Source organism: Carettochelys insculpta, chromosome 6, assembly GCF_033958435.1.
Source record: "Carettochelys insculpta isolate YL-2023 chromosome 6, ASM3395843v1, whole genome shotgun sequence".
NCBI lineage: Eukaryota > Metazoa > Chordata > Testudines > Carettochelyidae > Carettochelys > Carettochelys insculpta.
The window spans coordinates 115,839,634-116,126,425 of NC_134142.1; the positions used below are offsets into that span (position 1 = coordinate 115,839,634).

The following is a 286,792-nucleotide window of genomic DNA, read 5'->3' on the forward strand; positions in this document are numbered from 1 at the left end:
TAACACATTTATTTGGGCATAATCTTTCATGGGCTGGAGCATCTGATGGAGTGGGATCCATCCCATGAAGGCTTATGCCCAAATAAAGTTGTTATTTTTAAGGTGCCACAGGATTCCTCATTGTTTTCATTGTATCATGGGGATTAATTTCCTGAGTTATGTGTTTTGATTTGCTAGATTAATTTGAAATAGTTTTCATTGTAAACTGCTCCTATAAAAGAGTTGGTTTCCAAACAAAGATTGAACTAACCTAAATGGAAGCTCAATTCTAACAATAAAACATTCAAAATGAATCCTGATTAAATATTTATGCTTTACATTATGTCCTAAACTTGAAAGTAGGAGGACCTCTCATTATTTTGTAAGTCTCTTATAACGCTCCTGTTACTTTTGGTGCTCCAATAAATATTTTATAGAGGAGGAAGAGAGATTTCCATGGGTATTGTCACCCCTCAACAAGGAAATATTTTTTCCATTTTGTAGATTTGTTATAACATCAGGTTTTCTTACCTGATGGCAAGTTTTAGGTAAAATGCAGGGTGCAAAATAAGGCTGTAGTTGTTGACAATCTTGTACACTTCCATATACAAGAACAACATCATCCATGGTTCCATCATAAATATCACATTTGCTGTGGGTTGGTACATCCATCACATAAACATTAGGAAACTTTGTACACATCTTGTATGACCAATCCTGCAATTAAAAACCAGATAATATGTATTTTTCCATAAATAAAAACTTAGCAATAAGCCTTATATACTTGGAGGTTGCTGTGTTAGTCTATATCTTCACAAAACAAAACAGCAAAATATCGGGATTTTCCACTTCTGAAGAAGTAGCTCTGTTCCATGAAAGTTCATCACCTAATAAATAATACTGTTAGTCTTTTAAATGCTACAGGACTGCTTTTTTGCTTTGCGAAGCCCTATACATTTTTAAACACTTGATTTGTCCAAAAATATGTACAGTATCTGCCTATTGAACAGTGCATGTGATCAGGTTCTGGCTTTTACTTATTTCATAACATGAAAATCAAATAAGTAAAATATTTTTCCTCTCTTTCATTTTTAAACTTTTACATTTTCCATCACATCTGAAATTTGCAAAGAGGATCTGGAAGGCAACATAATTTGGAGCTAAAAAATTGATTCTAGCCAACCTTGCTACAGGCTATCAAGCACAGAACCTCAAAGGTATTTAGGTGCCTAATTTCTACCTGGTCATCAGTACTAGCCTTAGCAGATACAGTGAGACCAGGGTTATCGCAAACATGCACACAGAACAGCAGTGGAGCCCTCTGGAATGGCACATGCTTGGGGCACTATACATGACTCTGATGGCTTCACCCTCCCTAAGTAAGTTCCTTTTTGCAGGCTACTTACTGGGAAAGGCAGGTGAGTATGGCGTAGATATGAGCAACACATCTCGAAGAACAGCAGTTACAAGGTTAGTAAGCAGGGGGTTTTTTTTTTCTGTGTGTGTTTGTTCATATCAATTCCAGTGACTCCCACGCTTTACCTAAGTGGTGGGGTTGGAGTCTGGAAATACGGACTCTAACACTGTTCTTTCCAAAAGTTGCATCCTCTCTTCCCTGATGAACTATGGTGTAGTCTGAGGTGAATGTTTGAAGAGAGGCCCAGGTTGCCACCCGGCAGATCACCAGCAGAGGCCCCTGAGCCCAGAATGCAGCTGACGAAGCCTGGGCCCTTATAGAAAGGGCTGTGATATTAAGTGGGGGTAACCTTGGCAAAGGAATAGCACATTTGCATGCAAGCAGTGATCCAGGAGGAAATGGTTTGTGTGGAAACTGGGAGCTCTTTTATTCTTTTTGCAACTACCATAAACAGTTGCGTGGCCCTTTTAAATGGTTTTGTGTGATCCACATAGAACAGCCAGCAGTTCCCAACCTTTTCCAGATGGGGACACATTTTGATGATTCAGGAAGACTTGGTGACCCAAGGCACTTCAATAATTCATGGGAGGGGAGAGGGAAAGCCATAACTAGCTAATTTTGCACCTGAGGCAAGAATATATAATTGTGCCTCTCATGTTTATATATTTGTAAGTGATGTCATAGGAAAAGGGGAAATGTACTAATAAAATAACAACACTATATTTATTATGGTTCATCAGAGTTGTGGTGGCGGAAAGACACTCAGCCCCAAACTGCCCCCCCCCAAGCTTAAACCCCACACTCAGGGGCTAGAGGAGGCTAGGGGAGTCACACTCGGGGCTGGAGGAGGCTAGGTGAGTCACATGCAGGGGCTGGAGGGAGTTAGGGGAGGCACAGGGACCCCACAGCTGGAAGTTGGCTGGGGTGTGGAACTCCATCCAGCAGCGCTAGCCGCAGAAACCCCAACCAGAATAAGGGGGAACCCCCATCTCTGCAGGTGGAAGCTGGCTGGGGCAGAGCCAACAGCCGGCAGAGCCAGCCGGGGAACCCCGGCCAGGGGAGAGGGGTGGGGAGACCCCCCTCATGGCTGGAAGCCTACTGGGGCAGAGTCCTGGCCAGCAGAGCCGGCCACATGGGGACCCCTTACTCCTGCAGCTTCAAGTCGGCCTGCGGAAACCCTGCTGGGGTCTGCGGGGACCCCATCTCCTGCACAGGCTCGAAACCAGGGAGCTGATCAGCTCTGCCCTCCCTCCCAACCTCAGACTCCGGCCCCCACCTCACTTGAGCTGGGCACTGCTCCTCAGGTATTCAGTTCTCTGCCCTGCAGCTGAAATGGTTCTCAATTGAATTGATTGGCTTCACTACTTAATAGCTGTTAATCCAATTAAGAAGTTGAGAACCACTTCAGGAGTGTGAATGGCTTCTTAACAGCCACCTGTGGAGCCACCCAGCCCAGCTGGCAATCCTTTTGAAATGTGATTACGACCCATGTTTGGGTCCCAACCCATAGGTTGGGAAACCCTGACATAGAATGTGAGTGCCCATATGACATCTAGAGTACATAGGCTTCGCTTACTGGGGATATGTTGAAGTATGCAGGCTTTACTCACAGAGGATATGCTACGAAAGATGGTGTAAGGAGGCTCAAATGAGAGGGCTCTCAGCTTTGAAACAGGTTAGGAAGAGGTGACTGCCAACAGGAATGCTATATTGCTCACCATTGACCCATCAGTAGAATGCTGACACCAGTGTACAGTGGACCTTTAGTGGTGAGACTGCAAGCCCTTGCTGTTTTAAGTGGATGAGCTACTCCAGGTTATCTGGAATGGATGCCTGGATCAAGTCACTGTGGCATGGAGTGTACCAGCAGGAAAGCCTCTTCCACGTCGCCTGGTACATCGCTCTCATTGCTAGCTTGTAGCTACCAAGAAGCACTTCCTTGACATGCTCTGAGCAGGCAAGCTCTGTGGGTTTAGCTATGGAGAACTCAGGCTTTGAGGTGGGGGGTGCTGCAGGTCTGTGGGATGCAGGTGACCATGGTCTTGCACAATCACGTTGACTAGGAGAGACAGTGGAAAGCATTGCTAAATGGAGAGCTCCAACAGCAAGGGATACCAGTGCTGGTGGGCCCAAACTTGGGCTACAAGTATAATGTCCACCTTGTCTCTGCAGATCTTGAGAACCACTTTATGTACCATTGGAAACAGTGGCTAAGCGTAAAACAGGTGCTCTCCAACCTAGACCTCCACACAGCAACTAGAGACAACCGCACCTTCTCCTGTCATCTGCCACCATTGTGCATAGTCTGGCTCCTTCCTCCTTGGAACCCCAGTTCAGGTAGCTGAAGTTTGCTATCAAATCCTCCCTCATTCTTCTCTTCTGAAGACTAAATAAGACTAGTCCCCTCAATCTCTCCTCATAAGTCACGTGTCCTAGCCTCCTAATAAATTTTTGTTGCCTTCCACTGGACTCAAATTTTTCCACATCTTTTCTGTAGTGGTTGCCCAAAGCTTGAGAGTACTCCAGATGGGGTCTCACCAGTGCCAAATAGAAGGGAACAATCACTTTGCTCATTCAGCTGGCAATTTTCCCAATAATACAGCCCAATATGTCCCTAGCTTTTTTGCCAACAAGAGTACACTGTTGACTCATAACCAGATTTTTATCTTACTGTAATCCCCAGGTTCTTTTCTGTAGAATTGCTGCTTAGTTCCCAGCCTGTAGCAATGCATGGAATTCTTCTCTCTTGAACCTCATCATATTTCTTTTGTCCCAATTCTCAAATTTGTCTAGGTCACTCTGGAACCTATCCTTACCCTCGAGAGTATCTTCTTGTCCCCTGCAGCTTACTGTCATCCATGCATTTGTTGAGAGCACAATACATCCCATCATCCAGATCATTAATGAAGATGTTGAACTAAACTGGCCCCAGAACCAACTCCTTGAGCACTGTGCTTGATACTGGCTACCAATAGACATAAATCCGTTGATCATTACCCATTGAGCCCAACAATCTAGTGAGCTTTCTATCCACCTTATAGTCCATTCATTCAAGTCATACTTCTATGTGCTTTAAAGAATAGTGTGGGAGATCATATCAAAAGCTTTGATAAAGTCAAGGTATATCATGTCCATCACTTTCCCCATATCCACAGAGCCAGTTATATCAGAATAGAAGGCAATCAGGTTGGTCAGGCATGATTTGTTCTGGTGAATCCACACTGACTGCTCCTGATCACCTTCCTCTCCACCAAGTGTTTCAAAATGAATTCTTTATGACTTGCTCCATGATTTTTCTATGGCCTGAGGAGAGGCTGACTGGTCTTTAATTCTCCAGATACTCCCAGATACTCTTCCTGCCCTTTTTCAAGGATAGGCACTAAATTTGATTTTTTTCCAATTATCCGAGATCTCCCCAGTCACCACAAATTTTCTGAAGAGAATGGCCATGGCTGTACAATTACATCAGCCAACTCTATGAGCAAGCTTGGATGCATTAGATGCGGCCCTAAACACTTGCGCTTGCCAAGCTTTCTAAATAGTCCTTAGCCTGTTCTTTGCCTACTAAGGACTTCTCACCTCTTTCCCATACTATGTTACTCAGTGCAGCAGTCTGGGAGCTGACCTTATCTGTGAAGACCAAGGGTCCAAAATCACTGAGTACTTCAGATTTTTCTACTTTATCTCTCACTATGCTTTCCCCATTCTGTAAGGGCCCCACACCTTCTCTGACCACCTTCTTGTTGCTAACATATCTGTACATAAGAATGGCCATACTGGATGAGACCAAAGGTCCAGCAAGCCCAGTATCCTGTCTTCTGACAGTGGGCAATGTCAGATGCCTCGGAGGAGAGGAACAGAACAGGTAATCATCATGTGATCCGGCTTTTGTCATCCATTTCCACTCTGACAAACAGAGGCTAAAGACACCATTCCTACCCAACCTGGCTAACAGCCAATGATGGACCTAACCTCCATAAATTTATCTAGTTCTTTTTTTGAACTCTGTTAAAGTCCTGGTCTTCACAACATCTACAGACCTACCATGTGCTGCGTGAAGAAAAGCTTCCTTTTGTTAGTTTTAAACCTGCTATGCATTAATTTCATTTGGTGACCCCTAGTTCCTACATTATGGGAACAAATAAATAATTTTTTGGCTGTGTCTACACTTACTAAAAGCTTCAAAATGGTCATGCTAATGGCCAAACTGAAGAATACTAATCAGGCGCTGAAATGCATATTCAGCACCTAATTAGCATGCTGCTGGCCGCAGCGCTTCAAAAGTGCTGCAGTTCACTCCCATGTGGTTCATCTACACCAGGTCCTTTCAAAAAGGATCCTGGTGTAGACAAGCCGCACGGGGGCGGACTGCAGCATTTTCGAAGTGCTGTGGCTGGCAGCATGCTAAGGAGGCGCTGGATATGCATTTCATCACCTCATTAGTATTCTTCGATTTGGCCATTAATATGGCCATTTCACAGTTTTTAGTAAGTGTAGACATAGCCATTCTTATTAGTTTTTCCACACCAATTGTGATTTCATTGATCTTTATCATATTACCCCTTAGTCTCCTTTTTTCTAAGATCAAAAGTCACAGTCTTTTTAATCTCTTTTCATATGACACCCCTTCCAAGATCCTAATAATTTTTGTCGCTGTTTTCTGAACCCTTTCCAATGCCAATATATCTATTTTGAGATGAGGCAATCACATCTGTACGCAGTATTCAAGATGGGACTACATCATGGATTTATACAGAGGCAATAAGTTATTTTCTGTCGTATTCTCTGTCCCTTTTTTATGATTCCTAATATTCTGTTTGCTTTTTTGACTGCTACTGCACATTGAGTGGATGTTTTCAGAGAACTATTCAAAATGACTTCAAGAGCTCTCTCTTGAATAGGTATAGCTAAATTGGTCCCTACCATTTTGTATCCATAGTTGGGATGATTTTTTCCAATGTGCATTACTTTACATTTTTCCACATTACATTTCATTTACCATTTTGTTGCGCAACCACTTAGTTTTGTGAGATCTTTTTGAAGCTCTTCACAGTCTGTTTTATTCTTAACTCTCTTGAGCAGTTTACTTGCATCAGAAAATGTTGCCACCACACTGTTTACTCCTTTCTCCAGATCATTTATAAATAGGTTGAATACAATTGGTCCCCAGTATGAACCCATGGCGGACACAATTAGTTACCTTTCTCCATTCTGAAAGTTTGCCATTTATTCCTACCCTTTGTTTCCTGCCTATTAACCAGTTTTCGACCCATGTGAGGACCCTTCCTCTTATCCCATGAACTTACTTTAATTTACAGCCCCTGTAGAGGGACCTTGTCAACAGCTTTCTGGAAAGCTGAGTGCACTCTATCCACTGGATCTCCCTTGTCCACATGCTTATTGACCCCCGCTCAAAGAACTCTAGTAGATTAGTGAGGTATGATTCCCCTTTACAGAAACGATGTTGACTTCCCCCAACAAATTACGTTCATTTATGCGTCTGACAATTTTATTCTTTATAATAGTTTCAAGTAATTTGCCTGGTTCTGATGTTAGATTTACCAGTCTGTAATTGCAGGATCATCTCTAAGGCACTTTTTAAATATTGGTCTCACATTAGTTATTAGGTACATAAGCTGATTTAAAGGATAAGTTCCAAACCACAGTTAATAGTTCTGCAACTTCAACATTTGAATTCTTTCCAAACTCAGGTGAATGCCATCTGGTCCTGGTGACTCATTACTATTAAGTTTACCAAATTGTTTCAAAGCCTCTATCTGTGACAATTTCTCTGATTTGCCACCTAAAAAGAATGGCTCAGGTTGGGGGATCTCCCTAACATTCTCAGCCATGAAGACCAAAATAAAGAATTCATTTAGTTTCTCTGTAATGGCCTTATTGTCTTTTAGTGCTCCCTCAGCATCTCAATAATCCAGTGGCCCCACTGGTTGTTTAGCAGGCTTTGTGTTTTTGATGTACTAACAAAAAACAAAAAAAACTTTCAGCTATTACTTTTTGAGTTGTTGGCTAGATGTTCTTCAATCTCCTTTTTGGCTTTTCTTATTACGGTTTTATACTAAGCTTGACAGTGTTTTTGCTCTTTTCTATTTTCCTCACTCGGATTTAACTTTCACTTTTTAAATTATGCTTTTTTAAAATCTCTTACTGTTTCTTTTGCCTGGCTGTTAACCCATGGTGGCACTTTTTGGTACTGTTACTGTGTTTTTAATTTTGGGTGTACATTTAAATTAGGCTTCCATTATGGTGTCTTCGAAAATTTTCCATGCATCTTGCAGGGATTATACTTTTGGCACTGTACTTTTTAATTTCTGTTTAACTAATGTCTTCATTATTGTGTAGTTCCCCTTTCTGAAATTAAATGGTTTGTAAACAATTAGTTTCTGCAGAAGCTCTTCTTATAATCTTTCACATCCCTTGCTAGCTGCAACTCCAGTTGCATTTTGGCCTTGGTGATTACACCCAGTATGCAAGAGCTATGTTTTTATGTTCCTCCCTAGTCATCTGTCAAGTCTCCAGTTCTTGTAAACTTCCTTTTTATGTTTAAGCTCACCAAAAACTTCTCTGATAAGCCAGGCTTGTCTCCTGCTATATTTGCTATTGTTTCTGCAGACTGGGATGATTTGTTCCTGCACCTTCAATACAATTTCTTTAAAATACAGCTGGCTCTTGTTAAATACTTTCCTCCTCATATTAGCCTCACAGCGGATCCTGCTGATCAGCTCTTGGAGGGCATCAAAGTCTGTTTTTCTAAAGTCCAGGGTGCATATTATGCTGCTCTCCTTTCTTTCTTTCTTTCGTCAGGATCCTGGGCTCAGCCATCTCATGGTCACTGCTGCCCAGGTTGCCCCTACTTCTACTGCTGCCAATTCTTCCCTGTTTGTGAGCAGCAGGTCAAGAGGAACTTGACTCCTAGCTGGTTTCTCCAGCACTTTCACTAGGAAGTTGTCCTCTCCACTATCCAAAAACTTCCTGGATTGTCTGTGCACAGCTGTATTGCTCTCCCAGAGGATGTCAGGGTGATTGAAGTCCCCCTTGAGACCCAAGGCCTCTGATCTAGAAACTTCTCTTAGCTGACCAGACACTGTCTACAGCAGATTCCCATTATGACATTGTTGCTTTTATCCCATTTTTAACCCAAGGAGTCTCAACAGGCTTTTTCCTCGTATTACTGAACAGTCATGCTTTCCTGCATACAGCGTAACTTCTTCACCTTTTCTCCCCTGCCTGTCCTTTATGAACAGTTTATACTCATTCATGACAGTGTTCCAGTCATTGCCTTTACCCCACCAAGTCTCTGTTACTTCAATCACAGCCTAAATTAATTATGATATGTCTACACTAGAAGAATCTGTCTACAAAAGTTGCTGTCGAAAGAGATGTTCCAACGAAACTTCTGTTGACAGATTGCATCTACACATAAAAGCATATCTATCTTTTGATCCACTCTGTCAACAAAAGGTCCCCCTCAGCGTCTACACAGCTCTTCTGCCAACGTTTTTTGTCAACAAAGTAAATTTTGTGTATAGCTGTTCCGTGAGTTTGTCAACAAACCCCAGCTTTGTCTACAAAACTCTCCAGTGTAGACATAGCCTCACTGTGCTAGGACTTCCAATTTTTCTGGTTTGTTCCCCAGATTTCTTGCATTTGTGTTGAGGCACCTAACTAGCCAATGTCCTACTTTCTTAGGATGAGTCACTGCTTCCCAAGACAGTGTCCTGTTCTATAGGAATATTATCTGTGTTGTTGGCTCCCAGACGTGTTACCTTATAGTTGACTGTATTAAAATGTATTTGGCTGGAGTGGGCCTAGTTAACCAGGTGATACAGATCATTTTTGTAACAGAAACCTCTCCTTTTATCACTCAACCAATCTTTGTGTTCACCCACAAACTTAACCAGCAAGAGGTTTATATTATTATCCCTATCAAGAAGGTTACACATTAAATCAAATTCAACCAAGAACTGATCCTTCAATGGAACCCAACTCCCCATTTGCAACTGAGATCTGGCAGTAAGCTACTTTTCAATTCATCTAATGTGTACCATGTTAATGCAAACCATATTATACTAAATCAGAGCTTCAGACATATAAAGGCCAGAAGGGACGTCATAATCAACCCATCAGACTTCCCGTGAAACACAGGCCACAGAATTTCCCCAAAATAATGTGACATTTCTTTTGGAAAACATTTAATATTGCCTAAAAAATGGTCAATGATGGGAAATCCATGACAAGCCTCCTGGACACTGCTGAATAGCTGATCACAGCTAGCTGGAGGCACTGGGGGAGAAAGGGGTAGTTTTGCTCACTGGGGCTCACCAGTGGATGCTGAGCACCCAACTTTTTTTTCCCATGGGTGTTCCAATCTCAGAGCACCTACAGAGTCAGCAACTATGCTGCCAGGAAGCAACCTTCCATGAAACTATGCTGATTGGCCTTAATTGTATTTTTACAATTTACTAATTCTTGGCTGATATAATCCCAAATTAAGCATTCCATTATTTGTACACATGGTTGATATCAGACTAACTAGTCTATAGTTCCTCAGATCATCTCATTTAACTATTTAAAGACTGGAACTATGCTGGTAGATGTCCATGTCCTTTGGAGTTTCCCCAGTTTTCTTGTTAATAAATATACACTATTAGATTGCATTTGGTGTTTTTTCTTTAACCCACTATCTTTTATTTTCAAACCATTATGCTTCCTTTCATTTGAACTTCTATCTCAATTTCTGCTAAATATCAGTTTCATTTTATTGTAAACTGAGATGAAAACTGAATTGGGATGCACAACTTCCCCAGATATTGTGGGTTTCCAGCATATTAATACTAGGCACTTGAGTGTCACAAAATGGGATGTGTAAATTGCTAGCCTATATTGGGAAAGCGTGGGGCTTCTAGATCCTGGAGATGTGTTGTCAAGTAGGCAGTAGTTGGGAAGGGTTTCCCCTGGTGAGTACAGATAAAATTCTCTTATGCTCTGAGCAGCTGGTAGGATTTCACCTCAGATACCTCAGCTAAACCCTCAAATGTCATGCCTGCTCATTCCTAGTATGGAACCCCAGATCTAGTGGCAAGGAATAACTATGGTGGCTGAACTCCCTTTCTGTGCAAAATTGGAGGGATGCTGAAATGCAGAACATCCTTTCTGCAGAGTGCCCTATGCAGCAGTATCAGACTCCAAATGAATATATGGCATTACTGCAGCAACAGTGGATTATTTACCTGATAAGCAAGATTTTCCTTGAAAGTTTTGATAGTGATATCGAGTGCAAGTTTTAGCCATATTTTATATTCCAAAGATGGGCATTCCAAAAACTTATCAAAAGCTTCAAACAAGTCATCCATAGAAATAAAACATGTCTGAAATACAACGGCAATACAATTAATTAGCACAACAACATCTCTTCCCCTCCACTTTTTAAATATTTGAACACAAATATTTTAGTTAGTAAAATTAATTTTTCAAACTGCACTTTTGAAGTCCAGTTCCTAGAGATTTGTACCTGTCTTTAAAGCATCTAGTATACCAACAGTTCTATAAAATTAATGAATAATAATATGCATAATTATATTAACATAATCATGTATATTAAAGATAATGCAATCCATTTGAAGGAAAACAATGCTTTTCATTATCATATAAATGTAATTACAACAATGGTGCTTTATAAATTCATAATAATAATAAACAAAGAGAGGTCTCATTATAGATATTAACTCTAAGACAGTTTTTGGTTTACTTTAATGGACAACATGAAATTTCAGCAAAAAAGTGACACCACGCCATTTTTATTGCAGTTACCAATAGATGAGGTCACAAAAGTTTTTGATCACTTAGATTAAAAAGATTTAATGTTAGGGTTTGCAAAATTTAAAGCGCCAGCTAGTGCTTGTACAGTGCCTAGAACCATTGTACCTTAGTGGCTAGAAGGGGAAGCTAAGAACTTCTACAACAATGATCAGATGAGACTCAGATTCCCTTTTCATGGCTGATAATTTCAAGTATATAGCCATTCTGATAGTGGAAGACTTATGGGAAGGCATTCACCTGTCTTATCAAGAATAACAAGACTATCTCATAGGCTTTACAGCTGCTGAAGCTTCTCTCTTTCACTTGAGCAACCACAACTGCAATAGCCTCTTTCTCTTGCATAATTTTTCAGATCAGAAAATGGAACAGATGGAGGCACTGCTAAGATATATTACTATGTTGACTTATTCACTCAAGGGCCATTCCTACATATGCCACTTTCTCCAAAAGGGAAAAAGGGGCCTCCGGAAACAGGACTTCCTTCCGGAAGACGCCCCCCGGGGTCCACGCTTCTACACACTGTTGTGGAGTCCAGAAGAGCATCTTCCCCACTCCAAATCATGTGACCTTATGCTAATGAGGTGCCAGGAATTTACATCCACGCCTCATTAGCATATTTCAGGCCATTTATTAGCATGTCATTTTTGGAGAAAATGTCATGTGTAGATACAGCCAAGCTGTGTCTACACTTGCATTCCTCTTTTGAAAGAGGCATACAAATGAAGGAAACTAAACATGCAAATACAGCACTGATTTACATATCTGGTGCCTCATTTGCATATTCTCCTTTCAAACAGAAAAAGCGGTGTAGACAGGGCTCTTTCAAAAGTAAACCTCACCTGCGAAAGAACCCTTCTTCCTATTTTGTTTTGGGACGAAGGGTTTTTTGAAGATGGGGTTTATTTTCGAAAGAGCCCCATCTACACTACTTTTTATCTCGAAAGGAGAATATTTTCACTTTTCTTAATTTGCATGCCTCTTTCCAAAGAGGAATGCAAGTGTAGACACAGCTTCAGTCAGCAGATAATATAGGAATTAGGAAATCATAACAACATACTCTACCCTACCGCTTATCTCAAAAGTGAACTTCCTATCATCAATATATCTCGAAAAGGCATGCTTTAAATATACCACTAGTATCTGCACACACAACATGGATTCATTTTTGCCTACAATGAATACTACTTCCAGTACAAATTGATACTTTTTTTTTTTTTTTTTTACCTGATGTCCATTTGGGGATAGTCACAAACTGTGTTGACTACTGTGACTTTCCTCATATAGGAAGGAATACAAAATAAGCAATGCCAATATATTACCAGACAAAGGCTGATACACTCTCATGGAAATTATGTTGTCCTCCACAGAAACCATTCTGTGGATAAGATTTTGCAGGGCCCTTCCTGAAACTTGCCCCTAACTTTGACCTATCCATGCCAGCAATTTTCAGAATCACAGCATGTACTTAATTTGTACAATGATTTAAGAATGGTTTAATAATTGTATACATTACTTGAATAATCATATAAATTACACTGCCATATGCAACTTGGTTCACAGTACTGCAAGATGTTACATGTCTGTATCTCAATGTGTAAAAGGTTGTGTTATTTGAAAAATAAAGCGGAGTTAACGTATGTAAAAAATGATGAATGCTTAATCATTTAATTTTAATCTTCTCTGAATATATTAAATAGAATTACCTAGGTTGTTTTTTAAGAAATGAGACAGAAAAGAGAAATTTCATTTTGAGGAATTAACGTGGCTTGACACTATGGACTATGTCTACCCAGCCAAGGTATCTCAAAATAACAGCAGTTATTTTGAAATAACTTTGGCATTTTCTAAATTACAAATGTGCTATTTCAAAATGAATTCAAAATAATGGGTGCATTATTTCTAATGCAGTAAACCTCATTCCCTGAGGAATGATGCAATTTCAAAATAGGCCATAATGGGCTCCAGTGGTAGTATTTTGAAATAGTGCTGTGGACTGGAAATGCTATTTCAAAATAGCTAACTGCTGTTTCAACATGCATTTTGTTTGGTTGTGTTATTTTGAGATATCTTCTTTCGAAATAGGGCTGTTGTGTAGACAAAGCCTATAAGATTACCTAATTTTCCACACCTGCATTAGAGGAGAGACTTCCTCTCCTGTGTACCTTAGCAAGTCTTCAAGAGATGCCTTTTCAGCATCACTGGCACAGCACTATTGAAAATTGGGCCACTTTTGTTTAAGAGACTAATTTTAAGCAATCGGGTTAGAACAGTTTGGTGTTTAATACTTAAAGTCAGGGCCAAAATCTTCCCTCTTGGGAGTCAATAGCCAATGCTATTTTGGTTGAAATAATTTTATTATAAATAGCAATGTAAAAAATTCTGATTTAGATAGAAGAACATTCCAATAGATAAAGATTAAAGTTGTGTTTACTGACCTGAACAGCAGTTTCACAGGTTACAGTATACTCCATTTCTTGCTTAGTCAGGGAGTTCAACTCTCCTATTATTGCTCCACTGACCAGGTAGTCAGTATATGGCACCCTTGTAGGATATCTCTGTTCATATACATCTTTATCAATTCCATAGCTAGGACTGGACCCATAAAGCTGTAACATAATTAAAAATAGGTTAGTAAAACACATAGCTCAAAATGAAAACACACAGTGAAACAAAAGGAAGGGGGATGGGCCAGACCAGTGCTGTAACAAGGGCAAGGTGAGTGAGGCATTTGGTTTGGGTGCATAGCTGGGAGGGCGCAAGGTGCCATTTGGGGATCCCAAGGAATTCTTGACACCTGATTCCACCTCCTCCCACCACCGCCAAAAGCTCCCCCCTGCACCACTCATTAGCATCTTCTGTGCAGACCTGCCTTCTCCTCCCCTGCCACCAGCTCAGAGCAGCCACAGCTGGAGTCCTGGCTAGCAACCTGGGAGCTGCACTGCATTCCGCTGCCCATTACTGGCCCAGAGAGGGAGCAGGCTGCTGCTACTGAGCCTCATGCTGTTAATTGCTGCATGCCGGCCAGAGGGTGATTAATAGGCAGCCAGCCACATATCAGCAACAACAAAGAGAAGGGGGAGGGAAAAACCCACCAGAAGGTGACATAGGCAGGTGTCCTATCTGCCTGGCTCTGAGCACTTGCCCAGCACCACGAGCTCAACCCCCAGCTGGCCCCGCATTGCTCAGCTCCCACCTGTGGCCACCTGCTGGAGCTGACCTGACAGTGGCAGCAGCCCAGGGTGCGGAGAACCCCGCAACCAGGACCCTGTACCCGCTCCCTGCAAGGGTACCCTGTCCCCACATACGACTCCACCAGCACTTACACACACACACACACACAGCCCCTGTACACAACACCACTACATACATCTGTTCGAACACAAGCAGTGCCACCAGCACACCCTGCCCCTGCACATCATCCCACTTCCAGACACCCTGCCCCACTTCCATATACCCTGCTCCTCTAGAGTGCTCCACCTGCACACACCCTGTACCCCCCCCTCCAAAAAAAAACAAACAGGATCACCATCACTTATACACCCCCCCCCCCCCCGGTACAGAACCACCATTAATTTACACCCTGCCTGTACACACTTCACTGTTGCCACACACTCTCCTGACACACTATACCACCTGCATCTACATACACTGCCCATAGGCACAGCACCATCATACACAACCTGCCTTTACAAATACACAGATTATACACAGCACCATCAGCACTTTCACACACCTGCTTGTACCTACACACTGCACCACCTCTCATAGTGCTATCTTGGAGCTGCATCCAGCGCTGTCAGCACTCCCACCCCACCCACCCTCCACCGCTTCCTGCGTGGTCCTGCCACAGCCTGCGTTGAGTGGCTGATGGGGCATAGGCCCCGGTGAGGCAGAAGAGATGGGGGCCCACCAAACACAGCCCCTCCCCATGCACCAGCAAGCCCAGGGGAACCAGACACAGTCCTTCCCAGCCAGCGTAAGCAGTGTGTTTTATTAAATGTATTTTCCCTTTTTCTATGAAATAATTACCACAACTATATGAAGGGGTACAATTTTTATAGTCCTGCCTCTGGCGCAAAATTAGCTAGTTACAGCATTGGGCCAGATATCAAATATTCATAACAGGCATTCACCATTACTGAAAGCCAACCATAAGTGAATATGACTAACAAACACCTACATTGGTCCAAAAATCAAGAGAAGTATGATCTGGAAGGGCTGCTTAGTTGTATTGTGCTTCAAATTCTCAGAATTGAGAGTTTTTTTTTTTTAAACTATAATTTTCAGCGGTATTGTCTAGAGAGCTATGTCCATTGGAGCATTCAGCTCCTGTCCCCCCAAGCCTCCAAATGCTCAGAGACTGAAGGTAATAAAAAGAGAGAGTTTACAGAACTCCACAGTTCTTTCCACTGCCCCCACAAAGTTGTTGTTAGTAGACTTTTAAGGAAAAAAGGAAAGTGAGTGGGAGAGTGTGGATGTGCAAAGTCCACCTTGCAGAACTCCAGTTACTGGTAAATAATCTTTATTCCTTTTTCAAGCTGCCTCTGCACATTCCCACTTGTGGGCTATGTCTACACCATGAGATAAAGTCAAATTTATGAAATTTGAATTTGTAAAACTGGGTTTTATATGTTTGCATTTGGGTATCCTCATCGCTCCACGAATTCCCCCCAAATTTGAGTTAGTGCTGCCACACTAAATTGCCAAAGATCGACTATTGCAGCAGTGCACTGTGGGAACCTATCCCACAGTTTCTCAGTTCCACAGCATTCTGGGTGGTTTTTTTTTTTTTTTTAAACTCGTGCAGTATGGGAAAAAAAATGCCCTGCAAGTCGTTGTGGGTATGTGATGTCATCTTCCCACACTGCAACCCCCAAAATCTTTTCTATGGGGAGGGGAGATTCCCCCCATTGACAGCCAGCCCCCGAAATCTTTGCTTCAGTGGACAGGAGCGTGGGGGTGGGGTGGATCCTGCTTACAAAAGAAAGAATTCACATTCCTGACACCATTCAAATTCAAACGCGTGGGCTTCCTGTTATCTGTGCAGCTAGAGAGCTTCGGAGATGCAACCGGACAGAACACACAACTGTGGGGCTTTGTGGAATACATGTGAGACTCCTTGAAGCCAATAAAACCAGTTTAAATGGAAGCTGTTTCCACACTACCATGAATCCAAACGCTTACATTCAAACTTTGCATTAATCCCGCTTGGGTTGTTGGAGTAAGAATATAGGCTGTAGCACCCCCTAAACTCAAAATAATGGTATTTGATGTGTGAACAGTCATACCTATGAGGGGAGGCTGAGAGATTTGGGCTTGTTTAGTTTGCAGAAGAGAAGACTGAGGAGTGATTTAATAGCAGCCTTCAGCTTCCTGAAGGGGAACTCTAAAGAGGATGGAGAGAAATGGTTCTCTGTGGTGACAGACTGTAGAAAAAGGAGTAATGGTCTGAAGTTACAGGAGGAGAGGAGCAGGTTGGATATTAGGAAAAACTACTTCACCAGGAGGGTGGTGAAGCATTGGACTGCATTGCCTAGAAAGGTGGTGGAATCTCCATCCCTAGAGATTTTTAAATTCCAGGTTGACAAAGTCCTGGCTGGGATAATTTAGTTGGGGTTGATCCTGCCTGAAGCAGGAAGCTGGACTCGATGACCTCCTGAGGTCCCTTCCAGCCCTAGCGTTCTATGATTCTATAATAAGGGGAACACAAGAGACTCCAAAATTGTAATTAACTGAAAAAAAATCATGAAAAATTAATTAAAATTTTTAAAAAAGTTATGAAACACTAAGGCACTAATCATTCAGAAAAACCTGGGTCAAGCAACTTAAACAAGGTTCTTTGTCCAGCCACAATTGCAGCTGAAAAGAATGGAGGTATTTGGCATACTGCTTCCCTTTCTATAAGCCCGTCTACCATGCAGTTAAAAACCCACAGCTGACCCATGCTAGCTGACTCAGGCTCACAGGGTTAGACCTGCAATGCTATTTAGCTGCAGCATACATGTGCAGGCTTGGGCTGAAGCTCAGATTCTACAACACAGCAAAATGGGAGGGTCCCAGAACTTGGGCTGCAACTAGCGATGCCAACATTCCAGGAGTATCCCGGAGTCTTTAAAGTTAAAGATTAATTAAGGATTATATTGCAATGAAATCTCCAAAATGGCAAACTGAGCTGATCCTTGAGCTACAGTATCTCCACCACAATTAAATATCCTGGTAACAAAAGCCCCATGAGCCTCAGTCAGCTGGCATGGGCCACTTGCGGGTGCCTAATTGCAGTGTATACATTCTCTTAATGCTTGGATCCTCAGAGCAGACACAAGAGTGCTCCAAAATGCACTGCTTTTTAGATGTTTCCACTGCCCCAAACTGTGCTGTTGGTGGAGTCACTGACTGGGAAAGTGCATAGCCGCATAGAGAACCAACATAGGTCAAAAACACTGTGCTTATTTCTCCACAGTGTTCCCTGACTGAAATAACATATGTTAGTTAAACATCAACTTAAAATGTAAATTTGCCTGAAAATGTTTTACCTATTATTGTTTTACATAAGACTCAAGATTAATAAAACTGAAAGAGATCAAAGACAGAATAGAGTCTGGTATGTTGAAAACACTGATGAATGCACTGGTATTTCTCGGCTGCCTTATTGTAAATGCCTTCTCTATCAAAATTACTCTTAAACTCCTCATTTGCCTGATCTTTTAAAGTTTTACTTTTCTCTCTGACTCCATTATATAAATATCTTCATTGCTACACATTAAGTTTTGACACTGGTACTCAAATCTTCACCTTCTGGGATGTAAAAAATGGTTACTTACTATTATAACTGTTGTTCTTCAAGATGCGTTGCTCTATCTATTCCAGTTAGGTGCGTGTGCACTGCGTGCATGACTCTTGGAAAGTTTTACTCTAGCTGCTACATGTCAGGTTAACCATGGAGCCCCCTGGATTGGTACTGGTCCAGAGCCCTATATATGACCCTGCCAACTCAACCACCCCTGAGTTCCTTCTTACCAGCTTCTCCAACAATGGTGCAGGAAGTCATGTAGTAAATAGATATGAGCAACACATCTTGAAGAACAACATTTACAAAGGTAAGTAACTGTTCATTCTTCTTCGAGTGCTTGCTCATATCTATTCAAGTTAGGTGATTCACCATAACAGGTGGTAGGGCAACCTTAGCAAGGTTGTAACATGTTCAGATACAGCATGTGATTCAGGAAAAGATGCACCCCCGCCCCCAGAGCCAATGTTCCAGGTAGGGGTAAACCTGCGTGCTGTTGTGTTGAACGCCCCCACCACAGCCATACACACTCTTGGGGCTGCGGAAAGCCCAGAGGGGAGGGCTGTAAATTGGAGGTGCAGGAGGCTCACAGTAAAGAGGAAGTAGTGCTGATAGGAAGGCTGGATCACAACATGGAAATATGCATCCTTTAAATCGAGAGTGGTGTACCAGTCCCCTGGATCCAGGGAGGGAAAGGTGGTACCTAGGGAAGCCATATGGAACTTGTGGGAAACAAACTTGATGAGTTCTCTGAGGTCCAGGATAGGCCAAAAGCCTCCTTTTGCCTTTGGGACTAGGAAATAACAGGAGTAGAATCCAATCCCCAATATTGAGAGCGGACTTCATACATCACCCCCAGGTGCAGAAGCGATCAAACTGCCTGGAGGAGGAGCTGCTCATGAGAGGGGACCCTGACGAGGGATGGGGGGCAAAGGGGACAAGAAGGCAGGGGAGAACAGAAGTGAATGGCATAGCCCAATGTGACCAATTGGAGGACCCATCAGTTGGACATACTGGCTGACTAGGCCAGAAGAAATGAGGAAAGCTTGTTGAGGAATGGAAGGGAAGAATCTGGTGGCAATGAAATCCTGGTCTCGGGTGTACCATCACATGAATGCTTAGCCTCAGGGTAGGGCTTGAAATGACACTGGTTGGCTCCAGACTGCAAATGGAAAAGCTTCCAGTAGGAATAGTGGGGACATTGGCAATAAAAGTCAGGATGCCCACAGGGACGGAAGGGTCTTAATGGGGACTGCAGCTTAAAAGGCTTCCATTGCATAGATGATGCGTGCATGCCCAAGGACTTCAGGGCATTTCAGGAGTCCTTAAGGCTATGGAGGCGGAAGTGGTCTGCTACACAAATAGCCTGGTTCTGTCAAGGGAGAGGTCCTGGATAATATGGTGGAGTGGGAGACTTGAGTCCTGTAACTAGGCTACACACTACATGGTGATGCCCAAAGCAATGACGCTAAAAGCAGCATCCCTCAGTACAGGGAAGCTTGGAGGCAGGTGCAGGATGTTGCTTTACCCTCCTGCAGGATGGCACGGAACCCCTTCTGCAAGTCTCAGGAAGCAAGTCCATACATTTAAGGAGGGAGGTCCAGAAGTCATAATTATAGTGGCTCATGATGATCATTTGGTTAGCCACCCTGAGCAACAGGCTCCCTGAAGAATAAATCTTTCTGCCAAACAAATCTAGGTGCTTGTCATCCTTAAATTTGGGAGTCTGGAGCCTGTTGTCCCTGTTGCGCCTTTTTATTAACTAACTCCAACACCAGGGAGCAAGGGGAGGGTGAGTGTACAGGTACTCATACTTCTTGACAGAGGTGTAGAAGTACTCATACTTCAATATAAAGTATTTATATTCAATGACCAGAGCAGTGGGTGTGATGGAGGAAGGAGTTTACAAGATGGTGGTGGCAGAGGCCAGAATAGGGTTTTATTGTATAGGAGGGCTGCATATAAAGGACCCTCCAAAGTGAGGATGTCCACGGTGGGATCATCCGACTCAGCACCCTCAACCACAGAAAGGCTGAGACTGGTAGCTCCCTAGTGGAGGAGGTCCTAAAGAGTTCAGTATTCCATAGGGAGAGGACCTGAGAATGAGGTGCCCACCACTACCTCATCTGGACAGGAGCTGGAGAAGGCCAATGGAGGTGCCATCTCTGTTCCGTCCCCAGACTGTTCAATCAATGAGGTGCAAGGAGGTTCCTCAGGAGGAGTGGTAGGTTGAGGGTCCAATGGTGGGTGTCTAACCGTAGCCTGAGGTGCCGGGGGGTGTGGCCAAGGGTTGATGAGGAGGAAGCATAGTGCCAGATGGCATGCCCAAGGAGTCCAAAACTACCATTGGGGAGAGGCCGTTAAGGAGCTTCTGCAACCCTGTGCAGGCAGGGGTCTGCTAGGGTCGAATGGTTGGAGAGGACCAAGGCTTCTCAGAAGGAGGCAAGAGAGACTGAATGGGAATTCTACGGTGGTGCTGAGCAAGAGCCGTAGAAGGAGGGTGGCAAGCTGTGCTAAGCCAGGACCATGAATGCCAATGAGACTGGTAAGGAGAGCAGGATTGATGGACAGCAAGACTGGCATGGAGAGTGGGACTGGTGTCAAGAACTAAATCAATGCTGGGAATGAGATGAGTGGACTTGGTGCGCCAAGCGAGACCAGTGCCAGGAGCAGGACTGATGCATCGAGCAAGACCAGTGTCTAAACAGGGACTGGCGTGCTGCAGGAGATGGGCATTGAATGATCCAGGTGCCAAGAGTAGAACTGATGTACCTAACGTGACCTGTGTGCCAAGTGGGACCAGAAAGGAAACCTGCAAATCAAGCAGAACCAGCATGGACAGCAGGACCCGCATGCTGATTGGGAATGGTGCTGAGGAGCACCCACATGTTCCAAGGAACAGGGCTGAGACTGCTGACCACTGGGACTGGGGCAACAGGTGGAAAAGTCCGAGCTGGAGTGGTGTCAGGAAGGACGCTGTCCCAAAGTGACACAGTGCCAAGCATCAGTGCAGTGGGCAGATCATGGTGAAGATCCAGAGCCACCAACCAGGGAGACCCTTGAGTGGAAGTGGCTGTGTGTGGAGGGGGATGGAGATCCATGCTGCAACTGGTACCATAAGTCAGACCGATGATGCCATGAATGCCCAAGCCAGGACTCTGAGCAGTGCTGCCAGACACTTGTGCTGGGATGGGCAGATTCAGTAAGGCAAGCTTGCCCCTGGAGACATGCTGAAGGACAGAGGCTTCAGTCTGCACCATAGAGTGCATCATTTTGATAAGTCCCCTTGCTGCCTGGTACCTGTCCAGTGTGGACAAAGGACCAGCTGGCACTAGTTCTCTTCTAGGTGAGTCAAGGAGAATCATGCTCGATGCATAGGATGCTGAGGCATCAGAGTCATGGTCCCTGGAGCTTTTTGGTGCTGTGTTGAAGGTGATGGGGCTGATGCAACTGGTGCTGAGTTGGAAGACTTTGAGGCCCATGCCAAAGAGAGAGAGCAGTGCCATGCCAGAGTTTTCAGAGACTGCTAGTGCCAGGAAGAGTATTTCTTTGGCACCGGGCATGGGGTCAAAGACAACACTGGGCACAGAAGCCAACAAAGTCATCTGCTATGGAGGTTGAAGAGCCAACTCCATGAGAAGCTGAAGGAGAGGAAAGTCACACTCCTTGAGAGTCTGGGGCTTAAAAGCCTTGCAAATCCAGCACTTACCATCCTGAGGAGCTTCCCCAAAGACAATGAAGTCAGGAGTTGTGGGGGATGCTCATCAGCATAGCCTTCAAGCAGGAGCTACGCGGTTTGAAGCCCGGGTTTTTTTTCATGACCCAGTCCCTGAAGGGAAACCAGTGTGAAAAGGGAGACCCTTCTCCACCTGCTGACTACCTATCACTAAGCAGTCTATTGTTCTTTAGTTAGTTAGAGAACTACTTACAACTATTTACACAATAAAGGGCTAGGGAGACATGGTGTAGCAACAAGTACTCAGCCACAGAACTCACAGCCTACAAAGGAAGTGAAAAGGAACTGAGGGGCATTTGGGTTGTCTGTGTCATACACAGGGCTCAGCACCGGCTCTACTCCAGGGGGCTCCACAGTCAACCCCACAGGTAGGAGCTAGGGTAAAACTTCCCAATAGTCATGCTTATGGCACTTGCACACCCTATTTAAGCAGATATGAGCAAGCATTTGAAGAAGAAACTTATTTTTGTGACTTCATTTCTGTATAGGTAACTATTTATAATTTGTGCAGTCTCTGTGTTGATTCCATATTTTGGGTCCTGATCAGATCTGCTAAGGCAGTCCTCAGCACCCATGTGCAGACCCATAATTCAGGGAGCCCTATGTGAGTATAGGGATTTTCCTGTGCAGACCTCATTACGTATAAGAATATATGGAATTCTCTCTCTCAAAAGGTTTATTTTTCAACACATTATCTCAATATTTTTCACTAGTTACTTTCTTCCTTTGTGCTGTTATATTTTACTCACAAATTTTTTATTCTTGTGAAAAATTATTTTACACAATCTGTCAAATTAAAAGGTAATTGAGTCACCATTTTTGCATATTTATTTTCTGACTTTTGATTCTATTCTAAAATAAATATTTTACCACTTGCAAAAAAGTTTACTAATAATGCATATCAGGTAAAGTTTGGAATGCATGCCCTTCTGACAAGTACTTCATGGATTTCAAAAAGAAATACCAAACAAATTCCTACAAAGCTGAATTTTTTGGTCCACCCACTTTATCATGAAATACATACTGTTGATTAATTCCATCAGTTCAAGATTTTGTTGTAAGCAATCTACATTCTGTAGAATAGGGAACTGGCATAAAGAGAGTATAATGAATACTATATACTGGAAGCTCACATTTATTATTAAATCTAAATACATGTACTTAAGAATAAAGCAGGTAGTATGCTATTCCCTGACATCTAGCATTTCACGTTTGAAAAAGATGGACTTTTATGTACAGTAGATGATTAGACGAATCTCTTTTATAGACTAATATAGGAAAGAACACCAACGCAGACAGCAGACAAATGATTTTAAACAAATGCGAAATTCCCTCTATGTAGGAAATTATATGCACTGCTGATGACATTAGATGCATATGACTAATCACAGTTAATGCTTGCTCATGCCAATTAGCCTTATTAGCTCAAGCAATTTGAACACAGGATGACATTAATTACTCTAAGTAGCTTGTTCATTTATTGAGTTGGATACACTTGGAAAAAGGTTACTCTGTCTGAAAATTAATCATAACCCCCCTTTGTTATTAGAATTTAGAAAAACTGAGAAAAATGACTTCACCAAGCTGAAAGAAAATGTAGATGATGAAAGTCTGATCGCAATTTCAGTATTTTACTGCTATTTTATTTTCTCTACTAAAGTGAACAAAAGCTATTGTATCCTTTTTATCTGAAAGCTGTATAGAGTGGGAGACAAAATTACCAGCATTAGCGGTAAAGCCAAGAAATTATGACTATTGGGGGTAGCAATGTAAAATAATCCTGTGAAGATGTACAGCAAAAATGAGATTAAGAGTCTCAAGAGAAAAAAATATAAAACCAGTTAGAAAGTATTTGTTGCTCTTATAAAATAAAGATCTGCTCATTTCAGGTATAGGTATTTATTTTTAACATAAATTTGCACATGAGAAGGGATGGGACATTTCTGCACACATCCTAATGACTTTCAAAGACTATTCATAAATTCATTTCCAAAGTGCAAAATGTCATTGTTTAGTTATGATTACTCACAAATATGACAACACATGAAAAAGTGTTGCTGCACTATGGCAGTTTCATGATCACCATCACTTTGACTCAGGCTATGCTACACTAGCCTAGAAGATTGACTCACTCAGGGTCGATCTCCTGGGGTTCAATTTTGTACATCTAGTGGGTAAGTGCAAAATTGACCTCTCAGGGGCCGCAGGCAATGCCTGTACTCCTTGCTAACTCCGAGCAGTAAGAGAAGTTGAAGGGAGAAACTTTCCCACTGACCTTGCTCAGTATGGACAGCCAAGTAAGTCCAGAGCAGGTAACTATGGCAATTGTGTAGCTAGAATCAACTAAAATGGTGTATTTGTGGTTGACGTGCTATACCTAGTGTAGACATAGCCTCAAATTGCTAAATGCATCTTAAAATTTATTTTTAAATATCGGAAATCCTTCTTAAAAAAAGTGTGTCTTAATTTGACTGGGTTTTCCATCAACTGTTGATTTTATATTAAGAAATTTAGAAATACTAAAATGAGGTGGGGGGGGGAACAAACAAACAATCTCAATCTAGCTTCTCCCCATGCCTGTTTAAACTTGATGGTAATTTAAATCACAGACACTTGGTTTCACTCACTCAATCCCATTGTTTAGGAAACACACAGCATGACCATATTTCCTTATGACAATCTTCCCTTTATTTAATTAATACAAATTTTCTCCTAGACAACTTCTAAAGTAAAATCTGAGTATGCATACAGATTTGAAAGCACTTTCAAATACCAACTCTTAAACCTGAAGTTTACTGCCAGAAGTGAGACCCTCCAGAAGTAGTAACAGAGAGTTAATGTACACAATACAGACTCTTAGAAAGTTGCCAAGGGTCAGAACTTAAATTCACAGTGCATGAAGGTTTGTATATTAATCACAGATGTAGTGATGCTGAAGATGCCATTTTAAAATAAACATGAAATTTTCTACTACAAAGTTTCTAATGTGTTAGATAAAAAAATTAAAAGCACTCCAGCTGCTACTCCTACAACTCGAAAAGCGGCACATTCAAACCGTCGCAGCCACCACTATGCATATACATGGCAGCGCCTCTTTAGCATCTTTTGAACTCCCTCATTAACATGCCCCTTCCAAAAGGAGGGAGCTTGTGTAGACACAGATATAGTGAACATCTACTGCAAAAAGAGTTATTTCAAAAGAGGAACATGATTATTTTTAGTCATTTAATTCTTCACTAAGTTTTAGACAATATTAGATAATACTTTGCAACAATTAGTTGATTTTGCAGGCTGCAGTTTAAAGAACTATTTTAGTTTGAATATTATAGCTTACTAGAATTTCATATACGTATTTTATTAGTTTAATAATTATTGAAGATACACATTGATGCTGGCAGTTAGCTTGGATAAGAGTGGAAGAAAAGAAGTTACTCATCTTGTGTAACAATAACAGTTCTTCAAGATGCCTGTTCATCTGGATGCTCCACTGTAGGTTGTCTGTCTCTGCGCTGCTGATTGGAGAATTTTGGTAGTAGTATTCATTGGGCCCACACAGGCACTCTCTCCCCTCATTCTGAGTCATAAGGCTAGCCTGCGCATGTGAACTAACCATCCTCACTTTCTTCTATACAGCAGACTCATAGTGAGGACTCTAAAGTAGGGGGGAGGAGGAGGAGGATGGGATGCAGAGCAACCAAAGGGGGACACATCTCAAAGAACCATTTTAACTACACAAGGTTAGTAACTTCTTCTTTGAGTGGTGTCGCTGTGGGTACTCCAACAAAGCTGACATAGGTCAGATCAGTTACAAATGACAATACTGGGTCAAAGATGGCACTGGAGTCAGAGTCTCTAGTGATTGCATGTGCTCTGCAAAAGGGTAGATTGATGCCCATGTTGCCACTCTACGGATCTTTGAGGCATGGCCATCCTTGAAGAAGGCAACTGATGCAGGACTTGATCTTGTGGAATGTATACAGCTTGTGTCTAGAGGAGCCATATTACAAATTTCATAGCACTGTCTGATGCAATTCAAGACCAGCTTACAGAGTCTTTTGATGTATATTGCTGAGACCTTGGATATTTCTGCCACAGAGAGGAAGAGTCTAGGGAATTTCCTGAAGACCTCTGTCATATTGAGGTGGCAGGCCAGAGTTAGCCCAACATTTAGGATATGTATTATAGCCTCCCTAGGACAGAAGACAGGCATGTGAATTGATTGATTCATGTGACAGAGGGATGTTATTTTAGGGATGAATTTTGAATGTGGTGTAAGTGTAATCTTACTAGAAAAAATACTGTGTAAGGAGGGTGCAACATCAGAGTTGCTGTCTTTCCATGTCTTCTAGCCCATGTAATTGCTCTCATGAAGGCTGTTTTCACTGATAGGTACATTAGCCAAAAGGTGACCATGAGTTCGAAGGGGAGGACTAATCAGCACATTCAATACCCAGTTTAGGACTCATATGGGGCTAGGAAGCTGAGGTTGAGCAAAAAATTATGATGCCCTTAAGAAACCTCTTCATGGTTACATGCGACATCTCTAGATAGATGAAAAGCTATGGTAACTGCTAGATGGACCTCAAAAGATCTTAGGTATAACCCAACATTTTAAGAATCAGAGCATATTCCAAAATATTTGAAACTAAATTTACTTATGGTTAAAATGCCAATTATTTGAGAGTTCTGGATGATAGAATGCGGGATATGAAAAAGTTTACTGTACAAAGAAGAAAAATATACAAGTTTGTTACTTCTGTTGGTTTAAGAGTGCGGGCACTGTTGCAAGGCAGTACCCTGAAGGAAGGGCACTGTGGTCTGGGGTGGATGCAGGTCCTGTTAACAGGTGGTGAAGAACAGAATGCAGGTAACAGTGGGTGAGACACCAGCCAGACCAGGGTGTTCTAGAGGCTAAAAAGCCAATTCCTGAATGACCAGTAGGAGGCACCATGGCGGTGAGTTGGCCCCATTACAGCTGGATAGAATTACAATTCAGTGAACAAAGGGAGTTTAATCAGCGCTGTTGGCTTTTATACTCTTCTCACAACCAACACACTGGTTTTTGTACTTAAATATGGAGTCAAGAGCCTAAATTTAGACACTCATTATAAAAACATCTTGCCCTTTTCAAGCCATCTAGCTTTCATTACTTTTAGAAGAAATAAAGTCTGTGTAAATATGCAGGGCGGTTCCTAGGTGCCCTCTTGCAGCCTATTTTACCACAGAAGCCATGTCCAACCTTATTTTCCTGAGCGTAAAAGACATGTCTATTCCACCAGCCTACCATTTTAGCTCAAGAGTTGGGCTGGCCTTTCAGCCAGGTGACCATGCAAGACATCATGGTCAGAGAGTGGGGATGGGGACCCAAGGAAGCTCACAAGAAGTGGAAACTTGGACAGATGACAAGAGTATAATTACATTGTTTGAGTATGCATGTGTGTAATCAGGAAGACCACAGCACAACTGGAGCTGCAGCTAGCAAGGGATGTGAAAGGGAACAAGAAAGGTTTCTACAGGTATGGTAGCAATAAAAGGCTGGTCAGAGTAGGAGGTGTGAGACCCTTACTGAATGAGGGAGATAACCTGGTGACAGATGGTGTAGAAAAAGCTGAAGTACTCAATGCATTTTTTACCTCTGACTTCTTGGACAAGGTCATCTCCCAGAGTGCTGCACTAGGCAGCACAGTATGGGAAGGAGGTGAGCAGCCCTCAGTGGAGAAAGAATAGTTTAAGAACTAGTTAGATAAACCAAACATACAGAAATACATGGAGCGGGACCAAATGCATCTGAAAGTGCTGAGGGAGTTGGCTGATGTGATTGCAGAGCCACTGGCCATTATCTTTGACAAGGTAAAGATCTCTGTGGATACGGGGAAGGTGGTGGATGTAACATTCCTTGACTTTAGCAAAACTTTTGATATCATCTCCCACAGTATTCTTGCCAGCAAGTGAAGGAAGTATGCATTGGATAAATAGACTGTAAGGTGGATAGAAAGCTGGCTAGATCGTTGGTCTCAGTGGATAGTTATTGATTGCTCTGTGTTGGGTTGGTGGCTGGTATCAAGTTGAGTACCCCAAGGCTAACTATATATACAGCTTTAGAAAGCCCTGGCTAGAGTGATTTAGTTGAGATACTGCCTGCTTTCAGCTGAGGGTTGACCTTCTGAGGTCTCTTCCAAATGTAATCTTCTATGATTCTATGTATTCAACATAAATAGAAAAGTGCAGAGATGAACCTTCCTATCACCATTTATAGCAGAGTTAGCTTGCAGAAGAATGGAATTGTTCATTATCTAATTATTTGAAATATTCTGTGAATTAATACTTAGTTTAATAAATAAGGCTTTGGGAAAGGATCCGTATGTTTACTTACACCCTCTAACAGCCCACAAAACTTCTTAGCTGGCACAAATCACACTTCTTAAAGGTTTAAATTCATCAAAGTACTGTATAATAAAAATATATTTTAAACACCTTTATATATTTAAATGGTTTGGAGCCCATAAAAATGTATCACATAACAGTCTTTATATAGGAACAAATAAAGAAATAAAAATGCAAATAAAATAAACAGGCAAACCATAAATATATATAAAATGAGCAAACTTCATTTTATAACTATGAATGTCATTTTCTGACTGTGCGCTAAACAGATAAGTGATAGAAAAATACAATGCTTTTCTAAGATACTGTAATTTCTGAAATGCAAATGTATGATTTCTGTGACACAAGCCATGGAAAAGAAAATGATCTGGTTATTTCTAGAATTTAAAGTGAAGATCAGAAAAAGCAAAAATGCCACTTCAAAGCACAATTTTTATGCCATGTTCAGAAACAGTAATTACTATTATGGATTGCACTGTGCTAAAATTACTAAACATTTTAACAGGAATATAGATGCTCTATAAAACACTAAAGTAGCTAATCAAAAACAATTTACATGTATTATTAGACAAACAGAAGTGTGTTGATCTGGTCAGTCTCACCATTAGTACAGGTTTTTATAAAAAATAGATGTGTTTTGATCTGGTCACTCTTACCACGAGTACAGCTTTTACTTACTCCTAATATCACTTTTAAAATGTCAATATCATTAGTCATACAAATATAAGCCTCCTAATAACGCTATAAATTTACCTGATATTTTTACTAGATCCAGGAAGAATTTTGATTAAAAAAATCAAACATTAAAGAGATTAATCTATCACACACTTCAAACATTCAAATCATAAAATGTAACAGAACAACTTCTTCTAAACCAGTGATTCTTAACCTGGGGTGCATGCACCTCCTGGGGGTGCATGATTCCCCTTCTCAAGGTGCGAGACATGCCAGATTATTTTCGAAGGTATATAATCAAAACCACAAATTAAGCACAGGCACATAAGTACAACTACTTTGTTTAATCAAATCTATGTATTTATTAACATTTTACATTTTTTAATGATTACTGTAATATACAAACAAAAATTTATTTTCAAGTTTTTTAGCTAATTGCACTGAAATTATCTCACTACAAAATACAGCATACCACCACATTGTGGGGTATTTCTTGACGCATGACGTGTTGGTTAGTTTACTTCCACAGCAAAACTCCACAACATCTCTGGGTAGGACTTGAGTATTTTTATGCCTACTGCACTATTACTTGTTGTGAGTAATAACAAAACTGTTTTACATATATTTAATATGCATTTAAAAGTTTATAGGCCCCCCATCTCCATTTTTAATAAAGGGTGCTGGAACATGTTTGATTTTTGATAAGGGGTGTGAGAAAATATTTTGAGAACCAAAGGTGTGAAGGCTGCAGTAAAGGTTAAGAAGCCACTGCTCTAAACAATTATCAGTGCAGAAAATTATCAGCCAACTGAGGTCCTCAGTTTTTCAAACCTCACCACTCTACAGGGTTGCCAATTCTTCTGTAAAACCCTAATATTCTCTTTTACTCCATTTCCTTAGGTATATCTAAAACATATTTCCAGGGATTGCCAGGCAGTGCTCTGAAGACTTGAATCAAACCTTAATTTTGTTAATAGTGTTTCCACTGACTTCTTGGGGTTTGGGATCAGGCCTTGAGAGAAGAACTTACTCTTTGCCATGAAGACTGAAAGAATTCTCTCTAGTGATGTTCACAGCTCCTGCTGAATAATGGAGCAAAAGTACTAAAGTTACTTCTGAACCTCCTTCCCCTAATATGCATGGAAGAGATTTAGCTATGTGTGAACAGATCCTGAAGAGTCTGTTAGAATTATTTTTTTTCACTAGAAAAGTGTGATAACTAAGGAAATCAGAGAATATAAAAACTTAAAATATACTTGACTAGTAACAGAAAGGTAGCTGCGTTAGTCTGTACTACAACAAAACAAAGGTGCAGAAATGTAGCACTTTAAAGACTAACAAAATGATTTATTCGGTGATGAGCTTTCAAGATGTGATGAAGTGGGTCTGTCCCATGAATGCTCATCACCGAATAAATCATTTTGTTAGTCTTTAAAGTGCTACATTTCTGCTGCTTTGTTTTGTTAAAATAAACTTTGTAATAATCAGCAGATCGTTAATAGCCAGTTTACAAACACTGCAATACCTTGACTTATTTCACTTCCAACACACTAAACTTGAAGTAATATACACTGATTTGCAACAATTTTTTGCAACTTGCATTTTTTTCCTCCCAATTCACCCTACTTCTCAGATCTCTGCTTTCCAGCTTCACTTCAGTTCTGAATTTCTATGCAGGGACAAGGATAGCCCATCGTGTGTTTGGTACCATCATGGAGAAGGCAGTTATAGCCCTATTCGCAGATGCAACTCCCTCCTCAGCTCCTTTTTGTTCTTGCTTTCCTGATCAATTTTGCTGTTTGCTCTTCTACTCTTATTTCTCTTTACCTATGGGCCCCAAAAGCAACAGAGTATTTCCTAGATGCACAGCCATGAACTAATTCTTCCATTACTAGGAGGGACTTTCAAGCTATGTTTACTTTTATGGTCACATGTAGCATACATTCACTGCATGCCCACCTAGCATGCACATAAACAAGAACATAAACTGTGAGGCACTATTTCGGCAAGTAGAATAAAGACCCCACATAACTCTCTACACCACTGAGCAGTGTCCTCCAATGTCTACACTATTGATTTTAGCAATTATACCACTGCACCCACAGGGGGGGGGAAAGAGCCTGGAAAGGCTCTGGAAGTCCCTGCTGCCTCCCCGACTTCACATACACACCATCAGAGTTTTTCACTGCCACAGTGTGGACACAATCTGCTTTTATTTCACTGTGGAAGATTGCTACATGTACCTTACACATATACACCCACCACCAACATAGACAAGACCAGCGTTTCTAACACATGGCCTGTGGGTCAGAATCCAGCCTGCAGAGCCTTTTCATCTAGCCCAGGGAGCTGGCAGCGGTGCCATTTTGAAAGCTGGGTGGGAAGCTCCAAGCCACATGTGAGAGCCATAAGCAGCTCCTGCCACTGCTGCCACTCACTCCTCCTCTGGCTTCCTGCCCTGCTGCACAGAAAGAGTAAAACTCAGTTTAATTGGTTTAATGGCAGGCAGGAGGGATGCAGCCATTAAACCAATTAAAAGGAGTCCCACTATTTCAGTGCAGCAGTGCTGAGAGCCACATGCACTGCAGTTTGGGGAGGAAGTAGGAGAGCAGGGGAAGCCAGGCAACTGCGCTGAGGAGGAAACGGTGGCCCAATGAAGGTGCAGTGTGGGGAGGCAGCACTCAGAGCACCTCTATAGGGTAAATTAATTCTAGGTTTCAGGCTGCAAGGGGTTTAAGCCTAGGGGTGGAGGGTGGCAGTTTGGGGCTACGAGGGGTGTAAGATTAGGGACAGGTTGGAGGGGGAGTGTGGGGCAGAGAGGGGTTAATCCTGGGGACAGCAAGGGAGGGTTTGGGGCTATATTGTGTTAGACCCCTGGAGCATGTAAAAAATTGCCACGTAGCCCCAATGAAAAAAGGTTAGACACCCCTGGACAAGACCTTTGAAAGAGACCATTTTCCATGTAAAATCTCCAAGAATCTTTTAGAACAGCAACCGTTGATTTGTTTTCCTTACTAGCAAAATTGTATGAAGGAATTGCTGATCCCCCGCCCCCCGCTTTTCCCCCTGCAGTACCTTCAAAGCCTCAAACTTTGAAGTGCTGGCATGCATGTAGCCATGGGCACTTTGAAGTGCCCATGCTACTTTGAAGTCCCTTTACTCCTCAAAATTTTGCTGGCACTTCGAAGTTTGAGGCTTTGAAGTTGCCACGGGGGAAAATTAGCCTAACGAAGTGCTGTGTATTCACTGCAACACTTCATTAGTAATCTCCCATGGCCCTGATTAACATGCCCCCTTTGAAGTTGGGGGCAAGTGTAGATCCAGTCTTAGTCTTAAAGCACTACTTATGTTTCTCTCTCACACACAGACTTAAACTATAATTAAAATCACACCATGTAGAACATTAACAATGCAAAGAACATTATATTTAATGAAGAAAAAATATATATAACAGGCAGATGAGAGTTCAAGGGGCTCAACAGCAATTGAAGCTTGTCCAGCCTTAACTCCAAATGCTTGTAGTCCACAAATGGAAAATTTATTTTCAGGTTGTCTCCTAAATTTCCCTCCTAGTATCAGTCTCATTTGACAGTCCTCATTAAGGGGTCTTCTCTCTATAACATAGCAGAAATAACCACAGCCCTCTGACTGAACCTTACAGGGCCTAACTCAATCCTGTTTATGGACCCAACAGAATAATCTTTTTCCAGAGGTGCAGAAATAATAATAAACTAGACCTTAAATTGAATATAAAAAGAATGAATTATTTTTTCTAATCTTGACTATTTTTCCCGAAGGTTAAATATTGTTGTCAAGATCAAGGATAAATTTTAATGCTATCCCCAGACCAAGATCCAGTGATTGTGACATTTATGAAGATGGTAATTAGAAGATAAATCAAAATACAAATTTCAGTTCTCAGACAGAGTCTGGTCTATTATTCCTTACAATTGGATATTTGTGAGCATATAGTAAAAACTCTCTCTCTCAAAGACAGGAAACATAAAAACATCAAGAACAACTTTACAGAACAAATTTGAGTAAGCGACTAGAGAGGTATTAGTGACTGGGAAAAAAATCTTATTCCTTAGGGCAATGTCACAGAACACCATGAAGTCAACTTTGTTTTATTTTGTGAAAGTGTAAATGTTTTATCAAGTAGTTGTGCTATATATTTCTTTGCATGGAATTTGCAATCTGTACTGTGGGAGTTTTTCTGTAGGAAATCAGAATATGAGGCATTTTACCACACTGAGATTTGATATAACTTTCTTTACAAAAAAAAAATTGAAAACAAACCCTGGACAATAAAAATAGCAAAAAACACCCCAAAGATTTTTTTTTTCATATTTTGGTGGTGGTGAATATCATAGATACTTTTTGTGTCTACAGAGGTGTCCCTAAGTATGAAGACAAAACATTTTTATTGCAATTATCTGTGCTCACATACACAATCACTTCTAAATACAGTTCAAGACATCAGATATGCCCATTAAAGCCCTAACTGAGAGATCATTTGGGATATTTCTTCTACCAATTCTCAGAACAGAAATATCTAGAATCAGCAACAGTGTGTTCTTTCTGTCCTTCACTATAGAACTCCCTTTCTCTAACTATCCACAAGAAACTAAATTTCATAACTTTCAGGGAAAGGTGTCAGGCACAGCTGACTACTGACATGAATGCAAAGCTCTGTTTTGCCTCAGTAAGAGATAGCTTATTTTTTAAGTTACTCACACTAAATACTTTATGAATTTATTTTCTTTTACGTAACATATGGTGGCAGGTACTGTAACAACTGACAATGAAAATAAATGTCTGAGGAGATATAAATCAAAAATGGGGTGTGATAAAACTAAAAATGATTATTCCTAATTTTTCTCAGTTATCCAAATATTTAACTGAGAATTGTTTACACCATCTTATTACTACTGAGACTTTCACAGAAGGATTATTTTAAATTAGAAGAGTATTCTGATCAGAAATCTGAATTCTTCTAAGGGCAATATACAGCAAATTCACTATTCTAATCAAATATTTTTTCCCTTAAACTGCTAATATATACCATTTAACTTTTCAAAAATGGAAAATATCTAATATGCAACAGATGTAAGCATCTTAATACTGCATGTTTCTTGATTTTTCAGTACATACAAAGTTCATTTGATAATTGTTATTCAATTATATAAGAAAACTAGTAAGCTAGCTGTCTGCCAGGCATATTTCTGTTTTTTCTAGTTTATTTAATTTGCCTTATTAAATTATTTAGGGTACATGGAGCCTGCAAATTTTCAGTAATAACTGAACTGTTAAGTACTCATGAAATTAGAAGAAAATAAACAAAACACCCAGAGATGAGTACCCAAACAACTGGCTCAATCACTTCGAAAAATATCACATTCCATTTCCTTTATTTACCCTTTTGACATTTTTAGAGTATTTATATGTTTTTACAGAAGCATGAATGTACTTTATAAATTCCAGGTTAACATGATCATTAAAACTATGTGGGAAATTAAGAAGTCAGATTCTTAGAAGTCAGACAATACTGGAGTATAGGTAAAAGTCAAAGGAATTCAGACCTCTAAGTCATTTAGGAATTTAAAAAAAAAATTTTTACACTATATCTTCACTCCAACGATTTTTAAGATGGCCCTAAAAATAGATGACTACCGACCTCTAGTAACTGTTGTTCTTTGAAATGCATTGCTCATGTCTTCTCCAATAGGCACATGCTACATGATGAATAGTCAGAGTTGGACCATGGCAGTGCTGAGGACAATGGTGATCATTAACATGGAAACAGAGATCGGTGTCATATCATCAAGGGCTTGCCTGGTGCTGGACTATTGGAGCTGCTGACTGCCACAGAGGTTGCTAGGGACTGCATCACCAGGAATGGTGCTGCTGAAGTTCACATCTGTAATGGTGCTAGTTGTGAAAATGGCAGTCTCAAAGGTGTCAGGCATGGAAGGAGATTCAATTCTTCCTTCAGCTCTTCCCAGCCAGGGAGTCCACCAGCATGGGACTCTGTGAAGTAAGGCCAGAGTCAACAATGCTGGGATTTTCCCTCTTGACTTAGGGCACACCCTACCAGGGTCTTTTTGCACCTTGACTTTAGCAAAGCTTTTGATATAGTCTCTCACAACATTCTCGCCCATAAGTTAAGGAGACATGGATTGGATCCTTGGACTATAAGATGGATGGAAAGCTGTCTTGATGGTCAGACCCAATGGGTAGTGGTCAATGGCTCAATATCTGGATGGCAGTTGGTTTCAAGCAGAGTGCCACAAGATTCGGTTCTGGGGCCGGTGTTGTTCAACATCTTTATTAATGACCTGGAGGAGGGACTTGATTGCACCCTCAGCAAGTTCGCGGATAACACAAAGCTAGGGGGAGAGGTAGTTATGTTGGAGGGTAGAAATAGAATCCAGAGTGACCTGGATAAATTGGAGGATTGGGCCAAAAGAAATCTGATGCAGTTCAACAAGAAGTTTAGTGTCCTGCACCTGGGGCGGAAGAATCCCAAGCATTGTTATAGGCTGGGGACCAACTGGCTAAGCAGCAGTACAGCAGAAAGGGACTTAGGGGTCATGGTGGATGAAAGGCTGGATATGAGTAAACAGTGTGCCCTTGTAGCCAAGAAGGCTAACAGCATATTAGGGTGCATTAGAAGAAGCATTTTGAGCAGATCAAGAAAAGTGGTTGTTCCCCTCTATTTGGCACTGGTGAGGCCACATCTGGAATATTGTGTCCAGTGTTGCCCTCCCCCACCCCAGTATAAAAAGGATGTGGATGTGCTGGAGCAGGTTCAGCGGAGGGCAACAAAAATTATTACGGGCTGGAACACATGACCTGTGAGGATAGGCTGAGGGATTTGGACTTGTTTAGTTTACAGAAGACAAGACTTAGGGATGATTTAATAGCAGCTTTCAACTTCCTGAAGGGGAGTTCTAAAGAGGATAGTGAGAAACTGTTCTCAGTGGTGTCAGATGGCAGAACAAGAAGTAATGGTCTGAAGTTAAAGAGGGAGAGGTATAGGTTGGATATTAGGAAAAACTACTTCACCAGGAGGGTGCTAAAGTATTGGAATGCACTGCCTAGAGAGGTGGTGGATTCTCTATCCCTTGAGGTTTTTAAGTCCTGGCTTGACAAGGTCTTGGCTGGGATGATTTTAGTTGGGGTTGATCCTGCTTGAAGCAGGAGGCTGGACTAGATGACCTCCTGGGGTGTCTTCCAGCCCTGTGATTCTACAATTGTAGGCTGATCGGTCTCCGTCATTTTTTTTTCCTTATGCAGCACCGGGGTGTAAGAGAGTTATTGCATGCTGTAACTCACCTGGTATGGCAGGGAGTGGTATCAGCGGTCCATTGCAGTGTCTTTTCTTGGCACCATGGATAGTGCACTGCTCACCACCATCACCAATGATGGCTCTTGCAAAGGTCATAGGCAAAGTGTTGCCTCCAGGAGCAGAAGCTTTAAGTGATGGTAATGTTCTTTCTTTGTCTTAAGCCTAAAGCTCTTACAAATGGGATGTTTATCAGTTTGATGACCCTCTCTGGGGCACTTAAGACACAAAGAACATGCATTGCCTTTCAGCAAAGGCTTTGCACAACCTTCACAGTATTTAAAAATCTGAGCCCACGGTATGCTCCAGGGGAACTGGAACTCGGGGTAGCCCTTCAAGCTATCTAATCTAACTACAGCGACCACTACTAGGACTGTATAATTATGCAAAACTAACTAGAGATACCACTAAGAAGTGTTTGCAAAGCAAGAGGAAGCTCAAAAACCGTCATCGTCAGTAAGAAGGAAGTGAAGGGGCTGTGAGGCAGCAATGTCCTATATACTGCTCCAGAGGGCTTCACAGCTGGCTCACTGGGTACCATCAAGCTTCTCTGTACTTCTCATTCATAACAAATAGGTGATAACTCTCACATTTGGAATACAGAAGCCATTCCACATAGTTATTGCTGCAGGTTCCAGAGCTATAGAATCATACACTAGAACTGGAAGGGACCTCAAGAGGTCATCGAGGCCAGTCCCCTGCCCTCTCATCAGCACCAAGCACCGTCTAGACCATCCCTGATAGGTGTCTAACTTGTTCTTAAAAATCTCCAATGATGGAGATTCCAAAACCTCCTCAGGTAATTTGTTCCAGTTTTTAACCACCCTGACAGTTAGGAAATTTTTCCTAATGTCTAATCTAAACCTCCCTTGCTACAGTTTAAGCCCATTGCTCCTTGTTCTATCCTCAGAGGCCAAGAAGAACAACTTTTCTCCCTCCTCTTTGTAACCCTCTTTAAGGTACTTGAAAACCGCTATCATGTCCCCTGTAAGTCTTCTCTTTTCTAAACTAAACAAGCCCAGTTCTTTTAGTCTTCCCTCATAGCTCATTTTCTCTAGACCTTTAATCATTCTTGTTGCTCTCCTCTGGACCTTCTCCAATTTCTCCACATCTTTCTTGAAATGTGGTGCCCAGAACTGGTCACAACACTCCAGTTGAGGCCCAATCAGTGCAGAATAGAGCAGAAGAAAGACCTCTTGTGTCTTGCTCACCACATTCCTGTTAATACATCCCAGAATCTTGTTCACATTTTTTGCAACAGCATCACATTGTTGACTCATATTTAGCTTATGGTCCATTATGACCCCTAAATCCCTCTCCACAGTACTACTACTACATTCATTTCCCATTCTATATGTATGAAGCTGATTGTTCTATCCAAAGTGGAGTTCATTGCATTTGTCCTTATTAAATTTCATTGTTTACCTCAGACTATTTCTCCAGTTTGTCCAGAGCATTTTGAATGATGACCGTATCCTTCAAAGCAGTTGTAACCCCTCTCAACTTGGTATCATTTGCAAACTTAAGTGTGCTCTCTATGTCAATATCTAAATCACTGATGAAGACATTGAATAGAACCGGTCCCAAAACAGATCCCTGCGGAACCCCATTATGCTCATATCCTTCATGTCAGGGGCAACAGGAACATTCTTTCAAAGCTACAAAACCATTCCAGCATCTGATAATCAACATTAAGCTAACAAACTGAAATTACATTAACTAATCTTGAGTCTTAGACAAGGGTCAATGGGCACAAAACAGACATCAAAACACTTCAGATCCACAAACCAGTTAGTCAACATTTTAATGGAATGGGGCATTCTGTTAATAACCTAAAGGTATGTGTGTTACTGAAGAGGAATTATCGCACTGTTTTGGAAAGGGAAACAGCCGAGCTGGCTTTTATATTCAAATTCGGCACATTAACACATGGCTTAAATCGTGATGGGAACTTTGAGTCACTATGGCTGCGTCTACACGTGCACGCTACTTCGAAGTAGCGGCACCAACTTCAAAATAGCGCCCGTCGCGTCTACACGCGTCGGGCGCTATTTCGAAGTTAACTTCGACGTTAGGCGGCGAGACGTCGAAGTCGCTAACCCCATGAGGGGATGGGAATAGCACCCTACTTCGACGTTCAACATCGAAGTAGGGACGTGTAGACGATCCGCGTCCCGCAACATCGAAATAGCGGGATCCTCCATGGCGGCCATCAGCTGGGGGGTTGAGAGATACTCTCTCTCCAGCCCTTGCAGGGCTCTGTGGTCACCGTGGGCAGCAGCCCTTAGCCCAGGGCTTCTGGCTGCTGCTGCTGCAGCTGGGGGTCCATGCTGCATATACAGGGTCTGCAACTAGTTGTTGGCTCTGTGTATCTTGCACTGTTTAATGAAAGTGTGTCTGGGAGGGGCCCTTTAAGGGAGCGACTTGCTGTTGAGTCCGCCCCTTGACCCTGTCTGCAGCTGTGCCTGGCTCCCTTATTTCGATGTGTGCTACTTTGGAGTGTAGACGTTCCCTCGCTGTGCCTATTTCGATGTTGGGCTGAGCAACGTCGAAGTTGAACATCGACGTTGCCAGCCCTGGAGGACGTGTAGACGTTATTCATCGAAATAAGCTATTTCGAAGTTGGGTGCACGTGTAGACGTAGCCTATAGGGGCTTGTCTGCATACTTGGCTCAATCTAATTCTTGACCTTCCCCCCCACCCCTCCACTCTCTGGTTTGCTCACCTTGATTATCTTTTGCTGATTTGTCCTCCTTGCTTACTCTTTTTGGTTCTCTGTGTCTTAAATATTGAGTCTGTTCTGGTCTGGCTATGGTCTGAAGAAGTGGGTCTGTCCCACGAAAGCTCACCTAATAAACCTTTTTGCTGGTCTTTAAAGTGCTACTTGACTGCTTTTTGTTTTGATATTATAATAAGAATTTGAGAGATCAGTTTGATAACTTAAGGTACAGCTACACTACCACTTGAGGTGTGACTACAGCTTATGTAGGCATACCCACATTATTTTTAATATAGAATGGCTCATCTTGAATATTCAGCTGCTTGAACCAGGCACAAGCTATACAAACTTGCCCAGAACCCAAAGAACATATTTAGTTAACTAGCCTGCGCAGCAGCACAACTTTGTATCCTTTCACTAGTGGCAATCTTACTGTGCTTGACGTGTCCCAGTAGCTAGACGTATTAGAGCCTGTGTGGAAGCTAAAGTACAGAGAATGCCTAAGAGTCTGTGCTCTCCATCTCCAAAGGTGGATTTTTTAAAAATGAATGTATGATGCAATGATAATCTATCATTTATTTAATCAAGATGATGCCCTAGAACAGTGTGTCGGAAAAACAAAATTTGGTAGAATAGAAAAACCTCCTTTAGGTCTCAATGTCCTTAATTTTTGACTGAGATTAGGGATTTATCATAAAAGCTACTGACTACAATAAGGCAGATAATAATCTATGCAAAGTGAAGGATGAAGATGCATAAGTAAGATTAGGGGTAGTTCCCCCAGTTGACTGGTAGCAATCATTTTTTTCACCGGCTTTATGCAATTTTGATTTTATCATGACAATTTCTGGAGAAAACTTTGGCAAGCCCATTTTTTTCTAAAATTGGTGGGGGTTTTGCATTTGAAAGGAATTTTAAATAGTACGCGTTTATTTTTACCCATCTATCCTTAAATATGACATTGTACCCAAGGAAATTAAATATGACAGTGGTTTTACAATGCACATAAAGTCTCACTTTACCTTACTCTTGAGCATTCCCATTTTTGAAATCACTGCTACACAGGAGATGTTTGGGAGGAAGAAAGTTATTTGAGGCACATGTTCTCAACAGATCAGATGTTATTCTCATTTGAAACACAATCTTATACAAAGAAAGAAACCTGCTCTTTTGGTAAGGTCAGTAATGTTATTTTCAGTCATGAAAGTCCAAACTAGTAGCAACGAACAGGGAATGCTCTAAAAGACCTACGAAAAAGAATTCTATGGGAACAGCAATAGTTTGTAATGCATACAACTTGTTGAGTTCTGAATCATTTAAACTCTTATAAACACCATTTTAAGACTTCGCCATCAAACCTTACCTCCCTCTTACTTTCTTAGTAGGGTGGTCAAGCAAACCAAAAATGTGATTGTGATTAACTGTGCTGTTAAACAACTATAGAAAACTATTTAAATAAATATTTTTGGATTTTATATTTTCAAATATATTGCGGACAATTACAACATAGAATACAAAGGCTACATCTACACTACAGCTTTCTCTTGAAAGGTATCTTCCAGATGCTCCAAAATATCTGTTAGTCTATAAGGTTCCACAGGACTTCTTGTTGTTCTTGAAGATACAGACTAACACAGCTACCTCTCTGATACTTTCAAAAGACTGCGTTTGTACCCAAAAACCAGATTGAGCCATCAATCTCCTATTTCGAAAGACCACTCTGCTCTTGCAAAAGAGAGTGTCTACACAGCTCCAGGTGCTCTTTCGAAAGAACAGAGCAGGAAATGCCACAGATGAGGTCTCGTGGCTGACAAGACCTTCCAGGAGCCACTGCCAGCTGCTCCCTTAAAGGGCCCCTCCCAAGCACCCTCGTCCTGCACATGCTTGCCACAGACAGCACACCACATCCAGCGCAGGTATCTGATGCTCAGTGCAGAGCAACATGGATCCTCAGCAGCTCCCCAATGAGGACAACTCTGGTGCCACGGTCTGCCTCCTGGCCACAGTGGTCATTGCCGCCCTCTACCTCCTCCAGCAGAACACCCCTCCCACCATGGTCATGCAGGCCCTCTATACAGGGCACCATCTGCCCCAACCCCACCCCCTTGGGTGACCCAGCCCCTGTAGAACTGTCCCACAAGCTCCAAGTGGTGGGACTGGCTTGTGATGGGGTGACTGGGATGACAATTGCTAACTCCAGAACTTCTGGATGATAAAGTGGACATTTGTGGAGCCGTGTCACTGGCTCGCCCCTGCCCTCCATCACCAGGACACCCATATGAGGCCCGCGCTCCCCTGGAGAAGTGGGTCACCATCACCATATGGAAGCTGGCCATCCTGGACAGCTACTGGTCAGTCGGGCACCAGTTCAGGCTGGGCAAGGCGACTGTCGGGGCCGTCCTCATGAAGGTAAGTCATGCTCTGGTCACCAACTGCCAAGGGCAGGGAGGTGGGAGCTCCTGGGCAAGGGGGACCTTCAGGAACACACAAGGAGGGCCCTGGAGGGGACATGGAAGGGGCATGGGAGGCCCCAGGGCACCCCTGCCATGCACTCATGAGCACATATGCCCACCATCCCATGCAGGTCATCAGGGTGATCAATGCTGTCTTCCTGCAGATGGTTGTCCATGACGGGGACCTTGACATCGCCCTTGTGGGATTTGCTGCCCTGGGCTTCCCCAGCTGCTTCAGTGAGCTGGTCAGGGGCCCAGACCCAGTACAGACCCAGACCACAGCACAGGGCTTTTTATCAACCACAAGGAGTACCCACTCCATCGTGCTCCAGACCCTCATAGATGCCAAAGGGGGATTCATGGACATCTATGTGGGTTGGTCTGGGCAAGCCCACGATGCCTGGGTATTCAGAAACTTGTGGCTCAGCCACAGGATAGAGGAGAAGACATACATCCTCCAACAGGAGTTCCCTGTCAGGGATGTGACCCTGCATCGTGGCCAATGCCGCCTACCCCCTGCACCCATGGCTCTTGCAGCCCTACACAGGCCACACAGACACAAGCCAGGACTTGTTCAACACCCAGCTGAAGCAGGCCTGCAACACCATGGAGTGGGCATTTGTGCACCTGAAGGGGCGCTTTGGATGCCTCCTAACATGTCTGAAGGTCGGCATCCACAATATCGTGGAGAGCAAGCTTGAACTTTTGTTGCAGGGGTGGGCTGCTGACGCTGGCCCTGGCTACAAGCAGCCAGACCATGTCCCATGCCTCCAGGAGCACCGAGAGAGAGTGTGGGTCAGAGAGGCCCTCTGGAAGGCCTTTGATAGGGGGCACCAATGATCCTTCCCCCCCAGGCACCCTCCACCATGACCCCTCCTGCACATGCACCCCCCTCCCCATTCCTCCATCACAACTCCCACCACACCCACCCCTTACCGCTCCCCCATCAATCATAAGGAATGCAGAGGTGGTTGACAAACTGTTTAACTATATATTGGAAGGTTTTTTTTAATGTAGAGCTATACAAGGGAATATATACAGGGGAGAACAGGGGACCTGTGTACATACAATGTGGTGGGCAGGGGTAGGGGGCAACTGAACTTGGAGGGGGGTCCTGGGGCAGGGGTGAGAGGCCTTAGTCCGCCATAGGGGTGTGGGGCCATGAGCAGCACTGGCTGTAGGAGCCTCTGCCACCGTGGATTCGGGGTCCCTGTCAGAGTTGGGATTAGGATGGGACTACCGGGAGGTAGAGGCACAGGAGGGGTCCAGCAGCCTCAGGCTTGGTGGGGGTAAAGGAGGAACCGGGGAAACAGTGGGCTGACTCACCATGGCCCACAGTGCCCACAAGTTCCAGCTAGGTGGCTGGGAGGAGGTCAGGCAGGAGCAGGCCAGCAAGGACAAGGGCTGCAGGAGGGGTGGCAAGGAGGTGGCTGTGGGACGGCTGGGGTGGCTGCTCAGTGGTGGCCCAGCTGAGGGCCTGGAGGGCCACAGTGATGTCGCCCCAGGCCTCCCACTGCTACACGACATCAGCCCGCTCCAGCTCCAGCCACTGCTGGAGCACAGCAGGCTGCTGCTGGGGTTGGCGCAGCCTCCATGTGCAGGCTTGCCCAGGCACCAGAGATGGGGAGGCCCGGCCCCCTCTACAGCCACTGATGTCTCCCCTGGCCCTGGACTGGGCTCCTCTGGCCCTCGGAAGGTGGACCTGCAGAGACATAAGGGGACAGGGATGATCCAGCAGTGCCGTGACCCAGCCCCGAGGGCTGTGCCTGTCACTCCCCTTCCAATGGCCCAGTGGCCCTGGGGGATCCTTGGCACTAAGGGGTCCCTACATGGGTGGTGCGTGCACTGGGTGTTGTTTGCCCTGCCCACCCCTACCCGGGCATGTAGCCTGTGGTGCTATCCACATGAGTGGGTGCTGAGATCTGCACCTGTCCCTCTCCACGGTCCAGAGGACATGGCCACCTACAGTGCATCTGGACAGGGGCAGGTGGCAGTGTGCCCGGGCCGCCACTGGCTGTGGCGGGCAACGTCTCCCCATGCCCCAGGGTGTCCAACAAGAGAAACTCAAGGGAGACCCTCCTGGAGGCTATGCAGCTCAAGGACCCAGACAGCAGGGTTATCACCATGGTCCCACCTGTCAACCCTTTGTCTTCAGACGTTGCCTCTGGCTCCTGGGCAGTGGTGTGGCCCAAGGGTCCTGGTTGCACCTCCAGCTCTGGCTGGGGCTCTGGCTTGGGCCCTGCAGTGTCGTGTACCATCACAGGGTGCTGCTTCCTTGGGCCCAAGGAGGAGATGCAGGTCTCTACAGTGGGGACAGTTGGTGGGCCCTGCCCCTAAGCAGCTAGCTGCGTCCAAGGCCCAGCAGTAGGCCTGCCTCGGCTCCTTGACTTTTGACTGCTAGCATGCTCTCAGCTTCCTGCCTTGGGGTTTCTGGGTCCCTGAGGCTTTTAACACAGCCAGATGCAGAGACCATAGAGATCTGATTGTGCTGGCAGGGGTGTGTCTGTGGTCCAGCTGGGTAGCCCCAGGGAAGACTGCTCTTTCAAAAGAGCAGCCTGCAGAGCGTCTACATGTTTTCTTTCAAATGAAGGCACCCTTCCTAACACAGGAAGGGAAGAGCGCTTTCCAAAGGTGGGCTGCATTCTTTCAAAAGTACTTTCAAAAGAATGTGTTTTGTGTGTAGATGCTCCACAGGATCTTTCAAAAGGGCTCCTTCTTTCAAAATATTTTTCGAAAGAATTTGCTAGTGTAGATATGGCCAAAGTGTACAACGCTAACTTTATATTTATTTTGATGACAAATATTTGCTATACAAAACAAAATAAATAGTATTTTCAGTTCACCTAATAGACGTACCATACTGCATTATCCTTATCATGAAATTTGAACTTACAAATGTAGAATTATGTACAAAAATAACAAATAACTACATTAAATATAAAATATGTACAAATTTAGCACCTACAAGTCTACTCAGTCTTACTTCTTGTTCAGCCAATCGCTCAGGCAAACAAGTCTGGTTACAATTTCCAGCAAATAATGCTGTCCGCTTCTTCTTTATAATGTCACCTGAAAGTGAAGACAGGCATTCTCATGGTACTGTTTCAGCAAGTGTTGCAAGATATTTATGTGCCATATGTGCTAAAGATTAATTTGTCTCTGTAAGCTTCAAACACCATTCCAGAGGATATGCATCCATGCTTAAGATAGGTTCTGCTGGACAGTTATCAAAAGCAGAACAGACTGATTTGTGTTCATTTTCATCATGTGGGTAACATGCCACCAGCAGAAGGTTGATTTAGGTTCTGTAGTTTCTTCATCCGAATGCTACTCTTTTAAGATTTCTGAAAGTGTGAGGCATACATTGTCCCTCTCGGACTTTGGACACCACTTTAGATTCTTATACCTTAGGTCAAGTGCTGTAGCTTTATTTAAAAATCTCACTTTGGTACTGCCTTTGCGTTTTGTCATATTTGCTGTGAAACAAATGTGTGCTGGCTCATCATCTCATCATCATCAACATTATTTTTAATTAGCATCCCAGTATGGAAGCATGTCCTCTTGCATGGTGGCTGAAGCATGAAAGGGCATAAAAATATTTCATGTATCTGGCATGTAAATACCTTGTAATACCATTTACAAAAGTGCCGTGTGAATGCTGTTTTCACTTTCAGGTCACAGTGTAAACACGAAGCAGGAAGCATTATCTCCTACAAATTGTAACTAAACTTGCTTTGTCTTAGCTGAATAAGAAGTAAGACTGAGTGGACTTGCAGGTTCTAAAGTTTTACAATGCTTTATTTGTGAGTGCAGTTATTTAATAAAAATCTATATATGCAAGTTTTGCTTTCACAATAAAAAGATTGCACTACAGTACTTGTATCATTTTTACAGTTTGAATATTTGCAATGAAGTGAGCATTGTACACTTTGTATTCTATGTGAAATGAATATATTTAAAAACGTAGGAAAACATTATACTATTTAATAAATTTCAGTTGGCATTCTATTGTTTAACAGTGCAATTAATTACAATTTTTTTTAAATCATGATGAATTTTTTAGATTAACTGACAGCTCTATTTCTTAGTATTGGCTGCCCCACTTCCTAACCCCAATCTTGGAAAAAAGTTACTTTGATTTCCTATATGTTATTTTTATATTTATTTGCTGTCTCTTCTCCCGCTTTTATATAGACTATCACTACCTTTTTTGTCAAGGCATATGCCACATATATAATGGGGATGTTGCCTGATTCTCCAGGTACCCCCATTCCCTCTGTGCTATCCAAAGAATAGGGGTAGAGTAAGATAAAATTCCACTGATCAGTTAGTGGGCATATTTTCTGATAGTGCCTCTGTTGAGAGCTGTGAAAAAGCTGTCACGAATCCACTCAATTACTTAATATCCTTTTCCACATCACCAATCATCATCATCATCAATAACCGTGGGCTTAGCACCCATTGGTATCTGATGCCTCTCTCACTGTTTCCTTCCATTTTTCCCTGTTCAGTGTGGAGTGGCTCAGTTTCTGTAGACTAGCTCTGCACCAATCTACTACATTGTCTATCCATTCTCAGTGGGGTCTGTCTCTCCTATTCAAGCCATCCATTATGCCGAATACCAGGGTCTTGATTTTTTGTTCGTTGTTCATTTTGCAAATATGCCCAAGCAGCTGTAGCTTCCATTTTATAACCTTCTGCAGCAGGTTCTCTTTCAGCTGTATCTTTCTATATAATCCCTCATTGGTGATTTTCTGCATCCATCCTATTCTCAAAATCTTTCTGTAACAACTCCTTTTGAACGCCAATATCCTCCTTTTTGAATCTTTCTTTATCACCCATATCTCACATCCGTACAGCATGTTGCTTGAATACACATGTTTTCAAGATGCTCAGCTCTGTTCCTAAGCTAAATCACTTTGCTTTTCCAGATCTTATCCATTGCCTTCAAACTCACTCTTGCTTTCGCTATTCTAGTTGCTATTTCCTTCTTACAGTCTAGATCATACCTTATGTTGCTCTCCAGATATGTGAACTTCCCTGCATTTTCTAGTTCAATACCATCTACAATGATCTTCCTTCCTGTTTTCTCATCTCCAAATACATTTTTTATTTTATCAATGTTCATAATCAGTCCATACCGCTTCCCTTCTTTGTTTATCACCTACACCATTCTTGCTAGCTTCTCTTCATCTTCCTCAATGATAACTATATCTTCCATGAACCTCAAGATGTTGTTTCTCTTCCCCTGTACAGATATCCCTTCTACCTCTTCCTTGATCTTGTCCATTGCTCTCTCCAGATGTGCGATGAAGATACTTGGTGATATTGGATCTCCTTGTCTCGTACCTCTACTTGTTTTAAACCAACTTCTTAACTCCCCACATGTTCTCAGCGCTGCCTCCACATTGTCACTGATAGCCTTCAACAACCGTATCAGTCTGCTGTCCACTCCATACAACTCCAACACCGCCCAAGTTACTTTCTAATCTATACTGTCAAATGCCTTTTGAAAATTGACGAAGCAAATATATATGTCCTTGTTCTTTCATTGAGCTTTCTCCATTATCAGTCTTAATGCCAATATCTGCCGTATGGTACTTCTATCTTTTCTGAACCCCGCTTGCTCATCTGCTATATGTTATTCTATCTGAGATCTTTGTCTCTCCATCAGTACCATCATCAGCACCTTGCCTAGATGACTCATTAGGGCAATTGTTCTGTAGTTCTTGCACTCCAATGTACTTTCTTTCTTTTGTACTGTCACTAGCACAGATTCTTGTCCATTCCTTAGGTGCCTTCCCTTCTTTCCATCTATATTACATAGTCAGTGTATTTCCAGAATCATGCTTTCTCCGCCATATTTGATCATCTCACCCATGATCTTATTTCCAGGGCTCTTCTTGTTCTTTAGTTGTTTCACTGCTTTTTCTACTTTCTCCTTTGAAATATCACTCTCACTCTTGATGTTCGGTGGAGATATCTCTTTCAGTTCATCAATCAGTCTCTCTGAGACATTTGGGCCCAACTGTGCTTTCTATACATCACCAATGCCTATTAGTTAATTTTCCAATTCAACAAACAGCTCACATTGCCCATGACATCATTGTGGCTTCTGAAGCTGTAATGGCTAATTACCCTGAAAACTGTTGCTGCAGTACCCTTGCTTACTAGAAGATTATTTAAAAATATATTTAAACAGAAGAGCCTGGCAACTAGACACTCCCTATGAATAGTGGTAGTGGAATAAGCCTTATGGTCATAGAAGTCTTGTCTCTGAGATTCCTTGTCCTTTGTGCTGGCTTTAAGATAGGATTGATGAGACTGCTTGTTAGCAACTGTTTACCCCCCATCTCTGTGGATCCCAACTGAGAATATCAAATTCTAGACAAACTACTAAGAAATAGGGCAGATACACTCCAAGATGGATAATTATTCTCCTGTAAGATATACCAAATCAGCTGGAAATGTCAACTTCTGTTTTACCACTCTAGCATGGGAAGTGGATAAACCACTGGCTTGGGGAGGCTAGTCCCCCCTGGTTCCACCCCTTCTGTGACTACCAGCCTCCAGCCCTCCCCCGCCACCCGATGGCCACTAGCCCCTGCCCTGTGCCCCTAGCTCCCATTGTGGCCCCAGCTCCTGCTTCAGGCTAGCATACACCTGGTCCTGAGGACACAGTGTCTAGACAGCATGGCCCCAGGCCCACCTGGCTGCAGAGCATAGGGCATCCAGGCAGCTCAGCACCTGCCTTCATGACCCCAGAGTGCCACACAGTGTGACCCCTGTCTTCCTGGTCTCAGAGTGCCAGGTAGTATGCCCTAACCCTGAAAAGCACTGAGGCTGGGCAACATGGGCCCAGCCACAGAGCACCAGGCAACACAGTCCCAGTATTCTCACCCTTGAGCATGAGGAGGCTACGCAGCCAGCCACAGAGAACTGGAAGCAGGAGGACTACTTGGGGTAGAATTTAGGAGGGACTAGACCTGGCCATTCACAGAGGTTTAGACTCCCCATTCCCTTTGATACTTGCTAACCATGCACACTGGTTAACAAGATGATTTGAAAAGCAGTTTCTTTATTCATTCCAGTACTAGAAAGAAAGAAAGAGAGACTTAAAATTGGTTACATGTGTCAAATACATAACAATAATAATTGCAAAGTTCTTGGTTCAGCCTTGTAGAGATAGAATTACTTAGGACAGGTACACTACAGGCCTATATTGGCATAACAGTTGTTCAGAGGTGTGAAAAAAAACACATCTCTATGCCACACAGTAATACCAACCTAATCCAACTGCCCTCCGACTATGCTATGTTGACAGGAGAGTGTCTTTCTTGTTGACTAAGACACTGCCTCTTGGGAAAGTGGATTAACTATTCCAGTAGGAGAAGTTCTTCCATTGGCACAGGAGTGTTTTCACTAAAGTACTGTAACTGTACTTGAAGACAAGCCTTTAGACAAGTTAAATGTCTGCAAGTTGGCAAGACCCAACTAAATACATCCTAAAATATCCCAGGAATTGGCTGAAGAGATCTCTAAGCAATTAGCAATTATCTTTGAGAACTCACAGTGAATGGGAGAGATCCCAGAGGACTGGAAAAGGCAAATACAGTATTTGTCTATACAATGACAAATAAGCACAACTCAGGGAATTATAGATCCATTAGCTTAACTTCAGTACCTGAAAAGATAATCAAGTAACTAATCAAAATAATCAAATTGTAAGGACCAACAGTAAAATAAGGTGATAAGTAACAGCCAACTTGTATTTGTCAAGGATAAATCATGTCGAACCATGTCAAATATTCTTCTTTGAAAGGGTAACAAGCCTTCTGGATAGGGGAGAAGCAGAAGATGTGAGATATCTTGAATTTATTAAGTTTTTTGATATTGTCTCACATGACCTAATTTTAAGCAAAAAAGAAAAATACAGACTAGATGAACCTTCTGTAATGAAACTGTTTGGAAATACTCTGCATACTCAGAAAGAAGTTACAAATGGATCATAGCCAAGCTGGAAGGGCATACTGAGTTGGGTCCTACAGGGATCTGTCCAGAGTCTGGCTCTATTCAGTATCATCATCATCATCGATTTGGATAATATTATAGAGTGTACATTTGTCAACTTTTACAACGATAACAAGCTGGGAAGGTTTACAAGCACTTTGGAGGACAGGATTATAATTCAAAATGATCTTGACAAACTAGAGAAGTAGTCTGAAATAAATAGGATGAAATTCAATAAGGACAAATGAGAAGCACCACTTTTAGGAACAAATAAGCAACTGCACACAAATTAAATGGGAAATAACTGTCTATGAAGCAGTAAGGCAGAAAAAAAACCCCAGGGGGGTTATAGTGGATCACCAACTAAATATGAACCAATAATGTAATATAGATGCAAAAAAGGTGAACACTATTAGATATATTAGTGGAAGCGCTGCAAGCAAGACAAGAGAAGTAACTCTTCCACTCAGCACTTGATAAGGCCTTAACTAGACTACTGTGTCCAGGGCTGGACTGTACATTTTGGGAAAGATGTGGTCAAACTGCAGAAATTCCAGAAGTAATAAAATGATTAAATATCTAGAAAACATGACCTGTGAGAGAAGATTGAAAAAACTGGATTTGTTTCATCTAGAGAAGCAAAGACCGAAGTGGCACGTAGCAACAGTTTATGTAAGAGGGTGCTATAAAGAGGAAGGTGACAAATTGTTCTCACTTGCTCAGGACAAAAAGCTTAAATCGCATCAAAGAAGTTTTAAATTAGACATTAGGAACAAATTTGTAACTGTAAAGGTAGCTAAGCACTGGAACAAAGAGGTTGTGGATTCACTGTCAGTGGAAGATTTTAACAAAAGGCCAGACAAAGACTTCTGAAGGATAGTCCAGTTAATGAGAACAACAAGAAGTCCTGTGGCACCTTATAGACTAACAGATATTTTGGAGCATAAGCTTTAATGGGCAAATACCTGCTTCATCAGATGCATGAGTGGAGGGGTGGCTTCAGAGGGGTATTTAAAGAGTGGGGTCCCAGTAAAAGAGAGGGCCAGAGCTGACAAGGTCTATTCAGCAAGGTGGGAATGGCCCATTATCAATAGTACATATCAAAAGAGGAAAAACAAGTCAGATCAGACAGGGAGATATGACCCATTGTCAGAGTCTAATGGGGATATATTAACACCGAGGGCAGAGAAGCTGCTTTTGTAAGGTGTGAGCCACTCCCAGTCTCTGTTTAATGGAGTCAAATTTGCAAAGAAATGCAGCTCAGAGATTTCTCTCTCCATCTGATTTTTGAAATTTCTTTCTTTCAGGACTGCCACCCTTAAATCTGTTAATGAGTGTCCAGGGAGATTGAAGTGTTCTCCCACAGGCTTCTGTACATTACCGTTCCTAACCAGCATCTGATGAAGTGAGTCTTTGCTCACGAAAGCTCATGCTGAAAACTCTTCTGTTAGTCTATAAGGTGCCACAGGACCCTTCGTTGCTGTTACAGATCCAGACTAACATGGCTACCCCTCTGATACGTTCCTGATGTCTGACTTTTGTCCATTTATTCTTTTACGGAGATACTGTCCAGTTTGGCCAATGTAAATTGGAGTGGGGCATTGCTGGCACATGATGGCATATATTAAATTAGTAGATGTGCAGGTAAAGGAGCCCCTGATGGTGTGGTTGAGGTCCTGTGATGATGTCACTGGTGTAGATATGTGAGCAGAGTTGGCAGCGAGGATTGTTGCAGGGGCTAGTTCCAGGCTTAGAGTTACTTGTTTGTGATTTATAGTGGCTGGTGAGGATTTGGTTAAGGTTGGCAGGCTGTCTGCAGGCAAAGACAGGGCTGCCTCCCAAGGTCTGTGAGAGTGAAAGAAAGATCAGCAGTTGGTCAGCAGATGGAAGAAATAGGAATTTACCATATAGAACCTACATGGTAGGTTCTACAAGATAAACTGTTGGTAAATTATTCCAGCATTCACATTGTGTGTACACAGTTCCAAGATGTAGGAAGACAACTTAATTAAGGTGAACTTTGAAAATTTTCAGAGTTTAACAGGATAACACCAACATTTTATTTCCCTTGAGACTAACTACTGTAAATTTTACAACACATTTTAAGCAGTAAATGTCACATACCTTTGTCATTCCAGAAATAATCAGATGGATTCCTTGTGGCATTTCATGTTCCTCACATATGACATCTCCATAGTCATAACAAAGGAGCCTTGCTTTTTTCTAAAAATCACAAGTAGATTCATTGTAAATTTAAATGAAACAGTACAGCACATATGGCACCTACCACACTTTTGAGCACTCAATGACTAACAACAAACACAATTGTAAAAACAGATTTCTAGATTTTATTAGAAAGTTGCAGAGCAGATGGTTTTTTTTAAACGATCATAAAATAAACAATGCAGACTAATACTATATTAACATGTATTGTAATTTCATTGCTATTTCCTTTCATGAAAGTAATGACAAAGGTCAAAACTTAATTTCCCTTTAGGAAAGTAATGACAGAGGCCAAAATATGATAAATATTGACTCTGATTATTTAAAGGAAAATGGTAGTTACATTTTAATATAATTTTATCTTAAAATGACCACCAAAAATTCAACAATTTATCTTTTTATTATGCTTTTACATTGCTAGAAGATTATATGAGGCATAAGGAGAATACTTCCATTAAGATAATCCTATTTTCAAATTCAAAAGGCAGGTTATTTTTCTACAGTTATTTTTTAGGGTCACAAGACACTCAGACTGAACACAAAAGCTTATTTTTGTTTAAAATGCATGATGGTGTTGCTATTGCCCTTTTCCATTTCAAAAGCAACTTGTGCATATTTTTCAGAGTGAATGGTATTTTAAAAAAAATCAGAGTTCTAAATGAGTTTATTTTGAAAGATTTAACAAATATCAGACAAATATAGCTTTGACAGCATCTACATTCATTCAACTTTTCTTTTCACTTCAAATCCCATTCTACATATTGAATACACTTTATTCCACGAAACTGTAGATTCGTGGTAAGCAAAGAACAAATTGTATTTGGTACAACATTTGAACATTTTGAAATGGTAAATAAATGAATGGTTTGCTTGATGAAATGGAAAACTGGAATACTTTAAATTCTCTAAAAGAAATTCTTGGGATACTGGAGTTTCATGACTGTCCTGGTTAACTCAGGTTGCATGATCACCTTATCTTTCACATTTTTATCAGAGTTTATAATTTTTAGACAGTCTTTATGAATTCTGAATGGGTGTTGTTGGCATTCAAGGGGAAAAGAGAAGTTACTCACCTGTAGTAACGATGGTTCTTCGAGATGTGTCCCCGTGGGTGCTCCACAATAGGTGTCGGGCTCGCCCGGTGCTGCAGATCAGAGTTCTTCTAGCAGTTTCTATTGGATCTTGCATGCGCTGATGCGCGCCGCTCCCTTGCGCACCCCCAGCCATGTGCGCGATCTGGTCCCTGCCAGTTCCTTGACCAACCGCCTTGGATGCTCCTGAAAAACACCAGACAGAGATCCGAAGCAGGGAGGATGGGCGGTTGGTGGAGCACCCACGGGGACACATCTTGAAGAACCATCGTTACTACAGGTGAGTAACTTCTCTTTCTTCTTTGAGTGGTCCCCGTGGGTGCTCCACAATAGGCGACTACCCAGCAGTAACCCAAGTAAGGAGGTGGGTAATCGATTTATGTGCAGCTTGCCCCTGAGAGGACTGCTGTCGACAGACGGGTATCCTCCTTGAATACCCGATGAAGGGCGTAATGCTTGGCGAAGGTGTCGTAGGATGACCTAGTCGCTGCTCTACAAATGTCTTTTCACACAATTCCCTTGAAGAAGGCTGTTGATGCCGCCACCGCCCTGGTGGAGTGAGCCCTAGGTGGAGCCAGCAAAGGGGTTTTTCGAAGCTCGTAGCACATTTTTATACAGGATACAATGTGCTTCGAAATTCTCTGTGAAGAGAGGCCTTCCCCTTTTGACCTGGGAGCGAGAGACACCAGAAGCCTGTCCGTTTTCCGGAAGGACTTAGTTCTGTCTATGTAGAAGGCCAACGCCCTTCTCACATCTAGGAGATGTAGGCACGCCTCCTTGCTGGAGCTGTGAGGCTTCAGGTAAAATGAGGGTAAAACTATTGGTTCGTTAAGATGGAACTCCGAGGAAACTTTTGGAACGAAGACTGGGTGTAACCGTAAGGTTACCGCCTCCTTTGAGAATACTGTGCAGGGTGGAGTTGCCATCACTGCTGTGAGCTCGCTCACCCTGTGGGCTGACGTAATCGCAAGAAGGAAGGTTGTTTTCCTAGTAAGGAGTCGGGGGGGGGCGGTACCGTGGCTAAGGGTTCGAAGGGTGGTCCTGATAGCGTGCTGAGCACCAAGTCCAAACTCCACGACGGCGGTAGCGGTTTTCGACGGGGGTACAGGTTTACCAATCCCTTCAAGAACCTTGTGACGATAGGGTGGGCGAATACAGTGGGCCCTTCCTCTATATGCCGAAAAGCTGATATAGCAGCGAGGTGGACCTTTATCAAAGATAGAGAAAGCCCGTCTCGTTTGAGGTCCAATAGATATTCTAGTATTACGGTTATGGGAACGTCGAGGGGAGCTAACAGTTTGGAGGAACAGTTTGGTGGAACACCAGGCTGTAAAGTGTGTCCATTTCTGTTCGTAAGTCCTCCTGGTGGAGGCCCTTCAGCTACACTCCAAAACTTGTCGTACTCCCTCCGTATACGTGCTCTCTAAGGCGCTGAGCCATGGATTAACCATGCTTGTAGGCGTAGTCCCTGAAGGTGCGGGTGCACTATGGACCCGAGCCTGTGTGAGTAAGTCCACCGCCACCGGTAGGGGGAATGGTGGACGATCCGACATGCACAGAAGCAAGGGAAACCATTGTTGTCGGTCCCAAGTTGGAACTATGAGTATCATGAGAGCTCTCTCCCTTCTGGCGTTCTGCAGAACCTTGTGGATAAGCGTTGTGGGGGGAAACGCATAGAATAGAGAGCCCTTCCATGAAATCATGAATGCGTCCCCCAGGAACCCCTGCCCTATTCCTGCTCTGGAGCAGTACTTGGGACACTTCTTGTAGTACTGGGTGGCAAACAAATCGTCTTGGGGAAACCCCCATGTACGAAATATGCGCCGTAGCAGGTCGGAGCGGATCTGCCATTCGTGTGTGAGTGCGAAGCGCCTGCTCAGCTGATCTGCCTTCACGTTGTGGGCGCCCGGCAAGTACGAGGCTTTCAACGTTATGTTGTTGGCGATGCACCAGTTCCACAATCGGACTGCTTCTGCGCATAGCGCACGGGATCGTGACCCTCCTTGTCGATTGATGGAGAACATAGTGGAGGTATTGTCGGTATTGATCCCAACTACTTTGCTGTGTAGGTATTTCCGAAAATGTCTGCACACATTGAACACTGCTCTGAGCTCCGGTACGTTTATGTGCAGCGTCTGTTCCGCAGGGGACCATAGCCCTTGCGTAACCTTGCTGCCAATGTGCGCTCCCCATCCTATGTGGGAGGCGTCGGTTGTAAGAAAAATAGAAATTTGTTGTTGGTGGAAGGGCACCCCCACCAGCAGATTCTTGGGATTTCCCCACCACGCTAGGGATCTGCGCACTTCCGTCGTGGGCAACACTACCCTGTGGACAGTGTGGGATGCCGGTTTGTAAACACTTGCCAGCCAATGCTGCAGGCTTCGCATGTGTAACCTGGCATTCTGTACCACAAATGTCGCTGCCGCCATGTGCCCCAACAGTTGCAGGCACGTTAGGACCAGCACCGCAGGGCTGTATGTCATGACTTGCACCAGGGAGTTGATGGTGCTGAAGCGGGCGTCGGGCAGGTATACTCTTGCTGCGATAGAGTTTATGCGTGCCTTTATGAACTCTATATCTTGCGTGGGTTCGGTCTTTGACTTTGTGAGGTTGATAACTAGGCCCAGCGAAGTAAACGTGTTCGCGGTGACGCGTATCATGTGTAGGACCTCTGCCTTTGAGGCCCCTTTCAGTAGGCAGTCGTCCAGATATGGAAAAAAATAAACACCCCCTGTCTGTGCAGGTAAGCTGATACCACTGCCAGGGTTTTGGTAAAGACTCTGGGTGCCGAGTATAGGCTGAACGGAAGAACCCTGTACTGGAAATGTTCCCCGCCAACCGTGAAGCGGAGGAAGCGTCTGTGTGCTGGGTGGATTGTTACATGAAAGTAAGCGTTTTGTAAGTCGAGGGGTGCAAACCAGTCTCCATCGTCCAGTGCCGTAAGTATGGAGGCAACCGTGATCATCCGAAAGCGTTGCTTGCGCAAGTAACGGCTGAGGCCCCATAGATCCAAAATCGGCCTCCAGCCTCCTGTTTTCTTCTCTGTTAGGAAGTAGCGTGAGTAAAAACCTTTCCCTTGGAATTGTTCCGGCACTCTTTCCACCGCCCCTATGAACATGAGGTGATCTACCTCCTGCTTCAGCCTCGCCTCGTGGGCAGCGTCCCTGAGATAAGGCCGGGTGGGAGGTTTCGTTGGTGGAAGTGACTGGAAGGGGATCGTGTAACCCGTGGCTATAATTTCTAGCACCCATTTGTCTGTGGTGACCTTTTGCCATTGGGAGTGGAACGGTTTGAGGAGATGATGGTACATGAGATGAGAATGGCATGAGTGATGGTGTTGATAGTGCAGCCCTCGACATAACTGTCAAACTTGCTGTCTCTGGGCTTGTCACGAGGGTGTACGGATTTGTTGAGAACGTCGTCTGGGGGCCCTGTACTGCTGCTGCTGTTGATGGCACCCTTGGTCATAGCCTCGCTGATATTGAGCACACTGTGGTTGGTAAGCGTAGCATCTTTGCTGAGGATAGAACTTCTTTTTCTTGTATGGGGGAGGAAAATACCCAAGGTCTTAAGTGTGGCCCTCGAGTCTTTGTTGGAGTGGAGGACCGAGTCGGTTGAGTCCGCAAACAGCTTTTGCTTATCAAAGGGAAGATCCACGATCTTCGCTTGTAGGTCTCTGGGAATACCGGACGTCTGGAGCCAGGATTCCCTACGCATTACCACTGCTGCTGCTGTTGAACGTGCCGCTGTGTCCACCACGTCCAGGGCAATCGGGACTCCCATCCGCGACGCCGCGTAGCCTTCTTGGACAATCGCCTTTAACACTGGCTTCTTGTCCTCCAGGAGTGAATCCATGAGAGGAATGAGTCTAGAGTAATTGTCAAAGTTATGGTTTGATAGATGTGCTGCGTAATTTGCCACTCTCAATAATAGGGTAGAGGAGGAGTAGGCCTTCCTGCCGAACAGCTCTAGTTTCTTAGCATCTTTATCCGACCCCCTTGATTTGTACTGAGACGTTTTCAACCTCTGCTGGGACGATTCGACCACCAAAGAATTGGGTTGTGGGTGACTAAAGAGGAACTCCATGCCCTTGGCTGGGATGAAGTACTTCTTATCCACTCTCTTGATAGTAGGCGGAATAGAGGCCGGAGTCTGCCGTATGTTAGTGGCTGACTCCATAATGGCTTCGTCCAGAGGGATAGCGATTTTAGATGAAGCCGGGGGTCTCAAATTTTTCAGGAGTTTATGGTGCTTCTCCTGCACCTCTGCTATTTGAATGTCCTGCGTGAATGCTACTCTTTTGAACAGCTCCTGGAAATGTTTAAGGTCATCCGGAGGGGAGACATCCCCGGGGGCCATGGCCTCATCTGGGGGGGATGAGGAGGAACCGCTGGGGTAAACCTCCCCCAAATCCTCTGGCTCCTGAGTTAGGTGGTATACTTGCTCCCTGGTGGGCTGTGAAGGGAAGTCTCGGGATTCTGGACCTAATTCCCCCTGGGACAACTGCGTTCCCGTCCCAGAGCGAGAGTGTACACGGGAGTATTGACGAGTAGTAGGAGAGGACCTGCCCCTGGATCTAGACCTGCGGTGTCTGTGTTCAACATGATGAGGACAACCATAGCAACATGGGCAAGGGCCCGGTGATGGAGACCTGGACCACGATCGGGGAGTGTACCCATGATGTCTGGGAGAGCGGGATATCCGCAACGACATTGACAGTGGTGAAGCTGGTTTGTGATAGTACTCAAGAGGATCCATGCCCAAAAATGGTGAAGGTGGCCTGAGCCACGGCGAAATTGGTTGGAGGAACGGAGAGGGAGGCCCGAAATAAGCTGGTGGAGTTGCAGCCCAGCGGTGCGGCATGTGTATCTCGGAAGGGGGGCTGGGTGATAAGGGCAGTGCAGCCCTGCCTGGAGATGGACTAAGGTGCCGGGTTTTAGCTCTGGCATTGCCCCTCCCCTGCGGGGTGGGTGCCGCCCCCTCCGGTGCCAAGGATCTTGGCCCCGTTGTCAGCGCTGCGCTCAGCACCGTCAACAGCGGTACCACACAGGTAGCTTCCTCCGTCGCTGGTAGGCTCCGTGCTGGGTGCCCCTGAGCCGTCAGCGCCGCGGGAGCCGGTGCCGCTGATTCCGGCGCTTGCCGCGCTGGCGCTCATGGCGCCTTCCATGCTGCCTGTTGTATAGTCGGAGGCTCGGCCTCTGCCACACGCACTGCTGCACTGCCACTTTCATCAGCTCGCGGCTGGGGGCTCTGCGTTCCGCTCGTCCTGCTCGCTGGGACCGCTGGCAAGGATCGAGCCGGGGAGAGTTTCCTTCTCTTCTGCACAGAGGGGGTCAAAGAGGCTGCCTTCCTTTTATGCGACCCAGAGGGCCCTTCTGTGTGAGGCTTATCCGGCGGTTCAGGCTGGAGAGCCTTATCAAACAAGATCATTTTGAGCCTCATTTCTCTGTCTCTCCTGGCCCTGGCTGTAAGCTTAGTGCAGTGGGAACACTTCTGGGTAACATGAGACTCTCCCAGGCAGCGAATGCATTCACTATGCCCATCTGAGGCCAGCATAGCCTTGCGGCATGACTCACACTTCTTAAACCCCGAGGAAGCCATCGCAGTGAGTCTTTACTGTTAATAGGGTACTTAGCCACTGATCAGTGCTTTCTAACCCAAAATAACATTCACAGCCTTCAGGGCAGCAGACATCTTAACAGCCTTCTTGTCCGCCCCTCCTTTGTTCCTCTTCTCTCTGCTATCTAATATGCTCTTCTCTTTCTTTTTTTTTTTTTGTATAATAGTGACAAACAAACGAACTACACGTAAAAAACAACTGTCTCTGGCTTTAGCCGGAGTGGATTCCGTCTGCAGCCGATGGCGGTTGAGAAGGAACTGGAACAAGGGAACAAGGAACAAGGGAGCGGCGTGCGTCGGCGCATGCACAATCCAATAGAAACTGCCAGAAGAATTCCAATCTGCGGCGCTGGGCGAGCCCAACACCTGTTGTGGAGCACCCATGGGGGCCACTCGAAGAAGAACTTTGTGTTTGGCATTCTTCTCATAGGCTCAGAAGCAATTGCTGTGATCTGCACTCTCTACATGTAAAAAATAAAAAAAACGTGCACCAAAAGAAATGGACTGTCATGTGAAGCTTTCCATTTTAACCCTGGGAAGTGTCTTGTCCTGAGAGTTCCTTTCTAATTCTATCAGAGATAACTGATGACAAAATGAAGGCAAATGATTGGGGCCCCTTGGTAAGTATACTTGATAAGCTCAGGGTGGAACACTCATGAGGATACTCAGGGAGTCTTGTGCGGATACAAAATTGGTATGTGCATCCACATCTGCAAAACTGATCCATGGATACCCACATCCACATCCACAGACACAGACACCCATTGATATAAAGCCATTATCCTCAAATTTGCAGATTTCTAGATTAAAAAATTGCATCTGCATCCATACCTGAAAAAAACCAACTGCGGATATTTGCACTCACATCCAAGGATGCAGGTACGCACAGATACAAAATGGATATCTGTCAAATTGTAGTGCTTTACTGACTGTAAGCCTGAGGTTTAGCTGTGTTCAATCTTTCAGTGTCCAAGGAAGCTTGCATTGAGTGCTCCAGAAGGCATAATTTTAGGCTGGCTTCAGTAGTTCTGAGTTCAGAATTATTTGCCTAGTGGCCAGGAGGCTGTCCAGGCTACAAAATGCCTAGAGGGACAGAACAGCAGGGATGCTCTTTCACAAGGTAGGGGAGAGGATTAAACAAAGAGCTCCCTCCTTTGGGAAATTCTATTTGAAGGAAGGGAAGCAACAATTGTCTTCAGATGGCTTCACAGAATGTCCCACCCCTCACCTCAAGAAGACACAAGAAAGGAAGAAGAACTGTAACGAGGGGAGAAGATGTTAAACCCAGATCTGAGAAAAGATCAGCTCTGGCTTGAAGAGGTTTACTTAAAATAATTACTAAGATGAGAAATCATGATTTGTTACAATTTCTCTTAAGGTATCAGATTTAGCTGGCATATTTTGTTTAACTTAGTAACTTGCTTTGCTGTTTGTCATCACATGCAACCACTTAAATCCACTTTTTATACTCAATAAAATAGCTTATTGTCAAACTCACTGGAAACTCACTGTTATGGGAAGAGCGACAGTTGTACATCTCTCTTTCATTGGTAAAGGGAACAAATGTATGAGTTTTTTCTATGTAAAACTTTTAAGCAGACTAAGAGGAATTTATCTGTCATTTTGGTAACACTTGGGTTGTGCTCTTGGGTACTGTTAAGTCCTATAACTGAAACAGCCCAGAGCTGAGCTGTTATCAGTGTCTGTTACTTTGCTGGGAAGCTGTAACTCCAACTCTGTGCCTTTGCTGTGGAAGCTCAGAGCTTCTGTTACAACAGGACAAGGTGGTGGAGCTCCCCAGAGAGCAGGTAGGCTGGATCAGTGGTACAATCTGCCCATCAGGTGACAGTCTCAAATGGATTTCTGTGATCCAACCCTTCACAAACCTGTTATATGTGAGAGCTTGCACTGGCTCAATATCCTGGACAAGAGTCTGGCAGCCTGGAAATGGAAGAGATCCTGCAACGGCTGGTGAAGCAGCAGAATGAGATGCAGAAGGTTATGCAAGGCATCCAGCAACCTACCAGGTGGAGAGGCAGGCCTTGCTTACGTGGCAGGATGACCAGCAGAAAAACCTACAGGACTTCATATAGGGCAGGCTTGTGTACAACAGCAGCTCCTGCAGAGGATGGTTAGTCCCTTGGGGGCATGGGGATGGTGCTCAGGTATTGGGTCTAGGACTACTTAAGATAGGCTTGGCAAATGACCCAGATGCATTCCTCTGCACCTTCAAGTTGTTAGGCATTGGGTCTAGATGTGATAGGGCAGCCTGGGCCCTGCAGCCAGATCCCTATCTGGCAGGTGATGCCCAAGCAGCTTACATGACCCTAAGTGAAAACCAGGAATTATGACGCAGTAAAGTAGTCCATCCTGGATTGGGTGGAGCTCTTCTCCACGAAGTGCTACTAGAAGTTCTAGTCAGCAAGGTGGATGGGGGATTTGTACTTCTGGATGTTTGCCAGATGGTCAAGGGACTGGGCCACCCATTAGCTGAGAGAACGCACCCACATAGTGGGGAAGATAATGGATGCATTCATTCTAGAAGGGTTTTTACAGGACTTTCCAGATCCCATATGAGAATGGGTTAGATACCATCAACCAAGTACTGTGGATGGGGGTGGGGGTGGTGATACCAATAGAGGAGTATATGAAAGCTGACTTCTCCAGGAAAGATGGATGGACATATAAAGACTTGGCATTTGGGTGAGAGCCCTGAGAAACCCTGCACAAAAAGGGCCCAGAGAGGAAAAGGGAAGACACCTGAGGACCTCCTCCTGGGATCCAACCAATCATTGCTGTCAGTGCAGGCAACTGGGACATAAAAAGGGGGACTCACTGTATATAGGTGTGAATGTAGTGAGTTTTGCAGCAGGACTAATGCTGGAGCACCAAGGAAGGCCATAAAATGTCCCTCATACCAGCAATGCGGGGATTCAGAGAAGCCTGGTAGATATGGCCCTAGCCTGCTCTCTTACCCAGAGGAGCCAGTAAAGCCATACTGGATGATTCCCAGAGCTAACATGAACCTTGAATTGCCCACGGGGATCAGAGACACTAGACATTGGCACAGGTGCCCCTTAAGGTCCATGGCAAGTTTCAGTGGAAATGGGTCAGAGAATTGGAGGGGCTGCCTTATCTAGTTGTGGGCATGGACTGGGACCCCCTCACAAGAAAGAAAGGAGGTAGTGGGAGGAAGACCATGGTGGGGAAATGGGAAGGTCCACTGGAGAAAGGGGTTGAAAATCATAAGCCACAAAGCCCCAGTAAGAAGGGGAACCAATATCCTCAGGAGATCAAAGTACGAAGCTCTTGACAACAGACCCCGAGTCAGGAAGGAAGGATGAGGGAGACATCTATCCCAGGGCCCTTAATGGATGAGAAAGACCCAACAGACCCACCTGGAGATGAGACCCAGGCTCCACTTACCATGATTGAGGAATGTGAGGCCCTGGGTTTCCAGAGGAAGTAGGAACCAACACCAAGCTTTTGCAGTAATGGAAGTGGGAAAAGAAAGGGGGACATACCCTGGGGTGAAAATGGTGTGAGGACCTACGGGGTTGTGGTAGAACCATATGGACATCCACCACACATACACACAATGTAATTTCTGTGAGTGAACCCCACAAGGATGATCCTGGGGATTTTGAAGCACTTGGAGAAGAGGAGGGTGATCAGACATAGTCTATATGGAAAGCGCAAGTCATGCCTGACCAACCTGATTGCCTTCTATAATGACACAATGGGCTGTGTGGATATGGGGAAAGTGGTGGATGTGATATACCTTGACTTTAGCAAAGCTTCTGATACACAATATTCTTGCCAGCACATTAAAGTATGGCCAAGATGAGTGGACTATAAGTTAGATAGAAAGCTGGCTTGATTGTCAGGCTCAACAAGGAGAGTGTTCCAAAGGTTGTTTATGTGGCCAGTTTTGTTCAACATCTTCATTAATGATCTGGATGATGGGAAAGACTTGAGACACATCTACATTAGCCAGTACATTCGAAATTTTCAGCCCTCTTTCAAAAGAGATTGCGGAGCATCTACATACAAAGCAGACCCTTTCAGAAAAAAATCAAAGGAATGCACGGCAGCTTTTGAAATCACTTTTCTTAATTCGTAATAGGAAGAGCCCTCTCTTTCGAAAGGGTCTTTCAAAAGAAAACGTGTAGACACACCACGACCCACTCTTTTGAAAGAGTGAGTATTCCATGGTGTTAACCAGCCAGGATGTGGATACATGCTGGCCGGTGGCTGCAGGGCTCTATGACCCATGTGTCCAGCAGCACTTGAAGCTGCACAGATGCAGAAAGCCCATGACAGGAAGCTGAGAGTGTGCCATGAGCAGCCATTGCACATGATCCCTCAGCATGCCTCAGGGACACCCACATAATGAGACAGCCAGGTATGGCCAGCAGCCAGCCCCCAGAGGAGCCCTAGACCCCACCCCCACCCCCGAGTGTTCTCAGGGCTCACAGGGGACCGGCTAGGCTCTGAAAAAGTGAGCCCCATCCTGGACAGAGCCAGAGTTCCTGGACCTCCTGGGGCTCTGGCAGAAGGAAGAGATCCTCAAAGAAAGGGGGAACCAAGCACCACAATGTGGCTGTGTTCGCCCAGCTCGCCGATGGACTAGCCTACAGGGGACACCCTGCCCATACTCCTGACCAGGTCAGAAGCAAAGTCAAAGAGCTGCTTGGGCAAGGGACTCCGCCAGGTGGTCAGGGGTACGGCCTGCATCTTGCCCCTTCTACTGGGAGCTACGGAGCCTCCTGGGGCCCAGTAACTGCTGCTCCCCACCTGCCCACCATCCTGAACAGCGTGGCCAATGTGCCCCACCCCGGGGACAAGAAGAAGCTGGGACCCCTAGCCATCCCCCCAATACTGGGCATGGAGCCAGGCCTGGAATCATCCAGGGATGAGTGGGAGCTAGTAATTGATCTCCCTTCCTGGTCCTGAAGCTGCACCTCAGCCAGCTGAGCTTCCCCAGACTTTGGCAGTGGACCCTCTGGTAAGTACCTTCCAGATTGCACATCCTGGGTCACAGGATGGGGGCACCACAGCTGCCAGAAGGCCACCCACATGCCCAGCGTAGCTGGCCCAGACAGCCCAGCTGGCCACGGCCCTTGGGACACTGTAATGGCCACTACTGACACTCAGCACCCGCTCCCATGGACAGCACCATGGGCTGCCTGCATGGGGGCAAGGACCCCCTTTGTCTCCATGATCTCTCAGGGCCACCCTGCTGTCGGATGGGGAGCTGCTGCCCTTAGGAGGGGTGGGCAGGAGGGCGTGGGCCACAAGGCAGTGGCTCAGGACTCATGGGCTGTCCGTCTCTTCCTTTCCATTCATACAGCTGCATCATCAGAAAGTCAGGAGAGCCTCACCCCATCCGTGGTCCTGGACAGCACACCAGAGGTGGGGGATGGCGACCGGGCAACCCCACTAACAGCACCAGGGCGGACCCATGCCAGGAGGGCCCAGAAGCACAGCATAGAGGATGTCCTTCGCACTGTCTCCATCTGTTGCCAGGTGGAGGTGTCAGAGCAGAGACTCTGCCTGGAAGAGGCAGAGGCAAACCGGTGGCGGGTGGTTTGGGGGAGTTAAGGAGGACCCTTTGGGACATGGCGGGCACCATCAGGGAGCTCCTGACCCAATTGCCCCCTCCAGCCGCCCCTCCTGCAGAGCCCCTTGCCAAGGCTAAGACCCTGGCCGAGGCCCTCCAGGGTCCTACCTCCCTGTGGCCCATGGGGGTCAGGGCTCTCCACCCCATCTTACAGTAATCCCCCCTGGGTGAGGTGCTCCCACGTGCCCCTTCCCCACTGTATTCAGTTCTATTCCCAATCTGTGTTTACTCATTGCTGTTAAACATAATGTAGTTTATTTAGTCTAAATAACTGTGTGCTGTGTGCTGGCGGCAGTGATGGGGAGGGGGGAATGTGTGGTGGCAGTGAGAAGCAGTGGGGAGTGTACAGGGGTCCTGCTGGGGGCAGCCAGGGAGATGACTAGTGGGGCCCATGAGCAAAGTGCTCACGGAGTGTCTCCTGGATGAGGACTCCATCGCAGTGGGCCTGGTGGCTAGGGGTGGCAGATGGCTGTTCATAGGCCAGGCCAGGCCAGGCCAGACTTGGCTGCCCACCCCTTGTGGGGGGAACACCTCACCCTTGCTCTCAACAACAACATAGTAGTGTTGGAAAACCACCGTGTGGTACACAAGGAGCCTTGTCTTGGCATAAATATCTCAGTTCTCAAAGACCCTGAAAGTAAGGGCAATTAGCTAGTTATCTAAGGTGTCTGTATATTAACACAGGCAGCCTGGGAAACAATCAGGAAGAATTAGCAGTCCTGGCACAAAGAACTATTATTTGACTGGAATAATGGAGACTTGGTGGAACAACTCACATGATTAGAGCACAGTTATAGAAAGGTATAAGATTAGATTTGAGTGCTTGTACCTGATTTTGGGTGGTCAGGATAGGTTGGGTGTTCTCCTTCTATACTGTCCACCTCGTTGTATGGCAGAAGCTCTGCCTGAGCTGGCCAAAGTCAATCCAGACGTGGTGTTGAAGACTGAAGGCTTTTGGTGTTGGCGGACTTTAATTTTCATGACAAGGCTGTCCTGTCTGGTCCAGCCCAAGATTTTATGGATATTATGACAAAGTTAGGATGATCGCAAGACATAACTGTCTCCATGCATGTTGCAGGTCATACACTTGATTTGGTCTTTTGGACTAAGGGTGATAGAGTTCTTGGGATAAGGGGTGTGGTTACACTCCTTTGTCATGGACTGATCACTACCTTGTCGAATTCGTTTGACCTCTGCCCTTCCTGGCTTATCAAATCTAGCTGAGAAAGGATCACTGGCTTGGTTCAGAGGATTATTAATGTTTTTTTTTTTAGATCTGGTACAGTTCCAGCTGCCTTGAAAGAGGCAGTGATAAAACCGCTACTTAAAAAGCCTTCTCCAGACCACATGACTTGAATAACTATTGCTGAGTTGCTACTAGTCCATTCTTGGGCAAGGTGCTTGACGGAGCAGTGGAATTGCAACTTCAGGCAGTCTTGGAAGAAACAGACTATTTAGATACATTTCAGTCTGGTTTTAGGCTGGGCTTTGAAACTGAAAAGCTAAGTTACTCATCATGGTGCAGTAACTATTGTTCTTCAAGATGTGCATCCCTGTGGGGGCTCCACTGTAGGTGCTGGGCTCATCCCAGCACTGCAAATGGGAGACTGTTCTAGCTGTATCCAGGAGGTCTGCACATGCACTGCCACTACATTTCTCAGTTCACGCTCTTTTGATTACATGCGTAGACCATCTCAAGCCTGTTCCTCAAAACTGCTCTGGAATCTGCAAAACAGACAAGGAAAACTCCTTAGACAGGAGGAAGGTGGGTAGTGGAGCATCCATGGGGACACACATTTCCAAGAAAGATAGCTACTGCACCAAGGTGAGTAACTTTGCTTTCTTATTTGAGTGATGCCCCTGTGAGTGCTTCACTGTAGGTGACTGACTAGCAGTTCCCCACAGACTAGGAAGGGAGTGAAGTAGTCACCATGCCATGGAGAGGACTGGTGAAGCCAGCAGAGTGTCTGTGACCCATTGGTTCTGGATCGTGTAATGCTTCATGAATGTATTGTGGGATGACCAAGTAGTCACCCTGCAGATGTCTCTGAGGGGTACTCCTTGTAGGAAGGCCATAGAAGCAGCCACTGCTCTCATGGAGTGAGCTCATGGTTGAGTTGGAAGAGGCACCCCACTGGAAGTGTAACACTACATGATGCATGCCATGGTGATATGTGCTATGCGTTGGGATGAGAGGCATTCACCTGTGGAGCATTCTGCTAGGGAGACTAGCAGTTGATCCATTTTTTGCCAAGGCTTGGTTTAGTCTATGTAAAAGGCAAGTGCTCTGCACATGTCCAACAAATGCATTGTCACATCCTGTGGAGGTACATGTGGCTTGGGATAAAAGGCAGGTAGGACTATTGGTTCATTAATGTGAAAGTTCGAACACACTTTTGGGATGAAAGCCAGGTGATATCTCAGGGTCACCCCGTCCTTAGAGAAAATAGTGCATGGAGGTCCCACCATGAGCACTGACAGCTCGCTCACGCTACATGTGGATGTCATAGCAAGGAAGAATGCTACTTTCACAGTAAGGAACTTGAGGGAAATGGTAGCCAGTGGTTTGAAGGGTGGCTTTATTTACCTGGAGGACTACATTCAGATTCTAAGGGGTAGAAGTTGGCTCATGTGGGGGATACATATTCATGAGCCCCTTGAGAAATCTTTTGGTGATCCGATGAGCGAATACCAAAAACCCTGCAAAATGACCTCTAAATACCATAATGGTCACCAGATGTACTCACAGGGATGTTAACACTAGTCCTGAATCTTTTAGATATATCACATAGTCTAAGATAGTCTGGAGGGAGGATGACACGGGTCCATGGGATGCCCTGAGCAACAGACCACAAACCTAAACCACTTGGAAAGGTAAATAGTTCTGGTAGTTTGTCTTCTACTGCACATTAAGATATCTCTGACTTGTGCAGAGTAAGTGAGTTCAGGGCCATGGAACCAATTCGGAACCAGGCCATGAGGTGTAGTGTCTGTGCCTGCAGATGTTTCAGGGTTCCTTTCTTCTGAGTAAAAAGGTCTGGCAGGACCGGCAGGGGAAAGGGAAGGAGGGTACGACAACATTTGTTGCAGAAGAGGAAATCCATGTTATTGAGCCCACGTGGGGGCCACTAGGATCATGGCAGTGCCGTCTGTCCTGACCTTGTGCAGTACCTTGGGAATTAGCACCGTGGAGGAAAAGTCATAGAACAGAGGGCCCTTCCACATTAGTGGAAATGCGTTGCCCAATGAGACACACCCCACTCCCACTCTAGAACAATACTGATGACACTTGTTGTGGTGACAGGTAGTGAACAGATCAACAAGGGAAGTGCCCCAATGACGGAACAAGGAATGGACCATTCTGTTGTGGAGGTCCCATTCGTGATCTGGTGCAAAGTGTCTGCTCAAGAAATCTGCAACTATGCTGTTGAGTCCAGGTAAGTAAGATGCCACAATTGTGGTGTCGTTGCAAATGCACTAGTTCCAAAGTCGGATTGACTCTACACAGAGCAAGCTCCGCCCTGGTGACTGACATAGTACATCGTCACCACACTGTCTGTCAGTATTTTGACTGTGCAACCCTGGATGTGCTGTTGGAAATGCTGGCAAACCCTGAGGATGGCTCTGAGTTCAAACAGGTTGATGTGTGAGAGGCGCGCCTGAGGGGACCAGCATCCCCGGATAGAGAGTGTGTCCATTTGAGCTCCCCATAGCCAGAAAGGACACATCCATAGTGATAAGCTGGGAAGGTTGTCTGGAGTGAAATGGAACCCCGGATAACAGATTCTTCCTGCTCTGCCACCAATGGAGAAACGAAAGGACCATAGGTGGTGCCACTGAACAGTGGAGATTGTAGTGTGTATTGCTGTAAATTATTGCCACCCAATGCTCTAATGATCACAGGTGGAGCCTGGCATGTTGCACAATGAACGTTGTGGCTGCCATATGGCCCGTAAGTTTGACGCACATGACTAACTGAACTGTAGGGCTGCCCCTGAAGATGACTATAAGATCCTGCATAGCTTGAAACCTGGGAAGGGCTAGGCAGGCCCATGCTGTGGTCGCCTTGAGGTGAGCCCCAGTGAATTCCAGCTTCTGTTTGGGCTGAAGGGTAGACTTCTTCTCGGTGAGGAAACCCAAGGAGTGGAACACAGCTCTTGTGGTATGTATCATCTTTGCCATCTGCAAAGGAGAGGGCTCCTTGAGGAAACAGTCATCCAGACAGGGGAATATTATGACCCCCTGCTGAAGCAGATGAGCAGCGACCACTGCCAACGTCTCGGAGAACACTCTGGGGGCTGTAGAAAGTCCAAATGGGAGGACCCTGTACTGAAAGTGATCCTTCCCTACAGTGAATCAAAGGAAATGTCTGTGAGACAGATGAATAGTTATTTGAAAGTAGGCAACTTGAAGGTCGAGAGCAGAGAATCAATCGTTGAGATCTAGGTTTGGGATTTTTGCAGCCAAGCTCACCATCTTGAAATGCTGCTTCTGCATGTAACTGTTGAGCAGGCATCGGTCCAGTATTGTTCTCCACCCACTGTTCTCTTTCTACATAAGGAAGTAATAGGAGTAGAAAACTTTGCCTCTGATCTTGTTGGGAACTTCGTCCACCACTCCTACGGATAGGAGACAGTTCACCTCCTCATGCAACAATGTCTCATGAGAGGGGTCCCGGAAGAGGGACAGGGTGGGCGGTGTGGGAAGTGGGATGGAGGTGAATGGAACTACGTATCCAGATTTGACCATCTCCAGAGCCCATCTATCAGTGGTGATGGAAGCCCACCGATGGAAGAAGGGCCATAGCTGGTTGTGGAACAGAGCGGGAAGTGGCAAATGGCATTGACAATGTTTCCGCTCTTGACCAACAAGTCAAACTTGCTGCTTATTGGACTGTGATGACTGATTACAAGCACCCTGGTTTCCACGGCATTTGTTATTGTTGAGGGTGGGGCTGATTATAAGGCCTGGCAGATTGTTGAAATTGTGGCCTATAGAATCCAGCATCATATATAACTTTGGTACGTACAATAGCACCACCTCCTACAGGGAGAAGTATACATGCTCAGAGTATGTAGTGCGATTTGCGAATCCTTGCTTGAGTGAAGGACTGTATCGGTTTTCTCAGTGAACAGTTTCTTTTTGTCGATGGGTAAATCTTTGACTTTTGCCTGTAGCTCTTTGGATATGGCAGAAATTTGTAAGTGTGACATCTGCCACATAACCACTGCAGTAGCTGTGGCCCTTCCCACTATATCTGCTACATCCAAGGCCAGCAGGACAACTGTCCTGGCTGTGGTGTAGCCCTCCCTAACTACCAACTTCAGAATCGGTCTCAGATTCAGGTAGACAGTCTAAAAGAGGCATCTACTTACTGTAGTTGTCAAAATCATGATTGGAGAGCAGAACCATGTAATTTGCTATACAGAGAAGCAAAGGCTACAAGGAATACAGCTTTCTGCCAAAAATATCTAAGTGTTTAGCTTCTTTATCCGATGTCATCTCCCTGAACTGGGGTGTGTGCAATATATGCAAGGCAGCATCCACCAGAAGTGAATTCGGTTGTAAATGTGTCTACAAGAACTCCATCAACTTAGAGGGTATTTCTTGTCGAGTATTTCTTGTCGAGCCTCTTGTTGGTATGGGGAACTGAGGCAGGGATCTGCTATATATCATCAGCCACCTCCATGATGTCTTCTTCCATTGGGAGTCCTACTCTGGATGAATGAGCGGGATCGTAAATTCTTTAGGAGCCTACATCTCTTTTACTGCACTTCAACCAGAGGAATGTTCTGGTTGACAGACATTCTTTTAAGGTAATTGAAATTCTTTAAATCATCTGGAGGGGAAACATCCCCAGTGATAACAGTCTCATCAGGGGACGAGGAGGACCAGTCCATATGAGATGCATCAGGCCCTTGTTCCTCTGCATCCAATACCAACGCAATCCCCGATTCCAGATGCTGGTGTGGTGTGACGGAGATTGCGGTGGCAGAGACAAGATCAGAGCTGGTGACATTTGGGAAGAGCTGTCACGCACAGTGGAAGGGGCCCATGATCGAGACCTTCCTAGGGGAGTATCTGCAGGAGGAGTAATAATAGTGATGGGCTCAATAGCAAGAGCTACTAGAGAGGTGAGAACGTGGCAAATCATACGATTGCCTGTGCCAGTCCCATGGCCAAGTCTCTACTATGGGAAGAGAACACTGACATTCTAGATGATAGCGACAGGAAGGGGAACTCCTATCTACAGCATACCCTGTGTTCATGCTTTGGAATCAGGAAGGGGGACAGCAACCTCTGGCTGAAGTGCAGAAAAGAGATGTGGGCTCCTAAAGAATTTATGATCTGCTCATTCATCCAGGGTAGCTCATAATATTGAGGACTATGACTTCACTATCTGCGAGGGTGCAGAGGTGTTGACCTTGGCGCCAAAACTTCTGGAGATGAGGGGGCCAGTAAAAAAGTTGGTGATGGCAACCGAGGCCTAACACTTTGGTGCCGTGATCTGGTAGGTGCGTTTGTTGGTGCCACGTCAAGTGGGACTTTCGGTGCCAACAGTCCACATGCTGATGGGCCTAGAGATTAGCGTGGCAAGGTCTGCACTGATGGTGCCGTGGACACGGTGATGGTACAGTAGCTGGGATCAGAGTTGGTACTGGAACTGCAGTCGGTGCCAAAGAATCCCATGTGGGCAGGCTAGGCACTGGGTGCTTGGGAAGACTTGTCTGTGCTCTCAGTTCTGGGGCCTTCGGGCCTGAAGGTTTCAATGCTGCCAGCATGGGCTTTGCTGGTTTGCTGCTCCCTGTTGCCTTGGAACTCAAAGAGGTGGTGCCGGAAGTGCCAGGTTTCACTGTGACATCAGGCATGCTCTGCAATAGGGCAGACAAGAACCTGGTAGTTGAAGCCTTGGTTTTCTTAGAGGGAACAGCTGTTGAAGAGGAAGCCCTATGTTTGTGTTCGGGCTGCTCCGGCCCCTTCACGGTCTCATCAGGGAAGGTTGAACGGCCTTATTGGACAAGATCATCTTGAGGTGCATCTCACTTATTGAGGTGCATCTCACAATCACGCCATGCCCTGGCAATTAGTTTAGAGCAAGGCCAGCACTTTTGAGAGAAATGACCCTCTCCTAGGCAGTGTATGCACTCAGAATTACCATCTGATGCCAGCATGACTTCGTGACACTGTTGACAGTTCTTCAAGCCTCATGAGCTAGGCATGGTTGATTATATAAGTCAAAGAACATTGTACCGTAACTTTTAAGTTTAACTGAGTGGAGAAACTTACCTGTTCATTAACTATAGATATCTAAAAACCACCACTTTGATTGTTAACAGTTTTTCTTTTTTTAAGGAAATCAAAGACCTGCAGATAGAAGATAACGACGAGAACTATATAGAGAGAGAGAGACAAAGAAGGTTTCTGAGTCTCGCAACTTCAAAATGCGGAGAGGCAGTTAGCTCCATAGTTCCATCTGCAGCGTGGGGCGGTTGAGAGGAACTGGCTTGAGCCACTCTGTGCGTGTGATCAAAAAAGCAGGAACAGAGAGACGCAGCAGCAATGCATATGCGGATCGGCCAGATACACCTAGAAGGATCTCCAATCTGCAGCACCGTGACAAGCCCAGCACCTACAGTGGAGCACCCATGGGACATCACTCGAAGAAGAACCTATTTTCTTCAAATATACTTTTATTCCATTATTAACATCACTTGGGTCAAAGGAAAGATTTCACAAGTGCTAAATTTCTTACAAGGACCCATTTTAAAATTATTTTAAGTCAAAAAATTAAGATATTTACTTGTAAATTCTCAGAAAATTAATTTAGCATTCAAAGAATGTGTGGTACGTTTTGGGGAGCTATATTTCATCCCTCATACGTAACAGAGGTTGAACTCCTTATTCAGTGCCTTTTTGAAAAAAAAAGGGGGGGTGGTACTCAGCCGGCTCCCTGCCCCCCACCCACTCCCACACAACCAATCCCACAGCTGGGGCTGCTGAGGTGCTGGTACTTAGTACCAGCACAAAAAAAGCACTGCCCTTATATAAGTGCAGAATGTAGCACAGTCATAGCCACAAAATTAATGTAAGCCCTTGAATAATATTTGATTGTTGAAAACAATCTTATAAAGGATCTGGAATCATGTCAGGAAGCTAAACATTACCTGGATAAATTCAATTTGAGTCTTTTCATTTTCCAACCAACTGATATTGTGCAAAAGCTCCTCTGCAGTAGGTGGTGTAATAGTAGAGGGAAGCATTCCAAGGTTTTTTTTTTTTAGCAGAATCATCTAAACAAGACGAAAAAAAGAACCCATATGTAATCTACCTGCTTTAGTTTCTTTGTTCTGAAGATGAACTCTTTAAGCATGGATTATTTCCTGCTGAACTTACTCATTCTGAAACATGTTTTCCTGCATACAAACCTTTGGGCTCTGCCCTTTCTAAAATAGCTTCTATTACACTGCCAAACAGATCCCAATCCTTCAAAAATTTATACAACTTTGCACACTATGTATGCTCTCATTGAAATAAGTCTTTTCAGAACTGGGCTCCTACTTTGACCTGGTTGTTTAAGAACTGATATTTTCTACTAGTTCATCATTTAAATGAACTGGCTGGTGGAGTGGAAAAGGACTGGATAAGGTCTGAAGCTTAAATCATCTAAACATGTCATCACAGTACAGCTCAGCTGTGGTTCTGCTGAGTGGCCCTGGACAGGTTGAATTTGTTATTTTTGTACCCCTTTCTAGACATGAAGACACTTGTAACTGGGTCTACTGGGAGAAGGGTATTTCTTCTTCCTCATGCTTAGGAGAGACTTGAGCTGAAAGAGATTTAGCTGCCATGTGGATAGCAGCAGCCATAGATGAAGGAGCCTTAGGTATGTGTAGGTAATCTTGTCTCCCTGGAGATGACCAAGATTCACAATAAGCTCACACAGGCACAGAGGTGTATTGAGCGTGAGACTACATTGTAGTCTCACAACACCTGGGAATGATGGGTCAGGAAGGAAGGAATCTACTAGCATGTATCAGTAATCTTTAAAATCCCTTCACGTATTGATAAGGCAACACATCCTGCAGAGATGCTGACCACACTGAAAAGGGCATCCACTGTTTCCCTCCACCTCCTCTGACAGTAGCCCCACATTCAAGGATACCCTTTTCAGGAGCTCTTGGCTCACCTTTGCATCATCCTACAGCATTGGAAAGGGGGAGCTTGCAATGGCTTTAGTCTGGAGACGATGAAGAGGAGGCCAGTCCCATGGTCTCCACTCTTTGTTTCTGCAGTCCTCCTGAGAGGTCCATCAGGAGCTCCTGTGTGGAATTGGGGTGGGATGGTGGATGGGGGTTCTTTACCAGTTGCTTGCACCTGTTTACGGAACCAAGATGCTGAGGCCAATGGTTCCTCAAACGTGCCTGGCAGCAACCTAGGAACCTGGGACTGCTATGTAAACCCTCATGGGTTCCATGGGGACCAGGGTGCCAGACACTGTCTTTGTGGCTGTACCACCAGTTGCAGTGCTGAAGGCTGGGGTAGCACAAGGGGAATTGGCACTTAACCCTTGTGGTAGTACCCCTTGCTCCCTGCCAGCCTCTGAGGGTGTTAGTGAACCGCCTGGTGACCAGGAATGGAAGGACATGTGACTGCCTCCATCAGCGTGGTACATGCTGTGGGACTGCCAGTATTTCTCTATCTGGGAAGAGCTGCTACTGCGGGACCCCAATGCCCACTGGGTAAAGGCAATCTACTCCTCTCATCCTCCTCTTGGCACAGGGACTGGAATGGGACCAAGAGCTGGAATGAGACCAGTAGTCCAAAATCACACAAACACCATGACATTGATCAGTTCCAGTGAGATGACAATTGAGGCTGATGTTCCATGGAGTGGCCCCGTGAGCAGTGCCAAGGCCTTACTAATGCTGATCACTCCTCTTGGTTCCTGTGCCAGGGGTACATGCCACAGAATGTCTATGCCACTGGATTAGGTGAGTGCTGCCTCAGACCCTGCATCAGGAGACTGGAGGAGCATTCATGATGCTTTCCTCTTTGAGTCTGAGACTTGATGGCATCACACGGGGGGTGCTGGCATTCTAGATCTTTAGGTGATAGGCAGTACCATGGGGGGATGCCTTCAAGAAGCCCAATATAAACTTACCTTGAGACTGGGGCACATTGGCACTGGTACCATCAGAAAGTTCTGTGCAGCCTGCACAGCTTCCAGCATCAATGATGCAAACAGGGCTGAGACACTTGCTTCACTTGAGTCAAAGCCCAATTTCTTGACAGAGGTGAAGAGCTGCCCATTAAGAGTCTTTGCTCTCCTCCTTGCCTCTCCTTCATTTTTTGGGATAGAGAAGAACGTCTTTTGGCATAATCCTTCGCATTCTTTACCAAAGTTGGCAACGACAAGCAGTGCTGATCAAAGGATGGTACCAGGAGGGCACTCTGCACTGAGGACATGGTGTTTGAGGCTGAGGAAGGTGCTGCTGCCCTGCCAGGGGCAGCACTGACACCATAAGAAGTGCCCACAAGTGAATGTTTCTCCTTCTTTTTTGCTATGGCATTTGAACAACAAATGCAAATTTGGCACTAGCACTAATGTGCCCCTCACCATTGCACCCACAGACAGCTATTATTCAGATTGCTCATGGATATAGAATGCCTGCATGACACACAAGATTGGAAGCCTGGTGATTGGGGCATGCCCTGTCCCTAGGCAAATTCCCAAGTGCAACACAATGAGTACAAATTAACTAAACTAACCGCTACTGAAGTTACTATTAGTTAGTATTATATATTAGTTATTATAGCAGTTACTGCTACTGAACAACTAGCTACAAGAGCTGCTAAGTCAAGAAAAGCTAGTGACAAAAACTTGAAGCCACTAGTTCTAAAGCACCATCAGTGGTGGCAAGAAGAAACAGAGTGGCGGAAGTGGGTAGCACCCCTTTATACCACACTATTGTTGCACCACTCTAGGGGACAACAGAGCCACTCTCCTGTGAATTTTGCTGAGGGACAATTTCTGATGCCAATGCACATCACACACACACCCCTAATGTGGAATGGACAAGAGCAATCATTTGAAAAACCCTCTTTGCAAGATTGTTCGAATTAGAATTTCCTAGACAGAAGATGCTAGATAAATACAATGCAGGCGCATCAAATAAAAATTGTACTGAAGCAATGAAAACTGAAAGTTTACTGTTTAAATAACCACAGAACTAACCAGACAACTGAGAAAATAAAGAAAGGCTATATGAATAATATATGCAATGTTAAAGTCACAGAAATTCAAGAACTTCTTCCTTCATCAGAGTGCAGGAGAAAATTTGTGGAAATATTTCTACTGAAAATGGCAGGACATGCAATGACCAGTTGGGAGCCAGAGACCGGAGTACAAGAAACCTGATGAATGACTGTATTTAGATATTTGTCATTTCTACATTTAAAGTTATTTTAATCATGCTTATTAGACCGAAACAATTTCAAGCATACCAATTTTGTGCTTCTGAAAGGTGTCACACTAAAAGTCTTGGAGACTGAGGTCTCCTGCAACTTACCGACAACAGATTTTAACTGGTGGCATGACTAAAAGCCAGACTCTTGGTAGCTAATAGATACATGAACACTTAAGTTATTTTATTACCTTTTGTATTTTTGCTCCTTCATTTTTATCAACAATTCCACCTGATATCAATACTTTAAGAGTTTCTGTAGCTGTGTTTAGCACAGTTTGGACCGCCTGTTTGGTTTTCACAGCAGTAACAATATCCGGATAATCACGCTGCATTAAACCTAAAATAAATAAGAAATGTTCCAAGTTTTCTACTTAAATAAGCTTTCAATGGTAACACACTGAGAGGAAATTCTAAATATGTTTGACAAGTCAATAAGAAGAAAATTATTTGGCATAATTCCATTTCAGAGCATCAGCTTTCATGGGCAAAGACCCACTTCGTCAGACACAATGTCAGATGTGGGCCTTGATCTGTACTACTAAGTATAGCAGTGATTCTCGAATTTCTTGACCTGCAGCCCACATAGCTCACCACTAACCTTTCCATAGACTGCTAGTCAACCGCTGATTATGACAAAATGCCTTCACTTATGTCTAAATATCTTAAATACTAAATTATTAATATTAGGCTACTGAAGCTATAATGTAAGGGTGTATATAACAAGTAAGAAAGGAAATATTAATCAAAATCAGAATAATTAACAAAAAGGCTTCAACATTGTATTCATGTACGGCGGGGTGCGGAACCTTTTTTGGGTCAGAAGTCACACAAGTGAGAGGCAACCTCCCCCGCCCAAAAACAGAAAAACCCCTAACCCTCAATGATGTGGATCCCAGCTGAGTTTCCTCACCCCCCTGCTGCGACTGCCTCACTGGATGAGAGTAGAGCAGATGGAAGACAGGGAGGACCAAGATTCAGGGCTTCCAAATGGACCAGATTAACTCTTTTGGGGTCCTGGTGTAAGTAGATTTCCCCCCAGGCTCTGGGTTGAGGCCAAAAATGAGGGACTCAGTGTGTGAGGTGCTGCCAAGAAGTGGGATAGGGATAGGGGTCTCGGTGGGAGGGAGGATGCATGAGTCACTAGTGGGCTGGGGAGGTGTGTGAAAGGAGGATGGAGATGCAGGGTCTGGGCATATGGGGAATGGAGGGCACTTATGCGGCTTTGTACCCATCCACCCACCCACCCACACGTGCATGCTCCCAGGCATTATGTTGCAGGCACAGCCTCCTGCTGTTCTTATTGTTTGTGATTCAATCTGGAAAAGCCTGCTAGCAGCAAATCAATGTGCGGCTGTTCCCCAGTGGGGGGAAGGGCAATGAATAGAGTCACTTGCTCTCTGCATGAGCTGAATCCACTGAGGCTCCTGGCTTTCTTCCCCTCCCTGCTGCCAGTAGGAAGCGTGTTGGTGCTCCAAACTCACAGGGAAGGAGCAGGGCTAGACCACCAGTGCAGGCTCCGCACCACAGGGGCAGGGGTACAGCTGGAGCCCACAGCCCTTTTGCAAGGTGGCCAGTCTATGGACCCACAGCTTGAGAACAAATGTATTATACCACCATCTGAAAGCAGACTTCTTGGAGATGGTTTTCACCTTGGTAAAACACACCTCCAGTAAATTTTCTCCTGTGCCAAAGGGTGAAGGTAGACTTCTGCTAGTTTACAAGCAAACTCAGCACCTGAAAGGTTGACTGAATAAGGCAGATGCTGGCCTCTACCTGTGCCTTAGTCTGACCTTTGACTAGCCAATCATCGAGCTACAGGTAGATTTGTATCTCTTGCCTTCTCAAGAAGGCTACTATTACCACCATGCATTTTCTAAAAACTCATGGGGCTGCCAGTAGATCAAATGGGAAATCAGCAAATTGGTAGTGGGTCTGGTTCACAAGGAACCTGAGTAACCTTTGCTGTCCTTAGAAAACTGAGATGTGGAAATAGGCATCCCAAAAAATCACAAGTGGCATACCTGTCTGCAGGATCCAGGGAGGGGATAACTGAGGCCAAAGAGACCAAGCAGAACTTCACTATTTTAAGTTAACTGTTGAGATGGTGCAGGTCTAAAATGTGCCTGGAACCGTACTTGGCTTTTGGAATTACAAAATAGCGGGAACAAAACTTTTTCCCTTTTCAGTTCAGAGGCACTTCCTCTACAACTCCCACTCAAAGGAGAGCTTGCATCTCCTCAGTCAAGAATTTATCATGTGAAGGGTCCCTGAAGAGGAACAGAGAGGAAGGCTGGAGGATAGAGTCGAGTGTATAATCCATTTCTACTGAACTCAGCACACAACAACCTGTGATAATATGAGCCCATACCAAGCTAAAATGGGATAGGTGGATGAAAACAATAGGACCATAAGATCTAGTGTGACAAGAACGAGTCCTGTCCAAAATTTTTAAGTATTTGGATGGAGCAGGTAGAGATGCTGAGATGGATGATGGTTGCTGCCTGCACCTAAATTCCAGCTTCACATTTTTGCCAGTTGTGTCAGGACAGCAGAGTGAAGAAAATGGTGTGCTCCTGAGGCCTGAAATGCTTCTTCAAAGGCTGGGACAATGCGTGTGAGGTACATTGGGGCCACATGCACCCCACAAGGCAGAAGGAACCAGCCAGCAGCTGGGCAGGGAAACAAAGGTGCCAGGGAACGGAGCTGGCAACAGGAGTCCACACCCCACACTCACAGTGGCAGCTGTGGGGAAGACGCAGCAAGCCAGCTCTAGCTCGTGCTGCTCTGGCCCCACTGCTCTAAGGGATGGGTGGGACTACTCCTAGAAGGATGTGGAACAGAGAGCAGCACAAGCTATGGCCACCTTGCTGTGCTTCCTGCCATCCTCCTGCTGTGGGACGAACAGGGCCTATGCCAGCAGCAGGAGGCCACACTGCCCGCACCCTGCACTCACAGGCAAAGGGGTGGGAGAAGTGCAGCAAGGCATCTCCAGTTGCACTGCGCTGTAGCCCTGCCACTCCTCCCTGGAATCAGCATGTCTGGAGCCACCTTGCTGTGCTTCCCTCCTCCCCACTATCAATGGCAGTGGGGCAGGGGAGAATGAATTCCTGCTGTTGGCATCAACCCTGAAAGTCCTTCAGGCCACTTCAGCTGGGATAACAGAGTCAGGGCTGGGAGGCACAGAGCAAAGGCGGGGTGGAGCAAGGGCACGAAGAGGCAGGGTGTGGGGTAGAAGGGGGTTGTCCCAGCCGTTTGTTGGGCTGGGTGGGGAACATGGCCAGTGCCTCCCCTTTGTTCCCCATCACCAGTTGCCTCTGTTCAAAGGAAGTGGGATTTAGACACCAATGAACTTGAGAATAGGTAGCTCTGGAATCATTCAGTACATGGAGCTTTGCAACTGTCTGCTCCGAGACGAGTGAGGCCCCTTCAAATGCAAGGGCCTGGAGAAAATGATGGATCTCCACCAGCAAGCCCAAAGACGGCAACCAAGAATACCCTTATATGGCCATAGTTGAGACCCATGGATCTAGCCGGTGAATTTGCCACATCCAGGATTGCCTGCAGAGATGCCTTGGCTATTGACTTCCCTTTTTCTACGTGGGTAGAGAAATCTTGTCTGCACTCCTGAGGAAACAAGTCTCTGAATTTTGACATGGAGTCTTCAAAATTAAAATTGCATCTCCCTAACAAAGCTGTAAACTTACTGTAGAATAAACCTTTCTACCAAACAGATCTAGCTTCTTTGGGTCTTTGGCTGCAGTGACTGTGCCATGCTGCTCCATCTTTTCTTCTCAATGGCCACCAAGACCACCATGGACCTTGGCTGGGTGTGAAAACAAAATGATTTTTTCATCTCTAAAGGACAGGGATTGCCACAAGGCTATAAATTATCCCATGATGGTCTCATTGAAAGGTAGAGCCATCAAATGACCTTGCTGCAGCTAAGAGGTTAATGTAGCTGGGGAAAGATTTTCTGACTACCTTCACTTGCAGCCCTAAGTTTAAGGCCACCCTCTTCATCAGCTCCTGGTGAACTCTGGCTTTGTTCTGAGGAAGTAACTCACCTGCACCTGATACTGCCTCATCAGCGAATCTCCTTTTGTCCTTCAGTACCAACTAGGTCCAGTAGGTCTTGTGTCAGGTGGTGTATGATGGGTTTGTAGAGCCTCTCTCCCCAAGGCTCCTGAATTTGAGTGTCTAGAATGTGTCCAATACTGGAAGGAAACTCCAAGGGCTCCAAAACTGCCATTACACTAGCATAGGCCAATGCTTATTGGACCTAACACTTGGTGGTACCTCCCTGTACCTAGGTCTACTGCTGCATTGGGATGATCAGAGGACAGATAGCAACCCCACCACTGGCTATACAACCTAACTTCCAATGCCAATGAAAAGACTTCTCCAGGGACCATCAAGGTGCAGTATTAATTGGTTCTGGGGAATCAATGCTGAAGGGGAAAAGACTTCATCAAAGATTGCCTGGATGGTTGCCTCCAGATGGTAATGAGGAGCCTCGTACTGAGTGGCCTCGTACTTGGGGTGATGCCCTCCCACTTCTGTCAACTTGCACCATAGGCGCCACTTCTTGCACTACCAGCAACAGTAGGATCGGTAATGCCAGAAACTCTCTGGCCACCACAAATACCTCAGATATGGGCAGCACCATAATCACACTGAAGCCCTCACTGTTCTTCTGGCACAGCAGCACCAGCTGGTCCAATATCTGACTCAAAGGAGTCTGCAAACAGGAAAGAATCAACCGTATCACCCTGTGGAGCAGGGGCAGGGAGTGGCCCAACTTACATCTCTCTCTGCTGTGCTCTCCATGTTTGGGCTTTTTCTGAATTGGGGAATGCCCCCACACCTCCTTCCCCGCCAGATGCTTCTTACATTTCTTTTTTAGCACTGGGAATGGGGAAAAGAGTCAAGAATCTCTCAGTGGGAGAACTCTGCACCTGCATGGTGCTGGGTCCAATGGTTTGGTTCTAATAAGGAGTGTCTGGATGCTGCTTCCATCCACGGAAATTTTCATCTGGCCACACTGATCCTTCTTCATATGAATCTTAAAATACCCAGGATATGACAATGGTCCTGGATATCAACCACACTCAAGAATTCTAAGCAACTGGCACACAATTAAATGAAAAGCATAGCTTGTCACAAGAGTCATGCCTTAGCACCAGGACTGAACAGTAATCCACTAACAAGCAAGAAACTCCAACTAAAGTATGTATAAAAAGTATTCACAGTCCAAATGAAAAATAACTAGTGAAGACAGAAAGTAGGAAAATAGTCAGATTACTATTTATAGTCAGCCAGAGCAAGAAGAGCAGTGCCAGTGACTGTCATGGGCAGGAAGGAGGACTGAGGGGAGTGTGAGGGAAACATTTCCAGCTCCTGTGCACAAGGTGGACACACACAATGTGGAAGGGAGATGTGCAAGCACTCAAAGAAGAATCACTGCAAATAATTTTGACCAAATATCAGCACCCTGAAGCTGAATGAAATGACAAGATACATAACAGTCATCATTCATAAGCATCAAAACTTTTGCTTGCCTCATTCCCCAGCATTTGTTAGCAGAGAGACACCTCAATCTTCACATTTTAGTGGTTTTATTTATTTATTTATTTATTTATTAACTACAACAGATGTCTGGGAGCGTATGTAGATGTGCATATGCTCAAAGAAGAGCTTAAATTGATAGAACTCACATGATTTATCTGAGAACGGTTTCTACAGGATAGCTTCTGAAACAGCCTTACTGTAACAAATCATATGTCTAAAACATAACACTTGCCTATAGCTACAGACATGGGGTTGCATGTTTAATTTTGAAAAAAATACGTTGTTTTCATATACATGTGTAATTAGAACATTAAATTCAACAAGCTGCATCATATTGAATTGCGTGATAATGTTTCACGTAACCCTCTGCGTGCATGTGGCTAGCAGACTGCTGCCTCACAACCCATAATTTGAGCAGACTAGGGTTAATAGACATAAGCGATGTAGCCTCAACATTAGCTTCAGTCTGCCAATGATTGAGCGTCCCTTTCATAGCTATTTAGCTGGTATATGAATATATCAATTGGTACTGAGATTGATAATTCTCTTTTAAATTTGGTGATTGATAACTAAAATGAGACTGCCTCCTTCACAAATTATTAGGATAGTAGACCAAGAATTATTTGATGGTTTACTCAAATGATCAATTTGATATTAACCAACTTTATTTTAATCTGATTTGGTTTTATGTATTATATGATTTTGCACACTGATTTAATATACTTTAATTTACTTAATAAAATACATAAAACTTCATACTTAAGGGGTTGAGATATTTCTTCCCATGACACAAGCATTTTACAATTGAGGAGTCCTATGGCAGACAATGCACTGTGAACACTGTGGTCCCCCCTATTGACAAGTCCATCAAACAGCTGCTATAGTCTCCTTGTATTTGGTGCCTGAATAGGGACACTGTTAGCTTTTGAAAGAATGATGACCTACAAATTGAGCGTGTGGATTTTAGATTATTTAAATTATTGGAGTGGATACTGGCTGGTCAACCTAAAGGCTGACCAGTTCCCAACAGTAAGTATATATTCTTCTCATAACTGGTGCCTGAATTGGATCCTGTATTTGCAGACGTGAACAAATTGGAGAAAGTTCGGAGAAGAGCAAGAGAAATGATTAAAGATCTAGAAAACATGACCTGTGCAGGAAGACTGAAAGAACTGGGATTGTTTATCTGGGAACTGAGGAGTCTGAGAGGGGACATGATAACAGCTTTCAAGTATCTAAAAGTTTGTTAAAATGAGGAGATATTCAATCCACTTAGCGGTTTTGTTGCACTGATTGTTCACTGGCATCTTTATCTTTAAATTATTGTATCTGTAAATAGCTGTTTGCAGGTGGACCCGGTTGATTATCAAAATAGGTGAAAGATAGTTTGAGAGAGTATTTGTCTCACTGAAGAGCAAGACTTAACAAATGATTAACTCAGAGGTCATGTTCAGGAATGAAACAATTGCTTTCACTGCCTTCACAGGTAATTAAATAGCTCATCTAATGTTGACACAACAATCCATAAGAACAGATATATCATTACAGCCTTGTTGCAATTTGTAGTGCACCTACTAGTGTGGTTGCTAAAGAGCGTAAACTGATCCAATTTATAAATGTGAGATACAACTGGACAGCCAGCAAGACTTGAGTCAGAACCTTAGCCAGCTGCATTCACAAAAGGTACATGTACACTAGAGAGTTTTGTTGACAAAACTGGTGTTTTGTCAACAAAGTCATGGAGCATCGATACTACAAATGCGTTCTATCGACAGAACACAGCATTTTTGTCAACAGCCTTCTTCTCCCCACCCACCCCCCTGGTGGCCCTTAGCAAATGCCTCTGTCAACAGATTCTATCGACAGAAAACAAGTGTGGATGTTCTTGGGGGTGGGGCTTTTTGGAACAGAACAGTCCTCCACAGCACCGGCCAGCTGATCCTGGGAGATGCCCTGCTCACTGTGATCATAGCTCTATGCTCTCAGCCTCTGACCAACCTTAAAGTTGCAGGGAGTCCAGGAAACCCTGTGGCAGGATGCTAGGAGCATGCACCCCTACCCATGTCCCTTTATTGGGAAAGGTTGGGAAGAAATGAGTGGGCGAAGGTAGGCATCTTGATGGGGACAGGCTAAGACTGCGGGCATGAGGGCCCCCCCAGGGAGAAAGGCCTCCTACATCCCCTCCACAATGTTATCAAGGGCCCAACAAGCAGCCACAACTTGGGGGACATTTGTGCTCCCTGACATGCAGCTGGGGAGGAAGGGTCAGTCAGCAGGCACCTCAAACGTGCCTTAAGATGGCTGAAGGCATACTCCACCTGGCTCCATGCCTGGTTTAGGTGGGCATCAAACAGGTCCTGGGCTGGGTCCAGGTGGTCAGTGTACAGCCTCATGAGCCAGGGCATGAGTGGGGAAGGTGGAATCTCCCACCATGCACAATGGCAAATCCACATCTCTGATCGCCATCTCCTGGCAGGGGATATAGGCGCCTGCCTCCATCCTTCGGCACGGGCCAGAGTTGTGGAACACCCATGCATGATGTGCCTGGCCTGACCAACTGATAAACATCCAGGAAATGTCCCTAGTGGTCCAACAGGGCCTGAAGCACAACAGGATGGGTTCCCTTGCAGTTTATGTACTGTGCCACGCCATGGTCTGGGGCACGGATAGGGATGAGTCCCATCGATTGCGCCGAAGCAGTTTGGGAACCCCAGGGTGGTGAAGACGGTCACGACCACATCCAGGTCTGCAATGCAGACAACCCTCTGGAGCAGGAGCATGTTGACTGTCACTACCTGCAATGGGAAGAGACCAAAACAAACATGAGGGACTTAGGGAGGGAGTCCCTGGGCCTCAGCAGACTCCCCTGCCCCCTCCCATTCCCCTTCCCCCAGAGGCTGCCCTCCCGGCAGTGGGGCTATGCGAGGATCAGACAGAACAGAACTCCCAAGGACAAGGCTTTCTCCCCTCTCCCCTCCATGCCTCGCACCCACAACCCTGCTCCACAAGGGTCCCCCATTGACAGGACCCCATTCTTCCCCTCCCATGCAGGGCCTGCAGTCCAAGAGTGCCTTACCTGCATGATGATGGCCCCAACAGTGGACTTCGGCATGACAAACAGCTTCCTGATAGAGCAATAGCTGTCCATAGTGGCGAGCTTCCAGAGGACAATGGTGACCAATGTGATGGAGTGGGGGGAGTGCATGTGAGACTCAGGCTGGATGTGTGTGTGTGTGTGTGTGTGTGATAGGCAGCGCAGCTCCCAGCGGGGAAGGACGACCCCCTGGGGCTGTAACCTAAGTTGGCAGGTAACACCTCAGACCTGAACACAGAGCAGTGAGGAGCCAAGCTGGATTGGAATCAGGAGATGCAGTTAAAAGCTGGAGGCAGAGAGAGCTGGAAGGCAGCCAGCCTGGTGAGCAGGGAAGCTACACCCCAGAGGGTCACCCCTTGGTCTCCTCTCCCCAGGATGGGTTGGAATGACTGTCTCTGCCAGCTGTACTGACACCTCTGTGCTGAGCTGTGCCCCTGTTGACTAATAAACTTCCTGTTCTACCTGCTGAGTGAGAGTCATTCCTGTCTGCAGATGAGGTGCAATGCTTGGGGACCCAGAACCCCATCATAACCTACTTCTCCAGGGGGATGGTGGGCTGCATTCAAGTGTCCTGTCTGTAGCAGGTGGGGAAGAGCGAAGCACAGAACTCCAGAAAGATTTCCTTTCTCATTCAGAAGTTCTGGAGCCCCTGCTGGTTATCCCACTGGCCCATGACCAGCCAGTCCCACTGGTCAGAACTGGAGGCGTACCTCCAGACCCACCTGGTCACCTGAGGGGGGCAAGCACAGGTGGGATCCTAGGGTACGAAGGGCATACTCCTCAGTCCCAGTGTTGGGCATGTACCCCCAGAGGAGGTGGAGGACAGCCACGATCAGGGTGAGCAATAGCCCAAGCAGCTGTGTGTGGGTCCAGTGCAAGCCCGGGGACTGGTCTGGCACCATGGCTTTCTGGAATGCACAAAGTCTCTCACAGAAAACATGGAAGCCCTGCAGTAGCTGTGCTGTCCCTCAATGATGTAGGCAAGCCTCAGCATGCAGCAGGGAATATGAGGGGGTCCCTTTAAGGTTGCAGCTGACCAGGGCTCCCAGAAGGGCTTGCCCTCCATGTGACCCTGTGTGATGGTGTTCCAGAGCCCATTCTGTCAACACAGTGGGCAGGCAGTCTGGCCACTCTCTGTCAACAGAGCGGATTGACAGAGCGATCCGCTTTGCTGTGCGGACGTGATCCGTCAACAGAAGTTTTGTAGGAAGATCTCTTCCAACAGTACTTCTGTCAACAGAGCACTCTAGTGTAGACATGGCCAAAGTGGATAACTCCCTTGTGGACTGGATTCTACAACACAGATTTTTCTGCTCAAATGGCAGCAACAGAAAGGATCTGTGGACTTTTACAAGACTGTGGACAATGTATCAGCTGAGTCTAAAATAGTAACATTTTGCTTTACAAAGCAATGTAGTTTGTTAATATGGAATGAATAAAATGGTTTCTTAAAGGAAAATAAGAATTCCAGGTATTAGGCCAAAGTAAACAGGATAACCTACTCATGGAAAAACTACTACTTCTATAGGAAGCTTAGGGTTTTTCTTCATTACAAGGCTAAACTTGTGCCACTGCAACTGATACAATGGCATCCATTTTAGTGGATCTGGAGAAGACATGGTAAGCCAATGTGACAGAGCTCTTCCATCAATTTAATTAATTCACCTCAATGAAAGGCAGAAGCTGTGTGGATGGGAGAACATTTCCTGTCAACATAACATGGTAGATACTGCTTTAAGTCAATGTGAACTATGCTGACTTAAATTATGCAGCTTACATAATTTACCTACCATAACTGAGATTGATTTAACAGCATTGTGTAAACAAGGCCTTTGTGATAAACTATTACTTCCCTATAAAAGGTAGTGAACCTAGAACAACAGAATACTAGAACTGGAAGGGACCTCAAGAGGTCATCAAGTTCAGTCCCCTGCCCTCATGGCAGGAGCAGACACCATCTACATCATCCCTGTTAGATATTTATCCAACCTGTTCTTCAATATCTCCAATGATGGAGATTCTACAGCGACCCCAAGCAATTTATTTCAGTACTTAACCACCCTGACAGTTAAGAAATTTTTCCTAATGTTCAACCTAAACCTCTCTTGCTGCAATTTAGACCCATTTCTTTTTGCCCTATCATCACAGGCTAAGGACAATATATTTTCTCCCTCCTCCTTGTAACACCATTTTAGGTACTTAAAAGCTATCATTTCCCCTCTCAGCCTTATGTTTTTCAAACTAAACAAACTCAATTCTTTTAATCTTCTCTCATAGGTCATATTTGCTAGACCTTTAATAATTTTTAGTTGTTCTCTTCTGACCCCTCTCTAATTTCTCCACATCTTTCCTAAAATGTGGTGCCCAGAACTTGACACAGCTCTTCAGTTGAGACCTAATCAGCACAGAGTAGAGTGGAAGAATTACTTGTTGGGTCTTGTTCACAAAACTCCTAAGATGTAAATACATGACAACAGCGGGCTTAAAAATCCATGGTCTCAACCAGTTTCCCTGGACACATAGCTACACGTTTCACATCTTCAACAATGACCTTTAAAAAGATATGGACAGGGATGAGCAACCAAAATAGCAGGAAGAACCTTTTTTTTTTTAATTCGGTAAAAACTCAATAATTCAAGAGCTCCAATGCATGTGAATATGAGATGGTCCTTAATAAATAATGTCAAACCATACTCCTTGTAACTCCTATTTTAAGAACAGTGCACATACAATGATTTGTAATGTGATACATGTTTGCTCCAGGAATTCACAAACTTTTTACACATTCTGTTTCCTCACAGTTCACATAGTTAATGTTACTACCTTCCTGACTTTCACCCCCAAACTCATTTTAAGTATGCCAATTTTACTTCACTTTTAATTTAATTTTCTTTCTTAAAATGTATTTTGCCTTGCACAGCAGGAATGCCATAAGCTTCCTTTTCCTTTTCAAAATCAAGACTTTATTAGCAACATGATCAAAACACAGAGAAAGTATCATATCCCATAATGCACTGCACATATTAAAGGGGGAGTTATCCACAATTTCAAGATCACATATTGTTTAATATTTAGATACAAATTATTCATTATTAGGCTTTTAGACATTCACCATTTATCTAAAATAATTAGTTTTTTTTAATACTTTGTTATTATAGAGTCTGGAGCCACAAAGAACCGCATGTGGCTCTGTAGCCACAAATTGCAGATCCACAGCTGTGGCTATTGGGTCTATACAAATGATATCCTAAAGAACTGAGTACATAGACCAAGAGCCACATAAAGAGCATTGGTTCCAATCTACGTCCTCTTTTCCAATAGCTATTTAAGAATACAGTATACAGATTGTAAAGATATCGGATGAAGAATGAATTGTGTAGATCTATACAGATAGTCATCTTGAAATTGTTACAAAGTTTTTTCAAAGTTAACTAAACAGATGATACATTCTATAAAATATCTCCATTTTACATACCTAACTCTTTCATAGCATCTTGTTTATTTTTTCCCATAATTTTATTTATTTCCTGTAAGATAACGGAAAATACTATTTTGGTTAGAAAAGGTACACACAGTTTTGCGAGTTCATATTTTAAATATATTTTAGTACAAATATAACTGAAGTCCACTAAATACAGGGGGGTAGCAGTGAGTGAGTTACGGTCAGAATGACAGTAAGCCATAATCCATGTTGTCAAGGGCCAGGCTGCTAAGGAAATACTTAGAGGGGGCCTGGTTGAGTAAGAACACTTTTAACTTCTGGTTATCAATTTAAATTTATTACTTTAACAAAATCTAACTTAAAAATTTAAAGCACACTATTTAAGCTATTTCCTACACTTTCTGTTGTTTTCCCTTACCTTAGAAATTGTCTCATGACCAGCAATCTGTTCAATTAAATATTTTGTATCTTCTTCACCTTGGACGTATCCCTTGGCAATATCATACCTAAAAGTTAGCTGTTTGTTTATTTGTTTTTCCAACAGATATATCAATCTTGGTATCACAAGCTAAAATAAATAATAATGAGGTAAGTCACATTTGAAAAGAAAATACATTATTAATTAAAATATCAACTTTTCTAAAAGGACTTCTTATGCAGATTAATGCATGCCACGTGTATGTTTCTATTGTAGTATAAATACTATAAAAGCATCTACTCAGATGCTTGAGGTATTCTTAACATAAAAGACTGTAACTGGTATTCTTCCAGATGCATGTCTCAGTCCATTCTACAGTTGTTTTGTGTGTTCACCAGGTGCATTGATGCCCAGAGAGTTTCCTCCCTACAATACCGGTAGGGGAGTACCTCCAGAAACACCCCTCATGGATCTCTGCACCTCTTTGGAGTGGTACAAGGGATGCTGCACTTCCCCTGTGCCCTCCTCAGTTTCTGTTTGCTGGAAACTCCAATTGTGGGGAACGAGGGCAGGGTGTGGAAAGGACATGAGCAACACATCTAGAAGAATACCAGTTATGGAACAGGTAACTGACTTTTCTTATTTGAGTGCTATTCATGTGCATTCTGCAATAGGTGAATAGCACCAGTATCCACATGGAGGTGGGTAGGAATCAAAAATGAGAAGGTTACAGGCCAGGCTTACCTGCTTTACCTGAAAGACCCACCAAAGCCAGCGTGGCCTCTAGTCTGGGTGAGGACGATGTACTGAGCAGTGAACACGTGTATGGATGATCAGGCCATAGCAAGCACGGATATCCACAGTGATCCAATTGAGATCCAGTGAGTAGAAACCCCCTCATGTGCTCAGTTGTAGTGATAAACAGCTGGATAGATTTCTGGCACGGTCTAGCTCCGTCCAGGTGGAAAGCAAGGGCCCGACATACAAGTGAAGATGCTTCTCCTCATTAGAGGAGTTGGGCCTGGGACAGAGAACTGGTGATAAAATGTCCTCATTCAAATGGAAAACTGTCACTACTTTCAGAAGGAAACCTGCATGTGAGAGGAGGTAAATCTTGTCCTTATGGGAGAGAGTATACGGCAGCTCCAAGACTAGGCTCAAAGGGCCAAAACACACCTAGCTGATGTTATCACCACGAGGAAGGCTACTCCAGGACAAGTACAACCAGGAGCATGTGGTCAGCATTTCAAACAAGGAACCTGAGAGTCTATATAGGATTAGGTTCAAATCCCATGGCAGAACTGGGGGTCTGACTTCAAGTAAAACACATTCCAACCCCTTGATGAACTTGCCCATGATGTCATGGAAGAATACCATATGCCCTTGCACCCAGGAGCGGAATATGGAAATGACTGCAAGGTGCACGCGGAGCAAAGAGTGCATCAACTCTTCGTCCTTTAGGTAAACTAGGTAAGCCAGGATCGATTGGATCGGGACCTTCATTAGCGAGATGCCACGGTCTGTCACCCAAAGAACAAATCTTACCCATTTCACCATGTAGTTTTGCTTGGTTGAAAGTTTTCTGCTCTTAAGGAGGATGTGCCAGACTCCTTCCAAGCAGATTGTTTCTGTGGATGCAACCACTAAGTCTCCACACTGTAAGATACAGGAATGAGAGCCTGAGGTGACGGAGACAGCTGTGGTCCTGTGACAGAAAGTCTGGCTGGAATGGCAGCAGCCACAGAGGAAGCACTGCTGGATGTGACAGGCTTCCAAACCAATGCTGCTGAGGCCTACATCGGAGGTGTAATGATGACCAGGGCCTTGTCCTTAATTTTCTTCAGGACCTTGCTGATGAGTGGCAAGAGAAAAAAACCTAAAATTGTCCTCTGTGCAAGACAAAGGGAAAGCATCTGATGTAGTCTGCACTCAGGCCACATCTAGAGCAGGAAAAAGGGCAATGGAAATTCTCCCTGGTAGCAAACAGGTCCGCCTGGACCTTCTGGAATACCAAGTGGGCAACCTCCGAGGTAGTGTTCACTTGTGGTGAGAAGTTCCCACTCAATCGATCCATGAGGGAGTTTAATGTGCTCAGGACACGATAAGCCTGCAGGCTGATGTCATGCATGGTTGTAGAAGTCCCATAGCATAAGGGCCTCCTGGCAGAGAGCTGGGGAGCAGATTTCGACTTGCCTGTTGATATAGAACATGAAGGTTGCATTTTCCATGAGGACTCTGACCACCCTGACTATGAGAGTAGAGCAGAACGCCTTGCAGGCAAGATGTACCTCTCTAAGCTCTTTGATGCTGAAGTACAGGCTCACCTCATCCAGGGGCTACATACCTCGGGTCTTGCTGTCCTTACATACCACTCCCCACCCCACCCCCAGCCAAGATCTGATGCATCCAATATGAGGTCAACTGTCAAAGAGTGGCTCTGGAATGTGACCTCAAGTAGCATGTTTCTGGAAACCATTCACCACTGGCAGAAAGTAAGGACAGAAACTGGGTCCTCCACTCAGCCTGTGTCAGGCCCTGATGGATACTGAGAGATGCCCAGCACTGGTGTGTACTCTTCTGTTATTGTCTCCTCTTCTGCCGTCCTCTGACTTCTTGACCAGTACCGGAGAGGAGCAGTGTTGACTAGTTGACTGTGCCAACTAAGTGCTATTCATCGATCCTTTGGTGTCCTGTGCCAACTCCAGGTGATGTACTGGTGCCAGGATCAGAGCCAAATCCATGAGAAGTACTCTAAATTGAATGTCCCACACCTGTCACTGACCTGAGCTTCACCAAGACAGCAGGCAGCCCTAGAATGATGGCAGCTTCTGATATAAACCATTTGAAGGAATCGTAAGGTTTACACCTTGAAGAACAGGGCATATGTTGGTCAGTGAAGTCCCTAAGGGGACCAACTATACTACAAGCAAACTCACTACAGAAAAAAAACGAACAGGGAGAAGCAACAGCCGAAGTTGAAACAGGGTTGTTCCAATGCACCTTCACGGGAGACAAGAAGGGATTCATGCTGGGGGGGAGTGCAGTGCATCTTATAATGCACCAGAGAGGTGCCAAGGGCAGGGGGTGGTGTTGGAGGCACTTCCCTATGGGTACTGCTAGGAGAAACACTTCTGGCATCAGTGCACACAGCAAGCACACACATGTACTCTGGAATATGCATGAACAAGCACTCAAAGAACTTAAAAGTTCAGTGGTACAATTTAATGTAACCTATGTTAGTTCTCCAGAGAACCAAGGTTGTTATCACTTAGTTAAAAATCTCAAAAACTTTCTGTTCATAAAGTATGTTATACTTAATTTTTATGCTGGGGTGGAGTGGTGATAGAGAGAGGAAAAAGTTTCACCACAACATACACAGAGAATTCAAAGGAGGAAAATGCCAATTTGGCTTCCATACTTTAAAAAAAAGAAAAAAAAAGTCAACTAAGAACTGTGAGTAAAAATTCAATTGTCACCTGCCACCTAATTTAACAGCTTCCTCCTGGAAAGAGAAGTTACTCACTTGTAGTAATGATGGTTCTTCGAGATGTGTCCCCGTGGGTGCTCCACAGTAGGTTCATCCACACTAGGTGTCGGGCTCGCCCGGCGCCGCAGATCGGAATTCTTCTAGCAGTTTCCACTCGATCGCGCATGCGCCGATGCACGCCGCTCCCTTGTGCACCCTTGGTCATGTGCGCGATCTGGTCCCCGCCAGTTCCTTGACCAACCGCCTTGGATGCTCCTGAAAAACACCAGACAGAGATCCGAAGCGGGGAGGATGGGCGGGTAGTGGAGCACCCACGGGGAGACATCTCGAAGAACCATAGTTACAAGTGAGTAACTTCTCTTTCTTCTTCGAGTGGTCCCCATGGGTGCTCCACAGTAGGTGACTACCCAGCAGTATCCCCAAGTAAGGAGGTGGGTACTTGATTCATGTGCAGCTTGCCCCTGAGAGGACTGCTGTCGACAGACGGGTATCCTCATCGAACACCCGATGCAGGACGTAATGCTTGGCGAAGGCATCATAGGATGACCAAGTCGCCGCTCTGCAAATGTCTTTCAATGCGATTCCCTTGAAGAAGGCTACTGATGCCACCACCGCTCTGGTAGAGTGAGCCCTAGGCGGGGCTAGCAAAGGGGTCTTTCGAAGCTCGTAGCACAGTTTTATACAGGACACAATGTCCTTTGAAATTCTCTGGGAAGAGAGGCCTTCCCCTTTCGACCTGGGAGCGAGAGACACCAGAAGCCTGTCCGTTTTCCGGAAGGACTTAGTTCTGTCTATGTAAAAGGCCAACGCCCTCCTCACATCTAGGAGATACAGGTGCGCCTCCTTGCTGGAGCTGTGAGGCTTCGGGTAAAACGAGGATAATACTATTGGTTCGTTAATGTGGAACTCCGAGGAAACTTTCGGAACGAAGGCTGGGTGCAACCGTGAGATCACCACCTCCTTTGAGAATACTGTGCAGGGCGGCGTTGCCATCACTGCTGTGAGCTCGCTCACCCTGTGGGCTGACGTAATCGCAAGAAGGAAGGTCGTTTTCATGGTAAGTAGTCGGAGGGGTACCGTGGCTAATGGTTTGAAGGGTGGTCCCGATAGCGTGTGGAGTACCAAGTCCAAACTCCACGACGGTGGTAGCGGTTTTCAAGGAGGGTACAGTTTTACCAGCCCCTTCAAGAACCTTGTGACGATAGGATGGGCAAATACAGTGGGCCCTTCCTCTTTGTGCTGAAAAGCTGATATGGCTGCGAGGTGGATCTTTAGAGAGGATAGACAGAGCCCGTCTCGTTTGAGGTCCAATAGGTATTCTAGAATTAGTTATAGGAACGTCAAAAGGAGCTAACTGTTTGGCAGAGCACCAGGCGGTAAAGCGTGTCCATTTCTGTTCGTAAGTCCTCCTGGTGGAGGTCCTTCAGCTACACTCTAAGACTTGTCTTACTCCCTCCGTACACATGCTCTCTAAGGCGCTGAGCCATGGATTAACCATGCTTGTAGGCGTAGTCCCTGAGAGTGCGGGTGCACTATGGACCCCTGAGCCTGGGTGAGTAAGTTCGTCACTACCGGTAGGGAGGAGTGGTGGACGATCTGACATGCGCAGAAACAAGGGAAACCATTGTTGTTGGTCCCAAGTTGGAACTATGAGTATCATGCGAGCTCTCTCCCTTCTGGCTTTCTGCAGAACCTTGTGGATAAGTGTTGTGGGGGGAAACACATAGAGTAGAGGGCCCTTCCATGAGATCATGAAGGCGTCCCCCAGGGACTCCCGCCCTATTCCTGCTCTGGAGCAGTACTGAGGGCACTTCTTGTTGCGCTGGGTGGCAAACAAATTGACTTGGGGAAACCCCCATGTACGAAATATGCGCTGTAGCAGGTCGGAGCGGATCTGCCATTCATGCGTGAGTGCGAAGCACCTGCTCAGTTGATCTGCCTTCACATTGTGGGCGCCCAGCAAGTACGAGGCTTTCAATGTTATGTTGTTGGCAATGCACCAATTCCACAATCGGACTGCTTCCGCGCATAGCACACGGGACCGTGCCCCTCCTTGTCGATTGATGTAGAACATGGTGGAGGTATTGTCGGTATTGATCCCGACTACTTTGCTGTGCAGGTATTTCCGAAAATGTCTGCACACATTGAACACTGCTCTGAGCTCCAGTATATTTATGTGCAGTGTCTGTTCTGCGGGGGACCATAGCCCTTGCGTCACCTTGCTGCCAATGTGCGCTCCTCACCCTATGTGGGAGGCGTCGGTAGTAGGAAAAATATAAATTTGTGGTTGGTGAAAGGGCACCCCCACTAGCAGATTCTTGGGATTTCCCCACCACGCTAAGGATCTACGCACTTCCGTCATGGGCGACGCTACCCTGTGGACAGTGTGGGATGCCGGTTTGTAAACACTCGCCAGCCAATGCTGCAGGCTTCGCATGTGTAACCTGGCATTCTGTACCACAAACGTGGCGGCCGCCATGTGCCCCAACAGTTGCAGGCACGTTAGGACCGGCACCGCGGGGCTGTACGTCATGACTTACACCAAGGATTTGATGGTGTGGAAGTGGGTGTCGGGCAGGTATATTCTTGATGCGATAGAGTTTAGGCACGTCCCTATGAACTCTATAACTTGCGTGGGTTTGGTCTTTGACTTTGCAAGGTTGATAACTAGGCCCAGCGAAGTAAACGTGTTCGCTGTGACGCGTATCACGCATAGGACCTCTGCCTTTGAGGCCCCTTTCAGTAGGCAGTCATCCAGATATGGAAAGATAAACACGCCCTGTCTGTGCAGGTAAGCTGATACCACTGCCAGGGTTTTGGTAAAGACTCTGGGTGCCGAGCATAGGCCGAACGGAAGAACCCTGTACTGGAAATGTTCCCCGCTGACCGTGAAGTGGAGGAAGCGTCTGTGTGCTGGGTGGATTGTTATATGAAAGTAAGCGTCTTGTAAGTCGAGGGCTGCAAACCAGTCTCCATTGTCCAGTGCCGTAAATATGGAGGCAACTGTAATCATGCGGAAGCGCTGCTTGCGCAAGTATCAGTTGAGGCCCTGTAGGTCCAAGATCGGCCTCCAGCCTCCTGTTTTCTTCTCTGTTAGGAAGTAGCTTGAGTAAAAACCTTTCCCTTGGAATTGTTCTGGCACTCTTTCCACCGCCCCTATGAACATGAGGTGATCTACCTCCTGCTTCAGCCTCGCCTTGTGAAAAGGGTCCCTGAGAGGAGGACGGGTGGGAGGTTTCGTCGGTGGAAGTGACTGGAAGGGGATCGTGTAACCCATGGCTATAATTTCAGCACCCATTTGTCTGTTGTGATCTTTTGCCATTGGGAATGGAATGGTTTGAGGCGATGATGGAACATGAGGTGAGAGTGGCATTGATCGATGGTATTGATAGTGCAGTCCTCAACATACCCGTCAAACTTGCTGCCTCTGGGCTTGTCCCGAGGTTGTACGACTTCATTGAGAACGTTGCCTGGGGGTCCTGTACTGCTGCTGCTGTTGATGGTGCCCTTGGTCATAGCCTCGCTGATATTGTGCGCGCTGTGGTTGGTAAGCGTAGCGCCTTTGCTGAGGATAAAATTTCTTTTTCTTGTATGGAGGAGTGTAGATACCAAAGGTCTTAAGTGTGGCCCTCGAATCTTTGCTAGAGTGGAGGACCAAGTCGGTTGATTCTGCAAACAGCTTTTGCTTGTCAAAGGGAAGATCCATGATCTTCGCCTGTAGATCTCTGGGGATACCAGACGTCTGGAGCCAGGATTCCTTACGCATTACCACTGCTGCGGCTGTTGAACGTGCCGCTGCGTCCGACACGTCCAGGGCAATCTGAACTCCCATTTGCGAGGCCATGTAGCCCTCCTGGACGATCGCCTTTAACACTGGCCTCTTGTCCTCCAGAAGGGAATCCATGAGAGAGGTGAGTCTAGAGTAATTGTCAAAGTTATGGTTTGATAAATGTGCCGCGTAGTTTGCCATTCTCAATAACAGGGTAGAGGAGGAGTAGACCTTCCTGCCGAACAGCTCTAATTTCTTAGCATCTTTATCCAACCCCCCCGATTTGTACTGAGATGTCTTCGACTTCTGTTGGGATGATTCGACCATCAAAGAATTGGGTTGTGGGTGGCTAAAGAGGAATTCCATGCCCTTGGCTGGGATGAAGTATTTCTTATCTGCCCTTTTGTTCGTAGGTGGAATAGAGGCCGGAGTCTGCCATATGTTCATGGCTGACTCCATAATGGCTTTGTCCAGCGGGATAGCAATTTTAGATGAAGCCGGGGGTCTCAAATTTTTCAGGAGTTTATGATGCTTCTCCTGTACCTCTGCTATTTGAATGTCCTGCGTGTATGCTACTCTTTTGAACAGCTCTTGGAATTATTTAAGGTCATCCGAAGGGAAGACATCCCCGGGGACAACTGCTTCATCTGGGGAGGATGAGGAGGAACTGCTGGGATAAACCTCCCTCAAGTCCTCTGGCTCCTGAGTTCGCTGGTATGCTTGCTCCTTCGTGGGCTGTAAAGGAAAGTCTCGGGACTCTGGACCTAATTCCCCCTGGGACAGCTGCGTTCCTCTCCCAGAGCGAGAGTGTACATGGGAGTATTGGCGAGGAGTGGGAGGGGATCTGCCCCTGGATCTAGACCTCCGATGTCGGCGTTCAGTATGATGAGGACGGCCATAACAACATGGACAAGGGCCCGGTGATGGAGACCTGGACCATGATTGGGGAGTGCACCCATGATGTCTGGGAGAGCGGGATCTCCGTGACAACATTGATAATGGTGAAGCTGGTTTGTGATAGTGTTCATAGGGATCCATGCCCAAAAATAGTGAAGGTGGCCTGAGCCATGGCGAAGGTGGTTGGAGGGAGGTCCGAAATAAGCTGGTGGAGTTACCACCCGACGACGCGGTGTGTGAATCTTGGGGTTGGGGGGGCGGGGGGCTGGGTGATAAGGGTATCGCAGCCATGTCTGGAGATGGACTGAGGTGCCGGGTTTTGGCTCTAGCTTTCCCCCTCCCCTGCAGGGTGGGCGCCGCCCCCTCCTGTGCCGGGGATCTCGGCCCCGCTGTCGACGCCGCGTGGGTAGCTTCCTCCGGCTCCGGTAGGCCCTGTGCTGGGTGCCCCTGAGCCGTCAGCGCCGCGATAGCCGGTGCCGCGTGAGGCAGCGCCGCCGATTCCGGCGCTTGCCGTGCTGGCGCCCGCGGTGCCTTCCATGCCAACTGATGCATAGTTGGAGGCCCGGCCCCAGCCACGTGCGCGACCATGCTGCTGCTTTCATCAGCCTGCGGCTGAGGGCTCTGCGTTCTGTTCATCCTGCTCGCTGGAACCGCCAGCAAGGATTGAGCCGGGGAGAGTTTCTTCTTCTTTTGCACAGAGGGGGTCAAAGATGCTGCCTTCCTTTTATGTGACCCAGAGGGCCCTTCTGTGTGAGGCTTCTCCGACGGCTCAGGCTGGAGGGCCTTATAAAACAAGATCATTTTGAGCCTCATTTCTCTGTCCTTCCTGGCCCTGGCTGTAAGCTTAGCGCAGTGGGAACACTTCTGGGTAACATGGAACTCCCCCAGGCAACGAATGCACTCACTACGCCCCTCAGAGGCCAGCATAGCCTCGCGGCATGACTCACACTTCTTAAACCCCAAGGAAGCCATCGCGGGGAGTCTTTACTGTTAATCGGGTACTTAGCCGCTAATCAGTGCGTTCTGCAACCCAAATGACATTCACGGCCTTCAGGGTAGCGGACAGCTTAACCAGCCTTCTTTGTCTGCTCCTCTTCCCTCCGTTCCTCTTCTCACTACTACTTTGTATGCCTTTTTTTTTTTCCCACTTTTTTTTTTTTTATAATAGGAAAAAAACAACGAGCTAACAAGGAAAACTATCTTATCTGTCTCAGGCTTTAGAGCCGGAGCGGATTCCGTCTGCAGCCGTTGGCAGTTGAGAAGGAACTGGCGGGGACCGGATCGCGCACATGACCGAGGGCGTGCAAGGGAGTGGCGCGCATTGGCGCATGCGCGATCCAGTGGAAACTGCTGGAAGAATTCCAATCTGTGGCGCTGGGCGAGCCCGACACCTACTGTGGAGGAACCTACTGTGGAGCACCCACAGGGACCACTCGAAGAACCTCTTGTTTTAGAATCAGTAAGTGATTACTTGATGTGCTAGCAGCAATATGGGGGTAAAATCAAGTTAACTGTCATTTTCAACCTTAGTTTGATTGTAATATCATTTAATCCCTAATTGGTTTACAGAATCTGTAATAGAATTTTATTTTACGTTTGAATGTTTATTTTTAATAACTTTTATAAAGTATTTAATCACTTTTTCTTTAATCAGCAATTTGAGTCAGAACCCTCCAGAACCTAGGTGAATTAATCAATCCCTCTTTGAACCTTTATAGTTCTCCTTAAATTAAACCCTTTGATTTTGACAATAGCTCACTGCGCTGAGTGGAGAAATTTCTGTGAACATCTGTGCTGAAACCAGAAATAAATTGCTGATTGATCATGTCTCCCAGGTAAAAATACCTTCATTGATGCAAACAGCATTCCCAAAGCATCAAGAGCTCTCATTTTCTGCATCAGGCAGCACAGCCTAACGCTGAAGATGATACACAAGTCTCCAAAGACCAGACAATGTGTGTTTAAAAGACTGACATGTATAAGGCAATATGCATTGCTGCCACCTGGATGATAACTTTATACAAAGAGAAAGCAGAAACTTATATTGTCTTAGTAGAAAGAATGTTGAGACTATTACATACACAAACTCCTGACTCCAAATAACAGGTCTGAATATAAAGGATGATCCATTAAGAGAACCTCTGCTCAGAAAGATTCCCATTTAATCCCTCTCCAAATGCAAAAAAACAATTTACATGACTTAAACATGACCCCACCCTAGCTGCAAAGACATCTCCTTGCTTCAAGTCCAACTAGTAGGGCAAAGTTATCTAAGTGAAACATGGGATCAGGAAAATTTATTCAGGTGAAAAAAACAGAAATCTCTTGCAGCTACAACTACGGGTATGATAGTAGCTCCGTTAGTATACTGCAGTTGACATATCCGTGACTATTTGCACTGTATGGCCATTTCTACACTTCTTTCGGAAGTGGCATGCTAATACACAGAACAAAAGATGCTAATGAGGCACAGATGCAAATTCCCCGTGCCTCATTAGCATAACATCACGTGATTTGGAGTCCAGAAGACCTTTCTTCCAGACTCCAAAACGCTGTGTAGAAGTGCGGCCCCCAGGGGGGCTTCTGGAAGGAAGTCCTTCTTCAGGAGGCCCCTTCTTCCCAAAAATTTTTGGGAAGAAGGGGCCTCCAGAAGAAGCACGTCCTTCCGGAAGCCCCCCCGGGGGCCGCACTTCTACACAGCATTTTGGAGTCTGGAAGAACGGTCTTCTGGACTCCAAATCACATGATGTTATGCTAATGAGGTGCGGGGAATTTGCATCTGTGCCTCATTAGCATCTTTTGCTCCATGTATCCTGTGTAGAAACAGCCTATGACCCCTGATAATAAGGCTAGACATGTGTTATCTTCCTTCAAAGGGATATCATAGATTGAATGAGGGTCTGGTTACCTCCTCAAGTGATGTGGAAGAAATATTACCCTAGAATGATGGTGCACAAGGGATGAATAAAGCGAAACGCTCTTAGGATTTTGGATGAGAAAGTACACAAAGTTTTAGGGGTCTTTTAAATCCCAATTCCAGCAGTGACAAAAAGACTACTGATCAAAGCCTGAGCTTGTGAGCATATGAAGCATATATATTGAAGCTATGCTTTCTGACACTTTTAACCATTTTGGCTGAAAGCAAGAGAGACTAGAAAAGTACATTAAAGATATAAATTATTATAAGGATTTAAAAGTGAGAGGAAAGGCTGAGAAAAGCTTTCCTTATAAACACAAGGAGTCCATGTGTGAATAGCAAGACTCAGATTGTCTGATTTCTCTCAAATAGCAGAATAAACAGCATTTGAAAGGGGTAGCTTGTGCACCCATCTGTGCTGACATTTGCACTGCTAGGGCCCTCTCCTACAGTGCACTGCATTCAGTTGCTCAACAGATCACGTGATATATAAGTTAAGAGTGGATGTGGAAGGCAGATTTTTGAGGAAGAAACATGGTTTTATCTTAGCTCTATAAGCATTCCACATACTCCCATGCTCTCAGGGCAGTATGCTGTGACAGATCACCAGCAAAGCATATAACAGGACATCACATTAAAGGAGGAGCCACACAGATTCAAACCAGAAACTTTTGAGAATTTGGTTTACATTTTATTTTACTGAACATGAAAAGGTACAAAGTTGTATGCTTTTCGAATTCCTTTTTAGAAGTTAAAGAAAATCTTTACCTTCAAAAGACGCAGAACTCTCATAAGTCGAAAGATTCGGAATACCCTGATAGCCTTAATCATATGGTATGTTGGGTGAAATGACTTAAAAGCACTAACAATAATGATATCTATGAGTCCAACTATTATGATTATTAGTTCAAACTGATTCCAATGGTGAAAGATGTAAGTCCTCCCCATTGCCAAAGCCTGTTGTTCAGAAGAAATAAAGTATTTGTTTAGATTCATTGCACCATTTATATTATAAAATAAAAAATATATTCAGCATTTACTCAAATCTGGAACCAAATTATAATTTGTTTTTCAACACTTCCATAGGATCGACAAATCTACTCATTCATCTATTGACAGTCCACAATATTTCCGTATTATTGTTCTTAGCAACTAACTTATACATAATTAAAATCTAAAAACCCCCAAATATATTTCTAGCTCTTCTGTTATCAAAGGTAACATTTGAAATGTAAGTGCTACCCTTCTGCAGCTACATGGAAGCAGCTTAAAACAGAAACGTAAATTGTTTTAAGACAAATTCTGGCTTAGGAAAACAGCAAGGGCAGCTGAGCTATGCATGGGTCAATCACTTCAGATGTGTCTATTGGGAAGAAATCCTTCCCCCTACCTAAAACACTGTCTCTTTCTGGACCAATGAATATTTATATAAATAATTGAAGTGGAACAGGAGAGAGTGGGAAGGATAGATAGCTTGACTCAGGATATGGGAGATGTGTGTTCTAATTCCTTCTCCAAATTAGGGCACAGCAATAACTGCACTTCGTTCTGCCATGTCTCCTGAATTCTAGATGGGTGCCATATCCTGGGGTATCTTTCTATGATTTATTTTGTGATGTGGAAAGAGAAATTTTTCAAAATCTCTATTTTTCCCATCAAAATAGGAAAGCTATTTCCCATTTACCTCTACTTTCAAGATACAATTGGAATCTCAGAAAAAATCTTAAGACCTTCCAATCTATTCCATTCCATTCCATTTTTTCAATGGATAATTATTTTATTGAAAATATGAAGTTTATTCACTTGTAACCACAGATCTTCAAGATGGTCTCTGCACATTCCCTCTTTTGGAATGACAGTGGTACAACTATGACAGTAGAATGCTTAATCATAGCAGTGCCAGTCAGAGCCCTCTTGCACATACTCCTGCTCTCCCCACTCCCAGTGTTCCTGAATATTCTGAGGGCAAGGCTAATAAAGATGACTTTGATGCCACCTGTTGTCGGGGTGGCACCTGTCCATTGGGAACACCTTGCAAAATTCAATTCAGGGGCCTTACTTGTGTGGAAGATGCCCTTTTGCTCTACAATACAGTGTCCTCCACACAGCATAATCTGTCATGCACTGCACATATTGCAAAATGGCATTCACCACACAGGCAGGGGCTTTTGAGCATTCTGCACTTGAAGAGTTTGACCTTACTCCAGAAGTGGAGAACAGTGCCCTGTGAAGCTGTAAGATAAAAGCAAGAATTATCCATTAATAAGCTCAGAAAAAATAATAATTTTATACTACAGTATGGAAAAAATTAAGTTAATCTAAAGAAAATTTCATTAATATAATAGAAGAACATTTCAAAGATGGAACAGTCTTCCAAGGACAAAAAAGCTTTTATAACAGAAAGAATCCCTTTTATACAGTACTTGTAAGCAACTTTTAATTTAGAAGAATTTTGTATTTCTAAGAAAAAACAACAAGAAAAATTATCATTCATGGAACTAATATAATTCTTAGAGTACCTTTAATGTTGCCTCTACTATATACAAACCGATGAAATAGTAGTTCAAGATTTTTAGTTGTCTATGATATATTTCATTCAGATATGGCAAAAAATCCACTACAATGGGCATGAAGTTCAATAATGTTATAATGTAACCTGTGTACTCAAATTCATCCATAAACACTACATGATGACACAGCTTCAGAATCTTGTTCCTGTAAACAAATGATGAAAAAATAATTTTAGGACTTTTACCATATTTATTGTGATTGATTTAAAAACAAGTGAATATGGATTTTCCATACACCAATTACTTGACACTCTAGTATGAGAATATAATTTAATAGTCAATACAGTACAATACAATAACTAATACAATTAACTATTATTAGTACTGTAACTAATAATTACATATTTTCTTTCTAAACACTTTCTGTAAATTAAACTATGTAGTAGTGTAATATATAAGGTGCTGTTAAAAATGGTTACTTATCATTAATGTTTTTCAAGATGTGTTGTGCACAAGTACATTTTACTTCAGCTGTATGTGCTGGCAAAGCACTTGAGTCAGAAAATTTTGTAAGCAGAAACATTAGGACTATGCATGTGCCTTTAATATCCTTGTGTAAATAGCAGAGGTCATAAAGGTCTCCCCAACTCTTCAGTTCCTCCACATAGCAAAATGACCATGCTTCTGAAACAGGGGTGGTGGGGGAAGGAGAGAGGGTCATGAAAAGTATATGTGCACACTGCATCTTGAAGAATCTTTATTGTACAGGTGAGTAACCTTTTTCCTCCTTTGAATGATAATGAATATATACATTCTACTCAAGATAACTTAGCAGCAGTTCTGTTGTAAGTGGTAGAACTTCGGAAATAAACAAGCTAAGTACTGACTTAAAGTTTGCATCAGCACGGGAAGCCCAAGTCATGGTATAATGCTTAGACAAAGTGGGTGCAGATAACCACATCATAGCCTTGTAGATGTCTATAATGGATATGTCCCTTAAAAATGTTCAATTAAATAGATCAAATGCTTGATCAATACACAGTTATGTGAGATTATAACAGTATTCTATGAATGAAAATACTCAATGGGACAATCTCTGAGCTGACAGTGATTGTCCTTTACCTACTCAACATATGCTACAGAGAACCTTGAAGACACTCTGAAAAGTTTTGTTTCACAAATATAAAATTATGAGACTGTGTACATTGAAGAGACAGTTTTTCTTGAAACTCTTGGAAGAGGAAGGTGATCAGGAACAGTCAGCATGGTTTCTCTGGAGGGCAAATCATACCTGACTAACCTGAGTGCCTTCTATGATAACTGGCTCTGTGGATATGGGGAAAGTGGTGGTCGGGATATATTTTGACTCTAGCAAAGCTTTTGATAAGGTGTCCCATAGTATGCTTACTGGCAAGTTAAAGAAGTTTGGCCTGGATGAATGGATTATAAAGTGGACAGAAAGCTGGCTTGATTGTCAGGCTCAACAAGTAGTGATCAATGGCTTGGTGTCTAGTTGGCAGCCAGTATCAAGTGGAATGCTCCAACAGTCAGTGCTGGGGCTGGTTTTGTTCAACGTTTTCATTAATGATCTGGATGATGGGTTGGTTTGCACCCATAGCAAGTTTGTGGATGACATTAAGATGGGGAAAAAAAGAGGTAGAGATGTTGGTGACTAGGGATAGGGTCAAGAGAGACATAGACAAATTGGAGAACTGGACCAAAAATCTGAAGGTTTCAACAAGAGCAAGTGTAGAAACCTGCACTTAGGAAAGAAGAATCTCATGCACTACTCAGTGATGATAGATGACAGAACAGGAAGCAATGGTCTCAAATTATGGTGGGGGCAATCTAGGTTGGATATTAGGAGAAAATATTTCACTCGGAAGATGGTGAAATACTGGAATGGGTTGTCTAGAGAGGTGGTGGAATCTCCATCCTTAGAGGTTTATAAGTCCTGGCTTGACAAAGCCCTAAGATGATTTAGTTGGGAGTGGATCTGCTTTAATCAGGGGTTTGGCACAGATAGCCTCCTGAGGTCAATTCCAAGCCTAATTTTAGAATGATCAAAGTCTCATGTAAAAATGGTGAATGGAAGTTATCTAAGAGTGCATGTAACTAAAGTTGTCTCTTAGCTGATGTAACTGCTACTACAAATTCCATTTTCATGGAAAGGACAAATAAAAAGAAAGTTACCACTAACTCAGAATGAGGACACATTAAGCCTGATAGTATCAGGTTCAGTGCCCAAGGGTAAACTGTATAACTGATGGGGAGACACACCCAAATGAGAACTTTAAGGCACCTCATTGCCATCGGATACAAGAAAACTAAAGAAATTTCAGCAGGATGTGGTGGTGTGAATGGTTGAAACAGAGCCGAATTAACTATGACCAAGCAAATAGAAAGTCCTGCAGATTTTAGGTATAGATAATACTCCTAAATGCACCAAATTTTGGTGGAAGCAACAGAGTGATGAAACAGTTGAAAACCTCTTCTACTTAACTAAGCATGTAGCTGTTGTGGAATTTATACACAGGCAACTCAGAACTGGAAGGGACCTTGAGAGGTCATCAAGTCCAGTACCCTTCTCTCTTGGCAGGACCAAGCACCATCTGACAGGTTTTTTTTTTTTAAATCTACTTGTCCCAGACCCTAAATGGCTCCCTCAAGGATTGAGCTCACAACCCTGGGTTTACAAGCCCAATGTGCAAACCACTGAGCTATCCCTTCTCAAACTAGGTTCCACAGAATACTGATGCTCTGTGAACAACTCGCAGGTGTGCTGCAAGTGTCTGGAAAAATACACTGATAGTACAATAAATTCCTTATCCAGTACTTGTTAAATCAGAACTCTCAATTAACCAGCACCAGCCCCTGCCAGCTCCGCCTCTGGGGCTTTTGGGGCTGGAACTGCCAGCTCTCATCCCCTGGGCTACAGGAATTCCCCAGCAGAGCCCTACACCACCAGAGCCCAAGACTGGTGGCAGATCCCCATACCCTCAGGACACCAGCAGATCCCCACACCACTGACAGATCCCTGTATGCTGGCATTGCCCCATGATGCAGCAGAACCCGGGGCCACTGGCAGAGCCCCATGAGCCAACACAGACCTGTGCCCCCCAGAGCCCTCCCAGCCCTGGGGCTGCCAGAGTTTCCCCCATACTGGGTGCCCCGGCCAACTCCCCAGAGCTGGAGCTGCCAGCAGGACTCCATGCCCCAGCCAGCTCCCAGACACGGGGCTGGTGGAGTCCCATGCCCCCCTTCCAGGGATCCCACAGCTGCCTCTCTAATAAGTGGCATTTTTTTAACATCCAGCAACCTCCTGGTCCCAGGGTTGATGGATATGAAAGAGTTTACTGTATATATTTTCTGTTATTAAAACTGGATACAGCGTTACTCATTGCGATGACACCTGCTTCAATTACTTCATTTTGTTGTTGCTGTATATGTTGCTCTTTGGGTATTTTTTGGTCTGACAACAATTTTTTAAGATAATTTTCATAGACGTTCTGTGGTCTCAAAAGAAACAGCGTACTAGTGTAGGATCTGTCTTCATTCAGGAAAATTTTAGGGGGTTCTTCCTCTTTCTACTGAAGCTAGGTCTACACTACAGGCCTTAAAATGGTACAGTTATACTGCTGTAAGATTTCCAATACAGCTGCTCTATGCCAGCAGGAAAGAACTGTCATACCAACATAGCATTATACGCACCAGAGCGTTCATCAGTCAAACTTATGTTGATCAGCGGCATGGGTTTTTAAGTCAAAAACTTTTTATGTCTGGATGCAGAGCTCAGCCTTAATCTTGGGACAGCGGAACTTAAACCAAAAGCAGTGATTGGTTTTTGTACCAAGAGTTACTGCAGATTGGTATACCAGCAATGCCTTGACCAAATTGGGGCTGACAGTTTTTAGGTTTTTTTTTTCCCCCCCTCCCTGTTTCCTGGAATTGATGGAAGTGGACTGAAGACAAAGAAACTGCTTCTGCCAGAGAGAAGATATGCATAAGTTACAGAAACTGTATTTTGATTTGCTTTGAAAAACAACCTCTAGGATTTCTTGATGTTTGTTGCAAAGATGCACCCCACTTAATTAATACTAATTGTAGTATCTTTTTAAGTACCATTTGTGATGATAAATTCTGGCTGAAAGAATCCATTATGGTGTTTCTAAAGCACATAAAAGGCCTTCAGCAAAATATTGTTTTGTGTGGAAAAATTCTCTAGATTAATTGCTTCCTGGAACAATCAAATCATCCTTGCTCCTTTTTGCTGTTCAAGTAAAAATGGCAGAGGTATTATCCCTGAATAAATGACAGCATGACCCTGGACTGTGGCCAGAAATGCTTCACAGGCACCATGGACAACATACAGCTCTAAAATATTGATACAGAGAAACATCGCGACTCATCCAAACAGTTTGAAGAGCTCCAAAATGGACCCACTGCTTGGTGAAGGACTCTGATTAGTTACTGCTTATTTCAGTGAAGAGAAATGAGCTCCTCTTGAGAAACTGTGTGGATCCATCCACCAATCCAGAGAGGAAAGAGCCTGTGCAGATATGCAAATCATGCCCAGTGAGTGCCTGCTTAGTTAAACAGAGTGGAGTCCTAATTGCATACAGATGAAGTGGTCTACTATGCTGAGCCATGTACGTGCACATAATGCCATTTGCCCTAGAAGTTGAAGGCAGGAAAGACCGATTGTCTTAGGCTCAGCCCTGAGGTGCCAGCACAGGATGACAATGACATCTACTACCCACTTTCAGCCGAATCAGCACACAGCTGCAGCCCATATAACAATTTTAGGGCCATACTGGTAGTATCTAGTATGGATGCAGCTCACATCACACAGCCCATGGTGGTAAACAAGTTGAGAGTTACTGATCTAGAACCTTTCTGTTGTTGTAAATGTGTTGAGAATGGTGCCTATAAAGTCTGTCTTCTGGAATAGAAGCAAAATTGACTGTGTTTATGCTCAACCCTCAATCCATCCATTTGTTTTGTGACTGGCATCAGATGAATCTGTACACCAGAATGGAGGAGATGGGCAGTCATTACTGTCATACATTTGATAAGATTCCTCAGAGCTGATGATAGGCCAAAGTTGCTACTCTGTATTGGCAGTGAGAGCCTCTGACCATGGATCTCAAATATTTCTTGAGGCCTGGATGTATCACCACATTAAAATAAGTGTTTGGAAGACAAAAGCAGCACATCAGTCTTTTAGATTCAGCAATGTAAGAAACAAAGAAAGAAACCTGAACTTGATGAACTTGTTTAATTTCCTCACATCCAAAATTAGAAATCAGGGATTAGCAGGTATAAAATCCTTTCCATCCTGTGTTGTAGGGGTACTTCCTCAATAGCTTCCATATCCTGAAGAGACTGTACTGCTTGGAATAGTGCAGCTTGGTTAGAGGCATTGGTCCACAGTGGTATTGAACAGAAACCATCATTAGCATGGATGCACGTCCTCTGGAATGGAGGCTGAAGCATGAAGGAACATATGAATCTTTAGTGCATCTGGCATGTAAATGCCTTGCAATATGGGCTACAATAGTGTTAATAGTGCAATCACCTGTTTTATGGATAGATGATATAGTAGATTGGTGGGGAGCTAGCCTACAGAAACTAAGCTACTCCGCACTGGACAGGGAAAGATGGAAGGAAATAGTGAGAGAGGCATCAGACACCAGCGGATGCTGAGCCCACAGTTGTTGTTGTTGATGATAATCACCTGTTTTCACTTTCATGCAGCATTGTAAATAAGAAGAAAAACATTAATTCCTGCAAATATAAAATAAATCTTATTTGTCTGAGCAATTGGCTGAAAAAGAAGTAGGATTGAATGGGTTTGTAGATACTGAAGTTTTACTTTTATTTTTGCATTCAACTTTCATGATAAACAGACTGCTACAGCACTTGTTTCAGGTGAACTTAAATATATAGTTTTTCTTGTTTTCACAGTGTAAATATGTGTCAATGTAAATATAAAGAGTATTTTGTGGTGTAACTGACATTTAAAAAGTGCAAAATGACAACATAGTGTGTGGATGCTCCACTAGTTTTGTTGACAAAAATGCCAGTTTTGTCATCAAAACCCAGGGAGCGTCCACATAAAAAATGTGTTCTGTTGACAGTAACTCTACAGAATGTGGCACTTTTGTCTGCAGACTTTTGCCTCTCCACCATGAGGCAGAACACCTTTGTTGACAGATTCTGCTGACAAAAACAAGTGTGCATAGTTCAGGGAGTCAGGGCAGAGGGGAGGCTTTTTTGAACAGAACAGGCCTCCATGGTGCTGGCCAGGTGGAACACTTTGCCCACAGCAATCACAGCTCTATGATCTCTGCCTTCAGCCATTTTTAAAGACACAGGGAGTCCTAGAAGCCCCATGGCAGGAAGCTGAGAGTGTGCAAGCAGTAGAGGCACAAGCTGCTCTTGTACACGCCCTCTCAGCCACACCCCAGCACCTCCCCAGGCCATGGCTGACAGCCAGAAGACCTGCGATACCCAAGGGCTGTCAGGAAAGCCACGAGGGGTCCCATGAGCCCTCCCCCAGGGGCAGCAAACAATTGGCCTCCTTATGGACCAGGCCTGAGATCCAGGACCTCGTCAGGCTGTGGGATGAAGAGGCCATTCTCCTGGACCCTGCCACCAAGAGGCGAAATCCCCAGCCCTATATCTTGCTTGCCATCGCCCTGGCAGCACAGGGCCACTCCACCCAGACTACAGAACAAGTCTGGGCAAAAGGAGCTGTGCCAGGGATATACCAAGACCCAGGGTGCAGCCACAAGGTTGGTGAAAGGACTGGCAACCTGCCCCTACTACTCCGAGCTCCACAGCCTCCTGATGTCTGAGGACTCCTCCCCACAGTTGCTGCCCTGCTCACAGCTGAGGAGCACCCTCCCTTCCCACCCCTCCAGCTCCAGCTGTCAGAGCTGGAAGAGCAGCAACCCAGGACCCAGCCAGAGCTGGAGAGTAACACTGCCTAGGATGTCAGCGAGAGAACTCTGGTCATCGCCCAGGACTCAGGTCCCTCCTCCAGCCAGGCCATGTCCAGGGCATCCCAAGAACTTTTTGAAGGAGCCTCTGGTAAGTTCCCCGTGCATGACACACCCCAGGGATTGGGAGAGGAGGGACCAAGCCCTTGCCATGGCAGGAAGTGGGCCAGCCACACAGGCACTGGCCTGACCCTGCACATCCACCAAGGAGTGTGGCTCCTGGCATGTGGGCACCCCCACAGGCAGGAGTCAGCACCTGCTCCTGTGGACAGTGCTGTGAGCCACATGTGTGTGGAGGGGCGTGAAGCACTGACCACCCATGCGGGACCCCTCTGTGGCCAGACAGCCCCCATCCAAGTTCTGATGGCCTCCCACCCCACTCTATATAGTTGCCTTTTATGACATTGTGCAAATAGTTTTTTAAGTCAAGGTTTATTTTCTAACATTTATCTGTGTTAAAGTAAAAAGAGTTATTTTTTCATCACTCCCTGTCCCTCTTTAATGGGGAAGGGTAGGGAAGGGGTGACAGCACAATGGGAGGGGTTGTGATGGAGACAGGGTCAGGCTGAGTGCCCAAGGCGCCTCTGGAGGGTCCTTGGGAGAAAGTCTCACTCAGAACTCCCCCCCTCCTTCCACTATGCTGTGGAGGGCACAGTATGCCTCCATAACTTGAGGGACATTGTGCTCCACCACGTCTAGCCAGGTCAGGAGGCACCTAAACCATACCTTAAGATGGCCAAAGGCACACTCCTCCTAGTTCCATGCCTGATTGAGTCAGGCATTAAGAGTGCCTGGCTCAGGTTCAGGTGGCTGGTCTAGAGCCTCATGATCCAGGACGTTAGAGGGTAGGCAGCATCCCTCACCGTACACAATGGCATGTCCACGTCCCCAGCTGACAGTTCCCGGTGCGGGGACGTAGGTGCCCACCTCCATTCTCTGGAAGAAGCCAGAGTTGCAGAACAGGCAAGCGTCATGTGCCCAGCCTGACCACCCAATATACACATTGAGAAACTGTCCATGGTGGTTGACCAGGGCTGAAAGCACCATGGAATGGTATCCCTTGTGGTCTATGGACTGTACTGAACTGTGGCCCTGGGCACGGATGGGGATGCGAGTCCCGCTGATCACTCCGAAGGCAATTTGGGAATCCCAGGGCACTGGAGCTGACCACAACTGTGTTCAGGTCTACGATGTGGGCGACCCTCCAGAGAAGGAGCATGTTGATGGCTGTCACTACCTGCAAGGGGAGGAGACCAAACAAAAATGTGAGGGACTGAGGGAGGAAGTCCCTGGGTCCTGGTGTGCTCCCCTGCCCCCTCCCATCCCCCTTCCCTCCTGGGATCTCCAGGCACCGCCTTCCCATGGCAGGAACCTCCCCAGCAGCAGGTCTGTGTGACGGTAGGACAGCATAGTCCCCTGAGGACGCCCCCTCTGCAACCCCACTCCTCACATCCCTGACCCCACTCCCTGAGGGTCCCCCTTGGGTGGGACCCACTGTCCCTGCTTCCCCATTGCTGCAGGGCCTGCAGCCTGGAAATGCCTCACCTGCATGAGGATGGCCCCAGTGGACAGCTTCCCCACACCAAACTGGTTCCCAATGGAGGAGTAGCTGTCCGGAGTGGTGAGCTTCCAGAAGGTGACTGCGACCCACTTCTCCAGCTGGCTGGCAGGCCACAGCTGGGTGTCCTGTCTAGAGGGCAGGGGCAAGCCAGTTCCAGAGCTCCTGGATGGTGTCTTTCTGCATTCCAAAGTTCTGAAGCCACTGCTGGTCATCCCACTGCTCCATGACCAGCCGGTCCCACCAACGTGAACTAGTGCTGTATCTCCAGACCCTCCTAATCACCCACGGGTGCGGGGAAGGTAGGGTGTGCTCCTTGGTCCCAGGCGTGTTCCCCCAGAGGGGGCGGAAGACGGCCATGATCAGCAGCTCAAGCAAGTGGGAGTGAGTCCAGCTCAAGCCCAGGAGGTGCTCTGGCACCATGGCTATCTGGAAAGGTCAAACTCTCACAGAAAGCATGTGAGCCCTGCAGTAGCTATGCTGTCACTTAATGAGGTAGGCAAGCCTCAGCATGGGAGGAAAGGTGGGTGGGAGGAGCCCCTTTAAGAGCATGCCTGGCCGAGACTCCCGGAAGGGCTTGCCATCTATGTGATCCTGTCTGACAGGGTTCTGGGCCCCATTTTGTCGAGAAAGCAGCCAAACAGCCTGGCCGCTCTCTGTTGACAGAGCAGATTGCGTTTTTGATCCGCTTTCGTGTGTGGACTCCCTGTCAACTGAAGTTTTGTCAGACGATATCTTCTGACAGTAACTTCTGTTGATAGATCACCCTAGTGTAGATGTAGCCTTAGAAGCCAGGAAATTTCCTCTCTTCCGCACATCCTGGGAACCTATATGTTTTCTCCTCTGTACCAGAGAAAGTGAACGTTGCCAGGACTAGGCCAGTGGCACTTGCCACTGTCATAAAACAGGATACTGAGCTTGAAGGACCTTTGGTCTGACTAAATACGGCCATTTTTACGTAATTATTTGGCACTTTCTCTAAATAGAAAGTCTCTGAAGTTAGTCTCAGAGCAGTCTCCTTCAACAAAAACTTTAGCCCAGCTTATGTTTCTTGATCCTTGGTTAAAATCCTTACAAATCTCCAACTGAGCCTTAATGTTTTTTACACTGCAAATATTTGTCATAAAAAATAAATGCAAAGTGAGCACTGTACACTTTGCATTCCAGATACTTTAAATAAAGTGTGGGTCAGTTGTAGGTATCAGTTTGAAACATGAAAAATGGGGCTTAAAGCCTGGTGACTAAGCCATTTCTTGGTACTGAAAAATGGAACCACAAGGCAGGCATGAAAAACATCTTTCAACTGGACTAAAACTTATCCTGCTACCTGACTAAAATTAAAATTACAGATACAATAAGAGAACTTGTCAAGGCAAGATAGGTTCCAGCAACCATTTTGGGTGCAAACAGGAAATTAAGGGGTTGGTGCAGCCTCACCTTGTATCCCAGATTCACATACCACATGGGTATTACCAAGGGGGAAAAAACTGACAGTTGTACGAGGCACACCCTCACACCAAGAATGCATTGCACATGTGTAATCATTCAAAGAATGAAATACAATTTCTTGTGTAATCAAGATGGCAACAGTTGCCAAAAATGAATTCTTTGACATTTAATAACCACAGTGATGGCATCCTTCAGAACTCATGATTGATCAAAGTCTATAAATACATATTTGGGGAACAAAATATTTATAAGGAACTTTCCAATCTGGTCTACAAAGATACAAGACCTAATATCAGGGAGCTGAAGCTAAACAAATTCAGATGGGAAATAAGTCATAAATTTTTAATAGTGAGGCTAGCTAAATGTTGGGACAATTTACGAAGTGTCATGGGGGACTCGATCACTGAAAATCTTTAAATCAAAATTGGAATTTTTCTTTGAAAAAAAGATAGGTTCTGGTTCAAAAGGCAGGGATGCAATTTCATTTTGGTGTAGGGAGGGGGTGACCTGTGCATGCCATCGTGGTGGAGGGAGTCAGAGCATGTGGGGACAGACTGAGGACAATGGCTTCAGCAGTGTTACTGAGCATGCTCAGTATAAGTCAAGCAGCATATTGGGCGTTAGGGCAGGGTAATGGATCCCATCCATGCTCCCATACACACATATAACCTCTTTCTAGGGACTCTTAAGACACTTGAAAACTCTATGCATCAACTCTAGACGCTGAAGGTGATGTGAAGGATAATTCTACGCCCACATGCACATAGTCCTGAAAGATATTCCCAAAGAAGTCAAAATTATTCTCTTGGGTAATTTTAATGCCAAGTTCTGAAGAGACATGTCTCTCTGGCAGACTACCTTTAGAAATGAAGGAGTTGGCAACAACAACTCCAATGGAGTGCTCCTCCTTACAAAATGTGCAGAACACAAGCTTGTCATCATGAACACCCTCTTCCGGCTAGAAAAACAAATTTAAGACCTCATAGCAACATCTTTGGTCAAAGCACTGACACCTCATAGACTATGACATCATGCTCGGGATTGGCATGAAGTCCTTCTCACATGTGCCATGACGAGTGCTGATGATTGTTGGAACAATCACCACTTTATTCAATCCACAATGACAATTCGGATTGTCCCCAAACGGAGAAGCCAGAGGGAACAGATCCAACAAAAAATTGATGTACAGGCTTGAAGGACTCCATCAGATGACATGACTTCCAGACAGCGCTCCAAAGGAAGCTGCCAACAGTACACCCTGAAGATGTGCAAGAACACTGGTATCAACTGAAAAATGCCATCATTGGAGCTTGTGAAGAAGCCACTGGCTACCAGTACAGGAAGCATTAGGACTGGTTTGATGAGAAAGATGTGGAAATTGAACGTCTGATTGAGGCAAAAAGGAAAGCCTTTAGGGTGTGGCAAAGCGACATCAACTGCACAATGAAGAAAGAAGCGCGTGCCAAGGTCAAGGCAGAAGTCCAACATAAAACAAGGACTCTGAAAAATCAGCACTGGACTGAAAAGGCAGTGAGAACTCCAGCATCTTGCATACATCAATGAAACAAGAGGTTTCTTCAATGCTACCAAAGCTGTTTACGGACCGAGAAACCAGGGATTGAATCCCCTGAGATCAAAAGATAGTACCCAACTCTTGAAAGACAATGAGGCCATTGCTTCTCGCTGGAAGGAGTGCTATAAAGAGCTCTTGAACCACCCCTCCATCGTGTCCTGGAATCCCTTAACCAAATCCCTCAGCAATCACGTAGGGATGATCTTGCAACACTTCCTACCCTGAATGAAGTCCAAGCTGTCATCAAAGCGATGAAGTGCAATAAGACAACTACACTAGATGCAATCTCCACCAAAGTCTTCAAAGAGGGCAGGCCAAAGCTCCACAAACAACTCCACCTCCTGATTCTCAAGATCTGGGACAGGAAGCAGATGCCGCAAGAGTTCAGAGACATACTGATCGTCAGTCTCTTCAAGAAGGGTGATAAGTCATACTGTGGAAGCTATCCTGGCATCTCCCTCCTGGCAATGGCAGGGAAAATCGTAGCTCAACTCCTTGCAAACCAGCTCCTGACACTCTCAGAAGACGTTCTCCCATAATCCCAGTGTGGTTTCTGACCATTCTGTGGATCTTCACCCTACGCTCACTGCCCCCCCCCGCCTCCCCCCTACAGCAACTGCAAGAAAAATTTGAACAAAACCAAGGCTTATACATGAGTTTCATCAACCTGACCAAAGAATCAGACTCAGTCAATAGTTGCACCCTGTGGGCCTGTAGGGTGTGAGAAGAGTTTCTAACAGTCTCATGAGAGCAGATCGACCCCTCTGTGAATCCTCAGGAGAATCTAAACAGACCAGTCTGTGCAAGGTGAAAGCTGCAAAACTAACTGCCATGGGAACAGCTGCAGAACAAGCCGCGCTTGCCAAGATTTCAAGGCTACGCTGGCAGTAGGCCACAAGAGATAGTGATAAGAAATGCATAGGCAATTTTAGGCAATCTTATGTTAATGAGCTCAGCTTTATCAGCTAGTGTTAGGAGGCCTGTTACAGAGCCTCTCCCTGAGCGAAGCTCTGGCGCGTCGGGTTTTCCCCCACGGGTGACTGCGGCATCTCCAGGGCTCCCGCCGCGGGTGTCACGCGCTTTCAATAAACCAAATATAGCACTCGCCTTCTGGGTGCAGCCTCATCTCTGGGGAACCCGAGCCTGGTTGGCTACAGGGCCATCCTAAGATCGACTGCTCCAAAAAATTAATTAGCATCTTGAGGATGCTTCATGACATGTCTGCCACAGTGTTGAGCAACAATGGATGTCAAAGCCTCCTCTTTGAGGTCAAAGTGGGAGTCAAACAAGGCTGTATCATTGCCCCATCACTGTTCTGCATCTTCATCGCCATAGAGTCATAGGGCTAGAAGAAACCTCAGGAGGTCATCTAGTCCAGACTCCTGCTTCAAGCAGGATCAGCCCCAATTAAGTCATCCCAGCCATGCCTTGTCACGCGGGACTTAATCTCTAGGGATGTAGAATCCACCACCTCTCTAGGCAACACATTCCAGTGCTTCACCACCCTCCCGGTGAAGTAGTTTTTCCTAATATCCAACCTATTCCTCTCATTCTGTAACTTCAGACCATTGCTCTTTGTTCTGCTGTCACCACTGAGAACAATTTCTTTCCATCCTCTTTAGAGCACCCCTTCAGGAAGTTGAAGGCTGCTATTAAATTGCCCCTTAGTCCTCTCTTCTGCAAACTAAATAAGCCCAAATTCTTCAGCCTCTCCTCACCAGGTCATGTGCTCCAGCCTCTTAATCATTTTTGTTGCCCTTTGCTGAACCTGCTCCAGCACATCCACATCCTTTTTATACTGGGGGGGGGTGGACCAAAACTGGACACAATATTTCAGATATGGCTTCACCAGTGCTGAAGAGAGGGTAACAACCACTTCTCTAGATTTGCTCACAATGCTCCTCCTAATGCACCTTAATATACCATTAGCCTTCTTGGCTACAAGGGCACACCGTTTATTCATATCCAGCCTTTCATCCACTATAACCCCTAGGTCCCTTTCTGCTGTACTTCTGCTTAGCCAGTCAGTCCCCAGTGTTAAGGGAAAATCATTTATATGTCATTTTATATGCATGTTTAAAGAGTTTGTTTTCTTAGCTTAGCACTAGTAGCTTGCTCAGGACGTTGCTGATTCTCCATCAACCAGCACTGACAACTATATGTTAGAGGTAGTCCATGAGTTCGTTTACCTCGGGTCCACCATCACTGACACCCTGTCCTTGGAGACTGAGCTAAATAGGAGGATCGGTAAAGCAGCCACAACTCTGTCCAGACTCAGTGAGAGAGTGTGGAAAAACAACAAGCTGTACACTCACACCAAAATGCTAGTCTACAGAGCCTGCATCCTCAGCACCCTCCTTTACAGCAGCAAGACTTGGACCCTGTACACCCACCAGGAAAAGAGGCTGAACATCTTCCACTTGTGCTGCCTCAGGCGCATCCTTGGAATATCGTGGAAGGACAGAGTGTCCAACACTACTGTCCTTGAGCAAGCTGGAGTCCCAACCATGCACACCTTCCTCAGGCAGCGGTGGCTCCGCTGGCTTGGTCATGTCCACAGGATGACTGATGGAAGGATCCCAAAAGACATTCTGTATGGCGAGCTAGCCTCTGGCAAAAGACCTCCTGGATGCCCCCAGTTGTGCTACAAAGATGTTTGCAAGAGAGACCTCAGGGAAGCAGACATCAAGCCAGACAACTGGGAGGAGCTGGCAGACGATCGCAGCAGATGGAGGCAGGAACTATACAAGGGCCTTCAGAAGGGTGAGTTGAGGATCAGACAGCTAGCAAAGGAGAAGTGAGCCCACAGAAAGGACCTGCCAGACACCTATTACATATGCAACAGATGCAGCAAGGACCGTCACTCTCGTGTGGGTCTTCACAGTCACAGCCGATGCTGCAAATGAGGATGCCAAACGGAACTACGAAGGGTGCGATCAATAGTCTACGTAGCCTGAAGGATGCTACTACTACTAATAGCTAAAGTAGTTGAAGCCTTAGGCCCACGTCAAGCTGACCTGAGAGGAATGCTGAAAACAACAGCGGCAGAACCGGTGAAAATTGCCAGATACCGTGCTAATTGGAAGTTTGCAAAATGGAGATAAAAGGAGAATGTAAGGAGCTAAGATAACTGCCTCCTAAAGAAGATCAAACACCCAGCAACAGACTGTCCTCTTAGCAACGGAACCATCCAATGGGGAAGAGTAAAAACCCCTACTCAAATTAGGGGATTGAACTTTGGACAGGGGTATGGGCGGTGTTACAAACTGTAAAGGGTATAATTGCCAGCGATTTCTGGGCGGCGGGGTCCCTCTCTGGAGGCACCCAGCTCGAGCTGTACCTCAATAAAGGATACCTGTGGATTGGACTCTGAACTTGAAATTCTGTGGGATCCTAGAGTCGAACCCAATGCCACACCTGCGAGCGTGAGACAGAGTTAAATCTTTCCTTAACAGTTTGGCAACCCAGATGGGACTCTAGGGCTACGTCTACACGTGCAGCCAACATCGAAATAGCTTATTTCGATGAATAACGTCTACACGTCCTCCAGGGCCAGCAACGTCGATGTTCAACTTCGACGTTGCTCAGCCCAATATTGAAATAGGCGCAGCGAGGGAACGTCTACACATCAAAGTAGCACACATCGAAATAGGGATGCCAGGCACAGCTGCAGACAGGGTCACAGGGCGGACTCAACAGCAAGCCGCTCCCTTAAAGGGCCCCTCCCAGACACAGTTGCACTAAACAACACAAGATACACAGAGCTGACAACTGGTTGCAGACCCTGTGCCTGCAGCATAGATCCCCAGCTGCCGCAGAAGCAGCCAGAAGCCCTGGGCTAAGGGCTGCTGCCCACGGTGACCATAGAGCCCCGCAGGGGCTGGAGAGAGAGCATCTCTCAACCCCCCAGCTGATGGCCGCCATGGAGGACCCAGCAATTTCGACGTTGCGGGACGCGGATCGTCTACACGGTCCCTACTTCGACGTTGAACGTCGAAGTAGGGCGCTATTCCTATCTCCTCATGAGGTTAGCGACTTCGACGTCTCGCTGCCTAACGTCGAAGTTGGTGCCGCTACTTCGAAGTAGCGTGCACGTGTAGACGCAGCTTAGGCGACCATCGTCGGAGCCTCTCGTCTCCAAACGTCCACTTGGCGCCAACGGGTGAGTTCACCTGGGATCTTTGGCAGTGGGAGGCACCGAAGGGTGAGTCTTAAATTCCCACATTCTAAATTCTAAATTCTGGTATTTGTTAAAGTGCACTAGGGGAAGGTGCGCAGCCTGATCAGCATAAGGCGCAACCTAAGGGAAATATAGGATGGGTAATATTTCGGGCATAGAAAAGGGGATGCCCTTGGCCAAAGTGCTGGAAAACCGGAGGAAAATTGATGGTACCAAGGGGTTAGGGAAAAGGAAATTGGTACAGCTGCGTCAGGAGGACTGGCCTCTCTTAACCGAAGGTGGCAATCCAGTGAAGAGGTGGCCAGGCAAAGGGACTTTCAATTTACAGGAGTTAAATTTTTTACACCAACAACTGGAAAACAGGTTCCACAAACAGATGAATTATTGGTATGTGTCGGATAATTGGGCATTTGCTAGGCATAAAGAAAAGCCTAGGAAAGTATCTTTAAAGGCCTTACAGAGCTCAGCTACTGCATCTGCGCTTGTGGAATCCACTCCACCCTATGCTCCCCCTTCTGCTGTTCTTTGTTCTTCGCCTCCTTCCCTCCCTCCCGTTGTCTTCCAGGCTCCCTTAAGTCAGGTCCCCTTAGGACTGAAGCCTGCTAGGGAGGGAGGGGAACAGAGGCAACAGAGGGTGTTGATAACTAGGGTTAACAAACCTTGGAGACCTCAGGATCTGATTACTTGCAGCCAACAGCTTTCCAGGCTCTGAGATAATCCAGAGAAGGTTGTGCAGGTAATTCGAGGAATATTTCGTGAAAAGAAAAAAAATTATTTCTCTCCAGAGGGCATTAGAACCAAAAAGTAGCAAACATTTCTCAAACACAAGTTACTGGGAGTAAGGAATATCAGAGCAGTTGCATCTGGGCTGTGAGAAACAGCTTCTTGGATAAAAGCCCAGATTATGAGACCTTGAAGAAACTGCCCAACTCTGAAAGCTGTTAGTTTAACTCTCTGTGGTAAAGAGTGTAGTCATGCAAGCATTTATGTTGCAGTATGTGTGTATCCGTCATGGAGTTTTGTTTAAATTAATTGTTTTGCTAACACGTGTTTGTGTTAAAATCTGATAACTTGCCCTTGCAGCAACAGCTGTTTTGGTTTTGTACTGCCAAGCGTCTGGCAATTAGAATCTGTATTAATCTGCATTTCTCATCCGTTTGTGTTTGAAGCTTATTTGCTTTTGACCGGTCTGGGGTAGTTTTGTCTATCTGTTTGTGTGTCTTGTTGGTGTATCCATAAGGAGGGGACGCCTTCCGATGTCGACACCTTCCAATATCAGAGAACAAAAGTTGTGTAAAACCTAAATAAGATCAGAGTTAAAATTTTCCCTTCTGTTGTAAAGTTAAGTAAATTATAGAGGTAACATTAATATATAGAAATAATGGATAAGATGTATTTGAAATCTCCTGCTAAGCGTTATGCCCAGCAGGACCACAGGGATCTGCACAGTCTGGTAAACCAAATATACAAGTTAGAAGAAGGGTTTAATACCAATCTGCCAATAGCTCTCAGCATTATAAATCCAAGATTTACTAAAGGAAGGGGTACTGATGAAGACCCAGAGCCCCTTCAATAGCCCAAATTTGGCCAGTTCTAAAAGAAAAAAAATCAAAGTTAAATCTCCATAATTCAGTAAAACTTGCTAAAAGAAGATAAAGGGTTTCTATTGGGATTTGACTGTCCCAAATGTATAAAAAGGGAATGTAAGCTGTGTACAGCACTGTAAAATTAGTTAGAGTAGTGAAACGGGTGTTGTTAAAAAAAATATGCACTAACATGAGTGATCCTGTAATAAGGAGCAATGTATATGTGTCCTTTAATAAAGGGAAGTAATAAAAGTCAAAGGGGAAGTCAGATCCCTGTAATAACATCTTCAAAGGGTGAAATCTAAACTACTAAAGTTTTCATTTTTAAGGGAGCAAGCGTGTGATTACAGGGAAAGAGTAAATCACTAACTCTGAAGAGTCTGAGAAAAAAAAATTCAAAGGAGCTTGCAGAGTTTAAAAGGAACTAAGCATATCTGTAAATGAAGTATTTTAAAATGTAATCTGCCACTCCCAAAGGGGGGGCAGAAAATTGTTCTTTTGTCTTTCAGAAACACAGAAAAAAAATACTGGTAGTTACTGAAGAACAACCTAGAACATCATGAATTTCCTTTTAAAACAAAAAGCGTGGTTTTGTATTTTGTTTGTGCTTGTCTTATTAATAGCATTGTTAAATTGTCTATATTGGTAAGTTAACAAAATACACATAGGCATCTTGCAGTTACCATGTGCTGTTGCAGTTACTGAGTGTGCTGCTCATCAGGCTGCTTATGATGAAGTTACATGTGGAAATGCCTTGGCTAACTCCGCAGCTAAGGCTGCAGCCCTTTCCCCTCTTGGGCCACTTCACTATTTCCTATTTTTACAGACTCCCAGTCTCCTATTGTGACTCTTATTGATACTGCACTATTCCAAGATCAGGCCCTAAATTTGGAAAAGACCACCTGGAGACTGGATGGATGCCTTTTGCATCCTGACCACCTTTGGTGCTCCCCGGACAGCTGCCTGGTTGCGCCCAAGGTCCTTCTCCCTTATCTTGCTTGTGTGCACCACAGCATGGCTCATGTAGGTAAAGGGGGGGATGATTACTGCTGTGCAAACAAAATTGGTTTGCTCCCAAACGGCCCAGGACTACTGTCTGGCTTGCCCTGTCTGCCAAGCCCATAACATGGGCAAACCTGTAAAGACAGTTCTGGCGACCAGATCTCCGCCTTTTAGGACCGTTCCTAAATTTATAAATGAACTCTATTCAAGTACCCAAATGTAAATCTTTTGAATATGTACTGGTTATTGTTTGTTTGTTCTCAGGATGGGTAAAAGCTTATCCATGTAGGACAGCTAATGCCATCACAGTGGCTAAAAATCTTCTAAATCACTTTATCCCATCCTGGGAAATACCCCTTGTGATCTCCAGTAACAGAGGTACTCACTTCACTGGACTTAGTCCCTATGGGATTGTGTGTGGCTGCCCTATGAAACAGCTGAGCAGCCCAAAGATTGACCAGGCCAATACCACGCTTATCAAAGCAAGCATAGTTAAGTACTGTCAGGAATTTATGAGGTGTGTGCAGTCCTATCATTCACAGGTCAAGGGCGCTTTCCTGGAGGTCCCGATTGAACCATGCCAAAAGCTGCAACCAGGAGATTGGGTCTGTGTAAAGGTCCACCAGCGAAAGACTGCCCTGGAACCAAGGTGGAAGGGCCCCTACCAAGTCCTTTTGACCACCCATAACGCTGTAAAGTGTGAGGGACTGCTAACCTGGATCCACACCTCCCACTGTAAACCGGTTCCAGCTCCTACAGAGGCGGGTCTTGAAGAGGAGCACCGCAAACCTGGTACCGGCAATCCAGGCCCAGAAGCAGACGAACCTGAGGAACCAAGACTAAGGTACCAACTGCAGCCCAGGAAACCTGCCAGCGATAGATGAAAAAAGCGACGAAGCCCTGAAGAACAGTCCAATGGGGCTGGCCAAACAAATCCTGCTGAACTTACGTTTAGTTTTGTTTTTAATACCTAGTAGCTATAGCCTATATGGCTCAAATACGTTTATGCTTTTAATGAACCAAGCTTCCCTAGAATTTAACACCATAGATGTTGAATATGTGCTCATAGCCCTGTATATTCAAAAGGAGGTGTCCCAACAATTCCAGTCCCACTAAATAACAATCAGATGAGTGGCACATGGTTTGGTGAATTGGACCAAAATAACACATAGTATGATAAAGGGTTTAATGGCCTAGGAGATGTTCGTTTAGCCATAACCTCAGTTGGAGAATATTATTGGACATGCAATGGCACAGAAGGCCGAGTGGGGAAAAGCAGGTGTGTGATAAGCGTTGTCCAGAATGAGGTTTGGTGTAAGATAAAGGCCTTGCCAACCTTAACATCTTCAGGTACTATTTGCAGTAAATGATGAAACCCCAATGCAGTAAAGCCTTAACAGCTAAGGTTGGCCATTATTTCATATGTGGCCAAAGGGCGTATAAAACCCTGCTCATAAGTTGAAGTGGAACCTGCTATATTGGGGAAGCCTTCCCAGCCATTCGGATAGTAGACCATCTTCCCGGTAGCAGAGTCCGAAACTACCGAGAGATAACGAACGTGCAATGGTATTGGGGAGTCACGACCCCAGGTTTGGGTATGGCCTTTGCAATGAAGAAAAGCCGGAAGCCGGAGGAAGTTTTTGAGAAAGTAGCCAATGCTACAACCAAAGCCCTCCATGCCATCGATAAGGAATTGGGCAAAGTTAGGCAAATGGTCCTCCAAAACCGGTTGGCTTTAAATTACCTCCTAGCTTCCCAAGGGGGAGCCTGTGCTCTAGTTGGCTACCGATGTTGTGTGTATGTAAATAATAGTAGCTATGAAATCTATGAGGGGGGGCAAAGGCAGAGGCTCATGCCCAAGCCGGGGCACAAGCTGCCTACACCGCCCCTGAAGGTAACTGGTTGCAAAATACGTTAACGCGCTCTATGCAAGATTATCGTAAAATGCTTATACAAAGCAAATTGTAGTATAGGTAGGCAGGGATACCTACAAAATCAAAGGGGGGACTGTTGAGGGAAAATCATTTATATGTCATTTTATATGCATGTTTAAAGAGTCTGTTTTCTTAGCTTAGCACTAGTAGCTAAAGTAGTTGAAGCCTTAGGCCCACGTCAAGCTGACCTGAGAGGAATGCTGAAAACAACAGCGGCAGAACCGGCGAAAACTGCCCGATATCATGCTAATTGGAAGTTTGCAAAATGGAGATAAAAGGAGAACGTAAGGAGCTAAGATAACTGCCTCCTAAAGAAGATCAAACACCCAGCAACAGACTGTCCTCTTAGCAACGGAACCATCCAGTGGGGAAGAGTAAAAACCCCTACTCAAATTAGGGGATTGGACTTTGGACAGGGGTATGGGTGGTGTTACAAACTGTAAAGTGTATAATTGCCAGAGATTTCTGGGAGGCAGGGTCCCTCTCTGGAAGCACCCAGCTCGAACTGTAATTCTGTACCTCAATAAAGGATACCTGTGGATTGGACTCTGAACTTGAAATTCTGTGGGATCCTATAGTCGAACCCAACACCACACCTGCGAGGGTGAGAGAGAGTTAAATCTTTCCTTAACACCAGCCTATAACAATGCTTGGGATTCTTCTGTCCCAAGTGCACGACTCTACACTTCTCCTTGTCGAGCCACATCTGATTTCTTTTGGCCCAATCCTCCAATTTACCCAGGTCACTCTGGATCCTATCTCTACCCTCCAATGTATCTGCCTCTCCCCCAGCTTAGTGTTGCTGAGGGTGCAATCTAGTCCCTCCTCTAGGTAATTAATAAAGATGTTGAACAACATCGGCCCCAAAACCGAGCCTTGGGGCACTCCGCTTGAAACCGACCACCATCCAGATATTGAGCCAATGACCACTACCTGTTGGACCTGACAGTCAAGCCATCTTTCTATCCATCTTATAGTCCATGTATCCAACTCATACTTCCTTAACTTATGGGCAAAAATGTTGTGGGAGGCTGTATCAAAAGCTTTGCTGAAGTCAAGGTATATCACATCCACTGACTTCCCCATGTCCACACAGCCTGTTACTTCATTACAGAAGTTAATCAGATTGGTCAGGCATGACTTTCCCTTGGTGAATCCATGTTGACTACTCTTGATCACTTTTCCCTGTTCCAAGTGCTCCAAAATGGATGCCATGATCCTTCACCTCACTGATACACAAACATACACATCTCCTAGAACTGGAAGGGACCTTGGGAGGTCATCTAGTCCAATCCCCTGTCCTCTTGGAAGGACCAAGCACCATCCCTGGCATCCATTTGCCCCAACCCCTAAATAGCCTCCTCAAGGATTGAGCTCACAACCCTGGGTTTAGCAGGCCAATGCTCAAACCACTGAGCTATCCCTCCCCCACTAATCTTAATTATGGGTTAAGTTGATGTGTTACATCAAAATCTTTATTTAGGTTATATTGTACTGTACTTACCTTGAGAACTTAGATTTTTCATCTTTCACATTGTAAACCCAATCAGACAACAATTTCTTCAAGAAAACAAGTAGTCCTTTGCTTTCCCAATATGTCTTTACCTCATGAATGTTCATAAATCTAAGAAAAAAAAACTTATCACAAAAATATACACTATTAGAAAATAAAGCTATAATACAAACATTGACTGGATTCTCACATGATGGAAACTGATGTAGCTCCATTGAAGTTAGCGAAGCTACACCATTTCACTTCAGTTGATGATCTGGTTCAGAAGATGTACTGAATAGAATTTCCATAAATATAGTATTAAGACCCAAGTACTGTCAGTTATACTTGTAAAATCCATGAAATTATATACAGATCAAATTCTGCACTTATCTTGGCATGTACTTCCCAGAGAAGTAAATGGAAACATGTACAGTCAAAGGCAAAATATAAAGCACTCCTTTTTAAATAAATACCTTAGTATGATATCTACAGACCTTCTTTCTATGTTTGTGTGGAAGGATGGCCATATGGCTAGATCATCTGGACAGGGAGTCATGAAATTCAGTTTCCAGGTCTTTCGCAAACTTTCTGCCTTATGTTGGGAAAGTCATTTAAAATAAAATTGTCAAGAATGGCTAAGCAAATTACATGCCCCAACTTATTTTGTTGAATGTGTGTTTGTGCAGCATGTAGTAGTAAGTGGCCTCTAGGCACTGTTGGGATGGTGATGTAGGAAGATGATTTCAGTGTATGGGTGTGACTGATCTGACACGGCTGAACAGAAGAGGATTCTGGGACCAGTGTCTCTCTGAGCAGTAGTGTATTAAAGGTGGCTTGATATGTCACTATGACCATGACTGTGAACTGGTTTGCATGTACAATCAATATTGGAGTTATTGGTCAGTAAATATAGGCCCATGTGAATGGAGCACTCCACTGACTAGGTCACCACAACCTAGCAAAGGAGGTCGTGCAAAAGCCAAAAGTGCAGGGGCGATGTTTAAATGCGAGTGGGGTAATCATGGGTACTTCCCTTCTTAGCCCCTTCCAAAAATACTAATTAGGTCAGAAATAGCATTACACGCCCACAGGGCAGGACTTTAAGACATGCGACGCCTTTGAAAAAATAGATAAAGTATAAGTATAGCAGTAAAATCAATTACAGGATGGTGGTGGTGGTTGTCGTCATAGTAAAGATTATATCAGGCCCCTGAAAATGCGCCATTGTATGATTGATGGGGCTGTGAACCAGAGAGTTGCTGATGCAACCTAGGTCTCACTCTCTTGAAACAGACCAGACCCAGGCGCGAGGGTACCAGATGAGTTGAAAAGGAGTTGTCTATAGTTTGCTAAAAACCTTTCCTGCCTACTAGAAAAGTCCTGTGTGGGGCCCCATGGGCACTGTTAGTGTACATTTGTGAAAGAGAGGCTCATTTAGGGAACATATAGTTTCTGATGTAATGCTGCGTCAAACAAAAGCTGTGTGCCTGATATAACTTTTACTGGTCATATAATTACTTCTCAATAAACTTGCCTAGCAGGCTTGGGTTAAATTCTCTGGTCTGACTTTTACACTGACAGTAAACAGTAATCAGCTCCGCCAGGAGCCAGTAAAGATCCATATCAGACAAGGGCTATGTCTACACGTGCCCCAAACTTCGAAATGGCCATGCAAATGGCCATTTCGAAGTTTACTAATGAAGCGCTGAAATGCATATTCAGCGCTTCATTAGCATGCGGGCGGCAGCCGCGCTTCGAAATTGACGCTCCTTGCCGCCGCGCGGCGCGTCCAGACGGGGCTCCTTTTCGAAAGGACGCCGCCTACTTCGAAGTCCCCTTATTCCCATGAGCTCATTGGAATAAGGGGACATCGACGTAGGCGGCGTCCTTTCGAAAAGGAGCCCCGTCTGGACGCGCCGCGCGGCGGCAAGACGCGTCAATTTCGAAGCACGGCTGCCGCCCGCATGCTAATGAAGCGCTGAATATGCATTTCAGCGCTTCATTAGTAAACTTCGAAACGAAGTTTGGGGCACGTGTAGACACAGCCAAGGTGAGTAGGAAAGGGGACCAGGATGAGCCCCCAGACCCTCAACTTGCCTAACTGGCACTATTTTTCTATCAGTCTTAAAGCAACAGCATTATCATTCATCAGCATTCACTCCAGACTGAATTATTGTAATTCACTGTACCCAATCCACATATGAAAAAATGTAAAGGCTTCCAGTGCTTCTGCAAAACATAGCAGTTACCTCCTGCAGAGGTTGGACTGCTTTGAACATCTCCCTGCTATAATTTGAGCCCTTCAGTGGGAAGCAGCTAGCATCTGGCTTTACCCCTTCCACCCACAGCCTCCTCTGGCCAGGGCCAAAAGCCACTGTCCACCCAGAGAAGCTCCAACCACCCCCATCCCTTTTACCACAGGAGACCCAGGTCATCAGAAGACCTGGGTCCATCCCCTAAGCTGCCTGGAAGAGTCCCAGGCCAGCTGTAGCCACAACTCCCCTTCCCTTCCCAGATGCAAGCCACCTTGGGGAAAAGCATCTTTTTGCAATTCTCTTCATATGCCCCATAAAGGTTCTAGACAGGATGAGGAGGTGGTATTTACTGCAGCTTCTTACGTTCCTCTGTAATCTCTCTAGAGCCTAGGGAGACTACTGATGAACTCAGGAAGCTCAATATCACACACTATTGCCCCAGCCATCCCAGAACCTGCATGGGTCATAATAAAGCAAACACTTTCCCGCCAAACCCCACATCTGCCACCTGCAGCAGTGCCAAAGGCGGCAAAGCCCTTGACCTGTCAGACACCACTTCTGCTTCCAGTGTGAAGCTTAGGTATTGATCTCAGTCTTCAGTCTTAATGAATCAAGCTCAATCTTAATGAATCAGTTCCCAGTTACATTATTTATCTTGGGTACACACATGGCCTACAATATTATAGGGACTGAGGACCTCAAAATTTCTAAGACATTTATCCACATTGTAGCCATCTGGGCTTCCCAGAAGGGTTCGTCCCCCTCTGGGTCACTGGGCAGCCACTCCGTCCCACTGCCATGTGTATCACAACAACCCCCAAGTCAATAGCTCTTTGACTCCCACTGTACCTCAGGGGTGAGAGGCAGCATTTCAAAAGCCCAGCCTTACTTCAGGCAGCCACTGGGCAAATCAGCTCAGGTCAGGGCCTAGTCCTAGGCCAGGGCAGCACACACACACTCCCAATGAGCCCAGGCCCTAGCTCAGGGCAGGACAGCAAAATATCCAGTCTCAGAAAGTCCTAAGCCCTGGTTCAAGGTGGGGCAGCAAACACACACTCTCAATTGGGGAAATTAACTCAAGTCTTGCAGAAGAGAACCCAGGCCCTAGCACAAAGAGGAGCAGCAAACAAGCAGTCTCAAGAGGCCCAGGCCCTAGCTCAGGGTGGGACAATAACACAATTCCACAAGAGCCCAAGCCCTGGTGCAGGGTGGGGCAGCAAACAAAGTTCCAGAAGCACCCAAGCTCTGGTGCAGGGCAGAGCTGCAAACACAGTCCCAGAAGGTCCAGGCCTCAGCTCAGGGCGGGGCAACAACACAAACAGCCTCAGAAGGCCCCGGCCCCAGCTAAGGGCGGGGCAGCAAACAGTTCACAGAGTTCAAGAAGGGCACTGACACTTTGCCTATGATGGCACAGATGGGGGAGACGGCCACCCGGCAAGTGGGTGGCAGGGAGGACACAGGCCCGCCCATTCCCCTGTGTTCTGGCCCAGGGCCCTGGTTGCAGCAGAGCTGTCTGCTGATGGGGTCAGTGGGGAATCCAGACTGCAATACACTGACCCACAGTCCTTGAATGGTTCTCACTATTCCTTGAACTACTCCCGGTCTCCCCCTCAGCACACTCCTGGGTGTCCAGGTGGTCTCTCCGAGTTTCCAGAGTCAGATGGGGTACGGGAGGCCCACGCCAGTCAGCGGCTGCTTGCAGGGTGTCAGCTTTCCAGGCCGGGAGCTTAGAGCAGACCTCTGGCTCCCCTGGAGGCTAGTCTCCTATTGAGCCCTCAGGCTGGGCTTTATAGTCCTAGCCCCACCCCCTGACTTCCTGTCAGGAGACTAAAAGGGGTGAGGCCCAGTCACAAAATGGCTACTGGAGGGGTTCTTCCCCCTTCACCCCGCTACAACACAATAACTACATGAGGCAAGGAAGGAACACTGATGTTAATGATGGTGATCACTCATTGCTGAGAATGATCATCTTCTATGTTAGTCACGGATCTTCAGGTGATTGATAAGGCCTTTCCTTGAAGCACAAGTTCTATTACAGTGAGGACAGATGTTTCCAGGTATGACAGGAGGCTGTTTACCATGACTGAAAGCCAGTCTGTACTTCCTCCTGCACCTCTTGTCCTCCTCTGTTTGTCAGTGGGCAAGTTCAAAATGCAGGGGACCATCAGGTAGTACACTCCTACATTTTCCAGCAATTCTCGGCAAGTGTCTCCAAAGTGTCGATATCAATATTGCACTTATCCTTGAGCAAGTTCTTGCAACATTTCTATGGTCCTCTGACATTGTAGTAGCCTTCGCTCAGCTGAGAGAACAGGATCTTCTTTGAGAGATGATGGTCTGCCATTCAGATATGACCAAATCAAGCAATTTTGCTGATGGATAATCATTGTCTAAATACTGGTGGTCATTGCCTCTTCCAGAACACTAATGTAGGTGCATCTGTCTTTCCATTTGATATTCCAGATCTTATGGAGCCAGCATTGGTGATGTCTTTCAATTGATGTCTGTAGGTTGTTCATGTTTCAGACCCATAAAACAATGCTGAAAGAATAATGGCTTGATAAAGCAGCAGCTTGGGATCTGTTTGAATGTTATGAGCTTCAAAAAGCCTGTACTGTAAATGATCAAAGGTTGCACTGGCACAGCTCAGACAATATTGAACTTCTGCATCAATATTTGCCTTGGCATGAGAGGTAATGGTAGACATTCTCAAGTGATTCTCAATTGATTTTAATACCTGGAGTGTGTGGTAACTCATTTGGAGAGGGCTGATGGAATATTTGGTCTTCTTGATATTAAGCATGAGACCAAGACATTGTAAACAACACAAAATACATTCAGGATAGTTTGATCTCTCTCTCTCTCTCTCTCTCTCTCAGAGTGGGCAAAAACTGTGTTGCCATGAGCATACCTGAAATTCCACAGCAGATGCAGTGCAAATCTTTACTGGGCTTTCAGCCTGTTAAGACTGAACACCTTTACATCCATTCTATATGTTATTTCAATACCAGCAATAAAAACGTCAATCATGGTTGCGGCAATAATGCAGCCCTGTTTGACTCTGGTTTGTACTTTGAAAGAGTCGCTCTGGAAGCCAGTATTACTCTGAACAGTCACTCTCATATTGTTGTGAAGCAAACTTAGGACATTGATCTAATTAAAGATTTTGATTCTGTGAATCACAGTGCCCTCTGGATTGTGCTTTCAAAGATAGGGTGTCCTAATAAATATATCAATGAAAGACATATGCAGTGGTCAGTTTTGCTACTGACACTCTTCTTGCAACTGCCATGTTGTGAAGATCATTTCTGAAGTCCTGCAACATGATTGGAAACCATTTTGTGACTCTGGTAAAATTTCTTCTGACAAGGACAGGAGGCGAGTTGCAAAGATCCATTCCATAATTCTGCCTGACAAGGAGATAGCTACCTTGGTAGTTTCCACAGTCTGCTTTATCCCCTTTCTGGAAGAGGGAAACAATCACAGTGTCCTTCATTTTACTGTGTTTCTACTCCTTTATCCAGAATTTACGGATGAACAGGTAAAGGTGCCGAATTAGCTCTAGTCCACCTTCTTTAAAGATTTCAGTAGAAATCCCATTGGGACATACTGTCTTCTTGCTCTTCATCTGCTTAATGGCATTGTATACCTCATGCAAATAGGAGGGTTTCCAAACTCATCCCTAGGAGGCTGCTGGGGCATTCGCTTAAGGACTTCATCTGTAACCATGGTGTTATGGTTAAGAAGATCTTCAAAATGCTCTTTCCAGCAAAAACTGATGGTTTCATTGTCCTCCAGAAATGTGGTTCCATCCTTAAAGTGAAGGAGATTCATGCCATAACAAGGTGGCTATTGACAGATAGCCTTAATGGCACTGAAGAAATAATGTATATTGTGGACATCTATGAGATGTTGGAGTTCTTGCACTTTCTCAGTCTACCATTTGTTCTTGAGTTCTCTGGTTTTACAGTGGATTTCCAGCCTGGCATTGGCATAGGCTCTTCTCTTTGTATTATAATTTATGTCATTCTGCCAAGCTCATAATACCACTCTCTTCTCATTATGAGTTGTTCAATTTCAGCATCTTTCTCATTTAACCAGTCCTGATGTTTTGGTTGGGTAGCCTATGGTTTTCCCACAGACACTGATTATACTGTTTTCAGCTAGCACCAGTGTTCCTCGATTTTTTCTAGAAACACTGATGGAAACTTTTCTTCTTTTAAGACTGCTTGTATGTGGGTCATGCTTAATCGTGTCTTTCAGATCTTGAAGCTTCAGCTTGTACCTGACCTGCTTCTTTTGCAGCCTCCACTGCTCCCCTATTTCCCTGGCCCTTTGCTCTAGGGCACACAGGTATGGGGTGCTTCAGAGCGACGAGATGGGGAAACTGGGACACAATAGGGCAAAAGGGAGAGAAGTTACACCCCCCACTCCAACGGTGCCAGAACCTAATTTGGAGTCCAATCTGGAAGCCAGCCAGGATACTCTGTCAGGCTAGAGAGTGAGAAGAGCAGCAGCTGCTAAGCAGTCACTCCTCCAGGTTCCTGCTTTTCCTGCCCCCTTGTGGCATAAGCCATTTACTTCAGGTAACTGGACATCTGCTTTACAGTCAGATGCCAGTTTTCTTTTTCCACAGGAATTCCTAGCTAAAAACTTGACACCCGGCAACCCTATACAGGAAATTTGTGGCAGGAATGGGATTTGAATCCATCTGTCCCTAGTCCCAAATTAGTGCCCTAACTACGGTACCTTCTTCCCTGTCTTGAAAGAGACTAACTGTCCTTCTGAGAACAGCCTGGACATTTATACTCCTCTTGGATAACGCAGATAAGGACAAAAAAACAGTGGTAACTGCATGAAGGTCAGAGACAACGTACTTTCAATTGCAGGGACATGGCTGTCAAATGAACTTCTGGAGGAGACTAAACTAATCTGGACCAGTAATTTTTCTACGGCAATTTAACCTAATTAGAGGAATTCACTTATTTTGGTGACCGGCACTAGTACACAAAACCATGATGGACAGACAAAAATGGCATGGAAATGAAATCTGTGTCTCATATTTAAAGGTGTTGCTTGTAAAAATGGACTATGGATGGCTTAGGTCATTTTACAATGCTGATGTCCATGCTATACTTGTTATGATAAATACTAGAGTACATCAGTTGCAAGACTGTAATGTCCGATAACTTTCATGATTAACTTCCACCAAAAATTGTTTTAAGAATTATTAAACTACTTTGTGTAAATTGTCCACTTTTTAAAAACAAAACTTCCCCTTTAATATTATTCATACATAAAACATGAATAGTACGACTACATTTTCAAAGTAATGAATATGCCTATAAAATTCTATATCAGCCCATACATTTAAATGACTGCTTTCATATTAAATAATTGCATCTACAGGCTGCTCATTCGGAAGTACAAGCTCAGGGATTAGCGAATGTCATAGATACATATTTCCTTTGTTAAACCTATATTTAACCATCTAGTCCACACTGTATGATATCCAGCCAATTTCAATTTTAAAAATTAAAAAATAAATGGAACACTTACTTCCCTTTAATATCAACATAGCTTTCTGCTGCACCTATTAATGTTTGGGCAGCATCTTGGTTAAGCATTCCATTGTGGTACTGCTTCTGATAACTTGCCTAGATAAATACAAATACCCCTCAATAACACAAATTAACATAAAATCACTACAGAGTACAAGACAGAAAAAGATTTGCTAACTTTTTCTCTATTCTTTCTAGAAATAAAATATTTTACAATGCATTAATATAATTAAGTACCAAAATAAATTAATTTTACATATTAACCTTTATACCTGATGTACAATTCCATAAAAATAGTTCTTCCTGTGGACTATTAGGGAACCACCTGCCTTGAGCAGTAAGGCACTGGGACTGAGCTCCACAGCTTAGCAATGAGGCATCTCATTTTATGGAAGTGCACAAATGGGGTCCCCACACAGACACTGGGTGGCTCCTGCCAGCAACTGGGGGAATCGAGAAACTTCTGCAAAATAGACACCCTCTTCGTCAAGCTGTATTTTCTGGGTGTGTGGACCAATCCAAACTAGGATTGGTGACACCTCGAATGCAGTCTAGTGTTGGGTGTAATGAATGTACAAGCTGTTGTGTGGTCTCACAGTATTAGTAGACCCTTGCTATGGTTTGGGGCAGTGGTCCACTGCCACTCAGTACGTGTGCGCCTTTGGGGCCTCGTCAACTCCACATCAAAGGATTTGTGCCTTCTCATTTTTGGAGTGAAAGGGTGATATATGATATGGCAGGGGACAAGTATGAGGCCCTGAATCAAGCAGAGGAAATTACTTGTTTTCTCTCTGCCTTCTAGATCTGCTCATGAAACCAATGCAGATGTTACACATATATACAGTATGGCCTCCCTGAGGCAATGCAAGCAGATGCAGTGTTAATTTCTGAAGGGAAAAGATCTGTTGCAGGTCTGGCAAAGTTTAAATACTGTGGTTTGGAGCATAACATAAGCAACAATCTGCCTAGTATCAGAGAAGCGAGTGTTTCATGACTGATGGCCATTGGCCGGAACTCCAAACAAGGGAAGACCTTATTCTGAGGCAGATGAAGAAGGTAAATGGAAGAGGTCCCCAAAAGAGAAAGCACATACAAGAAAAAAAATAATAAAATTGAACTAATTAACCTAGTCTGGGTAAGAATAATGCTAGATAGCAGAGCTAACCAATCAATATCACAATGTTCCATCTCGGGCTACAGGCACTTGCGAAGTCACTGGAGGAGCAGCAGCAGGCCTCCCTTCCCTATGTGCCCTCAGACAGAAGCACAAGGATCTGCAGGGTGCAGATGAGGACCAGCAGACACCGCTACTGAAAATTTCCAATTGAAGAAGCACAAGCATGCAGGCACATTGGATGTAGTTGTCCAGATTGTTTTGATGCTAGTATATTGAGGCTGGTCCTCCAAAGAACTCCACTGAGGTGTGATAGTACAAGAGGACTCTTTCATTCACTATGAGACTCCTTTATCATATTCAGGTTCAATGTGGCTTGCATTTTCCACAAAGCCATCTTTTCTCTTTTCTGGGCAAGTGGCCAGTTGTTGCAGGTCTGTTTCAATGTGGCTGTAGGGCAAGTATGTCTGCCCTGGTAGGAGCAAAAAGTGAAACAGAAGGAAGAACAGATCATCGTATCTGGGCTCTGAGATCAAAAATTTTTCTACATTTGTTTTAAGTCTCAGGTACCTGAGCTCTCGTCAGGAGGCAGAGAAGAACAATCCTTTAATAGCAGAGAAGGCAGGCTTGGGAGGTGAGTGGAAAGATGCCGAACTGTACAGACTCCTCTGTGCAAGCCTTGTTAGGCAGAGCAAGTGGATGTAGAGGTGGTTTTATGTGCAGATCACATGGAAACCTGCCCAAAGCACTGTGGTCACACAGCACTGTCGTCAAGAGATAACCAGCAAGGCATGAGGTCACAGAAGGGAACTTGCGGCAATGGGAGGAGGGGCAGTGCTTGATATGTGCACCAGGATGCACAGTGAGCAGCAGGTGCTGTCTATGAGCTATTTAGGTTCTGACATATCATAGCCATTCAAACATTAGCATACCGGCTACAAATGGACAATCCAGATCAGTGGTGTTTGGGAAGCTCCATGTCTTAATGTCTTAAACTCAGTTTTTCACCTGAGTAAGAGAATGAGAAAGCCATAACTCTCCTTTCACACTTCAGACTTGAAAATCATTTTTCCTTTATTTTTCTATTGAGCTCAGGTTTCCCTGATCCCTATAAACATTTACATCACTGAAATTTAAGGAAGCATTTGCAGCTTCCAGCCTTATCGTAGGTGTTAGTAATGCCTACAAGTATGAAAAAAATAGACCATTCAGTGCATGTCTTGAAAGGTAAAAAGCTTCTAAGTGTATTATTAATTTAGTGATGTCCAACTTTTTCAGTTGAATGGCAAAACATTTTATTTCAAAAAAGATCAAGGGACTACAGTCAGTACATTGGGGTGGATTCTTCATCCTGCTCCATTTACGCAACACAAAGGGAGCACAAAGTATCAGTAAGTTCCCTTGCTAAGGATCCCTCCCCCCACATATTAGAAAGTCCTCAGTGGGTATAAAGCCTCTGAATTCAGAGTCTATGCCACCTGCCCTGCAGCTCCTGGTGTAAGGGACAAGGGGCAGAAAGACTGGCTGGTATATGCTGCATTCTTACCTATACCTTGTTGGAATATGGTCTCTTGAGGACTATATTCAGCTGGAACAAAGATTCTCTAGCCTGAGGTAGCACAGAGAATCTGTGAACCATAATCAGTTGTGGGTTCTCAGTTTCAGCTTTTCTAATTCTCTCCTGGGTGGCCTTGAGTGGCTGCATTGGGGAAAGGAGGCATCCTTTGACAGATATTCCCAAATGCACAATTTCTATCATGCTACCTCTGAGTTCCAACAGCCTGGCAAGAAAGCAATTAATGCACAGGGCAGAATTATTCTCTTGTCCCTTCCCTAGGATGCCGCAGATGACCAGTGGGGGAACTGCATCAAGTAAGGGATAAAGATGCTGGTCAAAGCACTCCAGGATCACATTAGAGCAATTCCTAAGATTCCTGGGGCAACAGTGGGAGGACAGTGCGTAGACAGTCCCATCTATTTCCTCCTTATAGTAACAGGGCTAATTCAAATGCTTCAGTTTAAAAGTCATATCACATAGCTGAGGGCATACATTTTCAGTTTATAGTCAAACACAACATTTCTTCTTAACATGGTCATTATTGAAGGCCACAATTTGAAGCCTTGAGGTACAAAGTGGTCCACAACTCACATTTGGACACCCATTCTTCAAATAAAGAAAGTGGTAATAAATAATAATAAATAAAAATAAACATTAAAATATATGCATTAATCCAGAAAAATAAAAATATAACCAAATAGAATGAATACTAACTATCTGTGCTGTTAAAAGACGTAACCTGGCTTCTTCCAGTATGTCAGCAATTTGTTGAGGTGTTGTCTCATATGAAATTTCTTTGTTGCAATCTGGGCATTTAAGTGTTCTAACAATTTGGGAAACTTCCTCTATGTCAAACTAAATAAGAAAAATAGAAACAAGTGAATTGACCATAACATACTGTGAGCATGAGTACCAAAAAGGTAAGAGAATTATGTTTAAAAAAATGCTAACATGAAATTAAAAATGTTATTTCAAATGGAAATTTAATCTCCATCTGGAAGTAGATCAATAGGAAATTTTACATCAAGACAATAAGGTCAGAAAGCAAATTTGCAGTATTTCATAATGGCAAACAAATCCAAGTATCTAAATCATATGTTTAGATACAAAAATATACTTCTTTTCAGAAAGATACTAAACTATTTCTGTTCTTCCGTCTGTGAATCAAGGAGGATGGTTGTGTCCCTACTCACAAGAAGCTTATTTACATTCCTATGAATAAATTAGGCTAAATTATTTAAAAGTTATTAGAAAAAGTAGCAGAGGGTTTTGTATTTGGCTGGCTAAATACAAAAGCAGCTTCCCCTCCTTGGTGTTCACACCTCCAGACCAACTGCTTGTAGTAAGCCTCACCCTTGCTGACTGAGCTAACCTTGTTATCCCCACCCTTGCTCTGGCTTATTTATACCTGGCCCTGCAGATTTCCAAGACCAGCATCTGCTGAAGTGAGTCTGTGCTCACGAAAGCTGATACTCAAAACTTTTCTGTTAGTCTATAAGGTGCCACAGGACCCTTCGTTGCTGTTAGAAAAAGTAGGACATTGTGTTTTTTTAAATGCTAAGAATTGTTGAAAAGAATTATGAGAATGTTTGAGTTTTTATTTTTACTTACAGCACAGAATGAGATACCATTTTCAGTCAAGTGACAGAATACAATAGTTTTGTAATTAGTTTTTCTCTATCTCGCTTTATTGGGTATATGCACTTTTGTAATGAGGGTATATGTTTTTCAGAATTCAATACACACATATTGACTTCTGTGCAGGTGAAAATGAAGATTCATTGACTCAGGAGAACAGCAAAATAATATTTTGCATCTTTATACTTTTAAGTCTCTATGCATCAGGGAACCCACATTACACAGCTCTTCATGGAGAGAGTAAGAAAGATAGTCATTGCCTAAATAGTTGCAACAGACAGGTGGGTAAACATTCAGTGACTTCCAAAGACATTAAGGCAAGAACATGATACAGGGCCATTGGGACAACTCCTAGGATCTGAGAATACTATGCCTCCTTTGTGGAAAGAGTCGGCTGAGGAAAAAAAAATCTAATATTTACATTGTGCAGTATTACAACATGAACAAGCAGTATTACAACAATGGGGAGGCACAGCTCAGTGGTTTGAGTATTAGCCTACTGAACCTAGAGTTGTGAGCTCAATCCTTGAGGAGGCCACTTAGGGATCTAGAGCAAATAGATTTAAAAAAAACACACACACAACCTGTCAGGGATGATGACAGGTCCTGCCCTGTGAGTGCACAGGACTGGACTCAATGACCTCTGAAGGTCCATTCCCGTTCTATGAGATAGGTATATAAACATTCTGCATAAAGGATTAGCAGGAGGGATAGTTCAGTGGTTTGAGCATTAGCCTGCTAAACCACAGGTTGTGAGCTTAATCCTTGAGGGGGACCATTTAGGGATGTGAAGTAAATAGGTTTTAAAAAAAGGGATGGTGCTTGGTCCTGCCAAGAGAACAGGGGACTGGACTCATTGACCTCTGGAGGTCCCTTCCAGTTTTATAAGACATGAAGATCACAATATCTTCCCAAACACTAAAAACCTCCAAATATAAACATGAGCTGATTTATTCATTCCTATTATATCTAAATTCTAAATACCAAGAGCAGGTAAATCCCAGCTGTTACCAAGACAGAATAAGCCCCGTGAAACAAAGAGCTATCCATTACTTCACTGATCACCACAAATATTCTCTCGATACTTCAGTAAAATTACTAACATTGTCAGAAGAATTAACAATCATTGTATTCCAGAAACATATTCGAGTTCAAGTTTTATAGGAACATTTCTTAAAAGTAATACAGAAGTATTGTGTTAATCATCAATTATTCTTATATAACAACTCTATTTCCACAAACACCTCTTTTCACCAAAACTGAACTCTAGCCCCTAATGTTTTGGTATGTTAGGTTTTTTTACCTTCATAAAAGCCCCATAATATGATGGAAATTAAAATCAGAGACCTCATTTATCATTATAATTCTCTCTTACTAACCTGTAAACCTAATACTGAAGAGCACCTTTCTTGCAATAGGTGGCAGTGTAAATCAAAAACTGCAAGTCATTCTTATGTCTGTTGCATACCTTTTGACTCTTAAATATTTTTCTTTGTAAGAAATATTATACAGATAAATCACTCACTTTATAAGGATAATCAATTTTAATTGCTTCTTCAGTCATAGTCCAATTCGCATCAGCTAAAAATCTGTCAAGTTTCAACATGGAAAACGTGTTCGCCTCCATTTCTTTTATACGCTGAACAGCATTGTACATTGCCATACGCTTTGGAAGAGTAACATTACACAGACCTATAGAAAGGAAAAAAATGAATATATTTAGGTTGTCAATATATCTGTAAGATGTGAAAGAAAAACTCAGACTATAGGGTGACGAGCTGGCTGAAATGCCATTTTTGTAACATTGCTAAGAGCAGAGTCTCAGGTGTTTAACAGCAATTTGATATGACCATCGCCAAAAACCAGAGCCTTCACTTTGTCAGAGCAGCTACATGCTGTTCTCTCAAGCTCCTCTACTCCGCAGAACTAAGACTTGCCCCCACCTTCGAAGGGGGCATGGTAATAAGAGTGATCGGAGATTACTGATGAAGTGCTACAATGCACATTGGCAACTTTCAAGAGTCAAACTTCCAAGAGCCAGCATGCCATGTAGCTGTGGGCACTTCAAAGTGCCCACGGCTACCCAGCATGCTGGCACTTCAAAGTTCCCATGGGGGGAGAGTTTGCCTAATGAAATGTTGCATAGGCATTGCAGCACTTAATTAGTAATCTCCCATCACCCCGACTACCACGCCCCCTTTGAAGAAGGAGGCAAGTGTAGACATAGCCTTGGGCTGTTCTCTTCTATACGGCCTTTTATATGAAAGCTTATTGTGTTATCCTGAGTAAACAATTTCCCCTTTTTAAAGGTCTCTTTCTCATTAATTGAGTGAACACTCTTTCAGATAGTATTTGGTACTGTATTGTAACCAGGGAATGTTAGATGTTGTTATAGAACTTCACCTTTTCTACATTTGTTTTCCCCTCTTCTTTATATTCTGCAAACCCCTTCCTAAGAGAACATCTACACTTGAAACTTGTTGTGGGCTTCCTTTAAGTGCCTTCTCAACAGTTGTGGATGCAGTACATACATAGCACTTTTGCCCAGATACTTGTCTCATATCACTGTAGCCACTCAGCACAGCAGTATTTTGAAATAAGCATTTAGCTTTCCTAGCAGACATTAAATGGTGCATTGTAGGCATTTTGTAAGTTTTTTCATGACCTATTGTGGGAATGCAATGGCTTTAGAGTGGTAAAGGCACTTGAGGAGACTGAAATCAAGCAGCTGAGGCCTGGTCTACACTGGGACGCTAAGTCAAATTTAAAAGGTCTAAGCTTGATTATATAAACCACCAGTCTACACTACAGCACTCAATACATCGATTTTAAGGGGCTTTAAAGTTGACTTTTGTAATGCCAAATTTCCCGAGAGTAACTCCTAAAAGTCGATGTTACAATGTCAACCTATGCAAGTGCAGACAGCAGGATAATTAATATGTCACATGGTATTAAGTCAAGAAGAAATCCAAACACACTATAGAAAAACAGTTGGCTTCTTATGCTCCAGGGATGAAGAATAATGCCAAGACTTCCAAATGCTGGGAAGAGCATTCTGCACCAATGCCAAGATATTTTATATACCTAGTAAAAGCAACTCAGTCCCAAAGAGTTAAACAGAAAAACAAACAAAAACAAACAACAAACAAACAAGGAAAAGCTTACCAAAGCAAGAAAATGGTTCCAATGCCCTGTCATGGGCAGTAAGGTATTGAGGGGTCATGTGGTTGGTATGGCCCCTTTTTCTTGGCACTATGAATGCACAGTACCAGAGGGCACTTGAGCTGACTAACTGAATACCACTCAGGGAAACATTTCTCAAAACTCTGCTCAGGGCTTACACACACCTACACAGGAATGGACATATACAAGCATTCGAAGGTCAATTTTTCTTTCTACATGTTATATGCAGGTGCTTAAGAAGGAATCTGTCCTGTTCTCTAGTGAAATTAAGTGACCTGTAAGAAAAATTCACCAGTATCCTAATTTTAGTTTTGCTAGTTAACAATTGAATATGATTCCGAGTAATTTATGATTCTGTAATATACAACAGTGTCTGATGTAGAGTGCCACTCTCTTTTCCCAGTCTCTCCTTACAGACCAGGATATAACTACCAATTTTAATGTTGTAGTTATAACAGTCATTCCTCCAAGTTTCAGTAATACCAATGTCATCTTTCTTTCCATACATTAGTATATTTAACTCCTCTTGTTTATGACATAGGCTCCAAACATTTAAATATTTAAAAATCTGTTCCTTACATACTTGGTGCTTGGATATGTTAAATGCATGGTGCTTTGACATTGTTTTTCTCATTTGGAAGTTTGATTGCTCCATTACCACTATTTCCTTCTATGGTCAATTTAAAGCCACCCCTCTCCAAAATATCTGTTAGTCTATAAAGTGCCACAGGACTTCCCGTTTTTGCAGATACAGACTAACATGGCTATCCCTCTGATGCTGTGTTCGGATAGCTGACTGTATAGTCATGCATTCCAGTGGTTAGAACTCAGATGGGCCTATGCATGCTCCTCTCTCCAGAGGTAATGAAACCTTAGGCCTCGGTACATCATTAGACTCTGACATAAGGCATGACTGCTTAATAAACACGAGTATGAAATGGGTATGTGAATCCTCCATGAGCTGGAAATGCAAAGGACAGTACCTGAATGTTCAACAGCATTTAAAATGAGAGGTGACATCCAATCAGGATGATGCTGGAAAAACAGAAGGCACAAAGGTTCACAGCAAGGCTGACTCAGGCATTTGCTTGGGATGCATTTGTAATGCTGACAGATCTGGGTCATTAGCAGAAGGAATAGAACCTGCAACCATAGGAGCTAAAGCCCTGGGCTCTGCCTGATGAGCTAAAGGCCAGCTGGCTCTCAGCCAAGGCTGTAGAGAAGAGACTTAACTCTTCCTAGTACATGGACTCAGTGCCTCTGGGGTTACATACTTCCCTGGAGCTGAAGAAGCACACCCCAAGCTTCTGAGACTTTCCTGCAGGTCATCCTGGACAAGCCCCCACTTGTAACACTGACGGACTCAGGTCGCTGGCAAAACATACAACCATAGGAGCTAAAGCCCTGGGCTCTACCACCTGAGCTAAAGGCCTCAGTCTCCCTAGTATGTGGTCTCAGTGCCTTCCGGGTTACACATTCCTACACAGTTTCTTGGAAATAAACTCATCCCACAGCTCAGCATGTGTGTTTCCAAACTGGGTTTAATGATGTGAAATATGTCAAGTTAACCTGCAACAAATTTCAAGTGTAGAAAAGCTTAATTCCATGCTACTCCCTCTTTCTTCTTGATACTTTCTTTAATGTAACTCTTGGACTTACCTCCCTTTGATTGTGCACAAAGTCAACTCCATAAGATACTTCTGTAAACTTTTTCAACAATGATCATTACAAAATTTATCAACATGAAGCTTCTCTACCACCAACTGTTATATTAGTTATGTTTCAGCTGTTTAGCCACTACTTGAACTAGACTTAAATGCAGAGCTAGTGATCTCAATAAGTCATTTAGTCAATCTCCCTAACCTGACACTCAGAGGCAAGTTTAAGTATATAGTGACAATGCCTATAAAAGATTTTAAATAATAGTTTAGATAAACATTTAAGCTGTGTCTACTTGGATTCCCTTTCCAAAGAGGCATGCAAATGAAGGAACTTGAAAATGCAAATGAGATGGTGATTTACATATCTGGCACCTGATTCACATATTCTCCTTTCAGAAAAGCTTCTTTCGAAAGAAAAAAAAAAAAAGGAGACAGAGCTCTTTCGAAAGTAAACCCCATATTCAAAAGACCCCTTCTTCCTATTTTCTTCCATAAAGAAGGGTTCTTTTGAAGATGGGGTTTACTTTCAAAAAAAAGCCCCGTCTACACTGCTTTTTTTCTTTCAAAAGAAGCTCTTTCAAACTGAGAATATGCAGATGAGGTTCCAGATATGTAAATCAGTACCTCATTTGCATTTTCAATTTCCTTCATTTGCATGACTCTTTCAAAAGAGGAACACAAGTGTAGACACAGCTTTAATGATGAGGAGTCTACAACCTCCATAGGGAACCAGTTCCAGTCCTGAGCTATCTTCATAGTTAGAATGTTTTTCATAAAAGCTAACCTTACTTTCCCTTGCTTCAGATTAAGCTAATTACTATCTGGTCTACTGTTGGTGGACATGGAGAACAATTTAATCTCTATCCTCGAAGCTACTGCTGCCCTGCCAATTATTCCACATTTTGTATCTGTATATAGTAGAGTCTCACAATTCGTGAACATAATCTTCACAAATTCAGTTATTTGCAAGCAGCCAAGCCACTGCTTTGCCCAGGGCTCTGGGCACCCCCTATATTCACGAAAAAAATCAGCATTCGCGAGGGTTCTAAACATAGAATCATAGAAGAGTAGGACTGGAAGAGACCTCGAGAGGCCATCGAGTCCAGCCCCCTGCCCTCATGGCAGGACCAAGCACTTTCTAGACCATCCCTGAAAGCCATCTATCTAACCTCTTCTTAAATATCTCCAGTGATGGAGATTCTACCACCTCCCTTGGCAATTCGTTCCAGTGTTTGATCACCCTGACAGTTAGGAACTTTTTCCTAATGTCCAACCTGAACCTCCCCTGCTGCAATTTAAGTCCATTGCCTCTTGTTCTATCCTCAGAGGCAAGGAAGAACAAGTTCCCTCCCTCTGCCTTATGACACCCTTGTAGATACCTGAAAACTGCTATCATGTCCCCCCTCAATCTTCTCTTTTCCAAACTAAACAAGCCCAATTCTTTCAGCCTTTCTTCATAGGTCATGTTCTCTAGACCTTTGATCATTCTCGTTGCTCTCCTCTGGACCCTCTCCAATTTCTCCACAACCTTCCTGAACTGCGGTGCCCAGAACTGGACACAATACTCCAGCTGAGGTCTAACCAGCACAGAGTAGAGTGGGAGAATGACTTCTTGTGTTTTGTTCACAACACACCTCTTAATGCATCCTAGAATCATGTTTGCTTTTTTTCCAACAGCATCACACTCTTGACTCATATTTAACTTGTGGTCCACAATAACCCCCTAGGTCCCTTTCTGCTGTACTTATTCCTAGGCAGTCCTTTCCCATTCTGTATGTGTGACACTGATTGTTCCTTCCTAAGTGGAGCACTTTGCATTTGTCCTTATTAAACTTCATCCTGTTTACCTCAGCCCATTTCTCCAGTTTATCCAGATCCTTTTGAATTATGACCCTATCCTCCAAAGAAGCTGCAACCCCTCCCATCTTGGTATCATCTGCAAACTTAATCAGTGTACTTTCTTTGTCAATATCTAAATCGTTAATAAAGATATTGAACAGAACCGGTCCTAAAACAGACCTCTGTGGAACCCCACTAGTTATACTTTTCCAGCAGGATTGAAAGCCATTAATAACTACTCTCTGGGTATGGTCATCCAGCCAGTTGTTCACCCACCTTATAGTAGCCCCATCTGAGTTGTATTTGCGTAGTTTATTGATAAGTATATTATGTGAGACCGTGTCAAATGCTTTACTGAAGTCTAGGTATATCACATCCACTGCTTCTCCCTTATCCACAAGGCTCGTTAGTCTATCAAAAAAGGCTATTAGATTGGTTTGACGTGATCTGTTTTCAACAAAACCATGCTGGCTGTTCCCTATCACCTTACCACCTTCCAATTGCTTGCAGATGATTTCTTTAATGACCTGCTCCATTATCTTTCCTGGCACAGAAGTTAAGCTGACTGGCCTGTAGTTTCCCGGGTTATTCTTGTTCCCCTTTTTAAAAATGGGTACTATATTTGCCCTTTTCCAGTCTTCTGGAATCTCTCCCATCTCCCATGATTTTCCAAAAATGATTGCTAAAGGCTCAGATACCTCTTCTATCAGCTCCTTGAGGATTCTAGGATGCATTTCATCAGGCCCTGGTGATTTGCAGACATCTAATTTTTCTAAGTAAATTTTAATTTGTTCTTTTCGTATTTCAACTTCTAAACCTACCCCTTTTTCACTAGCATTCTCTATGTCAGGCATTCCCTCAGATTTCTCAGTGAAGACCGAAACAAAGAAATCATTAAACATCTCTGCCATTTCCAGATTCCCTGTTACTGTTTCTCCCTTGTCACTGACCAATGGCCCCACCCTCTCCTTGGTCTTCCTCTTGTTACCAATGTATTTGTAAAAAGCCCTCTTATTTCCCTTTATGCTTGTAGCTAATTTGAGCTCATTTTGTGCCTTAGCCTTTCTAATCTTGCTCCTGCACGCTCGTGTTGTTTGCCTACACTCATCCTTTGTAATTTGTCCTAGTTTCCATTTCTTATACGATTCCTTTTTGAGTTTGAGATCATGCAAGATCTCCTGGTTAAGCCAAGGCAGTCTTTTGCCATGTTTTCTATCTTTCCTACGCAGCAGGATAGCTTGCTTTTGGGCCTTTAATAATGTCCCTTTGAAAAATTGACAACTCTCCTCAGCCGTTTTTCCCCTCAGTTTAGCTTCCCATGGGATCTTACCTACCAGCTGTCTGAGTTTACTAAAATCTGCCTTCCTGAGATCCATTATCTCTATTGTACTGTCTTCCTTTCTACCCTTCCTTAGAATTGTGAACTCTGATTTCATGATCGCTTTCACCCAAGCATCCTTCCACTTTGAAATTCTCAATAATTTCCTCCCTATTTGTTAAAATTAAATCTAGAACGGCTTCCCCCCTGGTAGCTTTTTGAACCTTTTGGAATAAAAAGTTGTCTGCAATGCAATCCAAGAATTTATTGGACAGTCTGTCCCCTGCTGTATTAGTTTCCCAACATATACCTGGATAGTTGAAGTCCCCCATCACCACCAAAGTCTGGACCCTGGATGATTTTGTTAGCTGTTTAAAGAAAGCCTCATCCACCTCTTCCACCTGGCTAGGGGGCCTGTAGTAGACGCCTAGTAGGACCTCATCCTTGTTTTTAACTCCCCTGAGTCTAACTCAGAGACTTTCAACCTGTCCATCTCCACCTCTGTCCAGGTGTGTACATTTTTAATATACAAGTCAACACCTCCTCCCTTCTTTCCCTGTGTGTCCTTCCTAAGCAGGCTGTACCCTTCAATACCAGCATTCCAATCATGAGTATTATCCCACCAGGTTTCTGTGATGCCAACGATATCATAGTTGTATTCATTTATTAGTACTTCCAATTCTTCTTGTTTATTTCCCATACTTCTTGCATTTGTATATAGGCATCTCAGATATTGATTTGGTCTTGCCTTCCAGTTTTGCCCTGGCCCTCTTTTTACTCTCCCGGTGTAGCCCATACTCCCTCCCATTTCAAGTTCATCTCCCAGGCATCCATGCTCTCCACTTACCTGCCGGCTTTGCTCCCCTGCCCCTGTTGAACCTAGTTTAAAGCCCTCCTCACTAGGTTAGCCAGCCCATGTCCGAATATGGTCTTCCCCCTCCTCGAAAGGTGAACGCCATCTCTGCCTAGCAGGCCTTCCCGGAAAAGGATCCCGTGGTCAAAGAAACCAAAGCCTTCCTGGTGACACCATCTACGCAACCAAGCATTCACCTCCAGGATACACCTGTCTCTGCCTGGGCCCCTACCTCTGACAGGCAGGATTGAAGAGAATACCACCTCAGCCCCAAACTCCCTGACCCGTGCCCCCAGAGCCCTGAAGTCACTCTTGACCTGCTCAGCGTCACACCTCGCAGTATCATTAGTGCCCACATGGATGAGAAGCATGGGATAGTAGTCAGAGGGCCAGATAATCCTCAACAATGCCTGCGTAACGTCTCGGATACGGGCCCCTGCCAGGCAGCACACCTCCCGAGAGGAAATGTCAGGGCGACAGATGGGCGCTTCCGTCCCCCTCAGAAGAGAGTCTCCAACCAACACTACTCTATGTTTCCTTTTTACAGGGGTGGCAGTAGACTTCCCAGCCTTGGGGGTACGAGGCTTCTCCTCTTCTGTATGGGGTAATTCCTGGTCTCCTGTATCGAGTACAGCATAAAGGTTTTCCAGTACCACAGTGGAAGGGTTCTGAGCAGGGGTGGAACACTGCCTGCTGCGAGAAGTAAGCAGCTGCCAGTGTCCACCCTGGTCGACCTCCTCCAGTGGTTTATCAGCCGTCCTGTGCACTGGGACAGTTACCTCCGCAGTCTCCACCTGAATACTATCCATGAAATGCTCATGGACTCGGATACTCCTCTACCTGGCCACCTCCCCCTGTAGCTCCCCCACCTGCTGCCTGAGAGATTCCACCAGCAGGAACCTTTCACACTGAATATTCCCCTCAGCCTGGGTATCAGTAAGTGGGAACGGCAAGCCACAGTCCTTGCAGAACCACACCAGGGTCTGGGTAGAAACATCCATGGTCAGGCAGTCTGTCTGGCTACAGGCACAAGTGGAGGAGACAGCAGTAGTGCTGGCACAGGTGTTGCGGGTCTTCCTAACCATTATAGTCCTCTCTGTCACACTCCCTCCCAAACTCCCTCTTAAACTACCCTGTCTGCAGCTCCCTGTCCGCTTCACTCCCCTGGTTGCTCCCGCCTCTGGCTTTTAAGCCTGCTGTCCTCTCTCAGGCCCTCCCCCTATGAGTCACACAGGGGAAGGCTGATCAAGGGAGCAAAGGTCAGGCAGGCAGTCCCAGCTGACACTGAAACTGAAACTCCCCCCACCTGGAATCAAAATGGCAGTTCAAATGGAACCCTCGTAAATGTTGAGACCCTGCTATACTTAATTTCTCCTTGCTAAGCACAGTACTTGGTACATATCTTCACTGAATTTCGTTTTATTGATTTCACACCAATTTTCCAGTATAACATATTGCATTTTTATCCTGTCTTCCGAAGTGCTTGCAATCCCTTCCATTGTGGTGCCCTCCATAAATTTTGAAAGTATACTCTCTTATATCATCAAAATTGTTAATGAAAATAGCAAAGAGAACTGGATACAGAACAGTACCATACAAGAGCACCCAAATATATTGATAACTCCACTCTTTGAATACTGTTTTTCAACCAATTGTGCATCTATTTTACAGTAATTTCAGCTGTACCATTCTCCCTAGCCTATTACATATTTTAAAGAGTTTGTCTATTTGTCCATTTGATCAAGAACACCTCCTAAATGATCAATGCTAAGATCACCAAATTCAATATACAGCTTCCTTTCGTTACAACTTAAAGCAACATAAGGATTTGGTTATGCCAGGAGAACAGGCTGTGCCTAGAATGGGACTGCTTCTCATAAAACCAAACAGAAAAGAAAATCATCAAATCAAATACAGTCCACAAAATTAGCATAACTGAGCAAAGGTTGAAAGAGACTGAACCAAGATGAGCCAGAAAAATAGGATGAACCTGGAATAGGATTACTTTTCAATAAACCTTACACAAAAGATATAAAATGGAGGAATCTGTAGTAGTTCTATTTTGCCACAGCTAAATCAATGCGTAAGATGATTATAGCCCTTTTTTGTTAAAACATAGTGAATAAGCATTTAAAGGGACAAAGAAAAAATACACACTTGATGGAATTCCCATTAAAATATTCTTTAAAAAATTAATTGAAACATTTTAACATTCCCTCTTAAGAAATCTGTAAAAAAATTAACTTCCTAAAAATAATACTGTGTTTTTAAACTAAAATCATTGAAATAAAGCATGGGCATTTTTCTATTTTTTTTTAAATTAAACAAGTTGAAGACCAAGCAATGCTTGGAAAAAGAAAGGTTGCTCACCGTAGTAACGGTGGTTCTTCGAGATGTGTCCCCGTGGGTGCTCCACATTAGGTGTCGGGCTTGCCCGGCGCTGCAGATCGGATCTTCCAAGCAGTTTCTGCCGGACCGCGCATGCGCCAGTGCGCGCCGCTCCCTTGCGCACTCCTGGCCACGTGCGCAATCCGGTCCCCGCCAGTTCCTTGACCAACCGCCTCAGATGCTCCTGCAAAACACTAAACAGAGATCCGAAGCGGGGAGGATGGGCGGGTAGTGGAGCACCCACAGGGACACATCTTGAAGAACCACCGTTACTACGGTGAGTAACCTTTCTTTCTTCTTCGAGTGTCCCCGTGGGTGCTTCACATTAGGTGACTACCCAGCAGTAACCCACGATAGGAGGTGGGTAATTGGATTATGTGCAGCTTGTCCCCAAGAGGACCGCTGTCGAGAGACGGGTATCCTCTCGGAATACCCTGTGAAGGGCGTAATGTTTGGCGAAGGTGTCATAGGATGACCAGGTCGCCGCTCTGCAAATGTCTTTTAGCGCAACGCCCTTGAAAACGGCTGTTGATGCCGCCACCGCCCTAGTGGAATGAGCACTGGGCGTGGCCAGTAAAGGAGTCTTTTTGAGTTCGTAGCACATCTTTATGCAGGATACGATGTGCTTCGAGATTCTCTGCGAAGAGAGACCTTCTCCTTTCGATTTGGGAGCGAGAGAGACTAGGAGTCTATCCGTTTTCTGGAAGGACTTGGTCCTGTCTATATAGAAGGCTAGCGTCCTCCTCACGTCCAAGAGGTGTAGGCGTGCCTCTTTGTTAGAGTTATGAAGCTTTGGATAAAACGAGGGTAAAACGATAGGTTCGTTAATATGAAACTCAGAAGAAACTTTAGGAACAAAGGCTGGATGCAGCCGTATGGTTACCGCCTCCTTGGAAAAAACAGTGCAGGGTGGCGTTGCCATAACTGCCGCAAGCTTGCTCACCCTGCGAGCTGACGTGATTGCGAGAAGAAAGGTCGTATTTATCGTAAGGAGGTGGAGGGAAACCGTGGCCAAAGGCTCGAACGGTGGTCCCGTTAGCACATTAAGCACCAGGTCCAAGTTCCACGAAGGTGGAAGTGGTTTACGAGGGGGATATAGGTTTACCAACCCTTTGAGGAACCTGGTAACCATGGGATGGGCAAACACCGTGCCCTTCCTCTTCGTGTCTGAAAGCCGAAATGGCGGCAAGGTGGACCTTTAACGAGGATAGTGAGAGTCCTCCTCTCTTGAGGTCCAGTAAATACTCTAATATTACAGGTATAGGCACCGAAAGGGGGGCCAGCTGTTTGGTAGAACACCATGCCGTGAAGCGAGTCCATTTCTGCTTGTAGGTCTTCCTGGTGGAAGTCCTCCTGCTACTTTCTAGGACTTGTTGCACTTCCTCCGTACATGTGCTCTCTAGGGAGCTGAGCCATGGATTAACCACGCTTGTAGTTGCAGGCCTTGGGGGTGCAGATGCACTATGGACCCCTGGGCTTGTGTGAGCAGATCCAGTGCCACCGGAAGGGGCATCGGTGGATGGTCCGACACACGCAGGAGTAGGGGGAACCATTGCTGTCGATCCCACGTTAGGACTATCAGGAACATTCGGGCTCCTTCCCTCCTGGCTTTCTGCAAGACTTTGTGGATCAGCACTGTGGGAGGAAAAGCGTAAAGCAGGGGGCCCCTCCACGAGATCGCGAATGCGTCTCCCAGGGACCCCCGTCCCAGTCCTCCCCTGGAGCAGAATCGTGGGCACTTCTTGTTGTGTTGAGTGGCAAACAGGTCTATCTGGGGAAAACCCCCTGCGTGAAAAATCGGTCGTAGCAGATCGGGACGGATCTGCCACTTGTGCATGAGTGCGAAATGACTGCTCAGCTGGTCTGCCTTCACATTGTGAGCGCCTGGTAAGTACGAGGCTTTCAAGATTATATTGTTGGCGATGCACCAGTTCCACAACTGGACTGCTTCCGCACATAAGGCACGGGACCGAGCTCCTCCTTGCCGGTTTATATAAAAGATGGTGGAGGTATTGTCTGTACTGATCCCGACTACTTTGCCTTGTATATGGTCTTGAAAGTGTCTGCAGGCGTTGAACACTGCTCTGAGCTCCAGTATATTTATGTGCAGTGACTGCTCCGTGGAGGACCACAGCCCTTGAGTCACCTCTTCGCCCATGTGGGTGCTCCCCACCCTATGAGGGAGGCATCTGTAGTAAGAAAAACCGATATTTGTGGTTGGTGGAAGGGTACCCCTGTTAGCAAGTTCTTGGGGTTTACCCACCATTGCAGGGATTTGCGCACCTCTGCTGTGGGCGACACCACCCTGTGAATGGAGTGTGCTACTGGTTTGTATATGCTCACCAGCCAGTGCTGCATGCTGCGCATGTGTAACCTGGCGTTCTGTACTATGAACGTCGCTGCTGCCATGTGGCCCAGCAGCTGTAAGCACGTCAGGACCGGCACCGTAGGGCTGAAGGTGATGACCTGCACGAGGGAGCCGATGGCCGGAAAGCGAGTCTCTGGTAGATACACTCTCGCTGTAATAGAATTTATGCGTGCCCCTATGAACTCTATATCTTGTGTGGGGTCTATCTTTGATTTTGCCAGATTGATAACCAGGCCAAGTGAAGAGAACGTGCCTGCTGTGACACATATCATGCGTAGTACCTCCTCCTTCGAGGCCCCTTTGAGTAGGCAGGTCGTCCAGATACGGGAATATAAATACCCCCTGTCTGTGCAGGTAGGCTGACACCACTGCCAAGGTCTTGGTGAAGACTCTGGGGGCCGAGGAGAGGCCAAACGGTAGGACCTTGTATTGAAAATGTTCTTTGCCTACCATGAACCGGAGGAATCGTCGGTGAGCCGGATGGATAGTTATGTGAAAATACGCGTCTTGTAAGTCAAGGGCTGCGAACCAATCTCCATCGTCCAGTGCCGTAAGGATGGAGGCGACTGTGATCATCCGAAAGCGTTGCTTGCGCAGGTACCGGTTGAGGCCTCGAAGATCTAAGATGGGCCTCCAGCCTCCTGTCTTTTTCTCCGTGAGGAAGTACCTCGAGTAGAACCCTTTCCCTTGCAGTTGCTCCGGCACTCTTTCCACTGCCCCTATGAGTATGAGATGGTCTACATCCTGCTTGAGCCTCGCTACGTGGGAGGCCTCCTGGAGGTGGGGCCTGGGTGGAGGTCGTGGCGGTGGGAGCGACTGGAAGGGGATGGCGTACCCCGTGGCTATGATCTCCAGCACCCATTTGTCTGTGGTGATCCTTTGCCACTGGTCGTAGAATGGTCAGAGGCGATGGTGGAATAACCGCTTCGGATGACCTTGTGCGATGGTAGTGATGGCGCAGCCCTGGATCTGTGTGTCAAACTTGTGGCCTTTGGCCCTGCCCTGAGGATGCACGGCTCTGTTGGGAACGTCGCCTGGGAGTTCTGTACTGCTGGTGCTGTTGATGTCGCCCTTGCTCGTAACCCCTGTGGTACTGGGGACGCTGTTGCTGGTACTGATACCATCTTTGTTGAGGGTGGTACTTTTTCTTTCTGTATGGAGGGGTGTAAATCCCCAGGGTCCTAAGTGTGGCTCTTGAATCTTTACTGGAATGAAGGACCAAGTCAGTTGATTCAGCAAACAGCTTCTGCGAGTCGAAGGGAAGATCGACTATCTTTGCCTGAAGATCCCTCGGTATACCCGAAGTCTGGAGCCAGGACTCCCTTCGCATCACCACTGCCGTAGCTGTGGAGCGTGCTGCTGTGTCCGCAACATCCAGGGCGATCCGAACTCCCGTCCTCAAGGCCGCGTAGCCTTCTTGCACGATGGCCTTGAGCACCAGTTTCTTGTCCTCTGGAAGCGAGTCCATGAGGGAGGTTAGCCTAGTGTAGTTGTCGAAATTATGGTTCGCTAGATGCACTGCGTAATTTGCCATTCACAACAGTAGAGTGGAGGAGGAGTAGACCTTTCTGCCAAACAGCTCTAGCTTCTTGGCATCTTTGTCTGTTCCCCCTGTCTTGAATTGAGATGTCTTTGATCTTTGTTGCGACGACTCCACCACCAAGAAATTTGGTTGTGGGTGGCTGAACAGGAACTCCATGCCCTTCGCCGGCACGAAGTATTTCTTATCCGCTCTCTTGTGGACAGGCGGAATAGTCGCAGGGGTCTGCCATATCATAGTGGCGGACTCCAAGATTGCTTCATCAAGCGCTATTGCTATTTTGGAGGAGGCCGGAGGTCTCAGATTTTTGAGGAGCTTATGGTGTTTCTCTTGCACCTCTGCTGTTTGGATGCCTTGCGTGAAGGCCACCCTCTTAAACAGCTCTTGAAACTGTTTGAGATTATCCGGAGGACGGACGTCTCCCAGGGCCGTAGCCTCGTCCGGGGAGGAGAGCGAGGAACCACTAGGGTACGCCTCTCTGGACCCTTCCGGTTCCTGTTGGTGATGGTACATCCGCTCGCTGGAAGCTTGCAAGGGAAAATCTCGGGGTTCCATAACCAGTTCCCCCTGAGATACTTGAGTCTCTGTCCCCGTTCGCGATTGCCCTCGGGGATACGGGACCGTCTGTGAGGATCTTTCCCTGGTAGATTGCTGGTGATGTCTATGCCCCGCGTGATAAGGGCGACCATGGCAGCATGGGCACTGTTCTTGGGAAGGTGACCTAGACCACTCCCTTGGTGCATACCCTCTGCCTCTGAGGGAGCGAGATCGTCGAGAGACCTGGGACACTGGAGAGAGTGATTTGTGATAGTACTCCAGAGGCTCAAACCCCAGGAAGGGTGAAGGTGGTCCCAGCCAGGGCGAGGCTGGTTGTAAAAATGGAGACGGGGGCTCCGGGTAGGCTAGGGGGGACCCCTGCCTTCTAGTTGGAGTCTGCAGCATGAGCAGAGGGCTGAGAGAAAGCAATTCTGCAGCCCTGTCTGGAGAGGGGCTGCGGTGCCTTGTTTTGTGTGCAGCCTTCCCCCTCCCTTGAGGGGGTGGCTCCGTCCCGTGACGTGTAGGGGATCTTGGCCCCGTCTGCGCCGTGCTCGGCACGCTTATGGGCGGTGCTGCACAGGCGGTGTCCTCCGGTGCCTGCAGGCTGCGTGCCTGCGCGCTCTGCACCGCCGGTTCCCCGGGGGTCGATGCCGCTGCTTGCAGTGCCGCCAGTACCGGCACTTGTTTAGCTGCCGCCCTGCCTGCGGTGCGGGGCGGCTGTTTGATTATCGGAGGCTGAGCCGCCTCCACTTGGCTCTCCATGCCGCCGCCGATAAGCTGTTGCTGCGGCTGGGGGCTGTGCGCTCCTCCCGTCCCGCTCGCTGTTGCTGCTGGCAGGGATCGGGCTGGGGAGACTTTCCTCCATTTTTGTGCTGATGGGGTGAGGGAGGCGGCTTTCCTTTTATGGGCCCCGGAGGGTTCCTCCTGCTGCGGCTGCTCCGGCACGTCTGGCTGGAGGGCCTTGTCGAAGAGCAACATTTTAAGCCGCATCTCCCTGTCCTTCCTTGCTCTGGCTGTTAATTTTGCACAGAAGGAGCATTTCTGCGTCACATGGGACTCCCCCAGGGCACCTTATGCAGTAACTGTGCCCATCAGACGCTGGCATTGCCTCTCGGAAAGACTCACATTTCTTGAATCCTGAAGAGGACATTGTTGGTGAGTCTTTCAGTTGTTAATGGGGTACTTAGCACCTTCTCTGTGCTGTTTTTCCCCTCTCCAATAGCCTGCCGCGGAAGGAGGGCTAATGGCCCTAGGCTCCTGGCCTCCGGTGCTCCGCTTGTTACTAGGACTGGACTGAATGCCGTCCCGCTTGTTGTTTCTTCTTTTTTTTTTTTTTTTTCTTTTTGAAAATAACAACTGGCTAACTTAACAGTAGCCTAAGAACTTGAAAACTTTAAAGAAAAACAGTTAAAACCATTGAATACGCTTACTTGGCCGTAGCCTAGTTGGATTCCGTCTGCAGCCGACGGCGGTTAAGAGGAACTGGCGGGGACCGGATCGCGCACGTGGCCAGGAGCGCGCAAGGGAGCGGCGCGCACCAGCACATGCGCAGTCCGGCAGAAACTGCTTGGAAGATCTGATCTGCGGCACCGGGCAAGCCCGACACCTAACATGGAGCACCCATGGGGACACTCGAAGAAGAATCTGCCAGTTTACTTAAGACTATTATGTGAGATTGGTCAAAAAGACTTATTAAAGTCGGGGTACATCAGACATATATATCGCAGATGTTCATACAACATTAAGCATATTGCCAGTACTCACTACAAACCGTCAATTATTGTCATAATTGTTGATGTTATATACAGGTTGAACCGCTCTAATCCTGCACCCTTGGGACCTGACCGGTACCAGACGAATTTGCCAGACCATGGGAGGCCAATATTGTCTAGCAGCATAATCAGCACTTCCACCGCTTACTGGGCTCTTAGAAAACCTATACAGGTAAATTAGAGGTAAAGAACAGCACAGAACACTGAGAGCCAGAGGAAACAAACTTCAGGGGACCACAGAAAACTTCAGTACACCCGTGATAAATGGTCATCCAGCTACCTAAAATCGCGTCCGATTATGGATGTTGCCGGACGAGAGAGTTCCGGATTAGACAGGTTCAACCTGTAGAAAAGTGTAAAAATGTTTTAATGAATGCTTCTTGTGTATCAAATAGCTTCCCTCAGTGGTTATTAAAAAAACTGAGGCTAACTACGCTTTACAAACCAGTAAGTGCTATGGCTCTTAAGTTGGTCACACTGGTTTTTGTGATTGCTGATCTCCACTAGTCAGTAAAAGCAGGTACTTGACTGTAATTTCAAAAGCAGATTTAAATACAAATTACTATACCTTCTTTTGTAAAATAAGGCTTTGCCTGAAGTGTATAAACAATGGCTGTACCTACACTACAAAAATAACTTCGAAATTGCTTACTTCGAAGTACAACTTTGAAGTAAGCAACTTCTAAGTTGAGCATCTACGCACACCCTACTTCGAACTTAAACTTCGAAGTAGGGCACTACTCCATTACTGGGAATGGAGTAAGGACTTTGAAGTTGGGCTCTCTACTTCGAAGTTAACTTCGAAGTAAGGGAAAATGTGTGTAGACTCTCTGATGGCTACTTCAATGTAATGCCTAAATACAAAGCTAACTTTGAAGTTAGTTCCTAGTGCAGGCGCACTCAGTGAGAGATCCTGAGACTAACAGATTTTCATGGGCAAAGACACACTTCATCAGATGCATGTCATACAAAATAGGTCCTTGCCCATGAAATCTTGTGCTCCATAAAACCTGTTAGTTTATAACAGGAGTATCCAACCTTTTTCAATCGGGGTATGGGGTGGCACATGGCAATTCTTTGTGTGTTCTGGGGGGCCAAACACAAAATAGCCCCAAACCACCACCCCCTTAAACCCTTCACAGTGCCAAACCACCACCCTTGCCCCCAGCCTTAAATCCCCTGCAGCCCCAAACTACCCCCAGTCTCAGACATTCTACAGCCACAATGTCCACAGCCTAAGACCCCCCCGGAGCCCCAAACTGTCCCTTGCCCACCACCAAGCTTAATTCCTGCACAGACCCAAACCGCCCCCCAGTCCCCAGCCCCAAACTGCCCCCAGCCTTAACCCCCCTCGCAGTTCCAAACCACTCTGCCACTAGCCATGCTACCCACCTGGGGTCTGCCACTGAGGCCAGCAGCAGCTCACTGCTCCAGCTGCGGGGGCTCTGCGGCCAGCCCCGCGCCCCAGTCGCAGCTCTGCCCTCAGGGCTGACAGCCGCTCCACACCCCAACCGCAGGGGCCCTGTGACAGTAGGCCCTGTGGCAGCCAGCCCCATGGAAGCTGGTGTCACCATGGCAGCTGGTCCCGTGGGCCAGATAAAAAGGCTCCGTGGGCCAGATTTTGGCTTGTGGGCTGCCTATTGGACACCCTGGACCACAGGGATTCTCATTCTTGCAGATACAGACTAACACAGCTACACCTCTGATAGCTGTCACTCTGAAATGTATATTACTCAGCACATCTGCTCTCTGTTAAAAATTCTGCTATAGAATGGTGAAGAGGAGATATACATGAGACAATTGCTGCCTGGATAATGCATGTACTTTGCCGTAGTTTTCCTATCTCTCCATCCAACTTCCAATTCTGCTGCCCTTTAAGAATAGAAGACTACTTATTTTTAATTGTGGAAGTTTCTGAACTAAACCAGAAGCTGCTCTATTTGTAATTGTATATTATATGTTTGATAGGCCTGTTTGTTTGTAGTCTTCCTCCTCCTTAGTAAGTGGACACAACACTATCTGCCACGAAACCTTATGGGATAAGTACATCTGTGACAAACAATTTATCATTATTTCTTTTTTTTTTCCCACATCTGGACAAAACACGGAATGCAGATTGTTTAACAAAATCTTGTTAAATAGTAGTAGTAGCAGCATCCTTCAGTCTACGTAGACTATGGATCGCGCCCTTCATAGTTCCATTTGGGATCATCATTTGCAGCGTCAACTGTGAAGGCCCACACGAGAGTGACAGTCCTTGCTGCATCTGTTGCATGTGTAATGGGTGTCTGGCAGGTCCTTAACTGTGCTTTCTGTGGGCTCGTTTCTCCTCTGCTAGCTGTCTGATCCTCATCTCACCCTTCTGAAGGCCCTTGTGTAATTCCTGCCTCCATCTGCTGCGATTGTGGACCAGCTCCTCCCAGCTGTTTGGCTCGATGTCTACCTCTCTGAAGTCCCTCTTGCAAACATCTTTGTAGCGCAACTGGGGGCGTCCGGAAGGTCTTTTGCCAGAGGCTAGCTCACCATACAGGATGTCTTTTGGAATCCTTCCATCATTCATCCTGTGGACGTGGCCAAGCCAGCAGAGTTGACGCTGCCTGAGGAGGGTGTGCATGGTTGGGATTCCAGCTTGCTCGAGGATGGCGGTGTTGGACACTCTGTCCTTCCATGATATTCCAAGGATGCCCCTGAGGCAGCGCAAGTCGAAGACGTTCAACCTCTTTTCCTGGTGGGCATACAGGGTCCAAGACTCACTGCCGTAAAGGAGGGTGCTGAGGATGCAGGCTCTGTAGAATAGCATTTTGGTGTGAGTGTACAACTTGATGTTATTCCACACTCTCTCGCTGAGTCTGGACAGAGTTGTGGCTGCTTTTCCTATCCTCCTATTTAGCTCAGTGCCCAATGACAGGGTGTCAGTGATGGTGGACCCGAGGTAAATGAACTCGTGGACGACCTCTAACGTATAGTTTTCAATGCTGATTGATGGAGGTTCAGCAACATCCTGAGCAAATACGTGTCTTCTTTACGCTGATGGAAAGCCCGAAGTCCTTGCATGCTTTGGAGAACCGATCCAGCAGTTTCTGAAGCTGGTCTTCTGTGTGTAACACTACAGCAGCGTCATCTGCGAACAGCATCTCTCTGATGAGGGCTTCCCTCACCTTAGATTTAGCTTTCAGCCTTGCAAGTTTAAACAGTTTCCCATCAGACCTTGTGTGCAAAAAGATGCCCTCTGTTGAAGATCCAAAGGCATGCTTCAGGAGGAGCATGAAGAAGATCCCGAACAATGTCGGAGCAAGGATGCATCCTTGTTTGACGCCGCTCCTGATGCTGAAAACATCTGATAATGTGCCGTCATATTGGATGGTTCCTCTCCTGTCTTCGTGGAAAGACTGGATCATCTTGAGTAACCGTGGTGGACAGCCTATCTTGTGGAGCAGTTTGAACAGTCCATCCCTGCTGACCAAGTCAAAGGCCTTGGTCAGGTCGATGAAGGCAATATAGAGTGGCTTCCTGTGCTCCCTGCATTTCTCCTGCAGCTGCCTCAGAGAGAAGACCAGGTCAACGGTAGATCTCTCTGCGCAGAATCCGCACTGTGATTCGGGATATACCCTCTCAGCAATCTTCTGGAGGCTGCTGAGGATGATGCGAGTGAACAGTTTACCAGTGATGCTTAGGAGGGAGATTCCACAGTAATTGTTGCAGTCGCTTCTGTCTCCTTTGTTCTTATACAAGGTTATGAAGTTAGTGTCGCGCATATCCTGTGGAACCTCTCCCTCTCTCCAGCACAGGCACAGAAGCTCATGTAGGGGTTCCAGAGGGTGTCTGTGGCACACTTGATTACCTCTGGTGGTATACCATCCTGGCCCAGGGCCTTTCCTACTGCAATGCTGTCAACGGCTTTCTTCAGTTCATCCACAGTTGGTTCCTGGTCCAGTTTGTCCATTACTGGTAGGAACTCGACAGCATCGAGGGCTGTATCAACCACAATGTTCTCGTGTGAGTACAGCTGGGAGCAGTGCTTGACCCAGCGCTCCATCTGTTTGGCTTTGTCAGAGATGACTGATGCGATAGAGTTTATGCGTGCCCCTATGAACTCTATATCTTGTGTGGGTTCGGTCTTAGACTTTGCGAGGTTGATAACTAGGCCCAGCGAAGTAAACGTGTTTGCGGTGACGCGTATCATGCATAGGACCTCTGCCTTTGAGGCCCCTTACAGTAGGCAGGCGTCCAGATATGGAAAAATAAACACTCCCTGTCTGTGCAGGTAGGCTGATACCACTGCCAGGGTTTTGGTAAAGACTCTGGGTGCCGAGGATAGGCCGAGCGGAAGAACCCTGTACTGGAAATTTTCCCCGCCAACCGTGAAGCGGAGGAAGCGTCTGTGTGCCGGGTGGATTGTTATATGAAAGTAAGCGTCTTGTAAGTCGAGGGCTGCAAACCAGTCTCCATCGTCCAGTGCCGTAAGTATGGAGGCAACTGTAATCATCCAAAAGCGCTGCTTGCGCAAGTAATGGTTGAGGCCCCGTAGATCCAAAATCGGCCTCCAGCCTCCTGTTTTCTTCTCTGTTAGGAAGTAGCATGAGTAAAAACCTTTCCCTTGGAATTGTTCCGGCACTCTTTCCACCGACCCTATGAACATGAGGTGATCTACCTCCTGCTTCAGCCTCGCCTCGTGGGCAGCGTCCCTGAGATGAGGCCGGGTGGGAGGTTTCGTTGGTGGAAGTGACTGGAAGGGGATCGTGTAACCCGTGGCTATAATTTCTAGGATCCATTTGTCTGTTTTGATCTTTTGCCATTGGGAGAGGAACGGTTTGAGGCGATGATGGAACATGAGATGAGAATGGCATTGAGCGATGGTATTGATAGTGCAGTCCTCGACATACCCGTCAAACTTGCTTTTTCTGGGCTTGCCTCGAGGGTGTATGGCTTTGTTCAGAACGTCACCTGGGGGCCCTGTACTGCTGCTGCTGTTAATGGCGCCCTTGGTCATAGCCTCGCTGATATTGTGCGCGCTGTGGTTGGTAAGCGTAGCGTCTTTGCTGAGGATAGAATTTCTTCTTCTTGTATGGGGGAGTATAAATACCCAAGGTCTTAAGTGTGGCCCCCGAGTCTTTGCTGGAGTGGAGGACCAAGTCGGTTGAGTCCGCAAACAGCTTTTGCTTGTCAAAAGGAAGATCCACGATCTTCACCTGTAGGTCTCTGGGGATACCAGACATCTGGAGCCAGGATTCCCTACGCATTACCACTGCTGCGGCTGTTGAACGTGCCGCTGTGTCCGACACGTCCAGGGCAATCTGGACTCCCGTCCACGATGCCGCGTAGCCCTCTTGGACAATCGCCTTTAACACTGGCTTCTTGTCCTCCGGAAGTGAATCCATGAGAGGAGTGAGTCTAGAGTAATTGTCAAAGTTATGGTTTGATAGATGTTCCACGTAGTTTGCCATTCTCAATAATAGGGTAGAGGAGGAGTAGACCTTCCTGCCGAACAGCTCTAATTTCTTAGCATCTTTATCCGACCCCCCTGATTTGTACTGAGACATCTTCGACCTCTGCTGGGATGATTCGACCACCAAAGAATCGGGTTGTGGGTGGCTAAACAGGAACTCCATGCCCTTGGCTGGGATGAAGTACTTCTTATCCGCTCTCTTGATAGTAGGCGGAATAGAGGCTGGAGTCTGCCATATGTTAGTGGCTGACTCCATAATGGCTTCGTCCAGAGGGATAGCGATTTTAGATGAAGCCGGGGGTCTCAAATTTTTCAGGAGTTTATGGTGCTTCTCCTGCACCTCTGCTATTTGAATGTCCTGCGTGAATGCTACTCTTTTGAACAGCTCCTGGAAATGTTTAAGGTCATCCAGAGGGGAGACATCCCCGGGGGCCATGGCCTCATCTGGGGAGGATGAGGAGGAACCGCTGGGGTAAACCTCCCCCAAATCCTCTGGCTCCCAAGTTCGGTGGTGTACTTGCTCCCTGGTGGGCTGTGAAGGGAATTCTCGGGACTCTGGACCTAATTCCCCCTGGGACAACTGCGTTCCCGTCCCAGAGCGAGAGTGTACATGGGAGTATTGACGAGTAGTAGGAGAGGACCTGCCCCTGGATCTAGACCTGCGGTGTCTGTGTTCAGCATGATGAGGACAACCATAGCAACATGGACAAGGGCCCGGTGATGGAGACCTGGGCCATGACCGGGGAGCGTACCCATGATGTCTGGGAGAGCGGGATCTCCGTGACGACATTGATAGTGGTGAAGCTGGTTTGTGACAGTACTCAAGGGGATCCATGCCCAAAAATGGTGAAGGTGGCCTGAGCCACGGAGAAATTGGTTAGAGGAACGGAGAGGGAGGCCCGAAATAAGCCGGTGGAGTTGCCGCCCGGAGGCGCGGCGTGTGTATCTTGGGAGGGGGGCTGGGTGATAAGGGCATCGCAGCCCCGCCTGGAGATGGACTAAGGTGCCGGGTTTCAGCTCTAGCCTTGCCCCTCCCCTGCAGGGTGGGCGCCGCCCCCTCCCGTGCCGGGGATCTCGGGCCCGTTGTCGGCACCGCGCTTGGCACTGTCAACAGCAGTGCCGTGCAGGTAGCTTCCTGTGGTGCCGGTAGGCCCTGTGCTGGGTGCCCCTGCGCCGTCGGTGCCGCCGATTCCGGTGCTTGCCGCACTGGCGCTTGCGGCGCCTTCTGTACCGCCTGCTGTATAGTCGGAGGCCCGGTCTCGGCCACGTGCGCTGCTGCGCTGCCACTTTCATCAACTCGCGGCTGGGGGCTCTGCGTTCCGCTCGTCCTGCTCGCTGGGACCGCCGGCAAGGATCGAGCCGGGGAGAGTTTCCTCCTCTTCTGCACAGAGGGGGTCAAAGAGGCTGCCTTCCTTTTATGCGACCCAGAGGGCCCTTCTGTGTGAGGCTTCTCCAGCGGTTCAGGCTGGAGGGCCTTATCAAACAAGATCATTTTGAGCCTCATTTCTCTGTCCTTCCTGGCCTTGGCTGTAAGCTTAGTGCAGTGGGAACACTTCTGGGTAACATGAGACTCCCCCAGGCAAATAATGCATTCATTATGCCCATCTGAGGCTGGCATAGCCTCATGGCATGACTCTCACTTCTTAAACCCCGAGGAAGCCATCGCGATGAGTCTTTACTGTTAATAGGGTACTTAGCCACTAATCAGTGCTTTCTAACCCAAAATAACATTCACGGCCTTCAGGGCAGCAGACGGCTTAACAGCCTATTGTCCGCTCCTCTCTCCTTCGTTCCTCTTCTCTCTGCTATTTAATATGCTCTTCTCTTTCTTTTTTTTTTTTTTTTTATATAATAGTGACAAACAACGAACTAACACATAAAAACAACTCTCTTATCTGTCTCAGGCTTTAGCTGGAGCAGATTCCGTCTGCAGCCAATGGCGGTTGAGAAGGAACTGGCGGGGACAGGATCGCGCACATGACCGAGGGCGTGCAAGGGAGTGGCGCACATCGGCGCATGCACGATCCAATAGAAACTGCTAGAAGAATTCCGATCTGCGGCGCCAGGCGAGCCTGACACCTATTGTGGAGTACCCACAGGGACCACCCGAAGAAGAACTTGTCTTTTACTTCAGGTGCGGCATACAGTGCTGGAGCGTAAGCGCTGATCAGGACCAGTGCAAGTTTGAAGTATGACCTGAAGGAGTCTTTCTGATCCACCCATGACTAATTCCACCATTTGTAGAAGGGTGTTTCTGATGGCAAAGCCAACACCATGCTCCCTGGGTTCTTCTTGGGCTTTACCCTGCCAGAAAAAGGTGTAGTCCTCTTCCTTTAGAGATCCTGAAACTGTGAGTTACATCTCTTGCAGAGCAGCAATGTCAACTTGGAGCCTCTTCAGTTCCTCATTGATGATAGCGGTCTTTTGGGTGTCGATGTCCTGAAGATCTTCAGTCAAACCAGTCAGCATCGTCCGCACATTCCAGCAAGCAAGCTTAAAACTTTGATGGTTTCCTTTTCTTGTTGATTTTCTTATTGGTTTGCCTGGTGCTCAAATTTCAGTCACTTGTCAGGTTTGGGAACCTTAAGCCTCACGCACCCAGAGAGGCAGGTGAACCGTGGTGGGACACTACCCTTCTGGCTGGGGGCTGCCCAGCTTGAGGTGGGAGATGACTGTCCAGTGAGATGCGACGATCTTTCCCACCGTCGAAGGCAACCCCGGCGCTTGTTTTCTACACCAATCGAGCAAGAGGTTATAACCGGTATCTGTTACCTCCCGTGTTGGTTCAACACTGTTAAGTGATGCTGGAATACCTCTCCAGGTGCGAGTCTGGGCAATTTTTTGGGACCCTGGGCTGCCCAGACACCAGTGTTCCCCTCTCGGCTTTAGTGATATAGTCCAAAGGAGAGGATAACCTCTACGTCTGGTACCAGCTCAGCTGCAGGAGTTGCCAGGTCAATGCCAGAAGTTGGCACAGAACCGCCTTAGGACTCCCCTCTGGATTTTCTGTCAGGGTTTAATCCCTTAGCCTTGCTCCTTCCCAGGATAACCCACAAGGCAATGGGGCATGGAGAATGTGGATAACGATCCCACTGCCTCTTGCACTTCCCTGGCACCACGTGTCCCCAAAGCTCCCCGTGGCCTGACAACCTCCTCACCTCCTGAGGACCCTTTTCCCCACCCCTCTGCCTCCCATCAACTACCATCATCCCCAGGTCCCCCCTCCCTACCCCTTTGTCCCTCATCCACTCCCATGTCCCCCAACCTCACCACACTGCCCCCTATCAGCTCTCATCACCCCCAGGTCCCCCTTCCCCCAGCCTCTCTGCACCTGGCCACACGCTGCTGCAGCCCCACGTCCTCCAGAAAGGTGCCGATCTCACGGCCCAGCCGTGCCCTGGGACCCTGCCAAAGCTACCAACTCTTCTTCTGGCTGCACCTGCCCCCGGAGCCCCACGGAGCTGCTGCGAAACGCGCATGCAGGGGTCGCAGGACTGGGACTGGAAGCCCAGGCAACCTGAGCCGGGCGTGCCACCACCAGCCTCCGTGGGTGCCGCCATCCGCACCACACGCCCCCAAACCACATGCCCACCACTGACACCCCTTGGTCTCGCGCCCCGTCCCCGACACTCCCCCAAGCCCACTTGCGTCCCGCTGCCCACACAGCACCCTGGGGACGGTGGGTCCCTCAGCTCCAGCCAGCAGTTGGGAACGTCGCTGCCGTAACCATCTTGCCACCTCTTTCCCCTGTAGAAGTAAGTAGCTCCCTCTAAACTCCCCTCTCAAAACTCCCTCCTGTTAGCAACCACCTGGTCTGCAAGCTTCCTGGTCATTTGCCAGCAGGGTTTATAAAGCTCTGGCTTTCCTGAGAGCCCTTCCCTCTGACTACCGCTCAGCCAATCGGCATGCAGAGTTTAGATTTCAAACCTAAACCTAATCAAGGCTAACAGCTTCCAACTGCCAGCCTGAGCACGTGGCCTTTCAAACAAACAAACACAGCTCAGCACTCCAAACACCAAACAGACAAATCCAGGCCCAGAACCCCCAAACCCAGACATCCACACACTCCAGAGAGCCACTTACCCGAAGGTGCTGCAGTTTGCCTCCTCCTTCCCCAGGAGAGCCCCTCTCAAACCTCCCTCCTGTTAGCAACCACCCTGTTTGCAAGCGCCCGGTCGCAACATAAATAGATATCATGAAATATATCAAAAACCTTTAAAACACTGATTTGAGATTGTATTTTATCTTAAACAAAATTTTGATAAATTAATTAGCTCTCAGAAAAATTAATTTTAAATGCCTGTAGAAAGGGGTACTTCTGCCAAAGTGGTACTAGCGTTCCAGTGAACTCAATTTTGATAATTCATATCAAGTCTTGTTTTATGATTTTTGATATTTCTCATGTGTGTTGATTGTTCAATTAATACACCCAGACAGAATGAACTGTAAAAAGTAATAAAATTACACCAGTGCACTTAAACTAATATCCACTAAATAAGGTAGGATCAAACGAATTACATTTCATAAACAAACTGAATATCAATATCTTATTTTAAATATTTTCCTTCCTTCCCCAATATCAATGTGTGTGTTTTACCTAATGTTGTAACCAGCTTTTTCACTGTGGTAGAATTAATCATCAAAGTCATTAATGATGCTGTTCCTGCATGCAGTAATATCTAAAATACAAAAAGATAGAGAATATCACCTCTTCAAATCAGTATAATCATCAGTAGAATAAAGCAAAATGCAAATTATTTTGAACAGCAGTGAGATATTCTACATATTTTCCATTAATGACAGAATGGTTGACATCTTCAACAGTGCAACAAAACTGGATATTTTCAAACTGTGGGTGTTTTCATTCTTTAATAATTTTGCTAAATTTAACCATAACTCTTCACAATTGTCAAAATGTCAAAATAAGGAAAACGAAGTTAAAAGTAATTCCTTTATATAATAATTTGTATTCAAAACTTTGAGCATTTAGTGATACTTTTCATTAGTATATCTCAAAGCACTTTCATTCTTAATGTATTTATCCTCACAACACTTTGTGAATTAAGGAAGCATCACCCACCTTGTACAGAGGGGCTAAATGACTTGTTCAAAGTTGCAGAGGAAGTCTGCAGTTGAGCTGGGAATCAAATTCAGAACTCAGAAGCCATAAGCTAATGCCCTAACAACTGGACAATACTATGTCCATTTGTTAAAGTTTTTTATTCCCAATCTGCCAAAAGAAATAAGTCTGAAGAGATAACATTATAGCATCCCTAGTGGGAAATAAGATTAGAAGATCTGTATATAAAAACCAGTGCATCACCTTTTTGTCCTTAAAAATATTCAAGAGCAAAAGACAACAACCAGATAGGCCAACCTGAACCCACTTTTGCCCTCAGGCAGCACCCTGGACCAAGATGTCGGAGGGGACAGGACTAAAACAAAAGGAATTACACATAAGCTATTTGCCTTTGTTAGGCATCTGTCTTCTTCTATCTTAAAACAGAATGAACATAGGGTAGATACAGCAATCAGACTGTCAGTGATTACTTTAAATGTTACCTGTAGCTTACTTTACATGGTATATGTAAACACATTCTGGCCAACAAGAAATGTTCTCGGAGGAGCAGAACTCTAGCTGGTAGTGACATGTTGCTACCTGTAGATGGTTAAATAGCTTCCATACAGACGCTTTTAACCCTCCAAGGAATAGAAGAGTAGCACTACATGATCATCCTTGAAAAACAACAGAAATTGTTTTATCCTATTAAAACCATGAACGCAAGAGAGGAAAAATTTATGTTTCTCCCCCCGGCCCCCCAAAGATGATTTCTTTGCTGAAAGGAGTCTAAGTCCAAGTACAAAGTGAAGCAAACAATGAATTGATTCATGTAGAACTCAAAATTTACTCCAGAAATAAATGCGGATCTCAAAAGTGACCACGCCGACACATTGAAATCTTGGGTGAAATCCTGACCCGTGAGGTTCATGGGGGCCCCATGATGGTAATCCTGGAATGGAAAGATATGGACAGACACATAGGAGTATGTATTCCTCAACCATCAGAATGGAAATGAATGTCTCAAATGATATCATTATAGAAAGCAATTCAATTTATTACTTTCCTAGTGTATCAAGAAGAAAGCCCATTAAACTTCTAAAATGAAGGACAAATCCCACCAAAGGTGCACTAATCAGTGCAACTCTTCATTAAAATTTGAAGAGCAGAACCAATATTTCAAATACAGCTGAGAAAAAAAATGTTTCCTGGTGATAGGTTCATAGATATCAGATAATCTGAAGCCCTAATTTGCAGAGTGCCAAATTTCTTGGTGGACTTCTAGCAAGAAATTCAAATTGTTTTGAAGCAACATTTCATGTAAGCTGCACATAAGAGCAGATGCACCACACAACTACAAAACCAGTAAAAAAAAACCTACATAACATTATTAAAAATGCAGTCAAGAGATTGGATTGATAGCTGTCCAACCCATTTGTTTGGCAAATCAAATCAACCCTGGTGCCAGAGTCAGAGAACAGAACACAGATGCTGCCTCCTATGGAGCCAAGACTAGTTTGAGTTCCTGATAGCTGAGATATTGTGTGTTGATTTTAGCCAGTGAGCATATGATGGTTCTACCTGGATTTACATGTTGGCAAGATGGCAAATACTGGGGATATGGCACTGACGTGGACACTTCTTCAGCTCCCTTTTAACTCTGGTGACTCTCAGCCTTCCCAGTCTTGGAGGATAGACCCTATAACATACATGCTGCAATTGTGGCTTTAATTTCAGAAATATTCTCAGACATCATCCTAAGCAGGTTCTGCTCTGCAGATACCAGATTTAGCATTGTATAGACTTGATTCCAAGCCTGTCAGGACCTCCTCTGTAAGTGGTGTCAAGCTACCCTGCCTCAGGATGTCAGAGAGCCTCACATTCCTTGCAGTTTGGGGGCGTGGAGGTGAGTTCAGGGAGGAAAGGGAGTTTGAAAACCAGATGCAGCTGCTACTATGACGATAAAGGGCAGGATGAACCACTTTGTGTCAAAAGTTGTTGCCTCAGAATAACAGCAAGAGGTCAGTGAATTTTAGTAGAGTAAGCTGAGTAAACATGCCAGATCCCGGTAGGCATTTTCCCTGCTGGCTCCTAGATGTCCTCTTCTCTGATCTTTTAAGGAAGACTTTCAGACACATATAAGCCATTTTCCCATTACCTAAAATAATATTTAGCCAACAATAATTGGCTGCACAAAACTGCAAGAAAGCAGGTAAGTTAGTCTTCTTGGGTCCTTTATCTTTCAGGGAACACCTAGAAAGCCCAGGGAACTTCAAAAACAACAAGAAGTCCTGTGGCACCTTATAGACTAATGCTAAAAACTAATGCTAAAATTGAGGTACCAGATGTATAAAAAGCACTTAAGTACCTTCAGGGGAACTTAGTATCCAAGATCTGCCCTCTAAGATATTGCACGGGTCTGCTAAAAGTTTTTAGAACCTCAAGGATGTATTCATTATTACAAACACAGTGTACAATTAATGATCTCTCTACTCAGTTACAAGAGAATGTCCAGTATGTCTGCTACCTAAGGAGATACTGAAATGACCTACAGTTAACATATTTGATGGCGTCACAACCTCATCAAGTGATACTGATATGGGTAAAGATTCTCATATTCCTCCACAAGGCCCCCCTGCTTTTTCTGAAGTTCCTGGTGATATAGGTTCTTAAAAGGTCCTGATAGGATAGCTAAGTCTTTTTTGCAGGACTCTTGGCCTATGTCTGGATTGCAGGCTTCTGTCAGGATCCTGGAGATCTCCTGACAGAAGTCTGCTGCTACAGGAGACCTCTGCTGACATCCCAGTAATCCTCGTGCTACAAAGAAGAAGGTAGGTGCCAGCAGAGGGCATTTTCCCAACAGAACTATAGGCAGGAGATACACACATTATTTGTGCAATCTGCATATCTTTTGCCAACCGCTGTCTTCAATATAGACATAACCCTAAAATGCAACTATTTTCCCTGGAACTTGATTCAACTAACTAAGGACCTAATGGAAAAAGGTACAAGTGAAAGGTCCACATTTGTGCCCCATAAGATAAGGCATATGGTGCCATAAAAGAGTGCGATCCATGGAACAAGACCTCTCTGAAGCATGAAATCTGCAGTAAATAGCATTCCCTTTGAGGTTGCTCGGAGGTTATCTAAGTGAAGACAAAACTCCTATTCCCATGCAGAACTGAGGATGCAGGCAAATAAAATAGTTCTAATGGAGAAGCAGATCCCTGAAGTACAGAAAAAGAGAGAGTTTCAGATTTTATGTGAAACTAAGCAAAGATACCATTTATGCTGGAGGAATAGCTTTTCTTTTTTGACATCTTAAATTCTGGTACCATCACACTTCTAAACACCAGGTCACAGAGGGACATCTAACCATAGTGGCTCCAGTTCCAGAGTCATCAAAAGTTCTGCAGGAGGGAATACAAGACAAAGTTTTCAAAAGTGAACACCTAAAGTCAGGCTCCTGATTCCAGAGATAAAAAACTAGCTAGCCTGACTTTAAATGTACCTAAATATAGATTCAGGAGCCTAACTGCAGGCACACTTTTAAAAAATCTTAGCCACAAGTACTTGTAACAGTTGAAGGTAATGGCATCCAGAGCAAAACATGGATTAGTTTACAACAGCTCATTACGCACTTGAGTTTTGCCCCTAAACTTTTAAAGGGGAACAGCTAACTGTAGTAAAGCTCACATTATGAGTTTTGCACATAAAGCTCACATTATGCACATGAATTCTGCACATAAAGTTTTAAGGAGAACAGCTAACTGTACCAAAAATATTTCTGTGTTAATTATGTAGGTATAGTGAAAGTACTATTTGAGCAATATTGACCCATTGTATAGTATATGAAAATTCAGATTATATATAAAGTTTAAATGAACTACACTGCAAAGAATATAAAATTTAGCATCTACATGCATCATTCTATTATGCATTAAAATTATTCATACCAGATTTTCAAAGTTAGACACTCATAAAAGCACAAATACATTTAAATGTGCTAATTTTATGTATCTAAATAAGGTGTGTGTACTTGTGCTGGGTAAATTTTAAGTTACTCATATGAAAATGTATTTGGCTGCCTTATACAGTAAACCCTCGAAATGCTCTATTTTGAGTTGCACTTAACTTGCATTAATGTGAGTTAAGCGCAACTCAAAATCCCGCTCCCCCGGCTCTGGTTCAACTCCCCCTCCCGGCCCCACTCACTACCTGCACATGCCTCTGGCTCACCCGCCACCGGGGGGGGCAGCTCTTCCCAGCTGCAATCAAGCCCCAGAGAAGCGACAACTGCGGGCACTCCCAGCCCCAGTTCATCACCTGCTGCATGTGCCTCTAGTTCAACCCCCCCCTACCAAACCCCCACAGCCCTAATCCACCACCAGGCTTAACCCTCCTTAACTGCTCCCCCCCGATACTTACAGTTCAAAGAGGAGCTCCAGGTGCTCCTGCTGCTTCCCCAGCTGCAGAATGTGTGTTCAGCCAGGGAAAAAAGCCGCCCCAACTTATGCTAAATTCAGGTTACGTGAGGGTGCATGGAAACAGAACCCTCGTGTAAATCGAGGGTCTACAGTATTCGAAATTTGGCCCTTGATGTCTTTATTGTTCTTAAATCACTTACTCCAAAAAACATATTTAGTACGTGTTATGAACAAATTTTCGGAAAACAAACAAACAAACAGATAGCCCTTTCAAATTTGTTTTTTTACCATGCTCTTCATCATTGTTGTACCAGGATCTTTTGAATGGCTAATCCCAAGAGCCATATTCAAAGTAGAAGTACCCCTCATTCCGCTCCAGACAATGACAGCTCCCCAGCGCCAGTTAAATCCATAACCAAGGCGATTCAGAAGAGGGCTCAAGAGCAAAATAACTAGACCTCTGTGTAAACAAAAGAATAAGACAGTGAGCAAAAATATTAACGCTCCATGACAGAGACATAGAGCTGGATATCAGCAGCACATTGGAAGCACTGCAGCCCGAATCTTAACACAAACCCTTCAACAAACCCATGCACATGTGGAACAAGATGGGAAAATAAAACAATGGAGAACTTCAAATAGTCCCTTAGTGGACAGAGCTACAATCCCATACCATCTAAGGGGCATTAAGCCAGGAAAAGAGAGCCACCCAAAACCAACAGCCTCCATATCTGATGCATTGTGATAGTGAATCAATATCACCTCATGAATTATTGTATTGAAAGTTGCTGATAGATCTGATAGATCTGACAATATCAGATGGATATTTGATTTTCATTCACCTCTAGGAGATCAATAATCTGCCAATGACACCACTGTGTTTCCTCTATCATATCCATATTTGCGCCTAGAATGGCAAAAGTCAGGTAGATCCAAGGTATCTAGTACTATGGAGAAGCCTTACTGCAAACTTCTCCATAAACTTGACTGAGAATCCAATTTGGATACTGGTCAACTGTCAGCCAGATTATCAGTTGATTTTGCTGTGTTGTTGATGGGGCTTTTGTGTGCGTGTTCGATCAAAAGGCCCCACAACAGCTACCTTCAGAGAAGCTGGCACACTGTCCTTATTCTAAAGGAAATGCTACCATTCTCGGTTAGCAATGGACCATTACTTTCTCATTGGTCTTCACCAGCCAAGAAGGATTCAGAGAATAAGACAAGGTTTTAAGAACAAAACGATCCCAATACTGCTACTTTGCTACTTGCTCACAAGTCACAGACCCCAATTCAGAGAAGACACAGCATTTGTTCCCTTCAGATTCCTTTCCATAGCCACAGAAGCAGACAGTTCCTGCCAGATCCATGTGATTTTATCCAAAGAAATCAGGTATTCTGTCCCAACAACTCAACTACAGAATGAAGGCTGCTTTCTTGAAATACTTACATTGTCTGCCACACAACTGTTCTATTTAAAATGTGTAGCACTTCCTCTGTCTCTTATACAGCCAGAGAATGAGAGTTCAAATATTCTGTCTGGTGCAAATGATCAGATTTAGCCAGTGATTTAGCAAAGGAATCCTATTAACAAGGTTTCATGGCAATCCCCCGAAAGAAACAATAGAATTCCAGCAATTACTGTTGGAAGCTGAACTCACAGCTGTTAGTGTTAAATAAAACAATTATATTTTTAAAGTACTCCAACATGCCAGTGCCTGCACAAACAAACAATGAAAATGAAATGCAGTTTAAAACATCATATGCTATCATAATTTTTGAACAGCAGGAAGAAAAGTTGTCCTACATGGGGACAAACAGCAGTCCTTACCTTATAAGATTCAATGCAAGGTAGACTGTCAAGATATAAAATAAATCACGAATAGTCACATATGGCAAGGTTTTTACAGCTATCACAATTCCAATTATGAGGAAAATCAGAACATAAGCCAAAAATGTCAGCATTGACCAGAACCTTAGAGAAAAGCACAGAGACCAATTGTAAAAATACAGCACTTGTTTCCATTTCAGAATCAACATTAATATATTCCTCACATTGGTTGACTACTCCCAGCCTACTATAGCTGGAAGGACACTTCAGCATTATTCTTCCTATTATCTGGAACACTGCTACAGTATGCCACTGAGGTCAAGAACTGAACATTAATTCAAAGAGGGACTGGCGGCCACCTAACTATGTTCAACCTTTTCATAGGATTATGATAAATTTTGTAAAAAGAATATTTTGTGAAGTATTAGAGAGGTAACTGAGTTAGTCTGTATCTTCAAAAACAACAAGAAGTCCTGTGGCACCTTATAGACCAGCAGATATTTTGGAGCATAACCTTTTGTGGGCAGACCCCCACTTCATCAGATGCATGAGTGGGGGGTGCAGGGGCTTCAGAGGAGGATTTAAAGAGGGAGTCCTAGTCAAGAAGAGGGCCAGAGTTTACAAGGTCTATTCAGTCAGGGTGGATGTGGCCCATTATCGGCAGTTAATGTGGAGTTGTGAACATCAAGAGAGGAGAAATCAAGTCAGTTCAGTCAGGAGGGATATGGCCCATTATCCGTAGCTCCACATTAGTAGCTCCCTCTTTAAATCCTCCTCTGGACCCCCACCCCCACTCATGAATCTGACGAAGTAGGTCTTTGCCCATGAAAGCTTAGGCTCCAAAATACGTTAGTCTTGAAGATGCCACAGGACTCAGTGGTGGTGGTGAAATATTGTTGGAAAAGTTATAATCTGCTGAACACTACTGTCTGGGTAAAACATGTGTACCAATCATAGAACTGAAAGATACCTCAAGACTTCATAGAATCCTACCCCTTTTGCCACCCCAACTAAATCATCCCATCCAGAGCTTTGTGAAACTGGGACTCACAAACTTCTAAGGGTAGAGATTCTATCACCTCCCTAGGTAACTCATTCCCATGCTTCACCACCTTCCTAGTGAAATAGTATTTTTGTTTGTTTAATACCCGACTTAGACCTCTCACACTGCAACTTGAAATTGTTGCTCCTGGTTCTCTCATTTGTCACCACTGAACACAGACTCTCTCCTGTTTAGAGCCTCCCTTCAGGTAGTCGAAGGCTGCTGTCAAATCCCCTCTCACTCTTCTCTTCTGTACACTTAGTAACTGGTTTAACAGGTTAACAAATTAAGGGAGGGCAGCTGGACAGGTTGCTCCAACCCAGCTGGCCTTTGAGCAGCCTCCACAGATGCCCCGCCCTTTCAGTCACCCCCTCCTATGGTGCATCAGGGACTGGAGCTGCTCTGGCCAAGGCGGAGAGTCCCCACCTGCAGTACACCAGGGATGTGGGCTTCTCTGACCTGGCTGGAGCTTCCCAGCCTGTGGTGCTGCCATGGGTGTGGGGCACTCCAACACGGCTGAAGCAGCACCCATCTGCAGCACACTGTGGGCAGGAACACTCCAGCTGGGCAGAGCCTCCCCAGTCCCTGGTGTACAGCAGGGGGGGATGCTCCAGCCTTGCTGAAGCAGCCCCTGTCCATAGCCTCTCCAGCTACCCCACCTTCCAGCTGTCACTCCTTTCACCCAGGCACCATGGACAAGGACCGCTATGGCTGAGCTGGAGCACTCCTACCTGCAGCAATCCCACAGGGCTGGAGCAAGCCCCTGCTCATGGTGGGCAGGGGGCTAGTCCAGCTCCTAGAGGTTAACCATAACTGGTAACCATAACCATAACAGATTAACCATAACTGGTAAGCCTCATCCTAAATGCATATATATTGGTAGGAGCATTGCCTGCAGATATAGAGAAATAACTATTTCATTTTATTTGACACTGATGAGGTCACATCTGGAGAACTGTGTCTAGGGGGTATTAATGCTTCATCCATTTAGAATAATTACTTCCTCTACTTCCAAGGATACAAGATGAAAATTTCTGGGGAAGAGTCTGGGACTGGGAATCTACTGGTATTCTTCTGCAATGTAGCTTATAAGAGGCTAGCTAGTAGCACTCAATGCTATGTCACTGGGAACAAGTTACTCTCTGAAAATCTAAGGAAGGGGGTCTTTAAGAGGCTACAGGACTGCTTTGTTTGTTTCAAGTCTGCAGATGAGGCAGCATTTATAACCCAGGGAACAGAGGATGTCCCTCAGAGGAGGGTTTCCTCTTCCTGCCCCTCCCTTTTAAGGGGAATATCTAATAGTCTGCTCTAAAAGTTAACAATGACAACCGAAACTTCTGGTTCAAGGAATGTGTGTGTGTATATGTATTTTTGAGAGAGACAGAGAAAAGGAATGTAATGTGGAAGAAGAGCAAAAAAGAATTAACTATGAATAACAAGAATTAAAAATAATTAGCGGAAATTATGGTACTAAGACTAACAAGCACTGAGGTGCTGTTATACGATTTCGTAAAACCAAAGACCACAGAAAAAGAACTGAGGGGGTTGGCAAAATGGAGCCAGATAAGCTCCTGAGGTGGCATGAGAAAAGCTTTGCGCATGTGTGACCCAAACAGGTACTGCTACCACAAATCTCTGATTATAAGAATGGGGCATATGAACACCAAAAGTGAAGCACCCCTAAGGATCCTCCTCAAACAAGAACCTCCAGGTACACTCCTTCCACAAAGTTGACAAGGATTAAGGCAGCTTTTCTCTATGTTTTAATCAGAATGCTAGTTTAAGTCTGAAGAAACCACCCTACTAGAAGAGGATCTACTCAAGGGACCATTTGTACAGGTCCACTATTGTTCAGATTATTCAGCCTGTAAACACAGTATCCTTTCCTAACGTGTAAGCAGAAACAAGAAATATCTTGAAGGACATACAGTTAATATAAAATGCATGTAAATACTCACCTAAAGATAAATTCATCAACCCCTGGACTAAAACTTACAGAATCTAAAAGAATTCCCAAAATGGTGAGAGAAATTACTCCTGACATTCCAATCCATTCAGCTAAAGAAAAGAAAACAAGTACATTAAATCTTATTTAATTTACTGTAAGTGACAAATTGTATTTTATTTCATGATTAGACATACCCACTTAAAATAATTACATTAAGTTTCATTTTTGGGAACTTTTAAAATGTGTGATTTGTACTATCATTGGAGAAAAATGTGAAAATAATATTTGGCAAAATAATTAAAAAGAGACACACAGTTCTTTAAATTCTTCCTTTTCTTGTTATTGATTTTTACAGTGGTAGGTTCCTATACCAATTATTACTCTAACATCCTTTTTTAGCTATGTTAAAACTACCTTGGCTACTTTGTTTGGTTTCTTTCATCAGCACCAGCGTTGTAAGTGGTAAAATCACAACCCAGGAAATAATAATATTTCAGTTGTTGCAACTAATAAATGTTAAGGTACATATATCATAGACTTCCCACTATTCTTAAAAAAAAAAAAAAAAAAAAAAAAAAAAAAAAAAGAATTATCTCCCTACCCTCTTATTTTTCAGCAGCACAGTACTGATTTGAAAAGAAGAAATTTAACTATAACTCTATAACTAGTATTGTCAAAGATGCGTGTGATCTCTTTGGTTTAAATTTCTAGCAGCCCTAACACTCAAATCAGACAAACTATGCTCAAATCAAGACAAAGGACAACTGATTACATTGCAGCCAATCAGCATTATTATCCACACACTTATCGACAAGGACAATAATTTCCAAAAACTTCAGCAGAACTACTGACATTAGTTCAGAGAACTCAAAAGTAACATCCTGCAAACAAGGCTTGTGGCCTATACACTAGATGAAATAAACACTTTGCCCACGTAATTGGGAACACAAAACTGTAGGTTGGCCAACAAGCACAATTTTTGCCCCATCACATTCAGACTTTCCCACTTTGTTTCCCAGGGTGAATCTGGTATTCTGCTGTCTACTCCTCTGATTCACAGACTCTACTATAAATGAGTTAGAGGGTGGGTGATCAAAGAGGAATTCAGCCCCCTTCAAGACCACATAGTACTTTCAATCCAGCCTCCTTGATGTGGGTGGAATGGAAGCTGCAGTGCTCTAGAGAAGCCTGGCTGGATCCAGAAGGGCTTCGTTAATTGGTATTGCCACTGTTCTTGGTGGACAAGTGTAAGAGATTAGTCAGCTTGTGATGTGTATCCCTTGGGATTGAGAGGGATATCTCAAGGCTGTCTGAGACCTGCCTGAAGAGGTCTTGAAAGGTCCTGGAGTCATCACCCAACAAGGAGGTGAGTGGTTGCATCATCGAGGCTGTAGAGGATGATGAGGGAAAAAAAACTGTGATGAGAATGGAGAAGTGGATCAATCATCTCCCCAGTGTAAGTCCCACAGTCCTCAATCTCTGAAATCTCCACCCAGTCCAGTGACTGGATACTAGTGGGTTGGGGTCTCTTCACCAGTAGAGATAGAGGTAATGGCCAGGCAAGGGGCTGGTGTCAAAAAGCCACTCAACGGATCCCACTAAGTCCAGCAGGGGCAGCATGGGTGGGGCAACCCACGCTGCTGTCACTGTTGTAATTATAATGGTTTGGATGAAGATTTCCCCTATGTTCTCTGAGGAGCAATGTCATCACCCAGAGTGAGTGAATGTGAAAGCCTTGAGCTACGTAAAGAGCCTTCACTAAGCAGTGGGTGTCCGGTACCAAGGTGACAGAGAGCTCCCCTGTGGTGGTATACTATGAAACAAATGGTGGAGGTGGCATCAGTATTAGGGTCCCCTGCACCACCAGTACCAATAGGACAGAAGCAGCTGTAACCACACTAAGTGCTTTTGTATGCTTTGCCAGTGTCACCTTGCCAGCGTTAGCAGCTGTCAGCACCTCTGTACTGTTCACAGACACCGGTGTTTGCTTTTTCTTTGTTGACTTGTTCAGTGGTGCTGGGATGCTGGCTGTATCAAAGAGACACAATGTCTTCCTTGAGGGGGGGCAAGCCCTCTCTTTTTGTTGCCTTTTTGGCAAAGGATTTGAAGCTGCCCCCTTAAAAGCAGGGAGGGTGATAGAGTGGTGCTTGGAGCTGGCCAGTTTCACCGCTGTGGAGACACACCTTGAAGAAGTGTGAGACCTCATCTTAGCTGTAGGGAATTTCCCCTTGTCTTTGGGGCCTGTCACAGTCAAAACCCTGTCAGAAGGCATGAGTGAAACTGACAAGACTGGCTGTGTTATGAAGAGGAGCTGCTGAAAGTGGCTAGAGCCACTTGGGAGAAACAGTGTCCACGGCTTTCCCTTGTTGTAGTGAGTTGTTATTTAAAGATGAATTATTCCGATTTTTGCTTGTTTCTTTAAGATGACTGAGGGAAGGACTGTTCTCGTGACTGAAGCCAGCAGTGATCGGAGAAGAACTGAGGAGTAAGCTGCCCGCGCACGCGCAGTAAGAGCCACAGGCATTTCATGCATGTGCCCCGCATGCGCGGGCAGCTGATGAAAGGGGACACTACTACACACAAATCTTCAGCCAGTGGGTGCAGCAGCGCTGATGCACCTAAAGACGGAGTGCCCACAGGGACCCTCGAAGCATAATGCATCATTACATGGAAATGTGTGTTCTGGAGATCAAGGGCTGAGAACTAGACCCCTATTTCTGATGCTGGAATTATTATTAGTAGTAGGCATCCTTTAGTCTGCATAGACTATGGATCGTGCCCTTTATAGTTTCAATTGAGGACTTCATTTACAGCATCTACTGTGACTATGAAGACACACACGAGAGTGACAGTCCTTGCTGCATCTCTTGCAGATGTGGTGGGTGTCTGGCAAGTCCTTAGTGTGCTTTCTGTGCACTCGCTTCTCCTCTGCTAGCTGTCTGATCCTCATCTTGCCCTTCTGAAGGCCCTTGTGTAACCCCTGCCTCCATCTGCTGCGGTCGTCTGCTAGTTCTTCCCAGTTGTCCAGCTCGGAATTATTACTGCTAGCATGACCATTGTGAATTGCTGGGTCTCCACAAATTTTCTTAGGTCAAGAATAGATCTCTATCCTCTTGTTTTCTTCTGGGTTAAAAATAATTTAAGTATAAGCCCTTTCTTCTGTGTTGTGTTGTTACTGGTTCTACAGTGCTCACATATATGAGATGATTTACCCCCTATTGAAGTACGTGTTTGTGAAAAGGTCCCTGAAGAGGGACATGGAGGTAAGAAGAATGAAGAGGATAGAGATTATTTAGATTGATGAGCCAGTCTCAGTAATTTCTGGTACCCATTTGACTGATGTAATGGTTTACCACATTGTGCAGAATGAAGTCAGATGGTCTCCAAAAGGATATTGTTCTAGCAACAGAAAATGGGAGACGTCTCTCTGGCCCTCAACCAAACCCTCAAAACCGTTATTTGGGAGTGGTGAGGCTTCTGGGAGAGACTTGTACCCATCTCATAGATTTCTCTGTCTCTTTTTATTGGGTCTAACTGCCTGTGTGATTGGGTGCAGGGCACAAATCTTATTCATTGTGCCAAGTAATATGTTCCCTGTTTTTCCATTGTTCAGGCTTGTAAATGCCCAAGGCTCTCAGAGTTACCTTGGAGTGTTTAGTGACTCATCTGTAAACATTGTCCTCAAGAGATCCTCAACATGGGATTGTATTTATTAGGGAAACCCTAAGAAATGGAGCTAGAAAACTCATCTCATGACACTGGCGATGGCATATACTACCATGTTTGCTGAGTCCAGTGAGGCTTGTAAAGTTGTAGAAGCCAGGAGCTGACCCTCAGAGGTGACCGCTTTAAACAGTTCCTTTTTGTCAGCAGATAGTCAATAAAGTCAAGGCATCTTTGAATCGCTTATACTGTTTTATTTCACTATTAGTGTCTTATAATTAGCATCCTGAACAGCATGGTCATAGACAAGTAGGCCTTATTCCCCCAAAATATCCAATTTTTCCCGTCTCTGTCATATGTGGTGGATCTGGCATGGCGTTTTGTTCCCTACTCGTTCACAGCCTTTATCATCTCCATCATGCAGTTATCCTCCATCTTCTTTACTGTTGAGGACTTCTTGGATCATGCTTTGTCCGGAAGCTTGCCCTTGACCATTCTGCCATGTGTGACCTTAGGGGAGTACATGACTCCAAGAAGCATCACTCTCAGGGTCACTGAAACATACAAGTCTCTGTACTACTACAAGGTGGTTATCCATGGAGAGGATCAAAAATAACTCAAATTTAATTCTACTCTTGACCAAGTATGCTGAACATGAACATCATGAGCACTCTTTTCCAACAAAAGGACAAGTTCAAAACATCTCAGAGCCATGCAGAGTCCAAGCACTGGCATCTTCTTGACTATGTCATATCTTATGCCCAAGAATGCAGTGATATACTTCTGACAAGAGCAATGACAAGTGCTGACAATTGCTAGACTGCTCATTGCCTCATTTGATACAGAATGAAAATTAAGATCCTCCCAAATGGAGGCTGAAAAAGAAGGTCAGACACAAGCTGACCATTCAAGATCTGAAGAACCCCATTAAACGTTACCACTTCCAAGGAGTTTTAGGAGAAAAGCTTCCATCAGAGCTTCCAGAAGAAACTGAGGAATATTGGAGCCAGCTGAAAACCGTAATCTATTCTGTGAGGAAACCATAGGCTACCAAACCAGAAAACATTGATTAGAATGATGCTGAAATTAAGCAATGAGAAGAGAATGACATTTGTATTATAATTTATGTTGTTCTCTCAAACTCAAAGAGAGAAGCAATTGCCAAGGTGAGGAGAACTCAAGAATAAGCAATGGCCTGAGAAAGCACCAGAACTCCAAAATCTCACAGACATCCATAACACACTTTTTCTTTCTTTCTTCAGTACCATTAAGGCTGTCCACAGTTCAGCTTTTAATTGCATGAATCTCATTCACTCTAAGGATGGAACAACACTTCTGAAGGACAATGAAGCCATTTTCACTGGAAAGAACATTTTGAAGCTCTTTTTAATCATAACTCCCTGGTTGCAAATTAAGCCCTCGAGCAAATCCTCCTAATGACCTCCTGAGTATGCACTTGGAGACCTTCCCAATTTGCACGAGGAATACAATACCATTTAGCAGATAAAGAGCAACAAAACTGCAGGTTCAGATAGGATCACAGCTGAAATCTTTGAAGATGGTGGACCACAGCTAATTCAGTAGCTTTACCTGCCCATCCTTAAAATCTGGATAAAAGAGGAGATACCCAGTGAAATAAGGGATGCCCCGATTGTCACCCTCTTCAAGAAAGTGGATAAAGTAGACTATCTGGTGTATCACTCCTTGCCGCTGCAGGCAAAGTTCTGGCATGGATCCTTGCAACTCGCCTTCTGCTCGTCAGAAGAAATTTTACCAAGGTCATAGTGGTTTCCAACTGTCATGGAACTGTGGGTAAGATCTTCAGAGCACAGAAGCTGTAAGAAAAGCATAGGGAGCAAAACCAATCACTGTATATGGCTTTCACTGATCTAACTAAAGACTGACTCAGTGAATTGTTGTGCCCTGTGGACTGTACTTTCGAACACTGGATATCATCATAAAGAAATCAATGTCCTACCCTTGCTTCATGGTAACATAAAAGTGACTATACTGAGTAGTACTGGCTACGAGTGAATCTTTCATAAGAACAGCCACACTGGGTCAGACCATAGGTCCATCAAGCCCAGTACTCTGTCTTCCAACAGTGGCAAATGCCTGGCACCCCAGAGAGAATGAACAGAACAGATAATCATTAAGTGATCAATTTCCTGTCGCCCATTTCCAGCCTCTTGCAAACAGAGGCTAGGGACACCATCCATGCCCATCCTGGCTAACAGCATTGATGGACCTATCCCCCATAATTTTATCTAGTTCTTTTTTAAACTGTACTATAGTCTTGGTCTTCATCACATTCTCTGGCAAGGAGTTCCACAGGTTAACTGTGCATTGTGTGAAAAAAATATTTCCTATAGTTTGTTTTAAACCTGAAGCCTATTAATTTCATTTGGTGACCCTTAGTTCTTGTGTAGTGAGAAGGAGTAAATAAAGAATTTTTATTTATTTTCTCCACACCAGTCATGATTTTATATACCTCTGTCATATCCTCCCTTAAAAGGTCTATTTTCCAAGCTAAAAGTTCCAGTCTTATTAATCTCTCCTCATATGGCAGACGTTCCATACCCTTAATCATTTTTGCTGCCCTTTTCCAAACCTTTTCCAATTCCAATATACCTTTTTTGAGATAGGGCGACCACATCTGTACAAAGTATTCCAGATGTGGCTGTACCATGGATTTACATAAAGGTAGCATGACATTTTCTGTCTTATTATCTGTTCCTTTCTTAATGATTCCTAACATTTTGTTAGCTTTTTTGACTGTTGCTGCACATTGAGTGGATGTTTTTAGAGAGCTATCCACAATGACTCTAAGATGTCTCTCTTGAGCAGTAACAGCTAAGTCACACCCCATCATTTTATAAGTATAGTTGAGATTATATTTTCCAAAGTGTATTACTTTGCATTCAGCAACATTGAATTTCCTCTGCCATTTTGTTGCCCTATCTCCCGATTTATTAAGACCCTTTTGTAGCTCTTCACAGTCTGCTTGTGAATTAACTATTTGGAGTAGTTTTGTTGCATCTGCAAATTTTGCCACCTCACTGTTTATCCCTTTTCCCAGATCATTTATAAATATGTTGAACAGGATTGATCACAGTACAGACCCCTGGAGGACACCATTATTTACCTCTCTCCATTCTGAAAAATGACCATTTATTCCTACCCTTTGTTTCTGATCTTTTAACCAGTTACCGGTCCAAGAGAGGATCTTCCCTCTTATCCCATTAGAGCTAACTTTGCTTAAGAGCCTTTGGTGAGGGACCTTGTCAAAGGCTTTCTGAAAATCTAAGTACACTATATCCACAGAGTCCCCCTTGTCCACATGCTTGTTGACCCTTTTAAAAATTCTAATAGATTGGTGAGGCACAACTTCTCTTTACAACAGCCATGTTGACTCTTCCCCAACATGTCTGACAATTCTGTTCTTTATCAGAGTTTCAACCAGTTTGCCTGGTACTGAAGTCAGACTGACTAGCCTGTAGTCACCAGGATCACTTCTGGAACCCTTTTTAAAGATTGTCATCACATTACCTACCCTCCAGTCATCTGGAACAGAAGCTAATTTAAATGACAGGTTACAAACTACAGTTAGTAGTTTTGCAATTTTACTTTTGAGTTCCTTCAGAACTCTTGGGTGAATACCATCTGGTCCTTGTGACTTATTACTGTTTAGTTTATCAATTTGTTCCAAAACCTCTTCTAATGACACCCCAATTTGAGACAGTTCATCAGATTTGTCACCTGCAAAGAATTGCTCAGGTTTGGGAATGTCCCTCACATCCTCAGCCATGAAAGCTGATGTGAAGAAATGATTTAGTCTCTCTGCAATGGCCTTACCATCCTTGAGTGCTCCTTTAGCATCTTGATCATCCAGAGGCTCTACTGGTTGTTTAACAGGCTTCCTGCTTCTGATGTACTTAAAAATTTTTTTGCAATTACTTTTTGACTCTCTGGCTAGCTGCTCTTCAAATTCTTTTTTGGCCCTCCTAATTATATTTTTACACTTCACTTTGCAGAATTTATGTTCCTTTCTATTTTCTTCACTAGGATTTAACTTCCATTTTTTAAAGAATGCCTTTTTGTCTCTCACTGCCTCTTTTACTGCGCGTGGAACTGGAAGCATTTCAGAGAACTCTACCATGGAGGTCCTGGACTTCAATCTCCTACCTAGCAGCCTAAATTTGGCCTCCAGGACATCTCTCGTATCCTTCTCTATGTCACTGGTACCAACATGTACCATGACCACTGGATTCTCCCCAGCAGTACACAAGTCTATCTAGCTGTCTCGAGAGATCCGCAATCCTCGTACCAGGCAGGCAAGTCACCACGACGTTCTCCTGGTCATCACAAACCCAGCTATCTATGTTCCTAATGTTTGCATCACCCACAACTAAGACCTGTCTCTTCCTAATAACTGGAGTTCCCCTCCCTGGAGAGGTATCCTCAGTGTGAGAGAATATTCTGACATTATCTGGAAGGAGGGTCCCATATACGGGATCAATTCCCTCTGCTCCAGGTAGATGTTCTCCTTCCCTGAGACTTTCATCCTCCTCAACAGCACTGAGGCTGTCACACTGGAGGTGGGACCATTCTACTACATCCCGAAAAGTCTCATCTACGTACCTCCCCATCTCTCTCAGCTGCTCCAGTTCTACCACCCTGGCCTCCAAAGCATGTACACAGTCTCTGAGGGCCAGGAGTGCCTCGCACTGGATGCACACATAGGCTACCTGCCCAGAGGGTAGAAAATCATACATGCTGCATTGGGTGCAACAAACTGGATAGCCCCCATCCTGTTGCTGGGCTTCTGCCTGCATTGTCTTATTAAACCTGAAGCAGGTCCCTTGGATTAAGTTAGGTTGTTACTGGCTTTAAATTCGAGTTGGACAATTTAAGTGTTGCTAACCCACGCCCTAAACTCCCTCACAGAACTCCCCTGTTGGCTGCTCCTGTTTGCTAGCTCCTTTGGTCACTTAGGGGCAGGCTTTATAAAGCCATGCCCTGCCTGAGTAGCCCCGCCCCCATGTTAAGGGCTACTAGGTTCAGCATACGGTCCTTCAAACAAACAAGACGACAGTATCTTTCAGGAAGGCAGCAAGCACACAACACCACAAAGTACAAGCCAGAGTCAAACAGGACTGCATCATCATCCCAACTATGTTTGCAGTTTTTATTGCCCTCATTCTTTACCTAATTGCTGCATCACGATAAACATACATCTATCGTGTATGTGACCCAGCGCATTATACATATCACTGATACATATGATTTACCTGTAAAAATATTTTGTGGGCTTTTAGCCTCTCAGAATAAACGAACAAACTCTTATGAGCCCCAACCTATTTTGTTCTATTTACACACAGTTGTGCGGCCTTCTTTATGTCTCGGATATCAAAGGTACGCACCCCTTAGAGAGAGGCTGGAACACTGAGTCACCTCTGAGGATGCTTTCCATTTTAATTGAGAGGTTTGATGCAAGAGAAAGAATTCTACCCAGGCCAGGATGCACTACCTTGTTTTGCTTCAAATAAAGTGGACAAAGCTATGGAAGGCTTGAGACCCAAATTTAAATTCCACAGTTTCATTATCTACTTATATATCTCCAAGAATAACATCAGCCAAAAAAGAAGTGCTATGCAATAGATTTACTGTCTATGTGAGGCTATCCATTTATACTGAAAACTTTATGCAGCCATTTTTCAAACATTGTATTTTGTATTTTTTAAAAGAATATAGTTTAATATATAACTATTCCTGTGAAATATGTATGATAAAATTAAAAATATATACAACATACCCTTGTTAATGTTACGATGGCTATGTCTACGCTAGAAGTATCTATCGACAGAAGTTACTGTCAACAGGGAAATCTCGACAGAACTTCTGTCAACAGATTGCATCTACACGCAACTTGCTCTGTAGACAGAGAACTGCCAGACTGCTCTGCCCTCTGGTGACAGAAAGCGGAATGGCAGCTCTGCAAAGAGGGCTGCCCCGCAACCGCAAGCCCTCTCTGTTGACAGAAGTGTCTAGATTGCACTGCTGTTGACAGTACTATGTCGAGAGACTGTTATGCCTCAAATTTTTGATTAGTAACAGAGAGAAAGCCGTGCTAGTCTATATACTATCAAAACAAAAAAAGCAGTAAAATAGCACTTTAAAGACTAACAAAATAATTTACTAGGTGAGCTTTCATGGGACAGACCCACTTCTTCAGACCATAGCCACATAGAACAGACTCAATATTTAAGGCATATAGAACCAAAAATAGTAATCAAGGTTGACAAATCAGAAAAAAAATTATCAAGGTGAGCAAATCAGAGAGCAGAGGGGCAGGGGGTGGGGTTAGAAATTAGATGAAGCCAAGTATGCAAAAGAGCCCCTATAGTGTCCCAGAAAATTTGCCTCCCGGTTCAAACCACGTGTTAATGTGTTGAATTTGAATATGAAAGAGAGTTCAGCAGTCTCTCTTTCCAAAGCAGAGTGAAAATTCTTCTTCAATAAGACACAAACTCTTAAGTCATTAACAGAATGGCCAACTCCATTAAAATGTAGATTAACTGGTTTGTAGGTTAATACTGTCACGGAAAATGCAGAGTTCTGTCGAGACTGTCAACAGAATGCTTTAAGTGTGTAGACTCTCCCTGAGTTATGTCGGTGCCTTCTGTCAACGAAACTCTCTAGTGTGGACCCAGCCTATTAAAACAGTAAATCGTTCATTTACTGACCTGCATTGCTCAATTTGTTTTTAATTTTACAGGTTTTTCATGTATTCATTTAATTCCTCTCTACCCTGAAAAACTGGATGCATAGTAACAAAGACACATGGATTAACAGGCAGGTAAATATAATAAGTTAAATATAATTTTAAGATGGTGTAATGTAATAATAAAAGTTAAAATAAAAGCAGGCAAATGCAAAGTAAGTGAAAAATTTAAGGTTCTCAATAACCTGATCACATAACATTTTTATTATTGCTTCCTAGTCTTAGACATTAAATATATAATTTAGCACATTTCTGTTTAGGTTGTTACATAAATATCAAACAAGCCTAGGTTAACATTGCTGTAATGTAACATTTGTCAGTAATTTGAATACGTATAACAAAAAAACCCTCAGAAAATCATGTTCAGTTTTGCTTAGGTCAGTTATTAGGGGCACAGTTATTCATTATCTTACCAATGAAGAAAATTATGTATGTCATTGAGAAGCTCAGAATTACTTCAGTTAATCCATCATTGAAGATATGAGACAGCCAATACATAACAATTTTTGAACTCAAAAATCCAAATATGGTACTTGCAAAAAATTTTAATATTAATTTAATAATAATCTCCTTCGCTGTAAAAGAAGAAAACACTGAATTACAAGTTGGCAATTCACTTTCTAAAAACTCTTTAAAGTACAGTTATAATTTCTAGTAAACATGAGTTAATTCTTGTCCCTATGTCTTCTAGAATTCAAGACTTCAACACACACAATTCAAATATTCAATAACTAGGAAATGCTCAGCTAAGCTTTCTCCACATATCTTCCAAAAGAACATCAGTTTAATATGAAAAAAGCTCACAGACTTATGAATATGAGGAAAAACATTTGAGGACAAGAAAGTATTCTAGCCCAACAGCAATCTTGAAGAACTTTTCTATGTGAATGTCCATTCTATTTTCAAATATGTGAATTAGTCAAGCTAGCAGAGGGTTCTGATATCTCTATAAAAATTATTTTTTCATGTTTGTCTATGAGACTTTGCATGTAATGTGAGATAATGATTTTCTTGCAAGGTCATCCATAATTATGGACCTCCATAAACAATTCCTGTTGGAGATGGGCTTCAAAGATAAGAGCCTACATACAGTTGAAAGCTTTCAAATTTTAAGCCAAGATCAATACTAGCCACCATCCTACTTCATCCCTAAAAATCCCTCTTAATAATTTGTAATGAGGTATAGGACTATAACTACACAAAGCCATACAGAGAGCAACAAAGCTGAGAGACAAGAGTGCCACGAATCTTGGGAAAATTGCAGCTCCAAAACCACATGTACTACAGTCAATATTGTCAATTTTAAAAGTTTTACAGTAGATCCTGCATTTATGCGAGGCTTATGCTCCCATGCACCCTCGCGTGACCCAAATTTTGCATAAGTCGGGTGGTGGGGGGCTGGAGCTTTTTTCCCCCAATGTGTATCCGCCATGTCTTACCATCCTGAAAAACATGTCTTCCTCAGATTGAGGATAAACAGGAAGATAATTTCAATTCAATAATCCAATTCAGGCCCCAAAATCCTGAAATAACATTTGGCTTCAACCTTAAGGAACCCAGTTTTAGCCTACTACTCTGACAAGATAAGTAGGAGGAAGGTTGGGGCAGTGGTAAGTTACCAAAAGATACAACAAAGGGAGCTGAAATTAGAAGTGGAACACACAAGCAAGGGAAAGTAACACAGGAAGAGGAAGTACTGGACAGAAGACAGCAAGAACACAGGAGCTGAGGAAAGGAAACTTCATGAAGGAGAAGTACCTGGTGTGTACAAGCCTGTGTGAAGCAATGAACCTTGTCTGCATTGGACGACGAAGACCGTCATGCCTATGTATTCCTATGGGAAGTGTGGGTTAATACTGCCAATGTGTACTGCCGTTAGAATGTTTCTCTTTAAAATCATCTCTCTCTCTTTCTCATGTATTATATGATTAAGAAAAGAAGCAAATGTTTTAGACTCTATGGAAAGTTTATCGAAATGTGTTACATGTTTTGAAATTATCATGAGCTCCAGAAAATGTTAAATTGTAAATCCAAAGGATTACAGCTTGAAGTAGACTTCTGGTATATTTAAGTGTGAGTTAAGTTCAACATCTTTATTAATGATGGATTGTACTCTCAGCAAATTTGCAGATGATGCTAAACAAGGGGGAGAGGTTGATACAGTGGAGGGTAGGAATAGGGTTCAAGACGACCCAGACAAATTGGAGGATTGAGACAGAAGAAATCTGGTGAGGTTCAACTAAGACAAGTGCAGAGTCCTGCACTTAGGACAGAGGAATCCCAAGCTCCACTACAGGTGGGAACCGACTGGCTAAGCAGAAGTTCTGCAGAAAAGGATACAGGGATTACAGTGCATAAGAAGCTGGATAGCAGCAACATTATGCCTTGGTAGCCAATACAGCTAACAGCATACCAGCATGCATTAGAAGGAGCACTGCCAGCAGATCTAGGGAAGTGATTATTCCCCTTTATTCAGCATTGGTGAGGCTGCATCAGGAGTACTGCATCCATTTCTGGAACCCCACCCCTGCTTTACAAAAAGGATGTGGACACACTGGAGAGTCCAGCAGAGGGCGACAAAAAGATTATGGTGCTGGAGCACATGACTAATCAGGAGAGGATGAAGGATTTGGGCTTTAATCTACAGAAGAGAAGAGTGGGGCAGGACGGGGGTAGTTGACAAAAGCCTTCAAGTACCTAAAAGGAGGTTGAAAAAAGGATGGAGAAAGGCTGTTCTCAGTGGTGACAGATGATAGAACAAGGTGCAATGGTCTGAGGTTGCATTGGGGGAGGTTTATGTTGGATATTAGGAAAAACTATTTCACTAGGAGACTAGTGAAGCTCTAGAATGGATTATCTAGGGAAGTGGTAGAATCTCCCTCTAAATTCTCGCTTGACAAGACGCAGGCTGGGATGATTTAGTTGTGATTGGTCCTGTTTTCAGCATGGAGTTGGACTCAATGACCTTCTAAGGTCCCTGCCAACCCTATGATTTTATGATTCTTTGTGGGAGCCTGAAGTATCAAATTTGTGCACAGAGGGGGCAAAAGCAGCTGAACAGTTCTCAGAAGGAGGAGTCGAAGTTTGTACCTTGAGGATGTATCTAGGGAACCCAAGATTGGAGCAGTGGCTGGACCCCAGGTAGACTTTGGAGGCTTAAGGCACTCAGGGATCCAGAGGCTTGACTCTCCTCACAGCAGCCTGGAGAGTGGCCAGCAGAGGGCTCCCAACTGGGTCTTTGAAATATGTTTCCCAAATAAATCACTCTCATAAACCACAGACAAAAATAAAAAAGCAGTCCAGTAGCACTTTATAATATTGAGTCTGTTCTGGGATGGCTATGGTCTGAAGAAGTGGGTCTGTCCCATGAAAGCTCACCTAATAAATTGTTATGTTAGTTTATAAAGTGCTACTGGATTGCTTTCTTGTTTTGATAGTATATAGACTAGCACCGCTCCCTCTCTGTTACTACACAGACAAAAATGTAATTCTTGTAGCACACATGCTCAACCCAATGGCCACATTATCTGGATCCTCATCTGTTAAAATCAATTTATTCAATGTCAAATCTAAACTCTCTCAGGCAACCGGAAATATGAAAATCAAAGGATTTCTTTTAACCTGAATAGTTCGATTGAACTATTTAATATTATAAAAATGAATATCATTCAGTACTAAAGGTATCTTTACTTTTGAATGTTTTAAATGTATTTTATTCTGCCTAAATAGTGTTAATTTATAATAGAATTTAGTGTGTGTTTACTAGAGAAATCAGAATTTCGTTGCACAACTAGAACCTCATAGGTCTCCAAATATCTGAGTATTAAAAGAGAATACAACACAATGGATTACAATAGATAATGGAGAATACAATGGAAAATATTGCCTTACCAAATTCAGTATGATGGTCATATACAAGATCCTTGTAAAGTTCAAAAACAATTATTGTGGTAGCATCATTGAACAAAGACTCTCCTTTAATTAGATTAATGACAATTTTTGAAAGACCTTAACGAAAGAAAATAGAACTGTTATATGAAACTCTTCTACTACACTAATGAAAAATCAGAGTTTAGTTACATGTTAACTGCACCAATTCCACATATGTGATTTTAAACCCTTTTAAGTAAACGTGCTGAACAGAAGACTCTGTGGACACACTATACTCAATTTAAACCAAAATTTATTTCCATTTAGTTAAAGTTGAACTGGAATAGGTTAAGTTAAATCAGAATAAGTCACTCTTAAAATGTAACGAGTGTCTAAAAAGGTATTTACAGTAGTTTAACTAAATCAGTTTCAAATCAATGGGAGTTAAACTGGTAAAACTTCAGCATTAAGATATGACCTAAATAACTTATCTGGGAGGGTTTCTCAGAGTATAAACAATGAAAACTAAAAGGGAGTTATTCACTTGGTGCAGTAATGACTGTTCAAGATGTGTTCTCCCGTGGGTGCGCCAGTGTTTGTGACAGATACCCTGGAACAGCAGGTTTGAAATTTGCAGAGCAGTTTCCCTAGCTGGGGCATGCATCCACAGAAAGCATTTACCACTGATGCCTCCTGAGCACCCAACACATGCAGCCCTAGCCCCTCCCCTTCACGTCCTCTTGTACCTCTGAGTAACTAAGACTCCAAGGAGAGTGGAGGAAAAGGAGGGTCATGGAGCACCCATGGGGACACAGTTGTTACTACACGAAATGAGTAACTCCCTTTTCTTCTTTGAGTGCTCTCCAAATGGGTCTCCAGCATTGGTGACTATAAAGCAGTATTTGAATTAGATGGAGGGATTCAAAGTCATTAATTAGCAGTGCTGGATAAAATGACAGTAGCCACCAGAGTCTGATGCCACTTGTGGTAGCGTTGTGCAATGTTTGGCAAAAGTGTAGTCAGATGAACACACTGCAGCCCAACAGATGTTCTTCTGGGGACACTGTTAAGAAAGGTTGCAGAAACAGAGATCGCTCAAGTAGAGTTTGCCCAAGGTTGGTGTTACAGTGGTCTATTGACCAGATTATGGCACCTGAGTATGCACATGTGTATCCATTTAGAAACACACAGATGAAATAGGTGTGCTGCTGGAAATCTCAGCAATGGAAATAAACAGTCTCAGTGATTTGTAAAAGGGTCTGGTTCTTACTAAGAAAAAGGCTAGTGTTCTTCAGATATCAAAAGTGTGCATTATTGCCTCTTTTTGTGAGATGTGTGGCTTTGGAAAAAAGCAGGCAACAATATGAGCTCATTAATGTGGAAAGCTGTTCACACTTTTGGGACAAATGCTAGGTGATGCCTCAAAGTGACCATATGCATTGTAAAAGCAATGTAAGAAGGTTCTGACATCAGGGCTAAAAGCCCCCCAACTCTCCTCACTGAGCAAGAAACAGTCCTTCACATATAGGAAGGGGAGTGGAACTGTGACAAAAAGGTTCAAATAAAGACCCAGTGAGTCCGTTCAAAACCAAATTCAAGTTCCATGCCAGGAATGGAGGTCAGTGGGGAAGGTATATGTTTTGAAGGCCTCTAAGAAACCATTTTTTGTGATGAGGTGAGCAAAAACTAATAAGCCATCTACAGACATGTGGACAGCTGCTATTGATGAGAGGTGGACTCTGAGCAAAGAAACTGACAGACCCAACATCTGAGACAGAGCACAAGTAATCAAGAAGAGCAGTAAGTGGGGAGGTGCAAGGATTTATGCTCTTCCCCAGCACCAGTGTGAGAGAAAGCTCCATTTTTGCAGGTAAGTTTTTTGAGTAGAGGGTCTCCTGCTATGGAGGAGAACATCCTTCATTTGTTAGGAGCATTGTGCTTCCATTTATCCAAATGAGATAGAAGCCATGCGTAAAGGTGAAGAGTGTGTGGCTGGGGATGTAGCATCCTCCCATGCTTCTGAGAGAGGAGATTATGCCTGTGTGGCAGTAGATTTGGGGGTCAGATCAAGAGCTGTGCAGGAACAGGAACCATGCTTGGTGTGACCAGGATGGTGCTATGAGAATAACACAAGACCCCTCCGCACAGATCTTATGGAGTACTTTCAGGATGAGAGATACGTGGGGAAGGTGTAGAATACAGGAGCTCTCCATTCGATCAGGAATGCATCTCTGAGGGATCCCCGCCCAAGCCCAGCATTAGAACAAAACAGGGGTCATCTAGTGTTGTCAGAGGTGGCAAAGAGATCTATCATAGGCCAACCACTGCAGGAGACAACCAATTCACAACCTTGGTGTGGAGTTCCCTCTCACCGTCTGCAGAAAAAACATGACTGAGGGAGTCAGGAATGGAGTTGGAGACCCCCAGTACACAGGATGCTGTGAGTGTGACCTGGCTGCAGAAACACCAGTTCCATAAGCATATGGCCTCTGCACACAAGGAACAAGAGCAGGTGCCACCTTGTCTCTTTATAGAAAACATGGTAAAGATATTGTCCATAAGGACACAGACTGTGTGGTTGGTAATTTTAAACAAGACATGTGCACAAGCATTTTTGACTGTTCTAAGCTCTAGAAGATTGATATGAAGGGACCTCTCATGTGCAGACCACTTACTCTGTACCATTGGACCTTCCAGGTGAGCTCCCCAAACCAACAAGGATGCATCCATTGCAATCTGCAGTGTAGATTCAGGTTGATGGAATGGGATGCCCAAGAGGACACTGTCCGCCAACATCCACCATTGTAGAGAGTTGAGAATGTCTGTAGGCACAGCAACCCTCTTATGGAGGGGATGCACCGACTAAACATACACCAATGCTATCCAGAACTGAAAATGCTGGAAATGGAGGTAGGAATGAGGGACCGGGTAAGTAGTTGCTACCATGTGGCCCATTAGCCGCTAGCAGATGACATGTGGTAGACAGACTCATGGATATTATGGTTATGAGATCTTGGTAATTATGTGCAGGCTGAGATCCAACTGAGTCTGGCACTGATACATTTTATATCATGCGTACATCTAGTTTTGATTTCTGCCAGCTTATCAAGAATCTGAGCTCTGGTCTTGTTCACCATGAAAACGGCTTTATCCTTTGACAAACCTTTTATTATGGAGTCGTCTAGGTAAGGGAAGAGGACTACATGACACCAACAAAGATAAGCCACTGCCAGAACTTTGGAGAATCTTTCTTTCTTCTTGGCTGTCACTCAATAACGAGTAGGACGTCTTCATGTCACCCTTCTGTTTGAAGCTTCATCGATGTCTAAGCAGCCCAATACTGGAGCTGTGGATTTAATCACAAAAGAGGCAGATGTAAGTTGTCCAAGGGGCGTGGGGCAGTTTTTGACACACTTTTCCTCTTCTTCACCTATCCTCATCTGCACTGTGGTGGGACCTTTCAAATTGTGCCACCCCCCCTCATGGATTACTGTTCTCCGCTGGGGACAGTCTTGGGGAAGGTTATCTCAAGTGCTGACATTGATGCTACACTACTTCATGTGTGCCTTCAGCATGTCCTTATATCACTTCCACTGGCCCCCAATGTTCTTCTGTCCTTCCTCCAATTCGGAAAACAGAATCTGTTTTGGGAGGTGCTGATCAAACATCCAAACCACATGACAAGTCCAACGAAGTTGTTGATGAACGATAATGGCTTCAATGCTGGTCATGTTTGACTCTTCATGTGCCTATCCTCCCAAAAGATATTTAGGATTCTCCTGTGGAAGCACTGATGTTATTGTTCAAGTGCCTTCAAACAACACTTGTATGTTCTCCAGGTTTCACACGCATATAGTAGCATTGGAACAACCACTGCTCGGTATACAAGGAGCTTTGTCTTGAGGTGCAAAGGACAGGCCTAAAGGCAGAACCTTGTATTGATAGTGTTCTATCCTTGGTATAAATCAAAGGTAATGTCTGTGAGAGGTGAATGGTGCTGTGAAAGTAGGCATCTTGTAGGTTGAGGGCTGTGAACCAGTCCCCATGATCCAGTGCTGAAGTGATGGTGGAAAGTGTGGCCATCTTGAAATGTTGCCTCTTAAACAATTTGTTGAGTGTGAGGAGATCTAAACTAGGTCTCCAACCCTGTTCTTTTTTCCATTAGAAAATACTTGAACTAGAATCCCATTCCCTGGAATTCCTGGGGTATCCTCTCTATGGCTCCAAGAAGCAAAAGACAATGCAATTCCTGCTGTAACAAGGTCTCATGAGAGGGGTCCCTGAAGAGGGACAGGGTGCCAGGTAGTGTGTCTGTGTGGGGGGGAGGCAGAGTAGAAATGAAAGTGATAGTGTATCCCATGTGGATTATTTCCAGCACCCATTGGTCCAATGTTATCTACTCTCACTCTTTCAGGGAGGTGGTGAGTAAAAAGATGGCACTGTGGTGATGGCATTGGATCGTGGGGGAGGTCGTGCAGGCCCTTGACCACAGGCCTTCAAACCTGCTGCTTGGAGGTTTGAGCAGCGGTGTGGCAACCTTTGTTGGAGCGTCTCCTCTGGGGACGCTGCCTAGGTCTAATGTCTTAATACTGTCTCTGTGGAGGACTGTTGTAATGCCCATATTGACCATACCTGTTGCAGTCAAATGGAGTATACCATTTACAGTGGTAAGGTAATATATACATGCCCAGAGTGCACAATGTTGTTCTGCAGTCCTTGGAGGTGTGAAGGATTTCATTGGTATTTGATATGAACAGCTTTTGTCTGTTGAAGAGGAGGTCTTCCACCTTTAACTGGAGCTCATGGGGCACCGCTGACGTCTGGTGCCAGGATACCCTTTGCATGACCACTGCCGTTGTGGTTATCCTAGCTGCAGTGTCTGCCATATCAAGAGCAGTTTGCGGAGCCATACGGGCAATAGTATGACCCTCATGAATTATTGCTATTGCTCAATTTGTTTTGGCATGATGTTAGTGAGTTCCCCTAATTTTGAGTAATTATCAATTTGAAATCCTGAGTTGTAATGTGAAGAATAGACCTTTCTACCAAAAAGGTCTAGTTTCTTATAATCCTTCTAGTTCCGTGTTTTATACTGAGGTAATTTAGCCCTCTGCAAAGCCAACTCTACCACCACAAAGTTTGGTTGTGGGTAAGTAAAGAATTCCAAGTCCTTGGGACGGAGAAAGTAAAGTATTTTCTGTCCACCCTCTTAGAAGCAGGTTGGATTCATGTAGGCATTTGACACAGCGCATCTGAGGTTTCCATAACTGCCTCATCTATAGGCAAGCCAAGTTTGCCCTAAAGAGTAGGATGCAGGTTTTTGAGCAGACAGTGCTCTTTTTCTTGCAGCTTCTATAATGAGACCAGCTAGGTCGCTGCCACCCTTTTAAACAATTCTTGGAACTGCCTGATATCATCCATCAGGCATATGTCAGACAGTACCACTGCATCCTGTGGCAATAAAGGCACAGTATGAATGGGAGAAGCTCCCAAAGTTTGAGTGTCAGTGTAGTTATCAGCTAAATGCCTGTCCTTCTCTGACCCCTCAGCCGGGGTAGGGAGGGATTAAGATGGAGGTACTGGTCTGTTTGGTGGAGCAGAACAGGCTCAGGGCAGTTGTCCGTGTAGGTCCCAGTGATCCCAGGGTGCCCACTGTGGTGGATAAGGGAGGAAAGAGGTATGCCCAAGGGGGATATCATGCAGGATGTCAAGTATCAGGAGGCATAGCCATGTCAGTCTGGATCTGCAAAAGCAATGAGGGGTCCTGTGGCACCTTATAGACTAACAGAAATGTATGAGCATAAGCTTTCGTGGGCAAAGACCCACTTTGTCAGATGCAGGTGAGCTCTCTCTCAGGATGGTGCGCTCTCTCTGTGGAGACAGTGTAAGCATGCATTCACTGGTGATGAATACTGGGATGACAGCGTGCTCACCTGGTCCCTATCAATAAGAACTATGGTGAGGAAGTATTGGACCACTGGTGTCTCTGAGAGAGCTGCATATAATAGACCGTGCTGGCAATGAAGATGGGGGAGGAGGATGTGAATGCTGGTACTCGCCCTGACCCTCAGGTGGTGAATGTGGTCTGGCAGCCACAGGCTGTGATAACTGCTGGTCTACCTTAACCACAGAAGCAGCTGCAGTAGGAGGTGGCAGTATTGTAGGCACTTCCAACTTATCTGGGTATGCTGCTTTTGTCTGTGGTGCCGCGGCTTTAACTGGTGCTGGGCTCTTTGAATATACTGGTGCTTCTTTTGACACCCAGGAGGCATGTGCCAGTGTTGGTGCTGCCAAATGAGTTCTGAACGCTGACTTAGAGGCAGTAGCTCCTGAAGTGCCTGGTCTCTCTCCCCTGATGATTTTGGGGAGGAGGGGGACAGCAGAGAGAGGGCAGGGGGAAGCCTTCTTTTTCACTGATGCCCTGGGCTACGTCTACACGTGCAGCCAACATCGAAATAGCTTATTTCGATGCTGCAACATCGAAATAGTCTATTTCGATGAATAACGTCTACACGTCCTCCAGGGCCAGCAACGTCGATGTTCAACTTCGACGTTGCTCAGCCCAACATCGAAATAGGCGCAGCGAGGGAACGTCTACATGTCAAAGTAGCACACATCGAAATAGGGATGCCAGGCACAGCTGCAGACAGGGTCACAGGGCGGACTCAACAGCCAGCCGCTCCCTTAAAGGGCCCCTCCCAGACACAGTTGCACTAAATAACACAAGATACACAGAGCTGACAACTGGTTGCAGACCCTGTGCCTGCAGCATAGATTCCCAGCTGCCGCAGAAGCAGCCAGAAGCCCTGGGCTAAGGGCTGCTGCCCACGATGACCATAGAGCCCCGCAGGGGCTGGAGAGAGAGCATCTCTCAACCCCCCAGCTGATGGCCGCCATGGAGGACCCAGCAATTTCGACGTTGCGGGACGCAGATCGTCTACACGGTCCCTACTTCGACGTTGAACGTCGAAGTAGGGCGCTGTTCCTATCTCCTCATGAGGTTAGCGACTTCGACGTCTCGCCGCCTAACGTCGAAGTTAACTTCGAAATAGCGCCCGACGCGTGTAGACGCGACGGGCGCTATTTCGAAGTTCGTGCCGCTACTTCAAAGTAGCGTGCACGTGTAGACGCAGCTCTGATGGGCAAGAGGCATTCCCCCTTTTTGAAGAGCCATGCCATATGTGAGAGATGTCCCGAGCCTCAGAAGGATGTACACCCTTGTCAAGAAGGATCATCCCGAGGCACAGCTCTTTGTCTTTTCTGTATCTTGCCCTCAGATTTAAACAGTGGTTGCATTTCTGAGGTGTATGGGCTTTCCCTAAACAACAAATACTGAGGAATGACCATCTGAGGTTGGCATATCATCATCATCATCAATAACCATGGGATCAGCGCCCGTTGGTGTCTGATGCCTCTCTCACTATTCCTTTCCATCATTCTCTGTCCAGTACAGAGTGGCTCAGGTTCTGTAGCTCCACACCGATCATCTATCCATTCTTTGTGTGGGTCTCCTTCTCCTATTCAAACCATACATTATGCCGAATCCCGAGGTCTTGATTTTTTGTTCGTCGTTCATTCTGCAGATATGCCCAAATAGTTGTAGCTTCCATTTTATAACCTTCTGCAGCAGGTTCTCTTTCAGCTGTATCTTTCTATATAATTTCTCATTGGTGACCTTCTGCATCCATCCTATTATCAGAATCTTTCGAACACCAACATTCTTCTTTTTGAATCTTTCGTTATCACCCATATCTCAGATCCGTGCAACATGCTGCTGAGTACACACGTCTTCAGGATGCTCAGCTTCATTCCTAAGCTAATCGCTTTGCTTTTCCAGATCTTAACCATCGCCTTCAAATTCTTGCTTTCGCTAGTCTAGTCGCTATTTCCTTCTTTCAGTCTAGATCATGTTATGTTGCTGCCCAGATCTATGAACTTCTCTACATTTTCTAGTTCAATGTCATCTACAATGATCTTCCTTCCTATTTCCTTATCTCCAAATACCATTGTTTTTGTTTTATCAACGTTCATAATCAGTCCATACCGCTTCCCTTCTTCGTTTAGCACCTGCACCATTCTTGCTAGCTTCTCCTCATCTTCCTCAACTTATAACTATATCATCCACGAACCTCAAGTTGTTACTTCTTTTCCCGTGCACAGATATCCCTTCTACCTCTTCTTTGATCTTGTCCATTGCCCTCTCCAGATGTGTGATGAAGATATTTGGCGATATTGCATCTCCTAGTCTTGTACCTCTACTTGTTTTAAACCAACTTCCCAACTCCCCGCATGTTCTCACCGCTGCCTCCGCATTGTCATTGATATCCTTCAACAACTGCATCAGTCTGCTATCCGCTCCATATGACTCCAGCACCGCCCAAGTCACTTTCTGATCTATGCTGTCAAATGTCTTTGGGGAAAAAAAACCGACAAAACAAGCGTGTACGTTCTTGTATTTCATCAAACTTTCTCCACTATCAGTCTTAGTGCCCATATCTGCTGTATGGTACTTCCATCTTTTCTGAACCCCACTTGCTCATCTATCTGCAGTCTTAGTCTCTCCGTCAGTACCATCATCAGCACCTTGCCTATATGACTCATTAGGGAAATCATTCTGTAGTTCTTGCACTCCAATGTACTTCCTTTCTTGTGTATTGTCACTACCATGGATCTTATCCATTCCTTAGGTGCTTTCCCTTTCTTCCATGCTATGTTACATAGTCGGTGTATTTCTTGAATTATGCTTTCTCCACCATATTGGATCATCTCTCCTATGGTCTTATTGTCAGGGCTCGTTGTTCTTTAGTCATTTCACTGCTTTTTCTACTTCCTCCTTTGAAATATCGGTCTCTCTCGATGCTCAGTAGAGATATCTCTTTCAGTTCCTCAATCAGTCTCTCTGAGACACTTGGGTCCAACTGTGCTTTGTATAGGTCGGTGCAATATATTCTCCCTGTTCATGAGCCCTTCCTCGTTCTCGTCTTTGATGACCATCTGCTTTGGTTGCCATTTCCTATTAATATTTCTAATCATTTTATACAACTCCCTGGTCTTACATTTGCCATAATACCTCTCTATATCTTCACATTGCTCCTCTAACCATTTCTCCTTATCCTTTCTGGCTGCTTTCCTTACCTCATTGCATTTCACCCTATATTGATGTTCCTGAGATGGCAAAACAGCTCTTCTGATCTTCACTGTGCTCTTCTCTTGAGCCAACTTCAGTGTCTCCTGAGTAATCCACTTCTTATTGATCTTCTCTTCTTCTGGAACAGTCTGCTCAATTGCTTCTTCTATCACCGTGGCTATCCCTGCAACTCTCTTATCTAGGTCTTTCTCTGTGGCGACATTCTTAATCTTCTCTTTGAGTGCTGCTCTGTATGCATTCCATGTTTCTTCCTCACCTAGCCTCACCACATCTCTTCTTTTCTTAAACTGCGTCTTATATTTTCTTATGAGTTTTCTCTTTATGTTTGTAACAACTAGACTGTGGTCCAAGTCTATATCCACTCCTTGGAGAGTTTGGCACTGCTGTACTGATGTTATCCATCTTCTTCTTATCAAAAATCATATCTATCATGTTCTTGGACTTCCTGTCATTCGATTGCCATGTCCACATCCTACAGTCCTTTTGTTGGAATCTCGTGTTCCAGATCCGTGGCAAACTCTAGTAGTTTCTCACCTCATTCGTTTCTTTCTCCATATCCAAACCCTCCCACGACTCTCTCACAATCTTTGTTATCTGTTCCAATCTCCTCCGATGATCAACACATCTTTCTTTGGTATCTCCTCCACCATCTTTGTCAAGTCTTTATAGAATAGCCCAATCTCTTCCTCCGTACTGCCCGACATGGGTGCATACACCTGAATGACTGAGATGTCGAATGGTTTTGCTTCGAATCTCGCCGTCATTTTTGCACTCACCGGGTTATATTCTAATAACGATCCTCTAGCTGTTTTGCGAAGAAGGAATTAGACTCCTGCTTCATGCTTCGTTTCATTTCCTGACGAAATGACTTTGCAAGCGCACATCTCTCCCAAAGCCGTCCAATACACCTCTGCCAGTCCAAGTATATCGCATCGGTATCTCTCCATCTCCTTCCGAAGCAGCTCTAATGTTCCCGTTGCCCACAGTGTTCAGACAATCCACGTTCCAATTGATAGCACGTGTTAGTTGTAATTTTCTTTCGGTAGCCAACTTATCGACCCAACCCCGATCGCTCAATTGGTGTCATGGACCTTGCTTACCCAGGCAATGTCCGAGCCGACATCTTCTATCATTTAGTCGTTCTGGCATCAGATTTCATTTGCATTGTTGTTTAACAGTTAACACATAGACACTCCTCTGACCAACTCTCCTCCTCCATCCAGGCTTGGGACTGGCACGGAGCTCATAGTGGCTTCATGGCAGAGTTGAGGTTGGCATAGGCTCCCAGTATTCTGCACAATTCTTAAAGCCTGAGAAGGCACTCATGATGTTCTTTGTCGTGTCAGTAACGAGTTGGTAGAGAGCTGTTTGTCAGCTTAGATGTGAGTCAATAATGGTCTGATAAAGAGCTGCTGACTTAAGTGCCAGTGATCTATTGCTGTTCTGGTATGGCTATGATCTGAAGAAGTGTGTCTGTCCCGGGAAAGCTCATCACCTAATAAATTATTTTGTTAGTCTTTAAAGTGCTACTGGACTGCTTTTTTGTTTTGATAGATCTATTACTCTTTTCCTTGTCTGTATTTTTTTTTTTTAAAAAAAAAAAGAGCATGGAACTAGAGACACCAGGAATCCCTGCTTGCACTAAGCATCTGACCCTGCTTTCAAACCCATGACGGGGTACTTTTTTTTCTTCTTGAATATGAACAAGAGATACTACTTACAATAAAAACTAAGTCTAAACTGTGAAGAGAAAGGTCTCTAAACACTAACTAGCTGTCTGAAGTAAATCTCAGAGAGAGAATGCTGGGCTTCTTCTGCAGTTGAGGGCATCCGAAGAGGAACTGAAGGCGGGGGACCAGAGCTGCATGTAATATGACTTTTGTACCTCTTTCATTAAACGTTTCTTTTCTACACTCATTCTCTGGTCTTGCAAGTTGGGAAGCATTGCCTCTCTGAGTCACCCAGCGGTGTGTGAATTTCCCAGGCTACTAGGTGGGGGCTTGAGCCAGTTCTGTGTGAGATGGATGAAAAGGAACCCCCTAAATGTTGAACCCAGCCCCAGTTGCTGCCAACTACCTCTGGCAGAAGGGTTACAGTTTTAAAAAAAAAAGAAAAAACACCAAGAGGGTGTGGGGTTGTTAATTTCTCTCAGGCCTTTTTAGACAGCACAAAGGAGCAAAAAGTGGGAAAACCCGTTCTGGAATCAAGCTTTACCTTTGAACAGCTAATACAACGTTAAACATATCTTGTTCCTGTTGATTTTGATTTTCAAATTCATTTTTACCACATGCCAGTTGTGGTAAACCCGGAGGTAAACCCTTACCTGGAAGCTTCCGGAGCCTTCTACAAGGACAGTATACTGGGTCCTATTGGAGGTCCATGGAGTGGGCAGGCACAGCCCACCCACGACTAAAAAGGCCCCTCTTAAAGGGAGAGGGGACCCATTAAAAAACATGGCTCCAACAAAGTGTGGGGGACAACTAAGGAGAAAACAGGGATAGGAGTGGAGGTCAAAGGTTTAAAACTAGGGAACCAGAAAGGGACACCGAGCAGAGAACCCTGGACAGCGCCCACTGCCCCTTGAAGGTGTCGAGAGAGCCAGTGGACGCCACCCAAAGGAACTCTGCCCAGATTCGTGAGCAGAGAGTGGAGCGGAAATAGGCCCCACAGTCACAGGCATCCCCCCCCGGCCATCCTCCTCTCCCGTGTGTTGTAAATGGCCACCTTGGCCGTGGCCAGGAGGAGGCTGACAAGAAGGTCCCACGACTTAGTGGGGCCACACATGGGGTGTGTCAGGATAAGAAGGTGCGGGGAAAAATGCAGCCAGAATTTTAATAGAAGATTCTGGAGGAGCCGGAAGAGGGGCTGCAACCTGGTGCACTCAACATAAATGTGCGCCAGGGTCTCCCTCGTGCCGCAAAAGAAGCGGGTGTCGGGGAGGGGGGTGAACCGCGCCAGATACACGCCCGTGCTCACCACCCCATGGAGGATTCTCTAGCCAATGGTCCCACGGCCTGCTGGGGACAAGGTAGAATAAAGGCTAGCCAACCAGGGCTCCCCACCCTCCGAAGGAGGTAGAAGGTCCTGCTACTTGTGGTCTGGGTGGGACGTGAGGGTGGGAAAATGGAGCGTGTGAAGCACGAGCGTGTACAGATGACACCTGGGCGTGGTTTGAAAGGGGACCGGCTGCAAGGCGTGCAGCTGGCTGGGATGATGCGGGGGAGGGGGGCGGGGAGGCTCACGGAGCCGGGGGCCCACAAAGAGGTCCGGAGGGCCAGGAGTGAGAGGGGGGCAGGGTGCACCCTCTCGCAGGACCTGGCGTAGGTAGATGTGAGCGGCAGGTGGCAAGGCAGCCTTCACCTCCTCGAGTACACGCCGGGGAGAGCGTAGGGTGGAGAGCCCCATGCGCTGGGCGAGCGCCGGGGCCTCCATCCGGTCTCCCCGGTCGTAGTCCAGGTCTCCGACCCTGGTGATTCCACCGAGGACCAGCCTCTGGCACACCGCGGGGGACTCCACCGCCTGCACACGGAGGTAAGGGTTGTGTAGCAGGGGCTCCGCAAAGAGGTCTTCCCCCACGGCAGCCCCTAAAGGACCTGGAGACTGAGAGCAACCGCAACTTGCGGAGGAGGTCCTGGTGGAAGGCCAGCAGGTCCGAGAGGTCTCACGGATGGCCTCTCAAAGGCAGATAAAGGAGCTCCCAGTTGTATCGGAGCCCTCGGAAGTGAAGGAAAAAAGCGTGCGCCAGCGTGCTCCACGCTGGACTATCTGCACTGTTGCTGTTGAGGAGTCCCTGCAGGGCCCGGAGGCGGAAGACATGGACCTGAGTGCGGAGGCAGGTCAGGCCCTGTCCTCCCTCCTCCAGGGGGAGATAGAGAACCCCTACAGGGACCCAGTGCAGTCCTGGCCAGAAAAACTTCAGAACTACCTTCTGGAGGATGGCCAGGAAACCCCGGGGGTGGGACAAGGGTGCTGAGATGGTGCCAGAGCATGGGCAGGACTAATTGATTAAGCACCCGTGCCCTCCCCCGTAGGGAGAGGCACTGGAGCAGCCCCGCCCACCTCCGCAACCGCTCAGCCACCCTGCCCTCTAAACCCTGCCAATTTTCTGGCAGAGAGGGATGCGTGGCAGATAGGAAGACACCCAGATAGGACAGCAGACCCGCGCTCCACCGAATGGCCTGAAGCGCAGGCGGGAGGTGGCCTGCCTGCCACCCAGCCCCAACCACCAGGCCAGCACTCTTGACCCAGTTAACCTGGGCAGAGGAGGCCGCCGAGTAGATGGCTTGGCAGGCCTCCAACCACACCAGGTCTCCCGGGTCCTGGACCATGAGGAGTATGTCATCGGCGTACGCCGACAGGATCAGCCGCAGCTCTGGCTCACGGAGCACCAACCCCATCAACCTTCGCCAAAGGAGACAGAGGAAGGGCTCGATGGCCAGAGCGTAGAGCTGGCCTGACAGCAGGCAGCCCTGATGCACCCCTCACCCGAAGCTGACCGGAGCAGTCAGTGTCCAGTTGAGCTTGATCAGACACTCTGAGGCAGCGTACAGCACCCGGAGAAACCCGATGAAACAGGGTCCAAAGCCGAAGGCCCGCAGAGTGAGCAGGAGATACCTGTGGTCCACCCTGTTGAACGCCTTCTCCTGGTCCAAGGACAGGAGGGTGAACGACAGACCATTCCTACACCCAAGCTCCAAGAGATCCTGGATCAGACAGAGGTTATTGAAGATGGTACGGCCTGGGAGTGTCTGGTCTGGTCAGGGTGGACCACGTCCTGCAGCACGGACTCCAAGCGATGGGAGATGGTTTTGGCAATTATCTTGTAGTCCGTGCCGAGGAGCGAGATGGGATGCCAGTTCCGAAGGTCACGGGGATCCCCCTTTTTGGGCAGCAGGGTGAGGATGGCCCGCCTGCACAACAGGGGGAGGACCCCACTCTGCAAGCACTCGGCCCAGACGCTGAGCAGGTCTGGGCCAAGGACGTCCCAAAACACACGGTAGGACTCCACGGTCAGCCCGTCCATGCCCATGGATTTGTTGGTGGGCATGAGACAGAGGGCTTCCGAGAGCTCGGCCAGAGTGAGAGGAAACTCCAGCCGTTCCCGGTCACCCGTGCTGACCGAAGGGAGTTGGTCCCAAAGCACTCTGCAGGCATTGGCGTCAGTCAGATCCGGGGAGAAAAGGGTGGCATAGAAGGCGCGAGCCCTCTCGCGCATCTCCGGCGGATCTGTAAGAGGGGTGCCATCCTCCAGGAGGAGGCAGAGGATATATTTCTTGGCACCCCTCTTTTTCTCCAGGGCCTAGAAGAAGCGGGAGCCGCGGTCCATCTCCCAAAGGAGCTGGATCCACGACCTCACAAAGGCCCCCTGCACCCGAAGGGCGTCGAGGGCCCTGAGCTCGTCCCGCTTCTCCCGGTATGTGCTGCAGAGGGGTGGATCCCTGGGGCTGATAGCCAGGTGCCTCTCCAGCTCAAGAACCTCCCGCTCCAGCTGTCCTATCAACGCATTCCGCTGCTGCCTGGCCCCCCGGGTATAGTCGCGGCAGAAGAGACGCATGAGCACCTTTCCCAGATCCCACCATTGCCGTGCCGAGGCAAAGGCACACCGTTGCCAGCGCCAGGGCAGCCAGAACTCCCGGAAGGATGCCACAAAGCCCACATCCCCCAGCAGGCTATTATTAAAATGCCAGTAGGCCGACCCCTGCTTCCCCGGTGAAATGGAAGCCTTCACAGCCACCAGGTGGTGGTCCAAGAAGGGGGCCGGCTGTACGCTGGGGGAATGAGCTCGGGAAAGGTGCTGCCAAGTAACGTAGATTCGGTCCAACCGGGAGTGTACAGATTTGTGGCCCACCACTCGGACATAGGTAAAGGCGGTATCCTCGTCCACGTGGTGGCTGTGCCAGACATCCACCAGGGAGCAATGGTTGATGAGCTCCCTGAGGACGTCCGCAGCGGCCTGGCACTGCTCAGTCCCCGTACAGTCCCATTCCTCAAGGGTGCAATTGAAATCCCCACCAAGGACCAGGCACTCGCGAGGATCGATGGAGTCAAGGAAGGCCGCCACCTGCCAGAAGAAAGATGCTCTCTCCAGGCCGGATGTCGGGGCGTAGACGTTGAGGAGGTGGAGGGGCAGCCCCTCTATCCGTACCCGGAGATACAGCAGACAGCCTAGCACGACCTCGATGCTCCCCAGCACCTCAGGCTGCAGGTCTGGGGAGGACAGGGTTGCTACCCCAGCCCGATGGGCCAAGAGGTGACTAAGATGGACCCCGTCTCCCCACTCCAACCGCCAACTGGCTTCGGCGACCGGAGTAGTGTGGGTCTCCTGCAAGAAGGTGACCAAGTAACCCCCCCGCCCCGGAGGAAGGAGAGCACTCAGCACCTGCAGAGACCCGACCCGCAGCCCCTGGCATTTAATGAGGCAAAGATGATCGGCGAGGATCCTCCCCAGCCCTCCAAATGGCGCCGGAGGGAGCACCGACAGCCCCCATGGGGCCATGCAGCAAGCCGTGACTAACGCCGAAGGTAATTAAGGCATCACGGAAGCCACGGGCCCGTTGGTAGGCCGTGGCATCCCTCCTCCCAGTCCCCTTGCCCTCTTTTAAAAGGGCCCTCACGGATTCTAGGATGGCGTGGAAGTTACCCCAGCGCTGGAGGGCAACAGCAACCTTGTTCCTGGACCTGCGGACATCGTCCAAGAACTGGTGTATCTCGCCCACCAGCGCATGGGGTGCTGGGGTTTCGGGGTGCTGGGGATCCATCAGCCCCGTTTTCTTGTGGGCCCCTGTAGCCAGACATGAACCCCCTATTTGGGCTTTTCTTCTTCTCCCCGCCACTAGGAGGGACAGAGAGGGAGACAGGCAGCTTTTGATGTCCTGGGAACGCAGGTGTGCTGTCTGTCTCAGACTCTCTACCATACACAGAAAGCAGACAGTGAATGGGCTAGCTAATGGCCGCCCTTCCTGCTGATCTCGGTAATTGACACGCCTGATCACTGCCCCAGGAAGAACGGGGAATCTCTGCCCATCACCTCCAAAGGTGCCCAATTGTCCACAATTCACAGGTGCAAACTGAGCCTTGCACCTTCCCTGGGAAACTTGGGGTTCAAACACATTCCTCCCAATTGGCCACTTGAGACCAGCAAGAAGCCTACATGACAAAAGGGGTATAAGAGGGGTTTGGCAGCCCACCCCCTTTGAGCTCCAATCACCTACACCTGCTGGCCAGGTCTGGAATTGACTCCCAAGAATGGGGACGCTTGGTTCGTATCTACTTCTTCCCGAGGGATTGCGAGAAAGATTCTGGGTCGCACCGGATCTATGAGGCAGGGTAAGAAAGAAAGGTTACTCACCGTAGTAACGGTGGTTCTTCGAGATGTGTCCCCGTGGGTGCTCCACATTAGGTGTCGGGCTCGCCCGGCGCCGCAGATCGGATCTTCCAAGCAGTTTCTGCCGGACCGCGCATGCGCCGGTGCGCGCCACTCCCCTGCGCGCTCCCGGCCACGTGCGCGATCCGGTCCCCGCCAGTTCCTTGACCAACCGCCTCGGATGCTCCTGCAAAACACTAAACAGAGATCCGAAGCGGGGAGGATAGGCGGGTAGTGGAGCACCCACGGGGACACATCTCGAAGAACCACCGTTACTACTGTGAGTAACCTTTCTTTCTTCTTCGAGTGTCCCCGTGGGTGCTCCACATTAGGAGACTACCCAGCAGTAACCCAAGATAGGAGGTGGGTAATCGGAGTATGTGCAGCTTGTCCCCGAGAGGACCGCTGTCGAGAGACGGGTATCCTCCTGGAATACCCTGTGAAGGGCGTAATGTTTGGCGAAGGTGTCACAGGATGACCAGGTCGCCACTCTGCAAATGTCTTTTAGCGCAACGCCCTTGAAAAAGGGCTGTTGATGCTGCCACCGCCCTAGTGGAATGAGTTCTGGGCATGGCCAGGAAAGGAGTCTTTTTGAGTTTGTAGCACTTTTTAATGCAAGATACGATGTGCTTCGAGATTCTCTGCGAAGAGAGACATTCTCCTTTTGATTTGGGAGCGATAGAGACTACGAGTCTATCCATTCTCTGGAAGGACTTGGCCCTGTCCATATAGAAAGCTAGCGCCTCCTCACGTACAGGAGGCGTAGGCGCGCCTCTTTGTCAGAGTTATGAGGCTCTGGATAAAACGAGGGTAAACAATAGGTTCGTTAGTATGAAGCTCAGAAGAAACTTTAGGAACAAAGGCTGGATGCAGCCGTATGGTTACCGCCTCCTTGGAAAAAACAGCGCAGGGTGGCGTTGCCATAACTCCCGCAAGCTCGCTCACCCTGCGAGCTGACGTGATTGCGAGAAGAGAGGTCGTCTTTATCATAAGGAGGCAGAGGGAAACCGTGGCCAAAGGCTCGAACGGTGGTCCCCTTTTCGCATTAAGCACCAGGTCCAAGTTCCACGAAGGTGGAAGCGGTATCCGAGGGTGGGGGTATAGGTTTACCAGCCCTTTAAGAAACCTGGTAACCATGGGATGGGCAAACACCGTGTGCCCTGTCTCTCCGTGTGTGAATGCCAAAAAGGCGGCAAGGTGGACCTTAAACGAGGATAGCGAGAGTCCTCCTCTCTTGAGGTCCAGTAAATACTCTAATATCACAGCCATAGGCAACGAAAGGGGGGCTAGCTGTTTGGTAGAACACCATGCCGTAAAGCGAGTCCATTTCTGCTTGTAGGTCTTCCTGGTGGAAGTCCTCCTGCTACTTTCTAGGACTTGCTGCACTTCCTCCGTACATGTGCTCTCTAGGGAGCTGAGCCATGGATTAACCACGTTTGTAGTCGCAGGCCTTGGGGGTGCGGATGCACTATGGACCCCTGGGCTTGCGTGAGCAGATCCGGCGCCACCGGAAGGGGCATCGGTGGCCGGTCCGACATGCGCAGGAGTAGGGGGAACCATTGCTGTCGATCCCACGTTGGGACTATCGGGATCATTCAGGCTCCTTCCCTCCTGACTTTCTGCAACACCTTGTGGATGAGTACTGTGGGAGGGAAAGCGTAAAGCAGGGGGCCCCTCCAAGAGATCGCGAAGGCGTCCCTCAGGGACCCCCGTCCCAGTCCTGCCCTGGAGCAGAATCGTGGGCACTTCTTGTTGTGCTGAGTAGCAAACAGGTCTATCTGGGGAAAAACCCCATGCGTGAAAAATCGGTTGCAGCAGATCGGGACGGATCTGCCACTCGTGCGTGAGTGCGAAACGCCTGCTCAGCTGGTCTGCCTGCACATTGTGAGCGCCTGGGAAGTACGAGGCTTCCAGGGTTATATTGTTGGCAACGCATCAGTTTCACGACCGGACTGCTTCTGCACATAAGGCATGGGACCGAGCTCCTCCTTGCCGATTCATATAAAACATGGTGGAGGTATTGTCTATACTGATCCCGACTACTTTGCCTTTTACATGGTCTCGAAAGTGTCTGCAGGCGTTGAACACTTCTCTGAGCTCCAGTATATTTGTGTGCAGTGACTGCTCCGTGGAGGACCACAGCCCTTGCGTCACCTCTTCGCCCATGTGTGCTCCCCACCCTATGAGGGAGGCGTCTGTAGTAAGAAAAACCAATATGTGTGGTTGGTGGAAGGGTACCCCTGTTAGCAGGTTCTCGGAGTTTACCCACCATTGCAGGGATTTGTGCACCTCTGTTGTGGGTGATGCCACCCTGTGAACAGTGTGTGCTGCCGGGTTGTATACACTCGCCAGCCAGTGCTGCATGCTGCGCATGTGTAACCTGGCGTTCTGTTGTACGAACGCTGCTGCTGCCATGTGGCCCAGCAGCTGTAAGCACGTCAGAACCAGCACCGTAGGGCTGAAGGTGAAGACTTGCACGAGGGAGCCAACGGCCCGAAAGGGAGTCTCTGGTAGATACGCCCTCACTGTAATAGAATTTATGCGTGCCCCTACGAACTCTATGTCCTGCGTGGGGTCTATCTTTGATTTTGTCAGATTGATAACCAGGCCAAGCGAGAGAACGTGCCTGTTGTGACGCATATTATGCGTAGTACCTCCTCCTTCGAGGCCCCTTTGAGTAGGCAGTCATCCGGATACTGGAATATAAATACCCCCTGTCTGTGCAGGTAGGCTGACACCACTGCCAAGGGCTTGGTGAAGACTCTGGGGGCCGAGGAGAGGCCAAACGGTAGGATCTTGTATTGAAAATGTTCTTTGCCTACCATGAGAAACCAGAGGAATCGTAGGTGAGCCGGATGAATAGTTATGTGAAAATACGCGTCTTATAAGTCGAGGGCTGCGAACCAATCTCCATCGTATAGTGCCGTAAGGATGGAGGCGATTGTGATCATCCGAAAGCGTTGCTTGCGCAGGTACCGGTTGAGGCCTCGAAAATCTAAGATGGACCTCCCGCCTCCTGTTTTTTTCCCCGTGAGGAAGTACCTGGAGTAGAACCCTCTCCCTTGCAGTTGCTCCGGCACTCTTTCCACTGCCCCTATGAGCATGAGATGGTCTACCTCCTGCTTTAGCCTCGCCACGTGGGAGGCCTCCTGGAGGTGGGGCCTGGGTGGAGGTCATGGCGGTGGGAGCGACTGGAAGGGGATGGCGTACCCCGTGGCTATGATCTCCAGCACCCATTTGTCTGTGGTGATCCTTCGTCACTGGTTATAGAATGGTCGGAGGCGATGGTGAAATAACCGCTTCGGATGACCTTGCGACGGTAGTGATGGCGCAGCCCTGGATCTGTGTGTCAAACTTGTGGCCCCGAGGACGCACGGCTGTGTTGGGAACGATGCCTGGGAGTTCTGTACTGCTGGTGCTGTTGATGTCGCCCTTGCTCGTAACCCCTGTGGTACTGGGGACGCTATTGCTGAGTCCGCAACATCCAGGGCGATCTGAACTCCCGTCCTCGAGGCCGCGTAGCCTTCTTGCATGATGGCCTTGAGCACTGGTTTCTTGCCCTCTGGAAGCGAGTCCATGAGGGAGGTTAACCTAATGTGGTTATCGAAATTATGGTTCGCTAGATGCGCTGTGTAATTTGCCATTCGCAACAGTAGAGTGGAGGAGGAGTAGACCTTTCTGCCCAACAGCTCTAGCTTTTTGGCATGTTTGTCTGTTCCCCCACATTGCGACGACTCCACCACCAAGGAATTTGGTTGTGGGTGGCTGAACAGGAACTCCGTGCCCTTTGTCTGCATGAAGTTTTTTTTTTTTTGTTTGTTTTTTTCCGCTCTCTTGTGGACAGGCGGAATAGTCGCAGGAGTCTGCCATATCATAGTGGCAGACTCCAAGATTGCGTCATTAAGCGGTATTGCTATTTTGGAGGAGGCCGGAGGTCTCAGATTTTTGAGGAGCTTATGGTGTTTCTCTTGCACCTTAGCTGTCTGGATGCCTTGCGTGAAGGCCACCCTCGTAAAACAGCTCTTGGAACTGTTTGAGATCGTCCGGAGGATGGACGTCCCCCAGGGCCGTAGCCTCATCCGGGGAGGAGAGCGAGGAACCACTGGGATACATCTCTGTGGACCCTTCCGGTTCCTGCTGGTGATGGTACACCCTCTCACTAGAGGTTTGCGAGGGAAAATCTCGGGGTTCCATAACCAGACCCCCCTGAGATGCTTCAGTCTCTGTCCCCGGTCGCAATTGCCCTCGGGGGTACGAGATCGTTTGTGGGGATCTTTCCCTGGTAGATAGCCGATGGTGTCTATGCCCCGCGTGGTAGGGGCGACCATGGCAGTACAGGCACTGTTCTTGGGAAGGTGACCTAGACCACTCCCTTGGTGCATACCCTCTGCGTCTGGGGGAGGCTGGAGAGAGCGATTTTGCATAATAGTCCAGCGGTTCAAACCCCAGGAAGGGTGAAGGTGGTCCCAGCTAGGGTGAGGCTGGTTGCAAAAAAATGGAGAAGGGGGCTCCGGGTAGGCTAGGGGGGACCCCTGCCTTCTGGTTGGAGTCTGTAACATAAGCGGAGGGCTGTGAGAAAGCAACTCCACAGCCCTGTGCGGAGAGGGGCTGCAATGCCTCCTCTTGTGTGCAGCCTTCCCCCTCCCTTGAGGAGGTAACTCTGCCCCCTGACATACAGGGGATTCCGGCCCCGTGCGCACCGAGCTCGGCACGCTGGAGGGCTGTGCGGCAGGTGCGGTGTGCTCCGGTGTCTGCAGGCTGCGTGCCTGCGCGCTCTGCACCGCCGGTTCCCCGGGGGTCGGTGCCGCTGCCTGCGGTGCCGCCGGTACCGGCGCTTGTTTAGCCGCCGCCCTGCCTGCGGTGCGGGGCGGCTGGCTGATTATCGGAGGCTGAGCCGCTTCCACGTGGCTCTCCGTGCCGCCGCCGATCAGCTGTTGCTGCGGCTGGGGGCTGCTCGCTCCTCCCGTCCCGCTCGCTATTGTTGCCGGCAGGGATCAGGCTGGGGAGGCTTTCCTCCGTTTTTGGCAGCTTTCCTTTTATGGGCCCCGCAGGGTCCCTCCTGCTGCGGCCGCTCCGGCACGTCTGGCTGGAGGGCCTTATGAAAAGCAGTTTTAAGCCGCTGCCCTGCCTGCGGTGCGGGGTGGCTGGCTGATCATCGGAGGCTGAGCCGCTTCCACGTGGCTCTCCATGCCGCCGCCGATCAGCTGTTGCTGCGGCTGGGGGCTGCTCGCTCCTCCCGTCCCGCTCGCTATTGTTGCCGGCAGGGATCAGGCTGGGGAGGCTTTCCTCCGTTTTTGGCAGCTTTCCTTTTATGGGCCCCGCAGGGTCCCTCCTGCTGCGGCCGCTCCGGCACGTCTGGCTGGAGGGCCTTATGAAAAGCAGTTTTAAGCCGCTGCCCTGCCTGCGGTGCGGGGCGGCTGGCTGATCATCGGAGGCTGAGCCACTTCCACGTGGCTCTCCCTGCCGCCGCCGATCAGCTGTTGCTGCGGCTGGGGGCTGTGCACTCCTCCCGTCCCGCTCGCTGTTGCTGCCGGCAGGGATCGGGCTGGGGAGACTTTCCTCCGTTTCTGCGCTGATGGAGTGAGGGAGGCAGCTTTCCTTTTATGGGCCCCGGAGGGTCTCTCCTGCTGCGGCCGCTCCGGCACGTCTGGCTGGAGGGCCTTATCCAAAGCAGCATTTTAAGCCGCATCTCCCTGTCTCTCCTTAATCGCCTCTCGGCAGGACTCACATTTTTTAAAGCCTGAAGAGGACATTGTTGGTGAGTCTTTGAGTTGTATTAAGCGGGTACTTAGCACCTTCTTTGTGCTGTTTTCCCCGTCCAATGGCCTGCCTCAGCAGGAGGGCTGATGGCCGTAGCTCCTGGCCTCCGGCGCTTGTTACTGGGACTGGCTGAAGCTGTCCCGCTCGTAGTTTGTTTGTTGTTGTTCGTTCTTTTTTTTTTTGCAAAATAACAACCGGCTAACTCATAGTAGCCTAAGTATCTGAAAACAACTTTGAAAGAAAAACAGATAAAGTCGTTGAATACGCTATTTGGCCTTAGCCTAGTCGGATTCCGTCTGCAGCTGACGGCGGTTAAGAGGAACTGGCGGGGACCGGATCGCGCACGCGGACTCCGTGCCTCCTGGTGAGCGCAGGGAAGGGGCTGCGACCGTCGGGGTGGTAGTCCTGGCGGAGGCGGAGGCAGCAGGGTGCAAAGCAGCAGCCGCTGCCTGGGTGTACGACCTGGGGGCCGAAGAATCGGAACCCCCAGGTGTGGTGGTGGGAACGGGGGGCAGGGAGAAGGGGGAGCTGCACCAGATGTTGCAGCAGCTAGGGTAAGAGCCCCCGCCACAGTTTGGCCTTCCGGGCAGGACTCTAGCCTTTCTTTTTCCCCTGGCCCTTCCTACCCTTTTGAGGGGGTTGGGCCACGGCGGGGGGCGGCAGGAGCCCCAGAGCCTACGCCCATGCCCTCGGCCGACAAGATGGCAAGGACCCCAGCGGCCCTGGACGAGGAGGCTGCCATTTCAGAGGTGGAAGGGGTGCCAGTGGAGGGGGGCATCGCCAGATGGCCCTCCAGTGGTTGTAGAGGCCATGGTGAGGGGTGCAAGGGCGAGGGAATTTATTGGGGTGGGGCACTTTAAGAAAAAGTGGGGGAGGGGAGTAGGAGAGAAGAAGGGAGGGAGGAAGTGGCTACCCCTCCCCCACTGGCCAAGCTGAGGACCTGGTCAGGAGGAGACAGGGAGGAAAGGGAGGTGCAAGGGGGCCACAACTCCCAGCACAGGGTGGTAAGCGACTCCTGCAACTGCACTGGGATGTGTATGTCGGGGGGATTCAATATTTGTAAGTGTGGGGAGGTGAGTGAGTGGAAGGGGAGGCGCTCAGGCACCTAACAGAAGAAGGGGGGGGCAAGGTGGAAGGGTGGCAAAGCCAACCAAAGGAGAGGGGGGTTGGGGGAAGAGTGTGCCCACGGGTGCCTGAGGGTGGGCCCACAGCAGCCACTGCAGAGCCCCACAGGAGCAGGAAGGGGCAGGTGATTAGGGTGGGGCCCAAATGGAAAGGGCCCTGGTGGCAGCTGGGCAGGGCGGTGAAGGAGGCAGTGGCTGCAGGGACCACACCCTAACACCCCACCCCCAACTATGCAGCCGCCCCTCTGGAGCCCCGGTGGGGAGGGGCCGCACCCAAACTCACCACAGCAAGCTGTGGAGGGAAGCCCAGCCGCTGCCCAAGAAAGCCCCTTACCTCCTCCGGAGCAGTGAGGATGCAGCAGCCAGTGGATGGAAAGGTGGGCCCAAGTAGAGGGCCAGCAGACTCCCCCCCAGAAGATGGAAGGAGGGGGGGTACCCCCCTCCCCACCAAGAGGCAGGGCAGCAGGAGTCCCCCCTCACACCACCCACACAGCAAGTCCAGAAGAAACTAGCTGGGAGGGGTGGGGTGGGGTATGGGGGGGGAAGAAAGCAGCCTGCCTAAGGCAGAGAAGAGAAGCTGGCCCAGAAGGGGGGCCAAAAGACAGCCCCAGAGGGCCTGAAGCAGCCAAAGGCTGCCCACCCCCCAGCACCTCACCTCCCAACCGCAGGGCTCCCCAGATGGGATCCCCGCGGCAGCCCTGCAGCCTGGAGGACAGAGTGTTTCTGTTCCCTGTCTAGGCCCAGACCTTCATTGGTCAGATAGGCCCTATGCTCCCTATAAAAGGCTCCCCATCTGGTAGCAGGGGGGAAGGGTTTGGGAGGTGCACCAGAGCGAGAGCAGGAGCACAGTGAAAAGGTACCATGGGGAAGTGGTGGGCGAAGTGGCCGAGGGTGAGGCTACTACTTTGGGGCAGGGGTAAAGGTCCTGCTGGTTGCCTCCTGTTCTCATAGGGACCCTGGGCCGGAGTCCAGGGTAGAGGGTGGGTCTGGACTCCCCCCACCCTTCCCCCGAGGGATCACTTTACTGGAGCAGGCGCAGGCCTGCAAGGGGACTGGTGGTAATCTCCCTGTACTAGCCCAGCTTATGATGAGGATGGCTCACTAAGCAGAGACCCCTGCCTTTGGAAGGGCCTGGGCAAAAAGGGGGCCTCCGTGAGTCTCTGAGGCAGCTCAGATCCGCCAGGAAGCGCAGGGACCCACAGAGGCTGACAAGGGACTTTGTCACACAGTTTACTGGACTTCTTATGGCTAAATACTCACAGCCTTATTTGCTAGTTAACACAACCTCCTAAAATGGCTAACCACTGTACGCCTCCTGTGCTTGAGTTTCTCTCTGCATCTTAGGCTGCTCAAATCATATTAATTCAACTTTGTGTTGTTGGGATGAAATCGTGAGGATTTCTCCTCAGATGTAAACAGTTTATGCTATATATAATGTTTTTAAAATGGAGTCTCTGGTCATGTGACATGGAAATTCAAGATGGAGATTGTTATACAACCTAGTTATATAACATGCTTAGTCATGATTACATAACCAGAGTTTCCCGCCTTTTTTGCTCAGTCTCCCAGAAGGGGCCAAGTTATGTAAAGACTTTTTCCCACCAAAAACTGTTTATAGGACATCAGCACAGCCTTGGGCTGGCTCTGGACTGTCTCCTTTCTTCCACTGGCCACCCATCCTGAATATCTTTGACTCCACAACAGAAGATCTAGCCACAAGGACATCACACCATCTGCATCCAGCGTCCACCTACTCTCCATCGGGGGACCTCCTCTGTGCTCCTCCCCATAAGCCTTCCAACTAGGCCGAGGGTAGAAGGTCTGGAGCAACCGACCAGAACCTAGAAGAGGGTTACTCTAATCTTGTTTGTTTATATATATTTTTGGGTTCTTGATTGTCTTTTTGGGGGTTGGCTATTTTTGGTGCTGTTAATTAGTGTTTTGAGTTTCTTGACTATCTCTCAGGTGTTCTGGTATGTTTACTTATTCTAAATAAAGTCTGTCTGGTTACATACTTGATCTCTCTCTCTCTCTCTCTTCTGGGTTACCGATTGATAGTTAACCAGGTGACAGATACTGGCATCCAGCTACCGGGCCAGAGGACTTTAGTTAGGGGTCCCCTGCATGCCCTGTCCTAATCAATCTAATTGTCCTAATTAATTTAATTTTATTTAATTGCCCTATTATAATATTTACCCACCAGACAGTAGCTATCTATGCTTCTCCTAACAGAGGGTAGACAGACTTAAAGAATGATGATGCAAACTCAATTCCTAGAAACTTTCAAAAATTCCCTTCAAAATAAAAATATGAGGATCAATATGTTTTCTATTCTGAAACACTTACAAGATATTAATTCAGCATAACAGCCTACAAGTTGGAAAAGATTTGAAAGCTCTGCCTCCTTATTATACAAACTTCTTAAGGAAAAGATCAATTTTGTTCCTAGGGTAGGCTCAGAAATGTCTTCCCTTACCAAAAAGATGGCAAAATTTTGTGGAAATGGTGAGGATCCTATACAATATAAATATATTAACACCAAGACACTTCCTTTTCAGATTTAATGTACTGCTGTGACTTAGTCATCTCTACAACTTGACCCTCCTATATGCAAACTATTAAGATGCTCTCCAAAGAAAAATCCAAGGATGATGGGATCACATGAGACATTTCAAAACAAGAATAGGGTTCTTCCTTATTTATTATACTTTTGTTATCACAAGATTTGTTTCTCATGCCTTTCTTCCTTCTTACAGAGTATCCAGAAAGAACACGTAGTTCCAACCCTGATAGGAGGTGGTCATCTCTACAGCTATGAAAATCCAGGCTTCCTTTGTCAGCACTTGTTTGGGCAAGTTTTAGCTGCAAGCCATAATAAACAGCTTCAGAACGTACCTTGTGGCCAGAACAGTAAAGTTCATTTGAAGCTTGTGAAATTTAAGGGGTTTGTCAAAAACCACAAACTTCTCCAGTTATTCTCACTCTTTCAGAACCCAAATGACAAAAACTTCTCTTATAAAATGTTTGGTCTCCATATATATTTATTAATTGAAATATTTGTTTTAGTTACATTGTCACTGTATCACTCACAGGGGTAAAGAATTTTTTTTACGTTTATGCCCTAAACGTATTTGGGTTTCAATGACACACTTGTGGAGGCTTTTGTTTTAGCTCACATTTACTTGTCTGAATACAAAGCAGAATTCCTGCCTAACAGTGCCACTTATATTTGGAAAATATGATGGAGTGCTTGGATAATTTTTTGTTGCTGTCCACTACATTCAATTTAAAATTTCTGTTTTATTATGACTGAATGTCTTCCTGGATTGTTTATAAATCTTAGGACTTCTTTTTTTTGTTTATGAACAAAATAAACTAAAACAAACAAACAAACAAGGGTGTGATTAAATATAGTATGTCCAAATTTTGTTCAAGGTTCTTTAAAACTAAAAATATTCAGACTTTCCAAACGGTTGAAAAAAAATTGACATACCAATGTTTTTCACAGAAGCCACAGACAGGATAGGATCTGTTGCACTAAGAATGATTCCAAACAACATGCTAACATGCCAGTTCCACTTATACTTATTGATTTTATAAGTTATCCATCCAATCCCAGTGCAATTCAGTAAAAAGCCAGGAACTGAAAGTAGCAATATCTGTGAAGAAAGTTAATAAATGTATTAGATTTAAAATATTCTTAGATCCCACTGTATCACAAATACAGATTATTTCCCGATTAAAAACTGTTACTCTGGATTTAAGATTTAGTGAACATCAGTAATTTAAGGGATATTACTGAGTTATTATAATTATCCCACAAATATTACAAATCCTAGAAAAATCAGAACTAAGTTTAAAATAATAAAATCCCAAACATGTTAAGAAATTAACATAAACAGTTAAAGCACGTGAAAAATCTTAGCGTCTCTTTTTGCAGACACACTGCAATAACCATACAATCATAACAAGTGCATAATATCACTGGATTAAATTTAACATTTTTTTTTAAAAACAGATATTTCCTTTTTTAAAAAAATCATGGCATCACTACAGGATAGAGTTATATTGCATGGGTGCCTGAACTATGAATTGCTTTTTTGTTGTTCTGGCCACTTAAAGTGGTGTCACCTATTACCTGTTTGCTGTTTTAACTGTTCAGAGAGATTGCCCATCATGTCAATTGTTAATTGGGGGTATTTCAGCTATCCATGAGTCATCTAGTTTAGTTTTCAATACTGTTAAGCTAAAAGTTTTAATTTCTCTCCCAGACATCCAAGTACCTCGGCACTGGGATCTGAAGCAATAACTGTGTCACTTTGAAGATACCCCAACTTTCTAATGCAATGGAAGGAGTTTCCCAAAACAACTCACCTTTCTAACAAAATTACCCATATTCAATTTGCAATCTGATGTATTTATGTGGCACTTACTATACTCTCTCTGGAACCTTCCCTGTAATACCCCTCAGCCCTAAACTGTGTAGGGGGAACCCTCCACAATCTAAGGGTACTAGAAACTCAGGCTGTGTCTCTCTTCACCATACTCATGTAGGTTTGAGAGAAAAGTGCAAAGGCGAAAGGCTAGACACTCCAGCTAGTAGGGACAGCAACAGTCAAAGCACCTCTTTAGGTTTCTGGAGAACTTTTAGTTTTAACTGAACTTGTTTTTCCTTCCAGCTCCCCTCCTCTTCCTCCATAAACTCTTTACCACAGCATCACTCCTCTTTCCCTCTTCTCCCCTGTTCCCCTTACCTAATATGACACTTGCTGCCACCATACTGTTTACTCTGCTACAGGTGAATCTTTTATGAGTCAGACTTCTACTGATGAAACTCTTACTAGTCATACTGCTACTAGAGAAACTGTAGAGATTAGTTCAACTCAGAAGAGTAAGGAACTGTGCAGCAAAAACTTTTAATGATGATCCAGGTACATGATAAAATATATCTGAGGCTACGAAATCATACTGGGCTTCCAAATGAAGTAATAAATGTCAGCATGCAGATGGTTATTTGGGGGCATCTGAACATCAGTGTGAACATGAAAGAAATCCCGAATGCTACACAAAAAGCATGTTCCTGCAAACACATTCAAGACGTGGACAAATTTCTCCACTTAAGTGGTTAATATACTCTAACACAACAATGCACATGTACTGCTTTGTAAACAGTTTGCTGTAAATAAGACAAGTATTTTTGTAAGTGATGGATTTAATGATTGGAAGAATGCTGATCGGGTATTTTCCATGCATGAGAATAGTTAATGTCATTGCAAGGAAATGGTATCATTAACACTTCACACTCAAGTAGAAGGAAGAATTGATACTGATCTGGTGGCCAAACACCACAAAAGTAAAATTCACTATTGGAAAGCTGCTCCACAATAAGTTCTGAATGTCGTAAGTTTTCCAGCAGAACCTGCTTTACCACTTCAAGGAAAGGATGAAAACTTTCAAATCAGTGAACAATAGTAACTACTTGGGCATTCTAGAATTATTAACCAAATATGATGTATTTCCATCATAGCATATTCGTAAACATGGCAACAAGGGCTGTGGACAAATATCATATCTTTCATTAACTATATGTTACGAATTCATTTCTTTACTGGAACAGAAAGTGTTGGAATAAGTATGAGGTGAATTGAGGAAAGAAATTCTTTGTTGATTTTACTCCTGCCACCTCGCACATGGATCAGCTTACAGTTATTTTTAAATACATTCTACATAGTGGGCTTATAGAATGATTCTTAACATTCCTTAACCCAGAGAGACATACTGAGAAGACAGTATCACAAAATTTACTGAATTTCTTCATAAAAAAGGCACTGAATTTTGTAACTGTCATGGACAGTTGTATGACAATGCTTCAAATATGTCAGTTAAGAACAAAGGAATGCAAGCTGTGATCAAAACAAAAAAGTGAAAATGCTACTTATATTTCACCCACTCCTTGAAACTTGCAGGACAACATGCAGTTGATTGCTGTATTGAAATACCTCATTCTCTGGATTTAATCAGAAACTATACGTATTTTTTCTCATCATCTACAAGACACTGGAAAATTATTGTTGATTGCTTGAGTAAAGTGAACAAGAAAAACTCCTGCTGTGAAAAGTCTTTCTGATACTTGCTAGTCCACACACAGTGATGCTATTGTACCTTTGAAGATAGGACATATCCAAATTAAGCATACTCTGGACATCTTGTTCAATGACGACTTGCAGAAAGCAAGCACTAACTTGGAAGCATAAACACTGTCAAAAGTGATGGGAAGACTGTAAACATCAATTCTGACTGACATGTGCCAGACTATTATTTAACATTTTCACAGTTTATCAGTGAAACTGCAAGAACCAACAATGGATCTCCACAGTGCAGTGGCATTGCTTGAGAGTTTGAAAATATTTGTAGGTAAGAAGACAGATGAGTGTTCTTATTTTGAGGAAGAAGAAAAACTTGAGCTATAAGTTCAAGAAGGTACTGTGGCAAAAACCCAAGCCCAAGGAAAAGAAATAATAAATTAGATTAAATAGGTTTTTTGGCAAAAGTAAGCATGACCCCACGTGAACACATACCTCATCATTACTGACCAACTCTCTATAGCTCTAAGCAGTTGATTTGATGCATACACCAAAATGAGAGACAGATTTGGTTTCTTGTCAAGACGGAAAACAATGACAAGGAAAAATCTCAAGTGCTGCTCAAAAATTTTCTAAAACATAACTCTTCAGATATTGAAGAATCTGTAACTGCGGAACTCTATCAGTTTTCAGCTCTTTTGACCACAGATTTAGCAGTGAATCAAGTGAGTGACAAGGGATTTGGCATGCAAATGTATAGCTTGCTTCATTCTTATGATCTTAAAGATGTGTGTCAAAATGTTGACATGATCTACATTTATATCTTTGCCTCATAGTACCAAACCATACTAGAGAATTTTTTTCAAAGCTTGGGCTGATTCAGAACAAAATTACAGTCAACCATGTGTCAACACTGTTTGAATATGCGAACTGTCCTGTCAATTAAGCATGAAATTCTAAAGACAAAGCTCACTGTTTTTTAATTTTGGTTGTGTGAAATAGCTTTTGCAACTGAAACATCTCTTACATTTTTCAATTTGGAGTTTAGTATAGTTTATACCATACTAAGCATTTCCAACTTAATGAATTGTTTCACGCTCAGCATTTCCAATTTAATAATTTGTGTGTAACTTGTATTAAATAGGTCTATAGTGCTTGACCTTTAATTACATTATTCAAGGTATTGATGTTTTTTTGGTCATCTGAAATTGCATTTGTAAACAACAACAAATTTTATGCTGTGCACTGAAACATACTTCTTACCATGCTTACTTATTAAGAATAAAACTGATTTCTATATAACAGCTTGTTATTTTGGTGTGTAACTATATATTAACATTTTAATTGGCGGGGGAGGTTTGTGACTGTGTTGTCCTGGAACCACACTTGTTCTTAATCTGCCCCTCCTTGAAAGATGTGAATACTTGCAAAGCAACAGATGACATATTTCAACTCTTTCCGTGGACTCTGTGAGGAAGTTGAGACACCATATAGCAGAATTACATAATTCTGTTGTGTTACAGTGAAGTGTGAGCCCTGAGGAAGGCCACAAAGCACTAAATTGACATTTTTTATTCTTGTAGTCATCAACTATTTCACATTAAATAGTAGTTCAAGATCAGAAATGAGGCTATTCAAAGCTGAACCCAGCAACCTTGGGATAGTGCATGCACACCCTGGTCACCATAGGAAATGCAAGGGGACAGAGCGTGTTCAATACAAATTTGATTTTTGGAGAATTTAGCTGCCAAACTAACTAGACTGCACTAAGCACATGCCAAATTTCCACAGAAACAGCAAAAGGCACATCTCTGAGACCAGGATAATTCCATCCCCAATGACAACTTTCAAGGATCTTGTTCCATAGTAGAGAGGTACTAAGTTTCTCATTGAAACACTTGTAAGATTTTTTTTTACATGAACAAAATAATGGGTTATTCCATAATCTTGTTCTTGAAAAAAACGTTATCATTTTACCTACAACTTGCCAGAAATATTTGGCTCATGCAAATTTTTAGCATGGAGATTTCCATCCCAAAGAGTTTAAATCTGACAAAGTTATAAACAACCAAAACAGTGTTATAATGAAAAATTAATGCAACCTTAACTATAGGTATCACTTGCTGAGCAATCTATATTTTGTTTATTATTTTATACGTTTTATAATCTTTGTGCATTTAGAGTTTTTTTTCAAATGGGTAAAAGACCTACTGCCAGTTTAGCTAGTTTTGTCTGTCAGCAGCAGGCAGTGCCAACCAAGTCAGCAGCATCTTCTATACAAATGGTTTAAAAGAGCAGTTGTTGAAGGACTATTGGAGCTGCAGGAGAGAAAGGCGCACCTGTGCCCCACCTTAAGACTGTGCAGCAATTTTCAATGTTGAGGAATGGAGCACATGTTAAGAAGAAACTTCCTACTCAGAGATAGTAGAATTAGCTGGAGGTATGAAAAGAAGCACTCTCTCCACAAAAATCTGTGACAATCTGGGTAACAATGGGACAAATCTCTACCCTGAAGAGACTGGAGGGACAGCAGACAGGGTGGTGAAGGAGAAAACAAGGTTTGTTAAAAGTATCCTAAAGAGTATACTGGGTCTTTTAAAGTGAAGTTGCTGCAAACCTCTCTGCTGGCCAGACCATTTCAAATACCCTCCCAGTCCACACAAACCTTAAGATTAGCACTAGAAAGATAGGGAAATTGTGTGTGCTGTGCCCCACCCCAGTTCTCTCCCCCCTAGGACCTCTCTCTTCTTCACTCCAGGTTGAAAAAGACGAACTCCCAACTCAAAGAGGAGGTGGTGCTAATTTTAAAAAGTAAAAATGTTTATGAACTCTCACTGCTCCAGTGAAGTTTTTCCTTTTCTTTTTAATGTTTATAATGTGTAACAAGCCATTGCAACCACTTTGATATCACAAAGGAAAACAAGGACATAAATTAATTCTTACACGCTCCATCTAATCACCTCTAATAGGAAGTTTCTGAAATCACATCTTACCTGCAAAAATGCTTTCCGAAATATATAAAAATCCATTTCAAAAGCAGCAGTAAATATTATAACAGGTGTGAACAAATGAAGAAACAAGATTGGATCAATGTCTGCAATGTATTCTGTCAAAGTGTTAACCTGACAATATAAAAGAAATTACAGTGCATTTATTAAGTGATTTCTGAAATAATAATATATATTACAGAATGGGGGAAAATTAAGATTTTTTTCCTATCTGTAAATCTGCAGAGATATTAAGTAATCATTTTGGACCAACTGGTTTCTCTTTACCGTTCAAGCTGTTAAAACAATGTGTTCAACCACCAACTTGTAAACATTTGTCATCTTCCCCTCATCAAATTGCGCTTGCTCTTTCAACAATTTAGACCAATGAATGCCAAGTAACGTCCTTAGGCTCCCTAGCCGTGGAGGAAAACACCTTTACAAAACGACAACCCCTGCAACCACCTAAGACCAAGCACCTATAATATCAGTAGTACCAGCTGACAGCCTTACACAATTCTTTAACAGAAGGCTTTTCCCTCTTAATCCAGGACCCCAGCATGAAAGATACCTGAGAAAACATGGATGTTTTGTATACAGAAATAAAGGACGATTACTTACTTGTAATTAGAGCTCTTTGAGATGTACTCTGTATATTCAAATTCTTGGGATGCACCAAACAGTGCAGCTTGGATAGTGGAACTAGCAAATATAGTACTCCCCTAGAGCACTCATGCAACCCACCTACTTCTTCCCTCACATTCAAGCTCACTCTGAGGGGGGAGTTCTATAAAAGGGGACATGGTACCATCTGCTATCTCAATTCCTCCCACTAACACAGAATACAAAATTGATTAGAACTCAGCAGAAGAGGGGAAGGCAGTGTGAATATAAACAGAGAGATAGCTGTGTTAGCCTATATACTATCAAAACAAAATAGCAGTCCAGTAACACTTTAAAGACTAACAAAATTATGTATTAGGTAGTGAGTTTTCATGGACTAGACCCATTTCTTCAGACCATAGCCATACCAGAACAGACTTGATATTTAAGGGACAGAGAACCAAAACTAGTTACCAACACCATTCTATTAATGACCTGAAAGTCTGTGTTTTACTGAAAAGGAACTTTAAGAATCACCTATAAACACAGAGTGCCAAGCTCTCTTTTATATTCAGATTCGACACATTAACACATGGTTTGAACTGGGGCACCAACTGCCTGGGCCATTACATTGACTGTTTTACATACTTTGTTTTATCTGACTTTTGATTTCCTCCCCTCCTACCACCCCTCTTCTCTTCTGGTTTGCCCACCTCGATTACAATTTTTCTAATTTGTCAACCTTGATAACTATTTTTGGTTCTCTGTGCCTTAAATATTGAGTCTGTCCTAGTATGGCTATGATCTGAAGAAGTGGTTCTATCCCATGAACGCTCACCTCTTAATAAATTATTTTGTTAGTCTTTAAAGTGCTACTGGACTGCTTTTTGTTTTAAACAACTCCAGCTACATATAAGAAACCATCATTTCTCATCAAGTTTCCTATGCATATTTTTATTCTTGGGATGATTTGGCAAACAGTAAACACAAAGGTGGAGACCAAGGTCCTCCTAATTAAAAGCTGAAGCACCACTTTACCAAACTGAAACACGGATCTAGCTGCAAACTCGAAAGCATAATGTTAAGCAAAAGTGTGACTAGAACTACAAGTGGTAGCTTATGAATTTCAGAAAGGGAAAAATGTTTAGCACATATAGGCTACATCTACACTAGCACACTATGTCAAAGTAGCCTATTTGGAAGTAAGGACATCGAAATAGGCTACTTCGACGCATATCGTCTACATGTCCTCGAGGGCTAGTTCCGTCGATGTTCAACATTGAAGTAGTGACAGGGAACGTTGAAAGGAGTCGCCCCGGAAGGAAATGCGGAGCGTCCACGCACACAAGTGCTCCCCGTCGAAATAAGGGGCCAGCAAAGCCCCAAACCACTCCCTTAAAGGGCCCCTCCCAGACACACTCGACCTGCACAGCATGAGATCCACAGAGCCGACAACCAGTTGCAGACCCCATGCATGCAGCATGGACCCCCAGATGCTGCTGCAGCAACAGCCAGAAGCCCTGGGCTAAGGGCTGCTGCACGCGGTGACCATAGAGCCCCGCAGGGGCTGGACAGAGCATGTCTCAACACCTCAGCTGATGGCTGCCATGAAGGACCCCGCTATTTCGAAGTAGTGGGACACGGATCGTCTACACACACTCTACTTTGACGTTCAACGTCAAAGTAAGGCACTATTCCCATCTTCAGATGGGAATAGCGATTTCAACGTCTCACCGCCCAACGTCGATTTCAATGTCGAAATAGCACACGGTGTGTGTGGACGTGACGCGTTCTATTTCGACCTTGTGCTGGCTACTTCGAAGTAGCCAGCTAGTGTAGATGCACCCATAATGATAGCAATCGCTTGAATGGAGTGAGTTCTGAAACCACTAGCAAGAGAAACAGAAGAGATCTTGTAAGTCTCATCTGCATACTGCCTAACCCATCTTGACACAGAGCGTGTCGTGGTAACTTGCCCTTTAAAATGTCCAGTACAGGAAAAGAAAAATTTGGGAGAAGCATACAACTCCTCAGTCCTATTCACATAATATGACAAAACTCTCCTGGAATCTAAACAATGTAATATTGACTCCACTTCTGAGCATGAGGTCTAGGAAAGATCAGGAGAGTAACATGATTGTCCAAAATTACATTAGGAGGAAATATAGGATGATGTCTAAATACAATTTTGACTTTATGAATAATAGTGCAAAGAGGTCTCAGCCATGCTGATCTGTATTATCTGACAATGTTTCTACCCACAAAAGCTTATGCCCAAATAAATCTGTTGGTCGACTCCCTATTGTTAGTGTAAGTGTAGGAAGGATCAATCAATGCATGCAGGTCACAAATTCTTCTAACAGATGTGACTGCTACTACAAAAGATGTTTTAATTGAAAGATGAAAAAGAAAAACTGTCAAAGATGTGAATGGTGGAAGCATAAATTTTGTTAATACTAAATTCAAATTGCATGGAGGAACTGAATTTTTTACTGGCAGATGCAAGTTTAATATATCCATCAAAACCATTTTTAACAGTTGTGTGAAGAGACAGATTTATCAGCAGATGTATGAAAACTGTTATTGCTATTACATTCACTTTTAAGTGAGACAACGCACATTTTAAAACATAAATATTTTGAAATGCACTTAAGAACTTATGCATGATCAATATTAAAATGGGATTCCCCTGGGTTGCAGCCTGGGACTGTGGGACCTCTGTGCTACCTGAACTCTCTTTAGCCTGGGCTCTCTCACACAATTCCTTGTTAGTAATCAGCAGCCAACTCCTCCAGGTGCTTTTGGCACTTAACACAACCACATGCAGAGACCTTACACCCAACTAGAGTGCATGAATGTTCCCAGAACAAGTCATGAATCATACAAAGAAAGGCACCAGAACCAAATCCCCACCAGCTCCTAGTAATGTGCCTCAGGATTATACTTTCTAATTTATTAATTGGTTCACCACTTGATCAATGGAAAGTACATATACACAGCCCTTGCAAAACCAGAGCAGATTTGCCAAATATTTTAGAAAAGCTCACTAATGAAGCGTAAAACAAGTTTTATTGACTACAAAAGATGGCTTTTAAGCATTAGGCAAAAACTCACAGTAGATACTAAAAGAAAATATAAACATGAATTCTAAACTCACAACCCTATTAGACTGTGCACTAATTAGATCAAGCAGTTTTTTTCTCACCCCACTGGCTACTTAAATCCATAGTACACAGATTTCAGTCTTGAAATCTGGGCCAGTTGCCTCATTTGAAACCTTCAGTCATCTCAAAATCTGGATTGCTTGCAGCATAAAAGTGGGTGAAGGCAAAAGGCCAAGCATGTGGACATTGCATTCTGTTTTATACTCTCAGACCCAGGTTCTTGAGGAGCACCAGTCCAGGCATATCTGGGGGCTTTGATGAGTCCCCAGGCCTAGCTGAGCAACTCCACAGGTGGGGCCCCATCCAAGTGAGTCACTGAATTATAGCTCCCTTGCTAGACAACGATTGTTGATTGGCTCTTTCACACCCCACCCAGGCATTGGTTACTTTCCTTTCTGTTGTTTTTGGGGAGTTAATATCTGCCTGAATCCCCAACTTACAATATGTTTAGTGACTACCATACAATACACATCATAATTTCCGATGCTCAAGATATAAATATACAGATAAATTAATTTCAGCAGATCGTAACTTCTGATACCTTACAAAGTATATTTTACATGCAACATCATAATTCTAAAAAATTAGGAATATGAGGGTTACAGAACATTCTCCCAAGGCACAGAGTATCACAAATAAGAAAATTGCAAAATCAAAGGAGTAGAACGGACTTCAAAGTCATCTAGTTCAGTCTCCAACACCCACCGCAAAACTATTATCTAGACTAGCGTTTCTCAAAGTTTAGCAAACAAAGGACACTAATTCTGATTTAAAAAAAAAAAATTGGGCCTACATCCCATCCTTTCACTGAGGCCATCTTCCCCTGTGGACCTGCCCTCCCAGTTGCTCCATTCCCCTATCCCTCCCTCATACTCATTTTCACTGAGTAGGGGAAAGGCCTTGTGGTAGAAGAGCTGGGGGTGCAGGCTATAGGGAGGGAATGGGAATGAGAGAGTTTGCAGTACAGAAGGGGGCTCCAGATGGGACAGAGGGTTGGCGATGTGCAGGCTTAAGAAGGGAGTTTGGGTGTGGGAGGGGACCCTGGGCTAGGGTGAGAAAGAAGTGAGAGCTCTGGCTGGGGATGCAATTCTGGGGTTGAGCCAACCATGAGAGGTTTGGAGTACAATAGGGAACTCTGGGCTAGGACAGGGGGTTGGTGTACAGGGAGGGAGTTTGGGGGAGGGAGGGGACTCCAGGCTTGGGCAAGGAGATCAGATTTAGGAAGGAGTTCAGGGTCTCAACAAGCTCCCAAACAGCACCAGGTTCCTACAGCTCTCAGGTGCATCAGAGGCCAGGGAGGCACTGCTTGATATCCTTGCACCCACAAGCACTGGCCTCACAGCTCCCACAAATTATGGTTTCCAGACAATTGGATCTGAGGAGACAGCACTCAGGTGGAAGTAACATGCGGACCCTCTCTGGTCATCCCAGTACATAGGGGATACAGGGATCTGATGGCTGCTTCCGGGAGCCACGCAGTACCAGAGCAAGTAGGGAGCCTGCCTTAGGCCCAGGCTGCGGGCCACAGAAGGCACTAGGAAGGAAAGGAAAGAGCTAATCAGTAGGGCCCACAGGGTTCCCTCACAGACACCAGTTTGAGAAAAGCTTATCAGACTATCTCTGAGAGATGTTTACCTAAACTGCTCATTGCCTCCCAAAACAAGTCCTGTTCTCTCAGATGAAAGAAGGGTACCATAACACCGGAGGCCAACGGAAGCGTTATGAAGACTTGATGAAGGATAACTTAAAGAATTGCATTATTGACATTGACAATTGGGAGACGCTCACCCAGGATCACTCAAAATGGAGAGAAGTAATGCATGATGGTCCCCAGCATTTTCAACTTGCCTGCCAACAAACTGAGGACAAGAAAAGCAGGAGGCAGAAGAAACTGGCTTTCATTCATGGTCAACAGCCTTCTGCCATATCTGGAAATATCTGACTGCACTGCAATAGAACTTGTGGTACAAGGATAGGCCTTATCAGCCAGGTGAGGATCCACTGCTCCCATGGAAGATGATCATACTTTGTAATGAGTGATTGCCATTATCATCATCATCTTAAAAATCTCCAATGATGGAGATTCCACAACCTCCCTGTCCGATTTATTCTAGTGTTTAATCACCCTAACAGTAAGAATACCTTCTCCTAACGTCTAAACTGAACTACCTTTGCTGCAATTTTAGTTCATTGATTCTTGTCCTCAGAGGTTAGAGAGAATATTTATTGTCCCTCCTCCTTGTTACAGTATTTCAGGTACTTGAAAGCTGTTATATCTCCTCACGGTCTTTTCATTTCCAAACTAAACAAACCAATTTTATATCAAATTATACAACAAATATTTTCTGTATCAGCTCATGACATTTTCTAGTTGACTGTTTTCTTGAACTGAAACATGGCACATCTAAGGAGTAAGATTCCTCTAAATCTATTGAAGTCTTATTCCCCAAGCCAATAGATGTACCAGCTGGGGATCTGGACAACAGATTCTCCTTTGCCCCTGGAACAGCCAGCCCAGTATTAATGCTAGAAGTTTAATTTCTTTTTGATAAGAAAAATAAGTCCACATATATGCAGCCCAAGGGTTACTCCTGAAGCACAAGAGAAGTTGGGCTACATATGTGACACACTATACATCAAAATAGCACATTGGAACCCCCATATTCAACACTGTCTTATGATAAGTTTTGTACAATGCATGCCTAGTGAACTATCACGTTAAAAGTCATGTTCTGTTGAACTTAATATCCTGTTGAACTGTATGCACTGTCAATGTACAGCAAGCTATGAAGTATCACTATCTGCGTTAATAAAATATGTTGCGATGCTTAGAAAGACCCATAGTTGTTCTTTCACTAATGACAAAGAAGCAACTATCACTAGTCAGACAGCCATCTACGACCCATCAACGAAAATCCACTATCTCAAAGAGTCCTCCATGAGGGCAGATACATAAGGAGGACAACCTAATACACCTCACAGCGAAGATTTTTCGAACAGCTGGAAGAACATATAAAAGAGGGACAGTGACATCATCACTTGGCCTCTGTCCTTTCCCATCTCAACACCTGGATCTAGAAGACTAAAGACTTTGAACCACAGAATTTGGTCACAGGCCAGGAAGGGAGTCCATCCTGTGAACTGAGAATTTTGAGCTGTTTGTAACATCTATTAGGATGAAAGATTGCTTGATTCAAATCTTAGACCATGGATGATTAACCTACCACTCTTGGGCCAGATACAGCTCACAGCTTGCCTTGATCCAGCCTGAAAGGGTGACCCCTACATCTAGTGCCAGTTCACCCCACTCCAGCGAAGGGGTGAGCCCTGAGCCTCCCAAGCTGGATCAAGGTAAGATTTGCTTGGCTCTGCAGGGGATGGAAGCAGCTGTGCACACTGGTGTTCCCCACAGCTGGGGTAATAGCAGCTCAGGGAAACTAGCCATCTGTGCCCCTCCCCCACCAGGGAGCTCCCCCAGATAGGTTTCCCAATCCCTTATCCCACCTAGACACCATGTCCCCATCCCTCTCCTGCCAAGAAGTGTCTTTTTTTCCTGCTTCTCTGTTGAGGGGCAATGTTCCCTCTAATATTTCCATCTATGGGCAAAATAAATTTTGTTTATGTGCATCAAGACATGTACAAATGTTCACTACCATAGAAACACATGCTGCTGGCTGTGAGCAGCTGTAGTCACTCTGCTAATCAGCTGGGAAGCACCTGAATCTCTCCTGTGCGGCCTCCCAAGCACTCAGCTTAGAGGGAGCACTGTTTTGGGGGGAAGGGGGACACATCGGTGAGGATTTGTTTTCTCCACCTCACTTGTAGGCCAGGTCAGTGAGGGCTTGTGGGGCGGGGGAGGGTTTGCTTCTGATTTGTGTACAGTCTTCAACTGATTTTTCTATGGACCAGTGGCACCAGCCCAAAAGATTCATGAGTGGCACATTTGTGCAAATTTCACAATGTGATAGTCTCTACATGCTGAGGGCTGAACGATCACAGCAGCTGGACAGGGTTGGCTGCTTGTCACTGGCAAACTTTATGAAAGAGAATCTAGGCTGGAGAGTTAAAGGGCCACAGCAGTCCCAGAGTTCCAGGCTGCATCCCCAGGGATCTCTCACAATGTACCGTTTTGCCAAATAGGGTAACTCATAGCATTTTGCTTTTAAAAAAATATAATGAAAGTCATGCTTGACCACAGATGTTGCCAGATCAGAGAGGAGTGCTGGACTAGAGAGTTTCAAAAATTAAATGTATCAAATCTTTTAGGTCTAAAATTTTACTTAAAAACACGGTAGACAGTGCTTTTTTTGTGCTGGTACTTACCAGTACTCAGTACTGGCACCTCAGCAGCCCTAGCCATGGGACTGGATGGCAGCAGGGAGTCAGCTAAGTACCAGCTCTTCCCTCCACATCCCCCCTCTTTTTTTTAAAAAAAAACAGAAAAGGCACTGACAGTAGGTAATGGCTTATTGACTATAAACGCCTATTTACAAAATCTACCATTCTATTGCAATGACAGTTTTTAAAATAGCAACAAACCATTGCTATTACCTTTGCCTCAAACAGGGACTTTTGTTTTGTTGATGCATATGCAGAGACGCAGCAATTGTTCAATGGGCTACTGCTGGCTAAACATAAATTTAAGATTGAGCTACTTCTATCACTTTTGGGTAATAAATACCCTCTCTACCATCAATTTGCTATGTAATAGAGTGGAATTATTTAAGTCATCAGTTTTAATAATTTAAATCAGCAAGCAGGAAACCTTAATTTAATCTTTGATTTTAACTTTCTGCATTTGTACTTTTCGTTTTATTACTAAAGAAAAGCTAATTCTCAGTCAGTAACCATTAAAGCATGTTGATTTTCTACTAAAACTAATTTGGTGCTTCTTATTAAACAGAAAGATACCCTATGCACATTGAAGCAAATATATAGCTTACCTTGCATTTATTCACATTTCTCACTTACAAAATGATTAATTTTTTACATATGATTTGTGTCAAGATCTATTAGGAAATATTCATTCAGTTAAAATTGCACAAGAACAGCATTTTAAAATGTTTTCAGCTGTTCAATAAAACTACCCTAAATGTGCTGGATACAAAAAGAATATCAAATCCCATTTAAAATTTAAAATTGATTTATTGAACAAAGTACTATCTGTAGTAACATAAATAAGCTGACTATTTCTGGTCATCAATGTCCTTCAGTACATATCTAGTAAATCTCATTCTTTTACATCTAGTTTTATTCACAAATTAAAAGAGGAAAACAAGCTTTTCTACATTTTTCAAATCTTACCTCATTTCTTAATTTTAAATTAACTAGTCGTTGAACTGAATTAGATGAATAAACCAGTATATTCTCTCTCTACTTACAGAACAGGCTCAAAAACTGGGTCAGCACTTCAGCAAACTCTGGTAAAAGCGCATAGTTCATAACTTCCACCAGTTCAGTAGTCTGACTTTCTTTGAAACTTTACCAGCAAATACGCACCGCTTAATCTAATATTAGTATTTTAATATAATTTAAATGATTTAATAGATTATTGTAAGTTTAGGCCTGAACATGTGTTATAATTTCAAAAAGAGTTTTACTTTAAAAATAAATCAATATTTATATTTAAGACATGCAATTATACAAAAACTTTTAATTTTTTTTTTTTAAAATACAAAATCATTTTTGTCCATCTCCCCCGCCCCGTGTGGCCTCAAACTTGTCACGGAGGAACTGAAAAACAGTAAGTCTCTTTGTGTTTATGTCCCTACAGTACCCTTTAGAGCTGTTGTGAGGATATCCTTATGACATGAGGAAAATGGCAAATCATTACACATGTGCTTTATATGCAGGTTTCCAAATATGGATTTCAATTTTGTTTTATTAGTAGCTGACTTCTGTTCAGAACAAGTATGGAAAACATCTTTTTCTGGAATCGGTCTGCATTTAGTTTTTAATAAGTCAGCAACCATCAATCTACCACACATATCAAGTGTAAATTATTTTATTCCAATTGGATCAGCAATTACTGTCAGTGGCATATAAAGTAATAAGGCATTTCTTCAGTAAACTATTTATGAACAGGGCCCCAAATGTGCAATGGTAATTACATATATTATTGTTTGTGTACAGCAATTAAAAGTGAGGTTTTCCCCAAAATGATTTTTTCCCCCACCAACAGGTAGGTAGTCCATAAACTATAAGTTGCATTTAAAGTACCTATCATCTGAGGATCTCAAAATGATTTATAAGCATTAAGCAAACCATAAAAGACCCTATGAATTAACTATTATCATTATTCTGCAAATGAGGGAACTGTAACAACTGGAGGCGAAAGCCAGATCTCCAAACCTAGAGTGGAATTTTAACCTCCGGACTAGCAGCTGTCAAATATTTTGACAGCTTGAACTCATGGGTAGTAGGTGAAGCTGCTGCTTGAAGAGGCCAGCTCCCCACCCTGTGGCCCCACCCACGTCACATCCCCACTATGCCCAGGCACTGCCCTGTCCCTATGAATCCTTGTTCTCGTCCCTTCCTGCCCCTTGCTCATTTCTTCCAGATAGCTCCCTAAACCAAAATGCAGCAAATATCATTTGGGGAAAAAAAAAGAAAAGAAAAGAAAAGAAAAAATCACTCTTCCAAAATGTTTTTCTAAAGAAAATGGAGCATATTTTCCACTGCATGTCAGATTGTGAAGATTGGATGCGCAGAAGCTATCTAATTAAAAGCACTAAATTTGGGAATAAAATACGTCACTCATTTTTTTTTTTAATATACCTTGAAGTGTGACAATTTCCCCTTTCAACCCCTGTGGGTCCCTGCGCTTCCTGCCAGTTCTCTGTTGCGCCTCAAAGACTCACAGAGACTCCTTTTCTGCCCAGGCCTTTCCAGAGACAGGTGTCTCCACTTAGCGAGCCATCATAGGCAAGTCCAGAATGGAGAGGATAAAGCCAGTCCTCTTGAAGGCCTGCACCTGCTCCAGTGGAGTAACCCTCTGGGGAAGGGTGGGGGGAGTCCAGACCTGCCCTCTACCCTGGCCCAGGGTCCCTAGGAGGACAAGAGGCAGCTGGCAGGGCCTACACCCCTGCCTTAATGTAGCAACCTCACCCTGGGCCACTTCGCCCACACCTTCCTAATGGTACCTTCACGCTCTGCTCTGCTCCTGCTTCCTGGTGCACCTTCCAAAACCTTCCCTCCCGCTACCTCAGCTGACCAATAACTGCTGACAGATTCAGCTGCGGTTGATTCCTAACGAGGCCCCAGCTGCCTGTCCTAATTGGGCTTAATCAGGAAATAAAAAAAAGCATTCGTCCACCAGCTGATATATCTGCCTTCTAGAAGGCTCCCGCAGCTTCCAGGCAGTGGTTTGCCACAGAAGTTAGTCAGAGATTTGCAAAAATTTTATAAGTTTTGTAAGAATGCAAGTGAGCATTCCTGCTGAATACATTAAGAAAAATGTAAAACGGAGAAGAGCCTCACCATGTATTTCTCAGCTCATTTTATATGTATTCCTAAGCCTTCATAAAGTAATCATTCCAGAATCAGAGCAATGTAATATGTTCATAATGAACTTTGTTACTTTTAGAAGAAGGGAACACTAATTTATCTTGTGTGATTTCAATAATAATCATGTTTATGAAATATCATATGCTTATGTTAAAAATGTGTTTTCAAAGATTTTTGGCACAACAAAGGTAACAAATTACTAAGGTACTGATTTTGATATAAAGGTTCTCTTAAAACTAATTCACCAAATAGTCAGAAGTAAAGAAAGGGTGACAGTAGATCCAAGGTAGCTGAATCACTGAACCACATCTAATAGGCTGTTATCCCAAATGACATTGGTTCACTAAGGTATCCCTTGAGTGAATACAACAGTTTTCTTCGCTCTTATGTCAAGGGAAAACAACCTGCAGGCTCTGGACAGAGAATCCATCAGTGACTGTAGTGTGTCTTCATTATGAGTGACGAGAGCTGCATCATCTGCGAAGAGGAGCTCCGTAATGAGGACTTTCTTGATATTAGTTTTGGCCTTGAGTCTTGCCAGGTTGTAGAGAGAGCCATCTAATCTTGAGTGGAGAAATACATCGCCATGTGAGTTTTGAAATGTGCATTTTAGTAGAACTGAAGAATATGCCTAACAAGGTACGGGCAAGAACACACCCTTGTTTGACTCCGCTATTCATCACAAACAGTTCTGATGTAGATCCATCATACTGCACTGTTGCTTTCATGTTTTTGTGAAAGGGTGTTATGAGCTTGAGTAGGGTCGGTAGGCAGTCAATATTGGTTAACACCCTGATTTGCTGATTTACTGACTGTGTCAAATGCCTTTGTTTAGTCCACAAATGCTATGAATAACGGCTTTCCTTGTTCTCTGCAGTTTTCCTGTAGCTGCCAAAGAGAGAAAAAAGTCACATCCTTTGTTGACCTGCCAGCTCTGAAACCACATTGTGTTTCTGGATAGACTTGATCTCTGAGTTTTTGTAGGCGTTTGAGAACAACATGGGCAAATGCTTTTCCTGTGATGCTCAGTAACGAGATGCTTCTGCAGTTGTTGCAGTCACCCTTGTCGTATTTGTTTTTATAGAGTGATGATGTTTGCATCCTTCATGTCATGTGGGACACCTCTTATTCTACAACATTTTAGGACTAAGTCACAGAGGACAGTGATAAGCACAGCCTTGTTTGACTTCAGGACTTCAGCTGGGATTCTGTCGTTTCCTGGCGCTTTTCCGTTAGGGAGAGCATCAAGAGCTTGAGAAAGTTCCCCCTCTGTAGGCTCTGCATATAGCTCTGACATTCCTGGAAGAATTGGGATGAGGTTATCAAATTCACGTTGTATTGTATGCTTGTGGGAATAAAGACTTGAGTAGTGTTCCACCCATCTGGACATCTGATGCTTTTTGTCTGTGATCACCTGTCTATTTAAATGCTTCAGTGGGGTGACTTTGGTAATGTTTGGTCTGAGTGCTTTCTTCAATCATCATTCATAGTTCTCAGGTCACCCAAATCAGATGCCATTTGAATTTTAGAGCACAGATAGGCCCAATACTTGTTTGCACACCACATAGATTCTCCCCGAAGAGCAGATCTTGCATGTCAAAGTTGCTCTCTTGTGCTTTGTGATGGGTTCTTTATGTTATTCAGATGTGCCTTGTGTTCTTCCCCAAGAAGAGGCCTAAGAATGTCAGCATTTTCCATCAATCCATCCTTTGTTAGAGAATGTGTATGTCTCAAAGGCAGATTTGGCATATTCACATATTGCATCTCTCAGCATGGACCATGTTTCATCAATAGTTTGTTGGTCAGGTTTAAATTCCATTTTGCAAGTGAAATCATCTGCAAAGACAGAGCATGTCAGCACCTCTCTGGTATTCAGAGTATTGATCATTGCTTATCTGCATTCCTTTGTCATACAGAGTTTCTTTGGGATGATTTTCACTCCGCTGAAGGTCGAGTGATCAGTATCACAATCTGCACTGTGGTACATGCATGTAAATTAGACAGCATTGAGATGTTTCTTGAGTACCAGTGCAAGGTCAAGTTACTACCAGTGACCAGATATGGGGTGGCACCATGAAACCTTTATGACACTCTTTCAAGTGAAAGAAAGTGTTAGTGATGCAGAGTTGATTCTGAGAGCTGAATTCAAGAAACCTTTGACCATTTTCGTCCATTTTCCCAATACTGTGATGACGCAAGCAGACAGGCCAGGACTTATGATAGTGTACAACTCTTGCATACAAGTCACCAAGGATGTACAGTTGTTCGCCAGTTGGAAGGGAGTCGATAACCTTCTGAAGATTATAATAGAAACAATCCTTGTCTTTGGTGCATGATGCCAATGTAGGTGCATAAGCACTGTTGACGACATATCCTGACTTAGTGCAGAGCTTCACGGATATAATGAGTTCTGATTCAGTTGTGTGATTGATAGATTTCAGCAGATTGTTCTGAACAGCAAATCCAACTCCGTAGAGGAAGTGTTCCTCTGTTCCTCTGAACTCAAGCCCTTCCAGAAAAAAGTGCAGTTGGTTTCTTTCACTGACCCAGCATCTGCCAGCCTGGTTACCTTGAGAGCAGTGATGTCAACAATCAGTTTGTGTAGTTGGTGGTCTATGACTGCTGTTTTGCATATTGAGTCCATGTTCATAAGGTCATAGGCAGAGTCAAGTCCTGGCCACATGGTCCACACATTCCAGCTACCAAGCTGGAGGCAAACTGATATATTATTTCATTTTATGGTGGGTACATCATTTACATCTACATTTTTTTTATTTTTGGTCTGTCCCCATGCACCCAATGAGGAAGGCAGATGTGGTGGGTCAGCATCTTATTGACCAGAGGCTGCCCAGCTTGAGGTGGGCAGTAGCTGACCAGTGAGTGCAATGACTCCTTTCACAGACAGAAGCGAGCCACAGTGTCTTCCTCTTCGCCAGTTGAGGGCTTATAACCCATAACTCCCGCTTCCCATGTTGTTTCCATGATATCAACAAGGACAGAGAGTCCTCTCAATTTGGCTATTAGCTATAGAACGCTGCACTGCCTGGGCTGGTATTTGGAGTAAATATGTTGCCCAAGCAGCACTATTCCCCTCTCGGTTGCCCCAGTTGCGTCCAAAGGAAAGACAGAGGTCAATACGTTTAGAACTGATGTGACTGCAAGGAGATGCCAGAAAGCAGGTTGCCTTAGGGTCTCCACTCCAGATTTTCTGTCTGGGTTTACTCCCACAGCCTTTGGATCTCCTGAAACTACCCACAAGGCAGTGGGGAGCATTACGTGATTTCGATTTGCATTTAACTCACATTAACGTGAGTTAAGTACAAACGGAAAAACACCCCCACTTACAGCCCCCAGCTGGGATTGCCCAGTGGGCACACAGCTGCTTGCAGAGCAGTTTCTCCCAGCTGGGAGAACCCGCGCCACAAGCCTCTCTCTGCGCACTGTGCTCCCCAGCTCCGCAGGCAGCTTCTTGCAGTGCAGTTTCTCCCAGCTGGGAGAAACTGTGCCACAAACAGCTATGTGATCCCCAGCTGGGAGAAGCCAGCAGCTGAAGCCAGCGGCCATGCTGCCTCTCCCAGCCAGGGGAAGCAGGCAGCCAGAACAGCGGCGGAGCACTGCTGATCCCCAGCTTCCGCCAGCTAAGGGAAGCCAAGGAGCAGCAGAGTTCTGCAGAGGCTCCAGCTGCCCGCTTCCCCAGCCAGGGGTATTCCAGGGCTCTCCCCACTGCCTAATTTACACAAAATTTGATTTATACAGGGGTTGTCCAGGACACAACCTTCACATAAATTGAGGGATTACTGTATATTGTCTCCCTGTCTTTAAAACACAGAAAGATGGCCGTGTTAGTCTGTATCGTCACAAAACAAAAAAGCAGTCACGCAGCACTTTAAAGACTGACAAAATAATTTCTTAGGTGATGAGCTTTCATGGGGCAGACCCTCTTCTATTCGAGATTTGAAGAAGTGGGTTTACCCCGCAAAAGCTCATCACCTAATAAATTATTTTGTTAGTCTTTAAAGTGTTGCATGCCTGCTTTTTTGTTTTGTCTTTAAGACAATGTCAAGCTAACTCCTCTGCCATGCTTAGGAACATAAGAACATAAGAATGGCCATACTGGGTCAGACCAAAGGTCCATCCAGCCCAGTATCCCATCTGCCAACAGTGGCCAATGCCAAGTGCCCCAGAGAAGGAGAACAGAAAACAATGATCAAGTGATTTATCTCCTGCCATCCATCTCCTGCCCTTGTACTGAAGGCTAGGGCACCATACTTTACCCCTGGCTAATAGCCATTTATGGACCTAACCTGCAAAAATTTATCGAGCTCTTTTTTAAACCCTAATAGAGTCCTGGCCTTCACAGCCTCCTCCGGCAAGGAGTTCCACAGGTTGACTGTGCGCTGTGTGAAGAAAAATTTCCTTTTATTAGTTTTGAACCTACTACCCATCAATTTCATTTGGTGTCCCCTAGTTCTTGTATTATGGGAAAAGGTAAATTATTTTTCTATGTTCACTTTCTCCACACCATTCATGATTTTATATACCTCTATCATATCACCCCTCAATCGCCTCTTTTCCAGACTGAAAAGTCCCAGTCTCTCTAGCCTCTCCCCATATGGGACCCGTTCCAAACCCCTAATCATCTTAGTCGCCCTTTTCTGTACCTTTTCTAATGCCAATATATCTTTTTTGAGGTGAGGAGACCACATCTGCACACAGTACTCAAGATGTGGGCACACCATAGTTTTATATAGGGGAAGTACGATATCTTTTGTCTTATTATCTATCCCTTTTTTAATAATTCCTAACATCCTATTTGCTTTACTAACTGCCGCTGCACACTACGTGGATGTCTTCAGAGAACTATCCACTATAACTCCAAGATCCCTTTCCTGATCTGTCGTAGCTAAATTTGACCCCATCATGTTGTACGTGTAATTTGGGGTTTTTTTTCCAATGTGCATTACCTTACACTTACCCACATTAAATTTCATTTGCCATTTTGCTGCCCAATCACTCAGTTTGCTGAGATCTTTTTGTAGTTCTTCACAATCCCTTTTGGTTTTGACTGTCCTGAACAACTTGGTGTCATCTGCAAACTTTGCCACCTCACTGCTTACCTCATTTTCTAGATCATTGATGATCTTGGCCAAGATCCACCACCAAATAAGCACAGAAGAAAAAACAATCATACCCAGCCTGTGTCTTTCTTTGCACATTAATTTTTAGTTTGCTGAGAAACAGAAATGGAAAGCCCAGAACTTTCAAGAAGCAAGAGCTGGTAGCTAGGCTGGATAGACTAGAGCCATTAATTCACTTTTATAAGACTGTAAGTATATGTGTAGTATATGTGATGAGTTAATTGTAACTTATTTTTAAATGAGAAATGTAGCATTTTGATCATTTAAATTAAAAATTCTTCAGGTTTTTTTTTAAATCCCTGATTTTATACACCCTGTTAATAGGTCTGGAAAGCTAGAAGGGTTTTCACTTTTATCTTAATAGATCTGCTCTGGGGAAAGACAAGGCTGCAACAGCCTTCTGTGGGAGCCTGCAAGAACTGTCAGAATAGGGATAGGAAGAAGATGGTGGTTCAAATTTAAGAGAGCCATTATCTTTCTTTGCCTCTTATACCTGTCACCCTCCCCTTTCACCAACAATTTCATAAACACCCTGTGTCAGCTACAGAAATGTCTTATATGGAAAACTAATATTAGCTAATATTAAGGATGTATTTAATGGATTTTAGCTGCTTCTGAATGTTGTCTGGAATCTGGAAGCAAGTAGAGACATATGACTGACATATCGTCCACTATTTGGAAACCCCTGCACTCCCTATTTATATCTCTCATGCAAATAACTAACAAACCAGAATTAAAAAGCCATACATTTTGCTTCATGGCCCACTTGAAAACAATTATAATTACTTAACATACAGTACCTCCTTTGCAAAGTAGCCCAGTACTCCAAGGAGAATGCCAGTCACACAAAGAATTACAATAATAGGAACATTTGATTCCTTCAGAATGGTTCTCAACAGAGCTGGAAATAAAGAAAGATTATTATATATAGAAACAATACCATTGTATGTAACTTCAAAATATGCATCTCAACTCATAAGCAGAACAGCAGCTCTGACCCGAAATCCTCCTCTACCAGCTACTTGATTTTGGGTCTGCAAACAAGCTAATATAACGGATGTACAGATCTGCATTAAACATGCATAAAGTCAATTGCCTGGTCTACACTGTAAGGGTAGGTTGAACTTAGCCAATTTAGCTCAATTTTCTAAGCCATCGGTTCCCAGTACAGGTCCATTTCACCAACTTTTGCACCCAGAAGTGCCATTTGAAAATAAAGGAGCTCAGGCAGGTGTACCAGAAGACAAAGGAAGCAAACGGATGTTCTGGGTCTTCACCGCAAACATGACACTTCTATGAGCAGCTGCATGGGATTCTAGGGGGTGATCCAACCACTGTCCCTGGACACTGCCCAAGAGATTCCTCAGGCAACCTCTGGCAACAGCAGGGAAGACATGGAGGATAAGGAACAGGAGGAGGACAACAATGGTCAGCAGCCAAGTAGAGCAGCTGATCTCACTGACAGCCAGGATTTTTTTTTTTTAATTTTGTATTTCATCCTCTCCCCTCAGGATATTTTGCAGCTGGAGCCTGATGGCAAAGGGTGCCCCTCTGGTGAGTTCTTATTTTTAATCATACTATAAGTGGTTTAAGACAATTGGGTGACTTGTGGCAGGTGCTGTACCAACACAGCACAGGCCCCTCAGAACAACTTGTTAACATGTCTGGGGACAGAGCACCAATCTTCCCTGCATATCTTCATAAAGCTCTCAGAAAGGTACTTTAATTCTTCTCACTAGGTTTTTGCGGAGGCCTGCCTCATTTCAACCTTCATGATAGGACACCTTTCCATGTCAAGCCAGCAATAAGTAATTCTGTATCATTGCATCACAGAGCAGTGCAGCATACCAACCAGCCTTCTGCACATATTCAATCAACATCCATTCCTTACCCATATTTATTACTCTAAGCAGGCTGATATCTCTCAATGCAACTTACAGGAAGCTGAGGAAGGAGTATTAAGCTATGATAGCACAAGCCACTCCACCACTCCTGAACCACACTCCTACCTTTTCACTGGGCTCAAGGGGGAAGGAAAAATTTCAGTGTTCCAGCACAGCAGTGAGGCGGCACATGTGGCAACTGCAAAAGGCACACAGCCCAGATAGTACATGCCACAGTTCCATGCCTGCACTCCCACCCTCAGATGCAAAGAAAAAAAACGCAGAAAGATATGTTCCCAGAGCAGACACAGATTCAGTACAGTTAAATGCAAGGACAAGAACCATGCTGGAGGAGAGTAGGGTGGCTCAGGAGGACAGGAGAGCACTAAGAGACTGTGAACTCCAGACAGAGGCTGAGATGTTGCAGCTGATGAAGCAGCAAGCGCAACTCCTGAGGTACTAGAACAGGAGCATAGAGCCCCATTGAAGACTATGATGAACCACATGCCCTCCTCACCATGTTCTGTACTTTCCCTGAACTGGCACCTGAGAACGGAGGTGGGGGTGGGGGGGAGGGTAGTCAAGGGCAGCCTTACGTTCCATTCCCAGGGATGCTTCTCAGAGAAGGCTGACATATCTCCACCTGTGATGACAAAACACTTCTTGCTCACCCATCGCCAAACTCCCTGCCACAAACTCCTTTACTGTCTCCAGAATAAAAACAATTAAGCTAGCAAAAACAGTGTCTTTATTGCTTGTGTGTCACTGAGGGGTGGGGAGAGGCTCAAGTCAGTAGAGCAGCAAGAGCTCCCTGAAACTTTGAACCATGTGCTCAGATCAGCTCCTCCCTTCATCCCACTCTAGCCAAGATCAACCCTCAGGGCCTCTTCTGAGTGAGGTGTGTATTTGGTCCCGTTACTTGATGCGAGGTTGTTTTTTGTGGCCATTCCCTCTCTGTTCACCCCTTTTATTGGGGCCCAGCCACAGACACACACACACTGTCCTGTCTCTGTCACACTATCTCATGTACAGTGTCCTGTCTGGGTGTATCACTCTCTCAAGTAGTAACAACAACTAAAATACCACAAGTATGTGTTAGGATGTGAGTGTGACACAGATCCAGTACAATGTATGTATTAGGGTATGACTGTGTGCATACACATGTGAGAGTGAGACATGTATTGTCCCATCTCTGTGCCACACTCACCTCCCAACATATACTTGCACTGTTTTTGTTACTTACTTGGCACTTCCTGTGGCTGTATTCTTACAAAGTGTGTTATTTTAATGTTTTGAGTGGGCCAAAAGTCAAGAAAACCCCCCTCTGCCAAGATATCCCTTCTTCAGACTTTTTTCAGGAGCCCTCTGGGCTCCCAACAGAAGCCTGCAATTCAGACATAGCCTGATTCTTGATCTCTCTGAAGGCTGCTCAGGCTCTGCATATACCATGGCACAATGCATAAAGTGCTCATAATACTTGCCACAATTGTTTGAAATGGACAGGTTACATGCTAGCCTTGCAATGGCCCCTCACACATGAAAAAAAGGGTGCAAAAAACACTTTTTGACATTGCTTTCCAAAGGGAGAGGGAGGAGATAAGCGCACTATGGGAGGCTGAGGAAACACACCGAAAACCCACCATGGCACTTTTGTGTCCTGTCAGACACTGAGGTTACATCTACACTAGAAGCATCTGTCTATAGAATTTACCATCGGAAGAGATGTTCCAACAAAATTTCTGTTGACAGATCGCACCTGCACATAAAAGCAGCTTGATCTTTTGATCCGCTCTGTCAAGGAAAGGGCCTCCCGCAGCACCTACATGGCTTTTTAGTCAATAGTTTCTGTCTACAAAATGCATTGTGTGTGTAGATGCTCCATGAGTTTTGTCAACAAAACTCTCTAATGTAGACGTAGCCTCAGAGTTTAACCCACAATGCAAGAGGGCAGTAGGAACTGTGTGATAGGTCACCAGAGCGCACTGCTGACAAAGTCAAAGCTGCCCTCCCTAATGGAGACTCATTCCATTGACTTCGTGTTCCATTGTGGACAGGCAACCTCAACTTTACAAAATCAGGTGCTACAAAATCAAGCTTAACAAATTTGATGTAATTTCACAGTGTAGTCATATCCTATTTCAACCAGTACTTATTTTCCTATCCAGCGCACAAATACATGGATGTACCTAGTTCAAGGTCCTTGGCGTGTCTGGTAAGCATTAATCATAATCGGTATTTCCCTGCTGCTCAAATGTACAAAATGAGAAAATCGTAGCAAAAAACATACACTATACCTTGCAAGGATGTTTTATATTTTCTTCTTTCCTTGTTCCATTTTTTAGATCTCAACCTGATTATCTCATTACAGTAACACCAAAATATTTTATGGATATCTGAAAGCATTTAACCAAATGGGGTTTTGAATAAACAGCAAAACAATCAAATTTATGAATTCACCTTGGGGAAGATATATAGTGAAGGCAAATTAATCAAATCTAATAAGGATCTGAAGACAATTTCTGAAGAAGTGTTTCAGTTAACCAGGATAGCATTACTCACTTGTTAATTATACAACAAAGGCATTTACTTTATATTGTTTCCTATTTTGTAATATCTAGTATAGTTGAAAATATACCAACGAAAACATACCAGCGAAAATCTAGCCAACAAGACCAATGTAAGTTCCCCTTTAAAAATGCTTGCCCAAGTTACATGTAATCAAATTCCCAACAGCTTTGTACTGTAGCATCAGGGTATATTCTTATTTAGTTTATGTGCTGCATCACTAACAGGGGAGGACTTAAAACAAATAGCATATGATACAAGTTAACCATTATATGGTACTTAGTTCTCACATCATCAAAATAAGCATGGTAATACAAATAAAGGATGTATGGGCATCACTGTTCACCCACCATTCTTAAGCCTCAATGATGGCAAAAACTCAACAGCATCCATATAAAAATGCAAACAAAACGAGAGACCTGGACAGCTACAGTCCACAGGGTGCTGCTGCATCAGTATATATCAGGAAACTCATGATTTCCAGATCAGGTTAAGAAATACAAAGTAACAACAGAACAAGGTAGACTAAGGTTAAACAGACTGATTGCTGCTATCAAATGGGCCCATTTTCAGTTCTTCTAACTGTCACAAGCTTAAGTATCCATCTTTCATACATCATAATTTGGAAGTACGTAATATTTAGAGTACATACGTGTAATTATTCCATGTGTGGTATTCACCAACAGTTAACATACCACTATACATATCCAGTTCCTTAGTAAGGTGTGACTGGTCAGGACACAGGGCTTGTCTACACAGATGAGCAATCACTAGTGATGGTGCAATTTCTAAAGTGTACTTGCACATTAATTGGTCTGTGTCAAGCCTGCTAGTGCAGTTTTTAAAAACTCCAGCATGTTACCATGCTGCAGAAATCACACCACTGTAGCACACATTTCTCCATATTGTAGACAAATACTTAGAATCAAATACATTTGTTCTATTGTTTTGAGTACAGTATTTGCATGTGAAAATATGAACCATTTTCACACTTGAATGTATTGATATTAAGAGTACAGGTATATTTATTGTGGCTTAGCACAGCATACCCAGGAAATGATTTGTCTCTCTCCAAACCGCTAACTCATGTTTGTGAGGTATAGAGAAACATGTGATATTCTTAACTGCTGATGTTTATAACTTGTTGACAAAAGTTTATAAATGCACAGGAGCTGATCAAACCACCTTCCTAATTCAGTGGCTTTACAACAGCAGTAACTGCTGTGAGCATCTATTATTCTTTTACAAAAGAGTAATAGGCTTTGCACCTGACACAGATGATGAACATAATGAGTTGGAACAGAGTTGTATGGATACAAAACCATCTCTTTTTGATTGAATCATGCCCACTCCTCCAGAAACCCTGGTTTTCATCCATATATGGTGGATATCCATCACAAATCTATATTTTTGGCACTGGGAAGAGGACTATTTTCTGCCTTGAAATTAAGCTAATTTGCATTATAAATCTCAAATTCACCTCACAGATTTTACAGAATTAATTCATCCTTAGTGATGTTTATACTTAATTCATATTAAGATAAAAATATGAAAAGAAAAGGTCAATCCAAGTAAATCCTGTTAAAAATTAAAAGATTATTAAAACTGAACCTGAACTGTCAATTGTCTTTCATTTTTACTTCCTTAAAAATGTGGTTTTAAGAAAGCGGTAAAAATTAAAAGTAAACAAACCAAATAAGGACAAATAAAAATATTTCTTTTAGTTTACAATGAGAAAATTAAACTTTAAAAGCCAATACTGTACAACTATGAAATGGTCCTAGCTTAATAACATGACTTTCTTCACAGGAGATTTGGTATTCAAAAATTTGGACTGCTGTTCTTCACCATATATTTGCAGGCAACTCCATCATCCTAGTTGGTTGAGCTTCTGGTGTCCAGCAGAGCACTTCTTCTAAGAACCCTTCTCTCTCACCCACACAAATTCAGAACTCTGACATATGCTACTAGACAGATCTCCTTCACAGAAAATCCATGAAGTTAAACCAAATTATCTCTTTTTAAAAGAAGCCCATGTGCCTGGATTCTGTGATATACCCAGTAGCTCCCCATGTGAATATTGGACAGGCTTACTAATACAACTGAACTAGGGAGTGCCTGGGATTATGGTCCCAAGACCCTCCCTCTGAATAGCGAGTCTGCTGACAAGTTATTATTGACTGTGCAATGGCAAGTAAAGAAATAAACCAAATGCCAGGTTTTTGCGTGGCAGACCAACACCCACGAAGCAGTGATACACCTAAAGGAATGAACCCTTAAATCCAGAAAATAAAAAGCACCTTCGACCACACAGCTGTCCTTAAGTAACAGTACCACCTTTCTATTACCAAAAGGGAAGTCCTTTCTCCCCTCTTCTTTGCAACCTGAACAGCCGCTAAAAGGGGAGCCTCATTAGAATGTCAGTAAACTTCCTGAAAACTCTGAATACTGGCATAAGGCTGAAAGTTAAAATGATTACAGAAACTACTCTTGGCCTATTTTAGATACAAACAAGTCTCAGGGTTCCACTTCTTCAATAGCTTAGGTAATTTCCATCTTGAAACTCCTATCAATCACAAAACACAGCATACTGAAACTTCAAAATCATTATGGCATCAAAAGAATGTCTAGAATAGGCCACAAGACCTCTTTCTTTCTTCTCTGGCTGATGAGGAATAATCAATACATCTTTAAGAACCAAAAATGAGAATGGAAGATTTAAGTATCCTGACAAGATACCAGAAAGCAGTCAGTGAGGACCAGCCTTACGAGTGGGTGACATGGGCAACTGCCAGGTGCCATGGTCAGGAGGTATTGCTGCAAGCTTGCAAGACTTGGGCTGCAGGAGCAAGGCTGAGTACAGCAGAACCCAAGGCTGACAGCATAGTGAAGACAGGGTCAGCCTCTGGATCCTCCCTTCCTGCATGTAGAATAGTTGGGAATGTATGGCTTGAGGAACTCTCAGGCTCAGAACTCCTGATTTTGTAGTCCTTCCTATGAGCAATGAAGGGGATGGAGATCCCAGGGCCCACAGACAGGAACTAGTATTACTAATGACAATCAAAACAAAAAGCAGTCAAGTAGCACTTTAAAGACTAGAAAAATAGTTTATTAGGTGAGCTTTCGTGGGACAGACCCACTTCTTCAGACCAGTGGTTTTTGGTATCTGCAGCAATTGCTGCTGGGGCAAGGTGGGGAGGGAAACACAGGCTGTGGTGGGAGCATGTCTTGCTTCACTGGCAGTCAAAACTCTAGTCACCCACAAAATCTGTATCTTAATCAAAAAGAAAACAAAAACAAAAAAGCAGCCATGTTGCATTTTAAAGACTAACAAAATAATTTATTAGCTTTTATGGGGCAGACCCACTTCTTCAGTTCTGGAAATAATCTTGTACTGAAAACCTTCTCAGCCACTTTGGGTATAGTTCTAGTCCTTGATTCTCTTCCTTAGTAATACCTCTGTAACCTTGATTAAGATACTGGCATAAAGAGTACATTTATTAAGTTTGCGAATAACATGCTGGAAGGTGCTGCAACTGCTTTGGAGGATACAGACACAATGACCTCTTGAGGTCCCTTCCAGTTCTTGTGTTCAGTGATTCTATGATACGTTAGATCAGCAGACCACATACCTCAGACAAAAGAAATGGACAGCAAAGAATTTAATTTTTTCACTGATATCATTAAATGTGTTAAAACAAAAAAGCAGTCATGTAGCACTTTAAAGACTAACAAAATAAGTTATTACGTGATGAGCTTTCATGGGACAGACCCACTCCTTCAGATCATAGCCTTACCAGAACAGACTCAATATATAAAGCACAGAGGTCCAAAAATTGTTATCAAGGTTGACAAATCAGAAAAATTGTTATCAAGGTTGGCAAAACAGAAGAGCAGAGGGACAGCCAGTGGGGAGTGGGTTTTGGGGTGGGGAAGTTAAGAGTTAGATGAAACTTCAAACTATGTAAAAAATAGTCCTTATAATAGGTCAGGTAATTGCTGTTAAATTTGTTGGTCTGGTAAAGGAGGCAAATAGTCAACACAAAAGGTGTGTAAAAATAAGGAATGCCAGAAATCAAAGACCAGGGAAATACCAAAGCATGGAGTACCTGTCTACTCAATACACCATCAGCAGAAGCATGAAACATTCAGATTTTGGTGCTTTGTAAAAGTAAATAAACCTGCAGGCTTAAGAGAGATGATAGAGAGGACTGCACTGATCACAAAGTAGCAGGGGATCAGGAAGCATTCACCTAGAGTGCCTTAAAAACATTCTGCTTCTGAGATCTTCAAAACTCTTTTGATGTAGCTCTGTACCATGGTATCTTCCCTCACATGAGTTTTCCCCTCCCCCCCACTTATCTGCAATTACACTGGAACTGAATTCTTCTGCATGGTTTAGTTCTTTTCAACTAAATATGTAGAGCTCATTTTACAGCTAATTAGGGCTATTTTCTCTCTGTGACAAATACACATTGGGCAGAATGATGGACAGATTATGCCCTGCGGAACTCTGAATGACACTTTGTACCAGAATTTACTCCTATGTTTCTATGGCAAGATAAAAAAGGTCCTATTGTTTCTCCACTGACAAGGCTGTTAGCTTGCAACCATGTTTCAGGGAGGTTAGGGCAATTAGGAAAGCCAGTTTCCTGAAAAGAGATAACCACAGTTGAAGAAATTAACATCACTGAAGCAGAACTGCATTTGGTTCCAGACCCCGATTCCAATTACTGACTTGATCTGTGCTGTTTTTGGAGCCTCTTCATTGTATTAATTAATAATTAATTGTTGACAGGAAACTAGAAGTGGAGGGGATGTGAGCAGGGAGATAAACAGGAAGAAAAGTGGCGCTCACAGAAGACAATTGAGACACAAAAAGAGAAGGAGATGAACAGGATGAGAAAGAAGAGTGCAGAGGGAAGCCAAGATAGGAGAGAGGTAACAAAAATGAGAACTTTGACTGCCCAATGATAAAACACATTCTTGAAGCTAGGAAGTGATCACCACTAGCAGAGGGCAAAAAGTTAGAGATAAAATATGAAACTAGTCAACGTGATAAGTTATGAAATTATCTAGTTGGTTTTTTTTTTTTAATACAACTAGGTCTGGTCCATTTATAAAAATTAACCAGACTTTGCTGACATGCATTGGTATCACAGAGGCCAAGCAGGTGCTCTTCTATTCCCAAAAATCTGCAAAGTTCACTTGGGTTGCATGGAAAAAGCCATACTACATTCTGTGGGGGAAAAAGGAAAAAGAAAAACTGCTGTAGGGGTTAAAATTTTTACTTTTCCACAATAACCAGACCCCACTCTGTGAGAGGAAATTAGGGGGTCATCTGCACCTCTTTGAAGTTGTTACCTTGTCACTTAGAGACAATTTACCCTGAAGACTCCTTTGTTTTGGTCATCATGTACCTTTGTTGGGTAAACTGAAGTCAACAGAGCTGGTGTTTGCAGACAGATCTCAGGATAACTTGGCTGAGACTTTGGTATGTTAAAGAAGACAATTAATTACCAAACTATCTAAACAAACTGTATAAAAAGGCCTGAAAACTGATTCTCAGGGCTCCCACTTCTCTGGAAGCTGGCAGCCTGCATATATGCAAATAAACTTTCCTTTTGGATCTCTCTCTTGCCTCACTGCTTTGACCTCCAGCCTCGGACCTTTGGGGAACTCTGTACCCCAGGGGAAAGTGGCTTCCCCGACAATTCATTGGATAAGTGCCTGTCTGCTTACTGTAATTTCAATATTAGGAGCACCTAAGTGTCTTACCTCCCAAAGCACAGCTCATGAACACCAGCAACACAACAAAGGGACGCTTCTGTGCTATCAGATGGTATTTTCCATGGTGCTCCCTGTCCACTGCGTACCTCCTGCTTAAGGGGCCCAGGGCAAAGCTGTTATTTACTGAGCTCATCCTGTCTGAACTCTGTGTCTCTCAATGCACTGGGCTCACAGACAGGGGTCACGACCAACAGCCATCACCACCACCATCCCCAGCCTGAGACTGTCCACTGCACCACAGCACTGGCCTATGGCCCAGATGGGTCTTCTCACTGCAAGGACAGTTTCCTCCCTGCCCACTACAAACGTTCCACGCTGGTCCTTCGCCCACCGGGGCCTGAGAAGCAGGTAGTAAGCGGGTGGCTCACAGCTGGCGGCGCCAGCCGCCACACCCTTCTGCACGCAGCGTGCAGGCTCAGCCCTTCTTGTTTCTATAGGGTCGGGAAGCTTCTTTGGTTAATATCAGATGCTCAGCATGGCCAAGTTCGCGGCAAGAAGCCCCTTCTCCCTCACTCCGCCGCCCTCCCGAGACGCCACTACTGCGGCGGTCGGGCTACAGGTGCGCGGCCTCGCGACCGAACGCAAGCTCCTGCCTCGCCGCAGCCGTTAGATTTGAATATACTCCAGCGCGCGGCGCGCGCGCCGCCCTCCGTCTCTTTCGCTCGTCTGCGCGTGCGCGAACATGTGGCATGCGCATGAGGGCGGCAAAGCAACAGTTCCCTTCTGCTCCGCCCGCTGGGTCCGCAGGCCTTAACAGCCGTTGGGCTTGAAGCACGTGCTACTGGCTTCTTCCAGAGTAGCCGAGTGGCAGCAGCTGAGGGGCAGCGAGGGGTTCAAGATGCCGGTCGCAAACTGCGCGTGCCGAGGGGGGATGTCAGGCTTTGCTGACCCTTGTTGGTGGCTGCGTGACGTATGCGGGAAAGGCCACCCCCCCAGGCGGGGGGCAAGGCAGGCAAGCAGGCTTCTGCCCCGGCTTGCCCACGTGCTAATGGTTGAGTCGGGGGGAGGGGCCTGGGTAGGCTGAGGGTGTGGCTGAGGCAAAGCAGGGGGGGAATATGGTAGCAAGCAGCAGTTTCATACCCCACCCATGTCCCAAGCTGTACCCGTCACTCTTTTCCTGACCCTGTTCTGCCTCTTCCATTTCCATTAATCATTACCATATCCTCCTCACTGCGCAAGGCAGCCCAGGGCTTTAGGTGAGGTGGCCTGAAAGTAAGGGCTCACTACCTCTGCACTCGCTGCAGCAGGCGGGAGCCCAAGCTACTTAGCAGTCTGCTCTACTCTTAATAGAAAAACAGTTTGCTGAAGTCATGATGACCTTATCTTGAATTACTATAATATGAATTTTCAGTAAGAAAATACAACATACAGCAGTATCTTTTAATTTACATAGTACAGAGCTTAGGTATTATTGACATTTCTGTTCTGCAAAACTATGGGAAAAATTCAGGGACAGAGTATCCATACTGGCTTCCCTTCCCCTTTAATCTAGTGAAAATACCCAAATGTATAATTGCCAGATTTTCAAGTGGCTATATGTTATTATATATCAAGTGTTACTATTGTTGCCTCCTTCTTAAGGTGGCACAGTGGCAGTTCGTGCCCGGTATGCAACACTGGCCCAATAACACACCGAGAGTGGAAGAAGAATCTTTATTTGGCATGCCAAGTAAGGTGCAGGGGGATCTCTCCTCAAAGCCTGCACACCTTGCAACAAGCAGTGTGCAATACTTATACCTCTCTCCTCCTTTGTTCACCCCCTCCCAACAAACCAGGGGAGAGTTTCTCATAATTCCCTTATCCACTCCCCCAGCTCAAACTGAATTCTTACTGGTCTTGTGCCATTCCGCTCTGGTAATTCCCTATTGAGCAGGAGGTCAAGTACCAATAGATTATTAACAAAAAGTAAATTACAGGAAGGTAGAGTTATTCGGTCTTATAGAACATGAACAGGATCTCATTAACAAAACAATACTGAAAATTAAGGAGGATTCACTAACAATACTAAATTCAATATTGAACCTTATGAGAACATCAATAAGCATTCATTTACAAAACAATGTCTCTATGAGATCAGAATATAATAACGTTTCCCGTGCCAACATTTCCCCCCTTTGAGAACACTCAAGATGTCCCATATTGAGTCTTCTCATATTTCTTACTTAAAACCTGATTCATAGGTAGCATTCCCATTTTGTTATTTTTTAATACATGCATTCCCACTGATTGGTGGAAAAAGTCAACACACCCTTTAAATAATGGCAAACCTACTTGAATCCTAACAAACAGTTACATATTAGCAAATAACGCATTTTGCTACAGCATACAGAATTACTTTCGCTTAAACAACAATTTCAGTCCTAAATCCTTTTCAGCTTCTGGGGTGACATGGCTCACAGTCCACTCCTTTTCCTCAGCAGGTTCGACCTTTACTCGAGTGAAATGGACCCACGGTTTGACCCCTTGTAGTTTAGCAGCAGTTTTAGTAGTTAATAAAACGAGGTGGGGTCCTTTCCACTTCTTTTGAAGGGGCTCCTCTTTCCACGTCCGAAGCAAGACGCTGTCTCCTGGCTGAATATTGTGAAGGGGTTGGTCCAACGGAATGGGCTGATTGTTGTGAACAAACCTGTGTATTGAAGACATAACAGACGACAGCGACAGCAAATATTTCCTTAAAAACCCCTCCCCTATTCCCCATTCTATACCTGTACCAGGCACCCCATTCATTGGCCATGGTCGCCCAAACAAGATTTCGAATGAGCTTAATCCTAACCTCCCTTTGGGTAATATTCGGGTCCTTAAGAGGGCTAAGGGGAGGGCCTCTGGCCACTTAAGCTGAGCTTCCTGGCACAATTTTGACAAATGTCTTTTTAAAGTCTGATTCCCTCTTTTCACCACTCTGCTGGCCTGCGGTCTATATGGAGTGTGGTATTTCCATGGAATATTGAGTTCATTTGCTACTTTCTTCACACATCGGGCCGCGAAATGGGTTCCTCGGTCTGATTCAATCCATTCTGGTACTCCGAACCGGGGGACTATCTCCTTTAAGATTTTAGCGCCTGTGTTGGCTGTACAATTTTTACATGGAAATGCCTTTATCCATCATGTAAAACGATCCACAAGTACCAGTAGGTACCGAAACCCACTGGCTCGAGGTAGTTCAGTAAAGTCAATTTGCCACACGACTCCTGGTCCCGGGGCTGATGGTAGTGGGGAGGGTACCACGGGTCTTCCTGCTTGGGGATTATTTTTCTGACATACCATACAGTCTCTAACCACCCGTCTGGCTTCATTTCTTATTCCATCTCCTATAAAGTACTTCTCTAATAATTGGATTAGGGCCTTCTGACCTGCATGTGTTCCTTGAACCGTTGGCCTTATCAAGGGTCCGGGAAGCAACACTTGTCCTTTTTCACTTACATACCATCCTTTTCGCAGGTTCAGCTGTAACTGCTCAGCTAACTGCTGTTCTTGGGCAGAATATTCTGGCTTCTTATGGGGATTTGGGAGAGTGGGAATCAGAGGCAAAAGAGCAATATCTTCCGTATTCGCTACCTGTTTGGCCTCTCGGTCTGCCCAGGCATTACCTCTAGTTACATCTCCATCCCCCCTTTGGTGAGCTCGACAATGGACAATAGCTACCTCCTTTGGTTCCTGTATAGCCTGGAGGAAAGCCTGGATTTGTTCTCCATATTTGACCGGCTCCCCTTGAGCTGTGAGCATTCCCCTTTCTCTCCAAATTCCAGCATGGGTGTGTGCTACCCCAAATACATACTTAGAATCTGTCCAAATTGTAACTCGCAGATCCTTAGCCATTTCCAGGGCTCGAATGAGGGCTATAAGTTCTGCTAGCTGAGCTGATGTACCCACTGGTAAAGGACGGGCCTCAATAGTTTCGTGCAGGCTGACTATCGCATATCCAGCTCTCCTTTTCCGTTTATCACCTGGGAACTGCCATCTGTGAACCACTCTAAGTCCGCACTTAAAAGTGGTTGGTCCTTAAGGTCAGGGCGGCTCGAATATTGAGTGTCAATAGTTTCTAAACAGTCATGCTCAATTTCCTCTGTCCCCTTTTCAGGTAACAGGGTGGCTGGGTTCAAAGTTGGACTGGTTACCAACTTAACTTCTGCACTCTCTAGCAATGATGCTTGGTACTTTGTGAGTCGGGCTTGCGTGAGCCAAAGCCCTCCTTTTGCCTCCAGCAGGTCTTGGACAGCGTGTGAGGTGTTGACCTCAACTTCCCCTCCCAAAGTGAGTTTTCCTGCCTCCTCTAAGACGATGGCTGCAGCCGCCACCGCCCGCAGGCACGCTGGCCAGCCTCTAGCAACAGTATCTATTTGTTTAGAGAAGTAAGCCACAGGTCACTTCCAACTTCCCACCTTTTGAGTTAATATTCCCAGGGCCACTCCCTTCCTTTCATGCACATACAGCTGAAATGGTTTGGTAATATCTGGTAGACCTAAAGCCGGAGCTTCCATTAGACACAATTTTAAAGCTTTAAATGCATGTTGAGCCTCTTTTTTTTTTTTTTTTAAAACAGAACAAGTCTCTGTTGCTTTCTTTAACACACTCGTACAGAGACTTAACCAGTACCCCAAAATCAGGTATCCATAGGTATCCAACCTGGTTACGCTCCACTTCAGACAACAGGGTTCTCATTAGGACCTGACAGTCATTCCAATCAGGCTTGTGACTGGCTAAACACCCTTTGAAAATTGAAATTAAGCGGCTAGGATCCGTGGAAAACTCCCCGGCTTTGGCTTTAAAAGTTGCCAAATCGATCAGATTAAAGGGCACATGGGAATACACCTGCATAGTAGTAGCCTGCCAATCTGCAGCTCCCGGTCTGTCAACCACTGTTTCAGTCACTAATGGATATAATCCAGCCGATGGGGCTATCTCTGAATCATGGGAAACCCTTTCCCTATATGGAGGGGGTGCGGGTGCAGAAGCCGAAGGGGGGTCCTGGTGACAATTTTACATTAGGCTTATTTACAATTGGTTGTACTACACATGTTAATCCACACATTTCCTGCAAGTCTGGTCTATTTCTAAGATATTCAAAACACTGGCCATTCATATGTTCTTCCCATTTACCGGTACGTTGTAAGAACAAAAGCAGCTGCAATATGGTGTTATAATTTAGGGATCCCTCTGGTGGCCACCGCTCCTGCCCTTCTAAGTTATACTGTGGCCACTCTACTGTGCACAGTCTCCTTAGTCTAGATTTGGTCGTGGGGTCCCCCCCTATAATTTTCCAATGTTTCAAAACACAACCCAAGGGAGTATTATCCTTGGGGCTACTTTAACCTAGTCCCATTCTTATCACAACCTATTGCCCCAACCCTATATTGGCCGTCCGGCGTCCCGGAAGTCCCTTTCACAAAAAGGGACTGGGTCTTACCTGTCCAGAGGTCTGGCTCTCGCCGCTCCACCCTCTGTTTCCTCTCTCTCTTCCACGTTGCTGCGTTGCACCGTTGTGTCGTCCCCAGCAGGGGCTGCGGAACCCGGACGCCGAGTTCCCCAGTAAAATTACCGGTGCGCGCTGGAAGTCTGACGCCGTCTCCCGCTACCCCCGCCAAGAGGCGAGCCGGGCAAGGCTTTAATTTAGAGTGCCCACCCAGGGACGCCAAAACTGTTGCCTCCTTCTTAAGGTGGCACAGTGGCAGTTCGTGCCCGGTATGCAATGCTGGCCCAATAACACACCGAGAGTGGAAGAAGAATCTTTATTTGGCATGCCAAGTAAGGTGCAGGGGGATCTCTCCTCAAAGCCTGCACACCTTGCAACAAGCAGTGTGCAATACTTATACCTCTCTCCTCCTTTGTTCACCCCCTCCCAACAAACCAGGGGAGAGTTTCTCATAATTCCCTTATCCACTCCCCCAGCTCAAACTGAATTCTTACTGGTCTTATGCCATTCCACTCTGGTGATTCCCTATTGAGCAGGAGGTCAAGTACCAATAGATTATTAACAAAAAGTAAATTACAGGAAGGTAGAGTTATTCGGTCGTATAGAACATGAACAGGATCTCATTAACAAAACAATACTGAAAATTAAGGAGGATTCACTAACAATGCTAAATTCAATATTGAACCTTATGAGAACATCAATAAGCATTCATTTACAAAACAATGTCTCTATGAGATCAGAATATAATAACGTTTCCCGTGCCAACACTATAGGTTATGATCCCAAAAGCTGCTGAGCACTTCATTTTCCACTGAAAGTTGTATAAGTTGTGGGTGTGTTCAGCAAACACAAGTGAGGTTCATATTGTCCAATATTGTCGCACTTAAGTAAGCAGAACTCTTCTTGACAACAATGGTGATAGGACAATTACAATTTTAGAGTAATTCTGGATTATTAATGTCTCTAGTGCCCTGCTTGTCAAAATGTCATCGATTCCATTACAATACTCAAAAATTCTGTGAAACTCCATGATGAAGGGAAATCAGACTTAAACCCAAGCATGACTTTCTGATGGGAATGGAGAACACTAATTTTTCCCAACGTTAGTACTGAATATATGTCAGAATTCCCTAAAACTGAACTGTTAGTTGTAGTTAATTTCTTATCTAAGTGGGATGCTACTAAATTACTCCAGGACTGAATTAAAGCTTATATGTCAAAGTATCATGCAAATTCCATTTCCTTTCGCTTCTTTTTTTTAATTTTTCAAGGTACTGAATTTGCCTGTCATAACTGTATATCTTCCTTTTATATATAGCTACCTTTTTATTTTGTGTATAATTCTAATATATTTAAACACAAAAATGCAGTGTGCTTGACTTAAATATCAACTTACATTTTGCAGCTCATTTTGCATTACTTTGAATAGGCTTTATGTTTGGTTTTAAGATGTTACTGATGATGCTACAGTTTTACTATGAATTTTTTTAACATCTCCATTAGTGAGGCAAAAATAAGTCATAAATGTCAGAATCCTGTTTATTCTACAGTAAGTCATAAATTGATGGTTGATTGTGATTGTTATTGTGAATCATAACATTTACTTTTATCAACTCTAGCCTTAACTTTAAAATAAAGAGAGTCTGAGAAGAAGTATGCTAAATAGACTTTAATTCAGGATAACTAAAATAAAGTCCCTGCAAAAATCACAGCATCTGTAAAATAATTGTTTGGTTTTCATCTAGATGCAAAGCTATAATTCAATCATAGAAACCTATTGCACTGTGAGTCATGAGTACAGTTTAAGAATTTTCTAAGCTACAGAAATTTCAATTTTTATGATTTTTTGAATAACCTAATATTGTTTGTAATATAGACAAGAATTATTAAAAGCAGTCAATCTTAAGATTGTTTAATATTAAAATTCATCAAATAAGAAAAGATTACTTCATCTGATGTAGAAAAAGAATATAATAATGTATGATGAAACATCTTAGGATATCATGAAAATTTATATAAAGAACTGTTCACATGGATACCCTGGTAAATATAATTCCTCAACATACTTCAGACTCTTCATGCTCCTATCAGATCATTAGTTGAATCGTAGACCTTCAACACTATTATTTCTAGAACGTAATACAGAGTAATTGTTGCTTCTTCTCCCAGAATGAAAGTGGTAGTGATAGTAAGAAACTTTACCTATGCAGATCTCCAGCTTAATTTCAGATTGAACCCCTTAACTTTTTCTAGAGAAATATGTACAAATTACTTATTTAATCAAGACTGTTTTGTTTGTTTCTTGGGATACATTACTGTTTACTGTAATTTATTTTAATCATAGTCCTCTTGATATTTTACTGGTATTTTTTTATATAAAATTAGTTTTAAATTAATGTGTTCATTGTACCAAATGTAATTTTTTTCAAATTATTTAACATGGCCTGGTGAAGTGAATAGATGTATTTCTACTTCGCTGGGTCAAGCTTTGCAAGCCAGAGGACAATGAAAGAATATTTACTTATAAAGAAGAGTTGCTGTCCTTCATAGCATAAGGGTATTGCTTGGCTTGGCTGCCTGGATCACAGCAGCCCCCACTGTAGATTTAGACTACAAATTGATTGCCCACCTAAGCATTAGCTGTCTGGTGTTGCAAGCTTCCACAGAGTTATCGCCACTCACTTCTGAACTGTCAGAACAGATCTCATTCTGGTATTGCTGTGCTTCAAAGCAGGAGAAGGCAATTTGAAAAGGTCCATGAAAGTGGATTTACACATGCGAAAGTTTCGTAACCACTGTTGACCATCCCATAGATATAGAACAGTGTGGTCCCCCCAGTCTGAGTTTGTTTCATGAACGCAGATCCAGTATTCCACTATGTACATAGCATCAAGTTCAGCCAGCAGCTGCCCATTGCTCCCCTCCACTGTTTCAGATACATGTATGTTCATGTCCTTCTCAGAGTCTTCATCGCTCTGGCACCTGCTGCTTAGGTTCTGCACGTACTGCAGCATAATGCATGAAGTGTTCACAATAGTTGCCACAACAATTTGAAGCTGGACAGGGTCCATGAAAGCCTTGCATGCATCTGCATGAATACCCAGTGAAAAATGGGTGTGAAAACAGTGCCATGTTATTACAGCAAAATGTGATTTTTCTGCTAACTTATAACGGGCTGGTGTATACCCTCTCTCTTTGGATGTGGTGAACTTCATAATTTCTGGTAAAGGGACAGGAAACTGCATTCAGGTAGCTCTGGGGGGACTCAGAAGCAGAGGTTAACTGACAGTTACCTGCAAGGAAAGATTCAGATTGGCAGAACTGCAAAGAGTTTGCTGGTGAAACAGAAAAATTAGTGTGGCAGAGATGACATGCAGTCTGATCTCCTGCAAAGCTCTCATTTGCTGAGGCAGAAGTGTCACAGGGGGTTACAGTTTTGGGTGTCCTGAACAGAACACAGATACTGAAACAGTCATGGCTACTAAATACATAATTTTTCATCTTTCTTCCAGGAAGCCTGTGCCTTCTCCTTGCAGATTTAGCCTTATTGTCAGTAACTCTTTCCTTTATGATCTCCAGGCTTGATTACTGTAATTCTCTGTACCTAGTTGTTAAACCACCAACCACAAAAAAAGTAACTACTGTTGTTTCAGAACACAGCAGCCTAGCTTCCAGGCTGCTTAGCAACAGAGGCTGCAGGGAATACATCACCCCAGTACTTCACTGTTCTCCTCACTGGCTAGCTGTTGAATAGTGTGATAGATTCAAAGTTTTAGCCCGATATGGAGTTTACTCAAAGTACTGAAGGGCTGCTTCACACTATGATATCATAACTTCCTACACCTATGTTCTACTGCAAATTTAATCTCATGTACAGTAGACAGCACTTCCTAGCCACGGGCCCACGAATCTAGAATTCACTCCCATAAGATAACAGGATAACCATGAACCATAGTATCCTCAAGGCAAAATGAAAAATGTGCTGCTTTGAACAAATTCGCAATCTGCAGCCCGACAGTCCCATCCAGCCCATTAGGGTCCAAGCCATTTCTATTTACTATACACTTCACAGTTATAACAGAGACAACAGAAGAAGAACCTGCAAAATGATTGAAATCATTGTGGAACCTCAGGCCTTTTCCAAGTTTTTGGCCCAGCAACAGCTCCTGCAGGAGGACGCCCTCATCACGGATGCCCTGCTGGCAAATGCTGTGCACCATTGCTGCAGCTGCACCTGAGCTCATCGGGTGGCTGGGCAGCCCCCTGGGGCCGCAGGGCTCCCCCCCGGGTCACTTCCGGGCACCCCCCTGGGTGCCCCAACACTTCTGGACCCACCCCAGCAGCTGCAACTGGTGGGAGCGCGTGGTGCTAGGGGAGTGGGGTGAAGAAAGGTGGCTGCGGAACTTCTGCATGTCGAGACACACCTTCGACAAGATCTGCCACTGGCTCACCCCTGCACTCCGGCACCACGACAACTGCATGCAGCCAGCCATCACCCTGGAGAAATGGGTTGCTATCACCGTATGGAAGCTGGCCACCCCGGACTCCTATCACTCCGCGGGACAGTAGTTCAGGGTGGGCAAGGCCACCGTCGGTGCTGTACTTATGGAGGTAAGGTGGGGCCAGGTGGGTGGAGGGGGCAGGACCAAGAGGGGGAGCCGCCGGGGGGACCAGGAGGCGGGCCACAGTGGCCGTATGGTCCTGGACAGTGTGGCCAATGTCCTCCAAGGTGTTCAGCAGCCTATCCCAGGCTGCCCTCCACCACCCCCTGTCAGCCTGGGCAAGCTGGAGGTGTTCTTCGGCCACCTTGGCCTGGTGCTGGGTGGCTGGGTCCTCCTTGGCCTGGCGGGGGGCCCTCCGGCCACAGGCCCGACAGTGCGCTGCCTGGGGTGGCGTCCAGACACCTCCGATGGCTGCAGACAGGCTCTCAGGAACGAGGGACGGCGCAGGGCTCTCCCGGCCCATAGATGGTTTGGCTGTGTGGAGAGGAGGAGAGCATGTCAGTAGTGTGCCCCGGACGGAGGGGACCCCGCTGTGGCCTGCCCACCTGAGCCCACCCCATGGGGCCCCCGCCCCCCCCCCCCCCCCCCAAGGAACACTGACCCTTCAGGAAGCACTGACCCCGCCCCCCATGGACCGGGCCTCCCAGCCTGGGTATGCATGCAGGAGTCCCTCCTGCAGGTGGCCCTTCCTGGCCTGTGGTGTGCAGGCCCTGGGCACCATCCAGCTGTGTGGATTATGGCTCTGTCCACTGAGGGCGAGTGCTGGGCATCACTGGTGCACAACCACAGGGTGCCGCATCCCATATGTGGGCTGGTCTATGTGCGGCCCAGGACCACCGGTCCCATGTGCGGGTGCCTAGCCATTGTGTCACCCCTCCACCCTGTGGAGTAGGTTTGTACCCCTCCCTGTATGTGCCAGAGGGTCCCTCGGCAACATCCAGGGATATCCGGCCCTTGGTTGCCCAGCTGGAGGAGCAGGAGGGGATGACAATTGTGAGGCCCCCCTCCTCATTCAACCAGTCTGTAGTCCCCTTGCCCTCCTGGGTCCCCAGTCCGGGCTGCTCCTCCTCCTCTTCTGGCTGCAGCTCCTCCCCGGAGGTGTCAAGGAACATTGAGGGTGGTGAACTCTCCTGGGGCCCCAGGATGCCCCAGAGCTCCCTGTAGATGGGGCACATTGCTGGAGCTGCCCCGGAGCGTCCGGCCTGGTCTCTGGCCCGGGCATATCCCTGGCTCAGCTCCTTAACCTTGGAGCATACCTGCTCCAGGGTATGCTCTGGGTGGCCCTGTTCTGGAGGCCCTGCGCCAGGTGGCTGAAGGCTGCGGCACTGCACCACTTCACCCCCCAGGTGGCGCAGCACCTCTTCATCCTTCCACAGGCCAAGGAGTTCCCGCAGCTCCTGCTACGTCCAGGAGGGGGCCTGGTTTTTTTTCTCCCTCTGGGAGCCCTGCGGGGGCTCAGAAGGAGGGCCATGGGGCTCATAGAGGGGCTGGCTGCTGGCCATGCTGGTGCTGGAGCATGGGGCTGGAGCTCATGCACAGGCTGCTCCTAGCACGCTCTCAGATGCCTGCCACAGGTTTCCTGCATGTGTGCGGCTTTAAGGCAGCCAAACGCAGGGACCATAGAGTCCCGCTGCTGCTGGCTGGAGCGGCCCCACGGCGGCCCCATATTTTGAAAGAGTGGACTGTGGAGCGTCTACACGTGCACTCTTTCGATTTAGTATTTTGAAAGGGAGCGATCTTCCTGATACGGGATCGGGGTTTGGATTTCGAAGTCTGCACCCCATTCTTTCGATTTGCTTTTGAAAGACGAGTTTACGCCTGTGGATGCTCCTCCCGCTCTTTTGAGAAAGGTCCACTTATTCTGAAGTTTTGTGCATGTGTAGACACAGCTTAGATGTTTATCTCTGCATAGATTTTCATATTCTTGTTTTTATTTATGTCTTCATACAACGATAACCATATCAGGTTCAGCTGTAAGCCACCTGTTCATCCAGTTTTAGATTCACCTTTAAAGACTTCTTTGTGACAATAAACTTTAAATTCTAGTTGTTTAATAAACTTTATATCTAATTTGGCAATCACCCCATGTTCATATTCATAATACACCAATTATTAAAAGAATTTAATAATGGGAACATATTAGTAGATGAAATTTCAAGACTTTGAAATAAGGCTTTCAAGGCTGTTGTAAATAATGCCCCCAAATCATTATTATGTAAATTCATTGTGAAGTACATAGAATTAAAATGTTGTATAACCATAGCCTTCAGGTGAATTAATTTATTGTGTGTTACTGTGTTTTAAAGGAAGCTCCTTATACAAATGAAGTGAAGAATTGAAAGTGGTGAAAGTAAGAGACAACGAAAGCAACAGCATGAAGCAGCAAAGAATTTAAAGTCCAATAATGTAATTTCTCATGGAAAGGACACCTCAACCATTAGGTGGTGACAGTTCTGACAACGACACTTCCAGTTATGATGATGAAAACTTTATACCCACAAGTGACATTTCAATGCCACTGCCTCTAAATGAGGAGGTCCTTAGTCAAGAGAAAGAAATGCCAACAACAGTGATAGATGCAGAATCTAGGCTCAATTTAAACAGCTTAGAGAGGCAGAATATGAGGACCTCAGAGATATTGTACATCAAGAGCAAGAATTTATGACTAGCACAGGACACAGTGTAACAGCAGTGGCATCAGCAACTGATATTGGACTTCTTTGCAAAAACAATGTTGCTCAAATGCAGACATTTCTCAAAGTTACTTGTTTTCAGATTCCAAGTAATATACCAAAAGATGCTGAAAATCATGCTTTTCCCACTCATCTGCTGACAAAAACTCTTTCAAATGGAGAGAGCTATACAAGAGACTGGCTCTTCTGGAGCATGGAAGAACAGGCTCTGTACTGTGTACCCTGTTTCATTGTTAACAGTTATACTTCAACTGCATCAGTACTGTCTGATCCATCCAGTTGGAGTTATCAGTAAGGTTGGAAGAAGTTGAAAAACTGAATACCTGCACATGAAACTTCAGTATTGGATAAAGGTAACTGTTACATGGAAATCAGTTTGGTAACTCCCATCATTATGTTATATGAAAAACTAGTTACAAGAAATGGAGTAACAAAAAATGGTTGTTCTTCAGATTGGTAAAAAAATGAAGAGTGGAATATTGCAGGGTTAGTATTATAAAATACTATTAAAAACAAGTGACTCGAGCACTATAACGAGCTGACTTTTCTTAGGGACAGAGCATTCTGTTCTCTGCTCCTAAGCCTACTATCATGCTAATTCAAGAAATAAGTCTGAATGTACATCCCTTTTCTCCAGTACAAAGGGCAGCCACTACAACAATTTACTAAACCAGTCATGGTTTTATTTCAGAATTCTAAACTTGTCAAGGAAAAATAGTTGAATTGTTTTCATTATTCCAAAAACAGCAGCCCACTTTTCTCTTGATTTATGAAATACCACCTGATTTTTAAAAGTAATTTATGAAGATGCAATATATTATAGAATACTGTAGCTATGTATTTTTGAGAAATAGTTCTACAGTAAATTAGAAGCATTCAATCCCTCATGTTACAGAAATAAAGATCAGTATGTGCAGTTGTCTTTCGGAATTTGTGATACTGAACCTAATCCAAATCCCACAGAATTTAGCAGAAAAACTCCTATTGACTTAAGTGAAGTTAGGATCAGGCCCATTAGATAGCTGTCTAATGGCAAAATTTACTCACGACAAGACATAATTTTAACAGCCACTACATGAAGCCCTTTCCACCCAATAAATAAACAAGTGAGAATATCACCCCAGTGATAAAACTGATCATTTACTCAGAAGAATGGCTGGTTTTTAAGATCAGATAGAAAGGCAGCTTTAAGATTAATTTCCAGTTCTTCTGCCTGAGAAGTAAGGTTTATAATTCCTTAGAAAATAAATAACAGCAACAATAATAATGGCTACTAGCATTCTTATCAGGGAAATTTGAGAAAATAAGAACAGTTGTAGGAATTACTCATGAAATCATTTGACACTAACCTGAACATGTAAGATTAGACCAAATGCATAAAATGGATTAAGCCTTTGAGTGTATAAAGAGGCTTTTCATTTACTTCTGATTCCAGCAAAAATGAGGAGATTATTTTACAACACGGTGGCTATACCTAGACACCCACTCCCTTTTGGAGGGGGCATGCAAGTCTGCAGGATAGAAACTGCAAAATGAGGTGGGGATTTAAATATTTTGTGCCTCATTTGCATAGTCCCATGAGATGCAGCCTTCAAAGTGGGATTATTTTGAAAGTGAAAGTGCCTGCGTCTACACACCACTTTCACTTTCAAAATGACCCCACTTCAAAGGCCACATCTCAAGAGAATATGCAAACGAGGCATGGGATATTTAAATCCCCACCTCATTGCAGCTTCGATCCTGCAGATTTACATACCCCCTCCAAAAGGAAGGGGGTATGTAGACGTGGCTGATGTGACAAACAGATGAAAGAATTATGCAGATAAAAGAGACTTAGTGTCACAAGTAAAAAATACATTATTCCACATACATTTGACAGGGACATATAGAACAAATGCTGCCAAAAAGTTTCCAAAATTAATGCATATTCATTATAATGCTATTTGAATCTAATTTTTCACACCTTTGGCCTTTTATTTTATAACACAAAGAAAACATTTTGTGTCACACTAGAGCTTCAAAGTTAGAAATGAAAATAGCTGGTCACTAGACAATTACAGTAAAGAATGCTTCACTGGAGAAGCTAAAGTAAAAGGCACTTCATAAAATTATCTTGCTAGTTCCCAGATGCTTTTACATGTCTATCCAATCTAAATTTTAAGGGTCATGCAGGCCAATATCCCCAGTAAATTACATTAAATATTGCAAGATTTGCCAGATTTTCTCTTCACATTGATGTGCATTCATATTTAAATTCTGGAAGAAATAAACTACATTCAAATTAGCCATATAAGATGGTAGAGCTACATTTTACATGAGGATTCTAGTCACGTGTTTACTAATATACTCCTGCTTTTCCTGTGACAAAGAATATAATTGCTGGTAGGTTTGAGACCTAGACCAAGATGTGCCCCCCCTTCCTCTATCCTGCATTTTGCTACACTATGGCAAAAACACTAACTGTCCTTAAACCTAAATGGGATACTGTATCTCACAGAGTTCAAATCCTTCCTACCACCTGTTTATTTCTACAGCACAGCATACCCCAGAAGCTGTAGAAGAGTGAGGTAGAGTCTAGCCTATTTTATACAACAAAATTAAATTACCAGCTGAGTTCTGGTAAGGCAGAAAGCTCTTAATGTAGCTTTCAGTTCTCAAAAGGAATTTGCAGGACCTACTACTCAGAAAACTCATTTTATGACTTTTAAACTGAGCAAATTTGATTTGGCAGCCATTGAGGGAAGTGAAATTTGCAATCCCCAATTTTTATAGTCACTTTACTGACAATAGCTAAACTTTAAGATCAGAAAAACAAGTAGAACTCAAATGTCCAAGAGTGAACATATGGGGGTACTACAAGTAATAGGATGAGTTTATTTTACCTTTTCACAAAAAAACATGAGAAAAAGTTCAGTTACATTTTAGATGCAAAATATCACCAACCTATCATGCACACAAGAAATAAACAAGGCATATTTCTCCCCCTTTAACACTTTGACGCTGCAAGTAAGTAAAATCACCAAGTTTCCCTCCAGTTCCTTTTGCTCTGATGCTAAAGTAAGCGGACAGATTCAAAGGAATTTTAAGGTAAACCGACAATGTCAGCGCTGAAAGGAGATTTGTGGGGCTCCCAGAGGTGGGGGGACAACTCTGTGTTCTTGAATGTGGTAACCCAGACACTGTAATTGACAAGAATGTAAGTCTTTTTAGCCAGCATAATACAGAGCCTTTTTCCATTAGCTCTGCTTCTGTACCTGATTCTCCAAAGAGGGAGATGTGTTCAATTTACCCTTCCTTATTCTCAAACAACAACAAAGAACTTCTGAAGGTTCGGGAGGAAGATAGAAGGCAGGCCAGGCTGTCTAGAACAGAGCTCTTTTCACTGCTAGCCAGTGTCCAACCCAGGCGTAATGAAAGGTAATTTGCCAGGCTGTTATCTAGCTGCAGCCCACATCTTGCTTCCAAATGCCTCTAATTGAATTGCTGTAATTTTTGCCCTTCCTAATGCAGTGACTTGGCGAAGGGAAATGACCTGGGGATGTGGGCGGCTCTCGATTCTCCCGTGGGAGAGAGTCGCTCCTGCAAAGTTGCGGTGCAAGCCATAAATAGCGGAGGGGGAGCGGGCTTGGGCTCACAGTCATTGCAACCCCACCAACTCCATTGAATCCCCAGAGCTCACGAGGCACCGCATCACCTAAGCAGTGAGCGCACCGGAGCCATGCAGTGAGGAGTCCCACCTGAAACCAGCCACTCCCCGGAGCAGCCTGCGGACAGCTCCCTGCCCCACAGCCAGTCAGGACTGACCCCCAGCAGGGAAGAACAGAGCAGCGCAAAGCAGTTCAAGGTACTTTCCTTTTACGTTTAGTCTCGTGTCCTCTGGAGGGTGTTTAACTTTCAGATACATGAAATCGTAGCCCCTGGACCTTCCCTTCTGACTGCCCATATTAGTGACGGCGATGGCTCCTTGTAAAGGCTGATCTCCGATCTCCATGTCCCCATGCGCTCAGTTTCCGCCCCAGTCTCTTACTTGGGGGATGTTCCTGCTTTTTTAGGATTTGACGCTCTCTGCCGTTCCTTCCTCAACTTTCAGATGCACAGGACTCACTCACGGACCCAGTCTTCCTTCTCATAAGTTCCCCACCTCCTCCCCTCTGGTGCTCCTTAAGGCATCATTTTCCTGAGGGAACCTAAATCAATTTCAGCCCCCTGCCACACACGCACATCTGGCCTCCCAAACTGGAATGCAAAGCAAATAACCCCGAGCGTTTGTGGTCTCCTTTTCAGATGCAGAGGTGGACTAGTTTCCTGTGTCTCTCTCTAATCCTTTGCGCCACCCTTTCAGAGACATTTGGACTCGTTTTATCAGTAAGTATAACTTTCATTTGCAAGGACTCTATCCGTTCCGCAGGCTCACTCAGTATGAGCTTACATATCAGCTGAGACACGAACAGTCATCCTGGTTAGACAGGACTGAGCGAAACGAAGCAAGCGCCGGAGAATATTTTGTATGTGGCTGAACAGTTGAGAATATTCAACATTTTAGTACTCATCAACGTAACAAATTGTGCTGCAACGCAGTCAAACAAAACACCTTAGTTTTATATTGTTAAGATCAATGGATTGTCATTTTAGGAAAAAAAGCAAGGCATACTTTTTCTTACATAGCGATTTACAAAATAGAAACAGATGAGAGACAAGGACAAACTGTGTAAATCCAAACAAATATCTAGACAGAAATATTTATGTTTTAGCAAAGCAGACTGGGAGCAAGTCACATTTATTTTAATACGTAAAATTTTAAATGTGTAACACGATGTGTGTTTTTTTTTTTTTTTGGAAGTTTCAATTTACATAAAATCAAAATCCTGGTTGCATTGCAGTCAATGGTAAAACTTCCAATGACTTCTGTGTGGCCAGGACTTCACCCTGAGTGAAACAATATTTTTTTATAAATAACATATAGCAGCTATTAGAAATGCTAACAAATCCATTCACAGAAGCCAATCTCACAGACATGTTCTTTTTTTCCAGAAAATATTATGTTTATCATACAATAAATAACCTACCTGCATTTTTCCCTCTGTAAGGCAAAAGAAAAGAGGGGCTGGACTTTGAATAGTGCTGGTTACCTCCTTGGGCCACGTAAGTCAAATATTTAAAGTCCATTAAATATTAGCCATTAAAATAGCTAGTTGATGCCTATTGTCTAATGATGATGTTACCCACTAATCTAGCTATTGCAGTAATTTTTGTTTAAACCTACTAAACTGAAGAGTGTTAGGTCAGAAAATCTTCAATTAATCACACATCTGAAGCCTGGGATAGAAACAAACAGTTTTAGAATTTAAGCATCCCCTTCAAAAGAAATGCCATGCAAAGACCCCTAAATTATATGGAATAACATGTATGGTCATTCTTACAGAGTTCTTTAGTGCTATTAAGTTTTAATTCTAAGGCAGAAAACATATTATTCTAAAATAGTACCTTTACTTTCCATTATACAATAATAATTATAATTAGTTGTATAGACTCTAAGGGCGTTTGCCTTGCAAAGTCATTGTAACATTTGATCCAATTTTTGGAGGTCAGTCAAGTGGGAAACACTGTGGATCAGTAGATCAAGATTTCACTCTAAATATAAATGAAAATTCCCAGATGCGTAGTCTTCTGACACTATTTTGGACAGACCAAAAGCTCTCTGAGATCTTAAATAAATATCAACAACTTAAAAGAGGAAAATACTTAACTCCATCTCGTAATTTAAAATAAACCAATATCTGAGAGTCTGAAAACTTTAAAGTTTAGGTTTCCAAAAAAGTATGGAGATGAACAATGAAGGTCTCCCAAGGAGGCTGAAAAGCCTTCCTTTAAAACTATTTGTAACTGATTTAACAATAATTTATTTTTACACCAAGTTTTCAAGAGGCTGAGAGGCATAAAACATATAGAAGTCTTTACTAATTTTTTATGTTAAACACTACCAGGAGTTGCTTAGTTTCAACCTTTCTGCAATATGATAAACATTATAGATCATTAATATTGCTCTCCACATAAGGGTCATGGCTGTCATTTTTCCTTTGCTATTAGCTTTTTGTAACTCACCTTGGGATACCTAAAACATATGTATGTATCTTTGACGTATTTATTGCACCTGTAAATGTTTGTAGGTATATTTGCCTTAGAGCAGCAATGATAGCGTCGACTGTGTTAAAAGACATACACTCAGACCCCCCAACATGGGGCTAAGGGGGCAGTTGCCCCAGACCCATTTGAAATGCCAGGGCAGCACTGCTCTGTGCACCATTGGGTGGGTGGGTCAGTGCTGCAGTCTGAATGGTGCTCACTGTCCTAGGCCCTGCCCCTTCTACCTCTAGTGCCACCCTTTCCAGTGTGTGGATTTGGAACCCCTCTACATGTTGCTCCATCGCCCACACACAGGCTGTCGACCCCACTGCATACACACCATTCTATAATGGGAGAATATATTTGCTGAATGCCATTTCACTAAGACTGGATAATAGGCATCATCCTCTGTTGCAGGGCGTATTGGTCCCCTTTTACTGATAAAGGAAAAACCCATTGCAAGGGGGAGAGAAGAGGCACCTGGGGAACGTAAGATAGTTTTTGGAGGTTGTTCATGTTAACTAATTGCAGTTTACTTTTAAACAAATTACTTGGCAACTTTTTTTAAAAAAAGGAGGAAAGAGTAGCAAAATTACATTGCTAAATTACACTTGAATGATCCTACTCTGCATCCCCTGTACACCCAAACCTCTCACTGAATTTAGTAAGAGTTTGGGACTGCAAGCAATATAAGACTGGACACTTAATGGTTAAAAGTTACAGACAAACTTTAAAAATGCCTTCTTTAATTCAGTAATAACCTCATTAAGGAATGATTCTTATGTTTCACTAATAGTACATTATTCCATCATCAATCCCATCATCTTTTCATGTACAAATGCAGTGGTGGCTATAAAGAGAGGTGCTGTTAAATCTTGAGTTAGCTCAGTAAAATCCATGGAAATCAAAATGGAGACTGTAAACTATATTAACTCTTCATCGCTGATTTATTTAACAGATGCAATAGATAATCACAGATCTTTTAATAATAAACATGGCCTAGCTGGTAAACGTGAGATACAACCTGAAGAGGACATAAAAACAGGTAATGCAATTATGAAAGCCAAGAGAGTATATGTGCTTGTCAGTATAGCATTTTCTTTACTACGTTTGAGTTATTTATTACCTGCAAAGCAAGCTTAAGCTTTGATGTAGGGGATAATGTACTTAAGCTACGTGAGTAGTCTCACTGAAGTCAATAAGAATATTCATATGAGACAGAAAAGCAAAAATTTGGCTCGCAGACACAAGAGTTTGGAGATCATGACCTGAGTTATTTGTATTCTGCCTAATAATGGCTTAAAATGCCATGTGATATATTGGTTGGCAGGTTTTCGAGTTTTCTTTAGTTTGTCCAAATTCACATATTTGACTATATAAAACTTTCATTTTTTTTATATGTTCAAACAAAGTTTTCAAGTCATATTGAATACTTAGGAGTCCTAACTGATTAGCCCAGGCGTATGATCAGTAAGGGACAATATTAAGATCTTACATTAGGAAACATTACAGACACAGTAGACACCGTTTATCATATCAATGTAGAGCTTTTATGAGTAATGCTGCATGGAGCTGGGATTTGATAAATGGATTTCATAATAGCCCCACTCCAATTATAATTGTATACTTTTTTTCCATAATTAAACAAGATAAATTTAGGGTGTGATCCAAAGCTTAGAAAAGTCAGTAGAAGCTTTTCATGTATTGCAACAGATTTTGACACAGGTCCTTAATCTGGAGAGGGACCATATATTCACAACTGTAAAATCAATGGGAATTGTGAGTACTTTGTACTTCTCAGGATCAAATCCTTACAGTATATCTTGCCTGTTTTATAACCCTTATGTGTACTCATTTTTTTCTACTTTATGCTGATGATAATCTGTCAAAATTGTTGCATAAATGTACATCCTAAAGCATTTAATTTTATTGTGACTAAATTCCTATGTATTGGTATGCAATGTCACTTTGTTCAAAATACCTTCTTTTCTTTGAGCAAATATTTAGACCAACACAAAAGCTATTTACTTTCTTAGCATACGTGAAACTTATTTATTGAACAAAAAAAAATACTGAGATTGAACTCCTAGATAAAGAGTGAATAATGCCAGTAACAGCTGGGGAGCTTTTACAGAGTCAGACTTTGCTTGTTAGTTGCCATTTATTGGGGTATTTTATTTTAAATACTTTTTGTACAAAATTTTCAATATCGATATCTAGATCAACAGATAGATATGGTGATGTGATACAATCAATGAATTAAAGCAGGTATTCACCTGGTGGTTATCTACAGGAACTTGTAATATTAACAACCAACTCTTGTTTGATTATTCATAATTAAATAGAATTACAGCTTAGTAGCGGGTAGCTTTTGCCTTGTCAAATTACAGTTTCATAGCTAGCTCACAAACAACACCAAATGCTGTGAAATGCCGATAAGAGTAAGGTAGGTAAGTCGAGAATCGACATTTGCAATTGACTTACCTTGCTGTCCTTGCAGAGTGAGGTCAATGAGGAAAAACTCTCCCATCAACCTCCCTTACTCTTCACAATATTGAGTACAGGGGTTGACTGCTGACCCCAGATAGTTTGATTTTGTATGTCTCTACCAGGCATGCAAAATCATAACCCAGAAGACCAATGCTGACTGCATCGATCTTCCACATAGCATAGCTATACTCTTCCATTGGGAAATGAGGATATATTGCCCTAAACCACTCCCTCCCCCTACAGGCTGGAATGTGGAGGCTCTGTGTTGCTATAGAATTTCTATCTCTGCTACTTAGTAGCACACCTGAGGCCTCCCTTAAAGGAGTGGGTTCCCCATGACAGTTAGATGCATGTGGCCTTCTCTTGTCTGTCTACTCCCTCCTTGCTTCCTTCTGCACAGATCTCCCATCTCTGTGGGATCCAGGAGAAGTCTTGCAAGTGTTGTGACTCTGCTATATAGTGAGGGAGTGATCCATATATGGACAGAGCTCTGCATGGATCAAAAAGACTTGATCTAGTCTTCTCCTCTGTTAGGGAATGTCAAAATGAGATCCATTTCTCTCTCCAATCAAGAGAAAACTGATAGTTGTTGGTGTGCTCAGCATTGTACTAACAGGGAAAGATAAGAGTCCTGCTCTAAGGCACTTATATTTTAATTCAACCCCTGGCAGTACAATTGAGAGATATCTGATAGAATCAACAAAAGTCCAAATTTCAGGTAAGGCTCTCTGCTTATTACTCATTAATAGGAGAACACTGATAGGTCTCCCATAAATTGTAAAATTCCATGGGAGACAATTAGTTTGTTTCTGGTTATGGCTGTACAGAAAAAAGTGATATTGTTTCCTGAAATGTTTGTGACTAGCAAAGCAGGTATAATGTTTTTTGCTACTCTGATGAAAGGGCTAGTTGGTGCATTCTGATCTAGTAATATTTCTCAGAGAATTACTGTGTTTTCCAGTTGTGGACATGCAGATAGTTCCTTTGTAAATACATGATCTGGGAATCTGTACATTGTAGAACTGCAAAGTGGCTTCTCTGGTGCTGATGAGTGCCCTCAATTCTGAGTGAAGTCACTCCAGGTTAGTAGTGCTCAGTACGTTGCAGGATGAACCTAAAGACTGTAACTTACTTTCTGTTATAAACCTCATTTGAATACACTCCTCCCATCAACTCTCAAATCTCCTTTGCACCTGACATTTCTCATGCAGACTATATTCAGTTGAGACAGAATGTTTAAAGGAATTGTATTAGGGATTTTGAAATACAAAATTATAAAAAAAATTTTTTTCACTTGTGAAGTGTAGCAGCTTTATATAAAACTCTTAAAATGGCAATTGTTTGTATGTTCAAGAAGAACAAATATAGCAGACTATTCTTAATAAGATTGGGTGAAAACATTTGGACTTATTTTCTTTGGAAATCTGAGCCTCTGAGGTCTCCACAGATATAAACTTATTGACTGGTGTTGCAAAATTTACAAACTCCACACACAGCCCTGTAGGACTTTGCAAGCACTGTAAGCCAAATAGCCTGAAGAATGCTTTAACTTATATCAGTACAGAGGAGGAGAAGTTAAGTCCAAAACAGTCTTTGAAGAGCTTCAAAAGGATCTCACAAAACTAGTTGACCGGTGAGCAATAAAATGGCCCATGAATTTTAATGCTGATTGATGCAAAGTAATGCATATTGGAAAACATAATCCCAAATATACATACAAAATAATGGGGACTAATTTAGCTATTACCACTCGAGAGAGATATTGGAGTCCTTGTGAAGAGTTCTCTGAAAATATCCGCTCAATGTGCAGCAGCAGTCAAAAAAGCAAATAGGATGTTAGGATTCATTGAAAAAGGACAGAATTAAGACAAAGAATATCTTATAGTCTTTATATAAATCCATGATACACCCACATCTTGAATGCTGCTTACAGATGTCTATACCTCATCTAAAAGAAGGTATCTTGGCACTGGAAAAAGTTCAGAAAAGAGCAACAAAATAATTAGAGGTTTGGAATGAGGGCCATATGAGGAGAAATTAAAAAGGCTGGGACTTTTCAGCTTAAAAAAGAGGAGACTAAGGAGGAATATGACAGAGTTCTGTAAAATCATAACTGGAGTTAAATAAATAAGGAAAAATATTTACTTGTTCCCATCACACAAGAACTATGAATCATCAAATGACATTAATAGGTTTAAAACAAACAAAAGGAAGAATTTCTACACACAGTGCACAGTCAGCCTGTGGAACTCCTTGCCAGGACTTTAGCAGGATTCAGAAAAGAACTAGATAAATTCATGGAGGTTATGTTCATGGAGGTTAGGTCCATCAATGGTTATTACCCAGGAAGGATAGGAATGGTGATCCTAACCCTCTGGGTATGGGTGATACAGGCGGCATCACTTGACGATTACCTAGTCTGTCCATTTCTCTGGGACATCTGGCATTGGCCACAGTGAGAAGACAGGATACTGGGCTAGATGAGCCTTTGTTCTGATCCGGTGTGGCTGGTCTTATGCTCCTAAAATGAAGTAGCTCCAAAATCCGGGAGTTGTAACAAGTTTTCTGACGCCACTCCATTCTTGCAGCAAACCTATTTCAGTTCAGGAGAGAGTCAGGCACTCCATTTTTCCACTAAATTTTTAAAATGAAATATATTCCCACAGATTTTTTGAACTCTTATATTCACCATTGTAACTAAAGTTGTATCAGCAAATATTTATACTATACACACACATATATATAATATACAATACATGTTTTCTAGGGAATCTTGGGAGAGCAGTGGTGGATGACAATGTTGTACGCATGATCATTGAATTTTTGACTTACTTGAATCTTAAAGGTTAGTAAAGCTTTCAATCATTTAAAAGTACAGTTTTATTTCATAGTCAGTGAAGATCTGGTTTTCTAATCCTTACCTGGACAAAACTCTTGAATAAGAGCTGCAGGACTGGAACTGGATATTTAAAGATAAAGAATATATAATATTCATGTTTGAAGTATGCCGCTTTCTCGAGCATGACAGGAGAATGGCTTTGATGATGTATGACATAAATCCTAGAACAAAATGTGTTGAAATATCACTGCATAATCATATTTATAAACACTTGTTTGAACTCTGAAAGGAACTAGTTAAAGCCCATTCCCACAAAACAGTTATGCAGATGCTTAAAGTTCAGCATCAAGTAGTGTCACAGAAGTACATGATGGTAAGTATACAACTAAGTGGTTGTTGGATCAAGAGGTAAACCTGTAAGCTCCTGGGTGCAGGATTCATGTTTTCATTATACATGTATATAGTGCCAAGCACAAAGGGGTCCTAAACCTGCTTGGAGCCTTTAGGTACTATCAAAATGACAACTACTGCCAAAGCTGTTTAAATTGTCTTTAATAGACTACATTTTTAACTCATACTTAAAAGACTGAACAAAAGGAGATATTTCAAAGTTTAACATTATTAAGTTGCTTTACATTTGTGACAAAGGAATACATTTTTCCTCCATTTGGGTACTCTGATGAAGTCCTATCAGTGAAATTGCAACATCACTCACACTACAGCAAAAGAGTCAGGCAAAACTCCCTGGCTACTTCTATATGAGTGGCTTTTCCTGACAAAACTGGGCTTTTGCTGGGAAAAACTGTGGCGCATCTCTACGCAAAATGCGCTTGGTCAATAGTTTTTTGATAAAACCCAGCACATCCACTGGCAGCACTATACATCTCCTCATTCAGGTATAACACCTCTCTTGTCAGTGTTCTGTCAACAAAACAGATGTGTAGATGCTCTGGGGGCCTTCCGTTGACAGACAGGACTTCTGGTTCACCAGGCAGCCCTGTTTGCAGAGCTTCTGGTCACCTATTCTGTTGAGAGAAGACCGTGTAGTCTGGCTGCTGTCTGTTGACAGAGCAGATTTCTCTTTCAATCTGCTTTTTTGTGTAGGTGCAATCTGTCGACAGAAGTTTTGCCAGGAAATCCCTTCCAACAGTGACTTCTGTTGGCGGAGGCTTATCGTGTAGACATAGCTCTTACGAAATACTGGCAGACTGTCTATATACACCCAGCAGGACTGAGATCTCTCAAGATAGCTAACTAAGGATTATGACTTTATTATAACATCAAGCAAAGGGAAAGCCTGGTAATTACTAGACCTTTATTATGATTTTAAGCTATTCATGCCTGTTGCAAAAAGTTTCAGGCAAAGTGAATTGATTAATTAAATATGCCTTTTCAGATTTTCAGCCAATGTCAAATTGCTCCTTTCAACTCTGCTACATTCAAAACATTTAGAATGTGATTTGCATTAGAAGAAAACTCTAACAGGGAAATTAAAGGCATGTGATTTAATTGCAACAAGCATTATGAATCTTTCATTCAAAAGACACCAGTTCTGTCACTTGCCTTCTCTATAAATCTGCACTTTGACCATCATGATTTCTAAACTCTTTTACAGCTGTGAATTTATTGTTTAGATACAATTACAGAGTCTGTGTTTTTTAATCAATGCCCTGGAATGATAGCAAGGAGCCGTGTTCTAAACTAGTGTTTTATTAATTGCACTGTTGAAAAGATATCCACAGTGGTCTGTTAACTTCAAGATTATGGCACCTTATAGACTAATAGACATTTTAGAGCATAAGCTTTTGTGGGCAAAAAGCCGCTTCATCAGATGCAATGTAGTGGAGATTCCAGAGGCAGGTCTAATTATACAGGCTCATGAAAAGGAGGTTCAGTGTTCCCATGTACAGGCTATATCTACAGTCTATCTTGAGACTGCATAAAGAAACCTCCTTTTCATGAGCCTGTATAATTAGACCTGCTTCTGGAATCTCCACTACAATGCATCTGACGAAGTGGGTCTTTGCCCACAAAGCTTATGCTCCAAAATATCTGTTAGACTATAAGGTGCCACAGGACTTCTCGTTGTTTTGACAGATACAGACTAACATGGCTATCCCTCTGATACTTGAAGATTATATGAATCTTTAAAATTAAACTCAGGACAGGTTTGGCATCAATTTGTAAAATGATCTGTGTTAGTCCACCAAAATTCTCACTGCTGAGAATACCATACATACGAAAATATAACCACAGTGTATAGCTCATTAAAATCAATGGATCTATTTACAAGGTGAGTGGCTGGTTTCTGGAGGCTTAGCAGCAATTGTGCACCTGTTCTGAACTTTGGGCTGGGAGAGGTTGGTTCCAGTTCTCTTCCCAGTTCCTGAAGAACATGTTACTTAATTTCTGTGTGGAGAACAAGTATTATTTCATTCAACATTTTTACTTATCCAATAGATTACAAGGTTCTAAAATAACATTTTCAAACATTCATACAGTGCTCTAAAAATCTCGATTTCCCATACTTTCAGTGCTGTTCCACCCTGTTAACTGAATGATGAGCATCTGTCCAAATCCATAATTACAAGGCAGCCATTTGAAATATCTACTGATTGAGGGCCCCTTCATCCACACATGGGCTATTCCCAAATGAGGGAGTGGGAAATGTTTGCAGTGAATTCCCCCAGAAGTTGGATGGTGGGAACAGCAGTCACAGCATGAACAGCTTGAATGCATAAATGGCCCATGCAGGGTTTCTCTGGGACATCCATAATCAGGGGCATTGATTCTCTCCCCAAACAAATCATGTGATGAAAAATTCAAGCTTACTGCCAATGAGTTTGAGTCCTCATTCAAGGATTAGTTGGGCCTCAGTTGCTGATTGCTAAATGGAAGCTCAAGGAGATCCTGATTTAATATTGGTCAGGTGGTATGGGATACTTCAGTATTCCCACGTACAGGCTACATCCCAGTGCAGGGGTCAGAACAGCCTCTTGAGCAGGTGAGCAGAAGTGATTCTGTGGGGCTGTAGAACAGTCTGAGTGCTGCTCACCACAAACTGAGCCAGCGTGGAGGGACGGGTAATATGCACCTAGCAAAGAGCTGGCACCAATTACTTGCCCTATAGGATAAGAGTGAGCCACAGGCTGAACTGTGACTTTTTGAATAACAGCTACCTGGTCTGATCTTTGAGCTACACAGGTACATGCTCCTCTTATTTCTACAGTCTACCTTGAGACTGTATGAAGAAACAAATCCACTGAATTGTATACAATGGGTTTTCTGTGATGCAGATCTGATACTTCAAAGCTGCAGAACACAACCTTTGAGCAAGTCATGCTGCATTTTCAACTAGGAGTAACTACAGCAAGATCTTCACATAAATTTCTATAACAAATCGATATTTGATTTTTTTAAAAAAGTCTTTATTTTAGTCTGATAAAAATGTAATAAATGCTTTTACACATTTACTCAAAAGTCAGTTTAGTACACTATATAATCAGTTTATGCATTTGCTTGCTCAAAATAATCTATTTTGAAGAGTAAAATGGTTTTAAACCATAATGATTATTCAGATAATTCCTATACTACCATCTTAAAGAAAGGTGCATATTCAACTAACACACTCACAAATAATTTCTGGGAGATTGTTATCACAGTTGCCCTTTTAGGCCCCAGTTCTAAAACTGGCTCAGTGCAGGTAGGTGCAGGGATATGCTCACCCAGGGCCAGTTTCAGGATCAAACAATCAAAAAATATCAAATCTTATGATACTGATAGTCAGTTATATAAATCAAAACTTCAAGGTTGATGTGGAAGGTTTCTAAAGAACAGGGTAAATTATAACAGGAAGTTATTACAGGCTGAACCTCTCAAGTCCACCACTGTCTCTTCTGGCAACATCCGTGGTCCAGCAACATTTTTTTTAAGCTGGATGTCCACTTATCATGGGTGTGGCCAAGTTTCCCAGAGTTCCATACATTTTTGTTTACAGCCAACAGTCCAGGCTCTCAAGTGTTCTGTACTGTTATTTAGCTTTAATTTACCCCTAAATGTCTGTATTGGAAATGAGATTGATCTTATGGACTGGGTCTGTCTCACGAAAGCTCATCACCGAATAAATCATTTTGTCAGTCTTCAAAGTGCTACATTACTGCTGTTTTTTGTTTTCTTTTCCCAAAAGCCCAGTTCGCAGAAGTGTTGGTAATATGATGGACAATATTGACCTCCAGTTCAGCAATTCTCTGGTTTGGCACCAGTACCTAACTAGAGAGATTTGACCTGTACTTAATATGCAAAACAAACATTAAATAACTTAGAAAAAAAACATGAAAAGTATAAGACTATTGCCTCATCTGTGGATGAAGGGAAGCTAAGTAAGAAAATGTAGCACTCATAAGGTTGATTTTTAGGAATTAATTGTTAATAGTAAACTTTGCACTTACCAATTTGTTGCTAAAAATTGTGACTTTTTTTCTTTTTCCCTTTTGCAGAGGCTGGGGCACTAGAAAATTTATTTTCATCAGAAGAAACTAATCACTCCTGAAAAATAATGTATTTATACTTTGGTGCAGTATAAATTAAGAATGACCTCTAAACAGAGCTTTGAATGAACAAAAGAGGGCAATTATTATTTACATTACTCTTGTACAGAGTTACACATGATAAACTACTTTCTGCCCTTTCTGTTTTTTTTCTTCCTGTGATGTCACAATGTAAGATTTTGCCTTGGTGAAAACACTTCTTTAGATAAGAAGTAAAATAAAAAAGAGCAGCTGCATTTTGTTTCATTTCCCTTCTGTGTTTTAAAATTACATACACATAGTGCATAATATATACTATACAGTAGTAAATATATGTTTAACTTAAGCCTGATCACTGTAGCTGTGTCAACTTTACCACCAACTGCGTAGCTGCAGCTAGATAAACAGAAAAATGCTTCCAATGGTCTAGCTACCATCACTGTAGTAGGTCAAGAAGATGGAGCCATACAGTGATGATAAAATCATTTCTGTTGCTGTAGGAATCTTAATACATAATCTGTTATTTACTTTGATTATAGTTAAAGCTATTCTCAGAGTTATATCCAGTAGCCAAATCCCTGTTCTTGTGGCCACTTTAAAGTGTCACTAGCAATTTTGGTTGATCAGCATATGCTGTGGTGGTCAGAGGAAATGTTACAAAGACACACTGAAAGTGTACCTTAAGAAAACTGAGGTGGGCATGGCAAGCCAGGAGGATCAAGCCTCCGGCTGACCCCAATAGCACTATATCCTCTATCAGGCCATGGCCCGCTTTGAGAAGCACCTTGCCTTCAAACCTGAAAAGAGAGAACTTTTCCCTGGAAGGCAGCTGGCTTGCTATGAAATATCTGTACCTTCTGTTGGGGGATTTGATGTTCCAGAGTTGGACTCATTCATCTCAAGTCCTATATGTAAACCTGTGGTATCATCCTCAAATCAAGGGATCACCAATGAATGACTCACTATGCATTTTATGGATAGTTACTGAGGGTCTGATCTCATGACCATGAGATGGAAGCCTTCCCTCTACTGCAATGTATTTTTAATCAAGTCCATAAAGACAAGGTATCACTGGGAACTGTGGGAAGTAGTACAAGTTTTTTTTTCCATCAGCTTAGCTGCCAGGGCTCCAATATTTGAGAAGTGAATGTAATTCCTAGATTAGCAGAAAGAAGAAATAATAAATCTCTTATTCCACTAACATTTTCCATGCTACCAACTAATGAACTGATACAGAGCCCACTGAAGTCTGTAGAGGTCTTTTCACCTACATCAATGGGTTTTAGATTTGCTGAGTGATGAATGTTTAAGATTAATGGACCACTCTGCAGTACCCAATCACAGGGATGCTATGTTTTCTATGAAAAAAATCAGGTGTTTCTATGTTAATTTCAATAAATTTCAACACAGTATGATTCTGTTTTCTGCTTACAGAAAATGAAAAATTCAGTTTAAAATAATTTAGTTAAATTATGAAAATCAAATTATGACAGCCTCTAAACCAGATCTTCTCCATCAATAGTTTAACAGCTGTCCTAACCTCTGGCGTGCCAGCTGGCCAGAGTTCACCAGAGTTAGTCCCTGTTGGTGTGCTCATGCTTTACTTGAGCACTTGCAGTCACGGCTGCTCTCACCTCCTCTTGGCTGTGGTTTGTGGCGTCCAGCTAATAGTAGCCGTGTGAAGTGCTGTGGGCTAGGTCACTGTTTCCTGCAGCTCCCATTGGCTGTGATCAGTGACTCGCAGCCTCTGGGGTTCACAAGCAGCTGTGCCTGCAGACATGTAGGTGAACAAAGCATCTGGTGGCTTTCCAGAGGCTAACCCTGGCAAACAATGTCCAGCTCACAGTCTGGAGGTTCCCCCATCTCTGTGCTACACTGATTCCAGTTAAAATATTCCAAAGAAGTGGTGGACAAATTACCTCAAGTTTTGTTGGCATGTTTCTTTGAAATTCTTTACACTGGACGTCACATGAAACTAAGCTTTCTTGGAAGATTTCAAGTGCTATCTGACATTGTCTGAGCTGGTAGTCCCACAAGAACTGATTATGGTAATGTTTCTCAGATACTACATTGTTTCATAGATTTAAAATCCAGAAGGGATAATTATGATCATCTAGTCTGCCTTCCTGCATAATATAGGCCTTACACTCTCACTCAGTATTCTAGTAATGCGATGACCTGACAATCAGGCTTGGGGTACAGCTAAAGGCCTCAATAATGGTCAATGTCTAGCTAAAGCACCTCAAGCCTGAACGACATGGGGTTGAAGCAAAAATTGTGAGCTAGGTAGATTCTGCTCACAGAAATGCAGCAAGAGACAGAGTGCTGGTAAGTAACAGGGCCTAAAAGTACATAAAACACCTAAAAGCACCCATTGCAAAGCACTAGTGAGACACAAACACATTCTAGGAAGATAACTGGACATTCTGCATGGTAGGACCCTCCCCATAGATAACAGCTTAGCACCAAGTATGTTCTGACTCAGGTTCTGTACAGGGCTGTTGTAACATGACGGATAGTGTTGCTTTGATGGAACCACTGTCTACAAGGTAAGGAGTAGTATCTAGTTACATTAAGGGACGTCAACATATTACAGTTTGGGGAAGCCCCTGCTATATGCAATATATACATAAATTGTTTATACGTGTGTATAAAAGTGTGTATAACGGGCTGTGTCGAGTGATCTAGGGGATGATGGAGCCCCCTTGTCATCAACTGAATCATGTCCATTGTCAAGGCACGTGCACATGCTAATGTTAAATTGCTGGCATCCAAGAGGGGACACCCAGTGTGCAAAAGCCCATGTGTCAACAACAATAAACCTGGTTCCAGTTCCTTCATACCTCACTTGATATGTGGTTACTGGGGGCCCTCAGATGTATGCAGTGTGGGCTAACTGGTCAGAAACAGAACTGACATTCAGAGAAGGCAAATACACACACAGCCAAAGATCAACACAACAGGGCGCAGAACAGACGTCTGAACACCACACCAGTAATGGGCTCTTACTACAAGTATTACATTAGCTGAAAAATCCCTGTGAGTAAATATTTCAGGATTTACAATTCCAAAATGAAGATATTGACAGACACATTTTTCTTGGTGTCCTTCTCTCCCTACTAACTGTTCCACCATCCTTAATCTTTGCAAACTTTAAAAAGACTGTAGGTTTTTATATGATTCAAAAATCCTTCTTACTCTACATATTAGAGATACATTTGGCAATATATTATGTATGTATTAATTTAGGGAGGGATTCATCCATCTAGCATGTTGAACAATATGAATATTAAAGATTTCATCCAGCTTTAAAACTATCCCACCACCATGATGAATCCCACAGGCAAACATCAGGTAAACAAGATAGTCCTGATACCATGATCTGAGGCAAATCCTATTGATAGACCACTGTGACAGGGTTTGCACTTGCAGAAGGGCTCCTCCCCTTCTGGGTCAGTGGGAAGCCATCCCACTCCACTGCCACAACTACCCCCAACAACTCCCAAGCCACCAGTTTGGGGGGTTTCCCACCTTGCCCAGGTGGGAGAGAGGCAACAGTGCAGGGGCCTGGCCTTACCTCAGATGGGCCCTGGGGAAATTCACTCAAATTGTGGGCCTTGCCTGAGGTCCGGGCAACAGCAGGTCCACAGTCGTAGAAGGCCCCCTGCCTTAGCTCAGGGTGGGGCAACAAAGCCACAGTTCAGAGGCAGCCCAGGCCCTAGCTCAGGGCAGGGCAGGGCAACAAACAATTCACCAACAGAGTCTTTACATGACCCCCGGCCCTAGCGCAGGGTGGGGTGGCACACATCCACCAGAGCCCAGGCCCTGGGGCAAGGCAGGGCAGGCCAAAGCCCTAACTCAGGTCAGGGCAACCAACAAATACAGTCTATAGGTGGCCCCCAGCTCTAGCTCAGGGCAGAGCGACACACAAACACAAAAGAGCCCAAGCCCTGAGGCAAGGTGAGGCTGGCCCAGGCCCTGGTGCAGGGCAGGGCAACACAACAGTCTCAGGACCCCAGGCCCTAACTCAGAGCGGGGCAGTAAATATCCCAAGCACAAACACAGAAGAGCCCAAGCCCTGGTGCAAGGCAGGGCTGTCCCAGGCGCAGGGAGGGGCAACATAATAGCCTCAGGAGCCCAGGCCCTAACTCAGGGCAGGGCAGGGTAGTCCACCATCCAGGTTGTCTCCTCACTCAGGAGAGCCCAGCCCTAGCTCAGGGCAGGGCAGCAAACCCAGTTCCCACGGTTCACCGTGCTCCACGATGGGCACGGACACTTTGGCGGAGTGGGGAGACTGCCACCCTGCAAGTGGGTGCAGGGAGGACGCAGGCCCACCCACCCCACTGTGTCCCAGCCCAGGGGCTCTGGCTGCAGCAGTATCACCTGCTGCATGGGTCAGTGGGGAATCCAGACTGCAACAGGCCAATCCAAGGACCTTTATTGGTTCTTTTACCTGCTGGGTCACTCCCAGTTGTGTCCCCGCCTCCCGGCACATACCCAAAGTCCGTCCAGTGTCTCAGGGCTCACGGGGTTTCAGGTTTGGCTAATTCTGCTACCTCAGGCTGTCTTGGGGTGCAGCCTAAGGCAGGTACTCCAGCTGGTCCTCCGGGTCCAGCTGGTTTTCTGTGGCAGGCAGATTCTGCTGGCATCTGTAGGGTGTCAGGACCAGTAGGGGCCCAGGCGGCCCAAACCAGGCCTTGGCCTCACTCAGCCTGTCCTTAGGCACCCAGGCAGGGAGCCTGAAGCCGCCTTCTTGCTCCCCTGGGGGCTCGGCATAGGCTGAGTCCTCAGCCTCCAAGGCAGGGAGCCCAGAGCCATTCCTTGGCTCCGTTGGAGGCTCAGCCCAGGATGAGTCCTCAGGCTGGGCTTTTCTACGTCTGGGCCCACCTCCTGGCTTCCGATCAGGTGACTGGGAGGGGCCAGGCTCCATATAAAATGGCCAATGGAAGAGCACCTCCCCTTCTGGGTAGCAGAGTGGCCGTTCTGCCCCACTACAACAACACAGAGAGAAGAGACAAGTATCTCATGAGCTTCTGCAGAGAATTTCTTCTACCCCCAAAGTCCCTAACTTTATTAATTCCCTGCCCTATACAACACATCACAGCCACCTCTAAGAAAAGGAGAACTAAGAACTCCGAGATGAACATAAGTCCACAGACAGACTCAGGATCTGGTAGAACAGTGGAGAGAACAAGGTCCAGGGCCAATGGCCCTGCTGATGAGAATGCTCATCACTGGTTTAGACATTAACATCTAGAGAATATTAGCATGAGTGCCCTCCCTGCACTCAGTCGCCATGATGATACCCAGAGAGGAACATCATTCCCCTGGTTGAAAAGAACCAAACCACACATCAGAGATCAGAATCAACAAGCTGAGAGTCATTAAAAGGTAAATAGGGCCTAGGTACAGGTTTCACAGAATGGCTATAGTAAGCTTCCTGAGACTTGTGTCACTGAGCTGCATGTGGCTCTACCTTTTGCATTCCATATTGCTTCTGAACTTTCTTGCAGAATGTATTATATCATGCACAGTTACTGAGTTCAAACAAATAGGGTCCATCATCTGACCGGCAAGCTACATCTCATATGTGTAATAACTGCAATATAACTCCACTGAGAGATCTCTGTTATTCGTTCACGCTTCAGCACACAATCATTTTGCATTGGATCCACAGCTCTTCATAAGAACATAAGAGGTGTGTCTACAGTGGAACGCTGCTTTAAAGTAGCAGGCACAACTCTGAAATAGCACTCGCCATGTCTACACATGCCTTGCGCTACTTTGAAGTTGAAATCAATTTTAGGCATGGAGATGGTGAAACTACTATTCCTATCAGAAGATGGGAATAGTGCCCTACTTTGACATTTAATGTCGAAGTAGGAGATGTGCAGAGGATCGGCATCCCGCTACTTTGAAATAGCAGGGTCTGCCATGGTGCCAATCAGCTGTTAAGTGGAGATGTGCCATCCAGCCCCTGTGGGGCTCTATGATCTCTGTGCCCAGCAGCTCTTAAATGCGCACGGACCCAGAAACCCCAAAACAGGAAGCTGAGACCGTGCAGGCAGCAGCCATGCCACACGGTGCCCCTGCATGGCCCAAAGATAGCTCATGGCAGTCAGCCAGCCCCCCTGAGCACCCCCAGGGCTCCTCCTCTGGGCCATCGCAGGGCTCCCAGGCCTCCAGCCAGCAGGGCGGGAAGTGGGCCCCTTTCTGGACTGACTCCGAGCTCTGTGAATTGATGGGGCTCTGGGGTGAGGAAGAGGTGCTTCATGTAATGGGGAGCAAGCAATGCAAAGCAGAAGCAGTCACCCAGCAGCTGAGGGTGTTTTAAATTTGCTGCTCATTAATTTCATTTGGTGACATGTAGTTTTTGTGATATGAGGAGTAAACAGCATTTCTTTATTTTTTTTCTAGTCATGATTTTATAGACCTCAATCATATTCCTGCTTATTTGCTTCTCTTCCATGTTTGAGCTAATGAGTCTCTAGAAATGAACACTGTTTGATCAAAATGGGATTGTTTTAACACAGTGCTCTAGCAATCAGATTTTTCCCATCCAGAGACTGGTTTAAAATGCAGAAAAAAATAATTTCAGTGTTCAGGTGGCACAACTGACGTAAAAACCACCTACTCAGATAGGGAGTCGTTAGCAGATGATAGAATATGATATGCACATTTTCCCACCTGCGTATTAATGTAAAGGTCATATTACAGACATCAGTGCCCAAGTATGGAACAGGGAATTGCAACATTCTGAAGGCTTGAAATTTCATTTTAAAAATTGTTGGCAAATTGGGTGAGACATAATTTTGCTTTCAAGTTTAATGTTACAATAGTTAAAGAGAAACTACACACTTTTCTGCACTGTCTAATTTCACAAGATAAAGCACCTCAACAGGAATAATCTCAGAAATTTTTCTGACAGTTCATCTGCTGTATTTCTGCTTTCTAAAGAAGATATGATATAAGGGTTAGAAAATGAATGACATATAGTAAAGTGAAGGCCAATCAATCTTATATATCCCGTTTCATAGCAAAAGAACAAGTGGCAACTAAATTAAATAAAAAGTAACACATTAGAACTAGGCACGAGGAAATACTAGTTTAGAATTAAACCAGCCCATTTATTACCTCAGGAAATTATCGAGGCAATAGGTTTTAATGGATTAGCTTCTGTAGAAGCACAGCAGTTGCATTTTCACTAGTCAGGTAACAAATACCTTATCACATTTTCACTGACATTTTTGACCTTTTTCGGTGTTTGATCACTTTTTTGCAAATTTACAAAATAAAGTATTAGTTCACTGAGTGTTTGTTTTGGATATTACATATTTGCACTACCCAGGGAAGAATTGTGACTCAAAGATTGCATAGACACTTGTACTCACTAATTTGGTATCTGAATTTTAATAATAAGTATTAAAAGAAATGCATGAGCATAAGCTTTCGTGGGCAAAGACCTACTTCGTTAGATGCAGGTCATCTGATTCATTCAGTCAGGTCACCTGACAAAGTGGGTCTTTGCCCATGAAAGCTAATGCTCATACATTCCTGTTAGTCTATAAGGTGCCACAGGACCCCTCATTGCTTTTGAAGATCCAGACTAACATGGCTACCCCTCTAATAATAAGTATTAAATACTTAGGAATCAATAGAGAATTTCCATGATGTTTTGGGCACTCATACCTTTGCATGTGATGCTCAGCAACTCACAAAATTAAGCACTTTATAGGCAGAATTGAGCTGGAAATAAAACCTGTTTCTGGCATATTCCCTTTCTTAAAACATATTGCATGCAAAATAGTCCCAGGTCCCCACTGCATCATATTCTATCAAGGAGCCTTTACAATTCAGTGCCCATATGTTCCATTTTCTGTGGTTTTTCTGTGAGTTTACCACTGTTTACAACTGTAATTTTTCCTGGAGTCAAATCGGTACAGAACAAATGCACATAAATAATATTAGAGATGGTCAAAAAACAGAATTTTTTGATTCATGATATATCCTCAGACTCCAGAATCTGGAAACCTCTCAAATTGGGATAAAGAGCCAAAGTGTTAATTTTTTTTATTAAAGCATTATTTCAACCTTACTGAATTTTTTGTTACAGATCTTAGAGTTATACTATAATTTATAATAACACTGTCAAAATAACAAAGTTTAAATGGAATATTTCAATAATTTCACATTGCAACAAAACAGATAAATTTGTTTGAAGTTTTGATTTTGTCTAATCAGCACTTTCAGATGGGAAAATTGTTCAGCTAGAGAACGTTCAACCTCCTCTTATCATTCACTGTTGAAGGTGCCATTTTTCAGTCCTGGTCATTTGTGGTTATAAAGGTTTTCATGGCATTTTTGCAAAAACAGTGATGTTTACTTAGTCATCTATTCAAATTCCGGTGCAGGGTAATTGTATCCTGCCTCCCTAAATTCTTTCTGTAGTTTCAATTGGATAGGTAATTCCTCTCCACTCTGATGAAGTGAGTCTGTGGTCACGAAAGCTCATGCTCAAAACTTTTCTGTTAGTCTATAAGGTGCCATAGGACCCTTCGTTGCTTCGTTACTATTTGTCCTGTGATGCAGTATTAGGTAAGCAGCGTAACAGCTGCCGTGTTTCACCCTAGCAAGGTGATCTCATTTGGAATAATTACTATCTTGTATATTTTCCCATACTCAATTTGCAGCTAACAGTCTCTTCCAAAATTATGCATGAAAAATTATGTATACATCCATTTGTGCATGCCAGTGGTTCTCAAACTTTTTGGTCTGTGGCCCACCCTGCTCAAAGCAAACCTTTCCATGGACCAATAGCCAGTCACCCATGGTGACAAAATGCCTCTAAATACTTTAAATACTAAATTACTCATATTTGGCTACTGGAGCTACAACATAAGGGGGCATATATAACTGGTAAGAAAGAAAATATTAATAATCAAAATCAAAATAATTAAGCAGATTAAGTGCTTTAACTTTATCATGTTAGTTTATTTCTAAAAAAAGGTTTCAACGTTGTCTTTATTTATGGCAGGAGTAGGGAAACTTTTTAGATAGGAGCCACTGATCTACAGAAAAATCAGTCAGGGACCATAAAAGTGAGATGCAACTACCTGCCCAAAAAACAAACAAAAACCCTCCAACCCTCACTGATGTGGCCCCTGAGATACTCACTCCACTGGCACTCCAGTCCCATGGCAGATGTTGGGGGAGAGGAGTCAGGAAGGGTGAAGGAGCAATGGAGGGTGTAGGGGCAGTCTGGGGGCAGGGTGTCTGGCCAGGGTGAAAGGTGCAGGAACAAGGATGGGTGCAAAAGCAGACTTGGGATGTCTGGGTGTCTGGGTAGGGGGAACAAGGGAGGGTGCAGGAGTAGGCTGGGGGTAGGAAAGCTTGGGCAGGAGGGGCTGCAGCACACAACCAGGACTGGGAGAGCTGGGGGGGAGGGTGGTGCAGGACCCAACGGGGGGGTGGGAGAATTGGGTGGAAGGAGGGGGCTTGGGAGGTGCATGGGAGAAGGAAGGTCTTGGCCAAGAGGGGAGTGGGGGGCACTTCCTTGCCTCCACGCTCCCTGCTACTCACTCCCCAGGTCAAAATAAATAGGGAGGAAGAGAATTTCGAAGTTGGGCGCCTATTTTGAAGCACCTGCATCTAGACTGCCTGTCAGCACTTCAAAATTAGCAGTTTCAAAATTCATGCAGCTGCCGTTATGCTAATGAGGTGCTGCAGATGCACAGCTGCGCCTCATTGATATTCCCCAGTCCGTGTCATTTCCATGTCCCCTTCAAAGAAGGGGGCTAGTGTACACACGGTCTAGTAGTCCCAAATCTATGTAATCCTGTTTCTTGTTATGCTGTATGAACCGTACATAATAAGCAATTCAGCCAAAATAATCAGATCCCTTTGCTGCTTTTGTGCTATAGTCATTTGCATTTCTTTTAAGCCATACATTATAGACAATATTTTCTCTCTCCCCACAGGCCTCAAACATCTGCCTCCAAAAGTCACATTGACAGGAGGTAGCTCTTTTGCTAGGGTGATCATTATTTTATTGCCATTATGTTCTGGGTCTCATTTGCTGTTAGCCTGTTGTATCAGTATTTCCCTACAACTGGTACTCATGCCGGTGTTGGTAATACAGACTTTTTAAGCGAAGGGAGCAATGTAAAAAATATAAATACTTTTACTCTTCTCTGATCTGCAGTAACTGCTAGACCTCCCTGCCTCATTCTGGGCCCCTGATGAGGAGAGACATGGTGAGGAGGCTGTATTCTTGTGCATGCTGTGGAGGGAGCAATCTGCAGTTCCATCAGGGACCACTTAAAAATGTAAAACCTGCATGGTGGCTTGTGGGAGGGGGCAGCCCCGTAAAACGTACGGCTCACAAAACAAGTTTAGACTAAAGTCGACTAGCCCCTCTCCCCCACAAGCTGCAGTTTAAAGCAATCACTTAATAATGATCTTTACAGAGGTATTTATTTCCCTTTTCAACCACAAATAGAAAAACGCACATTTAATTACCTGTAACACTACGAGAAAACCCAGTGGTAGTAGGCATTCCCTCTAACTGACAGTACTGCATTTCTTTCCTATTCACCTTAATGTCGCCTCTCAAAGTAGCCACAGTTCAAGGCAGGTCTCAGCCTCCACAACGAATGCTGGACTTCTGATGCTCAGTGTCACCCTTAAGCAGTACCGTCCCTTGGACGTGCAAGGTCCTGTGCAATACTATTAAACTGACAGCTGGGTGTGTGTGTGAATGACCCTTTTTTAGAGATGTGACTTTATGATCTTCAGCAACACACTAATGAAATATTTTAAAACAGATTTTAAATTAAGGTCCTGTAGACTAACACAGTAAATTCAGGAACTGACAGGGATTCACAAATGCCTGTTAAAAGGCTTCTTTACTACTTGAATGCCTCTCTCACAGGTTCTGCTAACAGCTCTGGCAGGCTTTTTCACTTTTAAGTTAATTAGATCCTCTCAGAAGGAAGCTGTGCCACAGAGCACACACAGAAAGAGGTGGAGAGGTGGATCATAAGACCCGGTGGTGCCCCAAATCTTTGGGTGCGCTATGCAGATGCATATTCTGTAGATGGGTATAGATAGCTCTGCCATTAAGGCAATATACACATTCGGAATCACAGGCCACACTTAATTCATTAGCTCAGTCCTCACTGATACTAGCAGTGAATTCAGATTTAAGAATTTTGGCATCTGTATAGTTGTTGCTGTTGCTTTATGGAGAGGAACAGTTGTGTGACAGTTAAAAAGACCAACTGGAAGTTATTGCAACTGAAAAGCTAGTCTCAGCTGACATAAATTGCAAAACTTCAATGGAGCATTACTGATTTGCACTGGCTGAATATCCAGCCTGAAAAGTTAAGGTAAGAATGGATTGGACTGATTGCTGCTTATAATCAAGAACTCTTCATCTTCCTAATAGGATTATTCTACTGCTGTTACATATTTTTCTTGTATTTCTGATTCAATTAAAGTCACTGTAATTTATATTAAAAAGCATAATGGGTGATTATATTTTGGAAGACATAACAATATCAGAAGGGTATGACGGTATGAAACTATACATAGGTATTAAGAGCAACCTTTAGACTTACATATAGGAGCTGAGGCTCAACATACCAGATTTATAATGGACATCTTCCTGGTGCTGCTGCCTCTCCTTTATATGGTTGGGTACTGTCAAGTGCTTCCACTTTTCCTCTCTTGGATGCTGGTGTTGCTCCCCCTCTCTTGTGTCTTCCCATGTTGATGCTCTCTACAGTCACTGGGTGCTTTTTTGCATCTCTGATGGACTTTGATGCTTACTACTGCCATCGTACATCATCAGGCACCTTTGCCCTCTACATCTTGGGCACCACTGACTGAGCCTGCTTCTGCTCTTCTGTGTTGTTGAGCACTACCTGGTGATGCTGCTTTGTGTCTTCGCTGTGTGTTACTACCATTTTCTGCTGCAGTGGTGAGCATTACCACATGCCATTGCTGGTGCTCCGCATTCATGCCTACTCCCACCTGCTGCTGCTGCAGATGATGTGACTGAAAGAAGCAGTACAATGCCTATATGATGGAGCTTCCAACGGGCAGCCTTTTCGTCACCATTCATCAAAGAATGTTACTATGGAGGCCATGTACAGTCACGCCTCTAAACAATATCTCTCTGGAATCGGAAT

The 286,792-nt window shown here is 44.5% G+C and overlaps 2 protein-coding genes and 1 long non-coding RNA gene across 3 annotated transcripts; 2 read left to right on the forward strand and 1 right to left on the reverse strand.

Annotated features, from left to right (window-relative positions):
- Positions 1-262: 262 nt before the first annotated feature.
- Positions 263-191,814, reverse strand: LOC142015137 (solute carrier family 9 member C1-like). The gene is made up of 25 exons (XM_074998556.1): positions 191,537-191,814; positions 186,798-186,850; positions 183,448-183,609; positions 172,598-172,697; positions 169,598-169,741; positions 168,058-168,229; positions 162,881-162,962; positions 136,904-137,070; positions 134,455-134,595; positions 131,067-131,164; positions 123,262-123,381; positions 101,481-101,676; positions 99,730-99,918; positions 89,437-89,547; positions 87,892-88,041; positions 83,577-83,732; positions 79,924-80,107; positions 75,558-75,736; positions 74,064-74,186; positions 72,067-72,192; positions 51,470-51,568; positions 13,669-13,839; positions 10,645-10,782; positions 511-696; positions 263-268 (listed from the first exon to the last, which is right to left on the reverse strand). Exons 1-25 carry the CDS (start codon positions 191,812-191,814, stop codon positions 263-265), a joined length of 3,531 nt encoding a protein of 1,176 aa, XP_074854657.1.
- A 17,100-nt stretch (positions 191,815-208,914) lies between these two features.
- LOC142014006 (uncharacterized) lies at positions 208,915-212,209 on the forward strand. The gene is made up of 3 exons (XR_012645857.1): positions 208,915-209,173; positions 209,456-209,539; positions 211,918-212,209. It is a non-coding gene; the product is annotated as an uncharacterized LOC142014006 (long non-coding RNA).
- Positions 212,210-262,907: 50,698 nt separating this feature from the next.
- GAL (galanin and GMAP prepropeptide) lies at positions 262,908-274,624 on the forward strand. The gene is made up of 6 exons (XM_074996004.1): positions 262,908-262,988; positions 263,711-263,765; positions 265,164-265,235; positions 265,705-265,791; positions 270,004-270,081; positions 274,572-274,624. Exons 1-6 carry the CDS (start codon positions 262,908-262,910, stop codon positions 274,622-274,624), a joined length of 426 nt encoding a protein of 141 aa, XP_074852105.1.
- The last annotated feature ends 12,168 nt before the right edge of the window (positions 274,625-286,792 follow it).

Bases quoted from the DNA above. Each gene is read 5' to 3' on its own strand.
- LOC142015137 (XM_074998556.1), bottom strand. From the start codon at position 191,814: ATGGCTCCGCAAACTGCTCTTGATATGGCAGACACTGCAGCTAGGATA. The intron at 172,698-183,447 runs GTAAGATAATGA...TCTTTTCTTTAG, and splicing joins ATACATAATTTTCTTCATTG to CTGAATGGATTGGAATGTCA. The intron at 80,108-83,576 runs GTACATAAACTG...TCCTGTTTGCAG, and splicing joins CCAGACCATGGCGTGGCACA to ACTCCTTTGAGTCAGATATT.
- GAL (XM_074996004.1), top strand. From the start codon at position 262,908: ATGCAGAGGTGGACTAGTTTCCTGTGTCTCTCTCTAATCCTTTGCGCC. The intron at 265,236-265,704 runs GTAAGATAGTTT...TTTATTTAACAG, and splicing joins AGAAGAGGCACCTGGGGAAC to ATGCAATAGATAATCACAGA. The intron at 265,792-270,003 runs GTAATGCAATTA...CATGTTTTCTAG, and splicing joins TGAAGAGGACATAAAAACAG to GGAATCTTGGGAGAGCAGTG.